Below are 231,444 nucleotides of genomic sequence, written 5' to 3' on the forward strand. Positions count from 1 at the left end.
CGCCTGATGGGGATGTTAAAAAGCAGACTCTCAGCTTTGGGGTTAGTCACTTGTGTGTGTTTCATTCTCCTTGACATCTTACCTGCGAAATTCCCATTATTTGTCACTGGGACCCGTGAAAGATTTGTTGAGTTGGAAAACCAACAAGCAAACAGATTCGCAGATACCAGGCCTGTGGATTCTGATTCAGTCGTCTGGAGAGGGGCCCAGCAATCTGCATTTCCACGTTGTCTGTTATTCTGGTACAACCAGTCCAGGGAATAGGTGTTTGCAAACTGTCGATATATGCACCAGTGCTCATTTATCTTACTCACAGATCACCCGCAGTCAAAGCTGGTTCACTTTTGTTTTGTCACAGTTCTAACAAGTTTTTCTGCTTTGAAGTGACTAACACAATACCCCCCAAAATGTTCAATGATTTCTATTGACTTGAATCTAGTTTTCTTGGGTTATAACAGATTATAAACAGCAAATTTCAAGAGGGGGAGAGTACAAAAGATGTAACGTCTGACAGTTTAACAGAGTTATCTTAAACAGCAGATGCAAACACTCAAAAAGACAGCAGCTGGGCCGTTCAGAAGAAGCGGGGTCTGCAGATTAAGGCTAGACATAGAAGAAGAACCTGACTGTCCCCTCCTCAAGTTCCCTTCCACTTCTGCTTCACACATGGCTTCCTTGCGAAAATCTTATCGACTGGGCACAGGCAGACTCTGTTGGTTATACAAGGGCCCAGCCGCCACCAGGTATTGCTTGTCTACTATGGGCCTTTAAATGCTGTGTCCATTAATTCTCCTCCAGCACTATAAAGAAAGTGTGCACAAGAGAATACTAAAGCTCAGGGTGGTTACACGACTTGCCCAAGGTCACATAGCTCGTAATGGCAGAACAAAAGTCGCACCCAGATCTCTCTTACTCCGTGCTTCCATAGTTTTAGCTACTAAACCAGAGGCTCTCGATAGATGTTTCATAACACTCAGCTGTGTGGCATTTTACATATAACTTGTTAAAGGTTAGAGAGCTGAAGTTTGTAAAACATTTACTTTTTAAAAATAAATTAGATTTGATTCAGGATTATCCTCAAATAACAATACTCTGCCCCATGCATTTGCTCGTGTGCATTGTTGAAAGGGAAAGAATGTGGTGGTGTAGCAGTGAGACCACAGAAAACGGAAGTACAACCCTGGCTATGCCCAAGGAGTCTGCCAAGGATGTGAATTGTATCTGTCATGTGTGTCTACACTGAAAAAAGATTGAGAACCTTTGAAGAAGTAAGGTCCAATAACAGGGAGTGTACACTGGGGTCAGATGACTGAGTTTGTATCCTGACTCTGCTCTTTACTGCTGTGTGACCTCATTTTACCCCTGTGTGCGGGTTGGTGTTCTCACTGGTGAAACAGAATTGCTAAAGAATGTCAGCTGGTACATGTTAGATAGAAACAATGCCTGGTAAGTGGTATGCACTCAATAAATGTCAGTAAAACTTTATACAGTTTCAAGTCTTGTGAACAATATTCTAGCTCTCAAAAATGGCAGCTGTTGTATGTCATGTGTTGGGCTTCGTTAAGTGAATAAATATTTTAAGCATATATTTCAAATTATTTTAAGCATACATTTAGTAATTTTTCTTGCTTTCTTGAAACTTAGATTATTGGTGGGTAATTTGGATGACCCATGTCTTTTTTTAAATAAATTAACCAGAGACGTGTAAGTTGCTGGCTTTTTATTCTGCTTGAGTAATATCCTTGTAACAAATTTAGGCGTTTACTTTTATAAAATAGCAAAACTGGTATCTTGTTGTGGGAAAAGTTAGTTAACATTTCCAGGCTTTGCTAAGGTCCTCCAAGCTCTTAGAACCTGTGATTCTGGCTGTTAAGCTGCTGTCATTTGGGGTACTAGAATTTCTTGCATTTTGAGGCCTGCTCACGTAGCTCCTTTTCTTGGTCATCTTGCCTTGACTTCCTGCTCATCCAGTTCCTCAGAAGCTTCTCTTGACTTAGCACAGATAAACCCACAGTAAAGTCCTTCATTAGACAAAAGTGGGTGGACAGAACTACATATGGCCAGTGTTAAACTGTGACCCCTTCATCTGATATCAAATTATTTGCCACAATCATGTTTTTGGTTTTAAATCATCTTCATATGGAAATAGAAAATCAGCTCACCCTCCCCACCAAGTGACCCATTAATTGCAAAATATGGGGGCCAGTGTTCCTTTCCCCCACCTCCCCACAAGTTCCTAGGTGACTGCCTCTTTGTCTGAATGCTTCTAAGATAATGGCCCAAGATCCTTGCATGAAGGCCATCGCCTAAGGGGACCTGAACTAAAGTGAGTCTGAGAAGAGATGGGCGTGCCCCTCTACAGTGTCCATATTTCTCCTGCAAGGCTCCTATCAGTCAGGATCATTGTAGCTCAAGAGGGCTGATAAGGTGCCAACCAAAACTGCCTGTTTAGTTCCTTTCTCCCATTTTCCTAAAGTGAGCATCCTTACTAGCTAAGAGTCATAGGCTATTTTGCAGGTATGTATCTCTTGAAGCTGTGGGAAGAGACTAGCTATCAAGTCAGGCACATTTAATTTGGATGCCTAAACATGTATTTTTTTGAGGAAAAAAATCATAAAGATTATGTTGATTGTGTATTCTGAATAGCACAGAACGCTCCAACTTCGAGGGCCTGTAAAATGCTTGGATGTATTTCATTATTTGAAAACAACACATGTCAGTAACAGGATATTTTATCTCTGTATTTGAAAGATATGGCATAGTCCACGCTGGTGGGGTAGGGAAATATCTCAGCGACTGGATCCTACATGGAGAGCCTCCTTTTGATCTGATAGAATTGGATCCCAATCGCTATGGCAAATGGACAACAACTGAGTACACTGAGGCCAAAGCAAGAGAGTCATATGGATTCAACAATATTGGTAAAGTGCAAATTTACTGCTGTCTACAAAGTGTGCACAGAATTGACTGGCAGCGCCTCTGACTTTAGCTGCTTTTTATTCTGTATGTGGTGGTGGGAGTGGTTAGGGATTCTGAAAAGCATTGTTCCTCTAAGGCACAACCGGGAATGTATATATTTAGTGTGTGGAGTGCATCAGTGATTTTAAGTTTTAAATCTACTTTTACTTTACCATTTGATGATCAATATAAATGACAGCTTTGGGTTTTTTTTTACATAAATTTAATACATATATATGCTTCTGGATTTTAAGTACTATGTTTTCCATTGTCTGAATCCCTTCAAAGTATCTTCAGTTTGGTTAGATGCTCATTAGAGCACCGGTTTTGCTTTTCTAGTTGGTTATCCTAAAGAAGAACGGTTTGCCGGGAGGCCAACTCAGCGAGTCAGTGGCCTTTATAAAATTCTGCAGTCTAAGTGTTCCATGGGGTTCCATGCGGGCTGGGAGCAGCCACACTGGTTCTACAAACCGGGCCAGGACACTCAGTACAGGTAAGTGAATGACTTAAGCTGCCGGTGGCTCTGACTGCAGAATGAAGTTCCGGACCTGGAATGGAGGGACATCAGGGGAGTGCTGGTTCCCCTGCCGCCCCATCGCACCACCCCATTCCAAAGAGCATTGAGCCTTTTCCTACGAAAACTATTTTCTGGCAGGAGAGGCATTAGTCTATCCCACATGACATTGGCCCATATCTAGGAACCACATGGCCCTGATAGTCCTACAACCAGCCCAGGTGAAGCCTCTGTTTGGTATTTTCCGGGAGCTCAGAGGAACCTTCCCCACCCCTCCAAATCCACACATGGCTGCCATTGGCTCCAAAAGATTTGTCCTGGTTTAGGGTGCCTAGTTGAATCCCCAAATATGGAAATAGTAAAAAAAATATGGATTTTTTTAATAAGGAATAGCTCAAAGCAACTGCTTTGTAGTGTGTGTGCACTGAGTGATGCAAATTAAATGCACTGTTGATACATTAGGGGAAAAGATCATTTACTTAACGTTTTAGGTTCAGCTGAAACATAAAGCGTGTCAGTAAAACAACTCTGAATTGTCTAAAGTTATTGCCATTGTTGTACTTGGATTACATGCCATTGTTGTACTTGGGATTAATAATGATTATATGTTTTCTCCTGAGAATCCATAAACCAAGAGAAAACAAATCAGAAATCTAGAAATTGAGTTACCTTCTTTTTGACCTGTCATTTTGCTTATTTAAACAGGTTGTTATGTCTACTTTAAGATCCTATCTAAATGGTGCAAAGTCTCGTAGAGGGCCAGTTGTTGATTGATGTATTTGGGCTCTGCAGGTAGCCAGTCTAGATTATCTGGGGGCAGCATACGGGTTTGGTTTTCCTAAATGACTCAGATAAATGCCAGACCTAGTCTTCACCTTGTGCTCTTTGGATCTGGCCTGTTTATCCTACTATTTTAATCATTAAACTACTGAAAACTCATTTCACTGACTTAGCATCCTGCTCTAAAGTTCAAATACCACATTAGCAGCCCGCTTGGTAAAGTAGAAAGGACTCTGCAAATGAGGCAGGAGACCTTTGTGCCAGGCCCGGCTCCATCGTTAACTAATGCAAAGGCCTTGGAAGTCACTTTGTGCCTTTTCTCTAAAAAATGAAGCTGTTAGACCAGTTCTTGCTTACCCAGGAATGGGCCACAGCATGAGCATCACCTGGGAGCCTGTGAGAAGGCAGGATACAGGGCCCCACCGGAGACCTGCTGCATCAGAGCCTGCATTTTAAGAAATGCAAGTGACTCATATTTGCGTTACTGTTTCAGGAGTACTGAACACGATAGCTCCACCTCCTTCTATTCTGATTTAATTAGGTTCCAAAAGACTGGTATTTTTTAAATGCTCCTTGGGTGATTCTAATTTGCAACCAAAGTTGAAACCCATATGACTGGTTGACTTCTAAGCTCTTCAGATCTGAGTGCCCACGCGTCCTATCTTATTTTCTAGTTAATTAATACTTCACTCACTATAAAGTGGGTCAAAGAGATAGATGAGTAACTTTAAAAAATCAGATTCCAACATATATGTATGATTTACAGAACAGAATTTTAGGTTGCGTTTCCCCCCCCCCCCCCCCCCCCGCCCCGTAATGGGATTTTCTACATGAATAGGGCTTATGAAGATATCCTTATTCTATAATTTTCTGAAACTATTCAAATGACAGTTGTTTTATGACAAACATTGTGTTTCAGGCCAAGTTTTCGCCGCACAAACTGGTTTGAGCCTGTGGGCTCTGAGTATAAACAGGTTATGCAAAGGGTAGGGGTGATTGACCTGTCGCCATTTGGCAAGTTCAACATCAAAGGCCAGGACTCCATTAGACTGTTGGACCATCTCTTTGCAAATGTCATTCCAAAGGTAAATAATCTTACAGGGGTAAAAGGTCCAGGATTCTGGCCTGCTTAATTCTCTATCCTCTCATTGTTTTTAAAACACCAATGTGTTATTTTAGTCTACCTAAAGATTTCTGTATGAACACTAGAACTATTCATCTGACCAAGAGTATTCTGCTAATTTTCAAATTTAAATTTTTGGTGAATGACTTATCCTCCCATGACCTTATAACTTTGCTTAATTGTGTCAATAGGAACTGCAAAATTGGAGTGTAATTTTTATGACAAATAATTGTAATGACCATTTAATCTGAGAACTTCAGAATCAATCTTGGGTTTAGGTTTATAGATAGTTTATACAATTGATGTAAATGATAAGATTCAGATGTTTTTCATTGTTGGCACCCATATTTTAATTTCCATGTTGTGTTAAAAGGATACAAAAGATTTTTACTCTATCCTGAGGTCATTTTAAATTCTTTTGTGTAGGTGGGTTTTACAAATATAAGTCACATGTTAACACCCAAAGGTCGGGTGTATGCTGAGTTGACTGTTTCCCATCAGTCTCCTGGGGAGTTTCTGTTAATAACTGGTTCTGGATCAGAACTTCATGATCTTAGGTAAGTGCACACCTAGTCAGAAAATTTTATATGGACTATGTTGACTCAATCTTGCACTGAGTTTTTCTTTTACCAGTAGTTGAAAGTACAACTTTAATTCTTAAACCTTATTGTTTCAAATAAACATCATGTCTTTTATAGGAAATTATTGGAAGTGAGGGGCCCTGTCCCCACTCCCCTCCACAAGGTAATCCATCCATAGGTTTTACTAACTCCCACTTATTAGGCATCATCGATATGTCAGAACCCTTTTTATACATTATCTCAATTTATTCTCTTAAAAGATATATCTGCGAGGTATATATTATTCCCATTTTCAGATAGGAAACTGGAGTTTGGGTTAAAGTAAGCTGCTCGAGCCAGTCTTCCGACTCTGATGCCGTCATCCGGTCCACTTCAGTGAGCTGCCTTCCTGGGCGTCTTCTCCGTTTTCCATGCTTTGTGCTCTCTGTCCCACAGCTAGATCTAAGCCATTGACCTACCGAGTCAATTCTTCACATGAGCCTTTAGTCTACCATCTCGTCTCCTGTAAAATCTGTAGTCTTTGGTCTACTATTCCAAAAATATTTGAAATATTATTGTTTAATCAATGTCTTACTCTGATAAATTCTCACTCTGGTTGTAAAACAATGTAAATAATGTGCTCCAAATAATATGACTGCAAGTGTTGGGAGTGAGCTTAGCTTAGCCTTGTGAAAATCCAGAAGGTCATTTTATGTTAGACTTATGTACCTCCAGGGACTGCTCAATAAATTATAAACAAACCCTATAACTGGGTTCCAATGATTCATCAAGACTTAGAAATTGATACTTGTCATTAGAATTTTTATCTTTTCCTTATGATTGTCAAAGCAATTGTGTGACTGGTGGCAGGCACTCTACTAACCTTTAGCCACACAAGTGTGCCTCCTATGTACAGGTATTAGAGAAAATTGGGGTTTAAATTAATTTTTGAACATTGAATCATTAGTTTAAATGCAATGGGTCTGTCACTATTTAAAAGAATTGTGTGGTAGAGCCCATTTAAATAGAAGGATCCTTCTGTACTGTGAACAATTATCCCCAAATTTATAAGGGGGAGGTTAAAGAGGATCACTTAATGTCTCTGGGACTCAGTTTCCTCAACCTTAAAAATTAGGTGATTATATGAAATGGCGCTCTGGGGACTTTTGGGTAATTCTAGACACAGAGAATGTCTTCAGAGAGATAATATGTTACCAACATGCATTATTCAAGAAAGATTTAACACAATGTTTATGACTCAAATGCAGATGGATTGAAGAAGTGGCAGTCAGAGGCGGATATGATGTTGAAATTAAGAACGTAACTGATGAGCTTGGAGTCCTTGGAGTTGCAGGGCCACAGGCAAGAAAGGTCCTTCAGAAACTGACCTCTGAAGATCTTAGTGACGATGTCTTCAAGTTTCTTCAAACCAAGTCTTTACAGGTTTCCAACATTCCTGTCACTGCTATTAGGATATCTTATACTGGTAAGAATTGGAAAACAACCTAGAGTAAGTCTCTAAAATTTAAAATAAGCGACTGGAAATGCAGGCATGTGCATACACCCACACACAGCTGCTTCTGTCAATGCAACTTTGGAGGGAGATTTCTCCTGCCCAACACTTAGGACAAGTCTGTCTATTCGCTCCTACTCTGAGAGAGTCATTCCATAGACTGTTGTTCCAGTCCCAGAGCTGCCTATCATTTGGAAGCGTGGATAAGAAAGTGGGAAGAGGATGCCTGTTGGAATAGTTGGAAGCGTTGACAGAATATTCAGGCCAGCTGACTTTGAATGGGAACATTCAAGATGGTCTCCCAGAGGTAGAGTCTCCCACAGAGACCATCTTGAATTTATCAGGCACCTCTTCAAGCATTACCACTGTCCGTCTTTCCTTCTAGATTCTAAGTGCTTTAGAGAAGTCTTCATATAGCACCTAACCTTCTGCATAGTAGGTATTCAAAACAGAGATGCGTGAATGCTCTTCAGTCCCCCGTTGGTGCTCTGGGCTTCTAACTTCGTCTAGATCTAGCTGTCCCTCCACAGAAGGAGTACTTGGTGCCCAGGCATTCATTCAATTACATGTTGCCCATGTTCTGGTGGTGTTCTGGAAAAACATCACCAGCAGCCCTCGACACTGGGGAACAAGGAGAACACACAGGATGAAGGCCACCGCTCTTCCCTGGGCCTCTGCTGTGCCTCTTCCCACCCTTCTTCCACCTTCCACCTTCCACCTTCTTCCACCTTGGCAAAATGGTGACCAGAATAAAACATAAGCAGAAGAAAAAATAAGAAGACTATTTGGGTCGGGTTTCACTTTCTTTGGTTTTGGCCCACAGCTCTAATGGTGAATGAAATGATCAAGTGGGGAAGAAGTGAGGAGTAGGGGGGCATTACAGACTATGGCTATCCCACAATGAAGATCATTTAAATAATTGTGAGTTGTCCATATTTTTAAGCCTTGTGATTTTGGGGCAAAGAGTTGCAGGTTGAGGTGTCTAAACCTTGAACCCCTTATCTTGGTAAACTATGGCATGCTAATTACTCATCTAACGTTATGAAGCTGAGGTTAGGGGTCAAGATTAACTTCTGCATTACAGTCTTTCTGTGTCATTAGAAGAGGTGTCTTCCTTACCAGCCCCTGTGTGGGAGACAGGATTGGGCACGAATGCGTCTGTGATATGGCGGGCTGCTTTGCAGTGGGTTTGGTTGCAACTTTTTTGTGAATTGGTCTTTTAAAACTCAACAATGTCTCTGTTGCATAAATGGAATCTCTCCCTTTATTTATGTGTTTTAGCTGATGCACAGTAGACCTGGTTATCATTGCTCTTAATCTGGCATGGCACTTGTGGGTTTTTTTCAGGTGAGCTGGGTTGGGAGCTGTACCACAGACGAGAAGATTCCGCTGCACTTTATGATGTTATCATGAATGCGGGCCAGGAAGAGGGAATTGACAATTTTGGAACATATGCCCTGAATGCCTTAAGACTGGAGAAAGCTTTCAGAGCCTGGGGGTCAGAGGTTTGAAATGCTAGCATCTTCGTTAAAATTTTGTGTTTATTGTATCTAATTTTTATGTAAGGGCTAGTTTTAAGTGTATTAACATTGGTTCTGGCTGTAAGAGAAATTATGTATTATTAGATAACTTTACTTAATTAGGGGAAGAGGTTTTTCCCCTCAATTTCCCAGTTGAAAGTTCAGTGGAATTATGACATAATGTTTATTCTGCCTTAACTCCTCCTGCTTGGCAAGGAGCCCTGGACATCCGTCTCTGACTGTGTGTGGAGCTGTGACTGCTCCAAGGGAGCCTGCCTAGCACAGGATTGGAGGACCACCTTTCAGATTCTTCCTCCCCCTCTGTCGTGCTGTCCATCCTCATTTCCTTCTTATCACGCACCTTTTGGCGAAATAACAATAAAAGGTGTATTTCTGAGGGGCAGGGTGGATGGTGTGGGCTGTGTTGGTCCAGCCTACTCCCACCATTAATAATGAGAACTAAGGATTTCTATTTGTATGGTTGCACACCATTTTCATATGCCTGATTTCATGTACCCTCTCAACTCTCCCTGGAGAAGGTATTGGTGATTCTTGCACAAGGGGTTGGGAGTAGGGGCATCTAAATTATTCCTATTCTACACACAGTTACATTAAGAAACAGTGAGCAACTTGGTCCAGATTACACAGAAGTGGCCAACTTTCTTCTCCTATTTTATCTCCAAAGTGGCAGGGTGTCTCAAGACCTCTTAATTTTTTCGGATTTGCTAGTTATTCCTTGGAAGACTTTGAGGTTTTAGGCCTGGAGGTGAGATGAGGGATAGTGGTAAAGGTGGACTTCGGAGTGGGGACTCCTGGATTTGAATTTATCTTCTACCACAAAGTAGCTACATGGCCTTAACCCTCCAGAGCCTCCGTTTACTTTCCTCTGAAATAGAGATAGTCTTTATCCTACAGAGTTATCATAGATGTTAAATAAGGCGCCTCGCACATAGTAGAATGAAGTTAATTGGAGGGCAAAGTGGGTTTGAAAGCACAGGCAGGGCCCCTTGGGGAGAAGCTTAAATGGGCTTTGAGCTGGATGGGCAGCCTCCTTGGGCAAGCCATCGTTTTGCAGGGGGGGTGGTGCTCTGTTGAGGGATTCTCAGCCTCCAATGGGCACCTTAGACGAGGCTGCTGCAGGGAGAAAAACAGAGGACGGCTGTGTCCACACCCCACAGGAAGGCAGGGCATCAGCAGCCTTTGGGAATGAGGCCCTCTCCACCCTCCTGCCTTTCATTTTCTCGCACCTCCTCTCCGGGAGCCTCCTCTTCAGAGCTTTTCTCCATCTCTGGTCCCTCTGATTTCCCAGCAGTGCCAGCACGCCCTCTGGTGTTATTACAGCAATCAATCTTCTGTGCTTTGTTTTAATTTTTTCTTCATGGAGAAATTCTGAAACTTTGAGCAGATAAAAATAATATTGGAGTTACTCAAATTGATTAGGAAATATGAGACCAAATTTTATATCTTGTAAAACAAGTTCATGTTACTCATCTTGTTTATACAAGGGCTGTGATGTCTTTTTTTGAAAAAACTTTGGCTACTTTGTATGGGATTTAGACCAATTCTCTTGGAGCCAAAGAGACCAATAACAACAAAATAGACAAACAAACAAAAACCATTAACTTCAGGGCTAGTCCCAAATAGTGGCTTTAGCTCCGACTTGAAGTATATTGTAAACCTCAACTGTATTTGACAAGATTTTCAACCTCTATTTTTTCCTTTTCTCTCTTCTGAACTCTGTAGAAGCCATTTTCCTACCATCTGCTTTCTCCTCTACTTATCCTGATCCCTGGATAATTGTAAGATATGTAGATTACTTAATAACTTTTCAAAACCTAACTATGTAAAATTATTGCATAAAAACATATGAAAGTCTTGTTTCTGAAAGGAACTTCATGTTGTGGTATCCCTCGCATGTTTATTATAATAAAAGAGCCATGGAAACAACTGTGAATTTTAGTTTCTAATTTGCTATTCAAATAGCAGTATTTACTGAAAGGCTACATTTGAATTTTAGATTTAAAAAATTACTTCAGAGACCAGTCTATAATTTTCCTTTTTCAGAATCTATATTCAAACTCAAAAAGTGTTCTCTTCTCTAAAAAAATAATATATGAAAGCGATGTTACTGAAATGATTTGCACTCGTCCAAGATTTAAAATATGTGTTTCCCTTTTAGATGAACTGTGATACAAATCCCTTGGAAGCTGGACTGGAATATTTTGTAAAGCTAAATAAGGTACGTTTACATTCCAAAGTATACTTGAAGTAAATCTGAAAATTATGCTGTTCCACGACACAACCATGCTTTAAAATGTAACTAAGTGTGATCGCAGGACAAATGAGTTGAACTTCAATAGTAAGCCTTGCTGAAGGGCTTCATATAAAGCTTTGTCAAAATTTGATATCAGTTCAGGCCATTGCAGTGTGCTTGTAGATATAAGATAGCAGAATCCAGCAGCTTTAAAGACTAAATCTAAATTCTAAGATAAAAATTAGTAGGGGTAAGATGTCAGCGGACATCCTTGTAAATCCTGGTGACTTGTGAAGTCACACATTAGCTCATGAAACATACTGCAGTAATTGACTCTCCCTGGGGGCTCACAGCAGGAGGCGGCCTTGCCTCAGCAGATCTTTCCATCTGCTTATTAAGCATCTTTGTGTGTTACTGCAACATCTGAGTATAACCAAATGACATATTTCAAATGTGTTCAGCATAAAATGGGTATTTACTGACAAGCCAATACAGGCCCATGAATCGTAACCGATACTAACATTCCAAAGGGAACCCCTCCATCAGTGGTTCTCAAAGTGTGGTTCTCAGACAGCATCAGCATCACCTGGGAGCCAGTTAGGAATGCGAATTCCAGGTCCCCTCCTGAACCTACTAAACCAGAGTCTCTTGGGGTCGGGCCAAGAAATCTATGTTTTAACAAGCTGCAGGGGATTCTGATGCGCCTAAAGTTTGAGAAGCACCAACTGATGTAATTATTGTGGAAAAGCATATTATGAAGCCAATTTATTACAGCCTAGCTCATCTATACAGTCCTACAAATATAAATGAGGTTACCCCATTGTTGTGGATTGAATGCTTGTGCCCCTCCCCAGACTCCTATGTTGAAGCCCGAACCCCTACTACCTCCTCTTTGGAGGTGGGCCCTTGGGAGGTGATCAGGTTTAGATGAGGTCATGAGGTGGGGCCCCATGTGCTCTCGTGAGAAGAAGAGAAACCAGAGCTCTCTCTCAGTCCACCATGTGAGGTCACGGTGAGAAGGCAGCCGTCTGCAAGCCAGGAAGAGAAGACTCATGGGGGAACCGAATTGGCTGGCATCTTGATCTTAGACTTCCCAGCCTCCAGAAGTGTGAGAAATAGATTCCTGCTGTTGAAGCTACCCAGCCTGTGGTGCTTCGTTGCAGCCCGAGCTGACTCAGACACCCACTGGGCGGTGTCATTGTTACCATGAGAGGCTTGATAGAGGCGCGGTTAGTGGCAATACCGAAGGATAAGGACAGCGGCTGCTGCTCTTCAGGATTCTCGTTAGAATTCCAGAAATAAACTGGCCTGCCTTAGGGCTAAGAAGCTAAAGCAAAGGCTGTTTTCCCATCCTATGGAAGTATGTGAACACAGGCACATGAATCAGCCTAAGAAAAATTTTTAATGCCCCTGCATCAGTTCCCAAAATTCTAAGCTAAGACAGTAACATAAACATGTATATTTATAGTATTAGATTTTAGGAAAAAGAACCTCCTAAAGGGTTTTAAAGGGAATATCTTTCTGCACATTTTCCCCATGACTTTTATTTTTATGATGTGCCATCTGCCTCCAGACCAGAGACAGCAGGTGCTTGGAATTTGGGCAGACCCTAGCAGCAGACTGCTCCTTCTGATAGCAGAAGTCCTAGCTGAGCTGTTTAAAATCAGGGTGAAAATGGCCGGACTCTTGAAAGCACTAAAGTTCTGTTGTTGGTCACCAGTAGGTAAATAGATGACTGACTCTTGCTTCAGTGTTTGGCTATTATTGTTTGGGGATAAGGCGTGATAAATGATCTCTTCATATTGACAATGGATTTTTAAAACTCCCTTTATGATTATAAGCAGGTGTGGATTGTGCATTTATTAGTTGCTTGCAATTATTTCAATAACCAAAGCTCAGCTCAGAAGTAAGTTGTTTATTAGATAATGACTTTGATTTACGGTATGTTTTTATGATTTCTGAATCATTTGTTCTTGTTCTGGTGTCACACGGTTAATTCTTCATGCTTTCATTGGGTGAACGTTGATGTAGCACAAGGACCTGGCCCTAACCGAGCCAGTCTTTTTCAATCACGTTGACTTGGTGGTTAGTGGGGATCAGCCTAACCCTAGGGTTGCTTGCTAATTTCCAAAACAGGTGAACAGGATGGATCAACTTTGTCCAGATCCTATTTGGTGGTTTCACAGCAACTTAACCTGGTTTTGTAGCAGTAACGTGGCAACTATATAACTGTAGCTAGAACGTGAAACCGATTCCTGAAAAACTTACGTACATTACAAACTACATTCTGTAACTTGATAGTTCAAGTTCTATGCATAGGAACCAAAGTGTTACCCAAGCTGGCTCCATAGAACATTTTAAAGAATAATATAATGCAAGTCCATATTGCTTTGGAAAATTGATGGGATATGAAAAGCAAAGCAGCAGCTAATACAGAAGATTATTTCTATTCGATACAAATAAAAACAAAACAAAAAACCCCCCAAAATCCTGGCATTTTACAACTGTTTAAAATCAATTCTTTCCTTCCCTTCAAAGCAGATATGTAGCGTCCCTGCTTGGCCTGGGAGAGTTTACGCAGTGATGGCATAAGCCATAACATGAAGAAAATACAGAGATGCGGGCTGTGTCCCAGCTCGGAGGGCCCTGGAGTGCTCAGCACCGCCCCCTCATTTGAGGGCGAGAGAGGGAAGCACAAAGAGGTCAAGTGAGCTGGCTGCAGTGCTTTGGGTAGCCAGCTTGAACTCTGACCTCACTGTGCTTTCTCACTCACTGCTTTCCCCAGCAAGGTCCTTTCCCATAATGGGTTTATCAGCCTTGAATAACTGCTCCGGAATTTCTTTTCTGGCAACATATAGCATAGAATTTGCATGGACTATGTTTTATTAATTGATACCTCCCACAGTCATGTTTCTGTTACAACTAACTTTGTGTCCTATGGTAAGATCAGAATAGCTGCTTTGCCCATTTTGAGAAGGAAAACCCGTGGCTGAGGAGATGGGCCACCAGCCCCCATTAGGGTGAACTATTTTCTTGTCAAAACCGGTACAAAAGTAGGGAAAAGAAAAATGGAATATTGAAGAAATCCTAGGTGGCAAAGGAAGGTGGCGTGATGGCACTTGCTCTTCCTGATTTCTTAGGGCTGTGGGAGCCTCGTCCCTCCATGGTGCTGGCTCATGTGCAGTAGATACACCTGTGCATGCATTCATTTGTCCAGTCAACATTTGTTAAGTATCATTTGTTAAACATCTTGCTAGGCCATAGGACTAAGAGGTAAAGGTATAACTTCCGATGGCTGTGAGATCTCAGAAAGCTTGAAATAAATGGTATTTCAGGAACTAAAGCTGTAGGAAACATTCTTAAGGTTAATTCTGAAGACATTCTGCGTTAAGGAGAGTTGTCTAGAGGTACACAACAGTGCCATCTTGTGGAGAGTGAGCAGAGAGCCGGAAGAGAGAGGAAGCCTTGACCAGAACTGTGATGCAGGTAAAAATAGCTGAACATCGACTTCTAAATCTCCTGAACTAAAACGACTTTACCTGAAACAACTCATATCATTGTTATTAATGGCGTTATAATTTGTTCCAAGGAAAATTCCTTTTTGGGAAAAAAATTAGTGGCATTTTTTTTTTTTACTTGGAAATGAAAGAAATGCATTAATTAAGAGTAAAGGAAAATCAAGTGCCTTGAGATGGAGTCGTGAGTATTCTTGGAATTTTCCTCTTGGAATTACTGAGTCCTTTTCCATTTCTGGAGGACCCCAGCCAAGATTCACAGAGAATCGAGTACTAAGTGTAAAATGTTTAAGCGGATCAGAAGAATTATTTTTTTTTATAAGATCTCTCTCCCGACCCTCCTCTTCCTTTCTCTCCATCTCTTTTCCTGTCCTGGGCTTGTAACCAGCAGAAACAGGATAAATGTGATCCATATTAGCCACAAGTTAGAAGACAATGTTCATTCTAGAAAATACAGTTTCTCCCTTGGAGAAAGGATTTTTTAAAGCATAACTATTCAGGAAGCAAAACAAAACCAAAAAAACGGAGTACTCACCACCAGGCCACTACATCCAAGAATACAAAAATGCTAGCATCATTAAAACATCGAAGTGGAAATAAATCATTGTGTATGGATGGCAAGATAGAAAGGAACTTCTGATATGTCACAGTGGCAAAAGTACCGAACTCCATTGGAGTAATAAGAATCGAGGAGGCAGAAGATTTTCACTGACTCTCCGTCTCAGCTGCACGTTGCAATAATCTGGAGTGTGAGTCTTTTAAATCATATGATGCTTCAAAAAATCCCAAGGCTCAGGCTGCATCTCAGGTCAATTTAAAAAGAATCTCTGGGATAGGGACTCAGGCATTAGTATTTTTTTTTTTAATTCCCCAGGTGACTCCAGAAAAGATTGCAAATGATTGCTTTAGACCAATGCTTTTCGACAACTTGGAGAACTTATATTACCCAAAGCCCTCCCTGGAATGGTTCTCAAAGTGTGTTCACAGACCAGCAGCATCAATGTTACTTCAGGATTTGTTAGAAATACAAGTTGTTGAGTACCGTCCCAGACCCCAAAAATCAGAAACTCTGGGGCCCAATAATCTGGGGGGTTTTTTTGAGGAAGATTAGCCTTGGGCTAACATTTAGCGCGAATCCTCCTCCTTTTTGCTGAGGAAGATTGGCTCTGAGCTAACACCCGTGCCCATCTTCCTCTTCTTATGTGTGGGACGCCTGCCACAGCGTGGCTTGGTAGGTGGTGCCTATGTCCACGCCCAGGATCAGAATCAGCAGCCCGCCGAAGTGGAATGCGCGAACTTAACCGTTGCACCACTGGGCTGGCCCCCGAGACAGTCTGTTTTAACAAGCCCTCCAGGTGATTCTGAGGCACGCTCAAGTTTGAGAACACTGACCTAAGCAATTTGATCAACTGGGGAGCGGGGGCCTGGGATTCTTGATTTTATTACACAATGAAGATCGAGAACCACTGTCTTATTTCTAATCTCATGCCTGTTGTGGTCCTGTGAATAAACAGGAAAGCAGAAGAACAGGTGGGCTGGTCAGAGGATGGTGCTATGGCGTCTGTGGTGGATTGGAAGTGAATCAGTAGATGTGTGACCTCTTCCGGCTACGCTACTGATTATATTCTGCCCCAAATCTCTCTTTTTTTTTTTTTTTTGAACTGGGCAGTAAGTGAATTAAAAAAAAAAAGTCCTGAAATTCTAGCCGTGTGGCCTCGAGAAAGCTACTTAACTTCATTTTGCTCCTGAGATTGCTAATCTGTAAAATGAGGGCTCCCTTGCATGTCTACAATCCTATGAAATACCACCTAGCAGAGTGCTTGAAGACATTGGTACTATGTATAACTGGGTCATTTTAATTAAGCTATCCTTATTCTCTTACCTGTTTCTGTTGCTGAATGATAAAAAAAGAAAAGAAAAAGGAAAGTAAAACCTAGGCTGAGACATAGTTTATCATTCCTGAAACATCTGTCAGAGTATATTAAACTAACAGCCATTGAACCATTATCCTCAAATATATCCAATTTCTGTTAAGAAATAATACTCTAATTCCAGCCTAAAAGCTCAAGTGTGCTGTTTAGCTGACTGCTTTATAATTTGTAAGTCCGTGGAAACCCTGGCCCAGGCATGAAGTGAAGTAATTCTTTAGATTGCTTGTACTTTATTTTTATTTTAAGAGCTTACCTAAAAAATGCAATAAATTGACATGTTTAAAGTGAACCACGTGATAAGTTTTAATGCACGCGTACACCCATGAAACCATCACAGGGGTTTCACGATGAAGATTGTGAGCATAACCCACACCCTCAGGAGTTTGTTCCTGCCCCTTTGCAATCCCTACCTGCCAACCTTCCCTGGACTCCCACATGCCGCCAAGGAACTTTTGCTCACTAACGACTATTTAATATTTTCTAGAGTTTTATATAAATGGAGTCATGCTATACATTCTGGGGTTTTTGTCTGGATTCTTTCACTCAGCATAATTAGCTCGAGACTCATCTGCAGTGTTATGTGCACCAATAGTTCATTCCTTTTTATACTAAGTAGGATTCCATTGTATGTATTTACCACAATTTGTTTAAATACTCCTTGAGTTTTGGGTTGTTTCCAGCCTAGGGCTATTGCAAATAAAATGGCTGTGAACATTTGTGTACAAGTATCTGTATGGACACATGCCTTCTTTTCTCTTGGGTAAATACCTAGGAGTGGAATGGCTGGGTGAAATGGCACATATTTATTAACTTTTTAAGAAACTGTTTTACAAAGTGGTGTACCATTTTATGTTTCACATTCCCAGCAGCAGTATATGAGAGTTCCATTTCCTCCACGTCCTCACCAAACACTTGTCATGGTCAGTCTTTTTAACTTTAGTTGTTCTAAGAGGTATGTAGTGATATCTCATCATGGTTTTAATTTATTTCCTTAATGACGTGATGTTGAATATACTTTTATATGCCTGTCTATAATTCCCACCTCTTCTTTTGTGAAGCGTCTGGTCAACTCTTTCACTCATTTTTGTGTTTCTTTCCCCTTGTCTTTGAGTTTTGAAAGTTCTTTTCTTACTGAGGTCACATTAGTTTATAAGATTATATAGGTTTCAGATATACATCATTATATTTTGACTTCTGTATAGACTGCATCATGTTCACCACCAAAAGTCTAGTTGCCATCCATCACCATACACATGTGCCCCTTTACCCCTTTCATGCTCCCGCCACCCCCTTCCAGCCTGGTAACCTCCAATCTGTTCTCCATATCTATGTGTTTGTTTATCTTCCACATAAGAGTGAAGTTATGTGGTAATTGTCTTTCTCCATCCGATTTATTTTGCTTAGTATAATACCCTCAAGGTCCATCCATGTTGTCACAAATGGCAAGATTTCATCTTTTTTTTATAGCTGAGTGGTCTTCCATTGTATATATATTCGTCCCTTATTGGATATATGATTTGCAAATATTTTCTCCAAGTTGGTGGCTTGTCTTTTCATTTTCTGGATGGTTTCCTTTGCTGTGCAGAAACTTTTTAGTTTGACATAGTCCCATTTGTTTATTTTTCTTTTGTTTCCCTTGCCTGAGGAGACATGATATTCAAAAAGATACTGCTAAGACCAATGTCAAAGAGCATACTGCCTATGTTTTCTTCTAGGGCTTTTATGGTTTCAGGTCTTATATTCAAGTCTTTAATATATTTTGAGTTAATTTTTGTGTAAGGTGTAAGAGAGTAGTCTACTTTTATTCTTTTGCATGTGACTGTCCAGTTTTCCCAACACCATTTATTGAAGAGACTTTCCTTTCTCCATTGTATGTTCTTGGCTCCTTTATCAAAGTTTAGCTGTTCACAGATATGTGGGTTTATTTCTGGGCTCTTGATTCTGTGCCATTGATCTGTGTGTCTGTTTTATACTACTGTAGCTTGGTAGTATATTTTGAAACCAAGGAGTGTGATGCTTCCAGCTTTGTTCTTTTTTCTCAGGATTGCTTTGGCTATTCAAGGTCTTTTGTTGTTCCATATAAATTTTAGGATTTTTTGTTCTATTTCCATGAAATGTATCATTGGGATTCTGATTGGAATTTCACTGAATTTGTAGATTGCTCTAGGTAATATGGACATTTTAACTATGTCAATTCTTCCAATCCACGGGCATGGAATATCTTTCCATTTCTTTATGTCTTCTTCAATTTCTTTCAATAATGTCTTGTAGTTTCCAATGTAGAAGCCTTTTACCTCCTTGGTTAAATTTATTCCCAGGTATTTTATTCCTTTTGTTGTGGTTGTAATTGGGATTGTATTCTTGATTTCTCTTTTTGCTAGTTCATTGTTAATGTATAGAAATGCAACTGATTTTTGTATGTTGATTTTGTACCCTGCAATTTGACTGTATTCATTAATTATTTCTAATGGTTTTTGGTGAATTCTTTAGGGTTGTCTATATATAGAATTGTGCCATCTGCAAATAGTGACAGTTTTACCTCTTCCTTTCCAATTTGGATACTTTTTATTTCTTTTTCTTGCCTGATTCCTCTGGCTAGGACTTCCAATACTATGTTAAATAAGAGTGGTGACAGTGGACATCCTTGTCTTTTTCCTGCTCTTAGAGGGATAGCTTTGAATTTTCATCATTGAGTAATGATGACTGTGGATTTGTTGTATGTGGCCTTTATTATATAGAGGTACTTTCCTTCTGTACCCATTTTATTGAGAGTTTTTTTCATAGGTGGGTGCTGTATCTTGTCAAATGTTTTCTCTGCATCTATTGAGATGATCATGTGATTTTTATTCTTCATTTTGTTAATGAGGTGTATCACATTGATTGATTGGTGGATACTGAACCATCCCTGCATCCCTGGAATAAATCCCACTTGATCATGGTGTATGATCCTTTTAATGTATTGTATTTGATGTTAATATTTTGTTGAGGATCTTTGTATCTATCTTCATCAGTGATATTGGCCTGTAATTTTCCTTTTTTGTGTTGATCTTGTCCAGTTTTGGTATTAGGGTAATGTTGGCCTTGTAGGGTGAGTCAAGAAGTGTCTCCTTCTCTTCAATTTTTTTGGAAGAGTTTGAGAAGGATAACTATTTGATCTTCTTTGAATGTTTATTAGAATTCACCGGGGATGTCATCTGGTCCTGGACTTTTGTTTTTTGAGAGGTTTTTGATTACTGTATCAATCTCCTTACCAGTGATTGGTCTATTCAGATTCTCTATTTCTTCTTGATTCAATTTTGAAAGGTTGTATAATTCTAAGAATTTATCCACTTCTAGATTATCCAATTTGTTGGGATGTAGCTTTTCATAGTATTCTCTTGTAATCCTTTGTATTTCTGTGTTATTCATTGTAATTTCTCTTCTTTCATTTCTGATTTTATTTACTTGAGCCTTCTCTCTTTTTTAATTGGTGAGTCTATCTAAAGATTTGTCAATTTTGTTTATCTTTTCAAAGAACGAGCTTTTGGTTTCATTGATCTTTCTATTGTCTTTTTATCTCTATTTCATTTACTTCCACTCTGATTTTAATTATTTTCTTCCTTCTACTGATTTTGGACTTTGTTCTTCTTTTTCTAATTATTTTAGGTGTATTGTTAGATTGTTTATTTGAGATTTTTCTTGTTTCTTGAAGTAGGCCTGTATTGCTATATACTTCCCTACTAATATGCTTTTGTTGTATCTCATAAAAGTTGGCATGTTGTGTTTTCATTTTTCATTGGTCTCCAGGTATTTTTTGATTTCTCCTCTGATTTCTTCTTTGATCCAATAGTTGTTCAGTAGCATGTTGTTTAGTCTCCAAATATTTGTGACTTTTCCAGCTTTCTTCTTGTGGTTGATTTCTAGTTTTACCACATTGTGATTGGAAAAGATGCTTGATATGATTTTAATCTTAAAATTATTGAGAATTGTTTGTTTCCCAACATATGGTCTGTTTTTGAGAAGTTCTATGTATATGAGAAGAACGTATATTCTGTGACTTTTGGCTGGAATGTTCTATACATATCTAGTCAGTACATTTGTTCTAGTGTTTCATTTAAGGCTAGTGTTTCCTTGTTGACTCTCTGTCTGAATGATCTATCCATTGATGTTAATGGAGTATTAAAGTTCCCTACCGCTATTGTGTTGCTGTCAATTTCTCTTTTTAGGTCTGTTAATAGTTGCTTTATATACGTTGGTGCTCCTACATTAGGTGCGTATATATTAACAGATGTTATGTCTTCTTGGTGGAATGCCCCTTTTATCATTATATAATGTCCATCTTTGTCTCTTATCTTTTTTGGCTTAAAGTCTATTTTGTCTGATATAAGTATGACTAGACTAGCTTTCTTTTGGTTGCCCTTTGCTTGGAGTATCATCTTCCACTCCTTCACTCTGAGCCTATGTTTGTCTTTTGAGCTGAGATGGGTCTCCTGGAGGCAGCATATTGTTGGGTCTTGTTTTTTAACCACTCTTTGTCTTTTGATTGGTGACTTCAATTCATTTCCATTTAGAGTGATTACTGATATATGAAGGCTTAATACTGCCATTTTATCTTGTGTTTTCTGGTTGTTCTATTTTTCCTTTTTTTTTTCCTTTTGTTTCTGTCTACCATTTTAGTTTGGTGGTTTTCTGTGATGTGTTTCTCAGTTTCCTCTTTATTTATGTTCGGTGACTCTGCTCTGAATTTTTTGTTTTGTAGTTACCATGAGGTTTGTATAAAAGATCTCGTAGATGAGAGTCCTTTTTCTGCTGATAGTGTCTTATCTCCATTAGCCTATGCAGGTTCTTTCCTTTTCCTCTTCTCCTTCTATATTTTTGTTGTCACAAATTACCCCTTTTTGTATTGTATCTTTGTTACCAAATTGAAGTGATTATAGTTATTTTTGATGCCTTCTTTTCTTTTAGCCTTTATGGTATAATTGTTTACTAACCTATTCTAATATAGAGTTGCAATTTTCTGGTTCTGTCTATTTATCACCTTGCTCAAAGCTTTGTATATCTTTGCCTTTTTATTTCAGGTAGGAGGGCTCCTTTCAACATTTCTTGTAAGTCAGGGCTAGTGTTGATGAACTCCCTCAGTTTTTGTCTGTCTGACAAAGCCTTTATTTCTCCTTTATATCTAAAGGATAACTTTGCTGGATAGAGTATTTTTGGCTGATAGTCTTTATCTTTCAATATTTTGAATGTCATTCCACTCTTTCCTAGCCTGTAGAGTTTCTGCTGAGAAATCTGCTGATAGCCTAACAGCTGTTCCCTGATAAGTTATTTTCTTTTCTCTGGCCTCCCTGTGTATTCTTTCTTTGTCATCAACTTTTGACAGTTTAAATATACTGTGCCTTGGAGAAGATCTTTTTGTGTTGAGATAATTAGGTGTTCTATTAGCTTCATGTACTTGTATATCCAGTTCTTTCCCCAGGTTTGAGATGTTCTCAGCTATTATATTTTTGAGTAAGCTCTCTGCTCTTTTCTTCATCTCTCCTCCTTCTGGGATACTCATTATCCTTATGTTGTTTTTCTTAATTGAGTCAGATGTTTCTCATAGAATTTCTCCATTTTTAAAGAATCTTAGTTCTCTTTCCTCTTCCACCTGAATCATTTCTAGATTTCTGTTTTCAAGCTTGTTAGCTCTCTCTTCCATATCGTCTGCTCTATTTCCAGTGCTTTGTACTTTATTTTTCATTTCATTAATTGTGTTCTTCAGCTCCAGAATTTCTGTTTGGGGTTTTTGTTTTGTTTTGTTTTGTTTTTTTAGAGTTTCAATCTCTTTGGTGAAGTACTCCTTCTATTCATTAATTTTATTCCTGGCCTCATTGAACTGTCTTTCTTTGTCTTCTTGTAACTTGATGAATTTTTCATGGCAGCTATTTTGAATTCTCTGTCAGTTACATCACAATCTTTCATGCCTTCAAGTGTGGTTTCTGGAGAGTTGTCGTTTTCTTTTTGTGCTACCATGTTACTATAGTTCTTCATGGTGCTTGATGAGTTGTTCCTCTGCTAGCAGATTTGTAGTAGTAAACACTTTCTTATTTGGGTAAGGCTTTGGTTGTTTTAAAATTCTGAGCTGCTTCTGGTTGTATTTGAGAGCCTGCTCTTTCCACCTTCTACTGCATCTGCCAGAGGCATCATCAGTGTCCTCCTTGTGCTGCTTATGCCTCTGAGCTTGCTGGTACCTTGCTGCTTATGATGTCACTGCAGTCATGGGTTTTGCCACTGGGGTCACCAGGTTGCAAGCACCTCAGCTGCTCCCAGGGTCACCTGGGTCTTGTGTTCACCACTGGCTTTCTGTGGGCTCTCCATGGGCTTGGGTGCTGCTGCTGTGTGCACTAACTGTCCTGGGGCTCCTGGGTTATCTGGGGGTGCTGGCAGCACCACTGCCAGGAGCATTGGGTTCACAGGTGTTGCTATTGCTGCCAGGGGCCCAGGATCTTGTATGCAGCCCCTACTACTAGTAGGGCCAGTGTCAGGGGTGCCACCACTGGGGGCTGGGTTACAGGTATTATTGTAGCCCCTGAAGTCTTAGGTCACAGGCACCACCTGTCACTGCTAGGGGAGGAGGGGGGACGGAGCTGTGAGTCCATTGCTCCTTCTGCAGCCTCTGGTGTCCATTGCCCATACCATTTGAAACCTCAGTTCACGGGCATTGCTGCCACTGCTAGGGAGAGATTCGTGTCTTGGATGCAGCCCCCACTGCTGGATGGGCTGGTGTCAGGGGCTCTGCCACTGAGAAAGAGTGAGGGGCCTGGGTCACAGATATCTCACGGTTCCCAGAATCTCTGGTCACGGGCCCACAGTGTTCCTGAGACCTCTAGAAGTGTGGGCTGCCTGGATTCTTGGGGCCTCTGTTCACAGGGCTTACCTCAGTTCCTGGGGCCTCTGTTCATGGGAACAGCTACAGATCCTGGAACCTCTGGTCTCAGGAGCTGCTGCCACTGCTCCCCTAGTCCTACCACCTCCAGGAGGTCCAGTCCACCCACCTTCAGATGTATAGGTGTATGGATCTCTCAGGCATTCTCATGTACTGTGCAGGGACTCCTCTGTTGGTCAATGAATGTCCTAGTATTTGTAACTTAGAGGAGAGAGACAATGGAAACAACCCACTCTGCCATGATGCTAATGTCACTCTCCTGAATACATTCTAGGTACAAGTCCTTTATCAGATACATGCTTTGCAAATATTTTTTCCCAGTTTGTATCTTGTCTTTTCATTTGTCTAATAGTGTCTTTCAAAGAGCAGAAGTTTTTAATTGAAAAAATTTTAAAGTCCTTATCAATTTGTTCTTTTGCAGATGATGCTTTTGGTATTATGTCTAAGAAATCTTTGCCTAGCCCAAAGTCACAAAGATTTTCTGCTGTTTTCTCCTAGAAGTTTTACCATCTTTTTACATTTAGGCCTATGATTCATTTTTATTTAGTTTTTGTATCTGGTGTGAGGTATGGATTGAAGTTTACGTTTTAGCATGTAGACGTCCAGTTGTTTCCAGCACCATTTGTAGAAAAGACTATCCATTCTGAACTGGATTGCCTTGTGCCACTGTGAAAAGTCGGTCGTCCATGTATGTTTAGGTCTATTTATGGACTCTGTTGTGTTGTGTTGGTCTATTTGTCTTTTCTGACACCAAAACCACACTGTCTTGATCACTGCAGCTTAAATCAGGTTGTGATAGCCCTGAAACTTTGTTCTTCTTTTTCAAAGTTGTTTTAGCTATTCTAGCTTTTTTGAATTTTCATGATTTAAAAAATTTTTTAATTATTTATATTTTTGCTGAGGAAGATTTGCCCTGAGCTAACATCTGTGCCAGTCTTCCTCTATTTTTCATGTGGGTTGCTCCCAGAGCATGGCTGCTGACAAGTGGTGTAGTTCTGTGCCCGGGAACTAAACCTGGGCTGCCGAAGCAGAGTGTGCTGATCTTAACCATTAGGCCATGGGGCCAGCCCCATAATTTTCATGAATTTCTAGAATCAGCTCATCGGTTTATACAAAAAACGTCTGCTGAGATTTTGATTGGAATTGCATTATATCTTTGGGTCACTTCAAGTCTTCCAACTCATGAACAAGGTGTATCTCTCTATTTTTTTAGGTAGTCTTTAATTTCAAAAGTGTTTTGTAGTTTATAGGTTTTGCATATATTTTTACAGATTTATCCTTAAGTATTCCATATTTTGATGCTATTGTAAACAGTATTTTTTATTTCAATTTTCAGTTGTTTATTGCTAGTATATAGAAAACAATTGGGTTTTGTATATTGGTTTCATATTCTGCAACTTTGCTAAATTCACACAGTAACTCTAGTACTTTTTTGTAGATTCCATTTCAATTTTCTGTATGGACGATCATGTTGTGTAAAAATAAGTTTTTAGTAAATAAGTATATAAATATGTTTTTCTTTGTCTTTTGTAATCTGGATGCCTTTTCTTTCTTTCTTTTTTTTTTTTTTTGCCATTATTGTACTGCCTGGAACCTCCCCTGAGTGAATCTTCAGCAAAGTTAAACAGAAGCAATGAGAGCTCTTGTTCCTGATCTTAGGTGGAAAGCAGTCAGTCTGTCATCATTAAGTATGATGTTAGCTATAGTTTTTTCGGAGATGGTGTTTATCAGGATGAGGACAATCCTTTCTACTCCTAGTGCTAAAAATTTGTTTTGTTTTTAATCAGGAACATTAGATTTTGGCAAATGCTTTTTCTGCATCTACTGAGATAATCATATGGTTTTTCTTTTTTATTTTGTTATATGGTGAATTAAATTTATTAATTTTCAAATGTTAACCCAACTTTTCAGTTTTGGGATAAAACCCATTTAGTAATGATGTATTATTTTTTCTATGTTGTTGGATTTTATTAGATAATTTCTCAAAGAAATTTTGTAGCTACATCCTCCTTATAGGATGTGTTACAGCTTGCAATTATTTTGGTTTTTTTTCTTTTGAATGGAATGTAAGCATCTTTAGTACAGCTTCTGGAAATACAAAATATGTTTTGTTTACTATTTTATCCCCAACACCTAGTTCAGGACTGGCACATAGCAGATGCCAGCAAATACTCTGTTGTTGAAGGCAGTGTCAAGAGATGATGCTGGAGAGGTACTGGGATCTCGTGACAAAGGGACTCATCCGCCAGGTTAAGGAATTTCGAGTGTATCCTAGAGACATCAGGATGCCATTGAAAGATTTTGAGGAAGGAGTGATACTCTGGTGATGGAAAACAGATTAAAAGGGAATCAGTCTGGTGACTGGGAGATCACCTTCCTGATTATTGAAGAAATCCAACAGAGAGATGTCGAGAACTTCAACTAAGGCAGCGGCCACAGGATGGAGAAGAAAAAGGTGTAAGTGATACTAAGAAGGCAGAATGGAGACCACACGAGGGACTGTATGTGAAGGGAGCGGAAAGGAGCATCTAGGGTACTGTTGATGAACTAAGAGGGTTGTGATTAGGAGGTTGGAAGGACTTGTGGGCTATAGGACAGCCAAGTGGGGAGTCTCAGACAGCAGCTAAGCACATGGGTGTGGAGACATGTGTTCTGAAAGTATGAATTTGGATCATTCACATAATGGTGGTAATTAACGCTAGGAAGTGTTGGGAGCCCCTCTTCTGCTATGGTGCTTATTGTACCCCACAATACTGGCTGCCTCTGCCGCCAGGCACTGAGCTCCTTGAGGACAGAGGCTAAGAATCCTTAGGACCTTCACTATGTCTGATAATTAGTAGGGACTTGGTAAGTATTTGTTGAAGGATTTGAGTCGTGGCTCTGCCACTTACTGATCCTAAAAGTAAACAAGTTGCTTAACCTATAAACACTTCAATTTTCTCTTCTATAAAGTGAAGAAAATATCCACCTCTGAGTTTGTTATAAGTATTGGATGAGATAAAGAACATTTGATACCTCAATAAATGTTAATTCCCTTCCATCTTACTGAATTGAATCTAAAATCTTTTAGGGGGAAACTGCTATAGGTAAAATCCTTTCAGTTTTTTGAAGACCCCAGCAAAAGAGATCTTGGGTCCTATTGAGGCCTCATTTCTTCCTGTTTTTCTTATTTCCTTTAATAATTATTTACTCTGCATTTGGGCTTGCATGCCCTATTTAAAACATCAAATGGGCAATTGTTCTTCCCTCCAGTCTAGAGATGGAAACTATTAATGAAAAGTCTATATTGTAATTGTTGCCAATGCACTTAAACATGACAGTACATCTGACAAAGCTGTGGGTCCATTCCACCGTTTTCCTTTGAATCATTAGACTCAAAAACTGAAAACTAAATATTCCCTTTAATATTGAATCCAGTGAAAGTCACAAAACACATGTAATGGAGGTTATTCTAGTTTTGAAAAATCTAGTTTAGTTTGAATGCTAATTAACCAAATTATTGGCCTGGCTTAGGAATAATATTTTAAATATTTTCTCCAGGTTTCTATTTATCCCTGCCTTTCTTTTGGTTAATAGAGTCCCTTTTTCTAGTTATATTAAAGACTTTTTTTGAGAAGGAATACTTAAGTGATTGGTAATTTTGGTTAGAAAAATGCTAGATGAATTGTTTCTTTTAAGTTGCCAAGAGAGGCTGGCCCCATGGCCAAATGGTTAAGTTCGCGCCTTCTGCTTCAGCGGCCCAGGGTTTCGCCAGTTTGGATCCTGGGCACAGATGTGGCACTGTTCATCAAGCCATGCTGAGGCAGTGTCCCCTATGCCACAACTGGAAGGACCCACAACTAGAAAAATATACAACTAGGTACTAGGGGGCTTTTGGGAAAAGTAGGGAAAAATAAAATCTTTAAATTACCAAGAAAACAAATATGACCTCAATAAAAAAAAGAATCAGATTAAAAAATATTAATAATAAATAAATAATAAATTGCTGAGAGCAGAGAATGAAAATTATGTGTATGTGGGAGTATTCATTTCCAGCCAATAAGAACAGTGTTGAGTTGCTGAACCGGTAATTTAAAGTTTTGCTAATAAAGAGATACTGAAATTGTGGTTATTATAAACTTTTGTGGAGTGTTATGAAGCTCTGCGCAGTGGAAAAGGAAGCGACAGTTGAGAAGCCTGGGTTTGAGGTTTGGTGCTAACCCACTGTCACTTCAGGCAAGACCTTATCTATGAGACTTAATTTTCTCATATGAAAAGTGAGATTGGACTACATTTGTCTGCCTGCTTAAAAACTTCCGATTCTAGTTACGTGACTGTGAAATGAATGATGGTGTAATTTGTCTTGATGGGCTGGCAGGTCAGTCGATGCATTCCCCATAATGAACCAATCCCGTCTATGGCTTTATCAGTGTGGCTGTGAGACGAGCACGGAAGCGCCTGGCATTCACAGCTGAGTGGAGAAAGTTGAGATTTACGTAGACCGTAGACCATAGGTTAGGAACGGCCACATGCTTTACAACGGGATTCCCATCAGGATTGTTTTTAAATGATGATCCCTGAGCCCCATTTTAGATGCGGAACTTTTCAGGAAGGTATTGAGGGACAGTGGCAGAAGTCTGTCACCTGGATTTTCATCTCTGCTCTGCCTCTTGCGGTAACTGGTGGCCAGTGGGTCTCTCTGGACCTCTCTCCATGCCTGTAAATGCAGGAGCATGACTCCGCAACCAGCGCTGCACCTGGTTTCTAAGGGGCTTTCTTGGGACCCAGGATATTATGCTGATTCTCTTATGCCTTTGGAAACGTTTGATATTTAGGTTAAAAGGATTATGGTTAAACCATTAAATCAAACTGATGACTTCCTTGAATTTTCTGATGGGTTATGACTCCAAATATATGGAACAGAAAAGGTCAAAACCTGGGTTTTTATAGTTTCTCTCCTGGTCTGAGTCCATTACCCTGACTCTCCGTATCAGGACCTTCCTTCCTCCCAGTGCTGCTGTCAAATTCGGCTTTAGCTACACATCTGAGAACTCTCCATTGCCCTGAGAATCACAACCAAAAATATACTGGTTTAATTTATTTCATTTCCATGGGCTTTTAGCTAATGTATGTGCTTTTAATAGGGTTAATAAGAGATGAGTAATTACATTTCACTTAATGTTTTCATCTATGTGGATGTTATCGTTGGTATGTATTCCAGGTGGCTGTTTTAATGGCTCTTACTGCTTTATAAAATTAATAAATTAAAAAAATATAAGCCAAGACTATTTTTAAGCTGTAGTCTCAGTGCCCAGAAATTTGTGTTTCTCAAAGACATTAATAGCTATCTATATAGTTAATTTGGCAGTGACTCATTAAAGAAATATATTTCTGTTCTCAGGTCATCCTGAAAGCACTAATTTTAATCACAGCACTTACCTTCAGACACATTTTCCTCTCTCATTATTAATTAATAACTGTATAATAAGGTAAAAGCTACAGTCTTGGGAGGACAGCCAAGTAAAACGAGAATGAAATGCCATCACCCCACTTTACGTCTTCCCGTCGGGCATAGGGCTAGCTTGGGGAGGGGGAGCTGTCTCAAGGGGCAGGTGTCGCCCCTTGCCTGTGTTGTAAGTTTGTGCTCCTTACTTTAATGAGGTTTTTGTTGTCACTTGTTAGAGTATTATTTTCATTCATGTTTGAGGACAATATTGCTGACAAGATCACTTCCTAATTCAAGGATATCCAGATATGTCAAATTTCATTAACATTAACCTGTGGTGTGTTTTCAAATTTTTTGACATAGTACAAAAATATTGTGTAGTGAATGTCATTCAAAATAGGTTCAGCCTACCTAGAAATGATTTAAGAGAAACCATCTTTAGAGTGTTTACATCAGCTGTGCCTTCCAATGAGGGACTCCAGGTACAGTCATTTAAGAACATACATGGATAAATCTAAAGGTGCTGACTTACGTCACCATGTAACTGAGCCTCAGGAAAGACCCTTAACTTTGCTGGGCCTTTCTCGTCCGTAAACTGGGGATAAAATTGTCTATCTCATAGGAATGTCATGAGGATTAAATGAGCTCATGAATGTAAAGCCCTCACCATAGTGTCTGGCACATAGCAAGTGCCCAATAAATTGTAGATACTACGACTACTTTTTATTTTGTACTGAATTTATTACTTTAATTTTTCTCTCCTCAAGGAAGTTTTCTGGGGTCCTCTCCTTTTCTTATTGCTTGTGATTAGCTGATACCTTATGTTCCTGCTTAGACTTTGGTAAAATTGTGAATTTGGTGAAGATAGAGCTGGTTCCCTTTCCAGCACATCTTATCCCCCTTGCCCCTCTAGCTCCTTCCCCAGGAGTTCTCATCCAGCACCCCAAAAAGACCCATTTCTGAAAGCTTTGGTCGTGCCCAGCTTCCCCGCAGTCCCTCCAAAGGTGTAGCAGATACTGGCTGCAGTGGCTCAGGGAAGGCAGCTCAAAGTAGGCGGGGCTGGGACTCTGAGATTTGGGTTCTTACCAGTTTGTTGGTTGTCTTTGGCTAAGTTCTTTTAGACTCAAATCCACCATCTATGAGTTGTTGTGAAGGTCAAATTATAATATAAGTGCAAGGGCTTTTGGAAAAGGCCATGCAGACAATAGTTAGTATGAAACTCATCTTTCACAACTCAGTTCCGGCTGCTTCCTCTATAAAATTGCTGCCAGAGAACACTGCCCCTGCCCCAGAGAGAATCGATCACACTCTTTCTTGAGCCTCCTCTGTATATATCCCATCATAGGATCTGTTTGTTTGCATTTCTGCCTCCACACATTAGACAGTGTCTGTTTTAAATTTAGAAAATGTCATGTTTACACTCTCATAGAACCAACTTTGAGTCATGTTTCACATTGGTATAGCTAATTTTTATGTTGTCGTGTGTCGTGTTCTACCATGTTTCCAGTCATCTCACATTATTCTCTTTTCCTCTGCTCTGTTAAGACATTGAGGAGATGGAATAATGTCAGGACTCGGTGTGTTGTGATGTGTTATGACTCTTGTTATCATGAATTTATCCTACATATGAACTCAAATGAATCAAGCTCTTTCTGTGGGTTTTTTGTTTTGTTTTTTCCCGGTAGTCCTGTCTTAAATAATGTGGGTCCGGTCTTCTTTGAATTTTTCTTGGGCTTCATACTAAAACTTTGTTGTTGGTTCTCACCATCTGGATCAAACTGAGGAAGGGGAAAGAATTGGACTTTCATTTTCCAATTGTTTTAACCTTGGCCATTGGGAACTTTCTTTAGCTTCCTGTGTAGGTCAGCAATTGAAAGTTGCAATATCCATAGAAATTGTACTTCATTGTGGGCTTATCCTAGAAGTTCTGAATCAGTCAAGGAGTGAACTGGTGGGGGGTGAGGGGGCGTGGATCAGGCAGAAGGTATGTGAGGACCCCTCCTGCTGCAACACTGAGAGGTTAAGGGGACGTATTACACACAATCCTAAATGTTTTGTGTGCAGAAAGAGCTGCATAAATCCTAAATGGTGACAGCAGAGGACATTTTTGGCATGAAATACTGTCTTCTTTCTTCTTTGGCCAGTGAAGAAATTAAAGTTATTTCCTTTCTTTCAGAGAATAGTTCCTCTGTACGTACATGAGAACTGTTTTGAGAATTTTGTTTCCCACATTGTAATCACTAATGAAATCTCATTCACAGAGATGTGGCTTGTATATCACAAGTTCCCCTCTTCCCGCCTAAGATAAGAGGTGCTTGTTTGGGCACACTTACGTAGAAGCCTTGTCCCGCCGTCCCACCCGGGGCAGCCTTCCTCCCCTGCCCTCACTACTCGTAGCCCCTGACCAGTTTCTCACACTTGTCAAGTGTCCCTGGCCTTCTGGTTGGGTAGAATTGTATCTCCTCCATAGGCTAAGTGTCTCCACTGGGGAGTCATTGCTCCCCTCTTTGCTGGAAGGTGTGTTACTAATAAATGTGAAAGGCCTGAAGTGGGCATGGTTCCTTTTTTTTAACATGTAAGAATGGATTCAAGTTTATGCCGTCACCGTGTCGCTCTCACTCACTTGCATCGCATTGAGAATAACCCTGAGTGTGCCCAGGGGACTGTATGAGGAATAGAAAGGTCATCTGTCATGTGCTACATGGCAGGAGAAAAAGAGGTTGAAAAGCAGTATTAGAACATAAGCTCTTTGATCAAAATCTCTGCATCTGACTAATTTTATAACCCACACGGGGCCTAGCATGATGCCTCACACAGAGCAGGGGCTCGATCCATTTCCTGACTGAACGAATGAGTGTGACCCAATAGGTTAATACATTCCCCAGACCATTATTCTGAAGAAAGAAAAAACCGTGTGGCATTTTGGGGTTGTTTTGGCATCACATTTCAAAGAAGTGAATTTCCTTCTTGTGAAAGGCTCACTGTAGGTAGAAACTGAGTAGCACTTTGCCCACTACCAGCCAGTACCACTGTCTAGAACCACGAGATGCAGGGTCCCTTTCATAATCCATCACTGCAATACCATGTCTTACACTGTTCTGCCCCGGTGGTTCTGGTAACATTGTTATCCCAAGTTATTACCCTGAAGTCCAACCTATTCTGAAGGAATAGGTGGCTGATACTGTCATTTGAGGACTAAGAAATATTTGTCTAGACATTTGATCCAATCTGTATTTTTATTTAATGTGTAATTGGTGAGAAAATAGCAAAGACAAATTTAAATGCTTGCATCTCTAACCTTGTCACAGTGTCTGAGCATTCATTCATCTTCATTATCTTGGCTTCCTGCAGCCAGCAGACTTCATAGGAAAGCAAGCACTGAAACAGATTAAAGCCGAGGGGCTGAAACGGAGACTGGTCTGCCTTACCTTGGCAACCGATGATGTTGATCCAGAGGGAAATGAAAGCATCTGGTACGATGGCAAGGTGAGTGCTGAGGACCTCGTGGCCAGGGGCCACTGCAACTTCTCTGCCACAGAAACTCTCCTTGTCTCTATCAGTTTCCTTTTAGAGTTTTTTGCTGTTTCTTTGTCTATGGTGGGATGACACACTTTTGATTTCTGAGCTGACATTCAAGAAACAGAATCAATTAACTGAAAGGAAAATGAAATGCTGCTCATGTTTGAAAACATAAAATTCTATATGCTTTGATTAAGGAAATAAACCCAAGGACTTGAAATACCTTGGGCAATGGGGAAAGTTTGATTTAGAGGGTAAAATGATCTATTTGCTCACCAGATTCCTATCTGTGAATGCAAGAGATGGATTTTATAAAGAATTTGGCATTCTGATTTAGCTTCTTGGGGATCTTCTGGAAGGAGGCAAATCTAACCTGAGCACATTAGCAGAAAAAAATTTCTGAATGAAAACATCTATGACAATAGAGGGTAGAACCTTAGAAAGAAAGCAAAAAGTAGAAACCATTTGGTTATTCAGAAAAAATGACCTTCTCACTGTGGAATGTTGCATTTCATTGTCTCTATAGGTAATCAGTAAAACCAGATATCTTACCGATAGAACTTCATTTCCTCTGCTTTTTACAAGTGTTTGTAAAACTCAATTTGGTAAAGATTTTGCAGTGTTTTGGCTGGTGTTACCAGGCAGGTGTGGGACACTCAGTTTAGACCTTGGGGCTGGCTCAGGGCCTTCCGGGCTTATCTAAACAGCTGTTCCACGTTGAATAGGGTCTGCTTGGTCAATACCCAGAGACTCAGAGATTCCGTGCCTGGGCTTTTCTCTTGCGCTGCAGCCTACTTGTTATTTGTTTCCATTTCCCCCCCCTCTTCATTGACACAAAGAACCCTGGAGGTGGGGAAAGCCAGTGGTGTCAAATCTTAGCCTTTGGATCACTAAAGGAATGGCCCTTTGGGCTGAGGCATGGGTCAGTTTGATGTAGAACTAACATCTACAGACTTCCTACTATGTGCTGGCTATTTTTCATGTGCTCTCTCATCTAATTTTACCACACCCCTCCCAGATAAGTATGACCAACCCCATTTTAAAGATGAGGCTTTGGGGCTCAGAGAGGTGAAGTAATTTGCTTGACATTACACAGCTAGTGATCGATGGAGCTGATTTCTGACCCAGGTATAGGTGGACTTTGAATTGCTTCTCCTTTCTTCTAAGCCTCGCTAAATACTCCAATTCACTTTTCTCAGTCTCTGCTGATGTCCCACTGTATCCTCTTTAGCATTTAATTATCTAGCCACAGTTCTTGTACATCTGAGTAGCAGGTGGATACTATTAGACACTAGGAAGCCAACAGGCTTCTCTCCGATCTCCAGTTCTTAGACGTCTCACCTTTAATTGTGCTGAGCTCGCTCCTCTGTTTGAACCATTCCTACTCTTACCCCACTGTCTCCTGTTCCTCTTTCTACTCTAAATCTCTGGTTCAGCCCTCTTTTCTTGACAGGCTCTTCCTCCAGTTTCGTATCTGCCCACGATTTCCACTGATACCCACCTCTGCCATTAACTAACTGCTTGTCCAGATCTTAGCCTCTCTGGCCTCAGTCGTCTCATCTATATAGTGAAACCATTGGATGAGATCACGTCTAAGGTTCTTCCCACCTCTAATTAAGTTTTTCCCGGTCATTATATTTCCCCACCTCATCTTTCTTTTGTTTTGCATTTCTCACTTCATTCCCATCCAGCTTCCTCAGTCTTCCTAGCGTGGTCCATGCCCATCCTTCCACCAACATTCTGTTTTATGTGGTCATGGAGTGAAAGAGAGATTATGCTGTAATATTCTGTATGCAACCCCACATCAACCATGATCAACTGGTTGATCAGATGATCATATTTAAGATGGCAGATTTTTAGCCATCTTAAATATGGCCATACCCAAATTAGAGTTTAAAAACTTGGAAACCTGTACCTGAACTTATACAGTATTATATGTTAATTATATCCCAACGCTGGATGGAAACCCAAGTTCCATTTTTGAATTTTATTTCCCTTGCCATATCTGTGCACTGAGATTATGTGCTATATTTTTCGTCTTTCCTACTACATGCCATCTGCTTAGAGAGCTGCTAATCCAATTGTAGTTTCTCTTATTAATATCTCTTGAATTTCCTGATATCAGTTTGTCTGCTCTTTGCTGTTTGGTAGGGTCATCCTTTTATCGTGCCCATGACCCTCTTTGATCCTCTTCATGCTCTGGAATGCACTGAATTATCTTTTGCTTTTCATTCCTGACGTTGTCTTGACTTACACTGCCTTTCGCACTTGGTATTCTATTCTTGCAAATATTTCTAGTGCTAGAGATAGGGTACACAGTTATTCATTTATTCAACAAATATGAGTTTCTACTATGTGGCAGCAATATTCTAGATACTAGGATACAGCAGTGAAGAAAACAGACAAGAATCTGCCCCCACGGAGCTTATATTCGAGGGGTGGGAGGGAGACACAATGAACAAGATAAATAAAATAAATGGCATGTCAGAGAGTGATTAGTGCCCTGGGGAAAAGTAAAGTCCAGCTGGGAGATGGGCGTGTTGGAGGGAGGGATTGTGATTTTAAATAAGGTTTAATTTTTAAAATTCAAGGCGTAAGGGTGGACATGAGAAGGGCTTTCATTAATTAGCAAGGCAGCTTTGCTGGGAAGTAAGTTTTGAAGAGGAGGTTTTGGAGAAAGGAAGTTTGGAGAGTTTAGAAAATTTTCTTTACCATTATTTATAAACTAACACACACAGGGATAGCCAAAGAAACACAATACATCATCCAGCATAAATTATGTTGCCTCCTTCAAAGGCCGTTCGCCCTGCTACCTTCTTTAGGTCAGTTAGAGGCGTCTTTAGCCTCGTCGTTAGGGGAGGCGTGAGAGAAGGCTAAAAAGAAATGAGGTTGTTTACATCGGTAAGATGAAAGCCAATGTTTGACTTCACAAAGAACATGAGAATCTACGAGGAAGAGCATGGGGACAGGTGGTTCTTGCAATTTACTGAGCAAAAGGAAGGAATGGATTTAATTGAATCCAGAAGATTTTGAGGTAGAACAATATAAAATTGATGCTAGGAGAAGCCTTTCCCTGGAAATGAAGAAGTAAGATAAAAGGAAAGGTCAGACTTCTGAAATACTCTGGGCTGCTAACCCCTGGGCTAGAGAGAAATTAAAGGAGAAATGAAAGTAATCTAGCGGAAAGCAAAGCATTCAATAAATATTTTTAAAATAGCACTCACAAAATAAATAAAGTTACTAAAGCAGAACTAACTGCAGGCGAATGACTGGGGGTTTGAAGGGATGGGTGGACCTGAGGAAAGGGCGCGCACAGGCTCTGAAAAGGGACTGTGGGTTCTTGACCCAGTGAGTTAGGGGTTCTGGCCAAGAGCTTGTGCAGGCCTCTTCCTGGTCCCTTAAAATGCCCGAGCAAATCACTTTAACTTTCCCAGGGCTCCAAGCGCAGATCTCTGTTTTACAGACTGGGAACTGAAACCAAAGTTACCAAGAAAGTCTTTTGAAGAACAATGACTAAAACCCCAACTTCCCTCACCAAAATCCCGGCCTTCCACCACATCGCTGTGATCTGAGGGAGAAAGGCCGTTCTGAAACGCGTGTGAGCGCTGCAGCACCTCGGCAGTTAATCATCTGCCAGAGAGAAGCTTTTACTAATGAATGCATTCACGTTGGGTTTTTTTTTTCTTTAATCAACCAGTTCTTCACCATAATAACCTCAGAAATTATATGGAGAGCTTCTGATTTGGGGTTTCAATGAGATAATTAAAAACTGGAGCTGCAGAGATGGGAGTCTGTATTTAATGACACAAGTGTGTTAGCATTGAAAAGACTAGAAATGCTATAATAAGACTGTTGACTGTAGCGGGCTTTCTGCTGAGGCAGCTGAAAGATCCCCAGGCTGGTTCAAGTCCGGGAATGTTGGTGAGCACCAGCGCGAGCAGCCGGCTGTGCTAGAGCGAGGCTGCACGGATTCATGCAACCTTGTGTAGCCGGGAGAAGCCATTCTGAGTAGGGCTATCGATCATATTTTGCTCCTATTGTCTTCCTTTATTTTAGAATGTAGCGTTTAACCTGACATTTCTGTATCGTATTTTTTGCCATTTTACTCTGCTTTTCCTTCTCTTTCATCCTTTCCTTTAGATCTGGTTTCTTCTAATCCTCTTTTCCTCTAATCAGCCTTGTTACATGGATAGTTTTTGTAGCATAAAGCCTTTGTTTCCATCTCTTAAGTTTTGATTCCTGGTTTGCAGTCTTTAGATCTGGTTTGCCCTCCCAAGTTATCCTGTTTCATCCTCCTTAATTTTGGTGATTCACGCCTAACTCCATGTGTCCACCCATTGTGGAAAGTTTCATTCCCTTCTCTGCCCCCCTCATTCCCCAGCCTTCAAAACATGGAAAAATGCTGCCTTCCTCACGTTTATTGCCTTGGCTTCCTGGTTATCTTGTTTTGTCTCTCCACGTTAATTCCTCAACTAGGCTGGAAGCTCCTGAGGGTGGGGACCCGGCCTCTACTCATTCTCCTGAGTGTCTAGCAAAATGTTTTGTGCGTGGTAGAGTTAGAGAGAGTAAAGTTAACATTCATTTAAGTGCCTAGCAATTGTCAGGAATTCTTAAATGCTCTATATGTTCATATAGACTGTCCAGTCACACTGACTATTGATATATTAATAAATGGTTTAATTCAGCACGATTTTGGCAGGCCATTTATCTATACCCCAACAGGAACGGTTGACTACATTTGCATTTGGACTTTTAGATTTTTCTCCCTTGTACCTGTTATTGCGATGCTAGTTTGATGATAGAAGAGAATTTTTTTTGGTTTAAAATGAAAATATTTGATTCTCCTTCCTATCAGAGCTCTTGGCACAAAACTGAGCAAAATAGTGCCAGGTATTAAGAAACTACCTGTTATTATTTAAAACTGAGAAATTTCAGAGTAATCTAGGTATGTATTTTGAAAATTATTTTTCATTAATTTATCAATTTTCATTCATCTTCTCACAAAAGTGAAGTTTCTTTTCCTGGTGTTATCCCCACAGGTAGTGTATCATAAAACTTTCGGATTGTAAGTTGAGTCTATAGCTTGAGTGTCTCCCTCTGGGGAGGGAGGAGGACACCCAGCTGTGACCAAGATGCTGAGGATTGTTGGGTCTGGCTTTTCAGGTGGTTGGCAACACGACCTCCGGAAGCTACAGTTACAGCATCCAGAGGAGCCTGGCCTTTGCGTATGTCCCTGTGGAGCTCGGGAAAGTAGGACAGCAAGTGGAAGTTGAACTCCTCGGCAAAAATTACCCAGCAATCGTCATACAAGAGCCCTTGGTATTGACAGAACCAACCAGAAACCGGCTTAAGAAAAAAGGTGGGAAGGACAAAATTTGAAAAAGACCTTCAGCAGGCAACTGACTTACGATTGCACTGTGCCTGTGCTCGAAATGACGGTTGATTCCTGAGGGAGTATGGGAAAACAAGAATTCACTTCAAGATCATCGAAATCTAGATTTAGAATCGGAATAAAACCTTTCTCTTAATTCTTCTCTAAGCAAAATAGAATAATGGATTAGTGATTTACATTGTTCTTTCAAGTGGAGAAATTTGAAATGAATGTTTTTATTACCCTATATTGGTGTTTGTGGATCTCAATTGCAAAACTTTTAAGTTTTTGCTAATACACAATCATTATTACAGCTGAATTAGAGGATGTTATACAATTTTAGGATCATATGCATATGGTTCTCGATATGTTTTACATAAAAACAAATGCAATATTGCTGATGGACTTACTTCACTGAGAAAGATTAGTCGAATAGGGGATAGTTTTAATTTTTCACAATAAATCTATGATAAAAACAGGAAAGTTTAATATTGATATATAACATTTTTATTCAATTCTCTGAAATATTTATCTTCAGTGGCTTTCCTGAAAGCAGTTTTATGGGACATCATTATTGTCCTTTCAAAGGTTGTCTTAGAAAAAAAATAGCAAAAAAGAACAGTCTTCTAAAGGAAGCAGTGGTTGCAAACCTTCTGAAATGAAGCGGAAACATAAATAGATTGTGCCAGTACAAACACAATGTGAATACTGAACACTTCTCTTTGGGAAAGAATTAATGCAAGTTGACATCACGTCATGCCGTTCCGAGTATCACTTCACAAAGCATTTGACAAAGCAGGTCAAACAAGAGCTTAAGAGCTGACAGGATTGCCCTTAGCACTGTGTACAGCAAGAAAAAAATCCATTTAGAAATAATTCTTTGATATACTTCTTGAAATTATTAGGGTGTAGTTGAGTGAATAAATCAAATGTTTTGTAAAAGGTAGTTTGTCATTTATAATTTATGTTATACAAGCATTTGTTACACATTTATTGAGCTTTTCCTAGGTATTAAAGCTAAATGTGAAGCACAATAAGATTCTGTAATTAGAAAACATTTTAAAATAATGTCTTGTAAGTTTTGCAAAGGTGCCAAATTTACATTTTAAATGTTTGGTAAAAGTAATCACATATTAGGACTCTTCAACATGCCGTTCACTTCTTTTTGGTATATCCTTTTACAGGAGAAAAGGGGGAAATCCTCTTGGTAACAAACCTTTCCTAATTACCAAGAATGTACCAGACCCTCCATCTCCGTTCTGGTATCAGGAGCTGGTTAAAGCTTTAGGCTGGGGCTCGGAGATCTCGCTTCTCATTCTCTGCCTCTCTGTAGCCCCTTGACCTTAGGATACTTATTACCATCTCTGGATTCCTCCTCTGCAAAATAGACTCTTCCAGGTTTTTTTGATACTATAATAACAAGAAGCCATAATGAAAGTGCAACATTGAATTCATGTCATACAGTTAAGATAGCACTAAAACATCAATAAAAAGAATAGAACATTTAGATGAATATTAAATGTTTAAAGAAATCCTACCCACAGTATAAAAGAAGTCAACTTCCTGATTTCCTTGCGAAGTTTCTCTCATTCCTTCTTTTCTGGTATACTGGGTGCTATCAGGTCACCCCAGCCCTCCCACTGCCACCCAGCCAGTGGTCCTGGCCTAGGTACCAGGTTTGGCATCAGCCAGTCCATAGGCTGACTGATGATCCACAACACAACTTGGCCGCGGGAAGATGGGCCGAGTTAATCGGATTTCCTCCTGTGGGAATTTGACCTGAGCCATCAGAGAGTGAACTGATTCATACTAAAAATTGGAGCTGAGAAGATGCATAGATGTAAGAGAAGCTTTGAGGCCTTGGGGCGATGAGAGCTCCTGACAAGGAGAGAGGCTCTGAGGCAGAGACTGAGAGTAAAAGACTAGCTCCTGAAGCTCTCAGTTCCTGACGGCCCATCGCCCAGTTCTCAGGTGAAAACTTTGGGATACTACCGGCTGCTGGAAAGTGGACTCTGCACTGAGGGAGGCCTCAAAGGAATGAGCTAAGGGTGAGCATCAGCCGTGAACAGCAAACACCAGCAGGCTTGAAAGTACCCTAGTGATGTACAGAGGCCGTGTCTGCAGCTTAGAAAAAAGTGTGCTCAAGAAAGTGGTGGTGAATGACAGGCACTTTCTTCCCTCGAGCCAGGAAAGCCTCTCAGAGTTGCAAAAGCACTTTGCATCAACACTTTACATGACGTTTATGGATTTGGGTTGGATGTGACTGATCTGTGTCTTTCTCCTTTTCTACTGATTGGAAACGTGAGAGGAAAACAATGTTTAAGTATGCTGTGTGGATCATTAAATAGCAGACAGATTATTCTAGAATTTTACTGAGAGGATTTTGTGTATATTTGAATTGAACAAAAAGAAAGGTTGACATTATTGGGACTGCGAAAAGAAGAAAGTTTGAGATACACGAATGGCATCCTTTAACCAAGTTCTCAAAAAAGCAGAAAACCAAAAAATCAAGTTAGCTAAAAACCAAGTTAATTATACCCTTCTTCTGATGAATCTTCATGTAAAAATAAAAATTATCATCCTGCCTTTACTTATGTCCCTGCTAGAATCTTTCCCTAGAATAGTCCAGTAGCCTATAGAAGCTACATCATGAATTATAAAAGGGCAACACATATTTCCTCCAGGTATGGGTTTTGGAGGTATTACCATGTCGTGAGGCATAGAGGTGCTGGGGTGGTCAGAGGCCGCTGGGCTGAAAACCAGACTTGCTTTTCCCAGCTCTGTTGTCAGTCAAGCACAGACTACATAAGCATCTACAAAAGTCCTTTCCTGTATTTAAAGTTCTGTGAGTAATTGCTTTCCTTACTAAAGTGTTGCTGGTCTACACGTGTTCGGTGAGTACTTACTACAGGCCAGGCCTAGAAAAGTAGGGAATAGACACGGTGCCTGCCTTTGTGGAGTTCAAAGACCAGAGAGGTCAAGCATTTAACTAAAAAAAAAGCAGGTTTATATTGAGCTACAAACTGAGGTGTCATGAAAGCCGAGGGGAGGGAACATTTTGAGGAGAGGATGGCAAACAGTGTCAGAAGATAAAAGACGTCAGGTAGGATTAAAGGCTTACCCCTCAGGGTAAGCAGCAGAGTGTCACTGGTGCCACTGGCATGAACTACTGCAGGGGACCAGTGAGGGCAAAAGCCACAGTGCATCAAAAAATGATGGAAGGTAGGGAGTCGGAGACAAGGAGCGGAACCTCACTATCCAGGAGCAGATCCTAAAAAGATTGGTCGTAAACGGTATCATTTCAGAAGCTTTCAGTCACAGGTAAGAAAATACCCCACTAACAGCAGTGCGAGCCATTATTTATTTTATTAAATCACAGAGCGAGAAGTCTGGAGGAAGCTTAATAGCATCATTAAACATCTCAGTTCTCTTTTTCACATGCTGTCAAATCCTTCTCCCCCTAAAAACACTTTTAGTCTAAATCTTTTGTTGTAGCAATTATTGATGTTTTGATCATCTATCATCTATCTATCTATCTATCTACTTCAAATTAGCACATTTTTATTACTTCCTTTAATATAGTCTACATGGGAATTAATTTGGAAAACTCCTAGTTATACCATAGGCCCCTGCTGCTCACAGACCCAGCCACACGCGTTCATTTCGAGAGGAGGTTCTTTGCTGGAATCATTCAAGTCTACTTTGGGCAATCCCTGTGGAACTAATTATCCTACGTTTAAACAGTAGGTTGGAAATAAACAAGGATAGCAGAGTGATTGTAAATACAAAGAAGCAGAAGTTGAGTTTCTTCAGTTCTGTCGTTCTATGTGGTCATTTAGTTTCTATTTATGTTTATTATAAATATTATGAAACAGGGCAAATTGTGAAGTATAATATTGTGTTCACTAAGTGCAAATTTTAGGTCATACATGAAATATCTTACTGATTTTGAATGGTATCTTTAAAATTCAAATGTCTTCTTTTTAAATTGTTAATTGTGTTAAAACTAAAGAAAGAATTAAGAAACTATAATTCTACATCAGTGGTACCTAAGTTATAACATTTCAGTAACTTATTAGTTACTGGACAAATTATTCACATAAAATATTATATCAGACTCTAATCAAAGGAGCAGTACACAGAAATTGTGAAGAAGGCAATTAAATATGCAATAACGAAATCTAAGGAAATGGTCATCTATTCAGAATAAATAATCAAATTTCAAAGAATGCCAGAAGCAACAAAAGATGCTGGTCTTACATTGCTGGTCGAAATCAGTAGAGCAGTGTTTGAATGCCTTGATCTTCTTCACCAGTAATTGGGCACTTGCTCTAAAGCAATAGATCAAATAATGTCAAAGTTTGTTATCATTCAGCCATTTCCTCCAATTTTAGCAGATGGAGAAAAACTTCAGAAGTTTTTACTGTATATGATAGAAATGTATGATGAATTTTCTGATGAAGTTATTTTAGTAGAAAATTTTCAAATACAGAGGTATTTGAAAGCCACTATAATTGTTCCTAAAGAAACAAAGATAGTATTGCAGTTTCTGGAGTTTTTTTGAAAGGAGAGTTCTATACTGTCTATTAAACCTTAATATGTGAAGATTAATTTCAGTGAAGTCACTGCAAAGCTTAAGACTTAAAAACAGAAAAGGTGACTTCATTACTTACAGACAACAGACCAATTTATTACAACAGACCAATATATAGGTCTAAATGTTTTCCTTTTGCAAAAATACAATAATTTAAAAATATTAACTCCTTGCTTTTTTATACTATAACATTTATTTAACTTCTATTTTTCTTATTTGTTTCTAGCTGGCATGATTATATATGCAAAGTCATTATTATTCATTTTATCTCATGATTACTACTAAAAAGTAATTTTGTCATATAAAATAGTCAGGGTTTTTTTAAAAAAATGACTCTCACTGGTTGGTCATCCAAGATGGCTTCTTCACTCACATGTTTGGCACCTCACCGAGGATGACTGTAATGGCTGGGGCTGGCAGGGGATCCTTCTCCAGGTGGCTTCTCCATGTGACTAACTTGCTAGGTAGTTCAAAAGAGGAAACTTAACATGGAGAACCAGTGAGGGATGCCCTGAGGGGGCTGCCAAGCTAACACTAGGACAATACAAGGAGGGGCTGCCAGTGGGAGCTGGAACCCCACAGGAGATACAGCCATGCTGCTGAAGATGCTACCCAAAGCAGAGAGAAGGGAAGAAACACCTAGCTTCTCTCTTCTTCCCACCCTCCGGTATCTCACCAGTGGCTCCATTGGCTGACCCTAGCTGGGAGCCAAGTAGGTAAAGGAGCCTGGGATATGTAGTTTGTAGGGTTTGGCCTCCCTGTGTAACAGAGCAGAGCAGAGGAAGATCATGAAATAGATCGCATTGTAATAGACAATGAATGGCATACAACACCAATGTAATCTGTCCAGACCTGGTAAAAGGGGCCGGGTCAAGAGATGCAGACACAGCTACTAGGATGGAGGGAGGCTGTGGGATGGGCTAACACATTTAGAAGGCCTAATTACATTATTATTTTAAAAAATTATGGTGTATTACAATATGCAGTGTGCTATGATTTAGGTTCAAATAGGACAATTTAAATATTTAAATTGTATTTATATATGAATAGACTATCTCTGGAAAAGTAACATTTGTATTTCTGGAGAGAGGTTGACATTACTTCTCACAGTGTGCCTTTTTAACTTAACTTTATTTTTTTTAAACTATATACATGTTTCACTTTTTAAAAGACTAATAAATATACATGTATATATGTATATGTATGCTAATATATATATTGAACTTTCTTATAAGAGTAGGTTCTTATTTTTTGTCATACAATATGACTATTTTTATTTTTTAACATGATGTTCACCTTGATTTCAGATATTTAAGCAAGGTTGGAAAGAGTTGGCTTAGAACTGCTTAAGAAATTGGTATACGGGGCTGGCCCCGTGGCCGAGTGGTTAAGGTCACCTGCTCCGCTGCAGGTGGCCCAGTGTTTCGTTGGTTCGAATCCTGGGCGCGGACATGGCACTGCTCATCAAACCACGCTGAGGCAGCGTCCCACATGCCACAACTAGAAGGACCCACAATGAAGAATATACAACTATGTACTGGGGGGCTTTGGGGAGAAAAAGGAAAAAAATAAAATCTTTAAAAAATAATAATAAATCAATATGCACTAAGTAATTAAAAAAAAAGAAATTGGTATACAATGTAAAAAGTTCAGTACAGAAAAAGCGAATGCAATTCAGTTGTTGTATATAATGAATATTGTGTGAACACTAAGGCTCAGGCTGTGTGAAAGGCAAGAGAAAGGAAAGAAGAAATGAGACAAAAGGCAATAACAACATCCTGTTTCTTTACGTGGGTGGTGGTTACATGGGTGTTGTTCACTTTGTAAGAATTCACTGACCTGTGTACACTTTGTCTGCTATCTTATGCACAAAAAATGCTATGCAAAAATCTTTGTACATGAATGGTACTATTTTCCACTCTGTACTCTCATCCAGTTGGTTTTGAGGAGGTAGGAGGTGGTAGTGGGAAGGATGAGGGGATCGAGGGAGTTTCATTTTGAGTTGGCTATAGCCGTTCTTATCCAGATTACCAATTTCAGAAGTTTGGAGAGTTTTAGAGCTGAGAGAAATCTTTCTTCCTCTTTTTTTAATCTGATCATTTTCCTCTCAATACACACACGTAAATAACACACAAAACAAATCAACAATAAACTGAAGATAGTTCTTATAAAGAATTCCCTTCCTATATGCTTGGAAACTTGATGATTCTAAAGATTTTATTTTTTTCCTTTTTCTCCCTAAAGCCCCACAATACATAGTTGTATACTCTTCGTTGTGGGTCCTTCTAGTTGTGGCATGTGGGACGCTGCCTCAGCGTGGTTTGATGAGCAGTGCCATGTCCGCGCCCAGGATTCGAACCAACGAAACACTGGGCCGCCTGCAGCGGAGCGCGCGAACTTAACCACTCGGCCACGGGGCCAGCCCCCCTTGATGATTCTTAATGCAGTGAGAGTAGTCAGCCCTGAAAGAAGTTAATGCATGTAACTTGTGCATGTAACCACTGGCAATAGAAGCAGGGTGAAAGAACCTTAGGACCACCACCTGTAAGTCCATACAGGAACTCCCAGGCCTTTAGAAGACCCCCTCCCTCACTTAGACATGGCAGAAACAAATCCATCCCAGATCAATTTCCAGGACTAAATATTTGTGAAAATAATTTAATAGCTGACATCTAAAGTAACAAAGTTTGGATATTCTTTCTGATGTTCAAGTCTATCTCCTTCTGGACTATTCACGGTAGTAACGGGGCAATGAGTAACACCAACCACAGCTTACCACATTTAGTGAGTGAACTTCAGGTTTCCTCTCTGAAGAAAGACCTCTGGCCACTCTTATCTCTATCCCAACGGTTAAACTGTGAGATAAAGTGTTCAAAACTGCTTAGCCTTTATGTGCATTATTTATTATATCCAAAGGCATTGAAACAAAACAGGTAGAGAGAAGCATTGAAACACAGGTAGTCTGACTCCTGAGCATAGTTTATAGCCAGCTAGCATCATGCCCAGAACCAGGGGCTCTGCAAACCAGAGAAATCATAGGCCAGAGCATCTATGTGACTTTCTTAGTGCACGGCCTTTGGGCTTTACAAACATGGTCATTGGGGGTATTTATTCTCGGCACTCTGCCCTCACTTATGATGAATTTCACTTTTTGTTTAAACGCTTATTTTATTACTATTATTATTAATAATTATTATGTTATGTTATTACAATTATTATTAATAATAATACCCTTAGAAATAGATACTATATGCACAGAGTTTACAATTTAGAAGACATAAAAGATATAAGGTGAAAAGTTAGTCTCTCTCCCATCCCTGTCCACAGTCAACCAGGCTATCCGGAGACCACCAGTGCTATCATTTCTTCTGTGCCCCTCTTGAGATACTCTATAAATATGTAAGCATCTGTCTCTCAAATATGAATATAAATATATATATGCACATATATACATATACTTTTAAGCAAATGAAAGCATACCAAGCATAATGTTATTTGCCTTTTAAAAACTAATGGTATATCTTGGAGATTATTTCATATCCTTTTAAATGACTCCATAGTTAATTAGTATTAATTAACTTAGTTTCCATAATTAATTTGACCAGGCCCTATTGTTCACTTTTTTCTAATAAAAATAAGGCTAAAGTGAATATCTTGAGGCTTATGATATTTCTCAGACAGAATATTTCTGAAGGATAAATTCCTACAACTGGAATTGCTGGATTAAAGCCTATGTGGATTTTGACAGATATGCACAATCGTTCCCCTTAGGGTTGTACCAAATTTCACTTCTGTGATTAATGTATGAGAAGGCTTGTTTCTTTATACTATTAAAAACAAAGACAAAAGGCCCAAAATGGAGTCACTTGTTCTAAGGCCCATGTCACCAAACCAAGACTGAATCCCTAACTTAATTGCAGCTTCAACCTCACCCAGGAATGCAAACTCAAGCCAGTCAATCTGAAATCTCCTGGGCAGCACAGGTGGGGTCATCTGCCTGATAGACCCCTGCTGTCCCCTAAAGGAAGGTGACCTTGCCACAAACAATCCTCTCTTTGCCAGTATAACTTTGTTATCCCGCCACCTTCTGCCTATAAAAGTCTTTCATTTTGTACAGCTCCTCGGAGCTCCTTTCTATCTGCTAGAAGAGATGCCGCCTGACTCATGAATCATTGAATAAAGCCAATAAGATCTTTGAAATTTACTCAGTTGAATTTCTTTTTAACAGAATTGATGGCAGCGATGGGATCTGAAGGAAACTTCTGATGGCTTCAGGGACAATGAGAAACACAGGCGCTGGTACCCTTGGAGTTCTCTGTCTCGCCATTTCCGAGGGCTGTGGGTAAGTTCCTCTCAGTTCTGAGCTCTGCTGTCTTTGCATCAAGCTCCTGACCTAACTGGCTTTCCAGTCCAGGGTTAACGGGTGAGTCTAGACTGAGAGGAGTCTTTAAGAGAATACCAGTCCCTAGCCCTTGGTTAGTCCGAGGTCCCCAGTCCAGGGCTTAGTGGGTCAGCCTGAGCTGGCAGATGGTTCCGCCCGGACCCCAAGTTCTTAGCTCTTGGTTAGTCCACAGTCCCCATTTGTCAGGGTCTGCTGGTTCAGTCCATAGTTCCATGTCACAGAGTGCTGGTGGTGCGTACCTAAATCCTTCTTGGCCGGGCTGCAGTAGCATCTCTTTCATTACTGCTGGTGTCCACAGTCTCATCCCCTTGGTTGCTGTTGGTTCCTGTTAATGTGCACATGAGCTAAGGAATAATAGATCTATTGCTAATGGGAATCTTGGAAACCTAAGCTGAAAAATTGGCGGGCTAGGGTGGAACCCTGAAAAACCATCAGAGTGCTCGCCACTTAAATTTCAGATTTCTGCACAGGATAAGTTGGTCATGGAATGGGTTAGATTGACTCTAGGTCACCTGTCAACATCAAGAAAATTTCTGTGCAACAAGGTAGACTATAAAACACCACACAACCTCCAAACCAGTGGCACTTCCCTCTTAGGCATTAATTGGGCTCCGAGAGACCCAAGGCTTTAAAGAAATGGGGTCCTTAAGTTCCAAAGAGTTGAGTGTGCCACCTTCCGGCACACCTGCTTATTATATGTCTAAGAACCACGGTCCTGGAAGCTCTAGGTGTCTAGAAAAATGGCGCAATCTTGCTAGAGACAATCAAGAATCACAGCGGCCACTGTGGGGACCGTTCCAATTATGTAAGATCATTTAAGAAGTGACTTCAAAGCAAGGGCTCTCGGATCAAACAGAATGGATACCTGTTTTCACTGGCTTCATTGAAAAATTCATTACAAAAGGCTAATGAAAAATTAAAGACATAAGAGTTACCTAAAACAGAAGACGATAAGACTGACGTGACTCTGACTGCTCCCCTCTCCTCCTTTACCTGAGTACTCACATTGTGCTAATTCTCTGACTGAATTGCCTTTCCACTCTGAAGACACGTAAACAGCTACCTTTTAAAATAAGACACTCAAGACTGCAGGCGATTCTCTTCAGGTATCTTCACTCCTTGGTCAAAGACCAAACTAAGGGCCGTAGTTAAAGAATGTCCTAAATTCAGGGAGCATCCCCAAAAGTTTTCTGAAAAATTTAGAGTCCTGTGGGCCCTATGATCCCTGACTGCCAGATCTTTATCACCTGGTGTACAAGCTGGTAGGACCTGGTGAACCCCCAGATGGATGCAGGAAGCAGAATGGCTTAACCCTAAGGATATTTGAGATCTCAGTCTTCAACATAGTCCCCTTATGGACCAGGAAAAGTTTGCAAAATAGCAACCGATATTTTAAAAGCTATTCCTACAGTCTTCCCTGCCCACACTGACTGGTCTATTATTCAAACACAGAAATAGGGGCCGGCCTGGTGGCGCAGCAGTTAAGTGCGCACGTTCCGCTTCCACGGCCTGGGGTTCGCTGGTTTGGATCTCAGGTGCGGACATGGCACTGCTTGGCAAGTCATGCTGTGGCAGGCGTCCCACATATAAAGGAGAGGAAGATGGGCACGGATGTGAGCTCAGGGCCAGTCTTTCTCAGCAAAAACAGGATTGGCAGCAGTTAGCTCAGGGCTAATCTTCCTCAAAAAAACCCCCAAAAACCACAGAAACAAAAGAAAGATGAATCTGTGGTCAACTTTGAAGCCCGTCTGGAAGCTCTCTTCCTACAGCATTCTGGGTTTCATACAATAAATGATGTCACGCAACCTGCTCTAGCTACCCTATATGTAAATGGATTATCTCTTGAGAGCAGTGGATTGAGTAAAAGGCAAAAAATAGGAGGGGAAGTCACCAGTCTGACTGAACTCGTTCGTAACCATAACTAGCACTTGGCATGGACTTTGGAACAAGACCGTAAACAAGAGTCCATCAAGCTATTAGCCTCACAGCTGCAACAGCTCTGAGGCCAAAAACCTAAAATAATACCTGGGTCTCCCCCATTCCACCCTCCTGGGGGTCCATCATCAAAGTGCTGGCTCAGCAATCAGTGTCTCATTCGTAATCAAGTGGGATATGGGGAAAAAAAGATTGTTCTCAAAGGTTTTATGCAAATTCTTTAATATCAATCCAGACACCCCCATACCTACCTTCAAAGGAGGGACCCTGTATAAGCCCCTCCCAGAGTTGATGGGGCTCTTGTTACAGGCTGTTACTTAATACTGGCCCTGATATCCATTCCCCTGCACTGAACCCAGCATGTATAGGGTTAAAACTAGAAGCATTCATCCTCTTCCCGGCTTCTTTAGTTACACTCATAGGTAAATATCTGTTTCTTTAACCTTTGACTCCCTGAGCTTTACAACCAAACAGAAGTTACAAATTGTTAAAGCCAATGGCCTCACGGTCACACGAAAGTTGTGGCTAATCATGGGCCTCCAAGTTTATTACAGGGAAGCCCATGTCCAGAGAATATCAAGACACTGAAGTTTCACAGGGCCAACTCCTTAGCTTCCTGGCGCCAGGGTCCACCACGGAGACAGACAGCCAAGGACATCCCGGAATCCTTTATCTCCCTGCGCCAGCCAACAAGGTCACAGGCTTCCTGCTCCCCACATCCCTCACAAGCCTTTAAAACCCTTCACCTATTTCTTAATGCAGAGCTAGCAATTCTTAAGGCATTAGCCGTTGCTTTGCTCCCTCTGCCTGACAGAGAAAGTAAAGCTGTTTTCCTTTTTACCCAAGACTCTGTTCTCATTATTTGGATTGGCACTGGGTTCAGAGACCGAACTTTTGGTTACACTCAGGGATTTTTCAGGTAAACTGCTATGGTATTCCCTTAAAATTAAAATTAATGGAAAACCTTACCAAGTTCTGGTAGATACCAGAGCCTGCAGATGGGACCCTGGGAAAACTGGCAAAGGGTGAGAATTCTTACTACTGTCAGCTCTCCCAAATCTCTATCTACAGTGCCCAGTCACAAGAGGAAAATAAAATTTCACGTTGTCCCTTCCTTTCCAAAGCCAGAGCCATTGGTTATTGATCCTTTCTCTCCCAGGGACAGCTGTTACTTTCTTGTTTGTCTTCTTTTGTATCCCGAGAACTTGGCTTGGTAATCATCAGGTTTGGGACCCCCAAAATATGGCTGGACAGAAATGTGGGTTGAACTGTGTTTGTGGCTAGGGTCTACTGCCAGCCCGAGGAGACCTGTCAACCAAAAAGAGGAAGATTGGCAACAGACGTTAGCTCAGGGCCAATCTTCCTCATCAAAAAAAAAAAAAAAAAAAAGTCCTTATGTATTAAATATTCCTAAAACTCAGAAATATATAAACTAACCCAAATATTTTTCATGTTCACATGATCTGGGATAATCTTCGATAAATAAAAGCTAGTTTAAGCTTGTTGGCTTAATTAAAATAGACATATCTTTAAAATTAGTATTAAATATAACACAGACATACAACACTTATTCTACTGGGGCTTACTAGTCAAGTAAGATATTTTAACTCTGTTACAAAACTTCTCAGCAAGAAAAGTAGCTTGGGATGATGGCTACTTTAATGTCTGATGAATAAATGAAAAGCAATAGGATATACTGGAGTATACAAGGAAGCCATAATTTGGCCTGACCTTGCTTTTCCAGAAGGGCCTGATGTGGTCTGTTGAGCACGCTGGGTACCTCTACTTTAAACATTTACAATGTCCCAAAGGCAAGAATGATGTCCTTAAAGAGAGACATATATGCCTCCCCTCATATCAGCATTTCTTTAAGGATCAGCCTGTCTTCCCAGAACCTAAGGATTAATTACTGACCTGTTTTAACTCACCTTGTGACCACTGACCCACTGACCACTGACCTGCTGGACTCACCTTGTGACCACTGACCTGCTGTGCTAGCAAAGCATCTTGCGACAGTAGAAAAAGAGATATTCCTGTCCTTTGTGATGGATGCTCTTTGTTCCAAGACAGTGTCTAACCACTCTGTACATCCCACTTCTTTGGAGAGCTCCCTTCCTTGGTGGAAAAGTTCTCCTGCGTTAGTCCTCAAATTGGCTCATAATAAGCTCACCCAAATTTTGATTTATAGATTGATTATGGACTGTTTATGTCAGCATGTCTCACAAAGTTTTTATGAGCAGTCTAAACATAATTGTTGAGAACAAGTAAATTAAATAGATATAAATGGGTATGTCTACTTAAAAAAGTATCCCAAATCTCTGGTAACTTCTACTCTGAGAATTTTACTAAGTTAAATTAAGTGATGGAAATTCATTTAATGTTTGGATGACTTTCAAATAAAATAAAATACTGAAACATTAATTGCTAAATCAGTCTTTATCTACTTTTGAACTCTTATTATAGAGGAACTAAAGATATTTGGGTCTGTTAGAAAACCCATCTTGAGCCATATTGAAAAAGTGAGCTTTGAGGAAATGTGTGTTTCTAGAAATTATGAAATGTATTCGTAAGTCTGCCAGTCCATAGACTGCCAGTGTAAGAGACAGTCCACAACCGCTTACTTAGTTTTTGCTAGGAATTAAGAATTCTAAACCTTAAGAATTCTAATCAATATAAACAATTAAAACTACTTAGAAGTAATAAAGGTGAAAGGAAACAATTGTGTATGAGAAATAGATAAGGAAAGTAAAATGATTGAATGTTCCAAAATGAGAAAGAGGGAAAAAAAAACACAGGACAAAATTGTAGGTTTGTGGAAAAGCAATTTTGGTAAAAGAATTTTACTTGTGACCAAGCTGGTTAAGGTTGGAATGAATTTATTTAAGTTTTTAAAAATATAAGTTTTAATACAATAAGTACATTGGTGCAAAATTATAATCGGTTTTCTCTTTGTTAAAAGGATAAAGTTCTCTTTTTGGTCTAGTAGATTTTTGGTCTACTTTTGATAACAGATTGCAAACATTTCTTTACCTTTTAAATAATCTGCCTGGACAGTAAAGATTTTGTGTCTTACCAAAATAATTTACTGTGCTTCACATTGTCTTTATCAGGTCTTTGATTACTCAAGAAAATCCAATCTTATCAATATTAAAGGAGCTAAGTTTAGCTTACAACCATGTAACCTTCTGTATTTTATCTTTTACACCTTCTATTGTCACTTTGGTTAAATGGATTTATTTTTTTATCTTTTGGTGAGGAAGATCGTCGCTGAGCTAACATCTGTGCCAATCCTCCTCCACTTTGTATGTGGGATGCTGCCACAGCATGGCTTGATGAGTGGTACATAGGGGCACACCTGGGATCTGAACCAGCAAACCATGGGCTGCCGAAGCAGAGCACACAGATTCAACCACTACGCCACCAGGCTGTCCCCTTAAATGGATATTTTTGACAAACTTCCCAAAAATCAAATTCTAAATGAAGTCTTTTGGATCTTGAACTAACTTTGGGATTTTTCAGAGACCCCTGTAACATCTCAAAAGATTTGTTCTCTCTCCTTATAAAAAAAGAGATGTATTGAACTAATCAGGCTTATTTGATATGTTAGATTACATGAGAAGTATTGCGAATAAGAATACTAAACCTTCTTTATGTTGTATTTGGATAGGTATTTAAGAGTTCCAAAAATTGTATCAAATTCCTGGAAATCTAACATGTTCTGGTATAATGTCATCAGTCATAATTCCAGTTATTATCTTAAAATGTTGTATATCACAGAAATAACTAAATTTCTTTATCAAATTAACTCTCATCAGATCTCTAACAATGGACATTCTTAAGTCTTTCGTCATTTACAGACAGTTACTGTTTTACTCTGATGTTTTTGGAGAAGTGAGACTCAGAGAGAGGAACTTACCAAGTGCTCCTGACACTGACACTGCTATGAAACTAGAAGGCACTGAACCCTGGGTACACATCTCACAGCTGAGGAAGGTTCCACCTGACATCTGGTCCTACGCAAATGCTGGAGACCTCCACACCACATTGACCAGGAAGAGAAGCCGCTGACGTTAAGATAGACTGCTTTCACCCAAGATGCCAGCTCAAGACTTCATACTTTAACTAAACAGGAAATCCTTTCTTCTTTTTCTTTCCTTTACTCTGGCACTGACCTGGAAAGATAACACCATCATTCGTATCTCCCAGACCATTGCTAAAGGGGGTAATCTGCTGCTGGATTTGTCATCAAAAACTCTGATGTGTCCATAGTGCTAGAGACCCCTGGTCCTCCTTGTGACCAACTTCTCTTCTATTCCCAATGTCCTCATAAACTACAATTGACCCACCTTAGAAGTCACTTACAGAGTCCAACTTTTACACCCGGAACATCCAATGCCTTGTTTTCACCTTTCTCCAATTATAATTGTACTTGCTCAATTAGACACAAATGCCAAGGCAAATTATAGAACATTTGCACCCCCAAGTTCTTATGATTATCTAAATCAGATCTGCCCCCAATCACGAAAAGATCTCATCAGCAGCATGCATCTTTGCAAGGAATTTAGAACAACTTTTTATTTCAGGCTAGAAGATTTACTTCCAGAATTCACTAAAAAACTAACTGACTCCTGGCTTGAATGGACAAAAGCAACAATCCCTGGAAATGAATCCATTAACAGTGCTACCTTAGCAGGAGTGGTTTGTTCCCGACAGGATTTATCTTTGTCTGTGGTGGTTATCATTCTCCTTGGGCCTATGAATGCCTAGTTGGCTGTTGCATAACTAGGCAATGCCTCTTAGGTTACCTAACTGTGTCCCTAACTGTTCACAAACTGAGACACCTCATTGGTTAACTTGAATTTACATCACTGAGTTAGAAAGGACCTACTAGGAGGCATTCATGATTCAAGATTTGCTTCCTTTGGCAGGTCCCTACCTCCCTGGGTAGGAGTGAGTACAAATGAGGCTATGATCAGGAACTTGTCCTTAACTCTTGAGGATATTGCAGAATCTGCTGCTAAAGCAATAGATGCCTGACAAAAATCCTTAGACTCTCTGGCCAAGGTTGTTCTTGATAATAGTATAGCCCTTGATTATCTTTTAGCTGCACAAGGAGGTGTCTATGCTGTGGCCAACACCACTTGTTGCACCTGGATTAACACTTCTGGGGAAGTTGAAACTCAGCTACATAAGATCATTGAACGAGCCACTTGGCTTAAGAAAGTGATTCCTTCAACAAGGTCTTTCTCTGGCTTATTTGATGTTGATTGATTTGGGTCTTGTGGACTATGACTCTGAAGCGCCCTCCAGATATTGGGAATTATCTTGCTTATAACATCATAATAGTCTCTCTGGTGCAATGTATTGTCTCAAAGCTTTAAATGCATGTTCGCAGCCACTAACCACCATGCAAATGATCTCCCTAAGATTGGAACTTCAGAAAAGGAATGAAGAGAATGACTGACTTAAAAAATGTGAAGCTGAAGTTGTGACCTGTGAATACCACACAGAAGATCAACAAAAACTGCAAGAACTTCAGAGTGGTAGCTAGGAGTTGTGCTAATGCCTTAAATTTTGATTACATCTTTCAGTTAGGCTGAGAGTTTGATCAAAAGGGGTGAATTGTTAACAAAAGAGACAACAGGTCCCAAAATGGAGTCACTTGTGCTAAGCCCCATGTCACGAAAACCAAGACTCAATGCCTAACTTACAGTTTCAACCTCTCCCAGAAATAGAATCTTACACCAGTCAACCTGAAATTACCTGGTCAGCACTAGTGGGGTCATCTGCCTGAAAGACCCCTGCTGTCCCCGAAAGGAAGGTGACCTTGCCACAAACAATCCTCTCTTTGCCGATATAATTTCCTTGTCCCATCCCCTTGTGCCTATAACATCTTTCATTTTGTACAGCTCCTCGGAGCTCCTTTCTATCTGCTAGAAGAGATGCCGCCTGACTCATGAATCATTGAATAAAGCCAATAAGATCTTTGAAATTTACTCAGTTGAGTTTTTTTTTTAACAATACTGTGATAACTAGTATCAGTGGTATGTTATTGAAGTTTCAATTTGTATTTCTCCTTTTGAGTGAGGTTGAACATCTATTCATATATTTGATAAACACGTATTTCCTTTTCTGTAAAATATTATGTTCCTATATTTTGCCCATTTAAAAATGGATTGCTGGTCTTTTTCTTATTGACTTTAGGAGTTGATAGATTTTAACTATGGGTTAAATAGGTTTTGTGGGGATTAGAATGCAAACCAGGTGATGATATATAACATCTTTTCTACGGAAAAATTTTGTCCCAAGTTCTAAGCACCCCATCTACCAAAGAATTAACTTTTAAACCTATTTGTAAGTTGGGAGCTGCCTTTATTTCAGTCCTAATTTTTTCATCTTCTAACTGATTGGAATGGTTTTTATTAAAATGATTATGTACTGGGAAAACCCTAAAAAAATCAATGATTAACTCAAACAATAAAATAATTCAGTATTTGGCAAACAGAAATTAACATACAGAGATCAGTAGCCTTCACGTCCACAAATAATAACCCATCATAGAGAAATGATAGAGAAAGCCCCATTTCAATAGTGACAGAGAAGATAAAATACTTAAGAACAAATTTAACAAGAAAATGCAAAACCAACAGGAGGAAAATTTTAAAACACCTCTAAAAGACACCAAAGTAGACCTTAATAAATGGAAGATAACTTTTGTTTTTAGATAGGACAACTTAGTAGCATAAAGACTTCAGTTGTCCCTGAATTAATTTATAAAGTTAATGGAATTCCAAAAAAAATACCAACACACATTTTTATAGAACTGGACATGTTGATATTAAAGTTCATATAAAAAAATAAACATGCAGGAATAGCCAGGAAAACATTAAAAATTAAACATTATGAGGAGTCACTATCCTTATCATATATTAAAACATCTTGTAAAGCTTTGACAACTGAAACACTGTGGTACTGCTGCATGAGTCAACAGAGAGACCAGTGACATAGAACAGAAAACCCCAAAATAGACCCAAACATATACAGAAATTAAGCACATGATAAAGGTGGCATTTCATATCACTGGGCAAAGATAGACTTCTTTATTTTCTTTATGAATGGTGCTGAGATAACTGAGTAACCATTTAGAAAAAGATAAAGTTGGGTCCATATCTCACGTCCTACACAAAAATAAATGCCAATGGGTCAGAGATCTAAACGTGAAAACTGAAACCATAGAAGTACTAGAAGAAAACATGGTGAATTTTACTTTAACTTTGGTATAATGAAAGCCTAAGTATGACTCAAAATCCACATGCAATACAAGAAAATCTTGATAAATTTGACAACATAAAGGAAATAACTTTCACACATCAAAAAACACCACAATGAAATATTTGACAATTGACAAACTGGGAGAAAATATTTGGGATACATATCACAGTTAAAAAGGTTATCTTTAGTATATAAAGAACTCTTAAAATTGAGGGGGAAAAAGGCCAAAAACCCAATCAAAAATGACACAATTAACAAAAATGATGTAAAAATGTCCCTTCAACATATGAAAATATGCTTAACCTTACTCATAATAAGAGAAATGCAAAAACAAAACCAATCTTGAGGTACCATTTGTCATATCAGATTGCTCAAAGTTAAAAAATATAGTACTTTTTAGTATCTGATGATAATGAAAATTGGTACAACCCATTTGCATATGGAAATGGGGGAAACAGAATTGGAAGTATTTACTGTGATTTCATGGTTTGATATCTATACATATGCATCAATATAGTATGTGGGTGTGTATATATACATACTTACAAATGTGTGCATCTGTATACATACATTTAGTTCCTATCTTTGTCTAGTGAGCGATCCTAGAAACAATGACAGCCCAGAAGCAATAAGCACACCAAAAGCACAGATTTTGGTTTCTAGATGCCATCCTCCACTAAGAGAAATCAGGGCTCCTTGGAGAAATGGCTGATTCCAGGGTTGGGGAAGGAAAAGTACAAGATAAACCTAGAATGTCTTCTTGTACCAAAAGGTAAGGGAGTGCTCAAAGATTGAAGGGGTCATGCCAAAAGAAACAAGAGCCAGACTGAAGGGGCTCCCGCTGGCCAAATCAGAGGAAACTGAGCACTTAAATAATTATCGTAAACTACTATAGCATATTGATTAAACAAGAATCCATGAGTTCATAGTGATATAAATAAACAGACAAATAAATGGGGAAGAAGGCAAAGTTCTTCCTTACAGTAGAAAGACAACTAATAAATATAGAAGGAATGATGGAATTAGAAAATCACCATTTGGCAACCATCCGAATAATAATGGATTAAAGCAAGAAGCATCAGTAGGCACTAAAACTAATAAGCAAAAGTTTTAGGAGTAACAATATATACATATTCTCGAAGTATCTCCTCATAAAATAATTACTAATTACAAGGGGAAAATAGTAACTTTGCAGTGAAGAAATGGCTGCCTTAACAAGGTGATCAATAATAAAGCAAACAACAGCATATGCCTCTTAATATGAAGCATTGAGAAGGATAAAACATCACTTTTATGGTATTTCTGCACAAAACCATAACCCAAGTCTAATCATTAGGAAACATCAGACAAACTCCAATGGAGAGATTTTACAATAATTAGCCTGTACTGCACATCACAGGTGTTCAATACATAGATGAAAAATAGAATTAACTCTTTAATTAACTCACTTGCACATTTCCAGAGCACGACTAGCATAAGCTTTTATTTGAAAATGTAGGACGTGAGAAGACTGTGCAAGTTTAGCCAGTTTCTGGAGCAGTTGGCCAAAGAAGGAACTGTTCCTGCAGGTTAGCAGCTATCATTTAGATAATTTGATTTCTATCAATCAAGAAGACTAGAGAGAAATAGTTATGAGAGAAGGACATGCAAGGGCCACCTTGGAAAATTCTCAGGCCTTGAAGGTCTCTTACAAGGTCTTTAAATGAAATTTTCAAGCCTTACCATAATGATAGTCAAAGAGCTCCTCAAAATTATTCTTTTTGATTTAATGCTAAATTTTTAATTTTTCTTGCTGAATTTCATTGACTCCACCAGAGATGAAAAGCAGATGTAACATAAATTAATCTACTTCACCCAAAGGAAAAAAAAATTATATGTATGTAAGAGGGAAACAGTCTATGTGTTAAAGGATACTTTTCAAAAAAAGATAAAATCATGACTCTTATGCAGATATAAAAACGAATACATGTTAAAGATTTTGTTTAACACATTAATGAGGAAACTGGTAAGGTGTTAAAACCAGTTCCAAGAACAATCCAAGGAACAGATCAGGAATGTGGACTGAAACAAAGAATCTGGGCAAAGGTTGATTAAAGGAGTTTATTTGATAATCAAAGTGAGGAACTCGAGTCCAGGAAAACAGGCCAACAGAGTATTCTGAGGAACTGCTCTGAGGTCTGCAGATCTGAGCGCAGTTTTTACACCTTTTAACAAAGCAGTGTATGTGCAAGAAAGGGCTCACACATCTAATAGGCATATACTTCAAGAATAACAAGAACTTGCTGGTTACATGTCAAACAAGGCTTGTCATGTCGGTGTTATCCTTGTGCGGAGGGAGGCAAGGACCAGGGTCATTACTTTTCCCCTCAATCTCTAAGAAATGTAGTTGGGAAATGTGAGAGTGAGGTACCCATCTCTCTTCCTGTTGCTGATTCATCCTGCTGGTGTCTTCAGTCACGAGGTGAGGGGTTGCAAGGTCATTTAGACACAGGCTTATGAGGCCTGCATGGCTGCCTCACACTACAGCTTGGATTTTCCTATTGACTTTAAGTCTATGAAGCCTGCTTGCTAGATTCGCCTGTTAGAACAGGGAGAGGCGGTCTCACTTTCATTTACACTCCTCCTTTGGTCATCATCAACCCATGGTTGCATTTATGACCAATCAGGCATTTCTTTTATTTTTCTCTGAGAACCAACAAACTTAAATAAGCTTTTATTTACCAAAGATTATTTTATATCATGTTAACTTGAAAAACATTTAGGTTAGTTCCTATTACATTTAGAAATAATTTATATAAGCACTCACTTTAAGCCAATTAAATAGAGCTCTTTTAGAAATTATACCAACTGGAGGCAGACAAATATATAGAGAGAGAGACATACAGACATTCAGATAGACATAAACAGAGATCTTTAAAAATTTTAGCCATGTCTCAGGTACGAAACTCAAAAGAACAGTTGGATTCAAAGTGTGCTTCTGACAGATGGACTAAATTAATGTTATCTGCTCAGAGGGCTAAAGATTTTTACTAAAGATTCTTTTTTTTTTTCTTGTAAGGATTCTTTTTAGAGCTGCCTTTTTTTTTTTGAAGAAGATGATTAGCCCTGAGCTAACATCTGCTGTCAATCCTCCTCTTTTTGCTGACAAAGACTGGCCCTGAGCTAATACCCGAGCCCATCTTCCTCTACGTTTTATATGTGGGATGCTGACCACAGCATGGCTTGCCAAGTGGTGCCATGTCCGCACCTGGAATCCAGAACCAGCGAACCCAGGGCTGCCTGCCGGAGCAGAATGTGTGCACTTAACCGCTGCACCACCCGGCTGGCCCCAGAGCTGTTTTTGAAGCCACTTTGTCTTTTAGAAGCTCTGCATATCAATCAAAGGATGCATTGTATTGTCTCTGAGAGATTCTGAATCCTCTCTTTTAAGGGTGACCCTTAAGGTGTACTTATCTGAAAAAGTTCCCCAGAGTGGGCATTATAATTTCAAATTATCTTGAAAGTTTACCTATTTCCACTTGCTTAGTCTTAGACCTGGAATTTCAGGGGAGTTGAAGTAGAGGAGCTCAGCGAGAGACGAGACAGAAACAGCAGATTTGTTTTCATTTTTGCTAGTGCAGCTGTCATTCTCCAATTTGGCATGTCTCTCATTTAATTATTTTCTTTTAAAGAGGGAATAAGGGATTCTCGATTTTGTTTAGAAGCCTCAAAAATTAAAATAAGCTTCCCATTGGTTGTTTAATTTTATAGCTGGCTTTCTCCAATTGCGTACGCAAATACACCAGTTTGGGTAAGTTGAAACTGCTCCATTTTGCCATTTTACAGTGAGATCTCCTTTAGTGATATCCTCCCATTTAGCGAGCCACTTGCAAGCACGTGCTCCATAAAATTTGTCAGAGTACTAGCAGGCAGCTGGCTGTTGGATGTCCCATAGTTTCCAGGTTTTGAAGTCTTATTTCCCACTCTGGTTTAGCACTAGCTGAATCAGTTGTCAGTTTTTAAGGAGGCATATAGGGGAAAACTCCAACTCAAGCCACCAGTTATTTTCCTAATTTTTCTTGGCTCAAAAAGCCAGAAACCCTGAGTACCAAGTTTGGAATTCCCTTCTCTGTGAACACCGAGGATAACCTGTCTCACTAAGACAAACACAAAAAATTATCAAATAAACTCAAGGACGTTCAACCATGGATCAGAAGATCCGAGACCCAGGAAAAGACTCACCATGCTGCAGCTGGAACTTCGGGGAGCCAGTTGGGCTCAAAGGTCCCTGCTGGTACCATGGCACTGAGGCCTCTTGATGCTCCAGGGGGTCTCAGGCAGTCTCTCTGGGTCCCTTCACGGTCACCAATTTGTGAACTGACATAAAGAATCTGGTTGAAGGTTGATTAAAGGAGTTTATTTGATAATTGAGGTGAGGAACCCGAGTCCAGGAAAACAGGCCAACAGAGTATTCTGAGGAAGTGCTCTGAGGTCTACAGATCTGAGTGCAGTTTTTACACCTTTTAACAAAGCAGTGTATGTGCAAGAAAGGCCTTATACATTTAATAGTCATATACTTCAAGGATAACAAGAACTTTTTGGTCACATGTCAAATAAGGCTTGCAATGGTGTTATCCACGTGTGAAGGGAGGCAAGGACCAGGGTGGTTACTTTTCCCCTCAATCTCTAAGAAATGTAGTTGGGAAATGTGAGAGCGAGGTACCCATATCTCTTCCTGTTGCTGACTCATCCTGCTGGTGTCTTCAGTCACGAGGTGAGGGGTTGCTTAAAGGTCATTTAGACACCGGGTTATGAGGCCTGCGTGGCTGCTCCACAGCACAACATGGATTTTTGTACCGACTTTAAGCCTATGCAGCTTGCTTGCTAGATTTGCCTTTAGACCAGGGAGAGGGACCCCAGTTTCACTTATGTGTATATATATATATATATATATATATATTTTTTTTTTTTTTTTTTTTTGAGGAAGATTAGCCCTCAGCTAACTACTGCCAGTCCTCCTCTTTTTGCTGAGGAAGCCTGGCCCTGAGCTAACATCCTGCCCATCTTCCTCTACTTTATATGTGGGACGCCTACCACAGCATGGTGTGCCAAGCGGTGACATGTCTGCACCCAGGATCTGAACCAGTGAACCCCGGGCTGCGGAATGTGCCAACTTAACCGCTGCGCCACCAGGCTGGCCCCTCACTTACAGATATATTAAAATAAATGTGCAAGTGGAGGCAAAACTGTTTTTTTCATGATGGGGAGGGATGTCACTCTACTGGATAAAATTCATTTGCAGATGTATAAACAAAAATTAATTTCCATTGCTGTCAGTTGCTAGAAGTTTACAACTTATAAAGCTGTAAAATAATTCCCACGGAATCAGACTCAGAGGACCCGAAAGGATGGGGTGCATAATTTTTTCCCCTTCTATCTCCAGACATAGAATTGGCAGAAAGTCTTGGGTGGCAATGGGAATACTGGTCATGAGGTTAACTTCCCAGTTCGGGGAGCATGTGGTTAAGGGACTTTTTCCTTCCATCCACAGATTATTTCAGGTAAATGAGATATTATACTTCTTTGGTTCAGTACTTGATTGTCAGAGGACCAGCTCTGAAATGAAATGTCGGACCTGGACAAGCTAATGAGCTACTCAATGGCCACACAACGCCCCAAACTCCCAGAGTAGTCGAAATACACCTGCACCTTCAAAAGGGCGCCACGCAGTGTGTATTTGGCCCCCTTTTCGCTAGTGGGGAAGAAGCGGCTTCACAGGCGCACACTATTCATAAACGAATCTGAAACGCCACCGAGACCTCTGCCTCTTCATTGTCCTCTCACCTGCACGAGGCTGGGTTCTTTCGCTAGAAATAATTCTGCTGGAAATGGTTCTCCCACAACCCTTAAAACATCATAGCTCAGGATCTGGAGTCAGAACTGGGTTTGCGTTAGGCTCAACCTACTACAAGCTGTTTATTCTGAAAAAACAAAAGAAAAAGGATATTAATTATAATTCCTAGCTGCCAGGGTTGTTGGGAGATTTAAAGACACGAGGACTGTGAAAAATGCTGGTAAACTGTGAAGTTATTAAAACAAATCTGCCCCTCTTTTAGGATGCCACGATGCAAAGTTCATCGCCGGAAAGCTAAGAGGTCTCGGCTCCCGTCAAGCATGAACGGAGCGGCCACGGAGCCGGGCTCAGGAGCTCCCCGGGCGCGCAGCTGGCTCCTCCCCCGGCACTCGGCCGGCCGGCGAGAGGCAGCGGGGGCTGGGGCGCCGGGCCTGTGCGGCCCGCGGCCCGCGGCCCGCTGGGGTGCAATCCCGTGCCGGGGCGGGGCAGGCGCGGCCGCCCAGTTCCTGATTCTCTGAGCGGGGCCGGGGCTGGGGGCGCCACAGGCGCGGGGACGCGGGCGGCGAAGGATGGGCCCGCGCCGCGCGCCGAGCCTGCCCCGAGGCCCCGGCCTGCGGCTCCCGTTGCTGCTGCTCCTGCTGCTGCTGCAGGGCGCGGGCGCCGGGGCCGGCCGGCCGCCGCACCTCGTCTTCGTGCTGGCGGACGACCTGGGCTGGCACGACGTGGGCTTCCACGGCTCGCGCATCCGCACGCCGCGCCTGGACGCGCTGGCGGCCGGCGGGGTGCTGCTCGACAACTACTACACGCAGCCGCTCTGCACCCCGTCGCGGAGCCAGCTGCTCTCCGGCCGCTACCAGGTACGAGCGCCCCGCCCGCCGGCCGCTTGGAGGGGGGCCCGGAGGCCGGGGCGGGCGCTGGCGAGCCGGCGACAGCACCCCGACCCGGGGCCGAGCGGGCGCCTCCTCGGCGGGGCAGCACCGCCCTTGCTCCTCCCAGGCCCGCCGCGGCCTCTGCGCATGCCCGGCTCCAGGGCGCCCCTGCGTTTCGGGGGCGTTTTCTGTCTTTCATTTTCTGAAGGTTGGGGTGAAGGATTTGTGGGGGAATGCCCGGTGCTGGGCTCTGCGATCGGGTGGGCCGAAGGGTCCGAAGGGACTGTGCCGAGCGTCCTGAGGTGGGAGGATGGAGCGAGAGCGGGCCGGGCGCCCCGGGGGGAGCCGTGAGCGGTGGGGAGGCAGGAAGGCAGGGCTGAGAGCTAAGATGAGAGTGCCCGCAGGGACTGCGACTTTGGTTCCCTGTGAACACAGGGATCCTAGGTTAGGACTGTCCAACCAGAGCTGAAAGTAATTTTTCCAAGTTCTCAGCGGCCCTGGAATGAAACCCATCCAGATTGATTTTTCCTGGGCTGCTGACGTTCCTTTCAGATTTAACGTGTATTCAATGCCTCTGAGCATCTTCGTTATCTTTAAAAACTAATCTCTAGTTAACAGAGAAAAGTATATTTGTAGAGAGCGTGTGCGTATGTTAGATAACTAAGAATAGCAAGAATATTTGCATAGTTCTTTACTGTTTTTAAAGTTAATTCTTGAAATAGCGTAAAGGTAGCTGTTATTTTTAATCCCCTTTTACAGATGAGGAAATAAACCTGTGGAGGTTTGATTTGTTGAGAATCACACAGCTAGAAAGTGGTACAGCTGGGTGTTGTGCCTCCTGCATCCCCTAGCCATCTCAGGCCTCTAAAACTGGACTCCTTTTTTTTTTCTTAATCTGAATAACATTGACATTTTTATAAGATCCTGGCGTGCTTATGAGCATATGAAATGCAATCAGCAGGTGCAGTGTGAGAACACACGTGGACCTCTGTATGTGTGTGCTGTTTATTCAACAAGCATACTTTGACATCTTACTGTGCAAGTCACAGGGGATGTGCTTGACCCCGGCCCTCCTGAATCTGTGTTCATGGAGCCTTTCAGATCAACCTTAGCCTCGTGTTGTCCTGAGATCAAGAGAAGGGAGGATTCCCTTGCAGTAAAGATTTCCACTGTGGGCTGGGACTTTTGGAAACAGAAAAGATGGAGTTTTATAAGGGGCCTGAGAAGTAGCTGTAGCCAAGGTTTGCAGTGGAGATGAAGGATGGTTCCCCTTGCCATCACCCTGAGTACCTTCCACACTCTGAACTTTGGCTGCTCAGGGTAACCAGGAATCCCTACTCCGATACAGATCTCACCCTGGACAGTGTGTGGGACTAAAGGGATGTTGGAGTGAAGCAGGGGAAGGCGGGCAGGCAAGTCCTGCCCAGTGGTTCTGCATTTGCTCTGAAATAAGAGAACTCGAATTGCAGAAGAATGGGGGGGCCATTCATTTCTCTAACTTCCTCCCTTCCAACAGACTTGAGCAGGAGAGCAAATACCACACTTCAGAATGTTGTTCGTGCAATTGTCTGCTTTTGTCCCCTATTGTCCTCTTCCACCGGTCACCAACATTCTGTCTTGGGAAAACCTGAGTATTTAGAGTAGCTGGTGGTTAAGATGTGAAGGCAAGGTAGAAGCTGGGTACTCCCAAACAGTTTAGAGACCAGTTGGCATAGCCAGCCAGCCTCCCCAAACATCCTGCATGACTTTCCTCCCCTGTTTTATTCTGTTCGAGTTTGGGAGACTCAATTAGAAATCACTTTGGGTTAGCGAGCATCCTTTTTTAAAGAAGCCGGTATTTCTGGGAGAGCTAGGGAGCCTCGTTGCCTTCAGATACTATATACGGGTACTGTTCTGAGCATTTTACATGTACTAACTCCCTTAATTCTCACCGCAACCCGATGTGGTAGGTGCTACTGTTGTCATCCTTATTCCTCAGCAAGGAAATCTAGGCTGGAAAAGGTTGAGAAACTTGCCCAGGGTCACAGGGCTAGTAAGTGGGGGACCAGGATTTGAACTGGTCGGTGTGGCTCCATAACCACCGCACTATGTTGCCTACTCGCAATTATTAAAAATATCATCACAAGAGCTGCTTCAGATTTACTAAATAGTCTCTCTGTTATTTTTGCGTGTTTAGGTAATTCCTAAACACTTCAATTAAAAAAGCACAGTTAACTGCTGCACCACTGTGCCGGCCCCTATATCTAAGTATTTTTAGGGGGAGTGCTAATATAAATGGTGTTGTTTTTAATTTCAAGTTCCAATTGTTTGGTGTTGGTGTATATGAAAACAATTTATCTTTGTATATCAATCTCATATCCTGCAAATTTGCCATAATTGCCTGTTAGTTCCACAAGGATTTTTTATCAATTAACCCCCTACATTTCAAGTTAGGAATTGCCTGTGTTAAATGTAAAGTGAGAATAGAGAGTCATGTGTTCTGCATAATTTTACACAATAAAAGGAGGAAATTTGTTGACTATTTCAAAATTAGGTTCTTGAAAAAACTCCTAATCTGTGAATTTAGCAATCACACTCTAACAGAGACCTCCCTCCTGTCATCATCTAACTTTAGGTTGGGAAAGAAAAGTGTGAAGTGATAAACACACCTAGACTGACTGATTGAAGTTTGTATTCCTAAGAAATTCTGCGTTTTTGTTTTTTAGTTCATAAAAGTATTTAGTGAAGACAACCAGTTAGGAATTATGAGACGTGGGTGTCAGTCTTCATCCTGTCTTCAGACTGGGACCTCGCTGGACATCATTTTCCACAGCTGGAAAATACAGGAGTTGGCTGAACTCGAAGGCTGACCTCTTTCTAGCTCTCAATTTCTTTGACTTTAAGGCTCTTGTGTCGGTTAAAGCAAGTTTCTAACTTGGCAGAAGCACGTTATGAGACCCACCATCTCCATCTGCTGGTAGAGAAGGAGATTACTCTTGCCCAGTGCTATGTGCCTCACAAGTTGCAGGAGCCGCTTATTCTGCGGCTGGGAACTTGTTTTACAGGAATGTGAATTCAACTTTTTATGTTGAGACATTTGATTGTTCAGAATCCTCACATATGAACCTTTTTAAACTTGTGTGCTTTGGGGAAAATGGCAAATCAGGGAACTAGAATTCAGATCTCTGTACACTTATGCTGGTGTTCCTCCCACAGCCCTATGACTCATTCACTCATTATTTTAAAAATCTTTTTAAAAAAATCTACATTTTATTTATTTTTTGAATAGAAAATACATTCACATGGTTTAAAAATTAAAAAGTTACGGAAGGGCTTACACTGAAAATCTCTCCCTATATACACACGCTCATACATTCTGTTCCTTAGGCATCCAATTCCCCATCTTTGGAGGCCAACAGTGCTATCTGAATTGTGTATATCCTTCCGAAAGTATTTTATGCATGTACAAGCAAATATATAAGGAGATATTCCCCTCCTCTCTTTTTGTATGAATATTAGCATACTCTTCACACTGCTTTACACATGCTTTTTTCCCTTAACATTTGAAATAATTCCATATTGTTCCATAAAAAGCATCCTCAATTTTTATGGCTGTATAATATTTTGTTAAATGGATATGTCATAGTTTATTTAACCAGTCACATAATGGTGGACATGTCGGTTGTTTCCAGCCTTTTGATATATCAAAGAATGCTGAAGTCAATATCTTGTCCATATGTCATTTTGCCCATGTTGGAATATGTCTGTAGGATAAATTCTTAGAAAAGAAGTTTTCTGGATTTAAGGGTAGATGCTTTTGTAATTTTGATAAATATTGCAAAATTTCACTTCAGTAGGTTGTATCAATCTACATTCCCACCAGCAACATATGATATTATTTTCCTATACTTTTTTTGTCTTGATGAGGAAGATTGGTCCTGAGCTAACATTCGTGCCAGTCTTCCTCTGTTTTGTATTTGGGATACCACCACAGCATGGCTTGATCAGCGATGTGTAGGTTAGCACCCAGGATCCGAACCCGTGAACCCCAGGCTGCTGAAGCATAGCATGCGAACTTAATCACTACGCCACTGGGCCAGCCCTACCTATACTATATTTTTAAAGTTATATTTCACATAGCATAAAATTCACTGTTTTAAGTGTATAATTTGTTGGGTTTTCATATATCCATGAGATAGGGCAACTATCACCACTATCTAGTTCCAGAACATTTCCGTCACCCCAAAAAGAAACCCATAACCATCAGCAGTCACTCCCCATTCTCCTCTTCTCTCAGCCTCTGGCAACCACGAATCTACTTTATATCTCTATGGATTTGCCTATTTGGGACATTTCGTAGAAATGGACTCATGCAGTAGATGTCCCTTCATCCATTTTGTGGCATGTTTGTTCCTTTTTATGGCCAAGTAATACCCCAATGTGTGGATATACCAACATTTTATTTAACCACTTATCAGTTGATGGCCATTGGGGTTGTTCCACTTTTAGACTATTATGAATAGTGCCACTGTGAACATCTATGTACAAATTTTTGTGTGAACATATTTTTTTCAGTTCTCTTGGGTGTATACCTAGGAGTGGAAGGCTAGATCTTTCTATGTTTAACTTTTTGAGGAGCTGCCAAACTGTTTCCACAGCAGCTGCACCATCTTACGTTCTCACCAACAATGCATGAGGGTTCCAATTTTTCCACATCCTTGCTAACACTTATTATCTGTCTTTTTGATTATAGCCTTCTAGTCATGCTAGTGGGTATTAAGTGATGTCTCACTGTACTTTTGATTTGGATTTCCCTAATGACTAAGGATATTGAGCATCTTTTCATGCCTTATTGGTCATTTGTATATTTCTTTGGAGAAATTTCTACTCAGATCCTTTGCTACTTTTAACTGGGTTATTTGCCTTTTTATTGTTGAGTTGTAAGAGTTCTTTATATGTGCTGGATACTAAACCCTTTTCAGGTATATGATTTGCAAATATTTTATCCTCTTCTGTGGGTTTTTTACTTTTTTGATGGTGTCCTTTAATGCACAAAAGCTTTAAATTGACGTTCAGTGTATTTACTTTTCTTTAGTTGTTTGTGCTTTTTGTGTCCTATCTAAGAAACCACTGTCTAATCCAAGATTACAAAGATTTGCCTCTGTGAAGAGTTTTATACTCTTTGAAGAGTTTTATAGTTTCAGCTCTTACATTTAGGTCCTTGATCCACTTTTAATTAATTTTTGCATATTTTTTGAGGTGTGTGGATGCCCAGTTGTTCTAGCACCACTTGTTGGAAAGACTGTTCTTTCCCCATTGAATGGTCTTTGCACCCTTGTCAAAAATCAGTTGACCATATATATGGGTTTATTTCTGGACTCACATTTCTATTTCATTGATTTATGTGTCAGTCCTTATACCAGCACCACACTGTCTTCATTACTGGAGCTTTGTCGTAGGTTTCAGAATCAGAAAGCCTGAGTCGTCCAGTTTTGTTCTTTTTCAAGATTGTTTTGGCTATTCTGGGCCCTTTGCATTTCCCTATTTTCCATATTCCGTTTTCCATATTCCAATTTTAGGATCAACTTGTCCATTTCTGTAAAAATGGCAGTTGGAATTTCGATAAGAATTGTGTTGATTTATTCATCCATTTGGGGAGTATAAATATCTTATCATAAATGGATACTATATCTTGTTCAATGCTTTCTCTGCATCTGTTGAGATGATTATGTGATTTTTATTCTTCATTTTGTTGATATGGTGTATCACGTTGATTGATTTGTGGATGTTGAACCATCCCTGTATCCTTGGAATAAATCCCACTTGATCATGGTGTATGATCTTTTTATGTATTGTTGTATTCGATTTGCTAGTATTTTGTTGAGGATTTTTGCATTGATCTTCATCAGTGATATTAGCCTGTAATTTTCTTTTTTTGGTGTTGTTTCTGTCTGGTTTTGGTATTAGGGTAATGTTGGCCTTATAGAATGAGTTAGGACGCTTCCCCTCTTCAATTTTTTGGAATAGTTGGAGAAGGATAGGTATTAAATCTTCTTTGAATGTTTTGTAGAATTCACCAGGGCAGCTATCTGGTCCTGGACTTTTGTTCTTTGAGAGGTTTTGATTGCTGTTCCGAGCTCCTTACTGGTGATTGGTCTATTCAAATTCTTTTTTTTTTTTTTAAAGATTTTATTTCTTTTCTTTTTCTCCCCAAAGCCCCCCGGTACATAGTTGTATATTCTTCATTGTGGGTCCTTCTAGTTGTGGCATGTGGGATGCTGCCTCAGCGTGGTTTGACAAGCAGTGCCACGTCCGCGCCCAGGATTCGAACCAACGAAACACTGGGCCGCCTGCAGCGGAGCATGCGAACTTAACCACTCGGCCTCGGGGCCAGCCCCTCTATTCAAATTCTTTATTTCTTCTTGATTCAGTTTTTTTTTTTAAGTTTTATTGAGGTCATCATAGTTTACAACATTGTGAAATTTCAGTTGTACATTATTATTTGTCAGTCATCATATAAATGTGCCCCTTCACCCCTTAGGCCCACCCCCCAGCTCCCTTCCCCTCTGGTAACCACTAAACTGTTCTCTTTGTCCATGTGTTAGTTTGTCTTCCACATATGAGTGGAGTTATACGGTGTTTGTCTTTCTCTGTCTGGTTTATTTCACTTAACATAATACCCTCAAGGTCCATCTGTATTGTTGCGAATGGGATGATTTTGTCTTTTTTAATGACTAAGTAGTATTCCATTGTATATGTATATATACCGCATCTTCTTTATCCAATCATCAGTCCATGGGCACTTGGATTGCTTCTACTTGGCTATTGTGAATAATGCTGCGATGAACATAGGGGTGCATAAGTCTCTTTGAATTGTTGGTTTCAAGTTCTTTGGATAAATACCCAGTAATGGGATAGCTGGGTAGTATGGTATTCCTATTTTTAATTTTTTGAGAAATCTCCAGACTGTTCTTTGTAGTAGCTTCATCAGTTTGCTTTCCTACCAGCAGTATATGAGGATGTTAGTGTGCGTGATGTTGTCCCAGAGGTCCCTTAGACTATCCTTGTTCTTTTAAATTCTTTTATCTGTTCAGCTTGGGTGATTTCTTCTACTCTTTCATCCAGTTCACAGACCCACTCTTCTGTGTTATCTATTCTGCTGTTAGTTCCCTCTAGTGAATTTTTATTTCCATTGTTGTATTCTTCATTGCTGATTGGTTCTTTTTTATCTTTTCCAGTTCTTTGTTGAAGTTCTCACTCTGTTCATCTGTTCTTCTCCCAAGATTAGTGAGCATCCTTATTTGTTTGTCTGTACTCTTTATCAGGTAGCTTATCTCTGTTGCTTTTAGTTATTTTTCTCAGGATTTGTCCTGTTCCCTTATTTGGACCATATTCCTTTGTCTCCTCATTTTGTCTACTTCTCTGTGCTTATATTTGTATATTAGGTAGATCAGCTACATCTCCTGATCTTGGAGATGTGGCCTTACGGGGCCCATCAATGTTTTTCCCTCTTGTCACCAGTTCCAAATGTCCAAGGAGTATACCCTATATGGGCTCTGTGTGTCCTTCTGTTGTGGTGGGGCTGCTCTTGCTGCAGGCACACAGGTAGGCTAAGCTGGCTTTGGGGCTGGCTGGTTGTGGGGCTCAGCTGTGTGTGGCTGCTATGGTCACTTTAGTCACTCTGTTGGGTGGAGCAAGCCCCAGCACCGCTGGCTGCAAAGTCTAATACTACACACCTGCTGCTGTTTTGCTGGTAAGTGAGTCAGGCCCCCAGGGTGGCTAGTTGTTAGGCTCAGGGGCTCACAGTTGCTGTAGGCCTCAGGCCTGCAAAGCTGTTGTCAGTTCTCTGAGGAGTGCAGCTGGGTGGGGCCAGCCCCAGGCAGGGCAGCACACAATCATTTCAGATCTTGGGTGGTGGGGCAGATCCCTTGTGTAGCTGTTTGAGATGGCCAGTGGTACAAGTTGGCTTCAGCCAACATGCCCTACTGCCCATGGGGCCACATACCCCACCAATGCGGTCCTTCCCCTCGTGCACTCCCCACCCCGCCAGGGCAGACCCACTCACCCTGCTGCAGAGATCCCACACATCCTGCCTACCCGCAAGTCCCCACAAGGTGGGCCCACAAGTTTTCTGCAGGCTTGCTGGTGGGCGGGGCCAATCCCAAGGGCAGGCTGCCTGCCCTGGCTGAGCTGGATTAAATGCTCTAGTTGGCGGGGCAAACCCCTGTGCCAACAGGCTAGAGGAAGAACTCCAATGGCATCTGCCAGCCTCTGTGTGAACACGCCTGTACTAGGTCACAATAATAGCTGCCGCCAGTGTCTCAGTCCCTGGGGAGATGGGCCCAGCCGCCTCCTGACTCCCTGAGATGTGCTCAGAGCTTATCGAGTCAGTCTCTTTTACCAAAGGACTCTGCACCTTTCTTTCTGATGACTTTGTGTTGATTTCCGGAATGAGTGAATCTGTGCATGGGCCCTTTGAGAACAGGCTTTGCTTTCTCTTATGTTTGATAGCTTTTCTGAGGGTGTATTCCCTGTTGGTTTTAATTGCCAGCAAAGCCCAGGTATTATGGCAGCCATCTCAGTTGTGCTGACTTCAAAGGCTGCTTATTGTGGTGTAGCTCTCCCGCTCAGGTCCCCCGCTCCTCCTGGAACAGCTTCGTACTTTGATTTGTTCCCAGCCGTGAAGTCCTGCAGCTTGAATGTGGTTTTTTCCTCAGCAGAGGGTTATTTCTGCGTCTTCCATTTCTGTCAGTGTTGTCCTTTGTTGTGGGGGTTCTTTTTATCTGGTTTCCAGTTCTCTCTCAGTGGTAATTGTTCCACAGGTAGTTGTAGATTTGTTGTGTCCATGGGAGGAGGTGGGTTCAGAGTCCTATACCGCTGTCTTCCCAGCAGTCTGAACTATTAGTTCTAATAGTGTGTGTGTGTGTGTGTGTGATCTTTAGGATTTTCTATATACAAGATGCTGTCATCTGCAAATAGAAATAGCTTTACTTCTTCCTTTTCAATCTGTATGCCTTTCATTTCATTTTCTTGCCTCATTGCCCTGACTAGAACCTCCAGTACAATGTTGAACAGAAGTGGCAAGAGTGGGCATCCTTCTTTTATTCCTGATCTTGAGGGAAAGCTTTCAGTCTTTCACCATTAAGTCTAATGCTCTAATGCATTCATTCATTCAACAAATATTTCTTGAGCAACTATTTATGCCAGGCATTGTGCTGTACTCTGGGGATCTCCTGGTGCTTGTAGTCAGGTGGGGGTGAGGGGAGTGGAAGGAGTGACCAAGAAGGTGATGAAATAAATACATGAACAAATGAGTAAGTAAGATGAATTTAAATGGTATGGCAGTAAGTGTGGGGAAGAAAATAAAGTAGGTAAAGTGATAGTGACTCAGGAGGGTGTCTCCAAGAAGGTGATGTGGGCAGAGGCCTGAGTGAAGAGGAGTCAGTGTGCACAGATCCTGTGGAGGAGAGTTTGACATAGTGGGAGGGACAACCGAGTCAAGGCCCTGAGGCTGGAAGGAGCTCCAATGGGGAGAAGGCCACCGTGGCGGAGCTGCGTGAAGGCGGGTGTGGAAGCGCGTGAGAGCTCCGAGAGGGAGGCGGTGGCTCCCTGCTCCTAACGCTGCCTCCCATGGGAGAATACTGAACCTCAGCTCCGCTTGCTTCTGGTTTCATAGGAATGTTACACCGAAGGCTACTAAGGGTATTCTAAATAAATAGATTTTAAGGAACCGCGATAAAGTACCATGTGGCATTCTTTGTATAAATGTAATTCTGCTTAGAATTCAATTTTGTATTTTCTTCTTTTTTAAGGAAAAAAGTAAGTTTATTTTTTTAAAGATTGGCACCTGAGCCAACAACTGTTATCAATCTTCCTTTTTTTTTTCCCCTGCTTTTTCTCCCTCAATTCCCCCAGTACATAGTTGTATATTTTTAGTTGTGGGTCCTTCTAGTTGTTGCATGTGGAGCGCTGCCTCAGCATGGCCGGACGAGCGTGCCATGTCTGCGCCCAGGATTCGAACCAGTGAAACCCTGGGCCGCCAAAGGTGGAGCACGCAAACTTAACCACTCCGCCATGGGGCCGGCCCCAAAAGTAAGTTTATTTTTAAAATTGTCTTTAGGGAATACATTTAAAAGTTTCAAATATAAGGGATTTAAAAAGAGATGTATGTAAAAAAAAAGTCTTTTTACCTCGTCCCCCAACTCCTTCCCCTAGGTGGCCCCTGTTATTAGTTTCTTGGTATCCTTTGGAGGCGTGTTATGCACATAATTAAATAGATTTTATGTTCACTTTCCCCTTGTTTAAAATCTCAAGATTAAAAATATTAATTTAAAAATCCTCTCGGGGGTGTACTCCCGAGATGGGACACGTGTTGTTTAAGGGTACAAACTTGCAATGAGTAGTAAATAAAGCCTAGAGATCTAATGCCCAGTATAGTGAACATAGACAACAGTATTGTCTTATAATCATCAAACTTGCCAAGAGATTAGAACTTTATTCTAACCACTAAAAAGAAAGAATAATTGTATAATGTGCTAGAGGTGCTAATTATCACTACAATGGCAATTATAGCACAATGTCTGAACGTATCAAATTAGCAAATGGTGCATCTTAAATTTGCACAATGTTATATGTCACATAAATTTGCACGATGTTATATGTCAAATATATTTCAATAAAAAATATAATAAAGATGTTTATAAAAGTGATAAATAAATAAAATCCTTCAGCTTTTCTAATAGAATTTGTCTACTGCTTTTAGTTCAAATGGAAGACTTGAAATACTAAATTTTCATATTCTTACAAACTGACTTTATTCAATACAAAATATCTGGGGCCAGCCCGGTGGCATAGTGGTTAAGTTTGCATGCTTTGCTTCGGCAGCTAAGGGTTCGTGGGTTCAGATCCCAGGTGCAGACCTACCACCGCTTATCAAGCCGTGCTGCGACAGCATCCCACATAAAATAGAGGAAGATTGGCAACAGATGTTAGCTCAGGGTCAATCTTCCTCACCAAAAAAACCCCAGAAAAACCCCCTACACAACCTGTTATACCTCTGCACTCCTGGTCTACACATTTGAAGTGTGGTTGTTCTCAGTTCTGACTTCTGCATTAGATTGCCTGGCTGGCCTCTGGACCAGAGAAACACTCACACTGAACAACTAACTGAAAGAATGTACTGAGCACTTTCACACAGGAACGTTTCCTGAAAGAGCTCACCATCTTAACTGCTTAGAGGTGACATGTCATTTCTAGTGCCCTTGCTTCCTTTTTAAGAAATTGAAAAGATTAAAGAGTGACAATAAAGTGGTAGGCCTTCGTGGGAACACTTTCTTCTGGGAAGAAATAACTTCGGTCCTCACCTGGGACCGTTCTTACCTTGGGAACTGAGGGGGCCACTCCGCCAGAACTCTGTAAAGCTTGGCAAGGATAGAAGCAATGAAAGATGACTCCAAGGTTTCTTTCTTAAGGGTCCCAAGCCACATTTTTCTTCATCACATTGATAAACAGATAAGACATTTTCACAGCTTTCCACTCACCCCTGAAGCCGAACTTGGACAGGAAATACAGGAAGGAGGCTGTGCAGGAGCTCTCGGGTAGTTTTTGACTTCAAGTCTGCTTTACGAATGTGAGCCGGTGAGGCCCATGGCTGCAGGCAGGATAGGGCATTGTGTGCTGTGGCGTGGGAAGAGGAAGGACTTCTGCCTGGGGATGCCCTCACCGCCCCGCTTATTCTCATTGCCCTCAGTATCCTGCTCGCCCATCCTTTACCATCCACACACATGCTTGCCTCTCAGGGAGCTCCTGTCCCTGGTCGCCTCTCCCTGGACTCTAAGATTAGAAGGGGCAAAGAGGAGTGAAGAGCTGGAAGAAATGGATGGAGTGCTTGGGGAAGGATGTTGTCACAAATTGGGAATGTTCACAGGACCCCTTGGCCGAGGCATCCAGAGAGTGAGAGATAAGAGGAGCATGTAGTCCAGAGGCCAGAGGGGCCTGCCCATGAAGACAAAGCACTTGTTATTCCTGTGCTCCTTTAGGGGAGGGACAAAGGATGCAGCAGCTCCCTCTGTAGTGATAAGCAGGATGGCCACCTACTGAAACTCATCAGGGCTCCAAGCAGGGAGTCTGGCTGGCTCTGATGGGTCTTTTGTTTTTGCTAAAGCCAAGTGTCCTTCCTGAGCTAGCCAGAGCCAAGAAGCATTTTCCCAGAAGGCAAGGGGCCTCAGGACGCCTTATTCTGAAAGTATTAAAGATATTTTAAAGAAACAATTATATTTTTCTTTTACGTATTTTAGTTCCCAAGTAATTGAAGTGAGGAAATAAGGAAATAAGTTTGGCGCTGAGTGGAATATGACCCGTTGACTTCTGGGATTTTTTCGTTGATTGATTTTTGAGATTTGTTATTTCAAGTCTCACTCTGAGCATAAGCTGTTACTGTCTGGTAACTCTCTTTGTTTTTGTTTCCATAATCATATCACTTTACTAAAAATTCCTTTTCCTCCATATTTTCCTTCCTTTTCATTCTGGGCTTGCTGTTGGATTTATAATTTAAACAGAGGAAGGCACCGAAACAGTTTTTGCCTTGTTTATCCTTTTTACAAACAACATTCCTTTGTGGGTTTAGTCAGAGATTTACACTCTTTGCTAATCAACACCAAAATAAATAGACCTTTAAAACTGTCAGTGACACTGGCCAGTTCTGCAGCCTGAGTTCTGAAGGACCAGGCCAGATGGCAAAGCCAGGCCCCTGACACACATAATGTGTGTTCTGTAGCTCTTGGCTTCAGCAGCTTGGGCAGCTGACTGCTTTTTAGAAGGCTTCGGGGGGAGGGAGCAGATTCTCCACTATCCATTTGTTCTGTGGGGCATCTCCAGGAATAAACCCTAAGGTCACATGAGTGGTACTTGACCGTGGTTAAAACCTGCAGTGTACCGGCCAAGGCACAGGCTGGAAATTCTGAACTCCTGGCTGGCCTCCTGCATGTTCTGTGATTGTGTTCCAGTCATGAAGCTTTCCTCTAGGCTCACTGGTGTGTAAGCTAGAGGGAGCGAACTGCCCGTGTTTCTGAATTTTCAAGTACTGTAGCAGGAGGCATTGCTCAAATACGTGGGTGCAGTGAGGATATGAGTTCATCTTGCACAGGGCTGACTGATGGGACAGAACCTTCCTTCTGTTCACCTGGATATTATCTCAACACTAGTGAGGTTAGGAGAGAGGTAGCGTTCATTGCCATATGTGTAGCTGTGGTTCATCTAGATCCTGAGAGAGTTTATTATGAATGTAGCTGAAACATTGTGCTCTGAGCTTTCACGTAGATAATTAACCAGTGGACCGCCTGGGCCTCTCAAAGGCGGATTGTGAGAGGTTCTGATGGGAGAGTGCCCTTCATCCCTCCCCTCCAGGAGATTGCTTTTCTTTCTTTTAAGCTCATGTGATTACACCGATGGCATATTCTAGGTCTACAGAGGACAGAATAACTCACGGGATCAAGTAAATTTTTACATGCAACAAAGCATGTAAACAAGTATTCCTCATCAGTTCTCTCATGGAAAGAGCCCAGGGACAAGCCAAGCACTTCACTGGATTTGCAGACCCTCTGCTTTTGTGGAGGGAATCCTTGCTGGTCAAGTAAAATCTTAGGAGAAGCTGTATTTTGAGAGAGGACTTGAGTGAAGAAGAGACAGCTGCACACGGTGGAGACAGTGTGACCCCTTTGGACCCTCACTGATTGTCTATAGGACCTACTCCGTTCACTCATCCCTCTGAACGTTGAAGATGGCTGTTAGGATGGAATTGTTTGGATGCTCCTGTGTTTTCAAGGGACGCTTATTTTTCTTGTGATTCCTCTTGGTGCCCTGTGATCACACTGCCCCGACAGCAGTGTGACTCTGGATAGCTCTGTGCTGTACCCTGAGTGCGTAAACTAAAGTGCTGGGTTGGAACCAGCTCCGCGTTGGCCTGTTTACTGCTTCTCTACACATTACAGCTTGCTTCCTTCAAATAGTGTTTGAAGAGACCAAAAACATGTTGGGCTGTCATCCAGAGCTTGGCTTCCGCTTCCGCAGCAATGCCATAAAAATGCTCTGTCAAATAAATCCTTGGGAACTGAAAAGAAGCAATTCCCTGCTCCATACGATTGTAGATAATAGAGGCGGGCTTCAGCTGACCACTTGGCTTGCCGCCTGCGGCCTAGGAAAACCGAATTGCACCGCATCCCTTGGCAGTGCTTTGTAGCGATCAGAGTTAATTCTCTGCTTGTGATGGATGAGCTTTCTGTTAAAAGAAGTTTGCACATAGCATTTAACTCCGCTGAGTCTTTTGAATTTCATTAAATGTTATCTTTCCTTATCCTGTACTGTCGCTGATTAGTATATATTCTGAAGTTTTTGAACCCAGGATTAATTCTCTGTTGAGTAAACTTCTAGTGTCAACCAGGGACAGAATCTTTCTATGATTTGGGGGGTGTGTATGTTTTCAGGGCAATGTTTCCCTTTCCCAGCCTGGATATTGTAACGTCCTTATTATTAAGGATCCCAGCTCGAAAGAGATGGAACATTCAAATTAGGATAACTTAGGGAAGTTTTTTTTTTTTTTTACAAAGGGACTACTTAAAAAGGTGAGAATGTGTAGGGGAGACACGGGAGATAGTGTATAACCCAGCAGAGCTGTTACTCCCCCTAGACCAGAAGGGAGGAAAGGAGAGGGGCATTACCAGAAGCTAGAGAGAGAGAGCTGTCTAGAGAAGGCTGTCTCCTCAGGGGCCTGCAGTAGAGACAGCTTGGCAATCCAGGCCACTCACCTCCCCGCTTCCTCCAGTCTCCTACCAGGGCTCCCCACTGGCTGACACAATCAGAAGCCAGAAGGCACAGGAGCCCTTTGATTTGGTCCCCACAGGTCAGCTTCCCAGGGTGGAGAGCAGAGCGTGGATGTGGAGGGCAGCAGGGAGGCATCACGCATAGATCCCAGTGTAGGTGTCCAGTTATTTCAGGGAGGGGTGGGCATAAAAATCTCAATAGAAAACTTAAACTCACTTTTATTTTTAAACAGTTTTATTGAGGTTTGATTGATATACAATAAACTGCACATATTTAAAGTATAAAATTTGATGAGTTTTGATATGTGTACACCTGTGAAACCGTCACCACAATCAAGAGAGCGAACATATTCACCTTCAGAATAAACCCACTTTAATTTAACATTGAAAATGTTCCATATGGTTCTTTTAGGGAGGCGTGGAAGGGTATCATGAAGTGAAGGAATGGCAGGTGCAATTCCAGAAGTGTTGGATCTGGAAAGACACACAAAAAAATGAAAGTCAAGGCAATGTCAAAGCCTGTGAGAACACTAATAGCAAGTAGCTTATAAGAAATTAGAAAAGAAATTGTGAGTTTGAAAGGGTGTTTTTTTTTTGTCTCTACTTTGTATCTGTTTATTGCCATGTATTGAAAACAAAACGAGACAAAAATCTGTGAGTCTTTCCAGCCTGGGTAGTCAGTATTTGAATCTGACAAAATCAGTGATAAGTCAGTATTTATTAGAATCTCCAAGAAAACTGTAGATCGGTTGTTCCAATATGCATTTTATCTGATGTTCATATCATACAACGCGCTCCTGGGGGCAGGTCCAGCCTTAGGTGGGTGTTCTCTGTAATGCCACCCCATCTCTGTGATGTGTTGTTGGTAGCAACGCCTACAGTTATTAACATGACGATTGATGAGGTTTTAGTATGTACTTAGTGACAGAGCCGGGATAGGATTTACTTCTCTGAGCTTTATGCTATTCTGCTTTAAATTATAAAAGCTAGTAAATCATTTGCAAACACATTTTTTACCATTTATTAATAATTGCTTGGTACCCCCCTGACAGCTTATGGAGGTACCGGAGAGTCATGGCCTGGGTTGAGAATGGGCACTGTCAACCTTGGGTGTCCCCGGAGTCCCATTTATTCTAGAGAAATCAGGAGTGCCCGGCGCCACGAAAGCTGGTGTCCAGTGGAGAGTGGAATGTGAGACCCCAGCCCCACTTCATACGAAGAAGAGCACCTCCCTGGCAAAGCCGGGACAAAGGGTGGGCTGTGAAGTTTCAGGGAAGGAAGGGCCTGGCAGGCGAGGAGGGAAGCCTCTGGGGACCCCGTTGTGCCCCAGCAGGGGTGCAGTGGCATCCATTAGTACAGGAGCTGTGACAAGGGCCACACAGCTTGCATGCTGGCCTTCAAACTCGCCTGGCAAGTTCAGGTCCAGGGCCTTTGCACTGTTTATTTCTTATGCCTAGAGTGCTCTGCCCCAGATTTTTGCAAGACTCTCTCTCTCTCTCTCTCTCTCTGCTTAGATTTCTGCCCAAATATCTCCTCCTCAGAGAAGCTTTCTTTTGCCACCCTCTCTAAAGAATCACCTCTGTCGTGATCTCCTTCTACTTTATTTTCCTTGTAGCAGTGATCACTATCAGACATTATAGCATCAGTTGTCAGACTTTTTGGTCTTAGGATCTCTGCACATGCTTAAAAATTATTGAGGACCCCAAAGAACTTATGTTTATGTAGGTTATACCTTTTAAAATTTACTGTATCAGAAATTAAAATAGAAATTTAAAAATACTTTTTGTTCATTGAAAAATAGCAATGATAAATCTATTACATGTTAGCATAAATAGCATGAAAAATAACCATATTTTCCAAAACCAGAGAATTATGTGGGAAGAGTGACATCGTTTTGTGGCTTGTACATGTCTGTGAACAGAAGGAGTTTGTTACATCTGCTGCTGCATTTGGTCTGTTGCGAGACACTGTTTTGGTAGAAGTTGATGAAGAACACCCAGCCTCAAACAGATATGTAGTTGGAGAAGGGAGGGCTATTTTAACAGCCTTTTCATATAGTTGTGGATATTCTATTTTAATATGACACCAAGACTCAACAAGCGATCATTTCTTAAAGGCTAGTTGTTGTGTGGTCCTTGCACCCTGGACATACTTGTGTGAGCCACTCCCAACCTGTGGGTCAGATGGCTGCTTTTTTTTAAGGAAAAGTTCGTCACTGTCTTTTGAAATTATGGTTTATGTAAAGTGGAATAAGAAATACAAATCATCACTTTCATTATACTGTTGAATAACCGTTAAAAAAAAATCACCAAGTCTTAAAAGATTACAGAAGCTCCTTCTAATCAAACATCAACTTCTTGTGTGCACAAAAATTGGAGCACTTTTTTTTGTAGATGTACACTTCATGTTATGGCTACTTTTTTGAGGTAGGAAGTGAAGTTACGTTGATGGTTTCTAACATAGAGCCTTGATATATCTGTTGAAAATATCTAATGTTTGTTGGAGTGCTTTTATTCATTTTTTCAAGTCCTGTTTGTGTCCATTACCTTATGTGAATAAGAGAGAAAATTGCCTTTCAGAAATGTCCTTAAGTCCGTCCAGGAATAGAATTAAACATTCAAGTCGACAGATATGTCCAGTAAATTAGGGAACCACTTTATCTGCTCGTTCAGAATGTTTCAACATCATTAATCCAGAATTTCATGTTTCTATCTTTAAGATCCACACAGGTTTACAGCACCAAATAATCTGGCCCTGTCAGCCCAGCTGCCTTCCTCTGGATGAAAAACTCCTGCCCCAGCTTCTAAAAGAAGCAGGCTACACTACCCACATGGTCGGAAAATGGCACCTGGGAATGTACCGGAAAGAATGCCTTCCAACCCGCCGAGGATTTGATACCTACTTTGGTAATGGAAATACACATGTTTCTTTAACGACTCAGTCTAAGTGCAGCGGTCTCATAAAACACACCCAAGTGTGAGCAAATGAAATAAGTGGAAACTTGAACACAGGGTAGATCAGTCAGCACCGCCGTGGGGCTGCTTTCTAACGCCACTTCCATATACATGGCTCTGTGCTCAGCTCATGGGGGGCATGAGCCCACCAGGAGGCACATACCTTTGCCAGCGTCCTAAATGCCATGTTGGGGACTTTGGGGAGTTTGCTGCTTGCACATCCGAGACCATTGTACTCTTAGAGAGCCTTATTACCAATAGGGGATATGGATTGATTTTTTTTTTAATTCCAGGCAAAACCCAATACAAGAATATTCACTTCACAAAGGTTCAGAATATTTTTTTCCCCATGGACTGGGTTCAAAGATTTTTTTTTCTGGAGATGGTGGAGAAGACTCTTTTCCATTGGCATCCTTCTCCCCTTCTGAAATCTGTTTTTGGAATCACTAGATTGGAGAAGATAAATCAAAAATTAAAATCAGAGAGTAAATAGCAAAGGGTAATAGGAAGGAGAATAAGAAATAATAAGAAGTATTTTATGGACTTGACAGCCCTATAAAAATAAATGTGGAACCTAAAGTTTGTTTTAGAACGTGCCCTCTTTTAACCTGTTACAAACCGTGTCTTACTTAACGACCTATTTATCTTGCCAGTGGCTGTATATCTTTCAGTCAAGTTCTTTTCACGTTGAGGTATCTTTCTGTCTAGTTATTTAGCTACCTATCTGCTTCCCATTTGTCTCTTCATTTATTTACAAACTGCCATATCCAAAAGGGAACACACATCAAATATAAGAAGTTTAAAAATAAATAAAGTGAAAAATCAGGATGAGTAGAAAAAGAGAATAGTTACATGACACCAAATTACAAAAAAACTGCATGGCTCTTGGCGGGCTTCACATTCAGCTCTGAGATTCGAGATTTCTTATGTTCAAATTAAAAAAAAAAAAAGGAAAAGGCTGTAAGAGTCACATTATTTATAAGGTGAATGGAAACCAGATGTTCAGGAAGAGTAAGGCATTTTCTGGCTCTCAGACCTGAGAGAAATGTCTCCTTTGGGAGAAGGTGAGGTGGGCAGTGTCCTCAAAAACATCATTTAGTAATAAAGTGGTGGGTTTCTTGTAGATGTTTCTTGAGGCATCCCCTTTTATTCACGCTAGGGCCGAGCTCCAAAGTACATTTCAGGAAACGTGATTATATGGGGCCCAAACAGTGCAGTGGAGGCACACAGCTCTGTAGTGTCTTGTTGGATCCTGCTTAAGAATGGAGATGCAAGGACATCAGATGTGAGACCGTGTTCTCTGGCAGACCTCGCTAAGCAATCATGGCATTCTTTCCTGATGAACCTGGATAGATCCTCAGTATGCTCAGATAGCTGTTAAAAGTTGGAATTGGGGGGCCGGCCCGGTGGCGCAGTGGTTAAGTGCGCACTTTCTGCTTCTCGGCCCAGGGTTCATGGTTCGGATCCCAGGTGTGGACATGGCACTGCTTGGTAAGCCATGCTGTGGCAGGCATCCCACATATAAAGCAGAGGAAGATGGGCACGGATGTTAGCTCAGGGCCAATCTTTCTCAAAAAATAAAATTAAAAAAAAAAAGTTGGACTTGGGTGTAAGACCTCTTTGTTATTTTGGAGTCTAGAGGGCTGCACAGTCCTATAGGTCCTTTGAAAAGTTTCAGTCAGGCCTTTGCTAAAAGATGGATTGATACCCAACTCTCACAAGAGGAAAGAAGGACTATGGATATTTTAAATTTTTTTGTTAAAAACCAAGTTATATATTTAAAAATTCAGCTGGACGGGAAGTCAATGATATCCTTTTATGAGAATTAAGAAGCCTAACCAGGGCTTAGATGAACAGACACTCCACATTCCTGTGGAATGGAGACTTGCAGACAAGGAGGGGATAATGACCATCAGCTGTTATCACTGTTCTGACTTAGACGTTCTGGTAAAAAGCAGTCAGATGATTGTGGGGCTGGTTGCACAACTCTGTGAATACACTAAAAACCATTGAGTTGTATGTTTTAAATAAGTGACTTGTATGGTATGTGAATTAAATCTCAAAGCTGTTAAATAAGGCAGTCAGAGATTTAGTTGTTCAAAAATTATTTTCTTATTTTCCCCGAAAAAGCATAGCCTGCCATCTTTAGACTTAGCATGTAAGTTTGGATTTGTGAATTACTGTTATAAAAAGCTCTGTGTGATTGTCACATGGTTCCTTGGTATCAGTTTGGCCAAGTGTGTCAATATATAGTTCTATTTGTGGAATCCTCCTATTTGTAATATCTTTTTAATATTAGTGGTTCATGTACCTTTTAATCAAGTGTATCCTATGTATATATTCTCTCCAATGATAGAAAACAGTTTACATTTACAGATAGAGAACCTGAGTGATTTCCTCAAGCTCTAATACCCAGGTGTTATTAAAAACCCCAAATAGAACCCCAGGGTCCTTCCCTCTGATCACCCATATAAGGGCTGAAGTTACTTTTATGGATACATTTCTTTCTCTGTTACATATTAATTAGGAAACACATTGGATTTCCCTTTCCTTTATATAGGAGAAAAGATTAGTGTTTAAAAAGTTATCTTAAGACCAAGGTATTCATCATATTCAGGACCTTGAATTTAGTGAATCATGGAAAAGGAGAAAATTAATTAAAAATGAATTCATTTATTATGTAAGCTGTGTAGGGCTTTTAGTTGTGATTACAGGGAATGTTCAGGACTGGGGAAAGGGCTAGGCCATTTTTATCATCCTCATTTTAAGGTTAATAAGCACTATTTGTCACGAGAGAGCTCAGAGTCCAGCACAGCTTATTTTTTTTAATAGCTATATCGAGGTGTAATTCACATACCATGCAATTAACGAATAAAGTGTACAATTCAACGAGTTAATAAATTCACAGGGTTGTGCCACTGTCATCACAATCCAGTTGTAGAACATTCCATCACCCCAAAAGAGAAACCCCATCACCATTAGCTGTCACTCCCCATGTTCACCCAACCCCACCGGCCCTAGGCAACCACTAATGTACCTGTTGTCTCTATAGATTTGCCAACTGTAGACATTTCATATAAATGGAATCATATAATATACAGCACAGCTTATTTTAATATTCTAGGAATATATGGAACATTTGCAGAAACAACTTAGTTGTGAAAACCCATTTCCTTATATGTTTAAATTGTGGGATAGGCAATTGATGCCCTTTAAATTTGGGGTGAGATTGAGATCACCATTGGTGGAAAAATCTAATTTCAGTGCCTCATGTTGTTTTGATCTTTTGGCTCTGTTAGGTTATGTCGAGAGATCCTCTGTTTGAAAAGGTTTGTGTCTTTCGCCAGTGGGTGTCAGCATCTGACTGAAGATGATTTCTCCTAGAGCTGCTTCTATAAATAACCTTGAAGCCAGTCTCTCAAGGTCAATGTTAACATTATTTGAATCCTGCGTTCATTTATGTGATCACCTCAGAGTAAAATCTTGCAACAAATTACATTAACTATATACTGTTTTGGCCATTAGATAGCTTTAAGAGATTACAATGTTATCCCCTTTATTGACTTTGAACTCTGATTTTTTTTAACATATTTCTTTGGAATCACCCACTTTGAGAGTTACATGATAGAGCTTGTGTTGTAAGACTTGGTGAGGAATGGATTGGGATATTTTTACAATGGCATTTGAGTGCCTTCTGCTAGCAAATATAGAGATGTTAAGAAATGGTGCTCTCATGAGCCTTGTCATTTGATTTGCCTTGTCATGGGTAATCAATTGCATTAGGCAATTAAATGCTGAAACATGAGTTTGCTTAACAAGTTTTATGCTATGCTACTTTATCTCCCCTTCTCGTTGTAGGGTATCTCCTAGGTAGTGAAGATTACTATTCCCATGAGCGCTGTACATTCATCGACGCTCTGAACGTCACACGATGTGCTCTCGATTTTCGAGATGGTGAAGAAGTTGCCACAGGATATAAAAATATGTATTCAACAAGTGTATTTACCGAAAGGGCGACAGCCCTCATAACTAACCATCCACCAGAGAAGGTAAGTCTTGCTTCTTTATTGATATCAAAATTGTGTTAAGATAGCATCTCTTCAGATAAATAGAAGAAAAAGCTGCTGTCATTTAGGGAAAAATCTAATGAGTTCCAGGGGAGTAGTTTTAAAATTTTAGAGTACATCAGTATCAGCCTGGGAAGCTTGTTAAAAATAGAAATTCCTGGAGCCCACCTCTAAGAGTCTGATTCATTGGGTCTGAGGGAAATCCATACATCTGCATTTTAAAGAAACTCCTCAAGGGTGGTTCTGCTCCAAGTCATTCCCAGGTCACACTTTGAGGAGTACTGTGTCTATAGTGTTTTAGCAGAGATGTAGTCTTATTATTTTGGTGTATTATGTGCATGTGCTGTAAGTAATTAGTAAATTGACTTTTTTTAATGATAGGCTTATGCACAAGATGAGGCTTTATTATGGCAAACTTTCTGTTAGGAGATCAACAAACTTTAGGTTCAGGGTAAGACCTCTAACTTTGTAGTTTCCCCCCCAAGATTATTTTGGCTATTCTAGGTGTTTTATATTCCCACGTTAATTTTAGAATCAGCCGGTCAATTTCTACCAAAAAAAAAAATTGCTTAGATTTAGGTTTTGTTGAATCTGTAGACCAACTTTGGGAGAATGGACATCTTAACAGAATTAAGTGTTCCGATCCATAAATGTGGTGTACTGGTGAGTCTGTTTTTCACGTTTACCATGCTGAAGCTGTTGTGTATGTCATGTGCTGAAATCTTTTGACTTATCTATAGGTAAAAATAGAAAAGAGTCCAAATAGCCTTAAACATTTTTTTCTTAACCTAGAGTTAACCTCATAAGCTAAAGTTTAAGCTAAATTCTCTGGGTTTAGCTTATAAATGCCTTTAAAATTGGGTCAGATATTTGTGTTGTCAGATATTGGGTTCACAATATGGCCGCATTAAGAACTGCATCAGTCCACCTAGGAAATTAATCTTTCAACAGGACCTGACATAGCAAATTACAGAACGTGCAGAGTTACGTGGTTCTTCCAGTTTCCTGCACTTGGCCTCTTTGAAAGTTGCTGAAGGTCCTCAGTGCAGATCACAGCTGGATTCTGGTTTATAGTGCTGTCCTGACTTGGTACCTGGCCGGTGACTCCCTTTCTGAGGTGGTTTCTTCCTGGCTTTGTCTTTGCCTCTCCAACTCAGGATTGGGGTGTCTGGTGTCTGTCCTCAGCTTTGCTCCACTTTTGGCTTTCTATCACTCTTACATGCTGACATCTTGGAGTAGCCATGCTTGCTGTAGATCATGGAAGAAATTGAACATTCTCTCAAATACGTAGACATACGCAGATTTTAAATCTAGATCTAAGCCAATACTCAGTCGGAAAGATAACTGCTTGGTAATTGGCTTACGTTCAGGTGTCTTCTGTATGCTTGACATCTTATAAATACAGCTAAAAACCCAAGAACAAGATAAAATCTAAGGGAACTGCGGTCGTTGTCCGGCCCTTTGAGGTAGGCACCATTTTACAGACAAGCAAACTGGCTTAGAGAAGTTAAGTAACTTGTTCAAGGTCACAGAGCTATTGAAAGTCAGAATCAGAATTTAAACCCATGCTGTTTGACTCCAGAGCTCAATGCACTTAACAAGCCTCCCTAGTTACAGTTAACATCCGAGACCAGAGATTGTGAGGCCCAGTGTATGATTCAGTGTGATGGTTCCAATCCTGACAGTATTCTGGGATCATCTGGAAAGCTTGTAAGACGTACCAATTCCAATATTGTGATTTATCGGTCTGAGGTGGGACCTTGTCACTGGTGTTTAATTACCCCTCTGCCCTCACTTCTCAGCAGTGATTCTGATGTGCAACCACTGTTGACACCCCTCAAACACAGGCGGCAAGCAGAAGCCAGCTGCCTTTCACAGCTTGGGTCCGGGGGAAATCCATACATCTACATTTTAAAGAAACTCCTCAAGGGTTTCACTCCCTTAACCATGCAACAACTGTAATGTGCCTGCAATAAAAATTAGTTCCCATTACGGAATAATAGAGTATTCTCTCGCAGTGCCCAGAACATGAAGCGGATAAGAGGAAGCAGCTGGGGTGAAATCATTCTCTGTGGGTGGGCTGTCTTAATTGGTGTAGTAGGGAAAGCACAGGAACTGAGGAAAATGGTAGGCCCTAAGAGCTCGCAAGCCATCCAAACTAGAGTTATGGTAGGGTACGGCTCATAGGTAACATTCTGGAAGCTGCCAGATGAGAGGTGGTCATTTTCCCACGATGTCTAAAATACTCCTAAGCAGTATCCAGCATTCCCAACATTCTCACAGTAAAGTTTCAAGCAGAGACATAAATGAATGAAATCATTAATAGCCAAGTAATAGCGCCAGAAAATTTAATACAGCAAGTGCGGATCTTTACATTTTCAATTCTCAGTAAAATGATGTGTCACACAGTTCCGGGAACTGCCCTTTTTTTCATCGTTTTATCCCAATGTTGAGTCTAATTCTGTGCTGATTTCTCAGGTGCTATAAATAGCCTGTAACAAAGGCAGCTTGTTCTAAGATGGAGATCATTAAAGAAGTTCACACAAAGTATCCACAAGAAAGCTTAGAAATGTGCTTATTTTAAAGAGCATTGGAGGGGAAAAAAGCACATGGAGCTGTTCTGTCACAGAAACACAGTTGGTGCTGGACTCGGGCAGATGCTGCTAATAACCATTGCACATGTGTCGGGAAGGAATGTCTTTCTCTCGTTCTCCCGGATGGTTCCCTTAGTACTGACACTGCAGTGTGAAAGGAGCATATTCGTAAAATATCTTTTGGTTAAAAATAGCCCCCTCAGCACTGCAGAAAAAAAATAAATGTTTTCTCACACACCTGACCTACTAGAAGCAAATGTGAATTTTCAGTGGTAGACTCTTGCTTTTCCCCGACACAATTTGGAAAGAAATGTCTTAATTTGAAGTCAAAGATAGAATAACAATTTAAAAACGTGTCGTGTGCTCTTAAAAAAATTTATACTTTTAATTAGGGATATATACTAAAGAAGTGAAAATAAGGCTTTCTTCTTCACTGAAATTAGATTTCTTAGCATGGTGAGGATATTTAGAGTATATATCTTAGGAGTCGAATGGTATAATAAGAAAGGGAAATGATCCCTTAGCATCTTATTAATATGCTAATAACTTCAGGTAATAATGTCATACTTTTTTTTTTTTTTTGCTGAAGAAGGTTAGCCCTGAGCTAAAGTCTGTGCCAATTTTCCTCCACTTTATATACAGGTTGCCTCCATGCCATGGCTGAGAGTAGTATATAGGTCCATGCCAGGGATCTGAACCTGTGAACCTGGGCTGCCGAAGCAGAGCACACCAAACTTAACCACTACTCTACAGGGCCGGCACCCAATAATGTCATACTTTTATGTAATACTTAAACATTTGGTCATGATTTACATCTAGGATTCCATTTCATATTCTTAAGAAACCTGAAAGGGTTACAGTTAGGGTTGGTGTAAAGGCAGTAGCTGTAATTGGGTTGGTCAGAGCAGGAATAGGGACCCAAGAAAGAGCAAGGGAGAGATCAGGGCGCAGCATAAAACCTGGAGATCCTTGGAGATCCAAGTCAGGTCTGGGACTCCCATGTTTCGAATCTGATGTGAGTAAGGTCAGTAGACAGTATAATAATAGTGAGCTGTCCCCAGGATGGCGGCTGCTTGCGCAGGCCGACAGTGAGCTGAGGCCCTGGTGGACAGGTGTGGGGAAATTGGCTGCTGCTGTGCACTGGGATGGTCATAGGACACGTGGCTGCAGGGGGGTCCTGAGTGTGGCTGGAGAACCTTAGGGCCCTAGTTAATTCTTTTGTCCACTGGGCCACCATGTAGTACTAAGAACAGCACTCTATTACTTTTTTTCCAATTTAAAAATAGTATAGAAATGCTTCACATCTAGCACTGTTGAGGAATTAGTTGTTTCACAAATACAGTTCACCTCGCGGGTGCTGAAACTTTATTTTTACAATATTGAATGGAAATGCTCTAAAATGTGTTACACTGGTCCTCACCTCTTTGAATGGACTGCACTGTCCATCATTGTGCCTCCTTCTCATCACCTGGAGCCATCCTGATGTGCATTAGGCTGTTTGCCCCTACACTTGATGGCCCTAGATTACTGCTGCTGAAAAAGGAAAAGAGATAACTTGTTTTGTTCAAGGAATAGCTTCATCCATACTTGCTAGTTATTAGGATCCAGTCCACAGGTCATGTGAGGCCTTTGCGTGGCCTGTGACAGTCACAGGACAGGCTGCATGTCATCCTCAGAGGCTGTTTTCACTTCCTCTTCTCAGTTAGGCCCCTTTGGTTTGAACTAACGGAAGCCTGACCACTGGAAAAATGGAGGAATTGCTGTAGTTTTATCATTTTAAACCCTTCAGAATGGTGGTCATTCTTTTAGCCACTAAGGAATAATTATTGGAAAGATTTTCAGGTAATTTTTTACTATATTTGGCAAAGTGAGTAGAATGATTTCCATACTGAGTATTTATAAGATCCTTTAATGATGGTCCCAGAATCACTGTCTTTTTCCCTGGCATGGTTAGAAGGACTCGCCCCTGCCACCCTCCTGGCCATCCCCTCTAGGAGTCACTGGCTGGTTGGAAATAACCTGCCCTTTCTCTCCTTCACGGTGTCGGTTGCCATGTTGCTGCTAATGACCTGATGAACACATCTCCTCCTTGAGCAGAGAGCTCCCTCTCCTTGCTCCACCCCTGCCCACAGCAGAGAACCCAGACCAGGGTCACAAACTCATGTGTGTAAGGATTAGGCTGCTGACCTAAGTAAGTGAAGCTGCTCAGTAGAACAGGGGGGAGACGCTAGAAAATTGGACAGCATTTGGGAGTGGGGTCTCTCTTTCTCAAACTCCAGCCATTTGTTACCAGATGGAGTGTGGGCGTAGAGTTGTCAGAAGGTCTGGTTTTTCAAGCAAATTAAAACAAAACCAGATTTTTATGTGCTATTTCCTGATTTTTAAAACTTCATGTGGGCTACAAATTGTTGAGGCCTTTCATTTTTTAATGCTGTTTCCAACTAGACCTCAGCTGGTGGCTGGGGTTGGCTCAGTACAGTGTTGAAGGACCCAGACAGCTGCTCCCAGCACAGACCCTCACTGCACTGTTGGTCCCGGATGCCCCCGCGCTTCCTTTCCCCTCCGACTGTCTCAGCCCAGGGTCCTTCCTCGCCACCGGGCAGAGCATCTGCTCGATTCCCTTCCCTATGGTCTGGGGGAACGTGGAAGATTCGATGTGACCTGTGTGTCTAGAGTAGAAAGTGTGTGTCGAGGGCGAGCAGAGGCAGAGCTAGAATAGTGTCAAAGCTTTTAGTCTCGAGTTTGGAGTTGGAATTTGGGATGTTTTCCTCTGGAAATAATGTACAAATGAAGCATAGGTTCTGCATTATCGTGGTTTTCATTCTGTCACCTACTTCCTTATTTAAATGGATTTTAAAGTGTGACTTTGATATTTAACAGCCATTTTTAACATTTTGATTTGAGGGGAAAAGGCGTTTCTAATTCCGAAGATCTGAACCAAAAATAGTCTTTTGGAGGTCTTTCTATGAATGCTCCTTACTCTATCACAGGGAGGTATAATAGATAATTTTAAAACAGTGTATAACAATGAAGAATGAAATATGAGCCCCCCACCCACAGTCTGCTTTTAACTTCTCCTCATTCACTTAGGAGATTTAAGTGTCTCGAATACTTTAACAGAAATATGTATTTATTCTTGGGTTGAACTGGTTGTTGTCTTTTTGGGGGTTTTCAACTCATTAAAGAATTCTGTACTACGGGGCCGGCCCAGTGGCATGGTGGTTAAGGTCACGCCCTCTGCCTCAGTAGCCTGGGGTTTGCCAGTTTGGATCCCAGGTTCGGACCTACGCACCGCTTACTAAGCCACACTGTGGCAGGCATCCCACGTATAAAGTGGAGGAGGATGGGCACAGATGTTAGCTCAGGGCCAGTCTTCCTCAAGAAAAAAAAAAAGAATTCTGTACAAGCACAATGAAGAGAGTGCTTTCAGAAAAGCTCATCAGAAAGGAGAGGCTGACTTGGAATACCACTGATGTTAGATGCTGTAAACTGGTGGAAGAGGTAAAATAGAATCAATCTATCACACTCTTTAGTTTCCAGGAATTAAACTGGCCCTACGTTTGGTACTAGATCAAAGACTAACAAGGCATAGTCTTTCCTTATTTTTTTCATAAAAACATCAAAAATCCTTAACCCTCTTCTAAAAGATGTGAACTTATTTTTCAGCTAAAACAAAAAGTTAAAGCGTCTCTTGGTACATATCCACCCTGTAATAGTGCAGTTTCCAATAGGAAATTGCTCTGCAATTAGTATGAACTTGAGCAAGTCATATAACCTTTCCAAGCCTCAGTTAACTTATCTGTAAAATGGATGTAACATAGGGTGGTTTTGAGTATTAAAAGAGGTAGAATATGTAAATCTTGATAGTATGTAGCACATAGACAACATTTAATGTGTGGTCGTTATTATTGATATTATCATTTGTTTGGATCAGAGACTTCCAGGCCATTTTAGAACTCAAGGTTTTATTTTTTATTTTTTTTGTCTTGTGCCTTGTTACATTTTTCTAATATCTTTATTGAGACGTAATTCACATACCATAAAATTCACCCATTTCAAGTATACAATTCAATAGTAAGTTCAATTAAATAGTAAATTGTGCAGCCATCACCATGATCTAAGTTTAAGACATTTTCATTAGCCATTAGCAGTACATATTAACACTCACCATTCCTCTCCACCCGCCAACTCCCTGCAGCTCCTGGCACCCGCTCATTTACTTTCTGTCTCCGTAGATTTGCCTCTTCTGGACATTTCATACAAGTGGAGTCGTACAGAATGTGGTCTTCTGTGATGGGCTTCTTTCACTTAGCCTGATGCTTTCAAGGTTCATCTATGCTGTAGCTGTGTCAGTCCCTCACTCCTTCTTCTGGCTGCGTAGTATTCCTTTTATTGCTGTATATTGTTGAAAATAATACCCCATTTTGTTTCTCCATTCATCAATTGGTGGACGTTTGGGTTGTTTCCTCCTTTTGGCTATTATGGATAATGCTTCTGTGAACATCCATGTACAAGTTTTTGTGTGGATATATGCTTTTGTTTCTCTAGGAATGGAAATGTTGGGTCGTGTGGTAACTGTGTGTTTAACAATTTCAAGAACTGCCAAATTGTTTTTCAAACTGGCTACACCATTTTCCATGCCTGTTAGCAGTGCGTGAGGGTTTCAATTTCTCCACATCCTCAGCAACGCTTGTTATTTTCTGGGTTTTGTATTATGACCATCCCAGTGGGTGTGAAGTGGTATCTCAAAGTGGGTTATTTTTTCTCTTTTTTCTCCCCAAACCCCCCCCAGTACATAGTTGTATAGTTTCTAGTTGTGAGTCCTTCTAGTTGTGGCATGTGGAATGCGGCCTCATTGTGGCCTGATGAGTGGTGCCATGTCTGTGCCCAGGATTCAAACCAGCAAAACCCCAGGCCACCAAAGCAGAATGAGAGAACTTAACCACTCGGCCACCGGGCCGGCCCCTCAGAGTGGTTTTGATTTCCATTTCCCTAACGACTAATGACATCTTTTCACGTGCTTATTAGTCCGTTTGTATATCTTCTTTGGAGAAATTCTATTCAAATTCTTTGCCCATTTTGTAATTGAGTTAATTGTCTTTTATTATTGAGTTGTAAGAATTCTTTATATATTCCAGATACAAGTCCCTTCTCAGATATGTGATTTACAAATATTTTAACCCATTCTGTTGTCTTCGTATTACCTGATATTACTTTTATTACCTGATAAATCTGGACTTCTCTCTCTCTATTTAATGCTTACATGCCCTCTTAACTGATTTGCACAAACTCTCTTTCCAGCCTCTATTTCTCTACCTTGCTCTCCAGTCTGTCCACCAGCCCCTTCAGGTCCCTGAAGAATACCTGAAGCCATACGACTTTATTCAAGATAAGAACAGGTATCACTATGCAGGAATGGTGTCCCTTTTGGATGAAGCAGTGGGAAATGTCACCGCAGCCTTAAAAAGCCGTGGGCTCTGGAACAACACGGTGTTCATCTTCTCTACAGGTAAGCCTGTCAATAGGAAAATCATCTCTTGGCAAAGCCTGGGACATGGTATTCGATAAATGGAATGAAGACAAATTGGAACATTTAGCAGTTCTTTATTGAAATAAATGCTAACTGCAAGAGTAGAGACATGATAATAATGGCTAGATAGATGTGTCTAAGGAAAAAGAATTATGGGCTTTCCTTCCCTTCCTTCAAATATGAAAGTATTCTGGGAGTATGCTTAAAAACAAGTGCTCACTGAGTAAATGTGAGTGGACATCATGCATATGCAGGGTAGCTGGGCAGTGAACCCCCAGGTGGCTTGTTCTCAGCAATCTCTACAGCCCAGGCATCCTCTATGAATAGGACTTCCACTGACTAGCAGTGTCTCTGTATCAGAGCAAAGAGGCAGATTGAGACATTATGAAGACATATAGGAAATGGAGCCACTTAAATCTAGGCTAGAGTCTCCAAGTATAGATTTTTTAATATTAAAATTTTCTGACAATAAAAGTCATACTTGTTGATTATAGAAAAAAAGGAATAAGGAAAATTTTTGAAAATCATTTTCGTTATGACAATGTCATTCTGATTCCTAATCTGTTATATATGTGATTTTCCCCCCCTCATTAAACATAGTTTTCTAAAATTTCCCTGTGATGTGCTTTGGGTGTAGATCTTGGTTTATTCAGTATGCTGAATACTCAGAACTTTCTATCTGAAAATACAGATTCTTTTGTTAGGGGAAATATTCTTGTATTATTTATTTCACAATTGTTTGGTCCCCCATCTCATCTTTCTCCTATTCTGTCTTTACAAAATTCCTGTTATTTGGATGTTAGATCAATCCTCTAATTTTCTTAGTTTTTTCACTCTCTCTTTTCTTTATTTTTCTTCTACTATTTGGGAAATTTTCTTATCATTATTTTGTAACCATTCTATTGAATTCATTGCAACCACCATGTTTTTTAGTAATCAAGAACTCTTTCTTGTTTTCTGATAATTCCTTTTTGTAAAGTTCTGTTTTTATAGATGCAATAATTTGTTTCTCCAAGGCCTGTGCTCTTAACCATTAATTTTATATATGTGTGAGTGTGTATGTAGGCATGTGCATACATATACTTATATGTATGTATACACATACATATACTTTTAAGTTTGCTTGGACTCCCACATTGTGTCTCTTCCTTCTAAGGTCATTTGCATCTTTGTTTTGGTTTATCTTTCAAAAAGGAGGCTTTTTCAAATCCCTAGACATCCTTGGCTAAAACCTAAGAATTTTATTAGAAATTCCAAGGGTGAGGTCAGGGCTTGTCAGCTGGTGAGTTTTACTGTAAAGTGACTGTGTATGGGATGGGAGGTGGCATGTTAAGGAATTAATCTGGGTATTCTACTCATAGTTTGTTTTTCTTCAGAGTTGTTCTGTTTTCCTTTTAATTAGTCATAGTTATTGAATCTAGCATTTATTGAGTGCTTACTATGTATAGGACATAGTTCTAAGCACTTTCCAAGAATTAGCGCAGTTAATCCTCACAGTAATTCTCTGGGGACTACTATGAGCCCATCTTGCAGATGTGAGAATGGAAGCACAGAGGCTAAGTACCTTGCCGAGCGTCACACAGCCAGACGGAGCCGGGCCTCCACCTTTTGGGCCCTGCTGGTCTCCTGCCTCTGAGATGATGATCTGAACGTTCTCGTTAGACCTCATGATACAGCAGAGCTCTCCCCGTGGTGTGCTGCAATACCATCTACTGAGGAGCCTGCGCAGGGCCGGGGGTGGTGTTCACCCTGAGCAGCCTGTTCCGTTGCTTGAGTGCTTTACAAACACTGTCATTTTCTAAGTATGCCGTCTGCGAGAAGGGTTGAATATAAGATAACATTTGTGTTCCCCCCCAAAACTTACCCTTCAGAAAAGAAAGAGGCATCTTATACTTACCTTACAAGATCTCATCTTCTGACAGTGTTTCTCAGTTTCCTTTGCCTTGAACAGCCCTGGTAAAGCACTTTGATCAGTGCTGGTATTGAATGCTTGTAGAGGTCACTGAAAAGAATCAATAAAACGGGAGGCCAAGACATTTAATACTGATTTAGTAATTATTCCTGGGAAATGACCGCACGGTTGCAAGAATTGGAAGTTGTAAGTTTATATAACTTATAACTTTGTTGTGGAGATCATAGTTATACAATTTAAGGATAAATGGATTCCTGAAATGAGAGCGTATGTGGATTAATGTGTCATATATAGACTGAAAGGTGCTCAGACAGCAGGGAAGATGGTAGCTCTGGAAAACTGTTAAGTATCTCGGAGTGGCTCCTGTGACAACAGATAATGATGTCCGGTATGCATGGGAAGAAGTGGAATAAAATTTTTTCATGCTATGTGAGAGTGCAAAGAAAAGCAGTATTTTGACATCGATAGAGCTCTTTTGTAAACATTGATAACATATTATTAATGCAAGTTGCCAAAATAGCTTTTGGAGCTTCTCAGTGAGAAGATGGGGATTACTTTATTCAAGGGTCGTCTTGTATTCCAACACTATGATAGATTAATGGATGTATTAGTCTCGCACCATCTTGACTTTATTGGGCTAAATCCAACTTTGTCTTGTGTATGTATTTTGATTATACTGCTGAATTCAGTTTGCTAGGGTTTTATTTAGGATTTTTGCATCGTTTCAGAAGTACACGTGGGGTTGGTGGTTTCTTTTCTCTCTGTCAGGCTTTGCTGTCTTCATTGTGCTCACTTCAGACAACAGTTTGGATGGTTTCCCACCTTTTTCTGTGCTCTGGAATAGTTTACAGGTTGTTTGAAAGATCTCTCTGGTTAAGCTGGTCCCTGGAACTGTTTTCGGAGGCTTTTTTTTATTATCTCCATAGTTTAAATTTTTTGCTGAATTATATCTAGGTGTGGGTCTTTAAAATACTTTAAAATTAATTTTGCCTGAACTACAGTAAGCCATTTGATCTGCATGCTAAGATTATTTTTCACTCCAGGAAATTTCCCTCGTTCATATTTTAGCTTATTGCTTTTGTTCTGCTTGATTTGTTTCTCAAGAATATCTTTAATTAGTTGGTTGAATCACTGACTCAGCTTTTCTCTCATTCTCAGGTTTTTGGTTTTTTTCTCAGTCTTCTGGAGCATCACCTGTTAGACATTTTTGCAATATTAATTCTGCTCTTTAATATCTCCAACATAGATTATTATTGATTGTGTTTTTACTTCCTCTGCAAGCCTTTCTTTGCATCAATCAGTTCCTTTTTCTTCTAGGCTTGTTAGTAATAATAATGACTACTGTTTATTAAGTATTTGCTGAATGCCCAGGCCCTGTTCTAGAGCTTTTCCTATACTTCCTCATTATTGGTCATGTTGTAAGCATTAAAAGCTCAAAGTAACTTTGTGAAATAGTTTCCTTTATCCTCATTTTATAAGTGAAGAAATCAAAACTTAAAGAGATTAAGTGAAGGTTAAGGTTAAGTGGCCCAAGGCCACTGCTATGGTCTGAATGTTTGTGTCCACACAAAATTCACATGTTGGAATCCTCATCCCCACTGTGATGGTGTTATAAGGTGGGGCATTTGTGGGGTGATTCGGTCATGAGGGTGGAGCCCTCATGAATGAGATTAGTGCTTTTATAAAAGAGACCCCAGGGAGGCCCTAGCCCTTCCTCCGTGTGAGGACACAGTGAGAACTCACCAGCTATGAACCAGGAAGAGGGTCCTCACCAAAAGGCGACCATGCTGGGGCCTTGATCTTGGATTTCCCAGCCTCCAGGACTGTGAGAAATAAAATTCTGTTGTTCGTAAGGCACCCAGTCTCTGGTATTTTGTTATAGCAGCTTGAATGGACTTAGAGAGCCAAGCATCTAACAAACAGAAGAGCCAGAATTCAAACCCAGACCTTGAGGTCAATACCTGTTAACCACATTCAGTTGTGCTTTTGCATCTCATCTTCTTCTCCTTTTACCTCACCCCATTGTCCCTTCTCTCTGCTTTTGGCTTTCTACACTTCTGTTCATGGAACCCATGCTTTTCCTGAATCTTTCTGAATAGAACTTTTCTAAAATCTTCATTTCCATGGTAAATCGTTACCCGGTATAGACTCTTCCTCTGAGTATAAGCAGTGAAGGCTCTGTGGTCTCCTGGCTTCTGGTCACTGTTCGCTGGTAATTCCTTCTCAGATCTGCAGCTTGGGGTCACACTGATGCCCACAGCTCCCTCAGTTCCCAGTGACCTGTAGGCACCGAGCCTCCTCCAGTCTTTGAACCTGATGGACCTGCTTGACATTTTCTCCTCTTGGCTGCCTGGTTGTTTGACGTGCTGAAATAACCCCAGCTTGCACAGCTACCAGACTTCCCACCTCCATCCCTCAGAGCTTTACTTTTGGGGGTATTTTCCAAGATACAGTGTGCCCCAGTGTCAGACTCTTTTCTTCTCCTGCCCGTTTTTTCCTGGGAGTTGTGATCTCTAACTGTGTAGAGGAAATTGAGGAGGTCATACTTGTCTGGCCATGTCAAAAATGGGCACTCCCCCTCCAAGGCTGCCTTCCTCCCTCCTTTCAGATGGGAGGGCTGGCTGTGTGTCATGAGGTAAACAGGGCAGGCCAGCCCTTGTTTCCTAGCTCAGCTTCTTCAGCCTTACAGCCTATGGAAATTTCTCCAAGGTTCTGGCATTATAGGTTGTGTCAGTCTTGTTTTCCCCTGGTGGTGAGTTTTCATCTTATTCTGCGTCTTTGTTGTTTTAGCAGGTTGTTGGTTAAGAGAAACAGCACCAGCGGGTTTAATGAGGAAGATACCATCTTAGCCTGGGTTCCTATCACCACGGCTGATCTTTGTAGTCGCTAAACTCCAGGAATCCTCACAGGAACCTGACCCTGAGTAAAATTAGAGCCAGCTCTGGAGCTACTAGATCATGAATTAAAACTAGGAAAACCGATGCTGAAACCTTGAAGAGAAAACAGCAATTGATCTCAACATCTTTATGTAGCTGTTGTGTTTATATCAACTCTTATCAGAACAACCAATTTCACTGACATCTACATCAGAGTTTGACTCTAAGGAGAAACCTAAAAAGTCTTCCTCTGGAGACTTATTCTATGTTTATTGAAAGTTTCATTGGCTGGAGTATAATTTAATAATGTGCTAGAATAATGTGATAAAAACCCAAGGACACAGGACCTGGATCTGGCTGGTTGGAGAGTGGTGATGCGTTTTTCCCAGTTTCTTGCTTTACTTGGCGCTGCTCTTCTTTATAGACGTAAAAATGCCAGGTGCCTCCAAACAAGAGTTGAATCCGTTAGTATAGGAAACCCTAAAATAAAGTAGCTTCTGGGACTCACGCTTATCTTGAACGAAAGGGAGAGGCAAAGGCATTTTTTTTTTTCAGGTTTAGGTGTTTGGGGAAGCTGCTTTTTTAAAATCTCCTTTTATAATCTGAGGGAGATCCCTGAGGCTTCTCCTTCCTTGTCATCATCCTCTGAGCACTTGAGGTGCTTATTCTCAGTGGACCACCTGTGGACCACCCGCAGCAGTGGAGCGCTTGTTAAAAAATGCAATTTCTGAGGTGATGGCGGCACAACACTGTGAATGTACTGAACGTCACTCAATTGGACACTTAAAAATGGTTGATTTTGTGTTATGTGAATTTCATCTCAATTTTTAAAATGCACTTTCTCAGACTCTATTACAGACTTACTGAATCAGGAACCCTGGGGTCTGGGCCCAGGAATCTCCATTTTTAGCAATAATCCAGGTGATTCTTTTGTGTGTAGAAATTTGAGAACCTCTGATCTAAGGTAACTTACTCAAACCTTAGGGAATTTACCTAACAAGGAATGTATATATGTTATTATATATATATATATATATATACACACACACATACATATATATAATATATTAATATAATATAAAAAGTATAAAAAATATATAAAATAATATATATAAATATATTATTTTATATATATGATTATTCAAGTAGTTTGTGTATATATCATACATACATACAGGAATATACATACATATATGCATATACATATATATATATAGTTGCTAGAAACCAGCTGGGTTTGCAGTTCAATCTCTCCTAGGTGTTTTCATTTCAGGAAAATGCACCCACTTCTAGAAATAGACTCTTGAAAAAAACTAAGAAAAATTTGTATTTATTCTGCTCTCCATGCCCTTACTGCATATAAATTATGACCTCGATAGATTAATGCCACTTTTTTTATGATTCGGGATTATTAGTGCTGTTAACAAATATTGCTTGTCTCATTAGAAACATAATGTTCTGTTCTTTTACAAAGATGACCTTTGTAATCCCTCTCGGATAGGATGTGATCAGGGTTCAAGTGACAGCTTTCCTTCCAATTAATCAGTAGACTCTAGCCTCAGTTTCAGTATCTATTACGTGCAGGTTGGCTGATCATTCATTCATTCGCTCAGTCTGTCACTGCAGATAGAAAGATAAATAAGACATAGATCCAGCCCTTAGGAAACTGACAGTCTAGTGAGGCAGACAAGCAGTTGTATTATTATGATTCAGAGGAAGAATATTCAGATGCAGCCCAGGATGCTGCATGCACGTATGGGAACACCTCCCAGGGCCAGGGGTCTGGTGAAGCTTCCTGAGATTTAAATTTTCTTTTTTTTGAGGAAGATCAGCTCTGAGCTAGCATCTGCTGTAATCCTCCTCTTTTTGCTGAGGAAGACTGGCCCTGAGCTAACATCCGTGCCCATCTTCCCCTATTTTATATGTGGGACGCCTGCCACAGCACGACTTGATAAGCAGTGCCTAGGTCCACACCCAGGATCTGAACTGGTGAACCCCAGGCTGCTGAAGCGGAATGTGCAAACTTAACCGCTGCGCCTCTGGGCCAGCCCCCTGAGATCTACAGGCTGGGAATGAATTGGCCAGATACACAGTGCGCAGGTGGGGAGGAGACCGGGCAGCTTTCTCAGCTGTGTGAGCAGTTCTGTAGGAGGTTCATGGGCCTGGCGCCTGGAGTGCAAGGTGGGGATGGTGAGATGTGAGGGTAGAGGGCATGACCTAAGAGCCAGCTCAGAAAGGGCCTGTGTACGTGCTGGAGGGAATCTCAAAGGTACTCTGAAGGCCGTGGGAGGAGTTGCAAAGCTTTAAGCAGGGTCACATTTTCATTTCAGGTTTGATGTGGAGGATGATTGGAGGCAAGCAGACCTTTTAAGAGGCTGTGACAGTAAAGAGCGGTAGGAAGATAAGGAGGGGCTGAATAAAGGCAGAGGGAAAATTGATGGAGATGAAAGGAGAGATTTAAGAAATACCTAAGAGAGCTTGGACCAGTTGGTGTCAAAGAGTTCTTGTTACTCGGGAAGTTGATGGTTCTGTAATTCTGTGTTTTCAGTACTTTTGTCAGTGCTGGTGACAGCCTTGGGTGGAGCCATCTCTTCTCTTGGCAATGGGGTGCATTTGCAGAGAGCTGGAAAGAGTGCCACCCTTGGCCGGAGAGCCCAGATGGCAGTGGATCCGCAGTCCAGCTGGGGTGGGGGTGAGGGTCTGCGACCGTGTTTAGAAATGTGCGGAAATGGTTTTGGTTGTCGCAGTGACTTGAGAGTGAAGTCGCCTTTGAAGGACAGGCGCCTGCAGTGCTCAGGTCGGCCCGCACAATGGAGAAATGTCCTGACGGAGAACGCTGACCAGATCCCGTGTGGTGGTACATTTCTACTTGAACAAACAGAGTAATTTATTACAGAGCCTAAGCTTTTAACATTTATGACCTGAGCGTTCACAAAATTATATGTAATTTAATATCTTAAACAGAGCAATAAAGAATCTTAACTAATTCTCCAAAATCTCAGACTCGCCTTTCTCCCTCATATATTGAATTCCCTTCAAAACTGGTGTGGCAAATGGAGAAATCTTTCACAATTGAAATGTCCTTATGCGACTGACAGATGTGTAACTATTACAGAAGTTCTTTGCCAGGAACAAAGGAATCTAACTTCTAGTAAACCATTCTCCCTGGGTTCTTCAAACACTTATATGCATTTCTGACAAAGCTAAGGAAAGCCTGTTAAGTGAGTAAGTCATATAGTGTGTCCATGCTGTCTTTTTCTTTGCAATTCCCTCTTTATTTAACACATCTACCATAGAGGGAAATAACAAGTGGCTCAAAACTGCGAGACTAGAATGATCTTTCCCCTAGCCAGAAGTCGTTAATCCATTCCACTTCTGTAGACTTTACATGTTAATGTCCATGCTGAAAGTATGCTGGATCACTTTAAAATTTTATTAGTAATAGGTAGTAATATATACAGATTTGTTGATTCTTTTATTGAGAGAAAATAATAACCAGTACATTTTGAAGGCCCCCAGAACAAAGTCTTCTATTTGTATTCTCTGGGACAAACCATTGAATCTACAAACGTAGGGTCTAAGGCAGGTGATGCCTCTCAGTCCATGGTATCAGATCTTCCATGTTTTATTAAATTGCTTATTAATTGCTTATGTTATAATATTGTATTATTGATATTATGAAGTTTTTAGCATGAGAAACATGAAATAATCTTTGTTTTCATACTCCTATGAGAAGTGGCCTTTCTCTTTATAATTGATGGAAGATATGTATTGAACTGAGCGTATTTATTGACTAAATTGCAAAAAGCTTTCCAATTGGTTTGGGTTTACTTTCTCCTCGTTTTGCATTCCATTTTAAAGGTCACATGAAAGAGGATCCTTTTCTTATATGGTACATTCCTCTCAGAACTCATTGGAGCCAAAACTCCCCATGAAGATGAGAGGAGTGTTAGGTTGATGGCTGCACCAGACGATGAGCCGCGATGAAAAGTAGATGCTATGGAAATAATCATGTGGGAACCAGATCCACAGCAAGGAGAAGGGGCTGGAATAAAGTCGGGTTGTCACAAGCTGTAGATGCAAATAAACAGTAGGCAGCTAGAGGATGAAAGAGAGGACTAAATGGCCTAGGAATTATTAGTTCATGAATTAGCAGAAAGTAGATTTTATTTCAGGTGTTTTTGGTCTGGAATTTTTTTTTTTTTTTCCAGAAGGTTAGCCCTGAGCTAACATCTGTGCCAATCCTCTCTATTTTTTTGTACACCACGGCCAGTGAATGGAGTAGGTCTGCACCCAGGATCTGAACCTACAAACCCGGGCTGCCAAAGCAGAATGTGTACAACTTTAACCTCTTGGCCATGGGGCCAGGCCCTGGTCTGGATTTTTTTTAAAATCAATATCATTAATAATAGACATAAGAAACAAATTTAGATTTTTATTTATTTATTTATTTTTTTGTTGAAGAAGATTAGCCCTGAGCTGACATCTGTGCAAATCTTCCTCCACTGTATACGTGGGTCACCGCCACAGCATGGCTGATGAGTGGTGTGGGTCCACACCTGGGATCCGAACCTGCAAACCCAGGCCACTGAAGCTGAGTCCCCTGAAATTAACTGCTACACCATGGGGCTGGCCCCCAAATTTAGATTTTAAAGGAGGGACCAGTACTTCAGTTGAAAAACAAAAGCTGTATATTTTTTTTAATTTAATATTTTTTATTGTGGTAAAATTGGTTTATAACATCATATAAATTTCAGGTGCACATCATTATATTTCAATTTTTGTGTAGATTACATCATGTCTGCCACCCAAAGCCTAATTACACTCTTACTAATTACATCACTGCACACATGTGCCTAATCACCCTTTTTGCCCTCCTCCCTCCCCCCTTACCCTCTAGTAACCATCAATCCAATCTCTGTCTCTATGTGTTTGTTTGCTGTTGTTTTTATCTTCTATTTGTGAGTGAGATCTTATGGTATTTGACTTTCTCCTTCTGACTTATTTCACTTAGCATAATACCCTGAGGGTCCATCCAGGTTGTCACAAATGGGCAGCTTTCATCCTTTATTATGGCTGATTACTATTCCATTGTGTATATATACCACATCTTCTTTATCCATCCTTCCACTGATGGGCACTTAGTTGGTTCCAAGTATACTGTGAATAATGCTGCAGTGAACATAGGGGTGCATATATCTTTACACATTTGTGTTTTCATGTTCTTTGGATAAATACCCAGCAGTGGAATAGCTGGATCATGTGCTAGTTCTATTCTTAATTTTTTGAGGAATCTCCATACTGTTTTCCATAGTGGCTGTACCAGTTTACACTCGCACCAGCAGTGTATGAGAGTTCCCTTCTCTCCATGTCCTCTCCAACACTTATTTCCTGTCTTGTTAATTATAGCCATTCTGACGGGCGTGAAGTGATATCTCATTGTAGTTTTGGTTTGCATTTCAATAATAATTAGTGATGTTGAACATCTTTTCATGTGCCTGTTGGCCATCTGTATATCTTCTTTGGAGAAATATCTGTTCAGATCTGTTGCCCATTTTTTAATTGGCTTGTTAGTTTTTTTGTTGTTGAGATGTATGAATTCTTTATATGTTTTGGATATTAACCCCTTATCAGATATATGGTTTGCAAATATCTCCTCTCCATTGTTAGGTTGTCTTTTCATTTTCTTGATGGTTTCCTTTGCTGTGCAAAAGATTTTTAGTTTGATGCAGTCCCATTTGTTTATTTTTCTATTGTTTCCCTTGCACAGTCAGACCTGGTACTTGAAAATATGCTGCTAAGACGATGTCGAAGAGCATACTGCCTGTGTTTTCTTCTAGAAGTTTCATGGTTTCAGGTCTTACATTCAAGTCTTTAATCCATTTTGAGTTAATTTTTGCATATGGTGTAAGATAATGGTCTACTTTCATTCTTTTGCACGTGGCTGTCCAGTTTTCCCAGCACCATTTATTGAAGAGACTCCTTTCTCCATTGTATTTTCTTGGCTCCCTCATTGAAAATTAGCTGTCCGTAGATGTGTGGGTTTATTTCTGAGCTCTCGATTCTATTCCATTGGTCTGTGTGTCTGTTTTTGTACCAGTACCATGCTGTTTTGATTACGATAGCTTTGTAGTATATTTTGAAATCAGGGAGTGTGATACCTCCAGCTTTGTTCTTTTTTCTCAGGATTCCTTTGGCTATTTGGGGTCTTTTGTTGTTTCGTATAAATTTTAGGATTCTTTGTTCTATTTCTCTGAAAAATGTCATTGGAACTTTGATAGGATCTTGCCTGATTGCTCTGGCTAGGAGTTCCAATACTATGTTAAATAAGAGGGGTGAAAGTGGGCATCCTTGTCTGGTTCATGTGGCTGCTATGGACCCTTTGAGCATGAGGGGGCCCAGTACGATTGGGCCTACGTCTAATGGCTCATTCCTATTGCAGTTTTTCTGTTAAGTGAGTAGGCCTCCAGCATGGCTGGTCGCTAGGCTCAGGGGCTTACAATTGCTGTGGGTTCCTGCAACGATGGCTGTGGCTTTCTGACTTATCTGCAGCCCTCTCTTGGTCATGGAGACTTGCTGTTCCGCAGAGGGCCTGGGAACCAGTGCCGAAGCCCGTTGTGGGAGATAGCCCTGCTGTGCTTGGCCTCAAACTGGCTGCCCGTCCTTTGCTTTCAGAAGCATGAGATGCCCCCGCCAGGCCTAAAAACAATAATAAAAATGTATTTGAAAAAATCCCCATCGTTTCTCTTGCTGACTTTGGCAGTTAGGTATGAAGCATCAACAAAACGTTGTATACAGAAATTCTGCCTTCCGGGCTTGTTCCCTTCTTTCAGAACAATCCTTAACCTTGCAGGGCTCTTTTTTCATGTTTTCTTAATGAGAAAATATTTCAGAGATTATTGGCACCACAGGTTTAGTCCTTTCTGGCGGTTTCTCTCTTACCCGTCTGTAATCTCTATGATCTCGTGTCTATTTTTCTTTCACAGTATGGGCCACAGCTAGTCAACCTCCTCTAGGATGACGGTTCCAAGTACAGTAATTGGGTTTTTTATCATTTCCATCTCAGAGCACTTTTTTATTGTGTGGATTTTTAAAAACAATAATGATTGTTTCAAAAAATGTAACAAACATTAAAAATGACATCGACTGCTGTGGAGACCACCAAAAAGAGCAAGCTCTATCTCTGTCCTCAAGGCAGCCTGGAATCTGGTGATGTATGCGGACATACACAGGCGTACGCAAATTAGTCCAAAGTGTAAAAGAAGTGGGGTGAGGGGAGAAGGACGTGCTGTGTCTGGACTGAGAATGCTGGCTTTATGGAGCCGCTTGAAAATTGCCCTGTGGTGTCACATTTGATGTCAGAAGGTCGTTCTCAAGTCCGAAGGTGATAGAGCAGGCTGAATGATGAGATCCGCTGAAAATCCAGTGCCCCAAAGTGGCCTGTGTACGGTGCATACAGTTCAGATCGTGAGTCCTAAAGGGGGTGACATGATTGGTGTCCATGGCAGGTCCTGGTCATCAGGCTGTCACCAGGTAGGGTCACCTGACCAGGTGAGATAATCATTTTTCTTCTTGGTAACAAGAATTAGTCAGTTAATAAGCATGATAACTCTGTCTTATATTTAAGACAATGTGCTGGTCCTGAGGAGACCCAAAGCTAAATAAGATATGGTCTCTCTCAAGGAACACCCAGTGTAGTGGTAGTGGTCTTTAATTCAGTGTGAGCCATAAAGATCAGATTCCCCCTCAGAGGGCGGCAGCCAAGTGTATGGTTTGCAGAAGTCCTTTCCCGTTTCTGGGGCTCTGACACAAGCCCTCGAAGGACTTGTGTTTATTCCCTGAAAATCACCTAGTGTAAAGAGAAATGCTGCTGATGGCGGTGTGAATGGCCGGGAGGAAGACAAAAAGTATGTTGAGCCACGAGTCCAGCACAGTGTCTAGCACAGAACTCCAGAAATGTTTGCAGGGCGAGGACTGTGCATGCATTCTAGACGCGGCAACACACATGCTCAGGCTGTAATTCAGGGTCAAGTGGGTGGAATAGAAAGATGAAGTTTGCAGGAGAGAGCGTCTGGACAGGAGTCATCAGGGGAGGCTTCATAGAGGAGAGGGGAGACAAATTAAACTGTGCTTGAATGATGAATGAGTTGTGGGTAGGGGAGTGGAAAGAGAGGGCAGGCCACTCTGGGCACAGAGGGAGGCGCCAGCAGACATGCAGGAAGAGGGAAGCACAGGTACGTTCTGGGCCTGGTGACTAGGCCACTGCAGCCTCAGCATGGGTGTCAAAAGGGACATACAAACCATGGTATAAACAGGATACATCTTCCTGGAATGTTAATTTTGCTTGAATCTATAGGAGAAAAATTTAAGTAATTTAACTGGTTAATAATTTAAAACATTTTTAAATTAAAACAAATAAGGGCAAGTTTTAGAACAGAATACAGTGAATTTCATGGATTTTTTTTTAAAGTTCAAACTGTCAGGTTTCCACTCTTTTTCTTTTCATCCTTTGATGGAAGAATTAAAAATTCTTTAAAGGAGATCAACTTCATTCATTCACAAAAAAATGCATGTTCCTCTTACTTAGAGCTTGAGGCCACTCGGGAGCTATGGAGCCTCCTAAGAGTCTGTGGGAGATGGGGCAAGCTCCGGGCCACTTGACGAGGATTTTGCTTAGCTGTTAGAGAACCCCAGTGGGAGGCCCAGGCTCTTTGACACTGCATATCCTGGAGGGCAGCTCTGGGTGGTGGTTAGTGTGGCTCCCCCTAAGGGAGGTGCCTCTGTTTCACACCACAGTCACGGAGTGTCTCTGTGCTTAGGTCTAGGCCGTGGAGTCTGCACTCTTGCTAAGAACGCGTGGGCCCTGGCCGCCGTGGTCTCCCAGGGTAATGGAATGAAGGGTCTTCAGAGGCACTTCCTAGGTCTTCAATTTCCTTTCCTTTCCTTTCTTGCCTGCTGGTCCTAAACCCTAAATTCCTGTCTCAGCTTCTCCAGCCCCTCTGGCTCCCTGCTCTCCCCAGGTCCTGGCCCCCATACTGGTCCTTTGTTTTCAGTGTGTTTGGAGTGTGAATCATTAGGCAACTTAGATCACAGCTTCTATTTTTCCTCGGCAAGGGCAAACCCTTTCAAAGCTGTCTCTGACTTTTCTCAGCTTTGAGAAAAGACCACATGTGGTCTCTCCGAGCTAGAGTGGCATCCGAGGGCCAAGCAGGGGCAGCACTGTTGGCGGAAAGAGCCTATAAACCTTTGTATACCATTTCGATTTTAATTTCCATGTTTTCTGGCATGTGTCAGATGGACCTTGTTATAATAAGGTTTTCTTTGTGATACCAAACTGCCCAGTGTCATAGATGGCTTTCTCGTGTTATGGTCATCTGCTCATGAGTTAAAGGCTTTGAGAAAAGCCAAGAAGAACTCAGTTAATCCAATATTAAGTAATGCACCGGCCTTCACTGTTCGGGAGAGAGAAGAATCCAGCTCTGCTGTCCGATAGGTGGCCACTAGCCACAGGCAGCTGTTGAGCGTTTGAAACGTGGCTAATTTGAATTGAGATGTGCTGTAAGTGTAAAACACTGAATTTCAAAGACTTGGTATGAAAAAAGATTGTAAAATAATCTCTCAATAATTTTTTATATTGATTATGTGTTGAAATGATAATTTTTCGATATATTGGGTTGAATAGAGCCTATTATTAAAATATCTTTTTAACCTTTTCTTTTTATCTTTTGAAGATGTGGCCACTAGAAAATTTTACATTACATCTGTGGCTTGGATTATATTTCTCTTGGACGGTGCTGCTCTAGATTGTAGCTTCATCATTACTTTGTAATGCCTACCTCCTGGGAGCTCCCCGGGGATTGTTTACTGAAGATTTTCTCTCTTAATGATCAGGCTAAGAGGCGAGTAGCACGTGGTGGGCTGTGAAGTTCTACAAGGCAAGATTTGTCTGTTGATTGTACTTCTTTGGAGCCGTGAGAGGTGAGGTCATTTTGCTTAGGAGGCTCATCAACTGGCTTCGAAGGCAATTCCAGAAACACTTTTGAGCATTGACAGCATCATTGAAATAAGGGTATTGCCTCCCAGTGACTCCACTGAAAGATGTCATTCATTTGGTTGCATCAGTCTGGGGTCGGAGTGTTAAAAAAAAAAAAAAGAAAGAAAAAGAAAGAAGCAGCCAGTCTCGTTACTTGAAGTCCGTACCTCCAGTAGGTACCACGTAGAAAGGCTCTGTGGCAAGAACCGTGATCACGCCTGTTATTTTATCGATGCAGAATGCACATGATGGAGGCCAAAGGGAGAAAGAAGGCCTTTTCCAACTGCTCTAAAGAAAACTCAAAATATTTAAGTCGTTTGTTATGCTGTGTGAGCACTTCCTCCTCAGTGCCAGGAGAAATATTGTTACAACATGTAACAAATAGGATTAGGGGATCCTGGATCAGCGTATTATTAAATGACCATATTGTGTAACATATTTTCTTTGAAATTTTAATCGTTAATCCTTATATAGGTAGGAGATACTATCAAGATTACTGTATCCATTTTCCGCAGTCTTTTTCTTTTTTAGGATTATAAAATCGTTTTTTGGACAGGTTCACTACTAGTAAAGTATTCCTCCATAAAATAGAAATAATCTTCTCCCAAAAAGAAAGCTATTTTTTTTAAAAAAGATTTTGCTTTTTAGGAGCAGTTCTAGATTCCCAGCAGAATTAAGAGGACAGTACGGAGATTTCTCATACCCTCCCTGTCCCCTACAACAAAGGGTAGTTTTTAAATACCTTAAAAAAAGCAACAGCGCTGTGGTGGAGGATGTTGAGAATGAGGGAGGCTATGGGTGTGTGGGGGAAACAAACACACACACAAAATACCCTTTGTGTAGAGCAGCTTTGTCTTCTAATTCTCTGGGGTAAGATGAGAAATAATTGTCACCTTTTTGTAAATAGGGAAACAATCGCAGGGTGGTTATGTGTTGAAAAGCACAGGTGGCCAGGAACAAAAGGTTTGAAAATTTAGATCTTTTGCTCTCCATTGCAGCAACTACATTCGTAGTATCACACAGCTACGTGAGTGCTAAAGTGTCTTTTGTTCACAGTAGAACTTGCTGTTCTGAAAAGTGAGGAGGTGTGTTTCCTTTTTAGGTGCACTTCTTTTTATCCACTTCTACACTGTGCTTTGTTTAATAATGTAGTTATTTATGAAATGTTGAGAAAGTTAAGAGAGGTGAGTTGAATTCTCCATCCTGGTACTTTCCTTTCCTCCCAATAGTGATGAAAAGGATTTCGGCACCCTCTCTGACTTGCTGGAGGCAAAGTTTCTGTGAAGCTCTGAGACCTTCGTTATCGAATTCCCACTGCTTTGTCAGCTCATATCCTGGAGGAATTTAATCAGTCTTACTGCTGTGTATGAGTAAAACCAATGGCATTTATTTTCTCTGCAGGAATTTATTTACATTTTCTTAGATAACTATCCCTTTGTTGATAATATTTTCTCAAGTCTTCAAGCGTTAATTGATTTTGGAGCTTCAGCAAGACCACTTGTTAGACTGAATGCAGAAACCGTGTTCCTGGGGATTAGTGCACAGTCTGTGTAACCGGCAACCAGGGAGCCTGCCGAGAATTGTAAATGAGAAAGAAATGATGGGTCATGATAATAAGGCGCTCCAAGTCTGAGGATTCACAAAGGAGCAGACATAAACAGTCTCTTCCTTGGAGACACCCAGCCAGTCAGCTAATATTCTTTCCTTAGTCATTCAGGACTTGAAAAAATGTGTAGAACCCTCAGCGTACATTTGCACGTGCAAAAATAATGGTCAGTGGATCTTTGTCCTTGTCGTATGTGTATATACAATGTGTGAAGAGTAAGAAGTAAGAAACACATTTTGGAAAAGAAAAAATGATTTTAAACGTTGGTATTTCAGGACAATACTTTGCTTTTAAAGTTATACGCTGTTATCTTCAACTCTACTTGAGTCTGTTCCCTGAAGCACCATCTTCTCTTCCCCTTGCTCTCGTTTGCTGTTCTTGGCATCAGGTACACAATACTCGTCCTAGGGGCTTGGTAATGGACCTAGATTTTGTCCTAACTCAAAGAACACACCAGAAATTGATATTTTTAACTTCAAAAGGCTGCCCAAGTCAAATGCCTGATAGAGCAATATAATATGCCCAAAAGGTTCCAGCTTCAGTCGATATAGAATTCCCTGGAAGATCAACTACTTGTCATGTTGGGAACAGGGAAAAGGTGGGAAGCCACGTCTGGGCAAAGCCAGGAATGGACAGCTGAGCTGGCTATAGGACTGGCTCCAGCAGGTTGTTGAAGGGTCTGGTTTATAGCGGCCCAGGAGACATGGCAAATTTGAGGGCCATCTTGGGGAGACAGTGTAGCACATGGTTAAGAGGGAGCAGGGGCTGTGTAATCAGACAGACCTGAGCTCAGATCTTCATTCTACCACTCACTAATTGGGTGACTTTGGGTAAATTACTTTTTTGATCATCATTTTCTTATCTGCAAAAGGGGGATAAATCTTATAACACTATTGTGAGAATTAAATGAGGTAATTCATGTAAAGCACCTGATACCAGCCTGGCCTAAGGTAGGAATTTAATAATTATAGCTATCATTATTATTTTCATCACCATCTGGGCTTTTGCCTCTGCACTGGTTGGTGAGGACACCATAGGAATAACCTCTGGGAAATCTGTTGTTGTAGAAATATTGTATCCATGTTTAGGTTCTGAACGTCTAGGTTGAAGCAGGACCCCATTCGGCCGTGCTACAGGGACAGAGCCAGCACCTGCTAGAAGAGGAGGTTCCTAAGGGCTGGGCAGGCTGTTGGGACCTTGCTCACAGGGAACTGGAGTGCACGTTTGGAAACCAGGCAGAAGCCCACACGTGACACTGCAGTTGGGGTTGGGTGGGAGTGGGGGTTACAGGGAGAGCTGCAGACCCCAGTATGGAGCTCTCAGTCTCCAGGGCTGAGCAGAGCTGAAGCTGTATGTTGAAGGCCTCAGAATCAGCAGCTAGTCAGGGCTAGGGCAGGCAGAAGCTGATGACCCGATAGTCAATTTCTATCTTTAAACATTACTGACATTCTTAAAGCCATTGAATGGCAACACTCTGGTTTTAAGCCTTTCCAAGAATGTGTCGGTGTGTCATTCTCCACTTTTCAGATGAAGAGATGGGCTTAAGTGACGGCGATCCACGGTTAAAAGCAAAGCCACAATTGCATCCTTTGGCTCTAGGCTTTCATTTAGGGACCCCACTTATTAAAACATTATCTGTCGTCGACACCTCCGTGCATCACCACAGATCCTCGTAGCCCCATGTCTTGTTCCATCTGCCGCTCTGGTGACCAGTTCAGAGCAGGCTTTGGTCAGCTTCTCACAGGGCAACTACTGCACCTTGCCCTGGGCCCACATGTTCTTTGACACCGAGGAATTCACGTCTGCACAACCCACAGGTGCTGGGAGTTGATGCCTATAGAGCTACCTTACTCGTTGGGAGCCAGTGTATAAAATCCCCCATATGCCCCCAGAGTGAAAGTTCTGAGGTGAATTTTTTAGGATCCTCAAAGGATACCAGTGAGATTGAGCATGAGTCACCTCTTGGCAGTGGCCGGCTTGATAGCACATCTGTACATGACTTCTCCCTTCTTCCCTGTCCACAAGCCCATCCTCTCACTCCTGCTCCCTGCGATCACTTCCAAAATAAACTACCTGCATGCAAGCTGCTGCTTTTGGCTCAGGCAAAGACAGTGTCAAAAAGCATTTACTCATATCCTCGTGTTTCAGACTGACTCCCATTGTCTTCACCAGTCATAGCATGTTGGAGCTAGAAAGGCTAAGAGCCTCATATTATATGTTAGGAAATTGAGCCCCAAAGAGGTAAGTTTCTTTCTACAGTCACACAGCTTGGTTGAGACAGATTTGGGAGTAGGACCCTGTTCAAGTTTTTTTGACTAATAGTCTTTTCTTTAAAACTGTCACTCATTCTGTTTCTTACTGGCCATGTGCTGGCTCTCAAGCCATTTGGGCTTCCATTACGAAGAGCATTAGTGATGATAAAATTTGGCCAAGGAAGTGCTGATGATACTTGGTTTCTGGATACCCCTTGGTTTCCAATGGGCCATGGAAAGTTGAATTTAATGAGGTTGAGTTTGCCCAGGTGAGTACCATGAAAAGCGAGAAGGGCAGGTGGTATAAAGAAGAGATTATGAGGAGGGCCATGGAATGTGAGCTGGCTAAGGAGGGAAATTAGGACTTGGTGGAGGGTTAAGATATGGTAAAAAGGTGATGTGATTAAAAGGATTGTATGTCCTGAGTGTGGTTGAAGAATTATTGAAGTGAGGTTCTAAAGTGATGCTGTCCAATAGAAATGTAATGCAAACCACAAATGTGAGCCACGTATGTAATTTTAAATAGCTACATTTTAAAAAAACTAAAATGAAACAGGTGAAATTAATTTTAGTAATGTTTTATTCAACCCAATATATCCAAAATATTATCATTCAACAAGTAATCGATATAAAAAGCCATCAATGAGATATTTTACAATCTTTTTTTAAAAAATAATATACTAAGTCTGGTGTGCATTTTATACTTGCAGTACATCTCAATTCAGACTAGCCATGTTTGAAGTGCTCAATAGCCACAAGTGCCTAGTGGCTACTGTTTGTTTGTTTTTTCCAACTTTGTTGAGAGATAATTGACATATTACATTGTGTAAGTGTAAGGTGTACAACGTGATGATTTGATATACCATGTATATATTGTGAACTGATTACCCTAATAAGGTTAGTTAACACATCTATTAGCTCATATAGTTACCTTTTGTGTGTGTGTGGTGAGAACACTTAAGATTTACTCAGTTAGCAATTTTCATGTATGCAATACTGTATTGTTTACTATTGTCATCATGCTGTCCATTAGGTCCCCAGAACTTATTCATCCTATAACTGGAAGTTTGTACCCTTTGATCACCATTGCTTATTTCCTCCCACACCCAAGCCCTTGGCAGCCACCAATCTACTCTCTATTACTATGAGTTCGTTTATTTTTAGATCATACAGTATTTGTCTTTCTCTGACTTATTTCACTTAGCATAATGCCCTCAAGGTTCATCTGTGTTGTTGCAAATGGCAGGATTTCCTTCTTTTTTATGGCTGACTGATATTTCATTATATGTATATATCACATTTTCTTTATTTATTCATCAGTGGACACTTAGGTTGTTTCCATGCCTTGGCTGTTGTAAATAATGCTGCAGTGACCTGAGGAGTGCAGATATCTCTTTGAGATAGTGATTTCGTTTCCTTTGGATATATACCCAGAAATGGGATTGCTGGATCGTATGGTAGTTCTACTTTTTAGTTTTTGAGGAGCCTCCATACTGTCTTCCATAGTGGCTGTACCAATTTACATTCCCACCAAGAGTGCACAAAGGTTTTCTTTTCTCCACATCCTTGCCAACAATTGTTATTTCTTGTTTTTTTGGTAATAGCCATTCTAACACGTGTGAGGTGATAGCTCTTTGTGATTTTGATTTGCATTTCCTTGATGATTAGGAATGTTGAGTACCTTTTCATGTCCGTGTTGGTCATTTGTATGTCTTTCTTGGAAAAATGTCTATTCAGGTCCTTTGCCCATTTTTAAGCTGGATTGCTTTTTTGCTATTGAGTTATATGAGCTCCTTATGTGTATTTGATATTAACCCCTCATCAGATATATGGTTTGCAGATATTTTCTCCCATTCTGTAAGTTGCCTTTTCATTTTGTTGATGATTTCTTTTGCTGTGCAGAAGCTTTTTAGTTTGATGTAGATCCACTTGTTTCTTTTTGCTTTTGTTGCTTATGCTTTTGGTGTCATATCCAGAAAATCATTACCAAGACCAGTGTCAAGGAGCTTTTTCCCTTTGTTTTCTTCTAGGAGTTTTATGGTTTCAGGTCTTACATTTAAGTCTTTAATCCATTTCAAGTTAATTTTTGTGAGTGGTGTAGGATAGGGGTCTAATTTCATTCTTTTCATGTGAATATCTGGTTTTCTAGTGGCTACCATTTTGAACAGCTCAATTCTATAGCAAGGGAGCTGGTAACATGGTTGGTGTTCACTGGAGAGTTTAATGCTTGAAATTGAGATTGTGGAGGGTTTGCAAATATTTTTAACAGCAAAGTCTAGAGTATGAACCTGGAAGTGAGTTGCTGTAGCAAGGTGGAGGATAAGATCATTGAAAGAGAGGCAATCAGGTCATTGAGAGTCCAGGTTTTTGGAACGATCATTTATATCAATATTGAAATCATTTAGGATTATGACAGGAATGGTATTGTAGAGAGTGATAGGATGCTAGGTGTTGAAATCTTCAAGGAACGTGGTGGGTGTGATCCATGCATCTATAAACACCTGCAATTAAATAATTTAGTCAGTAGTATAGGCTGATAGCATGAGCTTCAAATCTATGGCGATTAGAGAGAAGGGTGGGGAAAAGTTAGGAAGTGCAGTAATGAGCAAGGAGGCTGCAGAGGAAGCAGTGTCCTCTGGGCAGAGCTAGACTTCAGTGAGAGCCAAGGTTTGGGATATAAGAACTTTTGCTGATAGTGGTCTGTAAGGAGGAGAAGCAGGAGGAAGGGTTTCAGGAGGTGGGAAGGGTTAGGATTTGGAATCAGATCACCAGACATGCGGAGCTCTATGGAAATGAGAGTCCAGGTGCTGAATGATGATCCTCCCCAACCTGCTGTTGGAGGTGTGGGTCCCTGCTGCTCACCCAGCCTGGTCCCCCACTGAGCTGCCTGCTCAAGTACCCACTCAGGTACTGCCCATGGCCAGCAGAGTGGAGGGCCCTCTGAGACCTAAGTCTACCATGTATCTTTTTCACCCTTCACTTCCATCTTGCCTGCTGTCTGAGACATTCCTTTGATAACTGTGCAGTAATCTTGTTCCAGATAAATGGCTTCATCCAGAGTTCATTTTAAAATAATAATTTATTTTATCTTTTGAACACATAATGCATGAAGTCCAAAATTTTAAAATATACAAAAGTGTTTGAGTGAAAAATAAGTCCATCTGCCTACCACTGTCCTCCAGCCTCCCAGTTTCTTTTCCAAGAGAAAACTACTGTCACCAGTTGTAGAATTCATTTGTAATGGTTGCCTCCTCTGCCCCTAGTCCCTCCTCCTGCCTGGTGATGGCAGGGATGTGAAGGAACCTTTTTCCTCTGAAAATGTATTTATGATTTCCACGACAATGGCTGCTCAGCAGGAGTCCAGGCACTAAAAAACACGCCGCTGGATCAGCCAATGCTCTGAATTCAAATGCAGGCTTACGGTTGCCTTACTGGAAAGCTCTTAATTTCTGGCCCCCAACAGCTACGTGTAACCCCAAATCTCTGCAATTCTTTTAGGGGTGAGTAAACTCTTCATTTCCTCATCTGTCCAACAAATATTCTTTCACTGGTTCTTCTGTACAAGGCTCCATGCTAAGCATGCAAAAGTGAATCCAACTTGACCAAACTCTCTTGGGCATTTGGACTGTACATGGACCCTGCCTGAAGTCCCATCCAGGCTAGCTACCAGCAATGGCAGCCTCTCCTTGTTCAGGAACTATCAGTTGTTGAAATGTGCCAATATTTGTGGTGAGTAGACACTGTAAAGAGTAAGGACTGTGTGAAGCCCACAGTGCATCCTGTCCCAACTCCTCTCCAGTGTGGGCTGTCAGAGGCTCATGGGCACATCTAGGGTCACTCTGACTTGCTGTAATTACAACAGGCATTCCCATGAGGGCATATGGAGCGCCATTGTCCCTGCCCCACTTCCACGTCCTTCTCCCAGACTGGAGAATGGGATTCCTAGTTTCCTGTAATGAGGCTGTGCCCATCTATAGGAAATCTCACACTTAAGAAAAATCTTAGAGCTTACCTGACTCTGTTTTTTTTTTTTTTCCTTCTTCTTCTTCTCCCCAGAGCCCCCTGGTACATAGTTGTATATGCTAGTTGTAGGTCCTTCTAGTTGTGGCATGTAGGATGCCGCCTCAGCATGGCTTGATGAGTGGTGCTAGGTCCGCACCCAGGATCTGAACTGGCGAAACCCTGGGCCACCCAAGCAGAGCGTGCAAACTTAACCACTGGGCTCCGGGGCTGGCCCTATTTGACTGTGTTTTGTTCCTCCTCTACCGCTACTGAACTGTAGCATTTGGTATGGGTCTTGTCATGCGGAAGATAAAGAGTTAAATGGGGTAACCTTCGTCAGCAGAGGAACGAAACAACCCAAAAAAGTGTTCCTGGCACTTCACACTTCTGTGAAAACCCAGTTAGCACCCTTTTATGGTTGTAATTTCTGATTACTTTTTGAATTCAGAAAAAAATGTTTTCACTAATTAGATAATTATTTGGTAGTGACCTTTTGATAAAAAAAATTGCTTTGACTCTAAAAATGTCTAGAGAAGAATTACTTAATTTAATAAATCAGTTTTATTCTAACATTTAAAAAAGTCAGACATTAAGAAAAGGTCTTGAAAGATTACAATTTTTGTACTAAACCTTGCAAGAAGTACCATATAGCGTTGAAAGTTCTTAAAGAGTGTATGTATGTGTGTGTGTGTGCATGTGTATGTGTGCAGATGAAATTGAGATTTTTATTATCCAAAATGTGTAGGACTAATTCATGTAAGATGTTAACAGTAGGGAAACTGGTTGTGGGTGTATGGGAACTCTCTGTACTATATTTCCAACTTTTCTGTACTCTAAAACTATTCTAAAATAAAAGGTTTTAAAATATATAGATAGGTATATGGAAAGCCCTTAAAAATCAAATTAGAAACATTGTACAATAAACTGAATGGGAACATCCCTGAAAAATTTCCACAAGTGTAATTCCACTTAAAAAAAAAAACTTTATAAAAAATGACAATGTGTTGCCTTCTTAAGGCTTTTTACTGCATCTAACAGAAGTATGAGGAGTGGTAGTTTTAGTACCTAATAATACCATCGGAAATCCCTGATGTAAAATATATTAACCATGGAATTGCATGTAGAATTTCATTGCTATATAGAAGATACCTTTCCTAAGAGAATCAATAAATCTACTGTTTACTAATAAATCTACTCCAGACATGAGTCAAACTTATAGTTAAAAACTGAATTAATTGGGGGGCCGGCCCTGTGGCCGAGTGGTTGAGTTCATGCGCTCCACAGCAGGTGGCCCAGTGTTTCGTTGGTTCGGGTCCTGGGCACGGAGATGGCACTGCTCATTGGGCCACGCTGGGGCGGCGTCCCGCATGCCACAGCTGGAGGGACCCACAGCGAAGGATATACAACTGTGCACCGGGGGGCTTTGGGGAGAAAAAGGAAAAAATAAAATCTTTAAAAAAAAAAAACTGAATTAATTGTCTTGAGGGCTGAAAGGGTGTCTCATGATGCTGATGGGCCAACACGAGGAAGTGTGACAGTTTGAGTTGTAACTTTCTCTCCGTCTGTTCCGTGGTAAGTTTCTAAGTAACTAACTGATTTTGGCCAAATTTGATTGAAGAGTATTCAGTTTTCTTTGGTTCCTCTTGAACCTGTGATTTAATTTGCCACCTTCAAACACAATTGCACTCAAAAAAGATTTCAAATAGACGTGTGTTCTATCATATAAATAAATTTCAATGAAATTGAGTAGGTGGGTGGTACCGATCATGGAAGAAAAGTGATGATAATGGCATAATTTGATTTGAACTTTCTTTATGGTTGATTGCTAGGCATTATTTAGCTTATGTTTTTCTTGACAGTAGAAAGTTATCAGAAATATAATTTATATAATCTCTAATTTAGAAGAAACTTTGGCACAATGCATCCCAGTACCCTGATATTGTATTAGAGAGAGCCTTTCCACTTGAGTTCCCTCTTTCTAGAACTCTCTTCATCTGCACCTTCACAGGGCTGATGCCGTGTCGTTTTAAGTCTCAGCTCACGAGTCAGCTCTTTGTCTGATGCTGCCCCTCCATGCCCCTCATTGTCTGTCACATCACAGCATTTTGTTTTCTTCATGGCACTTATCACAGTGGGCATTATCTTGTCTGCTTATTTTTTGCTTTACTTGTTTATCACCTGTCTCCTTCACCAGAATTAAACGCCAAGGGTGCAAGGACGTGTCTGTCTCGTTCATCACTATATCCCCTGTGCCTGGAACACTGGCACACCATAGGTTGATGCTTTGTTTGACATTGTAACACAAATGTATAGGCATATATACGTTTATAATTCCTAGTAGAAAACAGACCAGAAAGATCTGCCCGTGAATGACTAACAACCTGCAGTTACTAAATCCTTTTCTTATTTTTTACTCTGTTTCTGATTTCCTTAGACACTTATATTGCTTTTAGGGCATGATAAATGATACAGTTTTATAGGAAAATGATAAATCTCAAGGAGAAAACTTGGCATTGAGGTAACATTTTATCTGAAGAACAAATGGATGTTTTAGCTCCCTTCTTATCTTTTGGTTTCGTCAGTAAGAGGAGGATGACTTTGGGGATGGGACAGAAACATAGGTGATCTCGGGGTAGGATTCCCTGGGGTCATTATCTCAGTGACCTCTTGTTCTACCTGAATATTCCCGGAAGACAGGCGAGTTTAGTGTTTTACTATAATACCCCAGAAATTTGATCAAGTCTGCTCTTGGCTTTAGACTTAAGAAAGCTCATCCATGTGCCCAGGCCCAGTTTTCTTTGCTCTGGAGTAGAAGAGGCTGAGGAGGATCTTTCTCTTTCTCCCAATATTCAGAGCACCTTGATGGAGCTTGGCCTCAGAGCTTGCATGGGAAGCCTTCCTGGGCCTGCTGAGAGCCTTAAAAGAAATGGAGGGTAGACGTGTGATTATCTCACGTTCACACATGAGATGTACATACGTGTCTGGGATATTTTGAATTTTATGGAAGTCATCCCTCACTTTCCATGTGTTATCCTCATCCAAAACTTCAGTAATTTTATAATGAATCATTCATCTGAGAGGATATTTGTAATAAAGGCGAATCTCAGAGTGTAAATGAAGCGACAGACTAAGATTCCATAAGGACATTGGTAAACAAGTAAACAGCTACTTAGATCTGACAGGTATCAGATTCGATTTTACCTTCTTTTTCACTTCTATCCCTCCTTTTCTTTTTTTTCCCCTGAATCAGTGTAGTCTTGTGTTTAACTGAAAGCCTATTTGACCTTCCCCCATTACTGCCTCTAGGGCATCTTTTCCCTTAGTGTGTAGAGTTAGCTCGCCTCAGATGGACTTGAAAGAAGTATTTCGCTAATCACAATCCACAGTGTAGAGGATCTTTTCTTGGGATCACTGGTTTCCTTTTAGTTACACTATCAATGCGGCTCAGAAAAGTCCTTTACGCCATGGCTGATGAAGCTCAAACAAAGAAGTCAAGGACCCAGATGGGTCAACTAGATAAACTGTGTCAATTTTGATTGAAGTGGCAGCAGTAGTTCGTTGGTCAGATAGTTATCGGATAACTCAACAAGATATCCAGGCAATGAATGGAAAACAGAAGCCAAACTTATTGCGCATTGTTAGCGAGGACTAGATTTATTTGACAAAAGAGAATGTTTCTGTCAGAATTGAGCTATGCCTCTTCTAGTCAAAAATACACAAGGAATGAAGAGCAAGCCCAAATGGTGAAGAAAGTAGTCTATTGATTAGCAAATTACCTGGACAATGAACAGGAAGGTTTAATATCCGTAAGACGACTTTCATGAAATATAATGAGTATGAAGTATCTTGGCACCATCATGTGGTTCTGAGTGTTTGTGGGCCACTCCATTCCGATCTGGGGGCCACCCTGTTCCAACAAGGTGTGGCATTGAGAATGGTGGGTGGAGACATGAGGGCTTGTTTCATTTTATATTTTTAAGTAATTTGGCTCTAAAATGTTACTTTTCTTTCTAAGAAAAGATACTTCCTAGTTCATTTTGTTCTTCTTTGTAAATTCACATTTGAAATAATACTTTCTATAGGAGATAAAAACAACAACGAACAAACGCATAGAAACAGATTGGATTGGTGGTTACCAGAGGGGAAGCAGGGAGGGAGGAGGGTGAAAGGGGTGATTAGGCACATATGTCTGGTGATAAGTGGTGAACATGATGTAATCTACACAGAAATCGAAATATATAATGATGTACACCTGAAATTTATATAATGTTATAAAGCAATGTTACCACAATAAAAGAATAAATCATAAAACAATATTAAAAAATAAAATTAAATAAAATAATACTTTCTAACCTTTGGATTACGAGAGTAGACTTTATTACACAATAAGCCACACTTACTTTAGATTTAGTATCAACTTTTGAAAGAAATCCTTACTGTCTTCATTAATTTATTTAAATTACTTTAATTGTGCTTCTGATAAAAAAAAATTAAGACATTAAGTAGAAAACTATTGAAAGGTATAAAGAGAAAAAGGTAAATTATTCGTTATCCTTCCACCCAAGGTAAATACTTAACTTTCTGTAGTAAAAATTTCTCTGACGTTAAAAATTCTTTAAAAACAATTTTTAATAATGGCAGTCGTTTTAAGAAATCATGATTTGGGTGACTACAGGTCAAAAAGACAGATTTTTTTTGGCTAAAATTTTGGGTACTTTAATTTGATATCTTGGCATAAACATACATAGTGACAGAAAATCATTGTGATGTGTCTAAAATGGCAAGTCTGGAAATTTCAGCTCCAAACACAGATACGCAACACTGAACCTATGTTGAAATGTGGATCAGAGGCTCTAACTCACATTTGTAAAATAAACTGATAGGAACCACTACATTTGTGTTTGATTATAGCATGAGAAACTTGAGAATCAAATGAAATAAATAGGTTCCATCATACAACAGAGCAGGAAAAATACTAAGTCCACCCCGAACTGTTGCTTTTGTCTGCCACTCAGCCTGCTTTTTGATACTCAGGGTGAATTAAAGCTACGTTTTAAAAGCCTGGTTCCATCATGATTTTGGCTGGCTGGAAAAGGACTGGAGAGGGAGCACTGCTGGCTGAGCAGGAAGCCTTCTTGGGGGATCCCACTGACTCACTGAGTCCTGTCCCCTAGCTCTCAGCAAGTTGTCAGGAACCAGGAAAAAAGCTTTTAAGTGATCAACATGATACATTGATTCTTCTTCCTAATGCCTCGACTATTCTTTCAGCAAAGCTGCTTTAAGAGTAATTGCTGACTGTATGTGTGGTTTTTATCATGAAATGGGAAAGGATAGGGATATTGTGAATTGATCTCCAGAGAAAAAGTTTCCATAAAATGTAGTGCCTTAGTCAGATAGTTGGAGAAGCTCCTGTCTGACCTCTGTTCCATATTATGTACTCAAAACATACCTTCTCATTGGCCGTGTGACGTCATGTTTCCTGGTTGAGGGAAATGTTGCTGTTGTAATTGCTTGGATCCTGCAGTGCTTCCTGACCCACCTGCTGTGTTGGTAAACCTGAAACCATCATGGCAAATATGTTTATTTGCTTTTCCCTGAAATATGATATGATTTTTTACCTCCTGAAGATAAAAACTGACAGTCCTTTTCCTACGAGCCAAAATCAGTGATGGGAACCAGGTGGAAGATAGGAGTTTTAAAATGTAGTTTTAATTCATTTTGAGTCCCATAAAGTAGGCTGAGTCACAGATGAACTGTGGGCCTCACCAGATCGCTCCATGACCTCACTTTGCCTCTGGCAAACCTCTCGCAGTGCAATATGGTGAGAGTGCTGATGGAGTCTCCAAAAGAGCTTGCTTGAGAGGAGCTTGCCTGTGAGCCGTTAAGGCTGCCAGACAGCATCACTCCAGTCCATCTTCTCTGTTTTTCCTTATTCTTCAAATTCATATGGTCTTGATGTACCACAATAATGTTAGTAACCAACCCCACCGCAACCACTTAGGCTGTAGATAGTGAAGACCTGGCTACATAACCACTCATTAGAAGTATAGTTTCGGAATTGATGAAAGCCTGCATTGACTCCTCAGTTTCTTAAAATGGAGACTTTGAATGAAACCGCTGGCGTCTCCAAGATGATAATTGACCTTACTGTTGTGTACTGAGGGCTCTATTTTAGATTCTCCCCAATTACCTCCTTTTTCTATCTTTTTAATTATTATTGCCATTGCAGTCAAACAATATGATAGAGATTTGGATGGACTTCAGGAAAAGAGGTTTAATTGTGGCTTTGCTTCTAACTGGCTGTGCAGCTTCTTGCTTGCCGTTTAATCTTTTTTGACCTCGTCATCTTCATGTTGATGTCTTAAGATACCATTTGAGATTCTGTGGTCCAATCATGGAAATTCCAACACCCTTTTCTCCAGGACAGAGAACCTTCTAGGCAGATTCACAATCTTCTCTATATTTCCAAATCACCTTGAAAACCCCCTCCAAAGATTCTGATTTCTCAAGTGATTCTGTAGTTTGGCCAGGATGAGAACCCCTGGAATAGATTCTGGACCCAGGGACTTGTTGTTATAAACATTCCTCCTTTGCCACATTTTTTATCCTTAAGTCAAGGACAGTTTTACCCTTCAGAAAATAATGACTTTCATAATTCTTTTATCATTTAATCTTCACAGAAGTTAAGGTCCAGCCATTTTCTCTTTGCGTGACTTTTCTGAATATTCCACATTGATTCAGCACCCATTTTTCTTCCTGCTTATTTTTTCACTCTCACTGTTCAACGTGTGATTGGTGATTCAAAAGGACGACAAAAAAGATACCGAGTAAAACCGATTGACTTTAATGTATCAGCCATTAAATGTCTCTCTCTGGAGAGATGATTTTCACAGTATGGTCCAAGGAGCATCATCACCTGGGAACTTGTTAGAAATGCAAACTCTCAGGCCCCCCTTGGACCAGGAACTCTGGAGGTGGGACCCAGCAACCTGTGCATTAACAAGCCTTCTTGGTGGTTCTGATACACCCTGTTCTTTGAGAGCTGTCCTAGAGAGAGTTTATATTTTCAGATAGTTGGGGGTTTTTTCCCCATAAGAGTGCTTAGATATTTTTGAAGTAATCATTGTCCAAATGTACATGCTCTAGAAATAGAAGGGATATTATATTTTCTAAAGGGGCTAGTTCCCTGCCTTCCACATTTTTTTCTGCTCTTAGAAAACCTATCTATACTCTGCCTTTTTGCACACTGAAATTTATTCTTGTTAGTTCTATTATCGTGGAAACTTTGATACTCAATACTATTCAAATGATCTATTGTGACATATGACGTGACAATAAATGGAACAGTTACTAATAAAACATTTCATTTCTACTTTTTCATTTGTTTATTTTTTTATTGAACTTTCCTAATGGCATTCTTCTTACTTTACAACGTAGATGGATTACCTTTAAACTTATCCGCAAGCAAATGGAATTGTTCTATAATAGACCTAAAGATTGCTCTTGTCAGGGGGTAATTTTTACTAAGTTGAGCGCTCTCTGGAAGAAGATGTGAGCAAAAGCTAATGTCATGAATTAAATCATGAAGAAGAGGGTAAGGTCATTTGGTCCCAAAGTGAGGAAACTTTGACCCAGAAACCTTTTGCAGTGCAGAAGCCAATTTAGAGTCCAGGTCTCCACGCTTCCAATTCAGTATTCTCTGCACGAAACGTCACTGCCTTTAGGCCTATCCTGTCTACTTAATTGGTTGGATTTTTGTCAAGAGCTTGATCCAAGTGGGGTTTTTTGTTTTAATATATAAAGCGTTTGCAGGTTCTTTCAAGGGCAGCACAGAGCTTTATTTAACTCCCTCCAGCCCTCTCACCTCTGTCGAGTTGCACCAGGAAATTCACGGTCTAGCCAGAGGCCCCCAAAGAGTTAAAAAGACAACCAGCCTGCAGAGTAGAAGAAACTGATGTCAAAAACAGATGTTTCTCTGCGGGCCTTGCTGGATTCATAAGTCAGGATAAAGCCAGCATGTGTGCATGCACGTCAAAAAAAAAAGTCTTGGCCAGTGTTATGAAGAAATGAAGCGTTGTCTCCTCATCTGCAATTCCTCTTCAGTCCTCGCTGCCTGGGAGCATTGCAGAGGGGCTCCCGGGAGACTGGTGGCCCTGACACTTGAGCCATTAACTCAGAAGGCCTTCTAATTCCTTGTTTTCATTGTTGGTGTTCCGGCTGAGCTGCCCGCACAGACCCTGCCCGTTTTCATTGGCTGCGGGGATTGTTATTGGAGTGGCTGACAGCTGCCTGCCAGGCTGTCTGCAACTGCCTTCCTGGGCTCTCCACCGCCGCTCAGCTTCACAGCACTATTGTTCCTGTGGAGCCTTTTTCTTAAAATCTTTCCCAGCTGTATCCTGATATGGTAAACCACTTAAATTAGCTCCAGATTGTTCTGTTTATTTTGTGTTAGATAAGCAACAAAATACAGTCCCAGCAGCCCGGCAGGAGGAGGGTAGAAGTGGGGGGCTGAGGATCAGGGGACACAGGCACAGTCTTTTACAGAAGATAGAGTTCCCAGATAAAACTGTGAAAAGACACAAATGTGATGCAATCACTGGTCCTGCCGTTTACATGTGACCCTGATGGGCTGGCCAAGCAATAAGTTTGGATCTGAGCACACCTCCCCCAGAAGAGAAACTCAGGAGCCCGGCACAAAGTCCCACTAAAAGGAAGCTAAATCTCTCTTATTGGAAATAGGTGCAGCATCTCTGTCACCCACAGCTCTGGTCGCTGTGCCTGCTGTCCGGGTACCATCCTGGATGCTCTGATTGAGACAGGGATCCCTTTTATTTTTTTAAAATTGTCCTTTCATATGGCAATGCATGGTAGCTGATGGGCTCAAAACTGGCTGAAGCTCACCAGTCTCCCTTTGCACTCAGCATTTGAAAACGTTCTCTTCCCGGCTAGAATTTAAAGCTAGGAATCCGAAGACGTTGAGTCACCAGCATGGGTATTTTCCACACAGCTGCAACTGAAAATTCACAATGGACTCGGCCCTCTTTGCTTGTGCAGGCGATCTGTGCAATTGCTCTGCCCGCAGCCTCTCCTCCTTTGTGCTTGTCTGCTCACAGGGGCTCTCCATGCAAACCCCTTCTGAATGCTTCACAAATATTTTCAAATATAATAGATACTGTCCTAGAATGAAGGTACAGCCTTTGTGATTACAGGAATAAACCCAAATAAAATATGAAAAATAAACTTCCGAATGCTTTGACTCAGCTGAAGCATACGAAAAATGCCAGCAACCAGCTGAGTTACAACGATTATTGAGAATTTTGTCTGTGGTAATTCAAGACTCCCCAGGAAGGATCCCATGACTCACTCCAGCATGACTGGGCCTCCGGTCTCCACTCTGAACCGAAGTCCTGGAAACTCTTTCTGCCAAGTTGAGAGAAGAACAGGGTCAGGAGTCATAAAATGCCCTTAGAAACTGCCTCTTAGTTTCTTTGGGGGAAAATGAATTCAGTGTGTAGTAAAAAGGTACAAAACTAACTTTGGAAGAATAATTACAGGCAGAAAAAAAGTTGAACTGATCTGCAGGGACCTATGGAACCATATCAAAAGGTCTAACATTTATGTCATTAGAGCCTCAGAAGGAGAGGAAAGATATTGGTGCAGAAAAAAATTTATGAAGAAATAACATCTTAAAACTTGACAGTCTTGGCAGAAGATATGTGTATATATTCAGGAAGCTCAGTAAAATCCAATCAGGGTAAACCCGAAGAAAACTACACCCACATTGTAATCAAACTGCTGAAACCAAAGATGAAGAAAAAATATCTTGACAGCAGCAATCCCAATTGTGGGATTTAGCGAAGAGAAATGAAAACATGTTTATACAAAAACCTATACCCACGTGTTTATAGTAGCTTTATTGGTAACTGCTAAAAACTGGAAAAAACTCAAATGTCCTTCAACTAGTGAATGGTTAAAGGAAACTGTGGTACGTCTCTGCAGTGGACCGCTACTCAGCAGTCTGGTGACCTGTCGATAGGCACCCTGACATGCATGGATCTTGGATGCATTATGCTGAGTGAAAGAAGCCAGCCTCAAAAGGTTACACACCGTATGATTCTTCTTGTGAGACGTTCTGGAAAAGGCAAACTTTGAAGATGGAGAAAACATCAGTGGTTGCCAGGGGATAACGGTGGAGTGGAGGGTTTGACTACAAAGGGGCCTCACAAGGGAGTAATTCTGGGGTGATGGAGTTGCCCTGTATCTTGATTGTGGCGCTGGCTATGTGACTGTTGATCAAAATTCATAGAACTGCATACCAAAACAAGTGAATTTTACTGTCTGTAAATCATAGAATTAAAAGTTAAAGAAATCACTGGCAAACAGTTTCATGTGTGATGGGGTTAATATGTCTTCATTACTACATGGAGTATGGAAAAGATTCATGTAATCTCTTATCTGTTTTGAAGTCATTTTCCACTTGATTCCACATTTAAACTTGCAGGAAGCCAAAAATGGAATAAACAATGAAGCAGTCTCTTTGGGTACATACAGAAAGCTTTCCAAAAGAGAATTTTGTGTCTCACATGCCAGGCAGATGTTTTGTGCGGTCAGCTTACCACAAAGTCCCTGATGAAATACTGAGGTATAAAAGTAGAGGTCTGTAAGAGAAAGGCACATTGACTCCAGAAAAGATCTACTGTTTTTAAAAGAAGCCAAGTCAATTTGAGGGACTGATGAAAACAAGAACAAAGAATCTGACGTGTCCTGGAAGCGCTGGGTTTTGATAATTAGGGTGGTATTCAGAATGTCCTGTCTAGAAGAAGCACATCTGTGTGCTGAGCTTTATCCTTGTCTGTGTTCTGAAATATACATGGAGTGGGCAGGCTTGGACTGTTTCCATGAGGCAGAGTGTGTACATTCCTGTGACACCAGAGAGACTTTTCCTGAATGTAGGATTTCTTCTTGAACCCACTGCTCATCCAAGGGCAAAAACGTGGAGGGTGGATAATTAACTGCAGTGAGAGCCCACCAGCTGACCAGAGATGCACTTCCTCCCATGGCTTATTCTACCTTTGAAGTTATATCATCCCTCTGCTTGCTCTTACGCCATTGTGGGGCTTATCGATTTTTATACACAAATGTATAAAAAAAGCTGTTGGTTTTAAGAAACCTTTGCCTATCCCTAAGTCACAAAGATATTCTCTTATGTTTTTCTATAAAAGTTTTATGGTTTTAGCTTTTACGTTTAGGTCTTTGATCCATCTTTTTTTTCCTCATACAATTTTGTTTTGTTAAGATATAATTTACATTGCCTCCAAATTCACCCTTTTAAAGTGTACAATTCAGTGGCTTTTAGTATGTTCACAAAGTTGTATAATCATCACCATTATCTAATTTCTTATCACCCCCACAAAAAAAATCCTGTATCCATTAGCATTACCCCTTCCTCCCAGCCCCTGGCAACCACTAATCTACTTTCTATAGATTTGCCTGTTCTGGACATTTGATATAAATGAAATAATACAATATGTGTCCTTTTGTGTCTGGCTTCTTTCATAAGCACAATGTTTTCAAAGTTCATCCATATTGTAGCATGTGTCAGTACTTCATTCTTTTACATTGTTGAATAATATTCCTATTTTGCTATATATTGCCGAAAATATATCACATTTTCTTTATCCATTCATCAATTAATGGACTTTGGATGTTTCCACTTTTTTGGGCCATTATGAGTAATGCTGCTATGAGCATTCATACACAAGTTTTTGTGTGGCAGATGTTTTCATTTCTCTGGGGTATATACCTAGGAGTGGGATTTCTGGGTTGTACGGTAACTCTATGTTTAACTTTTTGAGGAGCTGCCAAATATTTCCAAGGCAGCTACACCGTGTTACATTCCCACCAGCAATGTGTGAGGGTTCCAGTTTCTCCACATCCTCTCTAACACTTGTCATCGTCTGTCTTTTTTATTATAACCATCCTAATAGGTGTGAAGTGGTATCTCATTGTGGTTTTGAGTTGCATCTCCCTGATGACTAATGATGATATTGAAGATTTTTTCATCTGTAGATCTTCTTTGGAGAGATATCTATTCAAATCCTTTGCCCATATTTTATTTTATTTTTTTTACTATTGAGTTGTAATATGGTCCATCTTCAGTTAATTTTTACGTAGTACATTGTGAAGTAGGGATTGGTCAGTGTTCTTTTTTGTTCCTATCGATATCCAGTTACTCTAGAATCATTTGTCGTGAAGACTTTTCTTGGCTGATTTATTTTTGCCATCTTTGCTAACTATCGAGGGATCATTTAAGTGTGCTTCTTTTCTCCACTTGCTATTTCAGTACCATCCTGTCTAGATTACCATAGCTTTATAGTAGGTCTTGAAGGTGGGTAGTGTGATTCTTCCAACTTTGATCTGTTTGAAAATTGCTTGTAATCCTGGGATAAGCCTCATTTGGTCATCATGATTGTGATAGGCAGAGTAATGTTCTTCCCCTCCCTCCCTCTCAAGACGTTCATGTCCTAAAGCCCTGAACCTGTGAATACATTATGTTATATGGCAAAGGGGAAATAAGGCTTCAGACTGAATGAAGGTTGCTAATCAGCTGACCTCAAAATGGAGAGATTATCCATTTGGGCCTAACGTAATCACAGGGATCTTTAAAAGTGGGAGAGAGAGACAAAGAGGAGGTCAAAGTAATACGAAGTGAGAAAGACTCAACCTGCCGTTGCTAGTTTTGAAGATGGAGGAAGAGAGTCTTGAGCCAAGGAGTTCCTGCAGGATCTAGAAGCTGGAAATGATGAAGAAACAGCTTCTCCCTGGAGTCTCCAGAAGGAGTGCAGCCCTCCCGACACCTGGATTTGGCCCAGTGAGCCTCACTTCAGACTTCTGGCCTGTGGAACTATAAGATGATAACTTGTGCTGTTTAAGCTGCTCAGTTTACGGTAATTTGTTATAGGAGCAATGGAAAACTAATGCAGTGATGTATTACTGTTTTCATGTATCGCTGCATTTGACTTACTAGAATTTTGTTAGGGATTTTTGCACGTCTGTTCATTGTAATTTTCCTCTTTTGTAATGTCTTTGGTTATGGAATCTGAGTAATGCTGCCCTCATAGAATGAGTTGGGAAGTTTAGGCATCTCTCTGTTTTCTGGAAGAGTTTGGATAGACCTGGTGTTCTCTCTCATTAAATGTTTGCTAGAATTTACCAGTGAAGCCATTTGGGCCTGAAGTATTCTTTATGGGAAGTTTTTAACTACAAATTTCAATTTCTTGAATAGACAAAGAGTTACTTAGGTTATCTATTTGTCTGGAGTGCACTTTATTAGATTTTTGAGAACTTAGTTGCTGAAAAAAATGGTTAAAACTAGGTTAGTTTCCTTTTTATAGAAAGAAGCCTTCTTTTACTATGTTTTTGAATATTTATAGTGTAATTTAATGTAATATATTTTAAATTGGAAAAGTAATTATTTTATTATCAGATTGCATAAACAAAAATACAAATGTATTGGCAATAAGTCATAGTCTCCGAGTCCTTCCTCACCAGGAAGCCTGATTATGGTTTAGCTTCTCAGGTACTTACGTGACTCACATGGGGCCATGAAGATGCCAGCCATTGTGATAGGTAAATTTACACTGTCAGTCAGTTAGTTGACGTTCTGATTACATATATCATTTATAGTGGTTCTGCTCCTATGAGGTGGAGTCTCTTCCCGTGCGCTGGTAGGATTATTGATGAGCTTGCAGGGCTTCAGACCAGACCGCAAACTGGTAAATTCACAAAGGAATGAGTGCCAGCCTGCGAAGCCTCTTGAAAGAGAGGCCACAGCCCATCCCTGACTGTGTGTCCCAGCTTGCTATATTGTGTGGGGCAGTGGTTCTGACTAGGAGCATTTGGGAAATTTGGTTGGCTGCTCCTACCACTTAGTGGGCAGAAGCCCAGGCTGCAGTGCTCCAATAGCCCTACGCACGGAGGGGCTGTCCCGAGTCTTGTCCAACTTACAGATCTCCTGCTGGTTAGTCATGAAGATTGAAAAACATGTTTACAATTTTCTGAGTCTAGAACCTAGTCTTGTTTGATACAAACACAATGTAATTTTTGCATGCTTTTATATACACTTAATATTGTAATTTTTATTCTAGCATTCATCCCTGCTCTGTCATTTTTCTGCTCTTCTAGTGTGTAGAATGGCTCCTTTAAGTCCAAATTTATTTTATATAGTACGCATTTTCATAGGAAATACACGTTATTTTATTATCAATTGCCTTTTCTCCTGTATGTTACATTTAGAGTTACTTAAAAGTTAGGTGTGTAAGTATAATATTGTGTATGAATTTCCTTACAGGACAGTAAAAGCAGCATAAGAAAATATTTGTTACGAAAAGGGGGTTTTAGGCTTGAAGGGCTTGAGAAACATGATACAGAAACAAGCTTTTTTTCCTATTTCAGAATGTTCCTAGTTATTATAGTTGCTATTCTATAAAAAGGTAAAATCTGTGAGTGAATCTACAGGTGGGTCGCATGTGCCCACATCCATAATAAAAACAAAACATCCACAACAGTAAAAACAGATTCGCCTTGTGTTTCACATGCAAAATAACCTCACATAAATATTATATCCATCAAACACAGGGCATCCAGCCATAATGCTCACACATATGCCTAGTAATCTCAGGTTTCAGTCCACAAAGGTAGATGTGCAAGAAGCGTAACTGGCCTGTTTTTCTCTCCCTGTAACTGAACTCAGCTCTGCTGGGGTCCCAGCTCTGCTGGGTGGAGGAAGCCTGGTCTCAGTCTGTTAGATCATCTTGGTTAATTCACGGTCTTCTTGTCCCGTCCCTGGCTCGCCTCCAGGGAGCCAAAGCTTTGGAGCTGAGGGGAGCGTGTGGTCCACAGTCATCATCCCTGCTTCCTCTCTACAGAAACCTTCCCATTCCTGTCTGCCCATTTTGTGTCATCCGTCTAGATTAGGCTGCAACCTCCTTGCCTGCAGAGACTGGGACCGTCTCTTACCACATCTCTGTTCTTCTTAACAGCAAAAGAGAACTGTTCATCAGTGGGGCTGCAGCCTCTTCCGCACTGAAGTGTGAGGCCTCTGAGCCTGCAGCTTTTGCCGTCTGCTGCTGCCACACCACCGTGGGCACAGGGAAATGCATGGAGCCCTGCTGTCCCGTCTCCTGCCACCAGGCTACACTAGAGGATGAAGCCTGTTGTTTCCGCTCTTGCATCCCCACATCTATCCATCCCTCTACCCTGGGGCGCAGACATGGGGCAGGGCCCAGAGCGCCTTCTTATGGGCACAGACTTGTCCTCTTGCTCTGCTTCTGGTCTTCTCTCTTCCCCTAACTGGCTCTGAGGAATCATTAAGCTAAATCTAGTGGCTCATCCATCTGCTGATTCTCCCTTCCCTGAGGCCATTCACCATCGCCATGCCTACTTCCCGAGTGGAACAAGGTCACAGGGTGACCGGAATTACCAGGCATGAGGAAAGCCCTGATTTACTATTTCAAAGCATCCTCTTGTAAGGCACATGAGGCACCCTGCTTGACCTGTAATCATTTCCTCTCTTTTCAGTGTATAGGCTTAACCCTATGCCAGGATAGGAGAAGTTCCGTGTGCTTGTAGATGTGGCCTCTGCTAGAAGATGGGAGTGAAGGTGGTCACATTCTCTTGATGTAGATAGGATCAGTGACATGAGTATGGAGTATAAATCTTCTAGGTCTAAGATAGCTGTAACTATGCCACAGGCCTCTTACTGTCTTGGTGGCATAGGGTCATCATTTTAATTTTTTAGTTATTGTGTTATGCTTCATACAGTGGTGTCCTTAATATCCACCAGTGTGGATCACTGAACTTTGGAAAAACAGGCAAATACATTTTTAGTTTGTGGTCTACTTTTAAAATTCGTATTTTTTGTTCTTGTTCCCTTACTCTTAGGATGGTATCTGTGGAGACCATCTCCAGCAGTCTGCCTTCCCAATTTGCAGATTCTAGCCTGCTGTGAAGTTAGGAACCGAAACACCATACATAGTGTTAGCACTGTGTCTAAGACTAAATGGGCCCTGTGTTAGGATCTGGTTGTAGGGACTTGTTGATGCCCATGGTGGTTACTCAGGGGCATTTGTTGTGATTTGTTTGATTGTTTAATCTTTGTCCTAGTTCATGGCTGTTCAGGAGATGCTGAGTTTCCCAGATATTGGGCCCCTCTCTGTCTCTCAACATCCCTTTGTCTTCTGCAAATGCCTTTGGTTAGCCACTTGCCTCTCCTTAGGCACAGAGACCCAGGCTCCTTCCCACATGCTCTCTTCTCCTCCAGCTGCCTTCACTCCCAACAGCCAGCCGTCACCTGCTTGGGATGTCCCTTGTCACCAGGACTTCTCTTCGCTCTCACTGCGCACTCTGGTCAGAAGGGGTCCTGATGTCCAGCATGGTCAAGAGGACCTGGAATCTGAGGACTCGGAGTTTATTTTACTTTGGTTTTGGAGCAAGTGTCATCTGCAGATCTGAAGGAAATCTCTTTCTTATACCTTTATTAAGTATGCATTCAATATTTGAAATTCTTTGAACAAACTTCTTAATATTTAGGTGTATTATTTTTGTTTTTGCCATTGAATGTTTCACTTTTCTGTTGTTCTTCAAAGAGAATCATGCTGATCTGTGTTCTCAGGACTTTCGTTGTCTCTCCTGCCACAGTTAGACACCCACACACTGGGGAGATCCTGAGCATTTAGTAAACTTCAGAGCAGGGCTCTGGGGAGACAAAACTGCTGTCCACTCAGGTTTCTTGGTTTTTCTGAGTAACCCTGAAAGCATATAAAGTAGAGATCCAGTAAAATGTTAATTTTGTTTGAAGGGTAAATTCAAAACATTTAACTTGTATTATATGTTTGGAAACAAAAAGAAATTAAAATAGTTGATACTGGTGCCCAAATAGAAAATGTGAGCTTTCTCTGGTTTAATTCTCTGAAAAATCATTGACCTCAATTCCCATCTTTCTCACCATACAGGTAGTTAGTACACTTGTGATTTTGAAACCACCACTCGACTTTTATCCATCTGTTGGTGGTATTTTCACTTCTCTCTTTCTACCCTTGAACCTGCCAGACTCTTCTGTGATACTTTTCATCTATTGCTTCTCGACTGGCATTACTGACAGATAAACAGCTGTCTAGTAAAAACTTATCTGGCCACCTTAAAGGGGTTTTGGGTCTGGAAGGGGAGCCAAATAATTTGTGAGTAAACTGTGATACTCCCTCAAGGGGCCAAACAATTTTAGTTTGCCTTGAAATTCCTAACTTCATTAGTGAAAAAATATCAAGCATTCTTTCAAGATCAAACTGCGTGGAAAACAAGGAGGGCTTTAGCTGTAAAATAAAAAAGTGTAGAACAAACATTTGCTACTTTTGCTGGCCCTAAATATTCCACACATGGGGCTTCTGTGCTACTTCTTGGGGGATCCAGTATTACCCAGGCCTGCTAGGTGAGAGTAACTTACAACATCTTGTATTTATCTTACAACTTTCATTTAAGGATCTCCAAGATCTGTGACTACCTAGAAATTAGAGAAAAAGTTCGGTTGTTTGCCTACCTATATGTAATAAATCAGGAGACTGTTTTCCAGTTCCCAGTTCCATTTTAACTTTCAGAGACCAAATGTTTTCAATCTTTCAACAGACTTTCGAGCCTTTTCATCCTTAATAAATTTTAAAGGAGAGATAAAATCTCATCAGTATCTCATCATTATAAGCAGTGACATTAGCCCCATTAAAATAAGGAAATCTTTTACTACAATCCTGCGTCATCTTTTTCTTTTTAATCCCCATTCATTCCTTATTTTGCCCTTTCCCTCCCGGCATCCATCTTCTTTATCTTCAGCTCTTTTGGTGGCTACATTAGTTATTTGGGGTCTGGCTGCCAATTCCGTTCCACCAGAGTCCTCCTAATGCTGGCACAGCAGAACGCTCCCCTCATGGTGCCTTTAATGAAGATGGGAAGGCTGATTGGTGTCTGACTCGGAGTTGGGGGTCAGAGCATTTATCTGCCCTCAATGCTGCAAACCATGGAAAACCCCTTCAAATATTCGAATGAAATCCGAATAAAGATTTGTTTTCTGACATTTCAGTTGAACCATAGGCTCTGGTTATTGTGCCTCCTTTTTTGATAACTGGTATACTTCATTTAAACTCATGAAAACAGAAAGGAGTCACCCTGGTTCTGCCCCAATAATAACAACAAATGCCCCACAATTCATTATATTTTTGTGACTCTCAAGAAATTACCTACAGAGAAGAGAATACAACCTGTAGAATGCACTATGCTCAGAATGCTTTTTTCTTATGAAAGTGTGGTGTTTTAGAGTGTGGTTATAATACCTAAAACTAGCATGTATTTAATAATACCCAGACAGGAGCCTGGTCTGCTCTGCATACGTTCATGCTGCTGCTGCTGGTGATTATCATCAATAAAAATAACTAATATTCATTGACTACTACTTCTGTGCCATGCACTATATTAAGGTTGGGTATTGTTGTTATCTTCATTTTTCAAATGAGAAAACTTGGACTCAGAGATAGAGTAACTTGCCCCAACTCACAGCACTTAACTCCTCTTCCTTGAATACATTTCAGTGAAATTAGAAATGTGGACTAGGGATGATAGAGAAAAATGATGATAGTCATAAAACAGCTAAACATCTTTTTGTTTATATCTAGTCATTATTCAGCTCGAGTTTTCCTTAAGTTCTGCCAAGAGAATGTTCTTAAGAGTATAGTTAGTTTGGTCTTAAATTAAGAAGCAGCCCTGACGCAGAATCCCCGCTCTCTGCGTGCGACTGAAGAAGGCCCTGAGCCATCTCCCCCCTCTGCTGGGCTCTTCTCTATTTGATGGCTGGCTCTGTCCCGTCTTCTGGTTTCAGCTCCTCCAAGAGGCCTGGTCACCACCGACCACAAATGGAGAGAGAGCTGACTTCCTTCTCTGTTCACTCTGTGAGAAGAGGACCTTGTCTGTCTTGTTCACTGCCATTTTCCCAGAGCTAGAGTGGTCCCTGGTACACGGTGGCACTCCAGAAAGATTTGTTAAAGGAGTGAGTGAGGACTCTGTTCCAAGCCAGGACCGTGCTTTCTCAAACGCTCTCAAACAACCCCTTTGACTTCAAGTTAACTGACTGGCTGCCAGATTGGACAAATGATTCTGGTATCTGTGGGTTTGATTTACTTAAAGCCTCACAGGGGTCCATGAGCCCTACTTACCAACATCCTGTAGAATAAGCAGCATCTGTGTCTAAAACAGCTTCCTAAAAGTCAAGGTTGTGGAGGGGCTGGATGAAGGCTCGGAAAAAACTATGTAAGAATCAAAGTTAATTTTTAAGTGCCTTCAACCTCTATTTTTGGTGGCCTTTTCTCTATTCACTTATTTGTCCTGTTCTCCCCCCAATTTTTGAGCCCTTCTCTTTGGCTTTTCCTTTGCTAGGCCCTGGGAATGCAAAGAAGAATGAGACGTTGCGCTTGTCCTTGAGAGGCAAAGTTTATGAGGAAAACAAACCCATGAATGACTAATTAACAATATTCAGAGATGAGTGCAATAGAAAAGGTGTCTCTAAAGAGCAGAATTACAGAGGAGAGATACAGACTGTCTGGGGGAATAAGTAAAAGGCTCACAGTAGATGTGACATTTAACCTGGAACTTAAAATTTAAGTCAGGCAGGAAAGAAGAGGAAGACATTTTAGGCCGAGGAGCCACCATGTACAAAGGCAACGTCAGCATGACAGGACATAACAGGGAGAAGTTAGCTCTGTGTGACTGGAGCCCAGGGCGCTTTTATGGGGAAGGGCAGGAGTTGATGCCCAAAAAGTAGGTTGGGGCCAGATGTGAAGGATTCTGTATGTTTGTTGGGCAGAAGTTTGAACTTTTTCCTGATTGGAAAGCAGTCAGAGGTCTTTAAACACAGATGTGGCCTGGTTGCTTTCGGGCTTTACAAAGATGCCTCTGATGGCAACGTGAAGCAATCGGTGCGTTAGCCCAGGAGACCAGGTGAGGGGCGTGTCAGACTCAAGGCAGTGGGGCTGAAGAAGGGGGAGGGATTGGAACCCATCTGAAAGATAGACTTGGCAGGAGTGAATGTACATTCAATTAGAAATGATTAAATGTCCAGCAAGAGGGAAAGAGAAAAACATCAGGTTGTAAATGGAGTATCTGTGTAGATAGTTTCTTCAAAACATTTTAGTAGAAGATTGCATTTACCTAATCCTTTAAGTGAGTACTAAGACACGTATTAACTCTCCAGTTTGCATTGTAGTAATTTAAAAAATTAATCTAAAAGAACAAACCATCAGCAAGCAGGTCCTTCTTTTGGACAAAGAGGCTTCTGGGGATTTGAAATCATGTTGTCTGCTCATGTGTCACACTTACATTGCTGGCCCTGTGCAGAGGGAAGTCCAGGCCCTGGTGCAGGGCTGCTGGAGCCTTTCTTGCTTTTCTTTCCAGGCTCCCCGAGTCAGAGTGAGGAGAATGTCTTGGGTAAGGCCGGGGCGAAAGATCCACAGGGGCCGTGAGGTGGAGGTGTAGGCTGATGATTGAGGGCAGCCGTCCACAAGCTGCAACAGGACAGTGTTCGGGGAGTAGTCCTAAAAGCTAATGTTGTTGTCATGGTTCCATCTTAATTTCTATCAGCTGGATGTGGATGAGGCTTCATTGTCATATACTTTATGCTTTTGCTCAGATCTTTGGCTAACTGATGTTTTTCCATGACTTTTTGACAGTTATTTTTGTTCAGTAATGAATAATAAAGTGAGCTTTACCATCTGTATATGACAACATTTGTTTTAGTTTGACATTTCTTTTCTAGACAGCAAAGGTTTTATAATTAGGTTTTTTCCTCTGCCAAAAACATTGCTGAAAAACTATTTCCCTGGAAAAAAAAATGTTCCATAGCTTCCTTTACTCATTGGAATCATCTTATTTTGATTTGTAAGTTTTTTTATAAGTTAGGAAATGAAACAAGAAAAATTCCTCTCGAAAATTAATTCTTAACAAGAACAAAAATTAACTTTTACCCAAAAGAAAATTAGGAGGGAAAATGAAAAGAAACATATTTGAAATGGTGGTGGTTCTATTGTCTTTGTGAATTTTATGTCAGACTTAAGTGAGCAATATAAGAAACCCCTTTTCTACCTTGTTTCAAATGAGCTGATTTTGTTCTTGCTGTTACTCTCATCAGTTTTATGTCCAACTCTTTGAAATACCAGCAAGACTGTACTAGAACTGATGGATGGCGCCCTATTTCTCAAAGGCCTAAGTCTGTGATTCTGCCCGTTTGCTGATAAGTCGCAACTGTCAGCCGGGCACCACCTGTGGATATACAAGCCCCCAGCAAGGCTGAATTGCCCTCTTCATGCAGCCAAGTCTGCAGCTGGCTCTGTGACAGGGGAGCCCCGGGGGACAAGTTGCAGGTGTGTCAATTAACAGTGCTTTCTCTCTGGAGTGCTCTCAAAAAAATAGTGGAGGAAGCCACATGGATAACGGATGGTAGAATCGCTTATCATTGCTAATGGCAAAAACATCACATGAGCTAATGGCAAAAACAGCCATGCTCTCTGCATCGGTGCCCTCCCATAATAAGGTGTAGAAACATCTTCCAGCTCCTACAGTAGCAGCAATGGCCAAATTCTCTTTACAGCCCAGAGTATTTTCCTTTCTGAGTCATACCTGAAGGTCTGCTCCTAGAATCAGATTCCAGACCTGGCCACCCTTATCCTCATCATCTCCCACTCTTATTTCTACCACCATCATCATCCAACATTTTTATATTGAGCAGTAACAAATACGTGGAACTGAAGGAGACGTTATATAATATTTCAAGGGAGTGTATCTATTTAAAATGCAGACAGCAGGCATCTTCTACAAGGATTGAGTTAGCATCGTTTATAGCAATCCAGATAACGGAGCAAAATAATATCGCTGTCTCAGCTATTCTTGACCTCATAGATAGAGTGTAAACATTTCTTTCCAGTGTGTTTTTGTATCACATGAATGGCGCCTGCTTTAAGTTTTGATACGTTGGCTATGGGTGGCTGATAGTTGGTGAAGTATGAGGAGCATGGGGGAATTCCCTCTGTCTAAGATGGTGTCCGTTGTTTTCAATATGCAGGTCTGCTTGTGTGAAATAGAATGTGTATTTAATAAACTGGCTTGGGTGATTATTTGGGCCTTGGGTTTTTGTCAAGAAAAGATGTGAAGTTTAAGGAAAGGTTCTTGTCAGTCTGCAACAGCAAATGATGAGATGGATAGTCACCCACCCATGTGCTGAAGAATTGTTACCTTCATCTGATCTAGCTCAAGGCTCTCCTCCCCCCCTTCACAAGGCACAGAGAAGAACCCAGGAACTGGTGTGTTAAGAGCTTGATCAGAAGCCTCTTGGGCAGTAGAGCCTTGAATTTCTTACCTACCAGCAACAGGGGGTCCTCTAAAGGGAATTATCACCCTGAAGGAGCTCTCCTTCTGCTGTGTCATAGGACGAGTGTGCACTTTGCTGAGATTGACCGTGCTTATGGTTTTCATAGGAAAGTGAAGCTTTATGTGGCCTAGAGGTATAAAACCCACTCTACACCAAGGACATCAGGAGCATGGCACAGTGGGGGTGGAAGGTACCTGGGGAGTCACACAGACCTTGTTTGAATCCTGGCTTTGCTACTTATTAGCTGTTTGGCCTTTTCAAATCTCATGGGGGGGGGGGGGGTAAAAAACGGTTATAATACTAGACAATTTGGGTTATTGTGAGTATTAGCTACCATTTATTGAGCATTAGATTGTGCCAGGGAACCAGCCAAACAATTATCATAAATGGGGTCATTTAATTCTCCCATCATACATGAGGTTGGAGTTATTATCTCCACATTAAACATGAGGAAACTGAGGCAGTGTCTTGCCCCAGATCATACAGCTAGTGAGTGGCTGGCATCAGGCTTCAATTCCAGGTCTGTCAGACTCCAGATTATGTGAGAGACAGTGTGAAATTAAAGTGGTGTCCGGTGCATGGGAGTGTGTAACAAATGCTAGTTCTCTTTCTTTCCACATGTATCCTGTGGCTTTGATAGATCTTGATTTCTGTGTTAGGTTTTTATATGTAATGTTCTATAGAGCAGGTCTGCCATACTGCCCTCCTGTGGTTCATTTGGATAACATGGCTTTTAAAAACCTAATTGAAGTATAATGTAAATGCCAATGAGTGTCGTTTAAAAGGTGTCTCTGAAGTCACCTAAATGTATGCATACTTTTGGAGATGATATGATTCTACAACCTCAGTTCACAAGAAATATCACTTTTTTACTTTCTACAGTCCAACTTAATGTCTACCTCTAAGCCCCACCAGCTGGTAAGATACTTAGCTTAAATCACTCTTATAACTTCTCCTTTGGCTTCTCCAGTGTCCTCCATTCCCTCGGTTGTCTTGGAAGTGAAACCTTCTCTTCCCTGGCACACAGCGCGTGATGAAACTCTGTCTTGCTGTCCCTTCAAGAAGGGAGGAATTCTTCTTGCAATTACTTTTTCCACCCAACTGCTCTGTTTACAGAGACGTTTAGCCCACTGGCGAAATCTTCAACTTTCACACTTAAGAAAGAGTTCAAATCACCAGAGAGTAGAATGTTAATTCAGTTACCAGTTTAGATGTTAGAAAATTTTTCCAGGAGGGAAATAAAAAGGTCCGCTGTCCCCAGTTGTCAGGAGCTTTGGGTCACTAAATGATACCCACTCAGAGGTCGCTTTTTGTGTACCAGGAGGGGCTCAGCTCACCTGGATTCACTCCAGTTGCACGCATGCATTTGAAGCCTGGTCATTGATTAGCACAGGGCTCTTTCCCACGCACTTACCTTCAGGGGACCTCCTTGCTTTTCAGTGGCCCTGCCCATGGAGGAGTGAAGGGTTTTGTGTCAGATATGTGCCATGCTGCCCTCTGCTTATGTCTCTGTAGTGGAGGGTAGTGGAGGATGGGAGGGGGGTCGTTGGAAGGGGCTAAGTAGGAGCTTTGTTTTTTAGTTCCTAAGCACCATTTGAAACATGCGTCGAAGTCTTCTGTCCTTCAGTGTAGTATGTAATAGTTAACATTGTGCTCATGCCAAGACCTAATTGTGTTTCAGATAATGGAGGGCAGACTTTGGCGGGCGGCAACAACTGGCCCCTTCGAGGAAGAAAATGGAGCCTTTGGGAGGGAGGCGTTCGAGGCGTGGGCTTCGTGGCGAGCCCCCTGCTGAAACAGAAGGGTGTGAAGAACCGGGAGCTCATCCACATTTCCGACTGGCTGCCCACTCTGGTGAAGCTGGCCGGGGGAAGCACAAATGGCACCAAGCCTCTGGACGGCTTCAACGTGTGGAAAACCATCAGGTACCTGCACATCTGTCTCTCTTTCCTCCAAGGACAGAAGCTCCGAGAACAGCTTGATGCCATTGAGTGAGAATGATAGCTTTTGTACGGAAGTGATAGTTCAGCTTACAAATAAATGATTTTTTTGAAAAGAAATGCCTTTAGAAATTCTGTAATCTGATATATATGTTAGCTTCTGGATTTGAGATTGCAGGCCTGTGTTTACTTGAAGAGCAAGATTGTCCTCAGCCACTCGCCTTCTCCAGGAGGTCTTTAAAGTGGAGAAACTGGGCTAAGAAGGATAGGGTGTTGTTTGCTTCCTGCAGGGGGTCAGGGGACCTGCCCTGTTGCCTGCTAGGAGAATGGAGCACCAAGCAGGGGCAGAGAGCTGGATGTGAGCCAGGGAGCAGCTGTGCATACGTGTCTAATGAGCACCTGCTGTGCACCCAGCCCTGTTCTCGTGTGGAGGAATTAGGAAGGAACAAGACAGGCAAGATCCTGGATCTCATGGAGCTTCTATGCTAGTGTGTGTGGTGGGGCAACAAACACAAATAAGCAGATGACTTCCAGGAGTGATGAACGCTATGAAGGCGATGAAACAGTGTGTTGTGATAGAGACAGCTGGTAGACACGAAGGAGGTGTGACCTGGGGAGCAGAACCCAGACTCAGCTTTGGAAAAGGTCGCAGTTCCTTCTTGTCCCGCCACCACGGTGTAGAACAGTGGCCCCCAACGTGGGACACACACACCTGCGAGGGTACAGGAAGGAAACTTTAAAACCTGTGTTTGTATTTAATTTGATCTCATCCTCTTTTAAGTAAATGTTTTGTAAGGTCCTTTAGGACCTTATAAAATTAGTAAATTACTATATATATCCAATTTATAAATAAATACAAGTGTACATATATTGGAGGTGTTGTTTTTACTGACAGAATGACAATTGTCTAGTGTAACAGTTTTCAATCCCTGCTGGGTATTAAAGCAAGGGGTAGTGGCTCATTGACTGGCGGCCACGAGGACATGACCTCCTCGTGCTCTCCCTTCTTCATCCCACTCCTGATGCCCTACCTCAAAGGAGTATAGTGTCTGTTCTGAGGAAATAGACAATGGAGTATTTAGGAGTAGAAGGCCATGATATGTGTAAATACCCTCAAATGGTTCAGAAAAAAGAGAGAAGACAATGGAGGCAAATATTAATAATAATCTGAGTAAAGGGCATAGGTGTTCTTTTACTGTTTCTCATTTTTGCAACTTTCTGTAAATTTGAAATTATTTCCAATTAAAAAGTTTTATAAAATGGGAAAGCCTGGCAACACAGGGCCCACATTTCCACAAAGCCAACGACAGCGGAAGTCACGTAGTTGCTGTCTTCCTTAGATGAAGTACTCACCCTTCAAACCACCAGTCTCCATTGCTCCCAACTCCCAACCAGGCCCCCGTCACACATCTATGCACATTCTACTGTATGTGTGTATCTTGATATACTTAACCATTGCCTTAACTTAGGCTGATTTTCATTTTTTATTAATAACACTGTAATGAATAATTTCTTCGTGAAACCTCTGTCTACATTTTGGATTTTTCCCTTAGATATAAATGATTTGAAATTAAATTATTGAGCTAGAGAAGGACCGTTTTACTTTTTATTTATTTTTCTTGTGGTTTTCTATTTAGAAAGCTTTTTCTCAGCCTGAAATGTGCTAAATGTTTATCTATATTTTCTTCCAACTGTTGTGGTTTGATTTTCTTCCTTATAATTCTTAAATAATTGTGAGATGATGTGTGTGTTATGTGAGGTCAATATCTAAAGAGGAGTGTTTTTTCCCCAGGTTTTTGAATCATAGACCTCTTTGAGACTCTGAAATCTGTGAAATTCCCTAAAATAAAGTATTTTTTTTTTTACAGAGAAAAAGTACCTAAACACACGCAGAAAAATTTAAATAGAATTTTTTATGATATTAAACATTGATTACACATTCTTTTCTATGTGATTAGAAATAGAAAAGTATGAAAAACATTCTTTACAAATCTATGCCTTTCTCACTAATTTTTAATGCAAAAATTAACACCCACTTCACGATAAAAAATAAATAAAACAAAAATTTCCAAGCAAAGCAAAATTTGAACTTCAATTCAGCTTGTCACCAGCTGTCAGCGTGAAGGCTGTTGAGATTTGACTCGAAGGAGGAGAAAGTTTTGAGTGGTTTTAATTTGACAGCATATGTGTCATGCTTGACATCCAGTCACTTTTGATTTTTGTTTTGTTTTATTTTGGGGGCAAAAGCATTGCAAACCCTGGCTTGTAAAGGCACTCAATAGCAAATGGAATAAAATTCTATAGCGCACTTTGCCAAGTGAGGGTAGGCTTGAGTTGAGAAACAGTTGAATTCGTTTTGAATAATTTCCTCTGCCCCCAGTTCGCTGAGGTTATTATCTTTGGCAAAGTCCAAGTCATTGATGTTCGTCCGTATCACCAAATTTTGGATTATAAATCTGTATTTCAATCTTCAGATTATCTTGATCAGAAGTAACCTTTAAGAGTTTGGCACATGTCTCCTGCCTGCAGAAAAATTGGAAAAAGTTTGGTCACCCTTAACTCCAGATTGCAGGAGGTCTTTCTTTGGTGTTAGGAGAGCACTGAACTCCTAATGACCAATCCCTTACAGAACAGGAGCTCCCCATTGTGGAACGGCATACATAATGTTGATGGCAGGGCTCTAACCAATAGATGAGGCCAAAAATATTGTCCAAGTATGCGAAACCATTTGAGAGTAGACTTTCCTTTTCTATTTAAAAAAAAGTAAAATTTCTAACCAAAGTTTAATCAAGCGTTTCAAGACTTTCCTGTGGAAATCCAGCAAATTTCTGTTTAGTAAAGAAAGAACTATTCTTCTTGATAAAAGATCCTGAAAAAATGATCCAGACCCCTGAGCCTGATGAAGTGGATGCTCCTTGCAGCATGAGAAAGCCTTCATTCAGTAGCAGTGGCAGAACATTTGGCACCCGTGCCTGCTGATAGAGAAAGCCACCAGTCACTTTTCCAAAAGTGGAAAACTGGAGTTTCTTTTCCAAAGCAGCAAAAACAAATGGACAGCCAAATGTCAGAGACACTTATTCTGTGCCCAGAGTTCTGAAACGTTTTTTCCAGTCAGATATTTACTTGGAAATACCATTTTCAAGATGGTAGTTTTTGAAAGTCTTACAGGGGTCTCATGAAATAGGAATGGCAGTAATGGATGAAAACCAGAGTTGGCGTGCCGAGAGCGTCAGAGGTTCACTAGCTGTTTCCTAGTTATCGATTCTTCCTAGACCTGCTTCAAAATAGCAATTTTGGAGTGGGTGACGTTATTTTCAATAGAAAACTGCCTCAGTTTTTCTTCTGTTCCCAGCCACAGACCGTGTTTGTCATTTCTAGGGTACGTGGCTTCTCCAAGCTCTTTCCCATTCTGAATGTTTTTTCTGCTTTTCAACTTGATAAGCAGCCTATACCTTGCTTCAAGACGTTTCCAATGATTCATACTTTATAATGGTTCTTTTTTTAAAAATTAAACTTAATATAAACAAGAGCGGACCTCCTAATCACAATGGTAGGAATGTTTTTCTTTCTCATCAATGGGAAACTCTTGTAGATGTTATAACATGACAGTGGTGACAATGACATATTATCTGATGATGTAAAATACCTTAAAGACTTAATATGGGTTTATAAAGACTTCTTCCCCCCTACGGATTTAGTTTCAAGAAGAAAGCTGAAGGAAAACTAAGTCACTTTTCACCCCACTTTCACAGATCCCATGAAACCTAATGAAGCGTGACAGTCAATGAGCCAAAGGTTAAGAACCACTGAGCTAAAATGGTGCTTTAATTCAAGTGTTAGCAAAACAACCCGGACTAATTATTGAATAATTATTATTGAGTAACATTTTTATTATTATTGAATAAAATTTCCTTTTTAGTGAAAACTTTGTGCTACCCTTTAATTATGTTTTAGGTTCTTATTAGTCCTCTGATCTGTCTTGGTGCCCGCTGTTTTAGTCCACTGACTTAGCTGTTGTCATGTTAGCACCTCGCTGTTGTAATCCTTGTCTTTTTAGAGTCTATTTAAATACCTGGTAGAAATAGTCATTCACATTTCCATTATATTTCCTTTACAAAATTTTCTTAGCAGGCCTCACTTTTTTATTTTTTCTGTTGAAGTCTGCAATTATTTTGTTATATTCAAAGAAAAGCTTCTTATAAATTAGATTGAATGAGATTAAAACTGAACATAATTTGAGAAGAATGGACCTATTCAGTCTTCTAACATGGACATTTAAAGTTGCCCTCAGCTAGCTGATACTTTTTTCATTTTTTTAAAAAATAATTTTTTCTCTGTACTTCATTTTAGATAGATTCTGTTGCTATGCCTTCAAGTGTATTGATTTTTTTCTTAGTGTCTAATCCAGTATATTCCATCCAGTATATTTTTCATCTCATGCTTTGTAGGTTTTCACTTCTAGAAGCTCAAGTTGGGTCTTTTTTATATTGTCTATGTCTCTACTCAACTTCCTGAATATACCGAGTACGCTTAGAATAAGTGTTTTAAAGTCTTCGGCTAATTCCAACAGCTATGTCACTTCTGGTTGGTTGTGACTGAATGATTATTGTCCTCATTATGGGGCATGTTTCCATGACTTTTGATCTTTGATTTGGTGGCAGATGTTGTGCATTTTACCTTGTTGGGTGCTAGGTATTTATGTGTTGTTATAAATCTTGCTTCGTTCTGAGATGCAGTTACTTGGAGACAGTTTGAGTCTTCTGGGCTTGCTTTGATGATTCATTAGGCAGGTCCAGAGCAGCACTCAGTGTTTGCCAACTGTTCCCCACTACTGAGTCAAAACCCTCTCTGGTCACCTACCCAGCGCCCTCTGAGTTATGAGTTTTTCCATTCTGGCCATGGGAACTGGTGCTCTTCCCAACCCTGTGTGAATGCTGGGCACTGTTCCTTTTCATCCTTTTGGATGGTTCTTTCCCAGTTTTGGGTAGTTCCCTTAAATACATCTGATCATTACTCAGCTAAATTGTCTGAGGGGGCCCTCTGCAAATCTCTTTGTATGCAGCCTTTTCTTCTCTGGTCCTCTGTCCTATGAACTTCAGCTCCCTTCATCTTCCTGCAGCCTCAGCTCTGTCTCCTCAACTCAGGGAGTCCACTGGGCTGTGCCTCAGTTCCCCTTCCCTGCACCATGGCTTAGAAACTCTCTCAAGACAGTCAGCTAGGGCAACGCCAAGACTCATCTGCCTTGTTTCCTATTGCTCAGAGATCACTCTTCTTTGCCTATATTCCATCTTTTGAAAACTGTTTCATATACTCTGTCTGTTTTTCTTTGGGTTTTTTTAAGGGTAAGTCCAGTCTGCCTGTTACTCTATCTTGGCTGGAAGCAAAAGTACCCAAAGAAAATGTCATTGTGGGGGCCGGCCTGGTGGTGTAGCAGTTAAAGTTCACACGCTCCCCTTAGGTGGCCTGGGGTTCACCAGTTCAGATCCTCGGCATGGACCTACACACTGCTCATCAAGCCATGCTGTGGCAGCATGTAGGAGAACTTACAACTAGGATATACAGATACGTACTGGGGCATTGAGGAGAAAAGAAAAAAAGAGAAAGATTGGCAACAGATGTTAGCTCAGGGCCAATCTTCCTCACCAAAAATTAAAAGAAAGAAAGAAAATGTCATTGTGTCTTTATTTCCTGATAATATTTTCCTGCTTATTTTCTGCTTTCAAATGTTTGTTAATTCAATCTGGGATCGTAGACCCAGCTTTCTGAACTATAATATTATAAATCTTCTTTTCAAAAAGAGTTTTTTCTTCTGCGTTCAATCTGTAATCACATATAGAGAAATTATTCATATTAATCTGTATGTTTAATTACCTTTAATGTTACCAACACTCCTTTTATTACCTAACTTTCCCATTCTTCAGTTCCTAATTTTAATTACTCTTTTGATTGGATGGTTAATATTTTAAAGTAATTTTTAGTAGAGGTACATAAATGATGAGTTTTTAAAATCTTTTCATATGAAAATATCTTTCCGATACCTTCAAACATAAACAATAATTTGACAAAGAATTCTTGCCAGTCTTTTCTCCTCAAGATTCTGTAGACATTGCTTTATTTACTTCTGGTAAGTACCACCACAGCAAAGTGTACCAGGTTTACCTGCAAACAAAAAGAAACCTGAGACTGCCATCTTGGTGTCTGATATGGTAGAATTTGTGTCAAAATTATTGCTAAGTGTAATGTTGAGAATGGGGCAAATGGTGACTTCTTCTTTGAGCCATGTATTTAGAAGTGTTTTGTTTAATTTCCAAATATTTCAGGTTTTCTCTAGTTGTATTATCGATCCCTAGTTTAATTCTTTTGTGGTCAGAGGACGTACTTTTTATTATTTCCATCCTTTTAAATTTGAGATTTGGCTGCGCATATGGTCTTTCTTGGTGTCTATGCCACGTGGACTTGGAAAGAATGTGTATTTTGTAGTTGTTAGGTTTTTCTTTGTGATCCAGTCAGAAAATATTTCATTTTAGTAAAGTTAATATATATTGCTATGACTGGCATTTTCATTCTTAGCTTTGTTGTGTTGTTTTATGCTGTATTTGCTTTTATCTTTGACCTTTTATTTGTTCTTTTAATATTTAGAATGATTTCTATTTTATTCGAGTGTTCACCATTATACTAGTATCTCTATGTAATGCTCTTAGCCCCTCTTTTTCTTAGATTCTGCTATTTGGTTTGTAAGCTTTAAATGGCATCTTTGACTCTCACTTACTATATATAAGGAAATCAACTAGCTTATTCAACTTTACTCTCTCTTGCCTTTCTCTTCCAATTTTTTTAGTTGTGTTATTTCTATTTTGTCAGAGCATATAACATATATAATACTGCTCTTCTATTCTTCTCCACAATTTTGTTTTAGTCTTAGATCTACAATAACATGTTCCATGCTAACCACTTGTCCATTTCTAAAGTGTTCCCAATTATCTCTTAGTTGGAGGAATTCATTCTTTAATAGATTTATCAGGATTCTTTGAATTCTTGCATGCCTATTAAAACATTTTCTACAACCTTGATAACTGAAAAACCGTTCAACTGATATAAAATTCTTATACTTTCTTTCCTTGAGTTCCTTGAAAATGTTATCCCACTCTCTATTTGTTTTTTATGTTCCTGTTGATAAGTTTAATGTCAACCTGATTTGATTTCCTTTGCAAGTGACTTGGTCCTTTTGCCTGGAGGCCCAGAAGATTTTTATCATCACTATTATTATTATTTAAAGTCTAAGACTTTTGCTAGATATGTCTCAGAGGTGACCAGGCTGGGGTGGTTTTCTCAGATACACAGTGGGTTCTTTCAATCTGTACATTCAGGTCTTTTATTTTAGAGGTTTTTGAATTATAGTTTTAAATATTATGTTCCATTGTTTTATGTTTCTTCTTCAGGGACTCCAATTACAGATATCATTGAATCTTATTTACTTATCTTCTGTTTCTATCAATTTCTCTCTGATCCTTTTTCTCTATTTTTTCCTTATTTTGAATTAATTATCTTTTCTCATTTTACTTGTGTTCTTTATATGCTTTCATAGACTTTTATTTTTGTATAACATCCCTTCATTTCTGAGATTTTGTCTTTTAGTTTCTTCTCTTAGTTCTGAGTTTTTAAGTTTTTGATTTGTGGTATTTTTTGTATTGGCAGTTGCTGATTTAATTATATTTAATTCATGTTGAAATATTGTGTAAGAGTTTTCTTCTGCTTTGTGGCTTTTTTTTTTCCATAGTAGGGGAATGTTTTCATTTGCCAAAAGTTTTGAATTCTCATTCGCTATTTTTTTAACTCCCACGGTAACTTCGTTTGGATGCTGGTTTTTGTCGTTGTTGATGTTCATGTTTACATGTGTTAGCTCTTCCTGGGCCCTCAAGAGCGACGATCTGTGGGGCTGGGATTTGGGTAGTTTAACTTATCTTAGTTCACAAGCACCTTCTTCCATTGTACAGCGAAGAGCAGTTTCTTCCATCAGCGTTTCCCCTGTCTTTCTGATCTGCCTGCTTACAACTCTGATACTGTGTCGTTTCAGTAGGACCCTGATCTCTTGCCTCTTCCTCCTTTTCCTTTACCATCCACCTCCCAAAAGACACCTGTTCTTTATCTGCTTCTCCCAGAATTGGTGCCTGTCCAGGAGCCAGTGCTCTGATCCACCAGGCATCAGGCCTGTATTAACCCTGCGTTCAAAGGCTGCCAAGTGAGTGTAGATATGTTTTTAAGTTGCAGCAACATGTTGAAGGAATGGTGTGTTATTTTTTGGTTCCCTACTTTACTCTTTTTGACACAAGAGCTCCTACCTTATGTACACAGAGTATAGTGCTCTGCGGGTCGTTTCTGACATTTTTGTTAGGTGGCTTCTAGGATGCTACACGTCACACCTAGTTTCTTCTGTTTGCTCCCATGTGGTCTGCTGTTTGCTGCCTGGGTGCACACAGAGAGCCCTGCTGCCTGGGGTGAGGGCACAAAGGCGCGATGGGCTAGCTCTGAAGACGGCTAACGGGAGATCGTTGCCCACTTTTTGTTTGGTGCAGCCCCTGAGTCCTCTAGCCAGAGGTGAACAAAGTGAATCCATCTTTTCCTGTTTTCTTTGGGATCAGGTTTTGATTCTTGTGGTGGAATCCAGGAATATGTTGTTAATCTCCTCAGCACTGGCGTTGGTGAGAAGCCCTTCAGGACTTTGGCATCTGGTCTCGTCTTGAGTTTCCGACACTGTTGCCAGTTTTCATCTTTTTGTGATTCTTCATGGGCATTTTAATGGAAATTGAAAAGGAAATAAGAAAGGCATATTAAGCCCTGCTGGTTTGCCCAGATACCAACCCAGAAGTCCTACCAATTATTTTACGGTAATGAACAGGAAAAGATTATATTAAGGGTATGATTCAGTTACTTTTTATAATATTGCTGATTTCTTAAGTTGCCTACTTTAAAAATTTAATAAGATTCCTTAATAAAAATGTACATGAAAAAATTCTCTCATATATTTCTATATCAAGTGAATTTAAGTTACATATTTCCTCTCCAGATTTAGTCAAAATCTTATAGGTTCCATGCCTAAACTCTTTATTCATGGTAATGTTTGCATGTTCAAATGGCTTTTTGGGGAGCATGGGATTTATGCAAACTCAGTATTACCCACACCCACATAAAAAAATAAGTCCGGTAAGGAATTTCACTAGTATAATGGTTAAAAATGTAAACTCTGTGGTCAAATCCTGTCCCTTCCATTTATTGTTTGTGTGATCTTGGCAAGTTACTTAACATCTCAAAGTATCAGTTTCCTCATGTGTGAAATGTAACATTAGTGGTACCAACCTCAGAAGCACTTGTGTGGGGGTTTAGGGAAGGAATATGTTGAAAGATTTAGCACAGTGCCTGGCACATAGTAACAACTCAGTAGCTTGAAGTGAGGACAATAACAAAGATGACGAAGCTTACAAAAAGGTTTAACAGGATGGACGTTACTCTGTGGGTGTTCCTTGAATTTTTTAATCAGTAACTATTTTTTTTTCAAAATTTCATCTCAGAAAATAATGCCATGGCTATTTCTATTTCTAAAGATTGGATACTGCCCTCCAGGGTGTGTCTTTTTAATAATAGATGGTCAGCAGCTCATGGTAAAAGGAGTATGGAATGTAATAGCATTTCATTTATTTATGGGAAATGTTTTACTGCCCCACCCTTCAACTAGTTGGAAAATGAAAGTCAAAAACTGGAAACTCTATTTATACATGGACAGTGTTGTGATCTCAGTGTCTGAAACTGTAGACTCTTAGAAAATATTTACAACATGTTGGAAACTGGTCACTGATCAGGGTCTCCTTGCCCTGTATGTTTGTTTGTTTGTTTTTAACTAATCTAGAAAATATGAAATTTGGGGTAAATTAAAATTGAATACTGAAATGTGATCAGACCCAATGAACTGTATACCATTTTATATCCGTCTTTAAGAGGATGGAGAAGAACAATTAACTCTTTTGTTAATAGAGGCATTTGAAGTCAATAGAGGTATTAATGGAGCCTTAGAAATAAGCTAAATGAGTGAAAATATAATATATTCAAGGAGATTCTGAGGCCATGTCTACATTTCACTAAGGAGACAATTGCATAGTGGTTAGGAGTGGGGACTTCGGAGTGAGTCTGCCCAAGTTCCAAATCCAGTTCTGTTACCTGCTCAACCATATGATCTTATGTGTCACTTAACCTTGTATGTCTGTGTCGAGGTTGAATCTACATCATAGTGTCCAGGGATAAATGAGATAACATATGTAAAGCGTTTAAAGGTTATGTGGTGTGTAATAAGTGCTCTGTAATTGGTAGCCACTATTTTACCCAGCCTGGCCAAAATAAGCCAGCCCCCAAAATAACTCCAGTGTGATTGTCATAGGCATGCGTGACACATGCCCTTTTCACTGGTTTAGAGGTAAGTCTCTGTCATTAAGTGGTCAACGTGAACAACATTGTTCAGTTCTTGTTCTTTACATAGTTCTTTGTCTACTTACTGCCATGGCCATTAATGTATGCTGGGGAAGGCAATGAGCATTGTGCAGGCAGGATTCTTGAACCGTCCCATTGGTGCCGACCTTAAAGAAGCTAACTAGAGAGCTCGCTTTGTTCCTGTCTGCCTGGAGCCCAACCATTTGCCATAATAAAGACACCCATTACCTTGGTTCACCTAAAACCAGCGCACTTCATGAAGTTATGTGATTACTGAAAAATCATTTCCCATGAACGTCATCAGTCATTATTCAGAGATTTTCATTCCACAAATGGAATCAACAGTCTAGTGAAGATAGTGTTGCTTATACAGCTAAACCATACCATCTGCCTAAACCAAAAAATAAGGAAAACTTGTAGATAACAGATTGCAACATATTGTTTTTATATGCGATTCATAATGAGTAGACTGTGTGGCGTAGCGATATTTGACACTGATACTTTTCTAAAAACAAACTCTCACATGGGAGAGAATATCACAACATATCTTAGAGATTAAAGTTACAGGCACCCCAGGGTCTTTCATAAGGGGGATTCCTGCCAGCAAGAAGAATGGATGGAAATATTAATGTTCCGTTGATTTCTATATTGTTCTTTTGTTTGTGTCTCAGGTTATAGTCTCGTATCTGTGGTGATATTCTTCCTCTCTCTGCAGAGGCAGGATCCACATTTTGCAATGAAAGGTGGTGTTGTTTTTGAGCATCCAGCTTATTCAGCGCTTAACATATCTCAGGCACCTTGCAAGTGCTTTACATGTGTTGCCTCATTTAATTCTTATAACAACCCTCTTATTTGATGCTTTTATCCACATTCTGCTAGTGAGAAAAACAAGGCTTAAGTTTATAGAGCCAGTGATTTGTGGAGTTGAGAAGCAAACCCTGAAAGTCTATGCTCTTGAAGACCATGCTGTGCTGCATGGGAGTGGGGCCCTCAGAAGTGTTTGGAAGTAAGACCATAAACTAGGGAAGCAATTGACACTGTCCCCTTTCTAGTGCTTTGGCTGCATGGAAATGAAACTTTGGAACAGTATAATATACAAAAGAATCATGAAATACTACAATATTTGTGATATTACTTACATACAGATCCATAGAGAAGATAGAAGCTAACACATGTGGCAATATAGCAATAATCAATCTTGTAACCATTTTATGAGTTTGATGAGGCCGTGATTTATTCTACAAGATAGTGGTATCACACAGTTGATATTGCTGAAAACTGTGTCACGAACGTACAAAACACACTTTTTTTCCTCCAGCCCACTTTGGTACACATATTTTTGAGGAAGAAATTGTATCATATGCCAAAAATTTGTGTTCAAGATAGTTATATCCCTATACAGGGACAATTAAAGGGACTGATTGTAGGAAGTTATCAATAGATTTCTTAAGGTACTTTCTGAGCAACTGGGACTTCCTTTTTTTTTTTTTTTTTTTTGTTCTGCCATTTTTTTTTTTTTTATTAATCTTATGATAGATTACAACCTTGTGAGATTTCAGTTGTACATTTTTGTTAGTCATGTTGTGGCTACACCACTTCCCCCTTTGTGCCCTCCCCTCACCCCCCCTTTTCCCTGGTAACCACCGATCTGATCTCCTTATCAATATACTAACTTCCACCTATGAGTGGAGTCATATAGAGTTCGTCTTTCTCTGACTGGCTTATTTCGCTTAACATAATACCCTCGAGGTCCATCCACGTTGCTGCGAATGGGCCAATTTTGTCTTTTTTTATGGCTGAGTAGTATTCCATTGTGTATATATACCATATCTTCTTTATCCAATCATCATTTCTGGGCATGTAGGTTGGTTCCACGTCTTGGCTATTGTAAATAATGCTGTGATGAACATAGGGGTGCAAGGGACTCTTGGGATTTCTGATTTCAGGTTCTTAGGATAGATACCCAGTAATGGGATGGCTGGGTCATAAGGTATTTCTATTTTTAACTTTTTGAGAAATCTCCGTACTGTTTTCCATAGTGGCTGTACCAGTTTGCATTCCCACCAACAGTGTATGAGGGTTCCTTTTGCTCCACAACCTCTCCAACATTTGTCGCTCTTGGTTTTGGATGTTTTTGCCAATCTAACGTGTGTAAGGTGATATCTTAGTGTAGTTTTGATTTGCATTTCCCTGATGATTAGCGATGATGAACATCTTTTCATGTGTCTATTGGCCATATTCATATCTTCTTTTGAGAAATGTCTGTTCATGTCCTCTGCCCATTTTTTGATCGGGTTGTTTGTTTTTTTGTTGTTAAGCAGTGTGAGTTCTTTGTATATTATGGAGATTAACCCTTTGTCGGATAAGTGGCTTGTAAATATTTTTTCCCAATTTGTGAGCTGTTTTTTTGTTTCAATCCTGCTTTCCCTTGCCTTGAAGAAGCTCTGTAGTCTGATGAAGTCCCATTTGTTTATTCTTTCTATTGTTTCCCTCAACTGAGGAGTTATAGTGTCCGAAAAGATTCTTTTGAAACTGATGTCAAAGAGTGTACTGCCTATATTCTCTTCCAAAAGACTTATTGTCTCAGGCCTAATCTTTAGGTCTTTGATCCATTTTGAGTTTATTTTGGTGTGTGGTGAAAAAGAATGGTCAATTTTCAATCTTTTGCATGTGGCTGTCCAGTTTTCCCAGCACCATTTGTTGAAGAGACTTTCTTTTCTCCATTGTAGGCCCTCTGCTCCTTTGTCGAAGATTAGCTGTCCATAGATGTGTGGTTTTATCTCTGGGCTTTCAATTCTGTTCCATTGATCTGTGGACCTGTTTTTGTACCAGTACCATGCTGTTTTGATCACTGTAGCTTTGTAGTATGTTTTGAAATCGGGGATTGTGATTCCGCCGGCTTTGTTTTTCTTGCTCAGGATTGCTTTAGCAATTCGCGGTCTTTTGTTGCCCCATATGAATTTTAGGATTGTTTGTTCAATTTCTGTGAAGAATGTTCTTGGGATTCTGATTGGGATAGCATTGAATCTGTATATTGCTTTAGGTAGTATGGACATTTTAACTATGTTTATTCTTCCAATCCATGTGCATGGAATGTCTTTCCATCTCTTTATGTCATCGTCAATTTCTTTCAAGAAAGTCTTGTAGTTTTCATTGTATAGGTCCTTCACTTCCTTGGTTAAGTTTATCCCAAGGTATTTTATTCTTTTCGTTGCGATTGTGAATGGGATTGAATTCTTGAGTTCTTTTTCTGTTAGTTCATTGTTAGTGTATAGAAATGCTACTGATTTATGCACGTTAATTTTATACCCTGCTACTTTGCTGTAGTTGTTGATTATTTCTAATAGTTTTTCTATGGATTCTTTGGGGTTTTCTATATATAAGATCATGTCGTCTGCAAACAGCGAGAGTTTTACTTCTTCGTTACCTATTTGGATTCCTTTTATTTCTTTTTCCTGCCGAATTGCTCTGGCCAGCACCTCCAGTACTATGTTGAATAGGAGTGGTGAAAGTGGGCACCCTTGTCTTGTTCCTGTTCTCAGAGGGATGGCTTTCAGTTTTTGTCCATTGAGTATGATGTTGGCTGTGGGTCTGTCATATATGGCCTTTATTATGTTGAGGTACTTTCCTTCTATACCCATTTTATTGAGGGTTTTTATCATAAATGGGTGTTGGATCTTGTCGAATGCTTTCTCTGCATCTATTGAGATGATCATGTGGTTTTTGTTTTTCATTTTGTTGATGTAGTGTATCACGTTGATTGACTTGCAGATGTTGAACCATCCCTGTGCTGGGACTTCCTTTTACGGGGAAGCCTTTGTTATTACATATGGGCTTGTTACATAAGTGCCCTAAAGCTAGACACCCATCTTTTGCTCTACAAGAAAAAAAATCAAGAATTTTGAACTTATAATCAAATGTGGTGAACATTGTGCAGTAAGGATCCTTGAACAAACCCATAGGTGCCTACTTTAAGAAGCATACACAAAAATTCACTTAAAATGGACCATAGACCTAAATGTAAGAGCTAAAACTATAACAGTCTTAGAAGAAAACATAGGAGTAAATCTTTGTGACCTTGGGTTAGGCAGCGATTTCTTAGCTAAAATACCAAAAGCCGTGAAAGAAAAAATAGGTAAGTTGAACTACATCAAAATTTTAAACTTTTGTTCTGCAGATGATACCATCAAGAAAGCAAAAACACAACCCACAGAATTGGAGAAAATGTTAACAATGTATTTGATAAGGCATTTGCATCCAACATATATAAAGAACTCTTGCAACTCAATCATAAAATGACAAATAACCCAATTTAAAAAATGAGCAAAGGATCTGAATAGACATTTCTCCAAAGAAAATATACAAATGATCAATATGCACGTGAAAAGATGCTCAACATCATTAGTCATTTGGAAAATGTAAATCAAAACCCCAGGTGCTGGCCCCGTGGCTGAGTGGTTAAGTTCGCGCGCTCTGCTGCAGGCGGCCCAGTGTTTTGTTGGTTCGAATCCTGGGTGCGGACGTGGCACTGCTCATCAAGCCATGCTGAGGCAGCGTCCCACATGCCACAACTAGAAGGACCCACAACGAAGAATATACAACTATGTACTGGGGGGCTTTGGGGAGAAAAAGGAAAAAAAAATCAAAACCCCAGTGAGGGGGCCGGCCCGGTGGTGCAGTGATTAAGTTCGAGTGTTCGGCTTTGGCATCCTGGGGTTTGCAGGTTTGGATCCTGGGTACAAATGTACACAGTGCTCATCAAGCCATGCTGTGTGGTGTCCCACATACAAAATAGAGAAAGATTGACACAGATGTTAGCTCAGAGATGTTCTTCCTCAAGCAAAGATAGGAGGATTAGCAATGGATGTTAGCTCAGGGCCAATATTCCTCACAAAAAAGGAAACCCGAAAAACCGCAATGAGATACCACTTCATATCAACTAGGATGGCTATAACAAAAAAGACAGACATTAATAAGTGATAATGAGGATGTGGAGAAATTGGAATGCTCATACATTGCTGGTGAGTTTGTAAAATGGTGCAGCTGCTTTGGAAAACAATTTAGCAGGTCCTTAAAAGGTGAAATATAGAGTTACCATATGACCTAGCAAGTCCACGCCTACGTGTGTACCCAAGAGAAATGAAAACAAATGTCTGCACAAAAACTTGTACGTGAAATTCATAAAAGCGTTATTTATAATAGCCGAAAAATGGAAACAACTCAAATGTCTGTCAACTGATGACTGGATAAAGAAAATGTGGTATATCCTACAATTAAATATTATTCGGCCACACGAAGATACATGCTACAACATAGATGAATCTTGAAAACATTATGCTAAGTGAAAGAAGATAGTAACAAAGGCTTCATAGTGTATGATTCTATTTATATGAAGTGTCCAGAATAGGCAAATCTATAGAGACAGAATAGTGACGGCCTAGGGCTGGGAGAGGGGGTAGAGAATCAGCAGTAACTGCTAATGGGTACAGGATTTCTTTTAGTGGGGGACAAAATATTTTAAAATTAGACTGTGTTGTGCAACTCTGAATATACTAAGTATACTAGTACTATACTAGTGAATATACCAAAAAATTTAACTGTACACTTTAAATGGGTGAATTGTATGGTTTGTAAATTATATTTCAATAAAACTAATTTTTAAAAAATCAGCTTGCATACTTTTATAAATCTTTATGTCCAGGCTGAACTCCAGATCAACAACATCACTCTCTTGTGGTGAAACCCAAGCATCATTATTTTTTAAGTTTCCCCGAGTGATTGCATTGAGTAGCCAAGGCTGAGAATCATTGCTCTAGAATCATCTCTAATCTAAGTGAGATTCTAATTTAGGAAACTCCAAAAGAGTTCAGATCCCACGTGAGAGGACTCCAGGAGACTTCCTCGAATCTTGCCACTCAAAGTGTGGTTCTCAGACCAGTAGCAACAGTATCACCTGGGAACCTGTTAGAAATGCCGATTCCTGGGCCCCACGAGTTCTAAAAAATCAGAATCCAGAGTTTAACAAGATCCTAAGTGATCTATATGTATGTTAAAGTTGAAGAAGTGCTGCGCTGGAGCGGTGGTTTGCAGTCTTGGCTGCACATTGGAATCACCTAGGAATTCAAAAAAGTGCTGGTGCCTGGGTCCATCCCTGGTAATCTTCTGGTATGAGGTGCAGCCTGAGCATCTGGATTTTAAAAGCTCCCCAGGTGATTCTAATGTGAGGCAAAGTGAGAATAATTAGTGTAAAAATACTGTTTGGCGACATTTAATGGTGAAGGGAAGAAAAGATGGTTAAAAATAAAATTTATTTTGTTTTTAACATAAGGATAGAGGAACATGCGTAATGATCCGACGTTTGTATATATTGTGAAATGATCACCACAGTAAGTCTAGTTAACATCCGCTATCATCAGTTACAAAAAGGTTTTTCTTCTTGTGATGAAACTTTTAAGAGCTACTCTCTTAGCAACTTTCAATTACGCAATACAGTGTTGTTAATGATAGTCACCATGCTGTACGTTACATCCCCAGGCCGTATTTATTTTATAGGTGGAAGTTTGTACCTTTCGACCCTCTTCACCCATTTCGACCCCGACCCTTCACCTCTGTCAACCACCAATCTGTTCTCTGTATCTATGAGCTCATGTTTTCTTTGGGGGGGGGGAGGGGCTTGTTTGTTTTTTTAGATTGTACACAAAAGTGAGATCATATGGTATTTGTCTTGCTCTGCCTGACTTATTTCACTTAGCATAATGCTGTCAAAGTCCATCCATATTGTCGCAAATGGCAAGATTTCATTCTTTTTTCTGGCTGAATAATATTCCCTTGTATATACAGAGAGAGAACACATGTTCTTTATCCATTCATCCATCAATGAACACTTAGATTGTTTCCATATCTTGGCTATTGTAAATAATGCTGCAATGAACATGAGAGTATATATATCTTTTCAAGTTAGTGTTTTCATTTTCTTTGAGTAAATACCCAGAAGTGGAATTGCTGGATCACATGGTATTTCTATTTTTAACCTTTTGAGGAAGTTCCATACTATTTTCCATAGTGACTGCACTAATTTACATTCCTACCAACAGTGCACAAGGGTCCCCTTTTCTCTACATCCTCAATTAGCACTTGTTATTTCTTGACTTTTTTATAATAGTCGTTCTAACAGGTATGAGGTGATATCTCATTGTGGTTTTGATTTGCATTTCCCTGATGATTAGTGATGTTGAGCACCGTTTCTTATACCTGTTGTCTGTTTGCATGTCTTCTTTGGAAAAATGTCTATTCAGATCCTTTGCCCATTTTTTTAATCAGATTTTTTTTTGCTATTGAGTTGTATGTGTTCTTTATATATTTTGGATATTAGCCCCTTATCAGATAAATGATTTGCAAATATTTTCTCTCATTTGGTAGGTTGCTTTTTCATTTTGTTGGTGGTTTCCTTTACTGTGCAGAGGCTTTTTAGTTTGATGTAGCCTCACTTGTTTATTTTTGCTTTTGTTGCCTTGGATTTTGGTGTCAGATCCGAAAAATCATTACCAAGACTGATGTCAAGAAGCTTACTGCCTGTGTTTTCTTCTAGGGGTTTTATGTTTTTGGGTCTTACATTCAAATCTTTAATTCATTTTCAGTTGATTTTTGTGTATGGTGTAAGATAGTGTCCAGTTTCATTCTTTTGCGTGTGACTGCCCAGTTTTCCAACACCATTTATTGAAGAGACTGTCCTTTCCCCATTGTATATTCTTGGCTCCTTTGTCATACATTAATTGGCCATATATGTGTGGGTTTATTTCTGGGCTCCTTATTGTGTTCCATTGAGCTGTGTATCTGTTTTTATGCCAGTACCGTGCTGTTTTGATGACTTCAGCTTTGTGATATAGTTTGAAATCAGGGAGCATGATGCCTCCAGCTTTGCTCTTCTTTCTCAAGACTGTTTTGGCTATTTGGGGTCTTTTGTGGTTCCATACAAATTTTAGGGTTGTTTGTTATATTTCTGTGAAAACCACCATTGGAATTTTAATAGGGATTGCATGTCTTCCTCCCCTCCTGTCCCCTCACCGTCCTCTCCTCCCCTCCATCCCAGGCACTGAGAGCCTGCACCCTCTGCTGAAATGGAAAGAAATGACTTCAGTGGTGAGCCTTCAGGACCTAGTGACCTTAAACCCATTACTGTGTTTTCTACATTTTGGTAAAGGCAATCCTGTTCTTTGACATACAGGGAAATTTCTAGACTCTGGAGAGAGAAATTACATGATCAGTTATTGTGATAGCTTATCATAGGGTATAATATGATTAAATTCCAAAGATTAACTAATGCATTGAAATACTGCATGTACATTGTAGTTATAGGTAGTTTTCCTGTCTTTAAACTCTTAAACTGTAAAATATCTGAGTTTTCTCCTTGTTATACTTTTCAATATTGTGTTTGTGGGAGCTTAGAAATTTCCATAAATTATAAACTACTCAAAAAAATTTAAATTTTTCCTGATTGCAATAATAATACATGCCTGTTATAGAAAGTGAAAGATCTCTATAGCTTCACCCAACTAGTTAACAATTTGGCGCATATTTTTCCATATTTTCACTATTACCATCTTTCCTTCCCATGTATGTGTGCATCTTTTTAAAAAATCCACCCAGAGATATTTCTAAAGTCCATCATTTTCTAAAGGACTAGGCCCAGGGAATTGGCACATGAGCTTGTCTAGAGATTTTAACAACTTTTTATATTTTGAGGTGGGGTAACCCAAGATTTATGGTATTTTATTCAGTTCACTTAAATGTACATTTGGTTTTCTTGGTTTATTTAATAACTTGAAGTCCCTAAGCATGTTTGGTCATTGTTTTAGTCACTTGTCACGTATTGTGTTTTCTTGTCTCATATCTCTAACCACATCATTATCAAAATATTCTGACTAGGACATTTTTTAAAGCAGCGTTACAACATACTTGACTTAAGAGGATGGGTTGGGTTTGGTTTGGTTTGGTTTGCTGCTCTTTGCATCATGATGATTCTGCCTGTGAAGATTTCTTCCCAGCAAATAATTCATCACTGGGATTACTCACAACCTTTGGTGTTCAAAATGCCATCTCATCTTATTAAGTTTCCTTATTTTGAAATATCTGTGGCTCTTCTGAATAATGGAAAAATGAAATGAATGCATAATATACAGATAAACTCTGTCTCAACATTATGAGAAAAATATCTTTTATTTAGCTCTGCCTAATGCTTTGGGGTATTCCAGTGAACTCTTCTTTTAAAGATGAGTAGTTAGGTATTAATATCTTCACCTTGAAATTTTTGGGTTCCCCCACCTTCTTTCTTGTTTTGAGTTGAATGAATTTTGTTTTGTTTTTCTATAGTCCAAAAAAATTCTATGTTTGCTTTTCAATTATCTTAAAAATTTAACATGCAAATTTTACTTAGCTAAATCTAAATTTAAGCAACAGCTTTACCTTCTTCTGAACAATACAAAGATTTTAAAATCCTTTCATTCTGATTTGCCCTCCTGACTTACCTGCTATTATTATCCAGATTTTGACTCTATTTGTTGTTTATTTTTTGTGAGGAAGATTGACCCCAAGCTAACATCCATGCCAATCTTCCTTTACTTTGTATATGGGACACTGCCACAGCATGGCTTGATGAGTGCTATGTAGGTCCACATACGCCCAGGATCCAAACCCACAAACCCTGGGCCGCTGAAGTGGAGCACGCAAACTTAACCACTACACCACTGGGCCAGCCCCTGTATTTGCTTGTTTTCAACCCCCCAAATTAGACATCATCATCATCATTCTGTTCGGATTTTCTCACCATTCTCTTTGCTCATCACCCCTACTTGCATTCAGAGCTTCTGGGATCAAACTCTAGTTCCTGTCATTTTGGACTGGTTGACAGTCTCCAGGATATTCAGGTAGTTAGTTAAGTGCCTCAGGAAGAAAATGAGAAGAGTCCTGGGAAATCTGTTCCCTGCCCCCACAATGCTGACCTCAAGACTACAGGTATCCCTGTGTATTTCCCTCCCACTCTCCAGTTAATTTATTTTATGGAGTACAGAGGAACAAGGAAATGTTATAGAATAACTAAAGTTAAATATATTCAATTTAAAGGACTCTCATTCTGAGATTGTGTTCTTTGTACTTTTTTGGCTTTAAAGTTACCTTTATTTATAAAATAGTGGTGATGGTGGTTGAAGTTTTGTTTTGTTTTGAGGAAGATTAGCTCTGAGCTAACATCTGCCACCAGTCCTCCTCTTTTTGCTGAGGAAGACTGGCCCTGAGCCAACATCCATGCCCATCTTCCTCTACTTTATATGTGGGATGCCTACCACAGCATGGCTTGCGAAGCAGTGCGTAGTTGCACACCTGGGATCCAAACCGGTGAACCCCAGGCCCCCAAAGTGGAATGTGCACACTTAACCATTGAGCCACCAGGCTGGCCCCTTTGGTTTTGTTTTTAATAAATTAATTTTATTTTATTTTAACATTTCCTTACTTGGCAAATACAACGTTGCCAGTCACAGCCCAGAGTTTTTGAAATTTTTTAGTCCTTAAAGTCCCAAACCACTGCTGTAGACAACTTGCTGTGAGTTTGGGCTGTTGATATTGGGTCACTGAAAACATGGCCTCTTGATTACATCAGGGACCTTATTGCTTATTCAGATGTGTACAACTCTAATGGTGTTAAGAGTACTTTGCAACCTTTTATTGGCTTATCAAGTAATCCTCAGGATTCTCCCAACAATTAGAATTATGTCTAACGACTTCTTCCATAAGGCTGAGTCTATACCGGCAAAATGACCTGGTACTTCGTGGACGCCCACACACATCTGATGGTGTTTATGCTCCCGATTTTTTAAGAACACGTATTTTGAGAATCACACAACTCAGCATTTGGCCAATAAGTTACCATGTGCCTTCCTCATTTGTAATGTGAGGGTTGGACTAAGTGATCTCCCCGTTTCTTTTCAGCACTAATGTAGGTTGTGATTGTATTTGCGTGTATGCTTTACAAAAATCTTAAAGAGGTGTAGTTATTTCACATGTATTTGTATTAAATAGAAGTTCCATGTTGCAAATTTGGATATGGAAGGCATTAATTTTTCTCATGTAGGCTAATATTTAAAAGGCATGTTGTACCTGTAATATTGGTGCGGCCATCTTGACAGAGGCTCTTTCTTCATTTCCCTGTGGGTGTTCAGTATGGAGTCTACACAGGATGACTTGAGTTCTCATTTCCCTGCTGTAGACAATGGTCATGTTTAAATACAGCAGCCACATTATTTATTCCAAGGGGTCAGAGGAGTCATTTTTTTAAATGGTCATAGGCTTGACACTGAAGTTCTTATGTAAGTGTTTAGTCATTGTTATGTAGACAAATGATGGCTACTTGAAGATGCACCAACCACAAATTTTGGAGACCTCTGAATTCATGATAAAGTTTTTAACTGGCGGGTTTATTTCCTGTAAGCACGAGGAAAGGAAGTATTAAAATAATTCTTACCCGTTTTAGAGAGGAAATTAACATTTCCTAAAAAATTCTTTTCTAGTGAAGGAAGCCCATCCCCCAGAGTGGAGCTGCTACATAACATCGACCCAAACTTTGTAGATGATTCACCATGTGAGTACCTCGTTTATTGCTACTGAACTAAATCTCTTGGGCTCACAAAGACAGTTTTATTACTTACTGTGTCTCCAGCCTAACTTTCTCTTTTTCTACTTGAGTTTGCTATAAAGGTAAATAGTTCTCCGTGGCATCTGTTGTACCATTCTCACTGTGGCTTTGGTGCCACAAAGGGTGAATTCTCTTCTTGGCTTTGCCACTTACAGGCTATATGACCTTGAAGCCATTTCACTCTCCATGTCTCAGCTTTCCCATCTATAAAAGGAGAACCCGTGGGATCTCAGAGGCTCCTTCCAGCTGTAAATGTCATGTTCTTGTTGCTCTCTTCTTACCTGAGAGCTCCACAACTATCTTCAGAAAACTCAAGGTCAGGGGCTGGCCCCGTGGCCGAGTGGTTAAGTTCGCGCGCTCCGCTGCAGGCGGCCCAGTGCTTCGTCGGTTCGAATCCTGGGCGCGGACATGGCACTGCTCGTCAGACCACGCTGAGGCAGCGTCCCACATGCCACAACTAGAAGAACCCACAACGAAGAATACACAACTATGTACCGGGGGGCTTTGGGGAGAAAAAGGAAAAAATAAAATCTTTAAAAAAAAAAAAGAAAACTCAAGGTCAAATGAGCCATCATATCAAGCTGCCCAGGTGCTCCCCAGCACCTGCTGCATTTCACAGGCGTGACTCACTTAGCAATCCTGGAAATAATTTAGCTTGATTCTACCTGCTGCCTAAATTAACTCATAGGGAGCCCTATTAATTCCTGCAGGGAAAGAGGGCATTTAGATTACCACAGGTTGTAGTAGTCCTGTATAAATTCAATGCTAGTGGTCCTACAGCTACTAGCATAGTGAGTTTGGGTCTGGAAAGCCTTAACTGTTTGCCCAGCTTCCATCATAATGCCTCATCTTGAGACTGTCTTCAGACAAGAGTGCTCAGACATTCCTTTCACTCACTTGAGTGCTCATATCCCCTCCTTTCTAGACGTACCGAGACCCTCTTTGTTCAGGCTCTCCTTGCTTCTTGGTCCTCTCCAATCTGTGCTATAACCCGCCACAAGATTTCCCTGCTCAGAGAATGACCCCACAGTAATTGTGAGTGTGTCATCAGGCAGTCGAGGCCCCACTCACCTCGCCAGCCTCACTCCTTGCCATCTTCTCGTCCTCCTGGACCCTTCCACTTCCAAGCATGCAGATCTTCATACTTAGGTCTTGAATATGCTGTTCCCTATGCCTGAAACACCTTTCTCTGCCTCTCCACAATTTTTTCACAGCCCTTAAAACCCAGCCCAAATTTCCTATCTTTGCAAATGCTTCCCAGAAGCCCAAGCCCCAGAGAAGCAGTCATTCCTGCTCTGTGCATCCCTTTGTGTGTAGCATTCATCAAACTCTCTTGTACGTGCCTTCCTTTCCCACTAAGCTGAAAGCTCTTGGAAGTCAGGGTCTATGTCTGATTTATCTTTTCAGCCTCATCAGTTAACACAAATACCCAGCACTTGGTAGGCACTCAGTAGTGATAACTTGATGACTGAATGGACGGTTGGAGGAGAGTTGAGATGGAATAAAGACCGAAGTAGAAGCATTAGACCTGGAAAGAAAGGGGCCTCACATGGGTAGGAATGGCTACAATATGGAGAAATTTCTATTTCTATTGGAGCAAACTTATGTCAGTGGGAGAGGCGAGGGTAGTAACATGTCCAGTATGGTAGCCACTAGCTATATGTGGCTGTTGAGCACTTGAAATGTGGCTGATTGTGGATTGAGATGTGCTGTCAGTGTAAAATACACATCAGAGGAGCCAGCCCCGTGGCCGAGTGGTTAAGTTCGGATCCTAGGTGCAGACATGGCACCGCTCATCAGGCCATGCTGAGGAGGTGTCCCACATGCTACAACTAGAAGGACCCAAAACTAAAAATATACAACTATGTACCAGGGGTGCTTTGGGGAGAAAAAGGAAAAATAAAATCTTTAAAAAAAAAAACAGATTTTGAAGACTTAGCATGAAAAATATAAAATATATATATATATATATATATTTATTTATTTTTGAAATGGCAATACTTTGGAAATATTGGGTTAAATAAATTAATATTAATTTGCTTTTTTCCTTTTTAAATGTGACTAATAGAAAATTTTAATTTACATATGTAATTTACATTGCATTTCTATTAGTCTAGAAGGATTGTTCTAGAAGGTGCTAGGAAATGATTTGATCAGCTGTGTAAGAGGATCACAGACTTGTGACTAGTTACTGTGGAGCTATATCAATGGTTTTTACACTTTTGTCCACCCTGCCCCAGCACACCTATAGGATATGACACATTCCAGTCTGTGGCTCACTAGAGCACTGATTCTTTGTTTTTTGCTGGGAAAGCTTTGCCCTGAGCTAACATCTGTTGCCAATCTTCCTCTCTGTTTTTTTTTTCTTCCCCAAAGCCCCAGTGCATAGTTGTATATTCTGGTTATAAGTCCTTCTAGTTCTTCTCTGTGAGCCCCCGCCACAGCATGGCTACTGACAGACAAGCAGTGTGCTTCTACACCTGGGAACTGAACTCTGGCTGCCAGGGTAGAGTGCACCAAACCTTAACCACTAGGCAATCAGGGCTGGCTCTAGAGCAGTGACTCTTAACAAGGGGTCACTCATATCAGAATCTCTCAGGGTGACCAGAAGGGAATTGAGGGAAAGCAGGAATGGTTTTTAAAACATCTGAGTAACATAATGCACTGCAAAACTCAGTATAGCAGCCAGGAATGTGCTAAATATGCTGTCCACATTATAAAGGTTGTAAACTCTCTTTACCTGCTGTGTTCCATCTATAGATGAAAAGCCTTTAACCCCTTCACTCACTGAGCTGTACTTTGTCTTGGATCAGAGATGGGAGCTCGAGAGCTATATTCCTGTGTAACCGGCCGTAGCACTGCTTGCTGCAGGGCTCTCAGTATAACCTGCTGTGACTTGCTGTCTTCCCTGAACTGCTCCTAGCAAAAGAACAGCACAGGCAAAAGGGGTCTCCAGCATGAAAGTTAGGGTACGGCAATCAGAATAGAGATTCGTCTTAGTTTTGCCACCCGTAGATTGTAAGGGCTTAAACAAGTCCCTTCACTTTTCTTGGACTCAGTTTCCCACATATTAAGTGATGGACTTACTAAGCCCCTTTACTTCTGTCACAAATTCAGGGACGCCTTCTGGCCTTCTGCCGCTCCTCCCCGCATCCTCGAAGCCCTCTCCCAGCCTTCCTATTGGCCTTCCCGGCCTGCTTGGGACTCTTGCTCTGACTCTGTGTTTAGTGAGGGACATTGTCAGGCCCTGGCATTGACACAGAACCAATTTCACTGTTGGTCCACAAAAACAGGGCATTCTCTCCTGTCTGTGCCTAAGGGTAGCCAAGTGCCCCCTCCTCCACATACGTGGCAACACTGGGCCTTTTCTACCCAGTTTTTATATTCATTTCAATCCACTGTGCGGGAGAAGTTGAAAAAAGGAGAGCTATCTTTGGGGGCCTGCTTCTTTGTAGGATGATGATACAAGCCCATTTCCTTTTCTGTGCAATTAATTTGTGGGGAAAAAGTCAAATCCAGCTATAAGAAAATATGTGTTTATAGAACAACCAAGTCTGCAAATCATACTCATATAATATGTTTTATGAATATGTTCTAGAGGCTTTTGTGGAATAAAATCAGAGAACAGCCAACCCAGGGTGAAAATTAAGGATTGACTGTTGAGTCAAGGTTATCACAGAAACGTTTCTCTGGTTTCTGGCTCCAGCACTTCCCGGGTTATTTGTACTTACTCACAGCAGAAGTGGGTACTGTTCCACCTCCACCTTCCCAAAAGCCACTTCATCCGTTTCCTCCTCTGTGAAGGTTGAATTAAATGATTTCTAAAATCCCTTCCAGTTTCACTGTTCTGTGGGTCTCTGTATAAATAGAACCTCAGAGGAGCAAAGCTGCTTACTCAGTGCCTTTCCTTTTTTACTTCACTAGAAAGGGGTGCACTCATCTATAAGCAGTGATGCAGCCAAAGGCACGGTTGTAAATAGATGACTACAAGTGAAAATGTTAGAAACGTTATAGGCACAAGAGTAATTTGAATTGTGATATGATTTTGTTGTTACTACATTCTGCCCACCTTTCTGATCCCTGTTCTAAAACATCGCTTTCCCTCTGCCCGCTCTCTTTTCGCGGGTCTTGTTGGGGCTTGTGGACCAATGTCTCCTCCTATCACGAGCCGTAGGAACAGGCATTAGATGTTTCCCAGGGAAGCCCTGCCTTCTCAGTAGTACCAGATCCCCTCAGAAGCTGGCCTCTTGGGTTCTAGCAGCTATACCTCCTTCCTTTTATTCCAAGAGTATAGGACACCCCTAGAGGCCCTTTCTGTTGGTGCAGTTAGGGTATTTTTCATGGCTACATACTCTTGATAGGTTGTGGCTTGGGTACTAATAGTAAAAATACTCCCAAAAGACTGGTACACACACCAGAGACACAGGATCACCCATAGATCAGGAAATCCTACAGTAAAGCATAAAGATGTCTCAAAGAACCATCGATCACACCCATTAGGATGGCTACTATCAAAAGAAATAAAGAATGAAGAAAGGGAAGAATGGAAGGAAGGAAGGTAGGTAACAAGTATTGGTGAGGATGTGGAGAAACTGGAACCCCTGTGCACTATTGGTGGGAACATAAAATGGTACATCAACAGATGAATGGATAAACAAAATGGGGTGCATACATACAAGGGAATATTATTCATCCTTAAAAAGGTCGGAAATTCTGACACATGCTACAACATGGATGAAATTTAAGGACATTATACTAGGTGAAATGAGCCAGTCACAAAAAGACAAATGTTGTATGGTTCCCCTTATAGGAGGTACCCAGAGTAGTCAGATTCATAGAGACAGACAGTAGAATAGTGGTTGTGAGGGGCTGGAGGAGGGGGTAAGGGGAGGTCAGTGTTTAGTGGTGATAGAGTTTCAGTTTTGCAAGATGAAAAGAGTTCTGGAGATGGGTAGTGGGAATGGTAGCACGACATTATGAACGTATTTAAGGCCACTGAACCATGTACTTAAAACTGGTTAAAATGGTAAATTTTGTGTTATATGTATTTTAGCACAATTTAAAAAATAAGATATAAATAAAAATGTAAAACCCTCCAAAAAAAGAAGCATAGAAACTCATAAAGACAAGGTCTGTAGCTTTTTCTTTTTCATTTATTGCCATATCCCCAGCATAGCACAGAACCTACCATCATACCAAGTTCTCAATAAATATTTTTTAATGAATGATGAATAGATCAACAGGTTAAAGTCCTTATCTCATTGTCTTTTGTCCTTTCCTGAACCTAAAAGTACCTCCAGGTGGCAGTTTACATTCTCGTCTTAAACCCTGAAACTGCATCCTACCTTTGGTGCCTATCTAAAAAATAACTTAATGGTCACAAGCCACTTCTTAACTTTAATGGATATTATCATATACAGATATTTGAAACTACTTCTCCAGCTTATAAGTGCCCACTGTCACCCTTCCTCTGCATTGAAAATTTCAGCCAGAAGAGAGGTTGTGGGATTTTCCCCGGCCTTCCTCATTCTTTTCCCCAGACCTCCTGGATAGACAAACTGACATTTATAAAGCCCCTGCCTCTGGGCTCAGCCCAGCCTGACTTCCCCTGAGTCCAGGGCGCCGCCTCTTGCTCTTCTCCCTGCTCTGCGCCCACTCCTGCCTTCCTGGCAAGTTCCATTCTTTGTTTCCTTGGTCACTTCTCCTCTCAGTGCCCCAGGTCTGGCTCCACCTTTATCTCCTGCCCCGGCCTGCATGACCAGTGTCAGACGTGTGGGCTAGAATTGCCTTCCTGGGCCCTTTGAGGAAACTTGATTCATCTTCAGAGCCTTTGTTCTGGGGTAACCTTGGACGGACATGTTTTGGTCTCTGTTCAGATAGTACCTTTTTCTCTTCCGTCCTTCTTTCTAAGAATAGATCCTGGGAATTACTTATTCCCCCATGTCTTTAAAGTATTTCTTTCTAGCCGGCTGACCTAAACTCCATGGCTCTCTCCTGTAGTACAGGGTGGGCCGTGGAGGAGGCCATCAGAGAGCCCAGGGGAGGAGATGGTGCCTTTTAAGCTGATTGTGGGGAAGCCTAGAAACGTCCAAGAGGGTGGGGAGCCACTGGGATCTCAGGCGAGGCCCCAGATCCTGCAGGTGTGAGTTCAGCCCTCCGTGGTTCCGAGAAGCTTCAGCCCCAACCCCACTGTCTCCCCTTGGTTCTACCCAGCGTGCCTCAGGCCAGGAGGAGAGATCCTTTCAAAGGCATTAGTCTGCCACAGAGACAATACACACACCCATCCTGCAGGCCCCCGGCTTGATCTGTTCTGAGGTGATGACCCTGCTTGGTCTATGACCACAAGTCACCTCGGAAGCCAGAGGTGGCATTCCGTGCATCGTTAGAATTCTCATGTATGTCCAGTTGTGTAACAGATCGTGCGTACCTGCCACACGTGCACGCATAGAGAGCACTTGGATTCTCCTGGTGGAAGCTTGATTATAGATGAAGGGCACTGACAGATGTTAGCGTTTTCCACCCCACCAAAGGCCCAGTCTTCAAAGTGATTCTGTACAGCTCTCTTACTGTTTCACTTAAAGGGCCTCTTCTCTTTAAAGGTTATAATGAGATGTTATTTCTGCTCTTGATTACAGGGTGAAGGAACAGTCTTCCCTCCCTCTCCTCTCTCGCACATGCATTTTCTGGGGTAAAATTGCCAAATCTGTACTCAAGGTCCCAGAGCCGTCCAGATTGGCATGCTTGGAGCTGCTCCCTGTTTCCTCTTTAGAACAACATTCAAATCCACTTCCAGACGTTTGGCTGCCATTTCTGAGATTTCTTCTTCAGTAGACAGTGACTGCCCACCACATGCTGGTACTGTCGTGGGTGCTGGAGATAGATAGGCTTTAAGCTTTGTGAGAAACTGGTCTGGAAGAGGGCGCGCACACAGCCTCTCACTTTCCTGCTGGACGGCTGTCCGTGGTTCCCAACTGCCCACAGCCATGTGCAGGCTCCTTAGCTGCCTCCTGCAATCCTCACAGTAGCTGAAACGACCCCTGGGCACCGTTGCAATGTCCTCTTTCAGTCACCCTCATCTTCCTTTGCTTCCTTCTTTAGGGACCAGTTCACATCCCTACTCCTCCATGCAGCCCTCCCTGGTCCCTCCAAACCTGAGTCCCTTGAGTTTCTCGGGAGCATCCTGGGACGCAGAGCTCTTGCGACCTCATGTTGCAGTTATTTATGTTCATGTCTTTTCCCCGTCCAGAGCCATAGCCCCGAAGAGGGCAAGATTTCATCTGTCTAGCTCTCTCAGTGCCTTATGGATAGGAGATTTACACCTACTGAAAGAATGCGTGCTAATAAATTAGTCATTTAAGTTGATTATCATCCAGTCATTTAATTAGAATAAACCTAGCAAGAGCAATAATATTATACATTATTTTCAAAGCATTTTTATTTCTTTCTGGGCATATTTGAGAAGTAGTAACATGGGGGCGACTTTCTGTCTTTCATCCTGAAATGAGATAGTGAATAGAATACAAAATGTTAGGTGAGATGCACGAGGTCCACCGACTCTCCATGAGGTTGCTCATCATTGCATGGAATACCAGAGGCTGGAAGGCACCTTGGCAGTCAGTCCATCCACCCACTTTATAATCCAGATGGAGAAACTGAGGCACTAGGTCACACACTGCTAATAAACAAGAGACCTGGAACCTGCACATAAGTAAAAAAAAAAAAAAAAGATTTATTTTTAAAAATCAGTTCAGAGGGTTCCTGTGAGACTGTCCTATCCGGAAAGCTGCTGGGTTCTTAGTGAGTGGGAGTGGGGCCGTCCCAGAGTTCTCATTCCTTCTGCCCACCTGTCCTGGGCCAGAGACGCCGGCACGACAGCTTTCTCCACACCTGCCAGCCCTGATGCCCCACTGCCTGAGTTGCAGTTCTTTCTCTTTATCAAATATAGGAGCTCATTTTACAGCCAGTCACTAAGGTTAGCTGAACTTTGCATCTTCTCTAGCTGCCAATATTTGTCTTGAGCGGCTCATCAAATTTTCCTTGGTGTTGGTTGGTGCATGCCCTCAATCACAGAGCCTAAACACAGATAACTGTTCTCCCTTTTAATTTTCAAAGGCTTTTATTCTGCCTCCCTCACTTTGAGGCGTACTAAAACGTGTTTGGAAATGTGGCCTTTTTGATGCTGAAGGCAGTCCCACAAGCCTCGTATCCCATCCACTCCACTTCACATAGTGCATCTCGAGTAACACACATCAAACCTTCACTGTTAACACTCGGTGCTGGTGTACTGGCTTTCATCCTGAGAAAATAAATAAACCAAACCGAACCCACAGCACTTGAAAAACACTAATTAATCCTCACCACAGGCCTAGGCTACACAGAAATGGCAAATCCCACTGCCCCAGTTTTATGTTTGGAGAAATCAGGGTAAGCAGCTTTTTTAAGGCTTTCCAGGGCCAGATAACAGAAGCTGACTTGAAGGGCCTGGGCTGGCCCTGCCTCTGGGAGAAGGGCGTCTGGCCAGGGCCAGCTGCCTTGCCAAATTCCCTTCTGCACAACACCATGTGGTTACTTGCCCAGAATCCCATTTACACATAAGCTTTTATTTTTTCCCCCCGGGTCACAATGGTGCCAAATCCTCTCATTTCCAAGTGACCACTTATTTATTTGCTTACTTTTCTTTAATTCTGGTGGAGCCTAGAAACTTTAGCTGTGGTTTCCAAGAGTAGTCTAGCAATTCTAGTTGATTAAAAGGTCTGTGCTGATTTTGATACTCAACACAAAAGGAGATGACCCTCCAAATAGTCCCTTTCAGACCCAGAAGCTGTGCCCCCCCACACTGGAGCCTACTCCATTCCCAGCTCTGTTCGAGATGTGGGGATGTCCAGACTCCCTCCGTTCTCTCCCGGTCTAGACCGGATCTCTTCCTGAGGCAATTCCCCAGTCTCACAATCTGTAAGGGTAAATATATACACCTGTCTTGAAATAGTCACCCGTAAAATTCCGGAAAAACACAAAACCTCACTAAATTTTATGGGACATAGCCAATGGAATTAAAGTGTAGTAAGTCCACTTTCTAAATATTTACTAATCTGGCCAGATATTTTAGGGGTTTTAGGGTGCTTACGTGTAAGGCTGAAGTAAAACTTCTAAAAGCATTTCTGAGAAGCAAGCTGTAGAAAGCTGAGTCCATGGTCTGCCTCTCATCCCCCGTCATGTAAGATGTTAGCAATCAGACGTTTATAGACTGAAGTCTGTTACCTCTGGCAGCCATACCTAGGGAATGAATATATGGCCCTGCTTCCGAAGAGCCTTCTGAATCAGAGGAAAAAATATATGCCCAGGAAATGATGTCAACATGGTTATAAAATAAAACGGCAACAAACGATAAGTGATATAAATTGAATACGTAAGCCCTAAGGAGAAATAAAGAAATAATGAGAGGCATTTGGGGGTGATTAGGATAGACTTCCTCTAATTTTAAATTTGTCTATTATTTCAACAACTTTGGTTTTATCTTTCTTGATTTTAATATGAATTAAGGAAAATAATATTTAACACTGTTATTAATTTTCTATCGCTCCTGGAGCAAATTGCCATAAACTTAATGACTTAAAATAACACAAATTTATCTTACAATTCCGTGGGATGAAAGTCTGACACAGGTCTCACTGGACAGAAATCCAGATGTCGACAGGGCTGTGTTCCTTTTTGCAAGCTCAAGGGGAGAGTCCATTTCCTTGCCTTTTCCAGCCTAGAGAGGCTGCCCACATCGCTTGGTCTGTGGCCTCCGTCCCCACCTGCAAAGCCAGCAATGGAGGCTTGAGTCCTGCTCATAGCACATCACTCCAGCCTCACTTCCGTCATCACATCACCTCCTCTGACTTCCTCCAGTTCTCTCTTCCACTTTTGAAGGACTCTTGTGATTACGTTAGGCCACCCTGGATAATCCAGGATAATCTCCCTATCTCCAGGTCATCTGATTAGCAACCTTAATTCCCCTTTGCCGTGTGACCTGACACATTCACAGTTTCTGGGGATAAGGGCATGGATGTCTTTGGGGGGGGGGGGTCATTATTCTGTCTACCACAGACATCTGCTCTGTTGTGCTAGACTTTGTGAAAAATACAAAGGGTAGCTTTTAACCCGGTTGGAGAAAAGAACAAAAACACACAAAAAGTTAAAAGAAAATCAAGCACAGTTTGAGGCAACAGTGGTAGAGACGTTACCAGTTGTTCTTGAGTAATTGCCAGTTCATTGCCGTAGAGTCTGACGGAGAGCTGCTGTGCGAGGGGAGGAGGGCCAGCCACACAGGCTAGTTCATGGAGCGGAGGGATCCTTGCTCGGAACCTGGAAGCTTGAGTTCCTGAGGCGGCCAAGGCAATCCTGGGACATGTGAGTGAGAGGGGGTGTGTGTAAGCCTGTTCCGGGGGTGCAGGGAAGGCCAGAAAGAGAAGGTGGGAAAGATAAACTAGGATAATGTGTCAGACTGTTGAGATTAGAGTTGACCCTCTACGCAAGGGGAAGCTCCCTGTTTGTTTTTTGTACAAGTAGTACGTGAGAGAGTTTTTGTGTAGACATTTTGAAAAATATAGAAAAGTTCAGAGAGAAAGGTAAAAATCCCCCTAATCCCACTATCCTGCCACCCCAAAGTAAGCATCGTTAATATTTTGGTGTGCTTTTTCTATTCTCTCTGTCTGTTTCTCTCCCTACCTCCTCCACTCACTGACTGACACACACAAATGCACACATTCTAACAGAATTTGGATCATATGATATATTATTTTACTACCTAATTTTTTAGCATAATTAAGTGTAGAAATTTTTCATGTTTAAAATTTTCATGCAACAATTTTATTAGTGGCTGCATGGCATGGTTGTATGACATGGCTCTACCGTTCTAATGTGTGGAAATAGGGAAATCCATTACCCTATTTTTGCATTTCTCAGGATATTTTCAATTTTTCATTAATATGAATAAAGCTGCAGTGACCATCCATTGTTGTGGGAGGATAATGTTTAAAAGCAAAATTCCTGGGTCAAAAGGCGTGAACATTTTGAAGATCCCTTGATATATATGGCCCAGTTGCTTCTGTGAAATATTGGTTGAGTTGATAGTATATGAGAATTCGTATTTCTTGGAATCTTGGCTAGAGGATATATTAGCATCTTTTTGAATACTTGCCAATTTTGTAAATAAAGTATTGTATTTTATTATTTGGACTTCTTTGATTACTGCTAAGGCTAGTCTTATTTTTCGTGTTTGTTGGCTATTTGGGGGCTGTAATTACTAGTTCCTGTCTTTTCCTCTTGTTAAGAAAAAAATATTTTCCTTATCAATTTGTAAGAACTTTTTTAATATCAAAATTGTCATTCTTTATTATGTAGCAAATATTTTTGTTTTAATTTTATTTTATGGTATCTTTTAAATTTAAAAATTTAAAATTTTCATTTTGTGGGTTTCTTCCATTGTGTTTATATTTTTAAAAATACTTCATCCTGAGTTCAAATATTCACTTATATTTTCTTCTAGTCCTACAAAGGTTTGATCTTTTACATTTGGCTCTTTAAAAATGTGTCTTAGGTGTAATGGAATGAATGCCAAGTAGGTTTAGAGTTTAAAAATAGCAAAATCAATATTGTTATGCCCATCATCTTGAAAAAAACCAGTTGATATTTGATTGAAATTGCACTGAATCTGTGGATCAGCTTGGAGAGTGTTGTTTGTACCAACATCAAGTCTTCCTCTCCATGAGCACTGTATGTCTCTCCTTTGATGGAATCTTCTCTAATGACTTCCTGTAAAGTATTACAACTTTCAAGATTTTTTATTAGATTTATTTTGAGGTGCCTTATGTTTTTGTTGCTATTGTAAATGGTCCCTTCTTCTTTTTGGATTTTGTTTGTTATTATATAGGAATGCAGTTGACTTTTGGATAGTCAGTTGATATTTGATCTTATACCCAGTTAATGACATTGTCACCCTTTTATCAAGTCTAATAATTTGTTGGGTCTATATATAATAAGGAAATTATCTGGGAATACTGACAATTTGTTCATTTCCAGTCCTATACCTTTAACTTTTTCTTGACTTATTGTACTGTTCTTATCTGCTATTGAATAAAAGTGGAGATATTGGGCATCTTTATTTCATTCCCAATCTCAGAGAGAAAGTTTTCGAAGTTTTACCATTAAGTATGTAATGTTTGTTGTAGATATTTTATACTTGTAATCAGAGTAAGAAAACCCCTTTCTATTCCTAGTTTCTAAGATTTTTTAAATCGTGAATAGGTGCTTGATTTTTAAAAAACTTTTTCTGCCTCTATTGATATGATCATGTAGTTTTCTCCTTTGACTTGTTAGGTTTCTGATTTTGAGATACACTCAATTTATACATTGCTAGAACCTACTAACTAATATTTTATTCAGCATTTTTAACTCGGATTTATGTATAAGAGTATCCTGTCATTATGATTTCTTATACTGTCTTGGTAAGGTTTTGGTCAAAGTTATGCTGCTTTCATAGAATAACTTGAATAGTGTTCCCTCTTTTTGTGTCCTCTGGAAGAGTTTCTGTGAACTGGAGATCTTTGTCTTTTTCCCTCCAGCATTATTGAGATATAGTTGACATATAACGTTGTATAAGTTTAGAGGGTACAGTATGATGATTTGATGCATGTTTATATTGCAAAATGATTATCGCAATAAAGTTAGTTAACACATCCATTATCTCACAGTTACCCTTTTTTTTGATGGTGAGAACATTTATGATCCCTCTTTTAGTAACTTTCAAGTATATATTTCAGTATTGTTACTATAGTCACCATGCTGTACTTTAGGTCCCCAGAACTTTTTCATCTTATAATTGAAAATTTGTACCTTTTGACCACCATCTCCCAGTTCCCCTACCCTCCAGCCCCCAGCAACCATCAATCTATCCTGTTACTATGAGTTCAGTTTTTTGGGGTACTACATGTAAGTGGGATCGTACAGTATTTGTCTCTGTCTGAGTTATTTCACTTAGCATAATGCCCTCCAGGTCCATCATGTTGTTGCAAATGGCAGGATTTCCTTTTTTATAGCTGAGTAGTATCCCATTGTAAATATATATATTTTCCTCTTTTTTCAGCATTAGAGGTGTAACTGACAAATAAAATTATAAGATATTTAAAGTATACGTTGTGGTGATTTGATATACACATACATTGTGAAAGGATCCCCACCATGTAGTTAATTTTAATTAACACATCATCACCTCACATATTTATCTCTTTTGGGGGAGGGGGAGAGTATTTAAGTTCTACTCTCTAGGCAAATTTCAGTTATATAATACAGTGTTACCGCCTCTGGTCACCATGTGTTACATTAGATCCTCAGACCTTATTCACCTAATAGCTGAAAGTTTCTACCACCTACCACCTACCACATCTACTTCTACCACCTTCTCCCTATTTACCCCAGACCCTAGCCCCCGGTGACCACCGTTCTATTACTCTGTCTCTAAGAGTTTGACTTTTGTTTTGTTTTTTCTAGATTCTATGTATTAAGTGATACCATGCAGTCTTTGTCTTTCTCTGTCGGGTTTATTTCACTTAGCATAATGCCCTCATAGTCCATCCATGTTGTCACAAATGGCAGGATTTCCTTCTTTCTCGTGACTGAATAATAGTCCATTGTATATATAAATACCACATCTACCTTATCCATTCATCCCTTGATGGACACTCAGGTTGTTCCATATCTTGGCTACTGTAAATAATGCTGCAGTGAACATGAGAGTACAGATATCTCTGAGATTCTGTTTTCATTTCCTTTGGATATGTACCCAGAAGTAGAATTGCTGGATCATATGGTGGTTCTATTTTTAATTTTTTGAGAACCTCCATACTATTTTCCAGAGTGGCTGCACTAGTTTACATTCACACCAACAGTGCACAAGGGTTCCCTTTCCTCCACATCCTCACTAACACTTATCTCTTTTCTTTTTGATAATAGCCATTCTAACAGGTGTGAGGTAATGTTTCTTTGTGGTTTTGATTTGCATTTCCTTGATGATTAGTGATGTTCAACATCTTTATATGTGCCTGTTGGCCGTTTGCTTGTCTTCTTTGGAAAAATCTCTATTCAGATCCTCAGCTCATTTTTTAATCAGATTGTTTCTTGCAGTTGAATTGTATGAGTTCCTTATATAGTTCATGTATTACCCCTTATCAGATATACGGTTTGCAAATATTTTCTCCCATTTCATATGTTGCCTTTTCACTCTGTTGACTTTTTCCCTTGCTGTGCAGAAGCTTTTAGTTTGATGTAGTCCGGCTTGACTATTTTTTCTTTTGTTGCTTGTGTTTTTGGTGTCGTATCCAAAAAAATCATTGGCAAGACTAGTGTCAAGGAGTTTTTCTAGGAGTTTTACAGTTTGAAGTCTTACATTTAAGTCTTTAATCCATTTTGAGTTGATTTTTGTGTATGGTATAAGATAGGGTCCAATTTCATTCTTTTGCATGTGGACATCCAGTTTTCTCAATGCCATTTGTTAGAGAGACTGTCATTTTCCCCATTGTGCGTTCTTAGGGTTTATTTCTGGGCTCTTTATTCTGTCCATTGGTCTTTATGTCTGTTCTTATGCCAGCAACTATTTCCTTTCTTTGTTTTTTCTTTTCTGTTGTTCCTTTCTAAGTTGAAAATTCATTTATTTTCAGTGCTTCTTTTTTTAAATAAGTATTTAAACCTCTAAAATTATCATTATATACTGTATTAACTACATTCTATACTTAGTCATATATTGTATTTTTATCATTCATTTTATTTTTATTTATCATACATTTATTATCATTGTAAATGTTTTATTTCATCTTAGATGCGTGATATGTTAAGATTGTGTTTTAAAACTTGCAAACATATGGCTTTTCATTGTCATCTTTTTTGGTTTTGTCTTAATTGCATTATTATTTGAGAATGTAATCTGCTTGCAAGATGTTTTGTTTAATTTTTTATCAATCTTTATAAACATTTTACCATAGAAAAATGATCTTTTCTTAGGATTTTTTGTTTTTTAATCTGAAAGTCCATTTTATCTGATCCAAATCTAGGTATACCAGCTCTCTTTTTCTCTTTTGGTTAATATTCTCGCGGTATATCTTTTTCAGTCTCTTTACTTTCAACCCTTCTGCATCTTCAGTGTTTTAAGTATGTGTCTTGTAAGGGGCATGTACCTGTTTTCTTTTCTTTAATCCAGTCTAACAAACTTTAGCTTTGTATAAAAGTATATAAGATTTTCAGTTACTCCACTTCCTCACTAACATTTAGGACTGGCCGTCTTTTTAATTTTAGCCATGTTAATAGCTATGTAGTGATAGATCATTGTGGCTCTACGTTGCTTTTTGTTAAATGCTTGAAAACAGTCGCTTCTTATATTTTGCCCCACTTCCTGCTTGTTTATGGCAGAAGGGTAAACCCAGCCTCTGCTGCTTATTTGGTTGGAAGGAGCAGTCCTCACCGCATAATTTTCAAGGTTAATTTCTTAAGGTATCACCAATGCATTTGAACATTTTTTCTTTTAAAAATAAACTTATATAGCTTGTTTTGCTGTTTTTGGAGGGAAGGTCTATTGAGATTTCTAGTTCACCATATTGCCAGAAATGAATATTTACTATGTGGTATCAGTTAGAGAACTAAAGTTTTTTATGTACTTAATATTTTCAGCATCATGTTTAGAATATTCATTCTTTTTCACTGTCTTAGTCTTAGTTCAGAAAAAGTCGAGTATGAGACAAGGACTTGCATGTAGTCAGTTTCCTTGGGAAGTGATCCCAGGGTGCAGGAGTGAGGAGCAGATTTAACTTTATATAAATTCCATATAGATTTCATTGCTACTTCCTTTTACTGTAACTAATTTTACCTTGAGATAAAAATTTTATTTTGATTCTTTTTTTTTTTTTTTGGTTGGCTTGGATATATTTTTGAGTTAGTATCTTCTTTCCATGGACATTTCATGGGTGCTATGCTTCCTGAGGCCTTGCATATTTGAGATATTTGAGAATATGTCTTCTGTTACTTTTGCACATAATGATAACTTTGTTGTGTAAATAATCCCAAGGTCACAATTTTTTCCTCCAGAATTCTGTAGACATTGCTTGTGGTCTCTGGCATCTCTTGTTGGTGAAACATAATCTCAATACAGCCTGATGGCCTTGCATTGGAGGTATCCAGTTATTTCCCCCCTGCCTGGATAATTATAGTGTTCTGTCTTTGATGCTAATAGTTAAATACATATCTGTATCTCCCCCATGTATTTTGGATTAATTCCATCACGTTTTCCTGGTACACAGTGAGTGCTGCACAATTCAAGTTTTTATCTTTGGATTTTCTCTCTGTTAAATGTACTCTCTGGTCTTTTTGGCGGTAACGCCACTTACATGTAAGTTGCGTATCCTTTTTCCTTCGTATATATGTTCTTTCACTTCTCATTTTTGTCTCTTTGCCCTTTTCCCCTACGTGCTGGAGTGAGTTCTACTTTGCTGATTTTGTTTTCTGTTGTTTTTTTTTTTTTTTTACAGATCTCATTCTGCTTCTCTTTAATTCTTCCAATGGCATTTCAGAATGTAGTATGGCACATCTCTTTCTTCACTGCCTTTGTATAGGCTTTCCAGCTCTTTTTATTAAAAAAGTACCAATTTTATCATTGCGTCTTTTGGCTCTTCCACAGGGTTGATATTTCCCTTGATTGCATTAGGTACACAAAGTTGATGCTAACAGTTTACTCTTTTTCTTCAGTAAATAGTCCTCAGGTACGCTGTGCCCTGCCTCTACAGTGATATGTTCACCTTCCTTTTTTATATGGTGAAATATTTTCATATTTCTGTATATTTTCATATGTCCATGTTGGTGTTATTTTGTTACTGAGCGTAAATTAGCTAGTTTTTGGTAAAAATGGCGTGGATGGATTATCTTTGGGTTCTACCTCTGCATGCTGTTAGAATAATCTCAGATATAAAAGCAGGAGGACTAGTTTCTATAAGACACAGAAAACTAGTTCAGTGACCTAGTAGCCTGTGGATGAGGAGAAGTGGTCTGGTACAGCGGGCCATCCTAATGAGGGAAGTAATCTCCAGGTGGTCTCTTTGTATTTGATGGAGCCATTGATGCGGGGCCAGTGGTATGGTCTCGTCTCATCGGCCCAGACTCTGTTCCAGGTATGCAGGTGACTATGCCCAGCTCCCTTCCACTGCCACTGTACTCTGTATTAGGATGGACCCCCTGCATGCAGTCTTTCTGTCCAGTGTGCTGAGATGCTCTTGGGCTTCCTGGAGTAGGTGATTCCCAATGCTCTTGATGCATAGCAGTGAGTTCTCACTCGGAGGCTTCCTTTCTGTCCTGTGACCTCTTCTGATTTCCAAGTTAGGAATGTTTGTAAGAGTCTCTTGTAAAGTGTGTCTCTTCCTTATCTTCTAGGGCACCATCCCATTTTCTCAGGAAGGGGCTTTCAGTCAGCTCTAGCTCCTCCCTTTAAATGTGAGGGGTGTTAGATACCTGTGCTCGTTGCCCTGTTTCCTAAATGTGTCAACGTAGGCAGTTTTCAACAGGGTGCATACATGATTGAGTAAGCGAGTCGAGAGAAATCACATGGAGAGAAACAAAGAAAAGAAACCAGTGTTGACAATGCACTGTGTTCTAGCAATGTCCAGGCCCCCTCCCACCCCCCCTCCATCCCCCATCCCTGCAACTTACCTTAGAGTACATATCACCATCTGGCATAATTCTATTTTAAATATTTATTTGTTTATCATCTTCCTCTCCCATTAAAATAAAAGCTCGGTGAGGGCAGACCTTTTGTCTTTTGTATTTGTTACTGAACCCAAACATCCAGAACAGCAGCACAGCAGAGAGCAGCTGTTGAATAAATGTCCTCCTGTGTTGAAAGAAAAATGAAAAAGGGAAAGACTTTAACAGATCTTTTAAAAAGAGGTTAGATGGATGTCAGAGGTACTTGATTTGTAATAGCCGATGTTTGTTCATAAAGTAAGACAGAAAACTTAGATTTGGCTTAATTGGTGGCAAGTTTCAAAGAGTTAAGTTTATGTGAATGTGACACTGTGTAATGTATAGTGACATATATATGATGTATAATATATTTAATGTTATAGAGTGATTATTTTGACTACTTAAAAAAATTCATTTCAGAGCCTTTCTTTTATTTCATTTTGTAAAAACTCCTTCCAGAAAATAATTTGGTACTTATCTGACTTTTAGCTCCTTTCTCAAACAAGAAAATAAGAATAAAAGAGGGCAGAGACTCAGCTCTAGTCCCGCCCCCCCTTCTAACCGTTCGCCTGAGATAGGAGAGTGATGCGTAATACATACATTTTATTTACAGAAAGTTGACGGTTGGATTTTGCTCCTTTCTTGGACAAGTTAGAATATAGTACCTGATTTCTAACTGGTAAAAACTAATGTTAAAAATTTTAATGTTAGAGACTGAGAAAAATCTAAACCTTTACCCTTTTCTAATTTCAACCATATTTTCAAATTTATATAAGGTTGTTTTTTCTCAATCTTTCCACAAATTATAAAAAGCAGCATTTCTTCTGCATTAAGCTCAAATGAATACACATTCTTCTAACATGAAAATATTGACAAGTATGGAAAGAGAGGCTCACACATCACCAGACACTTGGACGAACATGTGAGCAAATCTAAGAACTCCATGTTTTTCATAATTTGACATTTTCCCTTTAAAAAGCTCACTTTCCAAGCTGTTGATGGTTTGGCAGCCCCAAGGATGACATCAGCTCTTCCGTTGTGCATATCTGCTTTGTTTTAGATAACTCAATGGCTCTTCATCGAGTTTTGGTGATTAAGTTGAATTAAAAACCAACTGGGTTTAACAGCTGAACCAAACACATTCCTGACCTCAGGCCTGCTTTTCAGCACTCCTGAAAACTTATATTGCCCGTAGGATGCTTTATTTCTAGAAGCAGAAGGAAGCAAGTGAGAGAAAAATGCACTCTAGAGGTGCTAACCATAGCTGTCCAAATGCACGCTGTTTTCAGTGCAGGACTGCAGCTGTGCACGTGCCTTCACATCCTCTTTTCTCTGTCTTAACTCGACCCCAAATCAAGCGGATAAGAATCTTGGCATTATTTCCCCACTTCAGAAAAATTGCAGATAGTTACCTGAGCTCTAGCCTCTCTCACAGTCAGGGGCAGATTCTGACCGTCAATAAGGTGGTGATGAAAAGATCATACTAGAAATCAGGCTGTTAATCAGAAAAAAAAAAAGCGGTCTGTGAACAGTACTAACAACCTTCCTGCATCAGCTGGGAGCTCACCTGGGACCAGCAGGTGAAAACAGTTGCATTCCCAGAGTCTGGTCCACCCCCCTACTCTAAGCAATGCTTCTCAAACTTCAGTGAGCATGTGGATCACGTCATTCGGTTAGGCTGGGCTGGGGTCTGAATTCAGCATTTCTAACAGGCTCCCAGGTGGTCCCAGTGCTGCTGATTCTCTGACCACACTTTGAGTAGAAAGGACTTTCACCCAATTTGAAGCTCAAGATTTATACTTTAAAATATTTGCATGAATATTCTATTGAAGACTAAATATTTTTGTGAGATATGCAGTTAGAGACACAAGATCTTAAATTTCAGAACTGTTTTATAAGTGTTTATAATTTTCCCCCAAGTTCCTATTTAGGCTAGTTGGATGACAATTTACATTATCTTTCTCATCATCCAAATGCCAAATTGTTTTCTGATCCTAAAGTAATCTGGTGATTGATGAAAAAAATTCGAAATATATTCAAGCCAGCAAGGCGTGAAGAGTTTAGAGCTCATCTTGGAAGCTTGTTTCCTTTTTCCTTTGGTTTCTGGTGTTCTCATTCTGTCAACATTCAGAAAGAAAACCCAAGCTTCCAAAAGATGGCAGTGAACTGAGCACCTACCTCCCAGGAAGTGGTTCCCAAGTCAAGAATGAGCCACTTCTTCTCCCACCCAAATTCTCTGAGACCCTGCTTAGGTTATGGGGTCTGACTTCTTTCCAGTGCTTCCTCTGATCTGGCAGAGTACTGGCGATGGGTATAGGCAAACCTCAAAGAACCCGCAGAAAGACTAACCAGAGAAACTAGGTGACTAACAGCGCTACTTCTGTGTGGAAAGGAGGAACATTCCCCGTGCTCATGCTTATGTCAATGGCTGAGAGGTTACTCTGGCATGGGTTTGACTCCAAGAATCCACTTGGCTGGTCAGAGCAGTAGCTAGGACACCCATTGGTCAGTCACTGTCCCTGAGGGACACAGAGCATTCTCCCTTCTCAAAAATAAAAGCATAAGTATGACTACAATTTTAGAGAATCTGAAAAACAGATCTAGTCGCTTACCATATTCAGAGGGAAAATGGTAGGATTTGATGTTCCTTTATTGCAAAGAAGAAAACCTATTACTTCTTTTTTCTCTATGAACTGGTGCCTTTGTTTGGAACATCCTAAGAGGACTCAGTATATTTTTCCTTTAAAGTATTTAGAGATTATAAAGAAAACATTGTATCCAGTATTTAAGAGAAAAAAACACAGAATATAAAATTTTATATTCAATATCATCTCAGTTGTATAAAAAAATATAGTCATCAAAATAGGATTAGAAGGAATATACCAAAATGTTATGATGGGCCATTAGCTTTGGAGAGTGAGATTATGGATGGTTTTTATTATCTTTTTTATTCTGTTCTGTATAGGCCAGATTTTTTACAAGTTTGTGTTACTTTTGCAATGTATTAAAAAAAAAAAAAAAGAACAAAGAAAAAGAAAACGTAGTAACGCTGTGAAAGTCCCTGAGCCTGTATGCCCTCCCACCAAACGTGTCTAAATCTCTGTTCAGGAACTTGGGTCTGTGGTTAACTGTTTGATGTTGTTATGTGGGATAGATCTGTGTACTGCCTCGGTGACAGAAATAAATTAGAGTGTCTTGGTAAAGACCAAACTCATCAATTTTTCCAAAGTCTGTATTTGATTAATTCTGCAAAGGTCCAGGTCAAAGTTATTTCTCAAACCTTATTATTTTAATAAAGAAGCCCAAAGTTTCCAGATTTGTCAGGAAATCCATTATCACTGTAAAATAGCAAAAGGTCACAATCAAATAGCATATAAGAAAAATTTCTTTTTCTCAACAATTCATTACCCTTGCAGAACCAAGAGAAACCTCTGACATTTCAGATCCTTTTGCTTCAGGGGAAATAAATGTTCCATAGATCATGGAGAAAAATGACAAACAAATTAATAGAAAACAAATACACTTGCGCAGTCTGCCAGCCATGCCAGACCAAACACAAGTCAGAGTCCGCTTTTAATCTCAGGTCTTTCGAACTCTGAAGAGTGACACTTTCCATAATGGCATCAGCACCTTAGTTCCAGAAGGCTGTCCACGTACCAAAGAAACACAAATTAAAGAAACATGTGGTGGAAAAACAGAAATTCTATCATTTCATGCATATTTAACTGTAGTGGGAAAGTCATTGCTGGCAAAGCGTCATTGAAATCTTGAGCTAGTAAGTAGAAGCGTTCTAGAAGCTATTCATCCTCCTCTTCATAAGGCTTTTGTACAAAATTCTAGCTTGACTGAGTTCAGCAGTGTTCAGTTTTCCCACATCCTAAAAATTCCTTCCTTTAGTTCTGGCCACTTTCTCTTCATCTCTAAACTTTGTCAAGGAGTAATTTACGTGTGCTTTCTCCATGTCTTCAATTTCCATTCATTTACAAACTATTTAATTTTAACACCAAGGACATTTCCATTTTCATTTTTTTTAAACACAAGTAGTACAAATAAAGCCAAAATTCACTGTGAACCCCAGCCCCACTCCCCTCCCAGAGAGGACCACTGCTCACTGCTTTGCCCTTCTAGACCGCTGTAGAGGTACTTACTTATATAACGTGGATTTATGGAGCTGTATGTGTGTCTATAATACATTTTTCACGTAACTGGCATCATATAAAGTGTACTTTCTTTCCACATTCTTTTTTTACTCAATGATCTGCCTTGGAGATTTTTCTAAGTCAATACATATAGAGCAGTTATTCTCAACTGGGGCCCGTTTTGCAACCCCAGGGGACATTTGGCAATTTCTAAAGACATATTTGGTGGTCACAACCTGGGTGGGGGTGCTACTGGCAATAGTAGGTAGAGGCCAGGGATGCTGCTAAACACCCTCCGGTATACAGGACAGCCCCCATGACAAAGAATTATCTACCTAAAATGTCAATAATGCTGAGGTTGAGAAACCACGATATGGACCTACTTTATCCCTTTTACTGCTGTGTAGTGTTCTGTGTTTTATCCTGCCAGTCATGTAACAATGTACGTTGGAATGAACTTTTTAAAACCTGTCTGTTTGTGCCCATCAGTGAGTGTTTCCTCACATTTACTTTCCACCCAACTGCCATTTGCCTTCTTCCCCAATCTTCCCCTAGGTTACCAGTGGCCTCCTAATTTCCAAATCCCTTGGCTCCTTTTCAGGATGAGCCGACTTGGCCTCTCTGTGATGCTTGTCCGTGCTGTCACCCCTTCTCCTAGAAGTGCTTGGCCCCCGGCGCCAAGCCTCTGCCCTTACCTCTCTAGTTCTGTGGCCCCTTTCCACTCTCCAAGGCTGGCCACCACCATGTCCCTGGCTCCTGCTGTCCTCCAGGCACTCTGCTGGGCACTGGGGATATGCAGATGGACTGCGATGATGAAGGTCCTGTCCTGGAGACCCTCTGGTCTAGCAGACGTGTGCATACGTGAATTGCACAAAATGAAGCACGCTCCAGCAAGGGTGTATGCGAAGTTTGCAGAGGGACTGAGTGAATGATTAGAGTATAGAAGATTTTAAAGGACAATAGGAAATGTTTTTCCTTCATGGTTCAAAATTTGCTGCCTATTTTCTCTTCCTGACTACTTCCCACAACATACATTTAAAAAAATAAATCCAGAAAAATGCTTTCCTCACATTTTCCCACCACCACTCTTTTTTTCTGCTTTGAAACAGCAACTGCGTTGTTTCCCGTTTGCTCCACAGGGAGTGCACTTGGCCTCGGTGAGGGAGAGAAAAGATCTGGTTAGAGAAGCAACCTGCCAGCATCGAGGGCAGACACAAGGAGGGCCCTCCCTGCTCTCCATCTGGGGCTTCCTTCCCCTCCCCCTTCTTTTCAGCCTCCTGGGATGCTCACCTCCCTGCAGCCCCTCCCCCTGTGAGGGGCCTCCAGGAGTGGGCTGCGTGCAGGTGCTCCTGGCCCCGGTTTCCCAGGATCAAGGAACCTTAAGGCCCTCCCTGAAACCTGACAGCAAAGAAAAGCTCAACGATAAATCCAACTCAAGCTCAGATTAAACTCCTTAAACATGCACTGAGGGCTCTTGGGCAGGCCCTGGGAAGACACAGAGATGAAGAGGATGTGTCCCCTGCCCCAAGGAGCTGGAGGGAGCTGCGGGGCAGGGGGCTCATAGTAACTGTCACTGAGAATGCGAAGCAGAATAAGGTGAGCCCTAAAAAGAGGCTTGAGCAAAGTTGCTTAAGGAGAAAGAGGGGATTAGTTAAGATAGGGGATCAGGAAGGCACTTGAAAACCATTTCCCATCTCTCTTAGAAATAAGAGCAGCTTTGTGTGATGGGTTCTTTCAATTTAAATGCAAGGGAAGTGGGATTTCTGAAAGGAAGAACGAAGTGTTGAGAGAACCAGATTCTGCAGTGCCGTTCTACTGAGCGCCGTGGAGTTTGGGCAAGGCTCCGAACCGTAGATGTGGGAGTTTCATCTCAGACATTTATCTCAGGTCTCAATAAAAAGCATCCAGCACTGTGGCTGTCTCCATCCCAAATGCTCAGAGTCTGAGCAGCTTGGTTGTATGTCAAGGATCTTAATTTGACTCCTTTCTGTTCAAGTCCATTTTATGCAAGTCCCATTATCTATTTATTTATTTATTTTTGAGGAAGATTAGCCCTGAGCTAACATCTGCTGCCAATCCTCGTCTTTTTTGCTGAGGAAGATTGGCCCTGAGCTAACATCTGTGCCCATCTTCCTCTATGTGTAAGACACCTGCCACAGCATGGCTTGATAATCGGTGTGTAGGTCCATGCTTGGGATCGAAATTGGTGAACCCTGGGCCCCTGAAGTGGAAACTGCAAACTTAAATTTGCCACCGGGCTGGGTCCCCTCATTATCGGTTTCTTAAAGGCACACCCACTGATTGCTCCGGATCTGTGTGTAGATGTTCAGTAGGGCCTATATTTATATTTCTAATTGCCTATGTTGAAGCCAGGTGGGGTCCTGGGACCACAGAGGCTTTTACCATAAAATACAAGCCGTGCCAGACAGATGGCAGAGAGGAGGCTCTGACGGGTGTGTGGGGTTGGGAAGGGCAGCACAAGTCGGGGAGAATGAAGCAGTTGGTTGAATGGGTCAGCGAGCAAGGATAACAATAATACTAACTGTAGCTCTTGTTTCTTTTTGGTCTGCTAATGCCCATTCTTTCTCTCTCCAAGTGGAGAACTGAGTGAACTAGAGTCGGGAGGCAGGTAAAGTGCTGCTGCACACGTTCCCAGAGGGCCGCTGGGTTCATTTCCTATTGCTGTGAAACAAATTACCGCAAACTTTGCAGCTGGAAGTAACACCCATTTCTTATCACAGTTCTCGAGGCTGAAGGTCTGGGTGGGCCCGCTGCATTCTCCACACGGGCTCTCCGAGGCTGCAGTCAAGGTGTCAGCCAGGCCCAGCTCTCACCTGGCAGTACTGGGGAATAATCTGCTTCCCGCCTTGTTCGGGTGGTTGGCAGGATTCAGTCGCTTGTGGCTGTAGGACTGAGATCCCTGTTGTGTCTGAGGGACCGCTCCCAGCTGCTAGAGGCTGTTCTCAGGTGCTTGTCCTGTGATGCCCTCCATCTCAAAGCCTGCAACAGGAGAGCCTTCCTCCTGTCGAATCCCTCTCACGCCTGGAATCTCTCTGACTTCTCTTCTGCTATGAGCTGGAGACAACTCTGTTTTTAAAAAGCTCATGATTAGGTTGAGCCATCCAGATACCCTCCCTATCTTGAGGTCACTGATTAGTAACCTTCGTCACATCTGCAGAGTCCCTTTTGCCACGTAAGTCGCACAGTCACGGAAGTAACTCTAGGAGGCAAAGGCCATTGGACCTAGATTTTGGCCAGCCACAGCTGCCCAGGGTGTGGTTCCATCTGACCTTGAAATGACACCTAGAGATCCAAGGCCTATGGTCCAGAAAACTGACTGAGGGTGGGGGTGGTGGGGATGGAGAGTGACACAAGGAAGGGAAATGTTCTCCCCAAGCAAAACAGAGAAGGACCTTTGGAGGCAGAGTCAGATGAGGGAGCTAAGGAATTAAGTTCCTTTCATCAATAAGCATTCTGTGAGAAGCTTCTTTGCTAGGCCGAGTAAGCATTAGAATAACAAAGGAGAACAAGGAGGTTCCTGCCCTTTCGCAGTTCAGTCTGGTGAGATGGTATTTCCTGGATTGCAAATACTCTCCTGATTGAATTTGTACCCTGAGAAATCTGTGTATCTTCCAGAAAATAATTGTATGTATTTTACAGACTGGCTGGAGTGCCTGCTGTCATTGCAGCTGCCACCAGCTTTCTACTGAAGAAGGTGACTCAAGCCATAGAAGCAAGGACTTCAGAACCAGGGTTGCAGTTCTGAAAGGGGCCCTCAAGGCCTCTGGGGGTCCAGCAGGAATGGCAGCAAGGGCAGGGACCAGGAACCTCACATTATAGGAAAAGTGCCTTCATGGAGAAAGAAGGGGCCTCAGGAGGCCGCCTTGCTCAGACCAACCACTAACCCAACGATGGATCATCCCTTATATAGTTTCAAAACATCTCCAGAGACGAGAATTCCTCAGTCTCCCTCATAGTCCAGAGTTCTTTATTTTACCTTTTGCCCAAATGTAAATCCTTTTCCCTTTGTTTATTCCTTTGTGGAAATAAAAGGCAAGTCCTTCACACTCATCTCACAATAATACTTCGCATGCAGCTTTCTTCTGAGCATTCAAATGAATGATGTTTGGAACTTTTTTTATTTCTCAGTAGCATCTGGGCCTAAGGAAAAAAAGAGTAACATCAGAGATCTGGAAAAGGCATCTTCGGGAAAATACGGGAGCAAGGATAGTAGGCTCAGATGCTTCTTTCCACCTTTTCTGTCAGGCTGCCGTACAGTTTTGCAGGTTGCTAACTACACAAGGCCACAGCCTGTCCTCCATTTGCCAAAGTCATGCTTCCTGGCACAGAAAGAGTGTCTTGTTCTAATTTGAATAAGGTACTCTGTAACCTTGTGGGGCCCTGCTCTTTGTGCCTGCTCTCTCCTTTTCTTGAACCTGTGAGTCAAAATGCAATGGTTGAAAAGCAATCCATCTCTTAGATAAAAAGTGGAGAAGGAGCAACAGAGACAAGGAAAGCCAAGAAAAGGATTCTTGGGGAAAGCCAATAGGGAAGGGCAGAGGGGGGAGGAGATGGCCGTGGGACTTCTGATTAGGAGTTCAGGGGAGGTGGTGGGCCCTATTCAGCAGCCAGGAGACTAGAAAATAAGCATCCTCTTTGAAGTAACACTTCGTGTACAGTTGACTTCATGAGAAGATAATCGGGTCGTGATTAAACTTGTAGACGTAAGAGTAAGTGAGTCTAACACCTTTAACTTTGCACGTGGTTTTTTGTTTTGTCTGTTGTTATTTTGCTTTGGTTTGGGTTGGGTGTTTTTGTGTGCCTGTATGTATTCAACAGGTACTCTTGATGCTGACTGTTCACAGCCCCCGTAGGTCTTGTGTATAGTCCTTGTATATCGTGGTTCTCAGTCTCTGCTGCTGGATTTTGATCAAACTGCCGGGCAGTTCTAATGATCCGAGGTCACACTTTGAGGAAGGTTGCTGTAGGGACAGAAAGCATATAACTCAGAGATCCTTGTCCTCAAAGAATGTATGAATGAATCGGGGAAGTAAAATCTAGACATATTTCAAAATAATTGATAATACACGACAGTGGATGCTGAAGAGCTAAATGAGTAGTCGAGAAAATAAAGAATAGATGAGATCTACGTGGAGAGAGGAAGAGTATTCCTAAATAGAGGTCTCACAAGATTTCAGAAAGAGATTGGCTTTTAACTGGGCTTTTCAAAGAAGGGAGAGGGCATTTCAGGTGGGGGAGAATGTGTGAATGAAGGCACGGGGGCCTCAGGTGATGGTAGACAGCTCAAAGCAACTTCGGGGGACATAACTGGTATCTCCTCATTGCTTCATGGATGATCCCTCTCGGCCCACAACCTTGTTCTTCTTCCTTATTATGTTGCTTTTAAGAATATTTCATAAGAGATTGCACATGTACAGGTAAAAAGAGGTTGATCACCGTTAAAATCTATGCACTGAGTTATGTATAATTTCAGCCTGGTTTGTTTAAGTGTGTATACTGTTGAAAAACTATATAGACTCCAAGTGGCCTCTGGTGATTAAATTCAGATGCCAGAGCCTTTCATTAGCAACGAACATTTTCCTTTTCAGCATACTTTTTTGCTCTGTATATTTTCCCTCAGACATGGCAGGCCTTCAGACATCTCAAACTATACTGCCAATCATTGAGATCAAGGAAGTGGTCACAAAATTAAAAGTGAAGACACTCTATCAACGTTGTGCAATGTGAAGCCTTTGTTTATTTGTATAACCCATATTTGGAGCTCGTTCTTTTTAAATGGGTTACTATCTGAGTGTTTTTATTGGAGAGTGTTTGATACTTGTGTTTTATAATTCTTTTTTTCCCCACTCGAGCAATTTTGAATATGAGAATACAGTTTCAGAAAATACATTTAGTAAAATCAGAAGAAAACGAAGAGAAACGCTCTCTTTTGCTGATACTCATAATAAATACAAAATGAGAAAAGTAGAGATTTGTATAGTACTGCGTGACTCTGTTATTCACAGTACAAATTACTGCCGTGGTTTTTAAGTGATAAATAAACATGGTGTGGCTTCCGGTGGAGACTGTATCTAAAGTTTGATTTGTATAACTGCATGAATAGAAACACTGTCCATGGAAATATATTTATTTATTCCTTCTGTGTACACTCATGATTTGTGAACTTTTTGATCACCATCATCAATTATGATGATACTCGTGTGTGCCCAGGACAGTTCTGAGCCCTCTAATCTGCATCTAATGTGTGTATGTGTGTGTGTGTGTATTTGAACAGAATGTTTCTGTGACTTGGTTTCTGTAATGTGACCATATCAAATATTTGGGGTTATTTCAATCATATTAGCATTCATTTCTACCATATCGATCTTGACTGTTGCATCGCCATTCCCAGTCGATTACGTATATATGTGTTTTTCACATGGATCAGATTTGAAGTTTCCTTGAACAGCTTTCCTGGTCTGGTTCAGACTCATTGCTCGTCAAGGACTTCGGTCATTCTTCTCCTCCCCTCCCTACCGTAAACCCGCTTCTCTCAGGCTGTCCCTCTGAGGGACACTGTGTTCCCTCCTGCCTCAGTGCCTACATGCTGCTTGAGCTTCTGGTGAGCTTCCCAGGTCATAGCAGACAGCCGAGCGCTGGCCTGCTGCTCTGTAAGTACTGACCCGTGTCACGAGTGGGGCCACCTTTGAGCATTTCCTATTTCCAGGTTGGTTTGCTTATGGGTCCCACTATGCAGACGCGTCCATCTGACCCTGGTATACTCTTTCTGCTTACAGGACAGGGCGCTTTTTCTAATTACTTGAACAGTCAAGCTGTTCTGAATTCACATCTTCCAGGCAGCAATTTGCCAAAAATTCTGGATATTTAATCTCTGGTGCAGGGTTACTTCAGTTGGCAGATTATCCTTCCAGTTTAAAAAAAAAAAATGTGGATGAAATGTGCACTCTGTTAAGTTTCTCATCTGCATTCATAATTAGTATTTTCCACATAGTACATTTCTGCTTTTTTTTATTGAGTTTTTAGGGACAAAGTACAGTCAAGATTCTGTATTCATTGCTTCACACAATCTATGGTTCCTGAGATAACTATATAATTCTGAATGTTGATACACCCATAAGGGAGTTTGCTTTTCCCTCTCACACATCTGTTTTGCTTTATGCAAGAGAAATTTCTCATGCCAGAATGGCTTTCAGTGGATATAGGCAATCTGCTTTATGTTGAACCTCTGCAATTCACAGATGCAAATGTTTAAAAAGCAGTGAGGTTAACATGGTTATTTCTTCATCTGAAACGTCCCCAGCCACTACTTTCTTCCTTTAAAAAAAAAAAAAAAGAATCTTATTGTGTTATAAATCCATTGTGTATAATCCTTATAGCCTTGCATCATAATTCTCATATCAGAACTGAATTAACTCTTTAGTGGGCTCCTAGGATGAATTTCAGCATCCTACTAGTTTTATTGCTAGTTTGATTGTGTCAAAATCTTGATGGATTTTAGGTTCTCGGGGGGAATGAAGGAGCAGTTTCTCTACCCAAAACAGAATCTCACTAACCGAAACGAACAGCACCCCCCCAAAAGTTCCAGCCTATCAGTATGTGCCCTCAACTATTTAATCAACAAATATTTCTGAGCACCCGTTGTTTCACTCTGCTAGGAAATGTGAGCAAGGTAAGAATAATATATGGCTGCTAACCCCCGAAAATGGGCAGTTTGGTTGGACAGATGGAGCCCAAAATAACAATAGGATGGCAGTGTGTGGCATCAAATGGTGCCTCTGCTCTTGCTGCCCCCACAAGAAGGGAGAGCCCTCAGCCATCACACCCATGGCTCCAGACATCTTTTTCAAATTTTAAATTTAATCCAACACTTTAAGACCTGGATTTTCCACAGAAGTTCCGCTAACTTTTCTTGTATAGCTAAGTTGTTACGTTGTGTAAAGCCGGCTGTGTAGCAAGAAGTTCAACTCTGTTAACAATACCAGGTCACAGAGTCAGGGCCTTTGAGAGTTTGCAGAAATCCGACCACCGTCGTTTTCTGACACAGCTGAACGGGAGTCGGTGGTTGAAACGTTCCTGAAACTCCCAAAGCGCCGGAGAGACGAGCGCGGAGGCTGGTGGCAGAGGTTTAAGCTCGTCCCCAGTGGCACTCCCCATCGGTAGAAGGAGGGCCTTGTATTTTCTGAAAACGCAGCCCAAGTACAAACTCAAAAGCCATTCAATGCTGACTACAGTTTCGTGATTGGAGGGGCGGCCCTGCTGGTGTCTAGAATGAGAACTGTGTAGTGTGTCCCCAGAAAATGAGCTCTCCTGGCAGAAAGAGACACAAGCCACCCCCCGGCCAAACTGCCTGTCAGCAGAACGTGCTCTGCTTCCTGACACGGGATGGAGCTCTCCAAGTTCCCTCCACCATCTCTCTCCAGAGCAAATGAGAAACAAACAGCTCCTGGGCCCCGCCTTGCTTTCCCGTAAAGCAGGAGGAGGTTTCACTCCGCTGCTTCTCCCTGTCTGCTCGCACCTGAGTTCTCCCTGGACTGCTGGTGCCAGCGGTCCCAGAAATTCATGGCATCAGAGAGCTGGTTTGGGACATGAATTTAATCGCTCCCATTCGTATTTCCTGTCCTGTCCTCTCTGCCTAGCAGGCTCTGTCCCTGTCTGTTCCCAAAAGAGAAAGGACGGTCCTAATCTGAGCACCTGAGGAAAAGACAAATTAACATTCTGCTTGGTGGGGAGACCTGAGGGGGGCAGGGAGGCACACCGCGGGTGACAGAAGTTTGAGGAGTGACTAGACATTAGAAGAGCGAAGCTCACTGAGGATGAGCTGGGAGCGGCGCCTTTTCTTCTGGGACAGCAGATGGGCCACGTGCTGCTGCATCAAGGGGCCCAGTGAGGTGCTCACCACGCTGGGCCACCAGACTGAGGTTCACGGAACCAGAGGGCCCAGCGATGGGTCCTGCTTATTTAGTCTACACCTTCTGCCAACATTCAGCTGCCACCGATTCCTCTCTGCGGCTGGTGGGGTCCCAGGGTCAGCCAGAGTCACAGAGCCAGGCCAGCAGACATGTAGCTTGAGAAGTGCATCAATGGGATGGGGTCCAGGGCCAGGCCTGCAGGCCTGCTGTGGGGAGAGCATGGCAGTCCCCGGGTCTAAAGGGGAGGTTGCCAGGACTGGTTATCAGAGCAGGAGCATGGCGGGGTGGGGGTGGTGACAGGTAGCGAGTGTGGCCAGATACCGTGTCCCAGACAGCTTCAGAGTTGCTTCCGCCTGGTGTCAGGCTGGGTCCCGGGCTCCTGCCACACTCAGCCGACCGCGGCAGGGATGTCCCAGCTCCAGCGGCAGGGCAAGAAGTGCTGTTGGCTCTGGGAGCTGAGCCAGACCTGACAGCCTCTGTCCTTCTCCCCAAACATGCTCTGGACCATCTGCCTCCTTGTTTGTTCCTCACTCCTCCCAGCTCCTCCATGGGACTGGCCCTTGGTGTGGACATGGGAGAGAGTCACCTGCAATGTGTGCCGAAAGGTCTGTCACCAGATCCTTTCCCTGCTGGCTGGAGTGGGGCCTGAATCCTCGCCGCGAGAGCCACTTGCCTGCTTAGCATCCCTCATTGGGCCCCCAGTGAGCTCCAGAATAGAGGTGGACTCCAGGACATACCATAGAGACCCTATCCAGGCCAGGCCCAGCTACGGGGTCCAGCCCATTTCCTGAACCTCCCTCTCACTGGCTCTCATGCTCTGCAATGCTGTATTCTTCCTGTTCCCCCAAATATGCCACATTTTCCTGCCTCCATGCTTTTCCTCATGCTGTTCCTTATATCTTGACTGCCCTTTCTTGCCTTTTTCTTCCTGGTAAAATCTGGCCTTTGAAGTCCAGTTCAAACGTCACCTTCCTTGGTAAGGCCTTCCCAGCCGGCACCACCACCACCTCTCCAGACGGAATTAAGTACTAATTGGTGCCCACTCAGCATTTTACATACACCTCTAGCCTGCTATTATGACAGGCTTATTCATGCACATTCTTTGTTAGATTCTCAACCTTTCAAAGACAGGGACCTGGACATCTGTCCGCTTAACTTCGCAGCCCTCCCAGCACAGTGCTTGGAACCTGGTTTGTAATTTAAGCGTGTCTGTACTGCAGCCCCGTTGCTAAGATGGGAGCTGTCAACGCTAACTAAGATGGTAGCTCTGACTAATTGAGAAATTCAGCAGCAGGCAAAAGGACTCGCTCTGGCTTATTGATGGCTGTCTGTGTGCTGCCCACCTCATCCACATCCAACAGAACCGTTCGCCAGGACACTGTGGGCCCGAGCAGGAGGGCCGAGGGGGCCATCCCCGTTCCCTCCAGTGACACTGCAGACAGCCGATGGATCTGAGTGCTCTCCTGTCCTGAAGGCCAGGGGTAAGATTGGTCCCTCGTGGCCTTCAGAAGTATTTGGCTTTCTGAAGCTGCCTGTGGCTGCGGAAATCAGGGAAATGCTTTAATGGGAGTGCTTCTCCGTGCTGGGCATTGTAAAGGCAACATGAAATGAATCTCACTCCACCCAGGACAGGATGTGCTCTGCAAGCATGCTGGGCTGCCCTGAGCCAGCTACGTGCCCTGGGACGGCATCCTCCCAGCCATTCAGGAGGTGATCAGGCCTTGTCAGGAAGGTGTCTTAAAAACTGTGAGGAGGCAGACATTTGAACACTAACTGGATGTTCTAGTCTGTTCAGGCTGCTGTAACAAAATACTACAATCTGGGTGGCTTATAATAACAACGGAAATTTATTTCTCAGTTCTGGAAGCTGGAAGTCCAAGATCAGGGCACCAGCGCGCTCAGGGCCTGGTGAGGGCCGCTTCCTGGTTCACAGCTGGCCTCTTCCAGCTGTGTCTTCACATGGCGGGAGGGCAAGGGAGCTCTCTGGAGCCTCTTTTGTAAAGTCCTGTCCCGTTCACCAGGGCTCCACCTCATGACTTCAGCACCTCCCAAAGGCCCCCCCTGCTAAAACTTACCTTTTGGGGTTGGGATTTCAACATATGGATTTGGGGGCACAAGCATTCAGGCCACAGCATGGGTATGAGAAGCTATTAGGGAATTATTGTTAGTGTTGTAGGAGACACTCTTCATCTCTGCTCATTAAATCACTGTGAATGTGATAACAGTACTATAACTATGGGTTTGTTAAAGACTTCTTGTCTTTTAGAGATGCACACTGAAATATTTGCAGGTGAAATCTTCTGGTGCCTGGGATTTGCTCTGAAACAATGTGTGGAGGAGGGACAGGCAGGTAAAGCTAGAGAAGATCGGCCCCAGTGGGTAATTGCTGGACTTGGGTGTTGGGTTCCTTCGTGTTCATTATACTGTTCAGTCTATTTTTTTGTATGCTTGAAATTTTTCTTAATAAGGTGTTTTTTTAAGTATGTTAGAATGCAGGTGGAAATAAGGTTCTTTTGTTCTTATCCTCTCAATTCTTAGATTTGCTTTGTTACCTTTCCTTGCCCCCCTCAGGTCTCCCCTGAGGATCTCCGAGTTAGGGAAAAGGGTCCAAATCACGGGCATCTCCGGGCTCTCAGCACCTCCTTAAGAGGCTTCCCTTCAGGCTCCTCACATATGTTTAAAGGGCTTTGAAAATAAGGGGTGCCTCCTCCAGGGGTTCAGGCAGGGTGGGGGACAGCTTGGAGTCCTGGAAGGCAGGTCTGCCCTCCCAACCCTGGGCTTCAGCTCCTGGAGGTCGCCTCACCCCAGGGAGGAGTCACTGCCTTCTTGATGATAGGTTATAGAAGAGAAACGTGCCATTTCACTGTGCCTGTTTCCCAGGGGAGCTGGCAGAGGCACATTTTAAAAGAAAGACAGTCTCGTGGGACTATTTGGAAGCCAATTGATGAGGATGTGTTAGCTGCTAGAGCCTGGGGACCACCAGCCAATGAGGAACACACAGGGTGGAGGGTGGGCTCAGCACTGCAATATTTGATCTCTCAGATCTTTCTGTTTTACCTTCTCCACAGACTGGATGCTCTGAAGTCCATTAGCTTAATGTTTGCCAGAGTAGATTTTCATTGGCCTCATTTCCCCCTCCCTCTCGTTTCCAAAACATGCCCCCACCCCGCCACACTCCACCATGGAATGCTCTGTGTTCACTTTCCTGTCCTCAGCCACCTCCCATCTTCGTGGCCCAGCTTCCTGCCTGTGCTGACCACAGCCATGGTTGCAAGGGAAGAGAAAGAATAGCTATTTGGGGGTGACAAGGAGTGGAGGCGTGAGCGTGGCTGTGTGCGCCAGCTGGTGAAGTCTTCAAGGGAACGATTAAGACAGAGTTTCGGGGGATGCCTCTCTGAGTTGGCGTCTCGTCTAGCTTTCTATCCATCTTCCATTTTTTTTAGTGGTGTGACTTGGAGGAAGCTTGCAAAGCCATCCATATCACATTCCAGATGCTGTAGAGCTGTGGGTGATGGTGAATACCTGGACGACTAGGTCAGGATGCAGGAGAAGTCGATGGCTGAGAATAATGAGGCGAATCTAGCAGGTTGGGATGTAGTGGGGGATAATGGAGAGCTGTGCTTGGGGCTATCCACAGAGCAGGGGAAGGAGGAATGGCTGCCTGGGAGCTTAATATGAGGCATCAGTATGATGGGGCTGCACAGACCTACAAACAAATTTTTAAAAGTCCGGTTGCATGCATAAAAGAGATTGAAAGCATCAATACTGTGATGTTTCCAGAGGAGGAGGGCTGCTATTTTGTTTCCTCTGAGCTTCTGAAGAGGACCATCTAATAAACGATCACAGTTAGTGTGAAGGTATTATTATTTCTCTGATAGTGCTTGATGCTCTGTGTTGCCTGCAGAAGATGATCTCTAGTGATCTTGCTTATTAACAGTCTCATGACATCCTTCAGATACAAAGTTGTGGTGTATGCAGGGGACACTGTGACTCTGTCACTGTTGTTTATTTCCTGTGAGTTCTGCTGTTATCATCCCCTTGAAGTTCCTCAGTTACACAGTAGGGTGGGAGAGAGGAGGACAAGGCCAGAGTCGATTTTCTTTTTTCTTTTTTTTTTTTTTTGAGGAAGATTAGCCCTGAGCTAACATCTGCTGCCAATCCTCCTCTTTTTGCTGAGGAAGGCTGGCCCTGAGCTAATACCCGTGCCCATCTTCCTCCACTTTATATGTGGCATGGCTTGCCAAGCGGTGCCATGTGTGCACCCGGGGTCCCAACCTGCGAACCCCAAGCTGCTGAAGTGGAATGTGCACACTTAACTGCTGCGCCACCAGGCCAGCCCCCAGGCAGATTTTCTACTAACAATAACAATAAAGGCCACCATCTTTTGTGCCAAGCGCTGGCCCAGCACTGTGCATTCGTTGGCCCATTTAATCTTCACAGAAACCCCAGGAAGGTAGGTGGTAGTATTACTCCTATTTTATAGATCAGTAAAGTAAGTCTTAGAAAATTAAGTAATTTGCTCAAGGCCACATAGCTAGAAAATGCTGCCACTTTCTGGGATTCAGGTTCCTGTCTCGCCAATCCAGGCTCTTCGTGCCCATCCAGTGCCACCCTTCCACAACAGTGGAGAACTGTTCTCTTGACATGCTCTTTGTGGGGCTCAGCCCCGCGGCCAGTACTGCAGGCATCAGGTCAGGGCATGAACAGGTGCCAGAGCCGTAGAGCCGGGCGGTGCTCCATCAGTGGTGACCAAAAGTTTATAATTCGTTTCAAATGGACATTCCAGCTCACCCAGCTGTTTTCCTGACCAGAGGACAGAGACATGTTGACCATACGTTTATCCTCATATATTATCATTCCTTCTCTTTCCTGTTTCCTCTTCTGGTCAAGGTCAGAGAGAACCAGAAAAATCTGCTAAGAGGAGTGAATTTTGCTTTCTCAAAAGTAGTTCTTGCTGCCATGGGAAGCAGAGGAAAAGTTTGCATCAGCTTCTTCCTTCCAGGGTGAAGATGGATAGAGGGAAAATAATTAGAAAGGTAATTAATGAATAGAAACAAGAAGACATTTTTCTTCTTAATAACCTCATTTTGTTCTCCTTCTAATTTTATTAAATCTTCATCACATACCTGGTATAAAATCACCGATTAAAATGTAGCTTCCAGTCATGCAACATTCGCTGCCTGTGGGCTTTGCTGACTTAGTTCTGTTGGGACGTGTCACTGATGTGTGGGATTCTCCCCACGGGTAAGTGGTGAGTGCAGGAGGTAGCTCAGGACACAGGCAGACTTGATGCGACTGGAGGATTGCGTCTGGTGCTGGTTCGTGACTTGGCAGTTATCAGGGAAAGGCTGCGGTATTTTCAGCTGTCCATTTGTAAGGCAATTTATCGTTCGGTCGGGGTTCTCTCACTCTCCAGCGTGCTTCCTTTCAGTAAACGTACGAGGAGCTTCCTGTTTCTGAGAAACTGTCTGTGTGTCGTTCTCACAAAACCCTGGACGCCGATGCTGAGACTCCAGCAATGGTCCCAGTCGGCAGATGAGGACAAAAACCAGTCACTCGACAGATAATTATGGGGCTCTTACTGAGCTAAATACTAAGCAATTTGAAAGGAACTTGAAAGTGTAGTCCCTGCCCTCAAGCGGCCTTGACTTTATGGGAAGCTTGACCTAGAACTTTGAGGACACATGGAACACCCGGCAGGACTGTCCTGGTTGCCTCGGTGCACAACTGCGAGAGCTGCTGGCCTGAGACGGGGACTTGTGAGCGAGCTGGGAGATGGGAGACAGGCAGGCAGCTCTAGCCAGTCCTTGGGGACCAGAAGGGCTGTCCCTCCTGGGCCCTTGGCATCTGTGAAAGTTGGAGCTACCCACTCTTGTCTCCTCTCCAGGATTCACTCTTTGAAAGCATTTGGGTAATTACAGCTTCTATACCTGCCTTTGGCTATTAGTTTTAGTCTATTAATTGTCTGCCATGTCAACAGATTTCCCCGTCCCTCTGTGCTCTTGCCCTCTTCCTCCCAGTGGCTCTGTTACCCTGCCTGATAAGTCAGAATAGTTCCATGGTTTCCATTTCTTCTGTGTCATATGATAACTGGGCAGTTGCCAACCTTCCTCTCTAACTTACCCTCTACTTTCTTCCTTAAGAGAAGCTTATGTAATTACATTGACCAAGTCCTCTAACCCCAGTGGTAGGTGGGTTTGGTGGGGGTGGCAAAGCAAGGAAGGAAGAATGAACTCGTTTTGATTTTAAAAATTCTCCCTGAAAAAAAAAAAATCCTATCATATCATAATGGATCATAACTCATTAAATAAAATGAGTTCAAATAAAAGAAAAAAAATTCTCCCTGAGCTGGAGTGAAACACTCTTTTTCTTTTCATTCCACATTTTGGTTACATCTGCATCAGCAATTACTAATCCTTAGAGAGAATCTCTCCCCTGGTATTTTCGGTTTCTTTTCACAGGAGTCTAACTCTGTGTATATCTTGTATGAGCTCCTTGAAACTAAAGGGCATTTCTTTTCTATCTCAGAACATTAATGGCTAAAGAGTCTGAGAGCCGCTCGGGCCCGCTGCTTCTACTCCTGACTCACCAGGACTGCCAGGTGCCCTGTCTGGTTCTGCCCGTTGCCCTCAGAGCAAGGGCTCTGAAACACTGAACAGGCCCTTCATGAGACCCAGAGCTCCTTGCCTGCAGGAACTAGCGCTGCAGCATGGTTCCCAGCGCATAGTAGGTGCTCAAGAAATAATCACTGAGGGGACTAGAACCAGTTCCTAGTATGGCACCGGGCACAGAGTAGATGCCCAATAAATATTTGTTGAAATCACGAGTAAATTACTGTATTCTATCGGGGAAGGATTCCAGTCTTCATAGAGCTCGCATCATTGGAACCTCTGGAAGGGATTCAGGCTGGATAAAGTCAGAGACAGCCATCGCAGGGAAGCAGAGGGCTGGTCCGAGCCCTCCAGTCGAGGAGACCAGACTGTTTCTGTGGGAACTTGGATGCTCGGACCTCATGGAAGCTTGCAAGAGTGGAGTAGGGTGGTGCAAATCCAGGGCTTTCTCTGCTCCCTTTGGCACTCGTGCAGCAGCTCACACTTTGCTGTGCCAGGCCCCAGCCTCAGTGGCTTTAACAGCCCAGTAATTATCTCCTGATCAAGGGAAGCAGGGATGTGTGTGAAAATCACTTTTTAGTAGCAAATAATTGTTTTGGAAAAGCCCCAGTAAGCTGCCGGCTTTCTCTCAAGTGTTCAAAGGATGCCAGAGGACTGACAGGCTAATGTAATCGTATTAACACGAGTGTCCCCAGTGCAGAGGGAAATAGATTGTGGTGAATTGTCAGTTTCAGAGCAGGAGCCCCAGCTCCAACGTGCAAGTGAGAACACTCTCCCTGAGAGCAGGAGAGTCACACAGCAGGGAGGAAAAACACTTCTCTCAGGTCCCAGGATGCCTGCTCCGGACTTCTCAGAGGAAGCCTCTTTACCTGCTCCAGATAAGTGTTTCAGTCTCAGGAGAGCAAATACCACCAAATAAGGACCCAGCCGTCCCTTCCTCATGCTTGCAAACAGTCCTCCTTCTCTTGGACCGTTCAGGAGAGAAGATGCTGTGCTAAGATCTTAGGAGACATCAGTTCATTTAAGTCCATCACAAGAACTTCATGAGACACCCTTGCATCCAGCAATAGGACCAGAGGTTTATCTGGCCACAGACTTAAAATTATATTCCCTCTCAGCTATCAATGCAAACAGAGGAGACACACTTTTCAGTATGACCTAACACAGAGCCAGATATCTGACCAGAAACTCTGCCTTGGACGCCAACCAGCTGGGTCAGGGAACCTAACTTCAATTTCCTCATCTGTGCAAAGGGGAGCTCAGGCTACAGATGTCTAAGGCCCCTCGGGGGCTCTAGCATTCTTCATCCTGTAATAACTATCTCCTTGATTATCCCAGTGTCCTTTCTCTAAACCTTATTCTTCCACGATGACCCTGTCTGTGGGTGTGAAATTCAGATGTCGGTGCTACACTCAAGTGCGTTTCCCATGGTCGTGTCTCAGGCTCTCCTCTCTCCATCTGTCCCTGCTTAGGTCACTCTCAAGGCTAACCAAGCCTTGATCTAGTTCATTCACTCATTCAATAATGTTTATCAGACAGCTACATAGTGCTAGGTGCTGGGTGTACAGTACACTGGTGGACAAAATAGTCATGACCTCAGCCTTTTTTGCATCATGCACTTTTATAGGGAGACATAGTAAAGAAAGAAAGAAATATATGATTACAAATTGTACGGGTTGTGAAAGGTTAACAGGGGTGAACTTATTTTCACTTGGGAGGTCAAAAAAGCCTGCTCTGAGGAAGTGTTATTTGACCTGAGACCTGGAAAACAGGTGAGTCAGGCCAAGAACTGTAGAAAGTGCTTGACAGGGAAGGCAGAGCAAATGCAAAGACCGCTGCAGCAGGGAAGGGCCATTGGGACGAAAAGAGTGTAGTGTGTCCAGAGAACTGAAAGAAACCCATGAGGCTGGCACATACTAAGTGAGGGGAGTGGTGTGAGATGAGACTGGATGGGGGATGGATTCATTAAGATAATGCTGGCTGCTGGAACAAACAAGAACTGTGTGATCATCCAAACAATATGGACATTTCTTGTTCATGTAAAGTACAAAATGGATATTCCTGAGCAACAGATGGCTCTCTTCCAAATGGTGTCTTGAGGACCACAGCTTCTTCCGTCTTGCAGCTCTGCTGTTTTCAATGAACTGCTGAGGCCGGCATGCTGGTCTGTGTGGAAGGCCGTGCATCAGAGGGTTTTCCGGGCCCAGGCCCACCTGGGAGTTGTGCTCCCAGTCCATTCACATTCCACTGGCACATCCTTACTGCAAGGGAGGCCAGGAAACGTGGTCCGATGGTGATTCCAGGAAGGAGACAGGACAGAGGGTGCAGGCCCTGTGGGCCACGTTGCAGAGTTCAGGCTTTATTCTTGGTGCAGTGAGGGTGCATCATCACGTCCAGACCTGCATGTTCTATTGCTCGTGTCACACAGTGTGTCTAAACCAATTTCATCATCCCCTTCGAAGAGCAACATCTCCCTTCAGTGTTTTCTTCTTTCAGTGATGCCATTCCAGACCTCACAATTGTTCTTCCCTGTTCCATTGGTCATCTAGACTCAACTTCTACCTCCCAGGCCTAGACTGCTTCAATATGTGACCAGTGAGGCTCTCTGATTGGTTTCTTGGTCTCTGATATAGAACGCTGATTTACATGTTTGCAACAGAGGACACCCCCTCCTGGTGACAGTTATTCCTAGCTGTGAGGTTCTCGCAGTGTCAAGTCATCTTGGAAGCTTAATAATTAGATCCTAGTGAGCATGGAGATAAATCTTTCTAAGATGTGCCTTTCATCCCTGCTCAGAAAAATGTTACTGGTTTCCAATTATGTACTGAAAAAAGTCCAAGCTTCTGTAGTTCAGGGGAACTGACTCAAAGCCTCCTTTCCAACTGTCCTTGCCCTTTCCCCTTCCAGCCAGACAGGGTGCACCACTGTCCCCCAGAGTCAATGCACATCCTCAAAAAAAGGAATTAATTAATTAATGCTTTTCTGTAATTCCTGTGACACGTTGTGTACAGTTCCTTCAACATAGGAGATACTCAAAACATTCCTTTTGATTTCTTGTAGTTGTTATTGTTTCAATATATGATCCCTTCTGAAATGCAAGGCTTTAGTCAGTCAGTTAAGGGAGAAGTGCTTTTTCTGGGAGTTCCAGCCCCAAAGGGAGACCCTTGAGCAAAATATTTGATGGGGAGCCCAGCCTGTAAGTCACTCTCCAGCTCTCTGTAGGCAGCTTCCTACTTTGCATCTTCTGCCCGTTCAGGAGACCAACTCTGGGTTTGTCATGGAGTGTTCAGTTAGAGACTCCCACCTTCCTGTTTACAATGCTCCTTTACCCAGAAAAAGGTTGCTGGTGATAGGCGTGTTGCCCTGCGGGGTCTGTCTTTTAAATTTTCCATGTGATCAAGAGTTTACACGTGACAAATGAACTAGAGCCAGAGCATCAGAGCAAACGAGCATATTTTCAGAATTTACCCTGACTCTGGGATTTTGGTCACCGAGAGCACCATCCTCTAGTGAGATGAGCCTCCAAGATGAGAGGAGGCCCCTCCATTCCGTTTCCAAATCTGCCTGATTCTCAACATTCTTCTTTGAGTCAGATGGAAAATTCAGTTCTTTCTTGTTTTTCTCCCCATCTTAATTGGTTTTCCATATGCAGGTCTCAGAAGTGGGGTTTAGCTTATACATCATCCCTTAATGCGAGCAGGCTCCCACTGCCTTCGGGGGAGGAGAAGAGCTGGGGAGTGATGTTTGGAGTGAAGTGCCTCCCACCTGCGTTGGGCTTCAAAACGACAGGGCAAAATGACTGCTAGGGAGAGAGGGTCTCTCCAGACTGGGATGGCCAGCACAGATTCTGAGGCCACCCCTTCTGTGAGTCATTTCGTGAATGTGTGTGGGGCACCTGACAGCCGGCATTCCCCAGGAAGCCCTTTTGGGATTATGGATGTGACAGTTAACACAGGGCTTTTAGGGAGAGGACCAAGACTTCAGGAATCTAGGGATGTCTGTCTGCTGGATGTCATAATCAAGCTGCCAAATTCAAACCAGCATCTACAAATCCAAGACCATTTAAGGTGGGGGCTCTCTGGAACTGAACCTTTTCAAGTCGCTCTGAAGAGTTGGTGGCACCTCTGTAACATGTCGTTTTCTCTCAGTCTGTTGTAGAGCAGACACCATCTTTGCTCACTGTCTCAGATGTGTTCCAGTTTTCCTTGGAAAGAGACTGTGTTCCAAATTCTGGTTCATGTGAGACCCTGATAGTCTCAAAATTTGAAACATCCTTAGTTTCATCTTGGCTACTGCCAAGAACTAGGATAGGCTAGAAAGCATTGTCTCAAATTTTTGCTTTTTTATCTTTGGCAACAAGCCCCTCGTGGCCCTCAGTTAGTGATTATAGGGTTGGTGTGACATGCAGGGTTTGGGCCATGGCATAGCACTGCTGTGGAGGGCTGTCCTTGGGAGAGAGCCCGCCAGCTGCAGTTTCCTGCATTGTAATTGTTGCCACTGCTGCCCCGGTGTGAGACCCTGGGGTCAGGAAGGGCACATCACCCACCTTCCCAGAGAGGCCAGGCCTGCCCAACAGCCGTCACTGACTGACTCTGCAGGCAGGGCCCCCTTTCCAAATTAAGTATGAAATTAGCATTATTTCATCCTTATCCAAAAATGTGCTCAGAGCCCAGCCACGTCTTTCCTGCACACTGGAATATGAATGCGCGACTCAGGAAGAGCATGGCCTTCAGCAAGGCGTTTTGGACCATGACGCTTTGTGGTTGGGATTTCACTAAATGCCATGTTGGGGGGCGGCGAGTCTTTCTTCTTTCATCCCTAGCCAGAGAACAGACGACTCAGCCTGGTTCATGCTCATCATCTTAATCACAGGCTGAAGATGAATATTTTGGGTTAGTTTCCCTTTTTTTTATGTACACAATGCCTATTTATAACTATTTGCTGACGGACTCTACCAATTACTTGAAAAACTTGTATTTAGAGAGAGACAGACTGAAAATGTGAATTCAGTGGAGAGCCACGGTTCTGCATTAGATTAGCCTGTTGTGTGGCAGGATCAAAATGGAGACAGTGGTTGGCACGTGAACGATGATATCAGAACTGGAAATGGTCACTGTTCGACTTTAATTGGAGGATGATTGAAGAAAATACACACTCTTCTGTCGATCTTATCTTTGTTATCACAAATCCACTGGACCCCTGGTTCTTGTTTATTGGGGACATGATATGTTACAAGCCCAGTGAAATTGCTTTCCCCACAGCCATCAGTGACGACCTGTTTGCCAAAGCCAGCACTCACCTTCCCTGGTTTCTCGTGCTTTCTGTCTTTGGCAGTAACCATTTTCTCCATGCACTATTTCCCCTGGCTCCTGAGGCATTCTGCTAGTCTAACTCCTCCTCCTCCATCCTTTGGAAGCTCCTTCCCCTCTGCTTTGCCTTTCACATGTTGGTTCTCTCTGGAGTTCCAGCCTCTGCCCCTTTCTCTTCTCAGTCCATGTGTTTCTGTTACTTTAACTGTCACAGGAAGATGTGGAGATAAGGCACCGGCTTGGGAGTCTAGATTGCCTGTGTCCACTTGCCTGTGCGCATTGGACATCAGAGATAGCTGCCTGTAGAAGCCATCTCAGGGGCAGTCACATATACAGGATTTCTCTGACTTATGTTCCTGCTCTTCACCCTGGGCACAGGCTGAAAAAAAGCAAGGTGGCTCATGGGGGCAGCAGAAAAGTGATGGAGCCAGAGCGAGTTCTTCAACTATTGTCGATGGAGGCGAGGGGAGAGGCAAGCTGAAGCAGTTGAACCTGTGTTGATGGTCAAGGCCAGAAACAAGGGATGGATGTCAGATTCCCTATCTGCAAATGCAGGATTGAAGCATGACGGGAGGAACAAAGTGTGATGAGGCAAGAAGGCTGGGTGCTGGCCACAGTTTAGCTGGGTTAGAGGCCTGGGGACTGGACAGGCAGAGCAGTCTGGATAGGAGATAAAAGTTTGAAGTATGGAATACACAGGGGAATGTTAAGCATTGAACCTTGGGGAATAAAAACATTTAAGAGATGAACATAGAAAGAAAAAAAAGCAAAGGAGGCTGAAAAACAGTATCAGGCAGAAATAATAACTAACCCTGTTGGAGCATTTTCTCTGTGCCAGGCAAGTGTCATGCTATCTTTACCCGTCACGTGCATCCGGTCCCTTAGGGCCTGGCTCAATGAGCACCACCTTCCTGGATCCTCCGAGGCAGTTAGGAGCTCCTCTGGAGTCGCCTAGCACTTTGTGCATTTTAGTCTCTCAGTCAACAAATGTTTATTCCACTATTTTAGAGTTTATGGTGGTGTTTTTTTTTTTAAAGATTGGCACCTGGGCTCACATCTGTTGCCAGTCTTTTTTTTCTTCTTCTTCTTCTCCCCAAAGCCCCCCAGTCCATAGTTGTATATTCTAGTTGTGAGTGCCTCTGGCTGTGCTATGTGGGATGCCGCCCCAGCATGGCCTGATGAGCAGTGCCATGTCTGCACCCAGGATCCGAACTGACAAAACCCCAGGCCGCTGAAGCAGAGCACGCGAACTTAACCACTCAGCCACGGGGCCGACCCCAAGTTTATGGTGTTTTAATGAAATTATTTTATTATTACCTGCTATACTCCAGGTAATAATATTCATTCTGAAGATTTAGTATCTAAGCATGTAGAGTGATCAACAAAATAATTATTTGCTTAATAGGCAAATGAAGGAGTAATATAAAATACGATATTATTCAAGATTCAGTCTGAACCAAAGTATGAGAAGATCTCTCATCAACCCATTTCAGACATAAATTACTTAGTTTACTAGGATGTTCATGAGTTGAGGATTCTCTGAATGGCTGTTTTCTGTTTTAGTTTACACTGCTCGGTGGATGCTGTTGGCTAATGTCAGACATTAACCAACTGTTGACGTTTTCCTGTAACACAGGCATGTTCTCTGAATACTGATTATGCACAATTCAATAATGATTAACACTTGAACTCTGTCTAGGCTGAGCAAGCCACATCAAAGCTCTTTTTTCACTAGGACTTTTAAAATATCAAATGTGGACTGAATGAGTAGGTGCCAGAGAAACGTTGTAACTGAAAATCGTAGACCAAGATTGATTTGAAATGTCATGTGGAGTGCACGTAAAAAAATTATGAGCATTTTGATTCTTCCCTTGTAGGTCATAAATAAAGTCTGTAACATTCCTCCTCACCTTTTTCTGATTAGCTTTATGTCTGGCATCTTTTTCCCGACACTCCCATTTCGTATTGTGAGGATTCTGCCAGGGAGAGACAGGGTTCTAAATAAGTAGCAAGGGAGTAACACAGAACTTGCAGCGGTCAGGGTTAAGTCCAGAAATAAGGGGCAGGTGAGTTGGGTGGAGACTTTGTAGTGGTGTTGAGGCCTCCCTGTTCACCCTTCTCCAGAGTGCCTACCAGCAGAGCTGCACAGGCCCCAAGGGGTAGGGCTGGCCCTGAAAGCCAAAGGGTATGTGGCCCCCTGTAGCCCAGACCCTCACACCAGCTCCACTGTCCCCCAGTGCTGACGTGGCTCCCCAGACCCCTCTCTCCCCGCACCTGTGCCTCATGGGTCCATCCAGCAGAATGCTGGGGTCCTTGCAACCCAAGGGGTCCTCTGGGGACTGCTGATGGTGAACCCAGCTGGAGGTTGGTTAGCTCTGCTTTTAGCTGTTTGATGTACTGGGAGCTGCATAGAGTTTGTTTGGAGGGAAAAGCTGGGTTAAGACTTTTACAAGAGTAGTAGAGGCTGCTGCTGACAATGGTGATTTCACGTCATTGAGGGTGACAGAAAACCAGGCAGCCCGTGTGGGGCCAGGCTGGGCCAGACAAGAGGCCAGGGAGCTGTGCTGGGCTCAGGGAGCCAGAGTTAAGTACTAAAGTGAGTGTGGGGGTCTGGTGATCCTGATGTACAATGAGAATTGGGAATCCCTGTTCTGTTTCACTCTATTTTTACAATTTTGGCCAGAACTTTGGTTTAGCATATAGAATTTAGGGAGTGTTACCATATTTTTTTCCATACAGTTTTCTTTTCTTATTCGTTCATTCATTTTTAAACCTCTTTATTAAAGTATGATTTAAAAAAAGTTTTTTGAGGTCATATTGGTTTATAACGTTGTATAATTTCAGGTGTACATTATTATATATCAATTTCTGTAGAGACTGCATCGTGCTCACCACCAATAGTCTAGTTTTTATCCGTCGCCATAGATATGTGCCCCTTTACCCCTTTCGCCTACATCCCCCACCCCCTTGGCCTCTTGTACCCACCCCCCAACTCCCTTCCCCTCTGGTAACCATTAATCTGTTCTTTTTATCCATGTGTTTGTTTATCTTCCACATATGAATGAGATCATATGGTGTTTGTCTTTCTCTGTCTGGCTTATTTCGCTTAACATAATACCCTCAAGGTCCATCCGTGTTGTTGCAAATGGGACAATTTCATCATTTTTTATGGCTGAGTAGTATTCCATTGTGTGTATATATACCATATCTTCTTTATCCAATCATCAGTCAATGGGCACTTGGGTTGCTTCCACATCTTGGTTATTGTGAATAATGCTGCAATGAACATAGGGGTGCGTAAATCTCTTCATATTGTTGATTTAATTTTCTCTGGCTAAATACCCAGTAGTGGAATAGCTGGATCATATGGTATTTGTTTGGGTGTGTGAGGAAGATTGGCCCTGAGCTAACATGTGTTGCCAATCTTCCTCTTATTGCTTGAGGAAGATTATCGCTGAGCTGACATCTGTGCCAATCTTCCTCAAATTTATGTGGGATGCCGCTGCAGCATGGCTTGACAAGTGGTGCTAGGTCCACACCCAGGATCTGAACCTGCACACCCCAGGCTGCCAAAGTGGAGTGCAAACTGAACCGCTACACCACCAGCTGACCCCTGGTATTTCTATTTTTAATTTTCTGAGAAATCTCCATACTGTTTTCCACAGTGACTGCACTAGGTTGCATTCCCACCAGCAGTGTATGAGAATTCCTTCTTCTCCATGTCCTCTCCAACATTTGTTATTTTTATCTTCTTAATTACGGCCATTCTGACAGGTGTAAGGTGATATCTCATTGTAGTTTTGATTTCCATTTCCCTCATAATTAGTGATGTTGAACATCTTTTCATGTGCCTGTTGGCCATCTGTATATTATCTTTGGAAAAATGTCTTTTCATATCCTCTTCCCATTTTTCCATCAGGCTCTTTGTTTTTTTGTTGTTGAGTTGTATGAGTTCTTCATGTATTTTGGAAATTAACCCCTTGTTGGATATATGATTTGCAAATATTTTCTCCCAATTGGTGGGTGGTCTTTTTGTTCTATTCATGGTTTCCTTTGCCTTGCAGAAGCTCTTTAATCTGATGTAGTCCCATTTGTTTATTTTTTTCTTTTGTTTCCCTTGCCTAAGTAGACATGGTATATGAAAAGATGCTGCTAATGCTAAGACCAATGTCAAAGAGTATGCTACCTCTATTTTCTTCTAGGAGTTTTATGGTTTCATGTCTTACCTTCGAGTCTTTCAAAATTACAGTGAGATATCACCTCCATTTTGAGTTAATGTTTGGGTATGGTGTAATAAGGGTCTGCTTTCATTCTTTTGCCTGTGGTTATCCAGTTTTCCCAACACCATTTATTGAAGAGACTTTCCTTTCTTCACTATATGTTCTTGGTTCCCTTGTCTAAGACTAGTTGCCTGTAGATGTATGGTTTTATTTCTGGGCTTTCAATTCTGTTCCATTGATCTGTGTGTCCATTTTTGTGCCAGTACCATGCTGTTTTGATTACTACAGCTTTGTAGTATGTTTTGAAGTCAGGGATTGTGATGCCTCCAGCTTTGTTCTTTTTTTCTCAGGATTGCTTTGTCTATTTTGGGTCTTTTGTTGTTCCATATAAATTTTAGTATTCTTTGTTCTATTTCCATGAGGAATGTCATTGGGATTCTGATTGGGATTTTATTTAATCTTTAGATTGCTTTAGGTAATATGGAAATTTTAGCCATGTTTATTCTTCCAATCCACAAGCATGGAATATCTTTCCATTTCTTTATGTCTTCTTTGGTTTCTTTCAATAATGTCTTATAGTTTTCATTGTATAGGTCTTTCACCTCATTGATTAAGTCTATTCCTAGATAATTTGTTCTTTTTGTTGCAATTGTAAATGGGATCGTATTCTTGACTTCTCTTTCTGCTAGTTCATTATTAATGTATAGAAATGCAACTGACTTTTGTAAGTTAATTTTTTACCCTGCAACTTTGCTGTAACTGTTGATTATTTCTAATAGTTTTCGGTAGATTATTTAGGGTTTTCGGTATATAGAATCATGTCATCCACAAACAACAGGAGTTTCACTTCTCCCTTTCCAATTTGGATACCTTTTATTTCTTTTTCTTTCCTAATTGCTCTAGCCAAAGCCAACAGGACTATGTTGAATAGGAGTAACAAGAGTGGGCACGCTTGTCTTGTTCCTCTTCTCAGAGGGTTGAGCTTTCAGTTTTTCCCCATTGAGTATGATGTTGGGTGTGGGTTTGCCATATGCGGCCTTTATTGTGTTAAGGTAGTTTCCTTCCATACCCATTTTATTGAGAATTTTTATCATAAATGGAGGTTGGATCTTGTCAAATGCTCTCTCTGCATCTATGGAGATGATATGTGGTTTTTCTTCCTCATTTTGTTAATGTAGTGCATCACATTGATTGATTTGTGGATATTGAACCATCCCTGCATCCCTGGTATAAATCCCACTTGATCATGGTGTATGATCCTTTTAATGTATTGCTACATTCGATTTGCCAATATGTTGTTGAGAATTTTTGCATCTGTGTTCATTGGTGATATTGGCCTGTAATTTTCCTTCCTTGTGTTCTCCTTGTCTGCTTTTGGTATCAGGGTAATGTTGGTCTCATAGAATGAGTTAGGAAGCATTTCAGCTTTTTTTGAATAGTTTGAGAAGATAGATATTAAATCTTTTATGAATGGTAGAATTCTCTAGAGAAGCCTGGACTTTGTTTTTTGGGAGGTTTTTGATTTCTGTTTCAATCTCTTGTGATTGATCTGTTCAGATTCTCTATTTCTTCTTGATTCAATTTAGGACGATGTATGAGTCTAAGAATTTATCCATTTCTTCTAGGTTATCCAATTTGTTGGCATATACTTTTTCATAGTATTCTCTTAGGATCCTTTTTATTTCTGTGGTATCTGTTGTAATTTCTCCACTTTCATTTTTTAATTTTTTTTGGGCCTTCTCTCTATTTTTCTTATTGAGTGTGGGTAAGGATTTGTCAGTTTTGTTTATCTTCTTGAAGACGCAGCTCTTAGCTTCTTTGATCCTTTCTACTATTTTTAAGTCTCTATTTCATTTATTTCTGCTCTAATTTTTATTATTTCCCTCCTTCTGCTGACTTTGGGCTTTGTTTGTTCTTCTTTTTCTAGTTCTGTTAGGTGTAATTTAAGATTACATATTTGAGATTTTTCTTGTTTGTTGAAGTAAGCTTGTATTGCTATGAATTTCCCTCTTATCACCTCTCTTGCTGCATCCCATAAAAGTCGGTGTGCTATGTTTTCATTTTCACTTGTCTCCTGGTATTTTTTTATTTCTCCTTTGATTTCTTCAGTGATCCAATGGTTGTTCAGTAGCATGTTGTTTAGTTTCCACATATTTTTGACTTTTCCAGCCTTTTTCTTGTAGTTGACTTCTAGTTTCATAGCATTGTGGTCAGAAAAGATGCTTGATAATATTTCAATCTTCTTAAATTTATTGAGGCTTGCTTTGTTTCCCAACATATGGTCTATCTTTGAGAATGTTCCATGTGTACTAGAGAAGAATGTGTATTCTGTTTTGGGACAGAATGTTCTATATATATCTGTTAAGTCCATCTGGTCTGGCATTTCATTTAAGGCCACTGTTTCCCTGTTGACTTTCTGTCTGGATGATCTATCCATTGATGTAAGTGGCATGTTGAGATCCCCTACTATTGTTATGTTGCTGTCAGTTTCTCCCTTTAGGTCTATTAATAGTTGCTTTATATACTTTGGTGCTCCTGTTTTGGGTGCATATATATTCATAAGTGTTATGTCCTCTTGGTGGAATGTCCCTTTTACCATTCTATACTGCCCCCTTTGTCTCTTATTATCTTTTTTATCTTGAAGTCTGCTTTGTCTGATATAAGTATGGCAACACCTGCTTTCTTTTGCTTGCCATTAGCTTGGATTATCTTCTTCCATCCCTTCACTCTGAGCCTATGTTTGTCTTTAGAGCTGAGATGTGTTTCCTGGAGGCAGCATATTGTTGGGTCTTGTTTTTTAGTCCATCCAGCCACTCTGTGTCTTTTAATTGGAGAATTCAATCCATTTAGAGTAATTATTGATTTTTGAGGGCTTAATGCTGCCATTTTACCTCTTGCTTTCCAGTTGTTCTATATTTCCATTGTTTCTTTTCCCTTGTATTTCTGACTACCATTTTGGTTTGGTGGTTTTCTGTGATGGTTTTCTTGGTTTTCTATTTATTTATGATTTGTGGCTTTGCTCTGATTTTTCGTTTGGTGGTTACAATGAAGTTTGTATAAAAGATCTCATAGATGAGACAGTCCCTTTTCGATAGCCTCTTATCTCCATTAGCCTAAGCAGGTTCCATCCCTTGCCTCTTCCCCTTCTGAGTTATTGTTGTCACAAATTATTCCTGTTTGTGTTGTGAGTTTGTGACTAAACTGAAGTGTTTATAGTTATTTTTGATGCTTATAGTTATTTTTTGATTATCTTTTATATTATAATTGTTTACTAGCCTATTCTGATAAAGACCTGTAATTTTCTGATTCCATCTGTCTATTTATCTCCTTGCTCAAGGTTTTGTAAACCTTTGCTTTTTAGTTTATAGGGGAGGGCTCCTTTCAACATTTCTTGTAAGGGAGACCTAGTGGTGATGAACTCCCTCAGCTTTTGTTTATCTGGGAAAGCTTTTATTTCTCCATTGTATCTGAAGGATAGTTTCACTGGATAGAGAATTCTTTGCTGAAAGTTTTTGTCTTTCAGTATTTTGAATATATCATTCCATTCTCTCCTAGCCTGTAAAGTTTCTGCTGAGAAATCCACTGAAAGCCTGATAGGAGTTCTTTTGTAGGTTATTTTCTTCTGCCTTGCTGCCCTTAATATTTTTTATTTGTCATTGACTTTTGCCCATTTTAATATTATATGCCTTGGAAAAGGTCTTTTTCCATTGATGTAATTAGCCATTCTATTAGCTTCATGTCCTTGTAAGTCCAGTTCCTTCCCCAGATTTGGGAAGTTCTCAGCTATTATTTCTTTGAACAAGCTCTCTTCTCCTTCCTCCCTCTTTTTTCCCTCTGGAATACCCATAATCCTTATGTTGCTTTTCCTAATTGAGTTGGATAGTTCTCAAAGAATTTCTTCATTTTTTAAAAATCTTAGTTCCCTCCCCTCCTCCACCTAAAGCATTTCTATATCTCTGTCCTCTAAATCACTAATTCTGTCCTCCATAACATCAGCTCTGTTTTTTGTTTTGTTTTGTTTTTTATGGTTTCTAGATTATTTTTTATCTCTTTAGTTGTGTTCTTTATCTCTAGAATTTCTGTTTGGGTTTTTTTTTTTTTTTTTTGAGCTTCAATCTCTTTGGTGAAGTATTCCTTCTGCTCATTAATTTTATTCCTGAGTTCATTGAACTGTCTTTCTGAGTTTTCTTGTAACTCATTGAGTTTCTTTATGACAACTATTTTGAATTCTCTGTCATTTAGATTGTAAATTATTGTGACTTCCAGATTGGTTTCTGGAGACTTGTCATTTTCCTTCTGCTCTGAAGTGTTAATGTAGTTCTTCATGGTGTTTGATGAATTGATCCTTTGCCATTGCATTTGTGGTAGTATCAGGTCACAGATTCCACCTGTCACCACTGGGGACGAGCAGGGGCTGTGTTTTCTGATCCTGACCCATCTGCTGGAACTTGTGCAGGTAGGGCTGCTCTGTGTTTGTGCAGGCTGGCTGCAGCCACTCTGCCAGTTGTGCTCACATGGACAGGGCTACTGTGCTGGGCGGGTGGGTTGTGTGCCATAGACAGGGCCTCTGTGCTTGGCAAGTGAGTCACTCTCACACAGGTGAGTCCACTCTGCATGGCAGGGGACCAGCTGAGATGCTGCACTAGGTGGGAGAGGTGCCTGTGTGGGGGCTGAGCTGCCACTCAGTGGGTTCCACAGGCTGCTGTGCTCCATGGGCAGGGTGCCTTCTGAGTGAGTGGAGCACCTTATTGTTTGCACTGCACTAGGTGGAAGGAGTGCCTACACGAGGGCTGAGTCACCGCTTGCTGGGTCCCATGGGCTGCTGTGCTCCATGAGCAGGGCACCTTCTAAGTGGGCAGGGCACGTTCTTATCTGCTATGTGCTTGGTGGGGGGGCGCCTTTGCAGGGGCTGAGCCACCATCCAGTGGGGAGCATTCCCATAGGTGGGGCTGCTGTGGCCCAGTGGGCACTCCCACTGGCTGGGCTACGACTCCAAAAGCATTCGCATGGTCCTAGCTGTCCCTACCTCCTCTTACAGTCATACCAGCTGCTGTATGAGGATCCATGACCTGGCTCACTGCCATGAGTGAGGGGGTGCGCTCACCTAGTTCCACTGCCTCCTGGGGATCCATCTGCACTCACTTTCAGATGCACAGCTGCATGGATCTCTAAGACATCCTTTTGTGCTGTGCAGGGAATCCTCTGCTGGTTAATGAATGTCCATTTACTGTAACTTAGAGGGGAAAGACAAAGGGAACAACTCACTCCACCATGATGCTGACATCACTCTCTGTTAAGGTATGATTGACATAAAAAGGCTATACATATTTAATATATACAACTTGATGAGTTTTGAGACAAGTATACATCTGTGAAACCATCACCAAACTGTAAACCTATCTATTACCTCCCAAAGTTTCCTCCTGTCCCATTTATTTATTATTATTTTCTTGTGTGTGTTTGTGTGTGATAAGAACCCTTAACATAAGATCTACCCTCTTAGCAAATTTTTAAGGGCACAATACAGTATTGTTAACCATGGGCACCATGCTGTAAAGTAGATCTCTAGAACTTACCCATCTTGCATAACTGAAATTTTGTCCCTTTGACTAATATCTCCCCGTTTCCTATAATTTTCTAATAATACCTTGTTCCCTTGGCAGCTGGTTCAGATCTCACAGTTGTTAACAGGGTCGGGCAGCTGATCACACCTTGATTTTGATGGCTATCAATCAAAGGCCGTAGGTTCAACCTAAACTGAAATGATCCCTTTCAGTTGGTCAGTCAGTTTATGTGTGTACCCAGTCCTATGGCAACTGCTGTGGCAATTCAAGAGACCTATAACTGAGATTTTCATACTTATGATGCACAGAACAGTCACCACCTGTAGGATTTCATTTCATCCTGACAGTCATCCTGTGAAGTAGGCATTATTTTTATCCTTGTTTTACATAAAAGGAAACAGAAATTCAGAGTGGTTAAATGACTTAATAAGATAATAGAAAGATTGTTGGAAAGGCTACTAAAATGCACAGTGGTTTCTCTGAGTTCCTTTTCAGAACTTGAGAGTAGTGCATAGTGAATGCTTCTGTGAAATTCCTAACAGTCCTGTAAATCCAGTTCTGCTAGGGGCTTTTTCATCTCTGAAAATTAAGCAAAGAGAGTCAGTAAAGCATCAGTTCAGAGTGTGGGGGTTTCAGCTAGTGTTTTGGGGGAACTAATTTTAACTAAAAACTTCTTAGATCCAGAATGATTTTTAAAAACAAGACTCGAGACGACAGTGAACACATTTGCATCAGAGTGTGTAGTCCTTGCCACACAGCAAGATGAGAGGCAGCCATACCCTGAGCCCACAGTTTCCAGAACACGTAAAACCCTGAGCAGACTAGAGATTTGATCCACATGTGCACCAAGCGCATCTGTCCAGATGTAGCCCAAATGCGCTCTGATCTGGGGGCCGCGCAGGCTGTGGGCAGTGGGGCTCAGACTAGCTGGCACAATAACAACCTTAGTGACTTGAACTTCACTTTGAATTTGGGATCCTTTGAACTTTTTTGGGGTTGAGCCATGAAGAAATGGTCAGCCAATCAAATGTTTAGTGTAAATAAAACTTTAGTTTAAATAAACTGTAAGAGGCACATTTGACTCACATAATAAACTAACGAACGAGCTACTTTGAAGAACTTGTAGCTTAGGCACAAAAGTTGAAGGTAGTTCTGCTAATTAAACCTAAGTCTTACCTGTTCATTAAAAAACATGTCTGACAGGATTCCATATTAGGAAATACCTTGACCAACAAATATCTGGAAAAGCCGGGGGGTTTCCCCACTTAACCCAAGTGAGAAAGTTTTGCTGTAAGCAAATATCCATACGCCATTGAATATGAAGATGGCCTCACACCAGCAGGAAGAATAAATGGGTCATTTGAGGTAGAATAAAATTTTAAACTGATCTTTATAAATTATGAAAGTGATGAAAACCAAAAAGGGCCTAGTGGAAATGAATGTCAGACCACTAATAGGGCAGAAAAGGGACTAAACCCTAAAAGCAGCAAATTAAAGCTTCCACTACATTAATGCTTTCTCCCCCTAACCCTGTTCAAACTCTGGGACATGACTGGGGGAGCAAATATAGGTCCTCTCCAAACCTAGACCAGAGACGTGGTCTGTTTTGTTCTGTTTTGTTTTCTGATATAATAATGACCTCTGCCTACTTTTCTCCTCTTTGTAAGGTCTTCATTAAAATGATATAAAACAAAAAAACCTGTATAACCCTGATAATGGCTAGCATTCAGTGACAGTTACTGGCAGACATTATTACCTATTTCATGGAGCTCTTGCAAGGACTGCATGAGCAACGATTACATAGAACACTTAACAGTGTTGTATGTTTATAAGCATGTAGTAAGTGCTTATAAGTATTAGCTGGTGTTGACTTTAATATTGACAATTTTGCCAGTAGTCTCACAGTATACCAGACACTGTGCTAAGCACTATATATATCTTTTCTCACTTGCTATAGTTATACTAACCTTATAGATAGTATATTGAGGCATGGGACCTTTAGAAAGTTGCCCAAAGTTGCACAATTGGTCATAAAAACGTTTATTGTGCACTTACTATAGGCTGGAACTAGTGCTAATAAACATTTTCAATGTGTCATCACATTTAGGCCCCACAGCCATCCTGTGAAATAAATAATATTATCTTCATTTTACAGATGAGGAAATCTAGGCCTGGGGAGGTCAGCTAACATCTGAGTCACACAGCCAGTGAATGCTGGGGCTAAGATTTGAACCTAAGCAGTCTGGCTCCGTGAGTGCCTGCTCTGTACTACTGTGCACTGTGGGCTTCTGGGAGAGGGGAGGCAGGGCTCCACTTCAATCACAGAGCCCTTTCCTCATCCTCCTGGTCCTCATTACCATCTCTAGCAGTGCTTTCCTTCAGGGTCACAGCATAAACTCTTTATGGGCCCGTTCTCCAGCCACACCTCACTCATCCTGCTTGAACAACGTTCCAGAGAGGAAGTGACCCAGAGCATCCGTTCACCCCTGCACTGATGCTGGGGACTCCTCACTGCCCTGCTCAGTTTTCTCTAGGCACAAAAACTGTGTTTTCTATGAACTTTCCTCTTCTTATTTGCAAGTCAGCTAATGTGTTTATTTTGTTTAAGCCTTGTGTGGTTAAAAGTCTCAAGGATTATACACCAGAATGTTAACAGCAGCTAATAAATTTACAGGAAATTCTAATTTTCCTTTTCATACATTTTTGTGTTTTCCAACTTATATACAATAAACATATAAATTACATAGGGAAATTAATGTATTTTATAAAATACAATCATAGATTGTGTTAGATAGTAGTTTCCAAAGGGTCAGGAGGATGCATTGTACAGAAAGGGCAAGATTGCGTTTCATGAACACCAGAAGATCAGAAGTATCCCTGGGCATCCCACAGTCCCTTCCCCATTTGGTGAATCCATCACTATCACTAATTAGTGTCTTTTAAATTACATTTTAGCCACAGACCCTTTTTTCAAATAAAAGTGTAGAGAAATACAATATATTTAGCAAATACTACTGATTATTCTGTTAAACTGAGCTGATTGAAATGGAGATGGGGAACCTGGATCGCTGCCCACTAGCTCACCGTCTCATCTAAAGACATCTCCCAAGGTATTCCTCGTACCCCTCTGGCTCTGGAACACACAGTTCTCCACTGAAACCATTGGTCCACCTCCTTCTGGAAGCTCAAACTCCTTCAGATTTCCAGAGGTTGCTCAGATAAGGAGCTCTGTACGTTTGCTACACATTATGTAAGATAGTGATTTCCTTCATTTGCCCTAAAATTTTTTGCTAATCTCCTTTTCTACATCCAAAATCAAGATACCTGACTAATCTATCTTATAACTGAGTATTTCTGTCTCACCAGAAAGCTTTATTATCTCAGAGGTGGCTTTTAGCTCAGAAGGAAAAGAGAAAGATTGATTTGTTTATGTGTCTCTCTGAACCCCCTAGTTTCTGCCCAGAGGTTAACAAATCCACTGCCCTTTTCTCATTCATTAAGCTGACGGATGGAATATTTGGCACTTTTGATTCACAGTCTGAAACCTTCTGCTCTCTTGACTTTTGTGATGTCCTGTTGGACTCGTTTTCTTCCTCATATGGTTTTCTTCTTTTCTGCCTCGTCTGGTCACAGTTTTCCTTTGGTGCTCAGTATTCTGTCCATGGGCTTCTGCTTTTCCCTTGCTTCACTGTCCACACAACTAACCCATTTCTAGAGCTCAGTGATCATTGCATTGCAGATGGTGCCCAAATCACTGGGTGCCTTCAGTCTCTCACATAGGGTCCCATACCTTAGCTTTCACATGTAGTGGATATTTGTACCTTAAGTTCATATTAATTCTTCAAAGTCAGTATGCCTGACTCCAGAATCATATTATCACCCCTATTTCCTGCTCCAACATCTCTATTCTGCCAACATCAATAATATTCTCCCAATCAACAAACTTGAAACCATGGAATTTTATTTTTTATAACTTTTAGTCACTAAATAGCTTAGATCTGTACCTTCAGAACTTCTCTTAGATATCTCTTTGCTTATCATTTCATGTCACAGAATTTCAGAACACAGTGCTTTCTTACCACATAGTTGTTAAACAATAAATATTCTTTAAATCTCGATCTAGTCCAACTCTGTCAGAGAAATTCTGAAAGTTGTTAACATTCTAAGTAATCGCCACCACCTGTCTCTCATCTCAGCAGTCTGTCTAATACACTGTCAGTTTAATAATGAAAACACCAATTTAATAATTCAATACCTGTTATGTATATAGACACAAAAATCCTCAACACAGTACTAGCAAATGAATTCAGCAAACTATAAAAAAGGGTTATACACCATGACCAAGTGGAATTTATCCCAGAAATGTAAGGTTGGTTTAACATCCAAAAATCAATTAATGTAATACACACATATCAATAGAAGAAAGGACATGGTAATCACAAGAGATGTAGAAAAAGCTTTTGACAAAATTCAACACATCTTCATCATGAAAGCACTCAAACTAGGAACGGAAGAGGACTTCCTCGGCCTGATAAAGGGTATCTACAAAACCCACAGCTAGCGTCATGCCTAATGCTGAAAGATTGAATTCTTTCCCCCAAAGATCAGAAAAAGACAAGGATGTCTGCTCTCAGCATTTGTTTCAGCATTATATTGGAGATTCTAACAAGGCAGTTAGGCAAGAAAAGGAAATAAAAGACATCCAAATTGGCATGACAGAAGTAAAACTATCTCTATTTGTAGATGACGTGACCTTGTATATTAAAAAACCTAGAGGCAACTAAAAAACTATTAGAACTAATAAACAAGTTCAGCAAGTTTGTATAAGAGCAATATACCAAAATCAGTTTTATTTCTACACAGTAGCAGTGAACCAGCCAAATGCGGAATTAAGAAAACAGTCCCATTTGCAAAAGCTATATTTTGAAAACTACAAAACATTGTTCAGAGAACTTAAAGAAGACCTAAATAAATGGAGAGACATCCCATGTTTGTAGTAAGACTGAATACTGATAAAATGGCAGTACTCCCCAAATTTATCCAAAGGTTTAATGCAATCCCTAACAAAATTGCAGCTGGCTTCTTTGCAGAAATTGATAAGCTGATCTTCAAATTCGTAAGGAAATTTGAGAGACCAAGAGTAGCCAAAGCAATCTTGGAGGGAAAAAAAACTACATGAAAGACTCAATACTTCCTGATTTCAAAACTAACTAGAAAGCTATAGTAATCAAGATAATGTGATACTGGCATAAGAATAAGACACTATGTTCAAAGCAGCATTATACATAATAGCCAAAAAGTGGAAACACCAAATGTCCATCAACTGCTGAATGGGTAAATAAAATTGATATATCTATACAATGGAATATTAGTCAGCCATAAAAGGAATGAAGTACTGCCACATGTTACAGTATGGATGAACTTTGAAAACATTATGCTGAGTTAAAGATGCCACATATTGTATGATTCCATTTATAGGAAATGTCCAGAATAGGTAAATCCAAAGAAACAGAAAGTAGCTTAAGGGTTGCCTAGGGCTAGAGAGTGTAGGATGAAATGGGAAATGACTGCTAATGGTGCAGGTGTAAAATGATGTAAAGAAATGGCATAAAATTTATTGTGATGATTGCACAACTCTATGAATATGCTAAAAACCATTAAATTTTACACTCTAAAGGAGTGAATTGTATCATGTGTGATTATATCTTAATAAAGCTGTTAGAAAAAATACTTCAATCTTAAAAAACATATTAAATTCCCCTTGTGTCTCCCTATTGATGACAAGGAAAAGCGGCAATTCCTCAGCCTAGTATTTAGCACTCCAAGTTGTTTCACCCCATATATCCAATGATCTCACCTAACCCTCCAACAGCAGTTACATCACCGTCCTTCAAATGCACTAGATTATTGAGACTGCTTCTCTCAATCTTCAGTTTAAAATTCCCTTCTTCACCTTTTGTTTATCCAATGTTTAGTCATCCATTGTTTCAGTAAGCATTGTCAAGTGCTTATCATTATGTGCCAAGGCACTGGGTTAGGCTTTGGGTTATAGAGATGAGTCGAAGTTAGGCCATACCCTAAATTTTTTTACACTAGAAGAGGGGTGGGGTGGAGTGGTGAATAACGAAGAAATGCATCTTTTAAGTCTTACCTGAAGTCCTGCTTCTTCATAAGTCTTTCCTCTGTGCTTCAGCCTTTATCAACCTCTTCCTACCATGACCTTTTATAATATTTACTGTTTGACCTTAATCATGTTCTGCCTCATGTTGTTACTTAACCGTTTCATATGTAGTATCTTCCTACTTAATTTGTAAGATTGCAAATGCACAGAGCCCCTGTTTATTAGCTTTCAGTTGCTGCTATAACAAATTACCGTAAACTTAGTGGCTTAAAATGACACAGATGTATTATCTTCTAGTTCTATAGGTCAAAAGTCCGACACAGTCTCACAGGGCTAAGCCTAAGGTGCCAGCAGTGCTGTGTTCCCCTCTGGAGGTCTAAGAGAGAACCCATTTCCTTGCCTTTCCCAGCTTCTAGTGACTGCCCTCATTCCTTAGCTCAGGCCGCCTTCTTCCATCTTCAAACCCAGCAACTTTGCATCTCTCTGACTCTTCTTCTGTGGCCACATCTCCCTCTGGCCACAGTCACGTAATAGTCTGTGCTTTTATGGACTCATGTGATTAGATTGGGCCCACCCAGATAATGTGGGGTAATCTCCACATCTCAACGTCCTTACCCCAATCGTATCTGCAGAGTCTGTTTTGCCACGTATGGTAACGTAGTCCTAGGTTCCAGGGTGATTAGGCATGGCCATCTTTAGGGAGTGTTACCGTGCCCACCACACCCTGTTTTATATACTTCTTCGTATTACAGCATATGAGCCTCATACTGTGTTGACGATAGATGGAAAAAGATGTACTGTGCAAACACTAGCAACAACGATGACAGCTACTACTGAGGGGCTTGCACATCAGACAAAGTACACTTAACGGGGAAAAACATTATCAGAGATGAAGAGGGGGTTTTCACTGTGAGCACACTGTGACATACATGATACAGAGGTCACTGCACCCAACAACTTAAGAATATGTGCTCTTTTCAGGTGAGAATGGAACATTTAGCAATTTAGCAAAGTTACAGGATGAAAGGTCAATATGTCAAAAAGTCAATTACATTTTTCTATACTAGCAACAAACATTCAGAATATGAAATAGATTTTAAAATCTCATTTATAATAGCTTCAAAAAAGATCAACCAACTAAGAATAAACCTAAGAAAAGGTGTAAGACCTCTACACAGAAAATCATAAAACGTTGTTAAGAAAAAAATTTTAAAAACCTGAATAAATGTTGGGATCCACCATACTCATGACTGGTGGGCCTCAATATTTTAAGGCACCAGTACTCCCAAATTGATCCCAGGAGTCACTACTATCCTAATCAGTATCCCAGCAGCTATTTTTTGAACCTTGACAAGCTGATCTGAAAATGTGTATTGAAAGTGCAAAAGGCCAATAATGATTAAATAAATCCTGAAGAACAACAAAATTGAGGACTTACACAATTAGATAGAAAAAGTTACTATAAATCTACAGTAATTAAGACAGTGTGGTATTAGTACAAGGATAGACAAGTAGACCAGTGAACAGAATAGAAACTCTAGAGCCAGGCTGGCCAGTGTAGTAGCCATTAGCCGCGTGTGGCAATTTAAGTTTAAAATTAATTAAAATTAAATTAAATTAAAAACTCAGTTCTGCAGTTGCACTAGCCACATTTCACGTGTTCAGTAGCCACATGTGGCTGGTGGCTGCTGCATTGGACAGCGCAGATTACAACATTTTCATCACTGCGGAAAGTTCTGTTGGAACGTGCTGCTCTAGAGACAGACTCACCACATACGGAAATAGGATTTTTGACAAAGGTGTCACTGCAGATGAGTGGAAAAGAACAGTCTTGTCAATAAATGGTGCCTGGTCAGTTAATAGACATATTTTAAAAATGAATCTTGATTTCTACCTCACTTCATACACAGAAATCAATTGCTGGTAGGTTCTAAATCTAAATGTGAGAATTTTCATACAATGGAATACTATTTAGCGATGAAAATGAAAGACATGCTGGTAACAGACTGAACCTCAACACCAAGGGTGAATCTCACAAACATTATGTTGATCAGAATTAGCCAGAAATAAAAGGACGTGCTGTGTGGTTTCCATTGATACAAAGTTAAGAAGCAGGCAAAAAAATCTCTCCTGTTTAAAGTTAGGATGGCAGTTACGTCTGCGAGGGGAGGAGGGTAACTGGAGGCTGCCGACATGGGTTTCTGAAGTCCTAGTAATATTATTCTTGAGTGGGCTGGTGTTTACAGGGGAGAGTCCACTGTTCATCAAGGGTGATTTACACACTTTTCTCTAAGGATGTTATTTAAAAATTGTTAAATTTGGGCCAGCCCCATGGCCTAGTGGTTAAGTTCAGTGTGCTCCACCTTGGCGGCCCAGGTTCATTTCCCAATCATGGACCTACACCACTTGTCAGCAGCCATGTGGTGGCAGTGTCCCACGTACAAAATAGAGGAAGATGGGCACAGATGTTAGCTCAGGGCCAATCTGCCTCAGGAAAAAAAAAGTGTTAAATTGTTAATTGTTTCAAAGCTTGTTATGTCTGAAAGTATCAGGTATAGGATATGGAGAAATAGGGAGATTATTGGTAGGTGGGCCAATGAGTATGTGTTGTAAAGTTGGAAGTGTGTGCACCTTGCAGCTGGACGGTTCTACTTCCAGACACATACCCTAGAGAAACTCTTGCACGTGTGCACAAGGAGATGCGCACAACCACGTTCACTGCAGCATAGCTTATAATAGCAAAAAAACATTAAAACAGCCTAAATGCCCATCAGTAGGGGAATGGATAAATATAATGAGGTATTTTTATGTAGTGAAATATTAAACGCTTAAAAGAAACATCTATACATTTATTATCACAGAGCTCTAAAAATACTGTAGTGGATGGAAAAGCAGCTTGCAGAATATGTGTAGCATAACACACACGTGCACATTTTTAAAGTATAAAACAGTACTGTGTATTATTCCTTGACACATATATATGTTACTGTATTTTAAAATGGCTGAAGGAAACTCCGTACACTGAAGCCATGATGGTGGCAGCCTCGAGGGGAAGTGGGTGAAGGGACTGGATTGAGGATGGGGACAAAGGAGACTGTCACTTCATCCTCATTGTCCTGTTTCTTTTATTTTTTTAAGAAAGTGAATAGGACAAAACGTTACCATCTGTTCATTCTGGGTGACAGTTCACAGAGTGTCAGTCGTTATTCTCTGTAAATTTCTCTTTGTTTAATTCCTCAACATGAAAAAAAGAGTGTTGAGATAACAGTATCATCCTTTAGTCTTCAACTTATTTATTATTTAGGTATTTTATGTTCCTGTTTGTTTTAAGAAAAAATTTATGTAAATATAAGTTTAGTTGAGATAGCTAAATTTCCATTTTTTATGTTCACAAAGCATCCTTGTTTTGTGTAACATTGTTTGGTATCAAAACGTGGCCTTTCTACAGACTTGTGAGGATTAAGTGACAGTCCTACCAGGCTGTAGATGGAGCACGTACGTCCTGTGAGAGACGTCCTCCTGTCCGTCAATCACTAGGAGCGTCCGTTTGTACTGGAGCCAAAATGGCCACCAGCAAACAGAAAAACAAGAACCGAAAAGATTTCCTCTTTGGTGCTAATGATTTGTTGGTACATGATTGTTAAGACCGAAAGTCTGAAACCATCAGTGTTTATTGGCTCAGTCTCCAGTCTGTCTCTCCAGGGTCATTTCCACAAGAGTGACAAAAGAATGGGACGCTGCCTTTTCCACCACTGACAGTGCTTCCTGCATTAATCCCTAAGCAGCACGGAAGTCCCCTCTGGCGGGGAAAGGGCATTCTGCGAGTCCTTTGTAAAGAGAAGACAGCGGATGGGCTAAGCACGTGGTGGAGAACACTTTTACAGACTGTCGCTCGCTATGGCTGTTGGTTATTGGGCAGGGAGTCTGGCAGCCTTTGGGAGTGCACGCAAGGTGGTTGCTGTGACCATACTTGAAAAATGTGGACTTAGACTAAATATCATACAGTTAGGCCGAAAGTTGAGGCTTTTAAACTGGCACAGGGAGGAGTGTGGTGGGGGACCTCCATTCCTTGCCCTCATGGATCCCCCAGGGTCTTCATCTAGAGCAGAACTCAGGTCTCTCTCGCTGCGCCTTATTCACTCCTCCCCATGAGCAGGCGAGGGAGGAAGGCATCCAAAAGACAGAAATGAGCATACTCAGACCCTTTCGTCTGTCTGATTTCGGAGCCAGCCTGTCCTCAGGATATGTGTAAGCCTCTGGTCTGCTCTCAGCTATGCGCTCTGAGGGAGCCCAGGGGGTGTCCAGCAAGGTCAGGGATCGGTGGCTTAGTCTTTCTAAGTCAAGGGTCGGTTATGAGCAAGGCCTCTGCCTTAGATCTGAAGCTATGCTCTCTCCAATCAACTTTATCAGTAACAGAAGCAATATTTTCAGCTCCATCTGTCTGGCCTCACCTCTCAACTGGTTCCAGACTCAAGAGGGGAAGAGGGGCAGGTTTTATTAATTGCTGCCATCAAAAACCTGATGATCAATTAATATAAGACCTCAAGGTGATAAATTAATGTAATCCATGATACCAACCCATAATTTGTATAGCAAATTCATTCTTACACCCATAATTATCCTGTCTGAATAGTTAAGTGAGCATTGTTCACTTACTTTTAGATTTCATAAGTATAGTTAAAAAAAATAAATATATGTACTATTTATCATGGCATGCTTGAACTCTCATAGCTAGAGATAGACTCCATTAAAACAGACATTTTATAATGTATTATATTATCTACATAGGTGTACATATACACAGAATATGTACTTATTTAATTAAATCATTTAACAGCAAAAACAAAACACACAAAAAACAACCCACTGTGCTGTGACACAACACTGATCTGTATGTGGCCAGCTGTACGTTGGCAGAACATAGTGATTTTTAAGGATAAATTAATGTTCCAATTTCTCTGGGATTTCCTGTATATTTGTGGTGGTTTATGGCTGACCTTTAGTGTAACTGTAGCTTACGATTAATATTTAATAGAAGATTCATTTCTGTGGCAGGATACACATTTACTCTCCAGCATTGAATAAAAGCTACTATTCTGCAAGAAGGATATAAGATATTAATTTATAACAACACATGCCAATAATAGTGATCTAATTCTTCCAAACCATTTCTTCCCAGGTCCTGGGAGAAGCATGGCTCCGGCAAAGCATGATTCTTTTCTTCCAGAATATTCGACCTTCAACACATCTATCCATGCTGCAATCAGACACAAGAACTGGAAACTCCTCACTGGCTACCCAGGTAGGCTGCCTAGCATTTCCTACAGAACAGCAAGGAGAACATAGCAAACACCAGCTACCTTTTGCAAAGCGTATCCCCAGGGCTGCGGATTGAGGCAGCTGAATGAGGAGGAGTCGTGTAATCTACTGGTCCTGACCGAACAAAAATTGAGAATTAATGGTAGGGAGGGGTGACCGGAAGCAATGCCACTCTAATGCTTCATGGAAACTAAGGATTTCAGATATGTGTGGCTATCAGCACGGCACGTCTAGCTAGTGAAGAGAATCTGTGAAAGCTACGTCCTCAACCAATGGTGCCACTGGGGGAGGAGTTGCTTCCTCTGAACACATTCTCTAAAAGTAACATCTTTTAAATACTTTTTAAGTATGTTGTATGACGGTTAAGACTACAATGCAGTTAATGTTTATAATGAGGACGTTCTTGGCATCTGCAGCAAGACAATTCTTTGTTGGTTGGGGCTGTCCCATGTGTTGCAAGACATTTTAGCATCCCTGGCCCATGACCACTGAATGCTAGTAGCACCCCCCAAGTCATTGTGACAGCTAAAAATCCTCACCCCCGCATACATGCATGCACATTCCTGGATGCCCCCAGTTGAAAGCAGTGAGACAAGTCTAGTTAAAGCTCTAGAAGTCGGAGTCTGAGACAGATCTAGACATGGCATCAAGGGCCGCATCTTTCTTATGTGTCTTTGCCCGCAACCCGGCTCAGCCTTGTCTCCCAGACTCCTTCCTCAAAGTCAGAACCTGCCTACAATGCTTCTCCCCCAGTAAACTGTTGTATCTCTTTGCCAGGGTGTGGTTACTGGTTCCCTCCACCATCTCAGTACAATGGTTCTGCAATTCCCCCATCAGACCCACCGACCAAGACCTTATGGCTCTTTGACATTGATCGGGACCCAGAAGAAAGACATGACGTGTCAAGAGAACATCCTCATGTCGTCCGGCAGCTCCTCTCCCGTCTGCAGTTCTACCACAAACACTCGGTGCCCGTGTACTTCCCGGCACAGGACCCCCGCTGTGACCCCAAGAGCACTGGGGCCTGGGGCCCTTGGATGTAGGATTTCAGGCAGCCTGCAGGAGGAGAAAACCTCTCTGTTGCAAGCTGGACATCAGGCCTTTCCTTGTGTGACTCTTGTCATATTTCTTCTCCCAACCTGGGTTCACCTGGCCCTTCTCTCGCTCCTAAACCACACGGGGTGTCTAATTTCAGCCCCTAGTGCATGTAAGAAGCTGATAAAATCTGGAACGCTCCTGCTCTTGGCTGGGGCATGTGTCTAGAGGACAGGGTGACTGGGTTCATCCCCTTTTTCCTGAGCTGTGGGACAGCTGGAACTTGACTTGAAATAGGAAGTTATTGAGTCCGGGAGGCTGGAGCAGCTGGCTCTTTTTGCCTCACAAGTCAGATGTTAGATTTCCCTCTGCCAATAGCCGGGTTTTATTGGAGTGACTCACTCACATTTTTTGTAACAATGAAGGGAGCAGACAATTGTTAATGGTTCTGTTGGCCACGGGTTCTCCCTGTCTGTGAGAGATCGTGTTCAGGCATTCCATGTGAATAACCCGCCTTGGTTCACCCCTCACTCACTCATTTCATCCTCACCTCGTCACTCATCCCATCACGGAGCATAAGGCCCATTTCATTGTTAAGGTCAGCATGGCAATATGCCTACTTCTTGGTTTTGGTTTTTAAAATAAAGAAATGTGATTTTATCCCCAAGTTTTTTCCCAGCCATTGCTCATTTTGGCTAGCCCTCCTGCTCCCCCCACCCCCGTGGCTCTTTTCCTTCCCTTCCTTTTGACTCAGGCGTCCTGTGCCTGGGAACGCTGCTTTGCTCTCCGCCATGAGCACCACTAATTTTTGGGACACTGCTGAGCCCTGCCTGCCCTTTGCCCCTAACGCTGAAGCTGGAGCCCTGCCCAGAGAAGGTGGAGGAGGGTGACTCTGTGAGCGTGCTCACGGTGGACATGAAGAGGCCTGGGTGGCGATGCGTGCATCTGTGTCGTCTGTTTGGGGAGGTGTTTTCTAGTTGCGTGGAGTTTGTTATCACGACCTTTGTCTCATAATGTACTGAGTTGCACTGCTGTTCCCTGGCAGTGGGGAGAAGCCCTGGGAAGGATGACCTTGTCCTGGGATCATGAAAGTGGCAGTTTGAAAAATAAAGTGGCCTGCATCTGGGATACTGGGCCCGGGTGAAGCAAAGGAGGCACATGCACATTTCTCTTATTCTCTCAGTTTTACTGCTTGTGTTGAGGTTCTGGGGTTGGGGAAAGAAGATGCACAGAAGGACCTGCCAGCCCTTTCTCAGTCCCACTAACGTCCTGCTAATGCAGATCAGTCCAAACTAGCTCCAAAGAGTGTCAAACTCAGAGAAATATGTGCAAAAACTTAACTTTTTTTGCACTAGCTCCACTTGTTCATTCACTGCTTATCACTAGTGCCTGGTACATAGAAGGCACTCAATATACTTTTCAAACATAAGTGAATGAATGGACAAATGGGTAAATAAGAAAGTCTCACACCATGAAAGGTGCTACTCCAATGAGCTGGATTCAGGGGTAATATAAATATCTTCCAACCACTGCTTTTCTGTCCTGAGCTGCCCTCCTGGGGTGGGAGCATGGTCTGTGTATCTGGGCAGTCATAGGATGTGCCATAGTAAAGTCATAACGTCCTCTTGGCGGGGGGAGAGGGGATATGCCTACCAAAGGTATTCTTTTGCCAATAATCCTCAATTGTATTCTTCATGGGACACTAAAAACTAAACCCACCAGATAATAGGATATAGGTTCTGGTAGAGCCATCCTGCAGTTCAAGAGCAGGATTTTCTGTTCACTACTAACTGGTATGAAGTTATGGTGATTGGTAGGAAGTGGTGCTAGAACTAATGACACCTGTTACTAACCTGTACCCTACTCCTGGGTTGGCAAACAGCTGGCCAAAATGCTGTTACCTCTCACTCCCAAGCTTGTGGCAGATATTATGGACTGAGCCCACATGCTCCTTCTGGATCCTTCTAATGCCAGGGCTGTAGGTAACCATTAACGCTGTAAGATTGGAGGCCATCAGTCCATGACGCCTATTTGTGCTTCCTGCTGTGCTCCCAGCAGCTGTCCCCAATTCCAGTCCCTTGATTGCTGCATTCACTGTGGATGTTCTGCACTCAATGGATTTAAAAGGAATTTTAGACTAACTTTTTGTAAAACTTTTGGGATTTTTATCCATCATAGAAGGTATCTCATTAGATTGTCTTATTCTGTACAAGAATATGAACAGATTCATATGTTGTTGTTAGGAGTTTTAATGTTCTCTCTTTCCAAATTTGATTACCTTTAAAGAAGGGTTTCGTTTACTCAATTGTTTTTCATTGTTACTATATAATTGTTCCACATTTGGGGGACAAAAAAATTTATCTTTTAAAAATGTGTCAGCCATGAGCATGGGGTTTCCATTTGGGTGGTGAAAAAGTTCTGGAACTAGATAGTGGTGATGGTTGCATAACATCATGAATGTGCTTAATGCCTCTGAATTGTACACTTTAAAATGGTTAAAATGATAAACTTTAAGTTTTTACCGCAATTTTTAAAATGTGTCAGCTCATTTTACGGTATGTGAATTATATCTCAATAAAGCTATTAAATGAATAAACATAGCAAAAGTTTCAGAGCTAAAAAAAATGTGCCAGTCATTGCCCCAAGAATACAAACTATAATATAGGATACTGGAGGGAGGTCCAGAGAGGGTAGCAGTGAATATAAAGTGATAATAAGAGAGTGTATTAGTTCTCTATTGCTACATAACAAATTGCCCCAAAATTCAGCATCTTAAAACAAACATTTGTTATTTCACCCATTATATGAGGCTCAGGACTCTAGGACTGGTTTAGTTGGGTGGTTCTGACTCTCATGAGGTTGTAGTCAAGCAGTGGGCCTGAGCTGAGTCATCTGAAGGCTTGCCTGGGGTTGGAGGACCCACATCCAAGATGATTCACTCATAAGGCTCTTGGCTAGTGGCCTCAGTTGCTTGCCCTGAGGGCCTCTCCATGAGCTGCTTGCATCCTCACAGGTGACAGTTACCTTCCAGCAGAGCAAGTAATCTAGAGAAAGAGAGCAAGAGGGAGCTACAGTGCCTTTTGTGACCTGGTCTCCAAAATCATACACTGTCACCTCCAACTTTTTTCACTTCCTTAAGGAGGAGTTATTAGGTCCGGCCCATACAAGGGGAGGAGAATTAGGCTCCACCTTTTGAAGGAAGTGTCAGATTTGTGGACGTGTTTGACACCACCACAGACAACAGAGGAGAAAGGGCAGATGTGGCCTCCTGGGGAATAGAATGTCCATTCAAGTCTACTTGCATTTATCAAATGCTGCTATTCGAAGAGAGAGATTAGAAAGCATCCAGCTTTACTATTTAGTGGTAGAATGACCATAGAAGAATCTTTTAACCCTCTCTGTGCCTCAGTTTTTTTCCTGTGAAGTGATGGGTTGAATTAGTTAAACTCTAAAGTCTCTTATATGCCTAGTGTCCAGAACAATGCCTGGTACATAGTCGATGTTCAATAAATGTTGGTTGATTGACTCTTAACTGACTGAACTCCAACGTAAGGATGTGAAATAATACCATGCTAAAAATAGCCTGAGACTGTGCTCAATCTTGAGAAAAATCATTTTTAACAGTATTATTAAATCTATTCAATGCTAATTGTTAAAGGCTTACTTGGTTTCAACCCCTTCCATTTTTAAAAAATGCAGTCTTTGTCCAAACATAAAATTACCTAAATCAAGAAAGTAAAAAGGAAGAATTACATCTTTTTTAAAAAGCGCATCGGAGAAATAGCCCAAGTGTCCAAGAACAAACAAATGGATAAACAAAATGTGGTATATCCACACGATGGAATGTTACTCAGCCGTCAAAGGGAAAGAGATTCTGACACATCCTGTAACGTGAGTGAACCTTGAGGACATTATGCTAAGTGAAAGAAGCTAGACATGAAAGGACAAATATTATGTAATTCCAGTTATATGAAATATCACAAATAGGCAGATTCTAGAGACAGAAAGTAGATTAGAGGCTGTGAGGGCTGAGGGGAGGTGAGAATGGGGAGTATACTCAACGGGTAGAGTTCCTTTCAGGGTGATGAGAAAGCTTCGGAAATAGATAGTGGTGATGGCTGCGTAACACTGTGAATGTGCTCAGTGCCACTATGTGGTACACTTACAGCTGGTTAAAATGGTAAATTTTATGTTCTATATATACAGTACATATGTATTTTACCACAATATAAATAAACAAACAAATGAGGGGCAAGTGCGTCTGAGACATTCTGAATTGGGAAGTGGGGAGAAACGTAGGAGCCAGCAGAGGACTAGCTAGGTGGGGTCTAGTCCCCCAACCTACTTCAACCAAAGGAGCTCATTTTATAGATTGGCCTTCCATGGAAGACAACTAACTGATGGTGACAGAAGCTGACCTAGTGCTTTCCTTGGGGGGAGAGGTACCGTCTGGGGAGGGGTAGGATGAAAC

The 231,444-nt window shown here is 41.2% G+C and overlaps 2 protein-coding genes and 1 long non-coding RNA gene across 4 annotated transcripts in view; all 3 read left to right on the forward strand.

Annotated features, from left to right (window-relative positions):
* DMGDH (dimethylglycine dehydrogenase) overlaps positions 1-38,829 on the forward strand; it is a 61,544-nt gene extending 22,715 nt beyond the window's left edge. For both annotated transcript variants that reach the window (XM_023618113.2, XM_070234634.1), the window contains exons 8-16: positions 2,752-2,921; positions 3,298-3,451; positions 5,172-5,337; positions 5,802-5,932; positions 7,204-7,421; positions 8,796-8,953; positions 11,148-11,207; positions 32,349-32,483; positions 37,680-38,829. In XM_023618113.2, coding sequence (XP_023473881.2) covers positions 2,752-2,921; positions 3,298-3,451; positions 5,172-5,337; positions 5,802-5,932; positions 7,204-7,421; positions 8,796-8,953; positions 11,148-11,207; positions 32,349-32,483; positions 37,680-37,895 — 1,408 coding nt within the window. In that variant the 3' untranslated portion in view covers positions 37,896-38,829. The remainder of the gene's footprint in view (positions 1-2,751; positions 2,922-3,297; positions 3,452-5,171; positions 5,338-5,801; positions 5,933-7,203; positions 7,422-8,795; positions 8,954-11,147; positions 11,208-32,348; positions 32,484-37,679) is intronic.
* Positions 38,830-46,704: 7,875 nt separating this feature from the next.
* LOC138917517 (uncharacterized) lies at positions 46,705-54,810 on the forward strand. Its single transcript, XR_011425713.1, has 2 exons — positions 46,705-46,823; positions 52,079-54,810. It is a non-coding gene; the product is annotated as an uncharacterized lncRNA (long non-coding RNA).
* A 7,481-nt stretch (positions 54,811-62,291) lies between these two features.
* Positions 62,292-229,598, forward strand: ARSB (arylsulfatase B). Its single transcript, XM_023618116.2, has 8 exons — positions 62,292-62,780; positions 80,307-80,493; positions 84,400-84,590; positions 92,504-92,711; positions 139,551-139,794; positions 161,844-161,914; positions 225,799-225,921; positions 226,716-229,598. Exons 1-8 carry the CDS (start codon positions 62,493-62,495, stop codon positions 226,979-226,981), a joined length of 1,578 nt encoding a protein of 525 aa, XP_023473884.1. The 5' UTR covers positions 62,292-62,492; the 3' UTR covers positions 226,982-229,598.
* The last annotated feature ends 1,846 nt before the right edge of the window (positions 229,599-231,444 follow it).

The sequence above is a fragment of the Equus caballus genome, chromosome 14, assembly GCF_041296265.1.
Source record: "Equus caballus isolate H_3958 breed thoroughbred chromosome 14, TB-T2T, whole genome shotgun sequence".
In the NCBI taxonomy this organism is placed as follows: Eukaryota; Metazoa; Chordata; class Mammalia; order Perissodactyla; family Equidae; genus Equus; species Equus caballus.

What these genes read in the sequence shown, in the direction of transcription:
- ARSB (XM_023618116.2), top strand. Translation starts at nt 62,493, where the DNA reads ATGGGCCCGCGCCGCGCGCCGAGCCTGCCCCGAGGCCCCGGCCTGCGG. An exon ending in CTTTGTAGATGATTCACCAT is followed by an intron (nt 161,915 to 225,798) that starts GTGAGTACCTCG and finishes ATTTCTTCCCAG; the next exon opens with GTCCTGGGAGAAGCATGGCT. An exon ending in ACTCCTCACTGGCTACCCAG is followed by an intron (nt 225,922 to 226,715) that starts GTAGGCTGCCTA and finishes TCTCTTTGCCAG; the next exon opens with GGTGTGGTTACTGGTTCCCT.